This window comes from Scedosporium apiospermum (assembly GCF_000732125.1).
Source record: "Scedosporium apiospermum strain IHEM 14462 chromosome Unknown SEQ_SAPIO_0099, whole genome shotgun sequence".
In the NCBI taxonomy this organism is placed as follows: Eukaryota; Fungi; Ascomycota; class Sordariomycetes; order Microascales; family Microascaceae; genus Scedosporium; species Scedosporium apiospermum.
The window spans coordinates 1,310,714-1,584,065 of NW_015971800.1; the positions used below are offsets into that span (position 1 = coordinate 1,310,714).

General features: G+C 52.1%; 57 protein-coding genes and 15 pseudogenes across 57 annotated transcripts; 37 read left to right on the plus strand and 35 right to left on the minus strand.

Moving 5' to 3' along the window:
- Positions 1 to 289: 289 nt before the first annotated feature.
- SAPIO_CDS5802 (Uncharacterized protein) lies at positions 290 to 2,500 on the minus strand (the record flags this gene model as incomplete). The annotated part of the gene is made up of 2 exons (XM_016788054.1): positions 290 to 2,365; positions 2,447 to 2,500. 2 exons carry the CDS (start codon positions 2,498 to 2,500, stop codon positions 290 to 292), a joined length of 2,130 nt encoding a protein of 709 aa, XP_016642370.1.
- A 2,172-nt stretch (positions 2,501 to 4,672) lies between these two features.
- Positions 4,673 to 5,672, plus strand: SAPIO_CDS5803 (uncharacterized protein; the record flags this gene model as incomplete). The annotated part of the gene is made up of 3 exons (XM_016788055.1): positions 4,673 to 4,999; positions 5,072 to 5,261; positions 5,338 to 5,672. 3 exons carry the CDS (start codon positions 4,673 to 4,675, stop codon positions 5,670 to 5,672), a joined length of 852 nt encoding a protein of 283 aa, XP_016642371.1.
- Positions 5,673 to 7,944: 2,272 nt separating this feature from the next.
- Positions 7,945 to 9,218, minus strand: SAPIO_CDS5804 (uncharacterized protein; the record flags this gene model as incomplete). The annotated part of the gene is made up of 2 exons (XM_016788056.1): positions 7,945 to 8,357; positions 8,450 to 9,218. The coding sequence occupies 2 exons, from the start codon at positions 9,216 to 9,218 to the stop codon at positions 7,945 to 7,947; spliced, it is 1,182 nt and encodes a 393-aa protein (XP_016642372.1).
- Positions 9,219 to 13,935: 4,717 nt separating this feature from the next.
- SAPIO_CDS5805 (Calcium-transporting ATPase 2) lies at positions 13,936 to 17,509 on the plus strand (the record flags this gene model as incomplete). Its single annotated transcript, XM_016788057.1, has 3 exons — positions 13,936 to 14,697; positions 14,772 to 15,214; positions 15,307 to 17,509. 3 exons carry the CDS (start codon positions 13,936 to 13,938, stop codon positions 17,507 to 17,509), a joined length of 3,408 nt encoding a protein of 1,135 aa, XP_016642373.1.
- Positions 17,510 to 18,242: 733 nt separating this feature from the next.
- Positions 18,243 to 18,898, plus strand: SAPIO_CDS5806 (uncharacterized protein; the record flags this gene model as incomplete). The annotated part of the gene is made up of 3 exons (XM_016788058.1): positions 18,243 to 18,282; positions 18,366 to 18,468; positions 18,541 to 18,898. The coding sequence occupies 3 exons, from the start codon at positions 18,243 to 18,245 to the stop codon at positions 18,896 to 18,898; spliced, it is 501 nt and encodes a 166-aa protein (XP_016642374.1).
- A 683-nt stretch (positions 18,899 to 19,581) lies between these two features.
- On the minus strand, positions 19,582 to 22,186 carry SAPIO_CDS5807 (Tetratricopeptide-like protein; the record flags this gene model as incomplete). The annotated part of the gene is made up of 4 exons (XM_016788059.1): positions 19,582 to 19,910; positions 20,040 to 20,200; positions 20,305 to 21,466; positions 21,556 to 22,186. 4 exons carry the CDS (start codon positions 22,184 to 22,186, stop codon positions 19,582 to 19,584), a joined length of 2,283 nt encoding a protein of 760 aa, XP_016642375.1.
- A 1,984-nt stretch (positions 22,187 to 24,170) lies between these two features.
- On the plus strand, positions 24,171 to 24,632 carry SAPIO_CDS5808 (annotated as a pseudogene; the record flags this gene model as incomplete).
- Positions 24,633 to 24,927: 295 nt separating this feature from the next.
- SAPIO_CDS5809 (Acetylxylan esterase) lies at positions 24,928 to 25,901 on the minus strand (the record flags this gene model as incomplete). The annotated part of the gene is made up of 3 exons (XM_016788060.1): positions 24,928 to 25,275; positions 25,338 to 25,517; positions 25,578 to 25,901. The coding sequence occupies 3 exons, from the start codon at positions 25,899 to 25,901 to the stop codon at positions 24,928 to 24,930; spliced, it is 852 nt and encodes a 283-aa protein (XP_016642376.1).
- A 973-nt stretch (positions 25,902 to 26,874) lies between these two features.
- SAPIO_CDS5810 (uncharacterized protein) lies at positions 26,875 to 27,506 on the minus strand (the record flags this gene model as incomplete). Its single annotated transcript, XM_016788061.1, has 2 exons — positions 26,875 to 27,281; positions 27,368 to 27,506. The coding sequence occupies 2 exons, from the start codon at positions 27,504 to 27,506 to the stop codon at positions 26,875 to 26,877; spliced, it is 546 nt and encodes a 181-aa protein (XP_016642377.1).
- A 145-nt stretch (positions 27,507 to 27,651) lies between these two features.
- On the minus strand, positions 27,652 to 28,303 carry SAPIO_CDS5811 (uncharacterized protein; the record flags this gene model as incomplete). Its single annotated transcript, XM_016788062.1, has 2 exons — positions 27,652 to 27,812; positions 28,204 to 28,303. 2 exons carry the CDS (start codon positions 28,301 to 28,303, stop codon positions 27,652 to 27,654), a joined length of 261 nt encoding a protein of 86 aa, XP_016642378.1.
- A 1,664-nt stretch (positions 28,304 to 29,967) lies between these two features.
- On the plus strand, positions 29,968 to 32,656 carry SAPIO_CDS5812 (Protein mesA; the record flags this gene model as incomplete). Its single annotated transcript, XM_016788063.1, has 3 exons — positions 29,968 to 30,804; positions 30,906 to 32,159; positions 32,240 to 32,656. 3 exons carry the CDS (start codon positions 29,968 to 29,970, stop codon positions 32,654 to 32,656), a joined length of 2,508 nt encoding a protein of 835 aa, XP_016642379.1.
- A 439-nt stretch (positions 32,657 to 33,095) lies between these two features.
- Positions 33,096 to 34,108, minus strand: SAPIO_CDS5813 (S-formylglutathione hydrolase; the record flags this gene model as incomplete). Its single annotated transcript, XM_016788064.1, has 3 exons — positions 33,096 to 33,176; positions 33,264 to 33,368; positions 33,440 to 34,108. 3 exons carry the CDS (start codon positions 34,106 to 34,108, stop codon positions 33,096 to 33,098), a joined length of 855 nt encoding a protein of 284 aa, XP_016642380.1.
- A 1,218-nt stretch (positions 34,109 to 35,326) lies between these two features.
- Positions 35,327 to 36,636, minus strand: SAPIO_CDS5814 (putative tyrosinase central domain-containing protein; the record flags this gene model as incomplete). The annotated part of the gene is made up of 3 exons (XM_016788065.1): positions 35,327 to 36,048; positions 36,116 to 36,348; positions 36,425 to 36,636. The coding sequence occupies 3 exons, from the start codon at positions 36,634 to 36,636 to the stop codon at positions 35,327 to 35,329; spliced, it is 1,167 nt and encodes a 388-aa protein (XP_016642381.1).
- Positions 36,637 to 39,370: 2,734 nt separating this feature from the next.
- SAPIO_CDS5815 (DNA-directed RNA polymerase) lies at positions 39,371 to 40,104 on the minus strand (the record flags this gene model as incomplete). The annotated part of the gene is made up of 4 exons (XM_016788066.1): positions 39,371 to 39,407; positions 39,482 to 39,601; positions 39,710 to 39,973; positions 40,070 to 40,104. The coding sequence occupies 4 exons, from the start codon at positions 40,102 to 40,104 to the stop codon at positions 39,371 to 39,373; spliced, it is 456 nt and encodes a 151-aa protein (XP_016642382.1).
- Positions 40,105 to 40,658: 554 nt separating this feature from the next.
- Positions 40,659 to 42,368, plus strand: SAPIO_CDS5816 (Uncharacterized protein; the record flags this gene model as incomplete). The annotated part of the gene is made up of 2 exons (XM_016788067.1): positions 40,659 to 40,746; positions 40,906 to 42,368. The coding sequence occupies 2 exons, from the start codon at positions 40,659 to 40,661 to the stop codon at positions 42,366 to 42,368; spliced, it is 1,551 nt and encodes a 516-aa protein (XP_016642383.1).
- Positions 42,369 to 43,278: 910 nt separating this feature from the next.
- On the minus strand, positions 43,279 to 45,036 carry SAPIO_CDS5817 (ZIP Zinc transporter; the record flags this gene model as incomplete). The annotated part of the gene is made up of 3 exons (XM_016788068.1): positions 43,279 to 44,658; positions 44,749 to 44,879; positions 44,973 to 45,036. The coding sequence occupies 3 exons, from the start codon at positions 45,034 to 45,036 to the stop codon at positions 43,279 to 43,281; spliced, it is 1,575 nt and encodes a 524-aa protein (XP_016642384.1).
- A 1,324-nt stretch (positions 45,037 to 46,360) lies between these two features.
- SAPIO_CDS5818 lies at positions 46,361 to 47,413 on the plus strand (annotated as a pseudogene; the record flags this gene model as incomplete).
- A 524-nt stretch (positions 47,414 to 47,937) lies between these two features.
- SAPIO_CDS5819 (Polyadenylation factor subunit 2) lies at positions 47,938 to 49,996 on the minus strand (the record flags this gene model as incomplete). The annotated part of the gene is made up of 3 exons (XM_016788069.1): positions 47,938 to 49,569; positions 49,636 to 49,751; positions 49,804 to 49,996. 3 exons carry the CDS (start codon positions 49,994 to 49,996, stop codon positions 47,938 to 47,940), a joined length of 1,941 nt encoding a protein of 646 aa, XP_016642385.1.
- Positions 49,997 to 52,119: 2,123 nt separating this feature from the next.
- SAPIO_CDS5820 (uncharacterized protein) lies at positions 52,120 to 53,944 on the plus strand (the record flags this gene model as incomplete). The annotated part of the gene is made up of 4 exons (XM_016788070.1): positions 52,120 to 52,357; positions 52,650 to 53,558; positions 53,640 to 53,809; positions 53,894 to 53,944. The coding sequence occupies 4 exons, from the start codon at positions 52,120 to 52,122 to the stop codon at positions 53,942 to 53,944; spliced, it is 1,368 nt and encodes a 455-aa protein (XP_016642386.1).
- Positions 53,945 to 54,351: 407 nt separating this feature from the next.
- Positions 54,352 to 55,209, minus strand: SAPIO_CDS5821 (annotated as a pseudogene; the record flags this gene model as incomplete).
- A 1,995-nt stretch (positions 55,210 to 57,204) lies between these two features.
- On the plus strand, positions 57,205 to 57,717 carry SAPIO_CDS5822 (annotated as a pseudogene; the record flags this gene model as incomplete).
- Positions 57,718 to 57,970: 253 nt separating this feature from the next.
- Positions 57,971 to 60,034, minus strand: SAPIO_CDS5823 (annotated as a pseudogene; the record flags this gene model as incomplete).
- A 598-nt stretch (positions 60,035 to 60,632) lies between these two features.
- SAPIO_CDS5824 (Integral membrane protein) lies at positions 60,633 to 61,147 on the plus strand (the record flags this gene model as incomplete). The annotated part of the gene is made up of 2 exons (XM_016788071.1): positions 60,633 to 60,934; positions 61,027 to 61,147. 2 exons carry the CDS (start codon positions 60,633 to 60,635, stop codon positions 61,145 to 61,147), a joined length of 423 nt encoding a protein of 140 aa, XP_016642387.1.
- Positions 61,148 to 61,150: 3 nt separating this feature from the next.
- SAPIO_CDS5825 (Tetrahydrodipicolinate N-acetyltransferase) lies at positions 61,151 to 62,025 on the minus strand (the record flags this gene model as incomplete). Its single annotated transcript, XM_016788072.1, has 2 exons — positions 61,151 to 61,532; positions 61,847 to 62,025. 2 exons carry the CDS (start codon positions 62,023 to 62,025, stop codon positions 61,151 to 61,153), a joined length of 561 nt encoding a protein of 186 aa, XP_016642388.1.
- A 667-nt stretch (positions 62,026 to 62,692) lies between these two features.
- On the plus strand, positions 62,693 to 63,977 carry SAPIO_CDS5826 (uncharacterized protein; the record flags this gene model as incomplete). The annotated part of the gene is made up of 3 exons (XM_016788073.1): positions 62,693 to 63,104; positions 63,456 to 63,915; positions 63,971 to 63,977. 3 exons carry the CDS (start codon positions 62,693 to 62,695, stop codon positions 63,975 to 63,977), a joined length of 879 nt encoding a protein of 292 aa, XP_016642389.1.
- Positions 63,978 to 64,589: 612 nt separating this feature from the next.
- Positions 64,590 to 65,718, minus strand: SAPIO_CDS5827 (uncharacterized protein; the record flags this gene model as incomplete). Its single annotated transcript, XM_016788074.1, has 4 exons — positions 64,590 to 64,691; positions 64,760 to 65,095; positions 65,185 to 65,428; positions 65,501 to 65,718. The coding sequence occupies 4 exons, from the start codon at positions 65,716 to 65,718 to the stop codon at positions 64,590 to 64,592; spliced, it is 900 nt and encodes a 299-aa protein (XP_016642390.1).
- A 1,811-nt stretch (positions 65,719 to 67,529) lies between these two features.
- SAPIO_CDS5828 (Ubiquinol-cytochrome c chaperone) lies at positions 67,530 to 68,530 on the minus strand (the record flags this gene model as incomplete). Its single annotated transcript, XM_016788075.1, has 2 exons — positions 67,530 to 68,053; positions 68,128 to 68,530. 2 exons carry the CDS (start codon positions 68,528 to 68,530, stop codon positions 67,530 to 67,532), a joined length of 927 nt encoding a protein of 308 aa, XP_016642391.1.
- Positions 68,531 to 68,880: 350 nt separating this feature from the next.
- On the plus strand, positions 68,881 to 73,982 carry SAPIO_CDS5829 (Beta-ketoacyl-[acyl-carrier-protein] synthase II; the record flags this gene model as incomplete). The annotated part of the gene is made up of 10 exons (XM_016788076.1): positions 68,881 to 69,294; positions 69,352 to 70,062; positions 70,121 to 70,267; positions 70,617 to 70,650; positions 71,121 to 71,945; positions 72,009 to 72,348; positions 72,427 to 72,841; positions 72,897 to 73,102; positions 73,181 to 73,422; positions 73,495 to 73,982. 10 exons carry the CDS (start codon positions 68,881 to 68,883, stop codon positions 73,980 to 73,982), a joined length of 3,822 nt encoding a protein of 1,273 aa, XP_016642392.1.
- Positions 73,983 to 75,129: 1,147 nt separating this feature from the next.
- Positions 75,130 to 77,187, plus strand: SAPIO_CDS5830 (uncharacterized protein; the record flags this gene model as incomplete). The annotated part of the gene is made up of 3 exons (XM_016788077.1): positions 75,130 to 75,682; positions 75,753 to 76,858; positions 76,969 to 77,187. The coding sequence occupies 3 exons, from the start codon at positions 75,130 to 75,132 to the stop codon at positions 77,185 to 77,187; spliced, it is 1,878 nt and encodes a 625-aa protein (XP_016642393.1).
- Positions 77,188 to 78,751: 1,564 nt separating this feature from the next.
- Positions 78,752 to 79,757, plus strand: SAPIO_CDS5831 (Catechol 1,2-dioxygenase; the record flags this gene model as incomplete). The annotated part of the gene is made up of 2 exons (XM_016788078.1): positions 78,752 to 78,949; positions 79,053 to 79,757. 2 exons carry the CDS (start codon positions 78,752 to 78,754, stop codon positions 79,755 to 79,757), a joined length of 903 nt encoding a protein of 300 aa, XP_016642394.1.
- Positions 79,758 to 80,341: 584 nt separating this feature from the next.
- On the minus strand, positions 80,342 to 83,821 carry SAPIO_CDS5832 (uncharacterized protein; the record flags this gene model as incomplete). The annotated part of the gene is made up of 6 exons (XM_016788079.1): positions 80,342 to 81,038; positions 81,125 to 81,782; positions 82,045 to 82,267; positions 82,342 to 82,547; positions 82,609 to 83,014; positions 83,741 to 83,821. The coding sequence occupies 6 exons, from the start codon at positions 83,819 to 83,821 to the stop codon at positions 80,342 to 80,344; spliced, it is 2,271 nt and encodes a 756-aa protein (XP_016642395.1).
- A 7,278-nt stretch (positions 83,822 to 91,099) lies between these two features.
- Positions 91,100 to 92,254, plus strand: SAPIO_CDS5833 (annotated as a pseudogene; the record flags this gene model as incomplete).
- A 364-nt stretch (positions 92,255 to 92,618) lies between these two features.
- SAPIO_CDS5834 lies at positions 92,619 to 93,764 on the minus strand (annotated as a pseudogene; the record flags this gene model as incomplete).
- A 690-nt stretch (positions 93,765 to 94,454) lies between these two features.
- On the plus strand, positions 94,455 to 95,441 carry SAPIO_CDS5835 (annotated as a pseudogene; the record flags this gene model as incomplete).
- Positions 95,442 to 108,210: 12,769 nt separating this feature from the next.
- Positions 108,211 to 110,927, plus strand: SAPIO_CDS5836 (Leucine Rich Repeat domain-containing protein; the record flags this gene model as incomplete). Its single annotated transcript, XM_016788080.1, has 2 exons — positions 108,211 to 108,243; positions 108,318 to 110,927. 2 exons carry the CDS (start codon positions 108,211 to 108,213, stop codon positions 110,925 to 110,927), a joined length of 2,643 nt encoding a protein of 880 aa, XP_016642396.1.
- Positions 110,928 to 112,380: 1,453 nt separating this feature from the next.
- On the minus strand, positions 112,381 to 113,706 carry SAPIO_CDS5837 (annotated as a pseudogene; the record flags this gene model as incomplete).
- A 1,740-nt stretch (positions 113,707 to 115,446) lies between these two features.
- On the plus strand, positions 115,447 to 116,778 carry SAPIO_CDS5838 (actin; the record flags this gene model as incomplete). The annotated part of the gene is made up of 4 exons (XM_016788081.1): positions 115,447 to 115,478; positions 115,561 to 115,616; positions 115,684 to 116,471; positions 116,539 to 116,778. The coding sequence occupies 4 exons, from the start codon at positions 115,447 to 115,449 to the stop codon at positions 116,776 to 116,778; spliced, it is 1,116 nt and encodes a 371-aa protein (XP_016642397.1).
- A 1,007-nt stretch (positions 116,779 to 117,785) lies between these two features.
- On the plus strand, positions 117,786 to 121,434 carry SAPIO_CDS5839 (PHD-finger domain-containing protein; the record flags this gene model as incomplete). Its single annotated transcript, XM_016788082.1, has 3 exons — positions 117,786 to 119,219; positions 119,276 to 120,306; positions 120,372 to 121,434. 3 exons carry the CDS (start codon positions 117,786 to 117,788, stop codon positions 121,432 to 121,434), a joined length of 3,528 nt encoding a protein of 1,175 aa, XP_016642398.1.
- Positions 121,435 to 127,302: 5,868 nt separating this feature from the next.
- SAPIO_CDS5840 ([Myosin-light-chain] phosphatase) lies at positions 127,303 to 128,793 on the plus strand (the record flags this gene model as incomplete). The annotated part of the gene is made up of 4 exons (XM_016788083.1): positions 127,303 to 127,482; positions 127,705 to 128,106; positions 128,325 to 128,624; positions 128,710 to 128,793. The coding sequence occupies 4 exons, from the start codon at positions 127,303 to 127,305 to the stop codon at positions 128,791 to 128,793; spliced, it is 966 nt and encodes a 321-aa protein (XP_016642399.1).
- Positions 128,794 to 130,527: 1,734 nt separating this feature from the next.
- SAPIO_CDS5841 (Selenoprotein W family protein) lies at positions 130,528 to 131,201 on the minus strand (the record flags this gene model as incomplete). The annotated part of the gene is made up of 2 exons (XM_016788084.1): positions 130,528 to 130,998; positions 131,100 to 131,201. 2 exons carry the CDS (start codon positions 131,199 to 131,201, stop codon positions 130,528 to 130,530), a joined length of 573 nt encoding a protein of 190 aa, XP_016642400.1.
- A 2,263-nt stretch (positions 131,202 to 133,464) lies between these two features.
- On the minus strand, positions 133,465 to 133,896 carry SAPIO_CDS5842 (uncharacterized protein; the record flags this gene model as incomplete). The annotated part of the gene is made up of 2 exons (XM_016788085.1): positions 133,465 to 133,585; positions 133,736 to 133,896. The coding sequence occupies 2 exons, from the start codon at positions 133,894 to 133,896 to the stop codon at positions 133,465 to 133,467; spliced, it is 282 nt and encodes a 93-aa protein (XP_016642401.1).
- A 2,952-nt stretch (positions 133,897 to 136,848) lies between these two features.
- On the plus strand, positions 136,849 to 140,294 carry SAPIO_CDS5843 (Eukaryotic translation initiation factor 3 subunit A; the record flags this gene model as incomplete). Its single annotated transcript, XM_016788086.1, has 3 exons — positions 136,849 to 136,851; positions 137,040 to 137,303; positions 137,394 to 140,294. 3 exons carry the CDS (start codon positions 136,849 to 136,851, stop codon positions 140,292 to 140,294), a joined length of 3,168 nt encoding a protein of 1,055 aa, XP_016642402.1.
- Positions 140,295 to 143,201: 2,907 nt separating this feature from the next.
- SAPIO_CDS5844 (uncharacterized protein) lies at positions 143,202 to 144,863 on the minus strand (the record flags this gene model as incomplete). The annotated part of the gene is made up of 3 exons (XM_016788087.1): positions 143,202 to 143,350; positions 143,410 to 144,679; positions 144,735 to 144,863. The coding sequence occupies 3 exons, from the start codon at positions 144,861 to 144,863 to the stop codon at positions 143,202 to 143,204; spliced, it is 1,548 nt and encodes a 515-aa protein (XP_016642403.1).
- A 249-nt stretch (positions 144,864 to 145,112) lies between these two features.
- On the plus strand, positions 145,113 to 145,391 carry SAPIO_CDS5845 (annotated as a pseudogene; the record flags this gene model as incomplete).
- Positions 145,392 to 146,235: 844 nt separating this feature from the next.
- On the plus strand, positions 146,236 to 147,274 carry SAPIO_CDS5846 (3-oxo-5-alpha-steroid 4-dehydrogenase; the record flags this gene model as incomplete). Its single annotated transcript, XM_016788088.1, has 2 exons — positions 146,236 to 146,809; positions 146,889 to 147,274. 2 exons carry the CDS (start codon positions 146,236 to 146,238, stop codon positions 147,272 to 147,274), a joined length of 960 nt encoding a protein of 319 aa, XP_016642404.1.
- An 86-nt stretch (positions 147,275 to 147,360) lies between these two features.
- SAPIO_CDS5847 (Uncharacterized protein) lies at positions 147,361 to 148,315 on the minus strand (the record flags this gene model as incomplete). Its single annotated transcript, XM_016788089.1, has 3 exons — positions 147,361 to 147,719; positions 147,830 to 148,100; positions 148,169 to 148,315. The coding sequence occupies 3 exons, from the start codon at positions 148,313 to 148,315 to the stop codon at positions 147,361 to 147,363; spliced, it is 777 nt and encodes a 258-aa protein (XP_016642405.1).
- A 1,741-nt stretch (positions 148,316 to 150,056) lies between these two features.
- Positions 150,057 to 155,260, plus strand: SAPIO_CDS5848 (Uncharacterized protein; the record flags this gene model as incomplete). The annotated part of the gene is made up of 3 exons (XM_016788090.1): positions 150,057 to 154,293; positions 154,376 to 154,605; positions 154,694 to 155,260. 3 exons carry the CDS (start codon positions 150,057 to 150,059, stop codon positions 155,258 to 155,260), a joined length of 5,034 nt encoding a protein of 1,677 aa, XP_016642406.1.
- A 1,211-nt stretch (positions 155,261 to 156,471) lies between these two features.
- Positions 156,472 to 158,525, plus strand: SAPIO_CDS5849 (uncharacterized protein; the record flags this gene model as incomplete). Its single annotated transcript, XM_016788091.1, has 7 exons — positions 156,472 to 156,492; positions 156,571 to 156,591; positions 156,772 to 157,057; positions 157,227 to 157,755; positions 157,899 to 158,007; positions 158,158 to 158,278; positions 158,506 to 158,525. The coding sequence occupies 7 exons, from the start codon at positions 156,472 to 156,474 to the stop codon at positions 158,523 to 158,525; spliced, it is 1,107 nt and encodes a 368-aa protein (XP_016642407.1).
- An 11,970-nt stretch (positions 158,526 to 170,495) lies between these two features.
- On the plus strand, positions 170,496 to 172,358 carry SAPIO_CDS5850 (uncharacterized protein; the record flags this gene model as incomplete). Its single annotated transcript, XM_016788092.1, has 2 exons — positions 170,496 to 171,046; positions 171,113 to 172,358. 2 exons carry the CDS (start codon positions 170,496 to 170,498, stop codon positions 172,356 to 172,358), a joined length of 1,797 nt encoding a protein of 598 aa, XP_016642408.1.
- Positions 172,359 to 174,038: 1,680 nt separating this feature from the next.
- Positions 174,039 to 177,864, minus strand: SAPIO_CDS5851 (uncharacterized protein; the record flags this gene model as incomplete). Its single annotated transcript, XM_016788093.1, has 6 exons — positions 174,039 to 174,477; positions 175,121 to 175,179; positions 175,701 to 175,844; positions 176,247 to 176,301; positions 176,512 to 177,304; positions 177,381 to 177,864. 6 exons carry the CDS (start codon positions 177,862 to 177,864, stop codon positions 174,039 to 174,041), a joined length of 1,974 nt encoding a protein of 657 aa, XP_016642409.1.
- A 537-nt stretch (positions 177,865 to 178,401) lies between these two features.
- SAPIO_CDS5852 (mRNA processing protein) lies at positions 178,402 to 180,099 on the minus strand (the record flags this gene model as incomplete). Its single annotated transcript, XM_016788094.1, has 3 exons — positions 178,402 to 178,435; positions 178,537 to 179,194; positions 179,250 to 180,099. The coding sequence occupies 3 exons, from the start codon at positions 180,097 to 180,099 to the stop codon at positions 178,402 to 178,404; spliced, it is 1,542 nt and encodes a 513-aa protein (XP_016642410.1).
- A 370-nt stretch (positions 180,100 to 180,469) lies between these two features.
- SAPIO_CDS5853 (Pre-mRNA-splicing factor rse-1) lies at positions 180,470 to 184,523 on the plus strand (the record flags this gene model as incomplete). The annotated part of the gene is made up of 4 exons (XM_016788095.1): positions 180,470 to 180,713; positions 180,830 to 182,909; positions 183,136 to 184,423; positions 184,497 to 184,523. 4 exons carry the CDS (start codon positions 180,470 to 180,472, stop codon positions 184,521 to 184,523), a joined length of 3,639 nt encoding a protein of 1,212 aa, XP_016642411.1.
- Positions 184,524 to 185,200: 677 nt separating this feature from the next.
- On the plus strand, positions 185,201 to 186,457 carry SAPIO_CDS5854 (annotated as a pseudogene; the record flags this gene model as incomplete).
- A 381-nt stretch (positions 186,458 to 186,838) lies between these two features.
- SAPIO_CDS5855 (uncharacterized protein) lies at positions 186,839 to 189,149 on the minus strand (the record flags this gene model as incomplete). Its single annotated transcript, XM_016788096.1, has 6 exons — positions 186,839 to 187,018; positions 187,129 to 187,383; positions 187,796 to 188,464; positions 188,560 to 188,654; positions 188,717 to 188,850; positions 189,046 to 189,149. The coding sequence occupies 6 exons, from the start codon at positions 189,147 to 189,149 to the stop codon at positions 186,839 to 186,841; spliced, it is 1,437 nt and encodes a 478-aa protein (XP_016642412.1).
- Positions 189,150 to 196,759: 7,610 nt separating this feature from the next.
- On the plus strand, positions 196,760 to 198,418 carry SAPIO_CDS5856 (annotated as a pseudogene; the record flags this gene model as incomplete).
- A 2,335-nt stretch (positions 198,419 to 200,753) lies between these two features.
- On the minus strand, positions 200,754 to 206,036 carry SAPIO_CDS5857 (uncharacterized protein; the record flags this gene model as incomplete). Its single annotated transcript, XM_016788097.1, has 4 exons — positions 200,754 to 201,131; positions 201,222 to 204,633; positions 204,799 to 205,612; positions 205,898 to 206,036. 4 exons carry the CDS (start codon positions 206,034 to 206,036, stop codon positions 200,754 to 200,756), a joined length of 4,743 nt encoding a protein of 1,580 aa, XP_016642413.1.
- A 1,552-nt stretch (positions 206,037 to 207,588) lies between these two features.
- SAPIO_CDS5858 (uncharacterized protein) lies at positions 207,589 to 209,585 on the minus strand (the record flags this gene model as incomplete). The annotated part of the gene is made up of 3 exons (XM_016788098.1): positions 207,589 to 208,643; positions 208,757 to 209,118; positions 209,191 to 209,585. 3 exons carry the CDS (start codon positions 209,583 to 209,585, stop codon positions 207,589 to 207,591), a joined length of 1,812 nt encoding a protein of 603 aa, XP_016642414.1.
- A 662-nt stretch (positions 209,586 to 210,247) lies between these two features.
- Positions 210,248 to 212,592, plus strand: SAPIO_CDS5859 (Uncharacterized protein; the record flags this gene model as incomplete). Its single annotated transcript, XM_016788099.1, has 4 exons — positions 210,248 to 210,277; positions 210,390 to 210,710; positions 210,795 to 212,364; positions 212,438 to 212,592. 4 exons carry the CDS (start codon positions 210,248 to 210,250, stop codon positions 212,590 to 212,592), a joined length of 2,076 nt encoding a protein of 691 aa, XP_016642415.1.
- A 1,247-nt stretch (positions 212,593 to 213,839) lies between these two features.
- SAPIO_CDS5860 (uncharacterized protein) lies at positions 213,840 to 214,924 on the minus strand (the record flags this gene model as incomplete). Its single annotated transcript, XM_016788100.1, has 5 exons — positions 213,840 to 213,917; positions 213,979 to 214,386; positions 214,463 to 214,500; positions 214,579 to 214,759; positions 214,841 to 214,924. The coding sequence occupies 5 exons, from the start codon at positions 214,922 to 214,924 to the stop codon at positions 213,840 to 213,842; spliced, it is 789 nt and encodes a 262-aa protein (XP_016642416.1).
- A 3,770-nt stretch (positions 214,925 to 218,694) lies between these two features.
- SAPIO_CDS5861 (putative acyltransferase) lies at positions 218,695 to 219,630 on the plus strand (the record flags this gene model as incomplete). The annotated part of the gene is made up of 2 exons (XM_016788101.1): positions 218,695 to 219,415; positions 219,473 to 219,630. The coding sequence occupies 2 exons, from the start codon at positions 218,695 to 218,697 to the stop codon at positions 219,628 to 219,630; spliced, it is 879 nt and encodes a 292-aa protein (XP_016642417.1).
- A 1,039-nt stretch (positions 219,631 to 220,669) lies between these two features.
- SAPIO_CDS5862 (uncharacterized protein) lies at positions 220,670 to 221,555 on the minus strand (the record flags this gene model as incomplete). The annotated part of the gene is made up of 5 exons (XM_016788102.1): positions 220,670 to 220,702; positions 220,778 to 220,956; positions 221,071 to 221,221; positions 221,352 to 221,381; positions 221,466 to 221,555. 5 exons carry the CDS (start codon positions 221,553 to 221,555, stop codon positions 220,670 to 220,672), a joined length of 483 nt encoding a protein of 160 aa, XP_016642418.1.
- Positions 221,556 to 225,764: 4,209 nt separating this feature from the next.
- On the plus strand, positions 225,765 to 227,909 carry SAPIO_CDS5863 (annotated as a pseudogene; the record flags this gene model as incomplete).
- Positions 227,910 to 229,012: 1,103 nt separating this feature from the next.
- SAPIO_CDS5864 (uncharacterized protein) lies at positions 229,013 to 230,139 on the plus strand (the record flags this gene model as incomplete). Its single annotated transcript, XM_016788103.1, has 6 exons — positions 229,013 to 229,031; positions 229,162 to 229,265; positions 229,366 to 229,405; positions 229,480 to 229,545; positions 229,694 to 229,993; positions 230,099 to 230,139. 6 exons carry the CDS (start codon positions 229,013 to 229,015, stop codon positions 230,137 to 230,139), a joined length of 570 nt encoding a protein of 189 aa, XP_016642419.1.
- Positions 230,140 to 231,384: 1,245 nt separating this feature from the next.
- On the plus strand, positions 231,385 to 233,758 carry SAPIO_CDS5865 (Patatin-like phospholipase domain-containing protein; the record flags this gene model as incomplete). Its single annotated transcript, XM_016788104.1, has 2 exons — positions 231,385 to 232,360; positions 232,437 to 233,758. 2 exons carry the CDS (start codon positions 231,385 to 231,387, stop codon positions 233,756 to 233,758), a joined length of 2,298 nt encoding a protein of 765 aa, XP_016642420.1.
- A 945-nt stretch (positions 233,759 to 234,703) lies between these two features.
- On the minus strand, positions 234,704 to 236,668 carry SAPIO_CDS5866 (Catalytic subunit of cAMP-dependent protein kinase; the record flags this gene model as incomplete). The annotated part of the gene is made up of 4 exons (XM_016788105.1): positions 234,704 to 234,731; positions 234,825 to 235,199; positions 235,299 to 235,552; positions 235,658 to 236,668. 4 exons carry the CDS (start codon positions 236,666 to 236,668, stop codon positions 234,704 to 234,706), a joined length of 1,668 nt encoding a protein of 555 aa, XP_016642421.1.
- A 4,048-nt stretch (positions 236,669 to 240,716) lies between these two features.
- Positions 240,717 to 241,930, minus strand: SAPIO_CDS5867 (uncharacterized protein; the record flags this gene model as incomplete). Its single annotated transcript, XM_016788106.1, has 4 exons — positions 240,717 to 241,482; positions 241,588 to 241,658; positions 241,732 to 241,755; positions 241,823 to 241,930. 4 exons carry the CDS (start codon positions 241,928 to 241,930, stop codon positions 240,717 to 240,719), a joined length of 969 nt encoding a protein of 322 aa, XP_016642422.1.
- Positions 241,931 to 247,018: 5,088 nt separating this feature from the next.
- On the plus strand, positions 247,019 to 249,183 carry SAPIO_CDS5868 (Dual-specificity kinase; the record flags this gene model as incomplete). Its single annotated transcript, XM_016788107.1, has 6 exons — positions 247,019 to 247,585; positions 247,662 to 247,743; positions 247,811 to 248,158; positions 248,254 to 248,716; positions 248,799 to 248,886; positions 248,944 to 249,183. 6 exons carry the CDS (start codon positions 247,019 to 247,021, stop codon positions 249,181 to 249,183), a joined length of 1,788 nt encoding a protein of 595 aa, XP_016642423.1.
- A 1,243-nt stretch (positions 249,184 to 250,426) lies between these two features.
- SAPIO_CDS5869 lies at positions 250,427 to 252,523 on the plus strand (annotated as a pseudogene; the record flags this gene model as incomplete).
- A 1,294-nt stretch (positions 252,524 to 253,817) lies between these two features.
- On the minus strand, positions 253,818 to 256,806 carry SAPIO_CDS5870 (putative beta-glucosidase A; the record flags this gene model as incomplete). Its single annotated transcript, XM_016788108.1, has 4 exons — positions 253,818 to 255,946; positions 255,999 to 256,387; positions 256,445 to 256,602; positions 256,738 to 256,806. 4 exons carry the CDS (start codon positions 256,804 to 256,806, stop codon positions 253,818 to 253,820), a joined length of 2,745 nt encoding a protein of 914 aa, XP_016642424.1.
- A 3,498-nt stretch (positions 256,807 to 260,304) lies between these two features.
- On the minus strand, positions 260,305 to 261,884 carry SAPIO_CDS5871 (Delta(14)-sterol reductase; the record flags this gene model as incomplete). The annotated part of the gene is made up of 3 exons (XM_016788109.1): positions 260,305 to 261,395; positions 261,455 to 261,759; positions 261,817 to 261,884. 3 exons carry the CDS (start codon positions 261,882 to 261,884, stop codon positions 260,305 to 260,307), a joined length of 1,464 nt encoding a protein of 487 aa, XP_016642425.1.
- Positions 261,885 to 262,768: 884 nt separating this feature from the next.
- Positions 262,769 to 264,083, plus strand: SAPIO_CDS5872 (uncharacterized protein; the record flags this gene model as incomplete). The annotated part of the gene is made up of 3 exons (XM_016788110.1): positions 262,769 to 263,148; positions 263,236 to 263,812; positions 263,931 to 264,083. The coding sequence occupies 3 exons, from the start codon at positions 262,769 to 262,771 to the stop codon at positions 264,081 to 264,083; spliced, it is 1,110 nt and encodes a 369-aa protein (XP_016642426.1).
- A 5,644-nt stretch (positions 264,084 to 269,727) lies between these two features.
- Positions 269,728 to 273,352, minus strand: part of SAPIO_CDS5873 — a pseudogene marked incomplete at both ends in the record, with an annotated part of 5,998 nt that continues 2,373 nt past the window's right edge.

Genomic DNA, 273,352 nt, shown 5'->3' on the forward strand with positions numbered 1-273,352 from the left:
TGTGCGTGCGTTCCCAAACTTGACAATTTTTGCGCCGACAAAATGCATAGTCGTTTTTTCTTTTTTTTTTTTCTCTGGTTTTCCAGAGATAGTCGGCCGTATCCCTCCGATGCTCCGGAAATGCTCATTAACCGTCGTCGGAATCGTCGAAAGACTCAGAAATCCATTCGACAACGAAGCGTAAGACAAGAGACAATCTAACGCAGAAGAATCCAATCAGGACTCAAATTCAACATCCCCTTACCTCGCCCCCTCCACTCCGAAAGAAAAGTAGAGATAATTCAACTCGTTAGTTCCTGCTCTTGGGCTGGGAGAGCATCTTCAAGCGGCTCAGGCTAATGCCGGGCTTCCTCTTGACGGGGCTGTCCCTCGTCAGCGGCTGAGAACCAACCCTCGAGACCTGGGCCTTCTTGATGCTAGTAGGAGTTTTGCCCACGAGCCTCGGGGCAAACAAGACGTCGCCCTCGGGGACGTGCTCGTTCTTCCTCTTCTTGGCAGCACGCTCCGCCTCCTCGCGCTCGGCGTCTTCCTCGTCGCTCGAAGGTCGGTGGCGCTTCTTGTTTCGCATGCCGTGAGAAATGCCCGGGAGGATTTTCATGGGAGACTTGTTTTCCTTGTTGCTGCCGCTGGTAACGTTCGCCTTGCCGGCATCCATGACGCTGTTGGGGAAGCTTCCGGGGATGGGAAGAATGGAAGCTCGGACGTGGCGGATGCTCGATTGGCCGGCGGAACCGCCGAAGCCGGTGGGTGAGACGCTCTTGAAGCTGATCGTATGGTCGCTACGGAAGGTGAACGTTCCGGGAACCGAGGGAGGGGGCATGCTGCCACTCTTTTCCTCCCTGTTGCTAGGCGACATGCCACTGAAAACGGAGAGATCCGGATAAGCCACGTCACCAGTATTATTGCCGGTGCCAGCCATGACAGAGTCGACGCTCGGATATTGGGGCTCTTCAGCTCGCGACGACTGGCTAGCTTTGGCCCTGAACTTGAAGATGCCGGATGACATGGGCGTGGGTGAGTTCTTCTGAGCTGTGATAGCCTCTTTGCGGAGAGGAGTCGCGTTCAGGCGCTTCGATAGCTTCCGCCTTGGGGTAGTAGCACAGACGGGAATCGGAGGAAGAGCCTTGTCAACGCGAGGAGGGTGAGGCGTTTTAGAGACTCCGGCGGGAAGTGGGAGCGCACTGCCAGGCTTCTTTTCATTGTCGCCTTTCTGGCCTCTGAGGATCGACTTGACCTTCTCGAACCGGCCCGGGCTCAGAATGCGTCTAGTAGGAGTAGCTACTCCAGCCGTAGGATTGCCCGCCGTAGCTAGCTTCTTGGGACTCGAAAGTTCGGGCTTAGATGGGGACTTGACGAGACTAACGGTCGGTCCCTTCGCTGCGGCTCGCGCCAGGGATGACTTGGTAGAACTGGCAAGGTTCATAGTAGACTGAGATCGAACCAGACTACCAGGTACAGCGTCAACACCGCTGGACTTGGGGCGAGGGATTGAGCTAGTATCGCGAGAGACCGGGCGGCTGCTGGAGGCGTCATCCTCGAGACGCTGCTTGAACCTCTTCGCGGGAGTAGGGGGGTTGCTATCAACGGGGATACGACTCTTGATGGGTGAGCCGGCAGCAGGAGTCTTGCGGTGGCGTGGGGTCTCAGGCTCATCAAGCCTCGCTTTAGACTGAGAGCGCTTGATTCCGGACCTCAGAGTAATCGGAGACGCGAGCTCATCCAAGTTGGCTCGCGAAGAAGAACGCTTAATGCCGGCAACAGGAGTCAACTGGTTGCGGAGAGCTCGGAAAGCGGACGGGTGGTTCTCGATGGAATCCATCTTCTTGAACTCAGCCATGTGGGCCGCACTAAAGCGGCCAGACTTGCCCTTGGGCTTGGCAATCCTTCGCCCACCGTTTCGCTGCGTCTCCTCTTCTTGCTCTCGCTCGCGTTGAGCAGCGAGCTCGGCCTTGATCCTAGCTGCCTCATCTCGCAACTCATTCATCATCTCTTGAGCGCGAGTACTCAAACCTAGGTCGGCAGCGGTGCCTTGACGCGTAAACGTAAATGTAAATGGGGATGACGGGGGTGCCTTGGAGGGCGTGACCTGAGTCACACCAGAAGGCAGTTGGTTGCCCTTCTTCTCGCTTGGCCTGATATCCGTGAATCCAAGGCGAAGATCCGAGGAAGGAGGGGCCATCGTCTTTTGGGCCTTGCTGGGGTGCATCTCGGACATAGGAGGCTTGATCGGCGACGAAGACGAGGGCGTTGAGGGCATTTTGACGATGGCGGGCCGCGACTGTTTCTTAGCCTCGGAGGCATCGTGGATGGGCTCGTTGCTTTCTGAGACGGTATCAAGGCTCGGTGTCGGGGCTTTCTTGGGCGTCTGGTACAGGCGAGGCGAGGTTAGCGTCGGGCAGGAACAAGCAAAAGTGCACGGTTGCACGGTTTCTTCAATGGGATTTACCTTTGCAGAGGCGCCGGCGGCCAATCTCTTAGACCTGCGACGAGGCGGTGACATGATGTTCGGTTGTCTACTCGAGACTTGGTTGTTGTTTGTTGAAGATGCTGATTGTGGATGAGGACTATTGGTGAAGGAACGCGAGCCCAGGATTAATGGGAACCTTGTCAATAAAACCCACTGTTGCGGATTTGTGTGCGGGTAACATGGATAGGGTGGGATAGGGAGACGTGATGGTTGGGGAGAAAGCCGATGAACCAATGTTATTTTCAGGATCAAGGCACGATGTGGGGAGCTCCAGTTCAGAAAGTAAACAAACCCAAGAAAACATTGACCAACCGCGGCAGAGGGCACAGACCGTGTCGTTACAACGTGTCCGCAGTTAATCGCACGTTTGATGACATGATCTTCGAAGATTACGTCAGTGAAGGTTTTTTTTTTTTTTCCCCAAGAGTTGCCACTTGGTGTCATCTGATCGTCTATCTGATTATGTCATATGGTGATTCACGAGAATGGTCGAATTGTTGCGAGAAAGATGCCCGAATAGGGAAAGAGGTCGTGTGAGTTCAGAATCAATGACGTACGAGGCCCTTCCAGGTTCGACGGTCTCGGAGTTACAGTTTACAAGCTATTCTGAATGACCCTCATATTTTGAGTCCGAATCCAATATGGGCGTGCTCAATTCGACATGATTCTCACTCAACTTCGGCTGCTTTTCTGTCCCTCTCTTCCCGAGGCTGATCCTATAATGATCCCAGGAGGCGGCCGATAAACCTTCAGCAGCATCACTCAAAGCTCTCTCGATGATCTCTGAGAGGCATCATCAGCCATCGATCTCGATCCCAAACTCTAAATTCATACAAGCCCAAGGGGTGCAGAAAGGCGGCAGGATTCCGAGAAAACCCCCGTTCTCCGGGAATGTTCAATTATGTCGAGTCAAGTCAGAAGCGCCGGGCGTGAAGCTGAAACTGGACCCTGAAACCTTGAGCCATGAGAGCCCAGACTGCCTTGCACTCTGATATTTCTTGGCGCATCCACCAGCGGCTAGCGGAGATCTGGGCTGTTGCTCCATTATACGAACTACGAAATAGCTGCCTCAATTTCTCTTGGCAACGATGAATAGATGCATTTTTTTCCCCTGAAGGGGGCAATTCGCCAAGAAATTGCTCCAGGCTTTGGAGATGCGTGCACCATCGGGCGGATTCGCAGAGTTTCCAGGGATAGACGGTTGTGATTTTCCTTGGCACTCCTATGACATGCCTCCGAATAGTTTAGAACCGCAAAGAGCAGGATCAAGCGATATCACCGGGCAACAAACAAATCTTGGCAGATTGATACGGTGGTTAGCGGGGCGTAGGGGAAAGATCTCCGAGGTGTATCTATGCTAGGAGTTCAGAGAGGAACGACAAGTGTCATAGAAACCGCCGACTCGCTGAATGGAGATTCTAGCGATGCTATAGTGAGAATCAGATAGAGTTGAGGTTTTTCATCCAGTGAGCACGCGACCTCTTTCCGGAATAGTGAGGCAAAGCGTGGCGAAAAGCTCTGGGAGGGATCGTCCGAAGCTAGATCAGCTCTGCCGGGATAAAATTCGTCTGGAAAGGGGTCAAATAGTAAGTTTTACTAGGTTACACGCAGGATCCACGAGGATCACTAAAAATAGGATTTACATTGACATTTCGCTTTTTCGGCCGTTTAAACATGCTTAACATGACATCGGCCAAAGGCCGGCCGTGAACTAGTACCAAAGCATGGCCGGGACCCGTGTGGGTGTACAAGTGCTCATCTCCTTCTTACGCCCGACGGCGTGAACCCCTTGCGAGATCCTTGATGCTGGACTTGGCATTCGCGTTGACGTGCTAAGAAGACGGGGCCAGAGTCATTAGACGCAGGGTGAAGATCTAGATTATCTAGATAACCAGATGGCAGGCTGTTGAGGTCCCATCATCGGATGTATATAAATATCGCCTCTGCTTCCACGACTGTCTGGATTCGAAAGGAGACAGATTCGCATCATCAGTTGATCCGTCACATTCATCAACAGCTTTCCCTCATTCTTTCTTTCTTTACTTTGTTGCAATTCGCTTCTTGCAGCTGGTCTGACCCATTTTCCGCCTGGTTGTCTTGATTACATCTTCTCCTCTAACTTCACTCCCATCTCCGCTTAGCTTTTCTGCCTTGGTCGTTCTCGACTCACTTCTTCTTACCTTTCACTTCCCAACGTTGCCCATCATGCATCTTCTTCGCGCTATCGTTCTCGTCTCCGAGATCCTCGCTGCAGCTGCTTTGGCCCTCCCACACAGCCAACAGCAAGCAGCTGGGAACAACGGCGTCCAGACCACCCGAGGCCGTGGCCGTGGCCGTAACAGAAACAACGGTGGTGCTGCTGGCGGTGCTGCTGGTGGCGCCGCTGGAGGAGCTACAGGCGGTGGTGCAACCGAAGGCGGCGAGGGTGAGGGTGAGGGTGAGGGCAACGAAATCGAGCAGCAAGGCCAGTTCAACACCGTCATCGAGCTCGGTGGTGGAGACATCAAGACTGACACTCTCTTCCCCCCTGGTGTAAGTCTCTATCCCTCTTTGCCTATCATCTGTTATGTGGTATATATATGGTTGTCTAACGTTCTTGAATAGGTCAACGGTGTCCTCGAGGTCGAGTTCCAGAACCCCGCTGCCCGTCAGCTAGCCGTTGTGGAGAATACCAAGCCTGGAAATGCCCCCGTCGGCTTTGACTTCCTCGAGCCCGTCTCCTACCAAATCGCCATCAACGGTGGAACTCGCGGTCTCACTCTCCAGAAGGTTGACTACATTCTCAACGCTGGCAGTAAGTCCTCTTATTCCTCAAACACCATGATTTATGAATCCGTCGGCCAATAATAACACTCTTTAAAAAAAACCAGACGCTCTAGATATCAGTAAGGGTCAAGTCGGTCGCCTTTGCACCGAGACCGACACCTTCGTCATCGGCGCCGGCGTTGGTGAGCTCGAGTTCGAAGCCGAGGAGAACGAACTCACCCTCACGGTCGACGACCTCAATGGCGAGTGGGCATTCTTCGTCCCCACCGGCACCGGAGCTGCTGCTAGCGGCTCTAACTCGACCACTGGTGGCTCCAATTCTACTGCTTCCTCCGGCGCTACCCCTTCTGCTGCGGCGGAGGGTGCCACAGCTGGGACCGGAGCTGCCTGCCAGACATTGGCGTGTCAGATTTTCCAATCTCTAGGCATTCAGCAGTAAATTAGGTGAGGTTATTAGGTGTTTTCTCTGGGGGTGATGGTGTTTCTGAAGGGAGCTTGGGGTCGAGGTAGCTTCTTGTGATTTCACGGATGGCACCGACGGTGGACAAGACAACCTTTTCTTCTTCTTTTCTGCCAAGCATAGACGGCTTGAAATCTTAGCTGATAAATAAAAATAAAAATAAAAAAATTAAGGGGGATCTCCGAGCTATTTGAATGAACCTTGCTCCGTGTTAATCGTATGGCATTTTCTTCAATCACTACACACGCCTGGCGCTTTCTTGTTGTTATGAAGAGGATGAGGCTGGTAGCTACGCACGTAAGTGTAAGTGAGCTGTAACATATAGCTACAGTTAAGAACCGTTCAGTTTAGAGGCATTCGGTAGGCCAATTTCAATGCCAAGAAACCCGTATCAAGGTCTTTCTTGTTTGCTGAGATTTCATCAATGAGGATATCTAGATAATCAATGTGCTTTTCTAAGTGAGGAAATGGGAAACGCACGCCCTCGACTACAAGATACCACAGTTTACATGCAGAATGTAAAACTTGGACCATTAACCCTTCCTTTATCAATCTCTATTCAAGGACAACTTCACACTTCGCCCGAGGATTCGAAGAGATTGACGTCACAAAGATCTACCACTACATGGCTGCTATTGACACAGATTTGGTTCCTGATCAAGTCCCCTGCGTGGGTGTGAAACGAAACATTCGCCAATAGGGGTAGCGATGAACGGACTGCTCCGGTTAGGGGGATGGAAGGAATACCCGTTGACCCAACTACATAAGCCATCTACGATGGATCAAAGGGATGTTTTTGTTGATCTGGGTCTTTCGCTTTGGTATACGAAGAACTGGACCCGATGAGATGTACGAACCGCAGAATGATGGGCAGGATCATAATTCCATCGATGATCTCTAGATACGGAGAGAGCTCACTTGAAGGAAGAAGACCCGCGTACGGTCATTCCGACAGATGTCAAAGGCGTGACAGTCGCCGATCTCTATCATGGTCTTACCATCACCTCGGTCTTCTCTCCCCACGGGCTCGTAGACCCGGGTTCTAAACCAGCTTCGGCAAAGCTATGATCCTAATATAATTATTCTTCAGACGCTCTCCGGCTAGTAACAGCCAAGCCTAAGCCACATACAAACCTGAGACCATCAGGGCTTTCACAACGAGGCCACAGACATCCCGTTTCTCCCAAGCACACCCATTGTCAGAAAAATCATCCACGGTTCTTGCTAGAGTGCAATAGGAATAGATATTAATAGACTGTCAAAACGAGTCTGCCAAGCGTCTGGCCAAAAGACCGTCCTTGTCCCGTGGTACCACCCACACCTTTCGGCAAATTCAATGTCCGGGACGGGGGTGTTCAGTGGATCTCGCGTCGACTTGCCTTCTTCGAGTCGGGCAACATTGTGAAACCCGAGAGCCCATTGGCCAATTGAGCGGGAGAACAATTTAAGCTCCTTGCAACATCGAGGAAACGGATGATACCCCCCATCTCCATTTGGAATCTGATCTCGCCCTTCCGCTTCTACTTTACGAAGTAAGGCTAGAATCGCAATGTTTCTCAGGTGATCTAGTTTATGTTTCTTGGCAGGGCGTAAAAATTGAGGCTGTGTCGGTGTAGCTTGCCGCTGCAAACCTCTTGGACGGAAAAAGCTTAGCATTAGCTCCAAGTTCTCATTCTTGGCCAAGCCATTGGGTCAGTGATGGGTGATCGTTTGAACCTGGGTGCGGTTCCAGATGGACAAGCGAAGATTCTGTCTTCTAAGAGCACGACTGTAATAGTGCATCATGTCGATCATGGGCCTCAATCATCACATACGTGACGAGGTTACGAAGTAGCTTTGGCAACGAGAAGGCTTGGCTAAGGGAAATTGGATTTTCCGCATCAGCTCTGTAGATTAGGACTAACACAAGCAAGCCGTGTCGAGGGCGAAAGGAGCCCAAGAACTCGATGAACCAGATCAGGTCTTGCTATGCTTGCAGAAATATTCGATAGAACGCTAAAGAGCAAACTTCTCTACTATACAATAATAATCCGTAGACTCGTAGAGGCACTGCATAAACTTCATTATACTCCGTAGACATCAAAACTTCCCAGTTTAATCCAGTGCCTACTACAGAACATACTTCCAACTCCAGCCGCCCCCGATTTGAAAACATCCAATCCCGAGAAGAAACATGGGAAGCGGCCCCAGTAGCAACCGCCCATCCCAGAAAAAAAAAAGAAAATAAGAAACGAGGGCGCTCCTAAGCTCATCAATACCTTCTTCCCCCACTCTCCTCCCACGACGGTGACTGATATCCGTAAGGCATAGGCGGCACGGGCGGAGTCCTCTGGCCACTCAAATCCATATACGTCCTCGGATCCACGAAAGGCACCTCCTGGCTCTCCGGTCTGCCGCCGTTGTTTCGGTTGTCCGAGTCGAAAGCGTCCTTAATGCGGTACGCGAGGATCTGCATGCTGTTGGTGAGTTCCATCCTCCTCGGCACGTCGGGCGCTCTCATGAGCTCCGAGATGCGCATTGGCGCCGTCATCTTGGGCATCGTAGGCGGAGGAGGGGCTATCTGCGGGTTGGAGATGGGAGTCTCGGAGCCGCTGGGGGTGGTGCTGGAGGTCCTCTTTTTCTTTTTGTAGAGATACATGCCTGTGGCGAAGAGGGCGATACCAGCTGGAGAGCGAAAACTATATTAGTATATTGGAACTAGGAGGCCAATAATATCGAGAGAAAAAAAAAGAAAAGAAAAAAAAGAAGAAGCTCACCGCTGGCTCCAACGGCGATACCCGCTATTTGACCCGTGTTAATGCCCTTCGAAGAAGCAACAGCCGGTTCTCCGGCCCCCGTGGGCACGGGAACTGCCCCGACTGCCGTTGTGGCAGCAATAGTTGGTTGAGAAAAGGCAGGAGTCTGGATGACGGGTGTGGTGTTGATGCCGCCGACGACACCGCCTCTTAGAGCGCTAGAGAGAGCAGGGTTGGCAGAGGCAATGCTTGTAGCGATAACATTCGAGAGGCTAGTGGTGAAAGAGGCGTTGCCTGGGATAGTCGACACGCTATTGACTCGCGAGGTGACGATACTGCTGCTACTAGGCAGTACACCCCTCGTAGAAGTAACCAGTGTCGAAGGTACAACAACTCTCGGCGGCGCAACGGCCGTGAGAGTGATGAGCGGCCTCGCCGTAACTGTCCCCGGAATGAGAATAGGCGCGGCAACGACAAGAGGTGTATCCTCCGCTGCGGCGGCACTCGTAGGGGTGGTGGCAGGCGGCGCCTCAAGTGGTATTGGGCTGGCAACTACTGGAGGCTGTGGTAAAGTGCCCTGTCCTGCTGGAGGAGGAGGTACAACCGCAGCTGGTGGTGGAAGCCTCGGTTGGGCCTCATCTTCGCCGTCGTCATCGCTGTCGTTTTGTCCGTCGTTCTCATCTCCAGACTCATCATCACCCTCATCGTCACGACGTTGGAGGCGGCTCCAATACTGGCTCCTCCTGCTCCGGCCCCCAATTCGAGTAAGGCGGGTCGACTCTGGACTCATAGCTTCGGTGCTTCTTTTCTGCCTTGTTTTCCTTTTCTACTTCCCCTTCCTTTTATGTGTGACGAGTCTAATAACGAAGGGCCATCTAGATGCCTTGAAAAGGGGCCACGACCTGCATGTCCTTAGAAAAAATGGGGAATAAGACAACACAAGAAGCGAATGGAAACAAAAGGGATGATAAAAAGAGAAACCCTGGAAGGTGAAAACACACGACTGAAAAGCAAAGGAAGCGGAGAAAAAGAAATCACCTGCGTATAGCCCAGCTAACGATCGAAGAGAAGGCAAAGGACAAGAAAAAGGAAAGAAACAGGAAAAAGACTGCGAGAAAAAGAAAAGAGGCTGGTGATGATGATCTATACACTGCAAAACAGGAACTTGGGATAGGGAATAAGATGGAATCAATATTGAAGCACAATCGATAACTCTTGCTTCCCCCATACGAGTCGGCCGCAGTTTAAGCCCTCCAAGTTACAGTAATAGGAACGCCACGTCCAGTCCAACTGTTCCCGTCCGAAGAGCGATCAAAGATGTGTCGCGCATCATAGGGTTCCAAATTCTATTGCCTTCGGGCGTCTCGCCGCTTTGCGCTCAGGCTGGAACGGCATCCGTTCCTGCGAAGATCGAAGCCTATATCTTCCTGCTTCCGTGTCTACTCCGTGAGCGCATCAACTTTCTTCCAAGCATTGGCCGTCTCCGGGGCGTAAATGGGAATCAGCGAGGATCATCCCTCGGATCGTGCTCTCAAATCGAGCGAACAACTTAGACGTCTTGATAGTAATAGGTTCTGTTTTTGCATCTAGCTGGAGACAGTCTCTGACATGGCGAAGATCTTTCCGGGTGGCAGAAACTGTCAAGGCAGAAACTAGGGGGCCGCAAGTCTCAGGTTATTGCCCAAGGCGAGACAAGGGAATGGCACAGGGCATACTTGAAAGGAGTCAAGTCTAAACGAGGACCATCGAATCACCGCCAGGTGTCCATTTATTACCAAGTATTCATATTAATTCCTTCTACGTATTTGTCTTTTGCTTTTCTCCTATTGACGGTTACAGTTAGCCAGCCTAGACGCCCGGTGAGCCGCAAAGGGGCCTTGCCAGCTGTGACTACGTTAAGAAGTTCCATTTTGTCTCGCCACTGCTACCGTAGGATCAAATCTAATTACGAAGTAGGTTATTTTCTTCGGCCTGCATCGACGGTTGGGGCCGTACGAGATAGAGCACGATTATCAGCTGGTCGCATGGGTTGATCAGAGGTGCTCGTGTAGTTGGATCACCAGGTCTTTGAATAGGATCTGGAGCTTCTCGACTCGACCTCAGTGCTCTGTTCTCCTCGTCGAGCGCTTGACGCATTTGAGGTAGGCTCGTGCCTTTTGCCTTTCCGTCCTCTTTCTCTGTCTCTCCTCTTTACCCTCGCCAATTCTTGACGTGAGGTGAGGTGCCTGAAAATTTGACTGCGCTGATCAAATCGATCCACGACTTGATCAACCAATGCAATCCAGAGGCCAAAGCCTAATCGTCAGGGGAAACCCGGATGTTACAGGAGACATTCCCCCCTTCCAAGGTGCCGCGGCGACTATCAATCATTATTGTTGTGGGCTCCAGCTTTCCACGATTCTGACAGGGCAGCTCGGCTCGACTTGACTCCCCACGCTCCAACGTACGAAATGAGGACTAAATAGGCTAGACTTGCCCTTCCATCCCACGGCAAGATTAAGCGATCCAACTGCATGAAACCTTGCCGAAACTAGACTCTCCAGCCTGCCATCGAAGGCGGGGGGCGACCGGGCCAGCACGCGGAGCGGAGTCCGTAGCTTATCCCGATTAGGATAAATCCCACGTCCTCGAAGAGAAACTTTTGCCGTGCCACGTCCCACGAGCCTTCGTGACTACCAAATATTAGTTTCGGTTTCGGTTTACTTGAGTGCTCGTGGAATCAGGAATTGAGTTCGGGCTGGGAGGCAAAAGGAATTCTCGTTTCGAGTCATCATCGTGGGCTCCACTAGGAAACAGCCTGCTGCACAAGCATCGCCAAATGTTCAGCCAAATCGTGCCATTGAGCTTTTACAATCTATTTTGGGCATTTTAGTACGAAGTAGAAACACAAGAGAGCTTATTCCATGGTCGCGTTTTGTTCGTGTTTCCCGTCTGTCGGCAGAACAACCCCCTCTGCCCCCTGGTCTTGCGGGAAACAACCTAATCTAACTACTACCACGCACTTGCACAAGGTACGAAGAATAACTGGTTGATGGGAAGACACGAGAGCCATCCGAGCTGTTGATGGTCTGTACGAAGTATGAAGTGGATTCTACCGCTCTGATCATTCGACACTCTCATCAGCGGGTGTCGCATTCGCCTTTGGCCAAGATCCCAGGATGCGATTCCATCGACCGTAGAGATTAGATCTTACAAAAAGTATTTGATCAATCAATTTGATCTATTCGACGAGTCCGTACGAAGCACTAATGCCAATAATACCACCTGAGCTTGTGCTATTAAGCAATATGGTAGCATCGATTGATCAATCCCACCCACCATCTCTCTCCTGCACCTCCACGCCAACGCTACTCTCCGCCTGCAGTGAACGGTTCGGAAGCTCCATTATCCGGGAAGACCACTACCGTCTCTCATTCGGCAGTAGCCAGCGTGCCTTTTCCCTTCTTTGCTCGCATACCAGCGGAAGTGAGAAATGTCGGCCACTTCGGGTCTTAGTTCAATCTCCGCCCAGAGCGGAGTGCAGAACTGTAGCTCCCAGTCTGCATTTTTTTAATTGCCACTTCTCTGCATATCAAAGTAGGATCTACATGTATGAGCATTGTGGCTGTGTAGACTAAAAGAGAAGAGAAAAAAGATCTTGGGATTTCTCGAAGCCAGTATTCGCAGATCTTAATGCGAGTCGACGAAGAAAAGATGTCTTGGGAGAGAAAGCGAGGAGAGAAGATCCAGCATGGTTCTTTTTTTCCCCCGCGAATTCCTTCCCATCCCATCTCTCGCCGCCCGTTCTTGATTCTCCATGTTCACTTACACCGATCGTAAACGAACAACGGATCTGTATCTCGTAGATCCACGTATATTCAGACCTTAACATCGGCCAAAGAAAACCAAACCCGATCCCAAGATGGTTGCTTATCCTGTTCCTTGCGCAATCCTCAGTTGAACCGGGCGGTTTAAGCTTCTTTCGCTAAATGTTTCCTACCGACCGGCACTTTGACTCTGAACAAACGCCTGGGCAGTTCAAGGTATTTTCCGACATCTTGTTAATGTTTCAAGTCTAAAGGAAGGCGAAGAGACACTCGGCTCGAATCACCCTTCTCTCCGTGCTCGTAGAAATCAAAGCGCGTACCTGCTACCCTTCAGCTCTACCAGAAACACATAGCAAAACGGGGTACTCGGGAAATTCTCCTCAATAGGCCCACTTTCCCGCCCCGAAATAGTCCTCGGTGCTCGGACTTATCCCCCGCCGCCCCGTCCCACCCCCAATTCAAGCATGACCGCCGCAACACGCATGCATGCAAGGGAAACACACCCACCACCGTCCCAGAGTCTTGGCATCCAACGAAAGGAAAGAATTGCCGATCGAGGTCGTCCTGGCGTGGGTTTAGTGCCTCCACCAGCACACTTTCTCGACGATGGGACTTTAACAACAATCAAAAACAAAGATTGATAAGACTTTAGATGATGCTCAATCCCGGTCACACGCCCCCCGTACCGTCCGGTCGATGTCCTTCTTGCAACCGGCGCTAAGTCTTGCACTGCCTCCCCCTTCTGACGGATCCTCTGCATCTCGAAGCAACATGATCCAGCGAAACGAAGAAAAACGGCAACTTCTAGCTGGAAGCCCACGCTAAGAGTGCCCAGTAGCTGGTTGTTTGGTCGGCTGATACCACCTTTTCCCGCCAAAAGAGGAACGCAGGGGTTGACGCTCGCTTCCCCAGCCTCGTTGAAACTAACGGGACAGGATAAGTTGAAGTAAAAGAAAAGAAAAAAAAAAAAAAATGTCTTTCTCCACCATTGACCTGATGTGTGCTTGGTGTTTGTAGACCCTGCGCTTGCATGTGTGGGCGAGTACGTGCTCGTTGCATCTTCTTCTCCCTTGCCACCTCCTCCATCTCTCCTCTCCATGCCTCTGGGCGCGCGATGAAGTCATAGTTTCCATCCATCCCAAGAGGATACATCTCTATAAAGACATCCTCGAAGCCGCAATCGCCATTGTCATCCCTTCTTCTCTTTCACCTCTTATCGAAGGCGGCATCGTGTGCGGCGCCATCCTTCCTCGGTTCCATCAACGGACATAGAGAGATCCCTTCATCCTCCTACCCCAACAACCACCACCTCAAGTGCCTGGCCGCTTGCGGACACCTCCAACTCCGACCCTTCTGTTGATCAGTATCCTCTCCTCCACTCTCACATCTCTTTGATTTTCCTTCCGCACATACCGCGACGACATCCTGGTGAGGTCACCTCTCTATATCCGTTTCCTTTTCCAATCTCCTCCTTGTTTTCCTTGCTTCGTTTCGCAAATATGGTCGGCGACCATCCTAGAAACTCTTCGGGGCTCGACTCTGAGGTGAGCCGCGCTCTGCGCATCCTTGCTCCAGTGAATCACGTATTCCTAACATTGCTTTGTCTCCTTTTTCTCTCTCGCTTGAATATAGTCGACACCTTCACGCTCCTCCTCTGGAAGCCAGAGTCCCCGACCGTCCAGCCCCCATTCAACAGCAGCCATGTCCCTAGGCGGAGAAACCCTCCATTTCGGCCCTCGCAGCCGCGCCAACACCGACACTACCATGAACACGACCTTCAACGAAAAGTCTAAGCTCGGAGCGGCCGGTTCAAAATCCGCGGGCATCCTCCCGCTATACAATGGCATCAGAGCCGAAGAAGCTCTCCGCCCGGACAAAGGACATGAGAAAGATTTCCAGGTCCAAAACAATCCCTTTGGCGTCACCCCCGGCGAGTTGAACAAGATGCTCAACCCCAAGTCTTTGGCTGCTTACGCCGCTCTCGGCGGCTTGCCCGGCATTGAACGCGCTCTGCGTACCGACATCAGCTCTGGTCTCAGCGCCGACGAGGGAAAGCTCACTGGCACTGTTCGCAGAGCCGTCGAGGCGGCGCAGGAGCGGAAATCTCACGCTGCCAAGGCATCTACTACTCTCCAGCCCATTAGCGACGTTAACCACGCCGTGGATGCCAAAGAGCAGTTTGTAGATCGCAAGCGCGTCTTCAAGGATAACCGCCTGCCCCCTCGCAAAACCTACACCATTGCGGGTCTTCTCTGGAGGGCATACAATGATAAGATCTTGTGGCTCTTGACGGTCGCCGCTATCGTGTCATTGGCTCTTGGTCTCTATGAGACTTTTGATGGTGGTAAGAACGTCGAGTGGATCGAGGGTGTCGCAATTTGCGCCGCTATCATCATTGTTGTCGTCGTCACTTTCTTCAACGATTGGCAAAAAGAGAAGCAGTTCACTAAGTTGAACCAAAAGGTAAGCGAACCGACACAGGCTGTGGTCTCCCCAGTATCGTTTCCCATATTAACTCGCTGCCTCCTTAAAACTAGAAAGAGGATCGTGAGGTCAAGGCTGTCCGCTCTGGCAAGGCCGCTATGATCTCGGTTTACGACGTCATGGCCGGCGATGTCCTGTACATCGAGCCTGGTGACTCTATCCCCGCCGACGGCATCTTCATCAGCGGCCATGGCGTCAAGTGCGATGAGTCCTCGGCCACTGGTGAATCCGATGCCCTCAAGAAGGTACCTGGTGCGTTAGTCTGGGAACAGATTTCCTCCGGTACTGCCAGCCCCGAAGATATGGCGAAACTTGACCCCTTCATCATCTCGGGAAGCAAGGTCCTCGAAGGTGTTGGAACTTTCTTGGTTACGAGCGTTGGCGTGAACTCCAGCTATGGAAAGATTCTTCTGTCCCTTCAGGTCAAGACCGAACCTACGCCACTCCAGGTGAAACTGGGTACGATGGCCAACTGGATCGGTGGTCTCGGTTCACTGTAAGTTTTTTCTTCCTATCACTCACAATTTGTTAAAGAAGACGAGGCCGACGGGGGGGACAGGAAGATGTGGCTAACAAAAACTCGAATAGTTGGGCGGGTATCCTCTTCTTCATTCAGCTGTTCCGATTCATTGCTGCTCTTCCCCAGAACCCTGGTACTCCCTCTGAAAAGGCCGGCGAATTCCTCGACATTCTCATCACAGCCATTACCATCATTGTCATGGCTGTTCCCGAGGGTCTACCCCTTGCTGTCACCCTCGCTCTCGCCTTCGCGACCACTCGTATGCTGAAGGACAACAACCTCGTTCGTGTGCTTCGTGCTTGCGAGACTATGGGTAATGCCACCACCATCTGCTCCGATAAGACTGGCACCCTCACCCAGAACAAGATGACCGTTGTCGCCGGGTCCTGGGGCAAGGACCAGAAGTTCTCACTCCAGCCGTCCGGTGATGACGAGCAAACTTTCACCAACCTATTCAAGAAGCTTTCCGCCGGCTTCAAGAGCCTCCTCATGCAGTCCATTGCCATCAACTCTACCGCTTTCGAGGGAGAAGAGGATTGCCAGAAGACTTTCATCGGCAGCAAGACAGAGGTCGCTCTTCTTATCCTTGCCCAGAACAACCTGGCTCTGACCAACGTCGCTGAGGAGCGAAGCAACACCCAGATCGTACAAATCTACCCCTTCGACTCGGCTCTCAAGTGCATGGGTACGGTGATTCGACTCCCCTCGGGCGACTACCGCCTTGTTGTCAAGGGTGCTTCGGAAATCATGCTTTCCAAGGCTACGACGTACGTCGCTAACATCGACTCCGATGACTACGCCGTTGTTTCCATGGACGAAATCGCCAAGCAGCAGGTCTCAGCACAGATTCAGGCCTACGCCGAGCGCTCCCTTCGTACTATTGGCTTCCTATACAAGGACTTCCCTGTGTGGCCTCCTGTAGAAGCTGAAGTGCTCGAAGAGGACAAGTCCATGGCCAAATTTGCTTCCGTCATGTCCGGTATGGTCTGGGTTGGTCTCGTTGGTATCCAGGATCCTCTTCGTCCTCAGGTAACCGACGCCGTACGCCGTTGCCAGGGAGCCGGCATCAAGGTTCGCATGGTCACTGGTGACAACCAAGTAACTGCGCGGGCCATTGCTACGGAATGCGGCATAACTACCGAGAATGGTATCGTGATGGAAGGCCCCGTCTTCCGACAGCTCTCTGACCATGAAATGGATGCCATTATTCCACGCCTTGATGTCCTCGCTCGCTCCTCACCTGAGGACAAGCGGATTCTCGTTGAGAGGTTGAAGAAGCTTGGCGAGACTGTCGCTGTTACCGGAGATGGTACTAACGACGGACCCGCACTCAAGACTGCTGATGTTGGTTTCTCAATGGGTATCGCCGGTACCGAGGTCGCAAAGGAGGCATCGGAGATTATTCTCATGGATGACAACTTTACCAGCATCGTCAAGGCTGTCATGTGGGGCCGCAGTGTCAACGACGCCGTAGCCAAGTTCTTGCAGTTCCAGATCACCGTCAACATCGCCGCTGTTACACTCGCCTTCATCTCCGCACTTGCTTCAGATGATAACTCGTCCGTCCTCAAGGCCGTGCAGCTTCTCTGGGTCAACATGATTATGGACACTTTCGCCGCCCTGGCTCTCGCCACAGATGCCCCTACCGACTCCATCCTCGACAGGAAGCCGACCCCCAAGTCCGCTGCGCTCATCACCATGAATATGTGGAAGATGATTCTCGGCCAGGCTTTCTACCAGATCGTCATCACGCTCATCCTTTACTTCCTCGGCGAGAAGATCTTCAAGTACGACTTCGCGGCCAACCCCCACCAGAAGCATGAGCTCGACACCATGGTGTTCAACGCCTTTGTGTGGATGCAGATCTTCAACATGTTCAACAACCGACGATTGGATAATAAGCACAACATCTTTGAGGGCGCGCACAAGAACTACTTCTTCATTACCATGGCCGCCATTATGGTCGCAGCTCAGATCATGATCGTTTTCATTGGTGGCCAAGCTTTCGAGGTAGTCCGTATCGACGGCGTGCAATGGGCTGTCTGTATCCTCGTGGCGCTGCCTTGCTTGCTCTGGGGTGTCATCCTCCGTCTCATCCCCGACGAGTATGCCGAAGCTCTCTTCATGGCCATCGCGAAGGCTTTCATGTTCGTGTTCAGGCCGTTCTGGAAGGTGATGAGGCTCGTGTTCCACCCAGTTGCCGAGATCGGACGAGGCATCCGACGGTGGAGAAAGGGAAAGGTTATTGAGGGGGTAGACGACAGCGACTAACCGAAGTCGAGGCCATGATATCGCGGGCTCTCTGGAAAAGAGAGAGGGTTAAAAGGGAATAAAAATTCGGGATTGATCAAGATTGACAGATGGTGGAGGGACTCGGAGGTGTGGTTGAATGGAGTTTCGGCGGGTCTGGTTCACTGTTTTCTGTTGTACAGTATCATTGATGTTTTATAGAGTCGAGGTGTGATAGCTTTGGAATTGGGAAAAAGGATCAAATGCAGGTCTGGCATGGCATGGCGTTAAATTAGAAGGTGATTGAGTCCAATCTAGATACCTAAATCAAATGGGGAATTTCTGACTGAATACTGAACGGCTGACTGGTGAATCTCTGCTAAAATTGATATAGATTAATTCATAGAACATTGAAGATATAAAATCGCTGGCGGTGATAGAATCACTAGTAAATCCACCTGAGAAGTTGCGACTTGGAGGAGTTGAGATTGCTCAAATTATTACGTCAGTACCTCAGTACCAAGGTCAAGTGTTATTGATCGCATGCCAACACACTAAACGCGGCTATGGGTGGCACTGGGGAAACTGGCAGGGGTGCCCGGGGCCCCTGAAGCTGGCAATGCAGCTGGTCGTACCCACTGACCATCACCCGAATTTGATCCAATCAGGCCAAGGTTTCAGCCCATTCTCAGTCTCATTTGACTTCTTCTAATCGAACCTCATCCCCAAACCCCTCCAACATCCACATTCACATCCAAGATCGCAACCATTCGCAATGGCACCCGTTCAAAGAGACATACACTCCGATCTGGAGGGTGAGTTCGCCAGACATCGTCCCTCCTTGCATTCCGCCTCAAGAGAACGCCGTGAAGCTAACTCCGCGACCACCCAACTGCAGCCCAGATCAAGGACATAATCCAAGACCTCTTCAAGGTCATGGTCGTAACCTCCCACTACGACACCAGCGGCAGGCCCAGCAAAGAAGTCCTCGCAAACAGCCTGTACGCCTCCCCCTCTTCCCTCCTGCGGCATCTTTCAATTCCATCCCAGACAACAAACTAACCCTTTCAAAGAAAAACCCTCTCAACCTCCCTCCAAACTCTCAACTCAACCGCCACAGACCCAACCCTCCCCCTCCCCCAAGTCCCCCCCGAACTCGTCAAATACGTCGAAGGCGGCCGCAACCCCGACATCTACACCCGCGAATTCGTCGAGCTCGTGCGCCGAGGGAACCAGCTCATGCGCGGCAAGATGCACGCCTTTGCCACCTTTCGCGATATCCTCGCCGAGCAGATGGCCGGCGCCATGCCCGAGCTCAAGCCTGATGTTGATAGGGTGTTGGAGGAGACGAGGGTTGGGAGCAGTGCGACTGGGGGTGTGAGGTCTGGGTCTGGCGCTGCTGGCGGTGGTGGGGATGGGACAAGTAACTGAGGAGCTAGAGAGATGTGATGCGGACAGAGGCTAGGTGGGGGCAGGGAGAGGTGCCTTAAGTGAGATATTGGGGATGAGTGGATTTATTTACTTGATACCCGGGTTTTATGTCTTCAACAAAGATTCGTTGGCTTGGATTCCATTAGCGAGACAGGAGGACCTTCTATGATTTTTACGACACGCACGAAAACCCACACACGATTCTTCACACGCGAAACGACCAAATAACGAAAGGCTTAACTTTTTTTTTCCGTGAGAGCAATGATGGAGATATTTCAGTCTTCCTTACAGAGCTGTCCCACAATGCATGTTGCGATTTGATGCCGATTCCCTAGACATGTAGTACACGAAATTCCCATTCCTTCTCATCTGGACCCAATGGCTGCTCAACATATTAGACAGTTCCTCGATGCTGGGGAATGTGTCGTTTTCCTGTGGGATAGATAGACATTGAGCCAGAGCCTTTTCATCCTGCCGATATTTGTGCCCTCTGTTCTCTTCACTCTGGTGATTACATGAACCATAGTCCAACAAAAGAGCCTGACGGAAAAAAGGAAAAGAAATAAACTAAAAAAAAACCTTGTTCCCTTAAGTCCCTAAAAAAACAGAAATAAAAACGCCCTCTGGGAGCTCCGTCTATGCTTTTTGGCTTCGATTCAAAAGTTATAAACGGTCATCATCGTCTAATGCCAAGGCTGCTGGGGCCGTTGGATGCAGATATACAGGATTGCTCCAGCCAATGCTACCAGGACGGCGAGGTGAGGAGGGAGAAGGACGAAGGCGGCGACGAGCCATGCGCCGACGTACCGTAGGTGGTCGACGAGGGCGTCCCGGTCGTCCTGCCGTGCTCGGATGTGGTCGTCTAGCTTGCTCCTCATGGACTGATAACCCCTTGGCGATTGTTGTCGACCTGCATGTGGATTTTCCTCTACGTCACCTTCATCCTCTGCTTCTTCCTCATGTTCATCATCATCCTCGAACTCGAACTCGTCGTCCTCTTCATCTTCCGTGTCTGAGAGTCACGTAAAGTGAAAGCTTCCCGACGGGTAGCCGCCGCGTTGCCTCCCCGTTCCATCTCCACCGAAGGAGTGGAACGAGTGGCCACCGCCTTGCCGGGGGAAGCCTCCGCCAAATCCATGACCGCCCATGCCACCACCAAACCCGCCACCCCCATACCCGCCGCCGCCGCCGCCCATCATGCTGAACAAGATTTCCGGGTCTATGTTCCCCATGCCACCGCCTCCGCCGAACATGTCCGACATGTCAGCAAGGTCGTCGCCGTTGTCGTATTGGGCACGCTTCCTGCAAGAGAGGGAAAACACGGTTAGTCTTTCACGGGTGTGTCTCTGGAGAATACCTTTTGTTCGTGATAAACGTTTGCCAAAAAGGCACGGGGTATCACTTACTGAGGATTGCTGAGGGTATCATAGGCTTCGGAAATGTCCTTGAATCTCTCCTCGGCCTCTTTGTTGCCTTGGTTCTTGTCGGGATGGTGGACAATGGCGAGCTTTCGGTAAGCCTTTTTGATAGCAGCCTCATCCGCATCCTTCTCAACGCCCAGGATCTTGTAGTAATCCTTGCGTTGGCTCTTCTTCAACTCGATCTCGGCGTTGCGGATCTCCTTCAAGATGGACCTATCCTCGGGCTCAAGGTCGTGAACTGCCTTCCATTGACGGACGGAGTCCTCCCACTTTCCGGCAAGGCCCAGTGCATTGGCCAGGGTCTTGTGCGCCCTAATGTACTTGGGGTCAAGCTTGACTGCACTCTCACAGTCGGCGACGGCAGACTCGTATTCCTTTAACTTGATCCGGCACATGGCCCTGTTCTGCAGGAGCTTAGAATTGGTGCCCCGGTTGGCCGGATCAATCTCCAGAGCGTCAGTGTACAGCCTGATGGCTTCCTGCCACCGCCCTGCCTTGTACTCCTTGTTGCCCTCGTCCTTCATACGGTCAAGCTTCTGGACGATGCGGAGGTACTTGATGGCGTCTCTGAAATCGGGATCACAAGCAAGAGCTTTTCGGAAGTGGCTGATGGCCTTGTCATTCTCCCCGGAAGTGTAGAGGATCCGTCCTCGGAGAACAAGAGCCTCCGGATCCTGGCTGTTGAACCGAAGAAGGGACATGGCAATGTTCTGAGCTTCGGCGAGCGACGTCGGATCGCCCATCTTGAGATAAGCCTCCCCTCGCATTAACTGCCACTTTCGAGGCTTGGATGCGCCCGCGCCCAGCAGTCGCTCAGCTTGGTTGAGGGCGTGCAGTACCATGGATCCCTTAGACTCGCTTCGAAGGGCTTCCTGCGCGGCGCGCATGTGGTGCAGCATTTCTTTGGCGGGGGCAACGTCTCTCGCTGCGGGGGAGGGGTGGATTCGATTAAAGGTAACAAGGGCATCCTCGGGCAGACCTAGAGACACAAAGATACGGGCTAGACGCATTAGAATCTTGGGATTCTGGGGGTCCAAGTCAGCGGCTCGGGTACAGTCTTTCAGTGCGGCATCGTATTGGCCATTGGACATGTAAGCGGCAGCCCTGTTGCTGAGGTAGGTGGAGGAGTTGGGCACGAGATCGATAGCTAAAAAAAGACGACAAGTGTTAGAAACGACGTCAAATGCCGGCCAGATGCCGCGCTGAGTTTGCCCGCGAAGGGAAAAAGAAACCGACCCTTGTCGTACTGCCTTATGGCATCAGCGTAATTCTTCTCCTTGAAGAACTTGTTGCCAGCCGCTTTGTAGGTCTCGGCTTCTTCAGCCTTTGTCGGAGTCGGGCTCGTGGGGGTGGATCGGTGAGGAGGCGGTACTGGGGGAGCCGAGTCGTCCCCGTTGACATCTTTTGTGCCATTGGTAATTGGGACAGAGAAGGAAGCCTGAGGCTGCGGCTGAGGGGGCGACTGATGAGGAGGAGTAGGAGGGGAGGAGGCGGTAGCGCCAGTGGAGGGCTCGTCGATATCCATGGCGCTCGGTTCGCTCATGCTTGAGAGGGCGGAGGAGGAAAGACGTTTCCTCTCCTCTTCCGGGAGATTGAGGGGATGGGTGTTGAGCTCGGTTTTCTTGCGGCGCGTTGATGACGAATGGCCTGGATCAGTTGACTGACGCACAAAGGCCCTGGTGGATGAGGACCGAGACTTTGAGGGATCCTTTCTTGTGGGGGATGGTTGTGCAGTAGAATTTTTGCTAGGCGACCGTGAACTACTCTTGGTGGGGGATTTGGTCGGCGAAGAGACCTCTGATGAGTAATAGGTGTCGTCTTCGTTAGGATGTGGGTGTTTGGATGGTTTCTTGAAGAAGGACTTCATTCCCGGATAGTGGCAGGGTCCTCAGTAATATTTTTTTTAAATCTTTCAGTTGGGGCAGACTCAGAATCCCTCTTATCGGGGGAGGGGGTTTCCTAATGGTGGGACGGGTATGATGTTGAGGATCAAATGTGTCTCGCTTGCAAGGTTATGCCGTGTATGTCGATGGGTGGAAGGCAAAAAGGGAAGAACCGATTAAAAGGGTTACTGCCATTGATTAGGCTCGTTAGTGTGAGACAGATGCTACCAGCGGGATGTGGAACAGGGACAAACCTTTTTGTTTCACTGTTTCTGTGATCTGAAGACTCTCACAATAAATATATTGAAAATGACAAGTTCGCGAAGACAAGAAGATGAAGAAGAAGATGGGCGAAGATGGTGGAACCTAAATTTGGTCCCTCCTCAGCATAAAGTCATTTGTGAAAGAAAAAATATTAGAGAGAGAGAGCTGTTGTGAAAGGAAGGGACTGGAGCTAAGGAGCCTCGTCATAAAAGGAAGAAACGGGCAGCGGGCAGAGGGCGGGACGGAGTAGGGGAGAAAAAAAAGCTGCTGGCTGGGGAAAGACAAAATTTGCCAGGTCGGCCAGGCGGCTGCTGGTGATTTGGTGATGAGACAGGGTACCATATACATTTGAGCCAATACAAAGTTAGCAGGTGATACGTGTAGTTACGACATTACCGCCACCCCCCACATCCAATCTTGAAGCAGTCCAACGGTGCCCAGCAACAGAGCCGGGGATTGCTACAGGACCAATAGAATAGGGGATGAAGAGGATTCTGTTTATCATCATCTGGGCTCTAGACCTTGGCCAGGAGCAGTCGGGAGTGTCACTGGCTGCTTTTGGATCCATACTGCCAGAAAGAGGCGAAGGATTGAGGCGAGGCCTTGCATCCAAATGAGGCTTCATCCAACGGCATTGTAAATGCAAGACGTCTGGTGTGGTCGTTTGATGCTATCCACTACGAGGACGGCTGGAACACTTAAATGTACCGCTGTAAATTTAATAACCTCCAGTCTCACTGGACGGACCGGTCCGTCGTGAGAGGGTAGGAGTACCACTAAAAATCCAAAACTGGCAATTAAGCAGTCATTCACTTTAACGAGGTCTTGCATTAAACATGCTTTTCCCTGTTTGAGAAACCGCGATTCGAGAAGCTTCGGTGGGGCATGACGAGGTCTGACCGGGATGACCTTTCCAGCCGCGGTACCAGCGCTCCGTTCAACCCACCAAAATTAGTGCCTCACTGCCTAAACTAGAACCAGAGTGCTGGAGGACAATGCCGTGTAGCTTCGGGTGTGAGAGTACCAAGGCAACAATCCACTAATAATCAATTGATCCAACATTACCCGCTGACAGGCAGAGCCCGGGTCATCTGCCTACCTCCGCAAAGAGCCATTGAACTGCTCCTTCCGTCAACCGCACACGTTGCGGATCGACTCTTTCCAAGTACACGCGACTCGGGGGCTCCTTTTTTTTCTTATTTTTTATTATTATCTGTTTTTCCCTTTTTCTTCCCTTTTCTTCAAATTGATAAAATATCATTGATCTATCGCTAATTCTACGAGCACCTTCGTCAGTCCCCGCGGGGACCAACCGCCAATCCCTCCCTCGACAAACTCGATCCCGCAACCAAACGTCCGGGAACAAGACTCGGCAATCAATCATGCCGCCACCAATCGAGCTGACTCTGGTCGTCGCCGCCACCCGTAATATGGGTATCGGCGCAAAGGGCACCCTTCCCTGGACAGGGCTGAAGAAGGAAATGGCCTACTTTGCCCGTGTTACAAAAAGGCTACCACCCCAAGTCGATCACTCCTCCTCACTCACCTACTACTTTCCCTTCATTTTTTCTCATCGATGAGGCCCGGAAATCCAAGCCTGTTCTATGAGGATAATAGTAACTGGGGGAAAAAAGAAAAGAGAAAGGAATGCACGTAGTTAACACATCCAGGCAGGTACCCCCTGAAGCTCGCAATGCCGTCATTATGGGTCGCAAGACCTGGGATAGCATCCCCGCCAAGTTTCGACCCCTGAAGGGTCGGTTGAACATCGTCATCAGCCGATCTTTCCCCACTCCCGCGCACGCCTCAGCCGACTCTGAGGGCGATCTTGTAAAGGCTGCGTCATTGGAACAAGCACTCGATTATCTGAAATCGAAGTCTGGGCAGGAGGTGGGCAAGGTTTTTGTCATTGGCGGCGGTCAAATCTACGACGCCGCGCTGAAACTGTCCCAAACAAAGAGGCTCCTTATCACTCGAATATTATCCGACTTCGAGTGTGACACCTTCTTCCCTCTCAAGGTGACCGAGGGCGAAGAGTGCGCACCTGGGTGGGTTGTCAAGTCCAAGGCCGACTTGGATGCTTGGGTAGGGGAAGATGCGCCAGCGGGGATCCAAGAAGAGAACCAAACGAAGTACGAGTTTCAAATGTGGGAGCGGACAGAGTAGACAATGCCCAGGCTAGAGGGGCCATCACATCCAGCACATTTGAGACTTGTTGTAACGAAGAGGCCAATCTCCTGATATTCGAACAGGAACGCCCACCTCCTCCCGCTCACAGAAAGTAATAAGGATACGAAGTTCATCTTTTGCAAGTCTCCGAAACGGGAAGGCTAATACCTAGAGCGATACACTCTACTCATTCTCTGCCAACGAGTTTCCATTCTTAAGCCAGGTTGGATCTCGAGTCTGTCCAATATTCAACAACGTTGCAGCTAAGTGCATCTGTTTCATAGCAGAGCCTTTACAAGCACTGAGAGTACCATTGGTTCTGCGCTTGACAAGTACTTCCCGATTGGCAGCAAGTTGGTCCAGTCCATCCTTGGCCACCGCATTGGCCCCATTTTGCCGAGCAGTTGCTGCCGCCACCAGTGTTGCCTCCTCCAGTGTTTCCTCCTCCGGTGTTGCCTCCGCCGTTGCTGGAGCCAAGCTTGCTGTTGATGAAGGTAAGAGCCTGTTGGCCGTAGACGCCGACATAGCCCTGGTGGGTAGCTTGACTGTTACCAGTACAGCAGTAGGGGTCTGCGGCGTCACAGTAGGATTGGATCTTGCTCGCGTTGGGGCAGACGAATCCAGAAGGGCGAGCATCGAACTAAAATAAGGATTAGCGACAATGGTTTCCGTCATGCGGAAGACGTGGGCGGGAGGGCTTACACCGCCGGCACGGCAGGTGCCGACTTGATACGCAAGGCCGTACTGCCATCTTGGATCACCCATGAAAATGGCCGCCTTGATCATATTGACAGCACTGGCCGAGATTGGAACAGCTGTGCTAGTGATGCCGGCCCCGGGATCACCACCACCGCAAAGTGCATTGTCCATAATTTGACCGCCCTGTTCGATTAGCAAGTGAGATTCTTAGAATGACCAAAAAGGTTCGTCTACTATACTCACCTGTGAGTATCCGACGAGGACGATTTGGGCGTTTGGGCATCTCTGATGGAAGTTGTTGACCTGGCTCGCTACAGCATTGGTGCCCTGTCTAGCTGAGTCACCATAGGCGATGCCACCACACGACGCTTGACCACCGCACGCAGGATAGGTGATAGCTTCAGAGGTAGCTCCAGGGTTGGCGTTGATAATCATGTTAATGAGCTGTCCAGCTGAGCCGAAGCCCGGCGACACGGTGGTCTCTCGAGCCCCAAAGATGTGGAGATTGGGACACTGCCCGGCTACAAGAGCAGCTTGTGCCGACAGCAAAAGGAGGGTGTTTTTCATATTGGGCAACATGGCGGACGTTACGTGAAATGGCGAGAAGGACTAGGAGCCTGGTTTCTCGCGTATGCCTCAACGAAGACTGGAAATGTTGGCCTTCTGGATGAGCAGTGGAAATACAGACCGTTTCTTCTCTTTCTCTCTGGCGATCCCGCCGTATTTATATCCATCTGCTATTTCGTAAGAGGATTGGGGATCCAGACCCTTGCTCTACGTCCTTGAATCTACTCGGTGGAAATACTAATCTCACGAGGTAAATCTTCATGATACAGTAGCATTCCATTTCACCGCATGAGAATAGCTCTTCTAGCAACAGGCAATTTTCTATTGAGGGGCGATAGTAACATAAACATACAACCAGATGGCAATCTAGAACCCGTGCTCTAAAGCTGTGTATCTAGAGCATGGATTCGATGAACCTCACTGCTAGGCGGCCCTCAATACCAGGGCGCAAAAACCTGGTAAAATCATCTAAGTCGCATCCGGGACTTTGGAACCAAATTCGTAGGTGGACCCTAGACTAGGGGAGAAATTCCACGAGTCTGGGTTTCTGGAATATTTCGATGCGCAGCGAAGCTGGGGCCTTTAGGCTAAATAAGGGTCCCCAGACAGAATTGGAGATGCGAGTGAAACCCTTCCGTCAGTGCTTGCAGAAGGCAAAGTTTGTATGGCTCGACGATTCAATACTGCTATTGAGGTGCTAAAAAAACAGTAAGGAGGTCTCGAATAACATTTCGCAAAGCCCAAAAGCACTCCCCGGAAACGCCAACTCTTATTGCCCAGTTGCCGACTGCCGTTGCCCCGTCACTAGTACTTCGTATGCATATGTAGCCAATCGATGCCGCTCGCAGACGACTGCGCGTGCAGCGCCCAACCACCTCCCTCAGCCCCCGCACTCTAGCCCCGCGGTGCTTCTGCTTAAAATGCCTTGTTTGTTTGCAGCTAGAGGATTGCATTGCATTTGTGCCAAGCAAAGTCACTCCTTTGCCTCCTCAGACTCCGAGCCTCCATTGGATCCCATTATCGAGTGGACGAAGTCCTGATACTTGAATACCTCGTTTCGCCCACCACGCCCTGGGTTCATGTGACGATTGAATGCCCTACGCCCTGTGAAGCCGCTGAGGACCATGTTTACCTCGGCCTCGGTCAGCGGGCGTTCTCCAGGCTCAGGTGCTGTATTTAATAGAGCTTCGCGTAGTTCTGCAAGATCAATCTGACCACTATCATCAACGTCGAATGCCGAAAACGCTGAGAGGAGCTCTGGGCTCGGAGACATGGCGGCAAGAGTGGTAGCCAACGAGTTGAGGAACAATGGCATTGTCATTGTTTGTGGGGCCGAAGGTGGGAAGAACCGGGCGACGTCTGACGGACCAGAAGGCAGTCCTAAGAGCTTGTTAGTCTTAATCAAAGCCAAGATGCGGCTCATGATGAATATCATGGTGATATAAAAGATAACGTATGACGCATACCGAGCTGGTTTAACATGTCGGCGACATCATCCCTATTGACGACGCCGTCGCTATCTCGGTCGAGGATCTGAAAGCCTTCTCGCAATGTGCGGACTTGGGAGGGTTGTAGTTTTGACAGAGCATTCCCGTGCGAAGCCATGGTATTCGATAACGGTACTTGTCGTGTAGGAGATGCTGGATATGTTGATCTTGGAGTATCGTCTTGCGTCGGTCTGGCTTTCGGCGTCCAACTTCCACTTGTGCTACCAGCGGTAGCTGTGCTCTCGCTGCCAGGTCTAGGAAAGTTACCGCTGTTGCTGAGCTTCAATGGCGACACCAAGGGCGTGCTGTTGCTCTGTCTCAAGGGGGAAGGGGTCGGTGAGGTGGAGGGTTCTGGTCGGCGGAAAGGGGAACTGCGAGGAGACCCATAGCCAAGCGGCGAGGGTTTGTATCCGGAAGGCATTGCCTAGGGGGACGGTTAGTCGCCTGTATGGCCAAAGCGTTGAGAAAAGTGTGGAGATCCGAAGGGATTTAACATTGTACACTACTTGCCATTTGATGAGATATCTACCTCCTCGGATTGATATTTGGATCGAAGTGGGAAAGAAAGTATTGCAGATCGATGAGGAGGGGAAGGCGGCCTGCCCGGGCACGACGCGGGATAAAGTCAATGAAGTGGGATGATATCGGCTTCTAAATGGTTAGAGATGGTTGGGGAGGTATGAAGGCTACATATGTTAGAGCCGGGCAGATTATCGTGAATAAAGATGTGAGACGTCAAATGTGGACCGGGAGGGGAGGTATGAGTATTCGCCGTTGAATGTTGATGCTTCGCGCTTGATGGAGGTTGGACTGACGAGTCTTAGCGGAGGCTTCAGCACAAGGCGGAAAGTAAACAGTGGCGGCAGTGTCCCAGACAACGTCGCTCTTCAGCATTGGACCAATGACGTCTTCCATGCTCTATTGCGCGACAATTGAATGAATTGGCTCCAGCCCCGGTTATGACATAAGAATTTATGGCTGATAGCTTAGCCTGTGGCTCAGCTCGGTCACAAATAGGCTTTGATGGAGGCTTCAAACAGAACGACGAATCTCGTTCAGTCGAGTCCCGAACTTTACTAAAGTTAAGACCAAGGCTTAGTTTCTTTTCTAGGCATTATCCAGTTGTGACCTCGCGTACCACTGCTTTGCCTGCGCTATTAGAATGCCCTTCCCTCTTCCTGGTGTCGAAAACACACGCCCTGCCCAAGATATCTCCTTCAGCTCCCAAATCCCGAACTTCGTCATTCAGCCAGCCTCAACAATGAACCATGAGGAGTCGCCGATAATGTCCAGCTCTGCTTTTGCATATGTATAACTCATAACTCTATAAAGGTTATAGGCTTATCGCTATTAGTAGTGTCCTCTCGGCACTAGAACACGTGCTTGTATTTCATGCAGCATTCAACTTCAGTGTTCTGTTCCAACGCGAAGCGAGTGTCCAAAGACTTTGAGGCCGAAGTACTTCGTACTTCGCAGTTTCGATTGTGGACGAACAAGTATTCCCTCCTTCTCCGTCATTGTATCGATGGTCAGCCATGGAGGTGTTTTATTGGTTGGCTGCACAAAATGGGCCAGCCACATCAGTGACGCCACTGTGAAACTTTACACGCCGGGATCCCTAGGCGCCAAAAAGGGTCAAGGTTCAGGGCTAGATTGGGCCGGGCTAGAATCAAAATTATGGAGATAGAACGTGCCCATTCTTCACTGGGGATGTTCGCGGCGTCGACCGAAGCCGGATTGGGCCAATCCTCGCATCGAATCGCATGGGCGTCCACCGCCACTCACGATCCCCCCCGGTCGAATAACTGACAACAACCCTGTTCAGGGGCGCCTGTGTCCTGTGCTCCATCTGGAGCCATTTGTCCATCTGCTGCCCCTTATAAAGACGGTAATATTAACAATTATTTCGACACCCCGGGCCCCACCTCAGACAAGTCGGTATCAAATGTCGTCCAAGCAGATCATGTCTCGGTATCCGTGAGTTAGCTGGGTTTTGATCGAGTGACTTTGCGTGGCCCCCGAGCCTTTCCTACTTCGAGGTCGTCGACCCTAGCTTACTTTGTAATTGTCTTAAATTTCGCCCTGTGTGGGTGCCAGTTGTTGGCCCCTGCAACGCTCCCTGCTGCCTTTGGGAGACCTTTCCAAGCCTCCCCGGGCCGCCTTCTCCTCCCTCCCTTCTCGCGTCTTGGTCTCGGCTTTGCATCACGAAACTCCTTGCACGTTCTTTCTGTCTTTCGGTTGAGATAATTTAGCCCTCTCGTCTCGGTTGACGATCCACGGCCGATCCCGATTCGACCAAGCCTTGCCGTACGAGCCCGCTCTTTTGTGCCCCAGACCCAGACCCATGCCCACGGGAATAGCTGGGTAGTCGCCTATATACCTCGATCCGGCCTGTCGCGACACGGCAAACACAACTTAAACACGGAACCCGATAGGGCACTGCCGTTTCGACCCGCCGTATGCGAGCAGCAGCTGTCTCGTGTCTCGTCCCTACTGCGCTCTGTTCCCGTTTCCGTGCCCTCCATTAGAATAGTCGACCATAATCTGGGGGGCCCGAATCCCTTTAGCAGCAACTTATGATGGCCTCCGCCCAGACCGTTGATCCGATCTCGAGAAGCGCACCCCGAAATGTTCCCCAAGTGAACGCCAACGGGCCCTGGCCGAATCGCAGAACCTCGCTCTCTTCTTTCCCTGCGTCTCGCTCGCCCTCACAGATGTCGCATACCTCCCGCCCTTCGAGGTCGCCGCAACCGCCGCCATTGATGGAAGCCGACCGCAGCTCTAATCCGAGCTCCAAATCAAAAACCCCATCCATTGGCGTCTCGTCCCAGCACTCGTCGTTGTCCGGCTCCGGCCCGCGGCGCTACAACCCGGATGCTTTCCCGCCAAGGAAGCTTCGCTCCCAGTACCCGCGAGGGTCGACCGAGAACCACGTCGAGTATATCCTCGTCGCGTCATTCGATATCGACCGCGGTCCGGTGATGGAACACCAGTATCCCGTAGCTATCACCGGCGACGAGCACATGCTTGCAGAGCTGATGCTCCCCGACCAAGCGCACGTGCGTAATCAGGATTGGACTATATTTTTCTTGCATAAGGACACCAGTCAAGAGGAAGAGGATGAGGAGCGGCGGCAGAAGGAGCAGAGGCGCCGGAGGCGCCGGCGGAAACAAAATAGGGCCGCCGGCATAATCAGCGAAGAGGACGAGGAGGAGCTCGAGGAGGATGAGGCCAACGACCCCGATGATTGGGATGACGACGAATCGACCGATAGCGAGCCAGAAGGTGGCGAGGGACCACCGCTGATATATGTACTCAACCTCGTCAATACCAAGCAAGACAAGACCGTGAAGCGTGGTGCCATTGTCAAGGCAATGGCTATATGCACACGCCATCCGTTCTTGCATATCTACAAGGTTCGACTCCTTATCTTGCGATTTCTCTTCTTTTTAGCTCTAACCCCTATCCCAGCCACTCCCCAAAACAGAATATCTGCTAACCTACATCCGCAACCTAGCCCCTACTCCTTTTAGCGCTGGATGAGTACTTCAAGTCTCCCGTGCCCGAGACTCTTGCGATGCTCTACGATTCCGTTAATGCTATGGATCTTTCTTTAATGCCGAAGCTTAGTCTCCTGGAGAGACATCTCCTTCAAGCGAGCGACAACAAGGATTTGTTTGTGGAAAAGTTTGAGCGAATGATTCAGCTGCGGATAGCGGAAGACAGCGGAGAGCACGTGTCCGACCAGCCCTTCGATGCGAGCCGCGACCCCCCGAAGCCTCCAGGCATATCCCGCGCAGGCACGAAAGCCCATGTCGAAGGGAACTCGGCCTACTCGGTGCCACGCGATACCCACGAGTTCGAGAGTAAAGTGATGTACAAGGGCATCCCCATCCCCATCAAGGTCCCCGTCGCCGTCATGCCGGAAAGTGTGGGGGACTTCTCCTTGATCAAGTTAATTCAGACCTTCTCAACGTCGCACATAAAGCAACCGTTATCGTATTCGCCTCACGCTCACCTAACGACCAATGGCGCCAACACGCATCCTATTATTGTCCTCGTCAACGCTCTTCTTACCCAGAAGCGAGTCATCTTCTTGGGCCATAACATGCCGTCGGGCGAGGTCGCCGAAGCTGTATTAGCTGCGTGCGCGCTGGCATCCGGCGGAGTACTTCGGGGATTTACACGACACGCCTTCCCGTATACCGACCTAACGAAGATCGACGACCTACTCAACGTACCTGGATTCATCGCAGGTGTGACGAATCCGACGTTCGAACTGCATCCCGAGTGGTGGGATGTCCTATGCGACTTGTCCTCGGGCAGAATCAAGATCAGCTCCAGAATTGAGCCCGCGGCCGCTACGGAGGGTATGGTGTATTTCCAGCAGCAGAATCCTACCTACGCTTCGCTCGTGCAAGTTCACGCCTCCGGAAGTTCCTCGACGCCCGACCTTACCAACGATACGGCGTTTATAAACGACATTCTCAAGAGTATCAACGCGAGGCATGGCGAGCGCGTCATTCGGGCCAAGTGGCGGGATTGGGTCACCAAGTTTACGCGCATCGCAGCGGCGTTTGAGGAAACGGTTTACGGCGCCAGCGCCCTTTATATTGGTAGCGATGATCTTGAGGGTTCAGTCACCCCCGGCCCCCCTAACGGGCATGGCTACGTGTGGGTTGATGAGACGGCCAAGTTGAGGGAGCTCGCGGGAAATGTCACGCGTATTGAAGGGTGGAGGAATACTAGGAGCTATTATAGCTTTATTCAGGTGAGAACATTGATCCGGGAGCTATTCGGGGCGGCAATATATACCCCCGAAACAAACTCTCTCAGCTAACATCTTCTCAGGACCTCGCGCAGCTCTATACAGTGCGGCCTCTGAAGGGCCTCGACCTCCACCACATGCACGATCGGCTCCGAACCCAACGACTCACGCCGGCACAAAGCAAAGACATCTACCTCGCGTTCGCCAAGCACGTCCATTCCTACGATGAGATATGCCTCCTCCTATCCGTAGCGCCCGAATCGCACGCGGGCCTCTTCTACCTTGCGTTAGGCCTCTTCCACAAGGACAAGGAAGTGCGCGTGTGGACGACAGATCTTCTCGAACGCATAGGAGAGCACGAGGCGGGCCAGCATTGGTGGAAGTCGCTCAGTCGGTTTGAGAAGTTGGCGTTTCAGCGGATACGGAGGGAGATGGAGGCGGAGATGCGCACGAAGCTGGAGAAGGAGGGGCTGAGTACCGATGGGAGGCGGATCAGCTAAGTAGTGATGTGAGAGGGTGTTTGAACTGAAAAGAAATATACCGTAATACCCAATGTCGAAAGCAACATTATTTTTTTTTTTTCTTGTTTTTGGTCATTTACTCTGGATTTTCCGGGGTTGTTTGGGATGGTTGGGGTTTAGACGGGTGGCCTGGTGTAGATGGTTGGGATGGGTATAGGGAAACGAAGCAATGCCGGGAGGAATGGAGTGCTCTTTTTGTTCTCTCGTTATTGATGAATGATTGATGGCATCTATCACTGACGGCGTTCTTTTTGCTGCGAAACCTCTTCCTTTAAATTGCACGACATTACTTGAAGTCCTTCTATATACGTCTCAGCACCTCACGTTTTTGCTTCCTTCTACCGCGGGCCTTACTACCCACCTCTCGGAGCGAGTTCGAGCGAAATAGAGCATTGATACTCGGTAAATCTTACCCATTTTACAGACCCAGGAACTTGGCGGCGTGCTTAACATGGTCCTCTCCAAAGGTCGAGATGAAGAAGTACGAATGGTCATAACCCTGCAGTGGGCAGTTTTGTTAGCACATCCTGTCGGCGCCAAAGAGAAGGAGAGCGGGAAGGTTGGATTTTTCAGGCCGGTTACTTACGTCGTGGTAGCGGGTCTCGAGGCCCTCGATACCTGCGTCCTTGACGGCCTTTTCGAAGTTTTCGGGGAGTAGCTGCTTTTGCTTGTAGAAGTTGTCGCCGGTGCCCTTTTTTTTTGCGCAGCGCAGTTAGCCAAAGGAACAAAACGCATCCCGGTAGCCGAAACTGAAGCACATACCACGTCAATAAGACAATTCAAGGGACCCTTCCAGGTCTTCACAAGCTCCGTAGCATCATGCTTCTTCCACTCTTCCCTATCCTCGCCCAAATAGCCTGTAAAAGCCTTCTCACCCCAAGGGCAGAGCGAAGGATTCGAAATAGGCGCCCAAGCGCTGACACTCTTAAATAAGCCAGGGTTCTTCAAATACAGAGTCAAAGCTCCATGCCCGCCCATAGAATGGCCGGAGATGGACACCCGCGAGCGATCCAGCTGCTTAAACTCCCCAAAGACAAGATCTTGAAGCTCCTTCACGATGTAGGTCTCCATGTTGTAGCCCTTGTTCCAAGGTTCGCGCTTGGCGTCGATGTAGAAGGAGGCGGCGGAGCCGAAATCCCACGAGTCGTTCTCGCCAGGGAGGTCGAGACCGCGAGGAGAGGTGTCGGGCCAGAGGATGGCGAGGCCGAGGCGGGAGGCGTGGGCGTGCAAGAAGCCCTTTTCGGTGCAGTTGTCGGGTGAGCAGGTTAGGCCGGAGAGGTAGATGAGGACGGGGGCCGGGGTGGTGGGGGTTGCTTGGGCGGGGAGGAAGAGGTTGAGGGCCATGGGGGTTGTGGTTGTTGCGGAGGCGTGGGAGAGCTTGAGGAGGGTGCCTCCGAAGGTCTTGATGGTGGCATTGGTTGTGAAGGCCATTTTGATCAGTACGGTTGGATTAGGGGAGGTTTTGGTGATATTTGGAAGGAGGGGCAGGGCGATGAATTGATGATGTATTTCAAGACCCGAGGTTGTCTTCTTGTGCAATTGGGCTTCGTTGACACTAAGCTCCAAAAGATGCGAGATTCCAGAGAGTGTGTGAGGCCGGGACGAGAAAAAGATTCAGCACTTCATGGGGTAGAAGGGAGAGGAAGTTGGAGAGTTAGGAAGATCTCAAGACGTCAGTCACCAACAATAAACACTCGGCAGTTGGCTGGGGTCATGTAAGCTGCAAGTAATCATGGATGGATTTCCAGCAAGAGCCAGACCGAGACGGGGCCTCTCCTAACCAAACTGATTTGATCTCTGCTATCCCCTCACTGCTGTCAGTAGCTCTCTGGCCTCCCCCTCTTCTGGTCCTTAATACCCCACCCCCCACTCCCCACTCTCCGAGCTTAGCTCGGGATGATGAGAAAGGCGAGACGGCAGATGTTATCCAATCAAGGCGTACCTCTTGGCGTGCGGGAATAGCTACAAAAGAGAATAAAAGTGTTAAGAGAATTCCAGAAGGAGAGAGGGGGAGAGAGAATGGGAAGAATAAGAAGAACGGAGAGTTAACGGATTTGATGGTTTATACCTCGAGGTACAACGACCACAGCGACCCAAAGAAGGAATCAGCCCTGGGCTCTCCGGCTGCTCTAGGGCGGGAGCAATTAACATACCACGGCCTGCCAGTTGTAAAAGGACAAGAAGCCACTGCTAAAATATTCGCCATCCGATTTCTGACATAAAACATAAACCCTGAAATGTAAATCCGGCCGGAAGCTGACACGCCTTTGGGTCCGAATGGTTCCACTCCCCGGCCCCGACCGGATGCAGCACAAGCCGTCATGACCTCTTTACGGACCGGGAACTGGCTCGCCTGGCGCTGACCTTCCGGGCGACCCCGTGTATTATTTATTTGTTGCATTGATTCCACAAATGGAGAGCGTGGCACCTCGCACCCTCATTATTCTCATGAATGGACTTGGCGGGTTGTGGAACAAAACATGTAGTAAAACCTCATATTTTTTTTCTTTCTAACTTAAAAGCCTGAGATTCTACAATATGTTGTGTTGGAACCCCCCCAATATTGTTCTCTCTCTTTCTCTCGCCTTTCAGTATTAACCTACACGAACACCATCACTCTCAGTCCCTATCTTTCTCATTTCCCTTTTTTTACTCATAGACGAAGCAGAACGGCGACTGGCCAATTGTATCAATGAGGTCCTTAATTGGCCTTGGCTGAGCAAGAGGAGACAAGTCGAGTAGCTCCGTAATCTCAACCTCGTCGCTGGGAGGCTGGTTCATCATAGTCCCCGTACCGGCGATATTCTGACGGTTCTCGAAGTCAAGGTTCTGCCAGACAAAGTACATACGGTCGATCTGGCCATGGTGCTGGAAGAACGCCGGCTCAAGCGGCGAGAAGTAAAAATCACCACCGGGATCGCCTCCGATGGTAAAGTGGCCGCCGCCGTGGACAGCCATGCCGAGGCCCCTTGCTTCGGGGTAGCGCATATCACCCTGCATAATGGCCTGGAAGAGCTCGATGTCGGGAGAATCGGTGATGACCGTCGTTGTGTTCCGAAGCGAGGCGTTCTGTCTGCAGATGCCACCGTTCAGGTCTCGCTTGATGCAGCGCGGGTTATATTCGAGGGGGTTGGCGCGGGAGGAAGGCCCGAGGTTTACGGTGTAGTTGGAGAAGGGACCCTTCATTACGCAGCCGCCACCGCTACCGCCGCCCATACCGAAGCCGAAACCGCCTCCGAATCCACCGCCACCGCCGGCACCAGCTTCGACGGGTTCGCCATCGCTGCCGAGAGAGGTTTCGGAGCCATCGAAGAGGGGGGACTTTGCTGGGTCGTCGCAGTCAAGACCCCACTCCCAGTAAGGGAAATCACCTATTAATCGAACAAGTTAGGACATCGTATTTGGTAGTACTAATAAAATTGTTCTATATATTCTTACCGTCGTATCCACACTTGTTCCTTAGCTGCTCCTCAAAGGTATGAATGTAATACCTGTGGAAGGTGAGGAAAGTAGCCGAGTTGTGCACAAACGGCGTGAGGTTGTAGTGGAGAACGGCGAAGTCGTCAAAGGCCGTCTTGGCTCCATCGACGTCAACATACTCGCTCTCCGACTCCATGAGACACTGGACGGCGGCGACATATTTGATCCTCATCTCGGCGGGAAGGTTGCGCCTGCGTTTATAACTTGATAAGTATCGGGAATATAACGAGACAAAACCTGAAAGGAGGGAAAAACGCAAAATCTTACCATTCCTTTCGGACTCGGACGTTCTCCCTGGTGCATCCCTCTCCGGATTCGGGAAGACGAGCAAGGGCATTCTCGTAGGCTTCTTTGCTGAGAGCCTTGAGAGCTTCGCCGGAAATAAGCTCCTCCTCGGAGAACTCGTAGGTCTGAGAAGCACCTCCAGTCAGCAACGTGGTTGCCGCGAGGGCGGCCAACAGCTTTTTAACGACGGCCATGATGGCCTGGGCTCGAAATCGAAATGCGAAATCCCCCAATAGCACGCAAAATGAGCTGCTTTCTTCCTTTATTTCGGAACTCTCTTCCGCGAATGTTTCCAAGAGATATGAAGGAAAGAGAAAGGGCTAGCCAGGAGAAACAAGACGGAAAAAAATAGGAAGACGTCCGAGGTCTCGGTATAAAAGCCCCGGCTATCATGAACTCGGCCACTAGAGAAAGACTGATAATAAACATTTTTTCCCCCTTTTGTTTTCTTAGATATAATACCAAGACTTAACTAATAAGTGGTATATAGAGGCATACGTCAACTTCTGCAGGTATTTGCTAACAATCGGGAAAGCGAGCCGCCTGCTCATATACGGAAGCGGAGGACGGAAACACACACGCCAGGGGGCCCCCGGATAGAGTCACCGGCAGCGAGTCACGGAGAAAGGCAAGAGAAGTTACGCTATTGCTGCGGGAAGTTCATGTAGCTATGTCTAAAGGGCAATGAATTTACCCCCTCGGAGTGTGTTTGTTGGGTTGCCAAGTTTTCGTCTTAGTTGGAGCCAATATATCCCGGGGCACCTTTCTCTTGTTGCTTATCGCCTCTCGACTCCCCTGCCTTTCCTCAGGCTCGGCGCCAGTGTGTGCCATTTCGTACGCTGTACAATTTTGTTATTTGTCTTGGTGAAGGTGTATTTCATTTCTAGTTAGGACTTGTCCTTGCCAGTGGAACTGGCTCAAGAAATCAGTAGACGTGACGCAAATGAGAGGCGTAGTTATATTAGGCGAAAGGCCGTGTAAGTGGCGGAATGGAACCGAGACGGAGCGGATTGCGGGTTGATCAATTTCGTAGTCAGAACAAACGAATAGACCAAATCAATAGACCTTCACCTACATTAGAGCCGTCAGCAGGAAATACCAAATCCCCTGTTGGTCGAAGGCTTTATTCAAAAGGGAAGTGGCAGGAAAGTGCCGTCTTTTTCTTCCGCCTTTTTCTATGATTTTCCGAAGGTTCGCATCGTGACCAGCGATTCCTTTGTTAATATCGGCAGAGGTCGCCCAGTGTTTTCTTCTTCCTTTTATTCATTCTTAGATCCCTCAAACTGTGCCCAGCGTATCCGTATTCTTTCTCTATGCAATGCTCGTACGAAGTATGAGCAAGTTTAATAAAGATTCATGTAATTAAGGGCAAAGAACTCCATTAAGTGCAAAGAACTCCAGGATTTCAAGTCTAGTCCGAGGCTTGGCACATCTACCATGACCGAGTCACCAAGGCTCGGGATGTGACCGTAAGTGTGGAGGATGGAGGAGGCCCAAACGCAAGAAATTGATGCTCAAGCTTGTTAGTAGCCTCCTCAAGGCAGCAAGATACCATTAATGGAATTATGTATTACTTCAAGGATGGTCGTGGGCGGATCGGTTCGGCAGACAAACCGTTGCAAACAGAACCTTTATCGAAGGTCAGAGCAAAGAAAGAGAACGAAAACAAATATTCTCAGTGCTTCACCCCCGAGACAGAACGTCAGGTAATGCCGATTTTCCCAATCAGCCCTACTTCATATGCCTTCGATCAAGGTACCGTAAATTGACAATGGCCCGCTAGGCTGTTCCAAGGCAAAGAGATCTGATTTTACCAATATTGATCGGTATTATAGAACCCTTCCTAACGAGCTCGATGGATCTTCTAGGACGCCCCAGTTGGCTTCGGAGAATGCGGCTGGCGAAGATGTTGAAAGGCGACCACTCGTTCTCGCAATTCCGAGAAGAAGCGGCGTGCTGTACTGCATCATGTAAATCTACAATGAACAAAGACCCGAGTAACCTTGATGGAGGTTAATGGAAAGAAAGGAAGGCCGAAAGAATCCTCAAGTTTCAATGACGGGATGAACTGCCAGATTAAAGGCAATATAGCGCTTATGAGCTACACAGCAGGGCAAGACCAATAGCGAATCACTGGGTAAAATGGCTGGCAGCAGAGCCCCACGTTTGGACGATCCGAGTAAATCACCTATATCACCCCAAGTCACCGTGTTGGTCCCAGGTGCTATAGCGGCTGAATAGGTTCGCCGTTGCTCACGAAAAAAAAAAGGAACTGGGCAACCGCTGGCCTCGTCGATCTAGACGGTTCCTCAAAAACGGGCCAAATAACGATCGGTACCGGCTTCGTATACTGCTGGCCTTCGACTCCTTCAGAATATCAGACCAGAGGACAAACTACTCGCGGAAATGGTACGGGCTTAGTGAAAAGGCTCTGTTTTAGTGACGCAAGTGTGCTCGGCTGTCGGATATCTTCTTAATAAATACACTGCCTCCATTCGCTGGGTGCGTAATATGGGTCTGGAACTGGAGTAGAAGCAGCACGAGAGAAACATAAAGGTTTCGTTGCTTCCTCCACCTTTAACAACCCCGCCTTCGCCCTTCGATCCAGCAACGTCCAGTTGTGGAAAAGTCGGCTCCATCGAAGCGAGGGCCCGGCGCGAGATGAATGGTCTCGCTCCACTACACAATGAAAATGGTTGACTTTCTCTTCACGGCATAATCCTGCCAAGTGAATGAGTGCGACGACACATTTAGATTGTTCCCAAGGGAGGATCGATGTAAAGAAAGAAGTTCATAAGCTTCTATGTGTGGCCCAGTTGCACAACTACCATTAGCGGCCCAGCGTATTGATACTGGTTGTCATAATCGTTTTCTCATTGAGGTCTTCACATTTATCCCTTTTGCTTGGTTTGAACCACACTTCACCCTCTACTGGAGAAGTTCCTCGCAGGTCCAATCTTCGTAGCTGTCCGGCCGATTAGTATGGATCACACTTTCGAGGGTACAGTCCTCCATTGAAAAAGGGGGGGGGAGACTCACTATCCATCGGGAAGGTACCTCCTCACGATGAGCGGAATCTTCTTCTCCTTGAGTTCCTTGATGGCAATTTGCAGCGGGTCGGTCTCGCCTTCGAGATCAACTAGCACGGGCGCATTCATGCTACCCAAAACCCCAGTTAGATTTGGCGCTGGGAAAGGAAAGGAAAGGGGAGAAAAAGAAAAATTCTCCCATTGCGCTCTGCTCCGCAGCGCAACATCGACGGCTCACCTAATCTGAAGCGCCCTTGTGCCTAGAATCCTAGCCCTCTCATACTTGGTCATGTATGGTGTTGTAGTACGTTCCTCATTGGGAATCCTTCGCTCCTTCATGGACTTGGGTCCATTCTTGCCTTGAGCCGCCGCCGCCACATCGCCCGTGACGACGACATTATCTTGTTCATCGATATTGTTGGTCTTGTCGGCCTCGCCCTCGTCTGCTACCTCTTCCTCCCAGTACTCGCCGCCCTCCTCCTCCTCGTACATAGGCTCGTCCCTATCGCAAAGTTAGCCTGTCTATAGCTCGACGCGACGTGATGCGCAAGGTGGGAGGGGCGGCGTAGCCTGTGGCGAGGCTTGGGGAGAGACGCACATTCCCCCATCGACATCGTCGCCAAAGTCAGACATTTTGTCTCAAATATTCTGCGGATCAAGGATAAAGTTGAGAATGAATTCCTTTGTTCGATCGAGCTGTACAAATTCTAGTAATGGCGAGATGGAGAGGTGGAGTTGGAGAAGTTTTAAGAATGACCGTCGTTTCGCTTCGTGACACTGATGGATCAACAAAAAATTGTCCTGCCGTTCTAGAATATGCTGATAAGCCTTATCAGTTTCTCCGGATATCTGCCAGAATTGGAACATGAACGACATCACAAGCAAGCTCCCGCCTTCTGCGCATCCTGGAATGCACTAGTCCTAATACGTCGAGGTACACTTTAATCCTTGGTCTTTGTCCCCCACCATTTTTACACGCACACACAGAAAATCACAGAAAAAGTCCTTCACCGCCCAAAAATTTCTGCCGCATGTCTCAATCCTCGATTGCCGCTAGAGCATGTAGCATTCCAGACAGGCGTCTACGATTTCTTTTGTCTCCGAGTCAAAGGTTGCTCCGATTTCAACTCCAAACATCCCACACCTCTTCAATTTGTTTTCAGTTACTCATATTACGATTGGGCAAGATGCCTCCCAAGCGAGGTCTCCCCAGTGAGACTTCGTCCGACATCAATGAGCCACCTGCCAAAAGACCGGACAATTCTCACTCGGCCAGTAAGTTTATGTTCTGGCCCCCTCTCCTCTGTACAGGCCTTGATGTCTTCTTCCCTTTGCCCCAATCTTCTATCTTCCGTCACTGCCAGCTTGTTTCGATCCTCCCTCCTTATATATGTACACCTTGGACAGTCTTCGCTCTAACCTGAGCCATCTTAGTTCTCTCACCGCCCTCGAGCTTAAAGAGCGACGATAAAAAGTACACCTGCGAGTTCCCGGGATGTACAAAGGCATTTAATCGACCCTCGAGATTGACGGCCCACCAACGATCCCATACCGGAGAACGACCTTTCATATGCCAGGTGGATGGCTGCGACAAGTCGTACATGGAGGAGAAACATCTCCAGCAACATATCAAGGGAACCCACGAGGATTACCGTCCTTTCGTTTGCTCCCATTGCGGAAAATCCTTTGGTACGAGCACTCGTCTTCAACGCCACGAGGCCATCCATGCTCGCCGCGACAACCAGCTCCGGTGCTCTGAGTTCCCCCCTTGCGACCGACTCTTCAAGCAGCAATCTGCCCTAGAACGCCACATTCGAAGCGACCATCTAGGCTTGAAGCCATACGTCTGCAAGGAACCCGATTGCGACGCTTCATACGATTCGGCGGGCGCTCTCCGGAACCATATGAACCGAGAGCATGCAGAGAACAAGTTTTGGTGTGAAGAGTGCCCACGGCCCCCGGGTACGGCCCCGACTGTCGGTTTCACGAGCAAATCGCTGCTTCAGGCTCACATGCGTAATGAGCATATGAACTGTATCTTCTGTGCCTTCAGGTGCAATTCCAAATACGATTTGAACAGGCATATCGAAGTCCACCACAGCGGGATGACGGCCGACGATAGGAAGAATTTCGAGTGCACCTGGGAGGGTTGCGACAAGAGGTTCACCAAGAGGTCTAACCTCAACGTCCATGTTCGCGTGGCCCATGAGGGCCTCCGGTTCACCTGTGGACGCGTGGACCTTACTAAATCCGACGGTCTTGAGCAGTGGCCGATCCAAGCTGGGTGCGGTCGTGATTTCGCCAGCAAGGCCAACCTCGAGGATCATGTGAGGCACGTCCATCTTGGCTTGGAACGTCAGCAGCGACCTTGCCGGCGTGCTGAAGCAATCATGACCGCCCCTACGGATTTCTTGGACGAACTGTCGGGAGCTACAGATGCCGAGAGGCGAAGCCTTGAGTGCACTTATCCTGGCTGCACACAGAGGTTCATTCGATATCATGATCTCCAACTTCACCTGCCAAGTCATGATGTACCTGAAATTAATGTTATGCCGGAAGTTCAAACCATTGAAACCGTCCAAGATGCAGTCGCTGTCATTCAAAACGTGGCCATGGATTTCCACCAGCCTATTCCTACAGACGCCGTCGATATGTTGAACGTGCCCGCTATACCCATGGACCCTGTCGTCCATAACGCCCCGGACGTCCCCATCGACCCCGCTCTCGACTTGTTCGACTGGCCCATCAATGACTTCACCATCAATCAGATGCAAAACGAACAGGCCAACGAGCACTTCCACCAGCAGTTTACGAACGAGGAGTTCACCCATCACTTCAACCCTATTGCCAACCATAACGAGCAATTGCCAAGACAGGAACAGCAAGTCGACGCTTAGGGGCTCGACGGCGTTCTTGAAGCGTATAATGGATTGGACATGTTCGCTGCTTATATTCCGGACCCCTGGCCGTTCCACACCCCTTGACGCCGGAACCACTGGCGGTGATATTTTTCACATGTTTTTTTCTACGGAATTTCCTTTTGCTGTCGGCTAGGATACGAGCATGGGCGGATGGATATAAAAAAAAAAAAGGGGGGGGGGGGCAAATATGCGGCCATCTACGGTCCAGAGCATAGAAACTAGATTTTGATACCCGGCTACTGGCCACAGTTCTCACGATATTTACGAATGAAACGAAACTAAAAAGAAAACGATAAAAAAAGCATGAGATCGTCCATTAAACTCGAGAAATTGGGTTGCCAATGTTCCTCTACTTTCGGTCCATTTATGATGGTATTCTCTAGGTCGACGCCAGGCCGTCTAAGACTCTCACGAGTGAGATCTGGCGCTGGCGGTGTTCTAAGGCATGCCAGATGAAATAACATACGTCGTCACCAACACGCCCTGAGCATAGCATCCACAAATTTGCCAAAGAGCTAGCTAGTTCCGCGGCCAGAAAACCATAATTCTATTGTAGTGAGCCTCGAACTAGAACCATAAATCATGAATGAAGAAAAAAGTCGTCAATGCTAAGAAGCCGGTCTCAACGCCAAAACCGTAATGCCATCTAGCCAACACCTTTCCTTGACCTGAGTACCAAAAGCAGGCAGAATAACAGCGAACGCATAAATCCCAGTGCTATACCATACCATAACACCTAGCAAAGCCATAAAAGACAAAATCAATAGCCCTCAAAACTCTAACATGATAGCGAAGGGGGAAATGTGAACGCGCAGAGGCCGCTCGCTAGACCGCTGTAATGCTGTCATCAACAACAAGTCAATCTCTCCGAGAGGAAAACACCCTCTCAATGGTCCTCCACAAGGGCACCACTCAAGCCCAGAATAACCATGCCCAAAAACGCAAAGAAGATGGACAAATTCCGATTATGATTCAAGCTCAAGCTCTCCACAAAGAGCTGCAACGCCACGCTCACCATGATACCCGCGGTGACGGCGAACAAGCCGCCGTACACAGCCGCATTGGGAGTCATGTGCGTCCTATGCACGAGGCTGAACCACAGCGCAGCCACGGTGGCGCCGAGGGGTTGGCTAAGACCGCCGAGGAGGGAAGCCCAGAGCATGGCTTTGAAGCGGCTCCCGAGAGCCATATAGAGGGGTAGAGCAATAGTGAAACCCTCGCTGATGTTATGGACGAAGAGGGCCATGAAGACGTTAAAGCCGAGGGTGGGGTTCGCGTGGTTGGTTGCGAAGGTGATGAAGCCCTCAGGGAACTTGTGGAGAGCAATGGCGATGGAGGTCTGAAGGCCGATGGCGAGGAAGGCGTTGGTGGGTACATGATGGTGGTGCTGGGCCTCGAGATCTTCCTCAACGGGGGTTTCGGCGACATAGTACTCTTCTTCTTCGTCGATATCAGTGTCCCGCGACTGGGGCGGGCTTGTCCGGTGAGATGGGCTAATCAACGACGAAGCTGTGGATTCCTGCTCTCGGCCGTGCCAAAGGCCTCCCCGGTGGTGGCCTGGATAGTGGGATGTCGAGGGCGTCCGCAGCAAGCTTATCCTGCGAGTTGAGCTTGGCGCACGGGCTTGCAGGTGTTTATAGCACTCTTGCCCGCAGGGGTCAGAGTAGCCGTAGCAAGGTCCCGTTTCGTCACACCGCCCCTTGAGATCCTTGACGAAAGACATGACCCGCTCCTGGACCTGTACCATCGGTAGTCTCCTGCCCTCAGTTTCGTAGGCTGGTGCAGTGCTTCTTCGCGATTGTTTCAGATCAAGGGGACGCCGAGGTTGATGGTGGCTCTCGTGATGATTATGGCGATGCAGGTGGCCGTTGCCGTTTATGTGGGTGTCGGGTACAAGCAATGGAGTAGATTCATCGGAAGCCGGCAGCGGAAGAGTGGCGGCATCCTCAGGTATTGTGGTGGGTGCCTCGGGAAGGGGTTGGCTTCGCGGTAGAGGTAGAGAATGGGATAACTTGCTCGCTGGACTAGGCGAACGGGAATGAGAATGACCGTGCGAGTCCAAAGTCTGAGGTCCGTCATGGTGATGATCGCAATCGACAACGTGAGAGGGCATGAATCGATGTAGAAACCGGGAGACGAGCTGTATTCCTAAGAAGCCGCACGCGAACCACACAACCATCAAGGCCCCGGCGGATTGGCTGCCGAAGCCGGCGTCGATGAAATATTGTTTCGAACTCGGGAGCATATTGTACAGGGAAGAGAAGAGCTGTTGAGCAACAAAAGGGGGTTAGAATTTGTGACACAGGAGCGCCTCGCGACATCTTTCGAGGACGAAGCTAGAGTATGGTCTACTCACCATGACACCAAAGCTCAAGCTTAATGAACTGGCAAGGAACACGCTGCTCTGGTTTATGCTGAAGTTTCTCTTGCCCGGCAGCAGCCGGATCAGTAGATCGACGCATATTACGCTGGAACCGAGGACGCAAGCTATTCGACGGGAACGGCCTCAGTTAGCCTCGAGAAACAAGATAGCCTTGGACGGGGAAGCTCAGGCATTGAAAGGCCCGGCTAGCTACTTACCTGCGCCGCTCACGAAGCATAAAATCCACCCGCGGGTGTCATTGTCAACGGCTGCCCACGACATCATGGGCGAACGTTGCTGGTGCGCGGGTTGAAGTGGTAGTCACAAGAGGACGCCCTCAACAGTATGTATGAGGAGGAATGGAGTGATTTTACGAGTCGTCGTTCAATAAGGGGAAGGCGGTGGCGATTAATATTATAAGTTGGAACAACGAACTAGTGTGGGGGTTTAAACCACTCTGGGATGGCTGGAATGCTACGACCCCACGTTCGGGGAAGAAGAAGCGTAGAAGTAACGATCTGAGTCAGAAAAGAAAGAGGGGATAGTTCGGGTGTTACAAAGTAGGACAAGGTCAATATAACTTCTGATTATCAAGCGTAACGTCTCGGGGACTGTGTTGGGTTGTGGAAAAGGCTCGGGGAACAACGACGACATGGGAAGCGAGATAATTTGGGTCTTCGGCGATGCTTCTCACCAGGGTCCCAATGATAGGGCTGGGGGTTGGGGCTGGTGGCAGCCCAAAGTTGCAAGTCCAATGCATTCAGCTCCACGCCGCACAGATGATGCCTCTTCCGATGTTGGTTGTTCTCGGTCTGACACCACGGGCCGTCACGAGCCTCAGTCGCAGAAACGATGGAAAGAGTTATCCAAAGTCGCTGCCTGCTGGATGAAGTACGTGAGTAGTACTTGCTTCGTTTTTTGTCATCCCCGAAGCCATCAAGGTGCTCGTTGCCCCACTACAAAGTCGCACTAGTGTCGTCACCTGCTGCGTGAAGATCAGCAAACTGCAAGTGGAACCGGGTTTTGAGTTGCGAAAACAATGAAACACATGTCATGGGAAGAAAGGGGACCTCAACATCCATCCATGTCCTTAGAGTAAAGATAAAGGACTCGATCCTCTTGCAATTGCATAAACGCTAAGAAAGAGCTGGGCTGGAGGAAGCTATGCGGACTCGTGGCTTTGTCTTCTCGGCAGGGCTGACGACAGCATCAGATAAACTCTGGTTAATCCACTTCCACTGTTCCCAATTTTTTTTCCCCTTTTTGGATGCACCAATGCCAGCCAGCTAATTACAAAGTAGTAGTATGCTCCCTGGCTCACACTGATCATAGCTTACACCTCACCCGCACTCGCGGAAAGAACCCGCCAGACAACTGTAGCACAGTGTAACTAGCCCGCCTGGAATGTGGAGACCCTTGTATTTCTTCCAAAGCTTTGCTCCAGAGCCAACCCCGATTTGAAGGGCCAGACATAGGACCCACTAAAAATTCTATTTTTCACCCGTCGCGACTCCCGTTTGTACGCCCACGACCTCTCCTTGTGTGCTTCAGGGTACCTCAATTCCTCGCATTCTCAACCACCGACTCAAAGAGTACGAAAACGAAAATGTCCAAGGCTACCAGTATAGCTCTCGTCGCCCTCGGAGCCGGCGGTGGCGCTGCCGTGACAGCAGCAGCCCTCCACGCGTTCCGCTCTGACAGCAAGGCCTACACAAGCATAAACCCATCGACATCATCCTCAAGCACCACCACCACGACCATCACCCCGTCTCAACCCCCCGTCGTCATCCCAGCGAGCCAGATCTTCTCCCCCCCTTCTTCCGCCGGCTCCTCCACCACCGCCGTCACCGCCCCCTCCCCCGTCAACCCAGCCGGCCTCTTCGAATACGGCTTCCCAGGCCCCGTCTCCGACATCGCTACGCGAGCGGCCTTCATCTCCGCCTACGACCGACGCACGCGTAACCCGCACTGGGTCGTCGAACACATCACGCCCGCCTCTCTCGCCATCCGTGACGGCGACCGCAAGAACAGCACCTTCATCGAGGATGACTCAATTCCCGCCAAGTTCCGCGCTTTGCTGAAGGACTACTTCCGTAGTGGCTACGATCGCGGCCATCAGGTCCCCGCCGCCGACGCGCGGTGGGACCAGAAGGCCATGGATGAGACTTTCTACCTTAGCAACATGTGTCCCCAGGTCGGTGAGGGCTTCAATAGGGATTACTGGGCGCATTTTGAGGACTTCTGCAGGAGGCTTACGAATCGGTATCCCTCCGTGCGCATCGTCACAGGTCCTCTTTACCTACCTCGCAAGGATCCCACCGATGGAAAGTGGTACGTCAAGTACGAGGTCATCGGGAACCCCGCCAATGTCGCCGTGCCTACACACTTCTACAAGGTCATCTTAGCCGAGGATGGCAAGACCAATGGCAACGTTGCCATTGGGGCGTTTGTCATGCCGAACGCGCCGATCCCTAACGAGAAACCCCTTGTTGATTTCGAGGTCCCTCTGGAGGCTATTGAACGTGCGAGCGGTCTAGAGTTTGCTGCGAAGTTACCCGTGCAGAGGAGGAGGAGGCTTTGTGCCGAGGGCGATTGCTCCATTATTGTCAGGGAGTTTGCGGATAAGAATAGGAAGGCTCTGCCTCCTCCGAGGAAGTAAAATAGAGGGTTGCCAGGGAAGGTTGGCTGACACCATCGTTTTGGAAGGCGTTTCGCTTCTATTTGCTTGAGCGACGTCCCGAGTAGATAGTAGCAGGCTTGTAGCATTAGCGTGTAGCACCGGAGATCTTGCATTGTAGCATATTGTACAGGTTGGGGTTGTATCTACCCAGGCAATTATTTGGCCATTTCATTTCCTCTTGTTTACATCATATATTGATCGATCAACACGTTTCCCGCAGCCCATTTTGCGGTTAGGCCTCACATTATTATACAAGACGGCGTTGAGCAAAGGAGGATAAAGACGTTCCATATACGAAGTAGTCCGAAACTAGGTTCCCCCTCACTGAACTACCTGGTCGTTTTGCTGCTCCCATGCCTGGGGATGTCATATCAACGCCACACGCCAAAAACAAATCCCATTTTGGGAGCAATCTCGACCAAAAAGGCGAGATCCCAACGTTCCAGTATAACCGTTAAAAAAAACCGGAGGTAACTTCTCCTTTTCGTCGAGGTCCTCATAATTTATCGCGCCCTCGTATAGTTTCCGCGAACCTGCTCCATACGTAGGCTCTCCTCCTGACTAGGCAAGGGAGCCCTCCTCCGATTCGCGTCGTTGGCGTCTAGGTCCATAGGCGTCGAACTGGGCGGCGGAGGTGGAGGAGGAATAGGGAAACCGGGAGGAGGGAGCATGCCAGGGGGCAAAAGGCCCGGAAGGGGGGGAGGTGGAAGCTGTACACCCGCCTTCTGCATAATCTCAGCGATCTTAGAGATATCAGCTGGATTGCTGGGATCAAGGCCAGCGAGACCGGCTGGCAGGGGAGGAGGGGGTGCTCCACCGAGTCCGGGAAGGGGGATGGGAGGAGGCGGAACAACGCCGGGTATCATAGGGGGTGGGATGGGCATAGAAGTCGATGGCGTGGAGCCGTGGAGAGGAAGGCCGGGAATGCCAGGGAACGAAGGAGCTTGCTGCTTGATGGGCATCTTCTGGTCGACAAGGCCCTCCATCTCATCTTCGATCTCGCGCTCCTCCTCCTCTTGGCGCTGTTGGCGACCGCCACGACGATCCCATGTTCCTTGCGCGACAGCAGCGGCTTCTCCAATGTGGTATTTATCTTGAAAGAAATCGGTGTCTCCGGGTCTGGGACGGGACCAGAAGCGGGTGAGACGGTCGTTGGATCCAGAGGCAAGAATATGACCCAAGGGATGCCAATCCAAGGACCAGATGGCGAAATCGTGAGCATATGACACTTTGTGGGCGGGATAGATAGTCTGCGCAGGGCAAGACTCGGGATCGGCGCTGTCATAAGGGGCCACTGTCATGGGGTGCCCAGGGGGCGGATTGGGTTCGTCAAGAAGGTAGTGGAAAAGCGAGCCATCGTGGCCGCCAGTGCTCAGGAAGTTGGGATGGATTGGGTGCCAGGTCAGGGTGGAAATATCCTTCTCGTGTCCCTTTAGGAGGCAGATGTCTCGCATCATTCTCAGATCAAACACGCGAGCGGTCTGGTCCCTTGCCGATGTGGCAAGACAGAAGCCTCGAATGCGCTCGAATAATGTCTTCGTAATGGTATTCTTGTGGCCGTGGAGGGTTGTCAAGCAGCGGGCATTTCTGGGGTCCCAAAGCTTCACGAGATGGTCCTTCGATCCAGAGACGAGGAGGCCCTTCGTCGGGTGCCAATCACAGCTCTTGACGTCCCAACCGTGGCTCTTGAGCACACTCTCCTCGACACCGCCGGCAAAGTCGAAAATCTTCAGAGTAGAATCATCGCTGGCCGTTACAAATTTGTTGTCGGCGGGACTGAAGGCGATATCACGGACGGGATCGCTATGGGCGGTGATGCTTTCAAGGTTATTAAAGTTGGGCTGCCAGTATTTGACGATACCGTCGTGGTCTCCAGACACAAGCCAGTCATCGTTGTGGGAGTAGCAGAGAGCGCGGATAGCAGAGTCATGAGCTTGCATGATGGTCTCAAAGTTGAAACCCGTACCATTCCACAAGGTGAACTCGCCGCTGCTCGAGGCCGTGAGGAGCCTTCTGCCCTCGGGTGTCCATCGGACAACATTGACGGGATGTTTGACTTTGTTCAACGAGGTGTGAAGGTGCTTCGCTGGAATTGAGGCAGCCGCTCTAGCGGGTCTCGCGGCGGGTGGTTCGAGCTGATGAATTCGGTTAGTGAGCTGGCGCATGATGCGTCGATAGCAAGAGGGCAGGATGGAACATACATCAACAATGTAGCTTGGGCTAGGCCTCTCGCGCTCCCCGAAATACGAGCCATTTGGCTTCAGAGCCCGATTTTGGACCCAGTGGCTGAGCGTTGAGCCGTAATCAGTGACAGGGCCTGTGTTCTCCATGTTTAGTGAACCGGCATGACGAGGGATCAATGGATAAACATTTGATGATGACGACGACGATGGCTATGATGAGCGATCGAGGAATGAAATACTGTGGTAAAGGGAAGCAGAAGTGGATGTGGGAAACAGGAAACATACGACGACCTCTGGCCCTCATGAAGCTGCCTTCGTGGCCACCACCACCACCACCACCGCCGCCATGGCCATGATCGCCGCGTGCATCATAAGCCATGGTGGTAGAGGCAATCCTGAGACTGAATATGAACGATTATAAGGGATACTTATCACCTTAGCTTAGAGAATGTGAGATGGATAAGATTTCCTCCTCTAAGCAAAGGGAGAATCTCAAAGGCAGAGTTCCAGTGGTTGTTGGATGAAACTCATCCTTTGGCTTTGGATCCCTAGGTTCCAAGGTCCTGGAATGAGACAAGGTGAGTGTGGTTGCCAGGCTAATTGAGAGATTCCGCGGTTTGGTAATTGCTTGTCGGGAGTCGATGTTGCGTCGATGAGTTGGGGCCCTGCATCAAATGTTGAAGCTCTCTAGATTCCTCGCGTCGTCAAACCTGGATCGCGACTCTCTGAGAAGGCCCCATCTGCATGCCAAATTGCACTGGGTACTTGGTACACTAGTCACGTGATAGAGACGGTTCCATGACAGTTATCGTCCCTGTGGATTTCTGGATAGCGATGTACCTAAGTACCTCTGCAGCCCAAAGGCGCTAATCCAATTCTGTCTTGATACATATTGAAGTACTTCGTATTCTGTCTGTGCTGTTCTGGAAATCACAGCATCCTGACATGTGATATTACTCTCGTCCATGATAGCAGCCAGTAGCTTCGTGAGCGTCAATTGACGAATAGGTCTTGGAACCTACCCGAGCTAGTTGCATACCCGCATTAACATGAAGGACGTGTTTGATCAATTAGCGAGGATGCTAGCGTATTCCTCTCGTTTTCCACTGAGCAAAGACAGAAACAAAACGGCCTGGCAAGAGGCGCGCTGCCATATACCATTGCCATGGGCAATGAGATGATGTTAGATTTGAGACTCGGGCGCAGTTGGAGCTCAGACCCAGGGGATTAAGGTACCCCCTGGTAAGATCTGTCTTGCAAGCTGTTGGGTTCTTGTTGAAGCTCTATTTCACACACGACAGGAAGTTAGCTTCCTTTAGCTCAACATTCCTCAGCCCAAGCCCCCAAGGTATAAGGAACGGAATTTCGCACGCTGTCGCGTCCGTCTCTTCGTAGCTCTTGACTGTTAAATACGAAAAGTACACGCTTTTCTCCCTCCTTCCGTAGTATTTTCATATACAGTCCGAGATGGAGTTGCATTAGGCAGATCTCAAGACGACCAGATCCTCAAACCCCTGGGCCTGGTCATCTCGTCATAACCCACAGCAGCTCTGGGATGACTGGCCAGAAAACGCCAACTTGTCTGAACTCTAATGGCATTTAAGTCTCTCTTCTCCTGGACACTTCCCAAACGCCAGACCGACTAGGCACGAGTAGTGTCAAGATCGGCGTACATAGTTGGGCTACCTTTCAAGACAGTTGGGGGTCAAGGTAGACAAGTCTCGTCTTCCTGTTTAACTCAATCGGTCTTGTTATTGTCCTTGTCCAAAGAGCCAGTGACCCTCTACACTACCTCAGTATTTACGCTACGCTTTCCCATTCGGCGGGCAACCACTTGATCCCTCCTCTCTTTTCCAACCTTCGGTTATCATCTTCCCTTTTTGGTTATTTCGTGCAGCCTCATTCCCGGCCCGCATTCGGAGGTGGTAGCAGCTGCAGCACGAACTGAACTTGGAAACACTGCTTTCGCATTTTTGCTGCCGAGCCACACTTCCCCCTCCGCTGATTGTCGCCACTTTAGAACGGACTGGAACCTCGGTCTATTAATACTGGATCTCATCTCTCGCCAGACCTAGACATCATCCGCTCGCTCATTCTAGGGGTTTTTCTGGGATTGCTACCTAAATCACACTCACGCTCACGTTCCTTGAGACGCCCGAAAGAGCTTCGACCACCGCAAACCAGGTTACACCACACACTGTTTGCAGCACTCGTCCTTGATAGTGGGGTTCATTTTGACGGAGCGCCCGGGTTGACCGAAAAAAAAATATCAGGAAAAAGGAGAAAAAGAAAAATCGTTTCCGTCTCCAATGTCGGCTCAATTGAGACGAATCTCCTCTCATTTCAACTATTAGATTCATCGTGGTTGCTGGGCTCGATTTATTTTCGATCGCCTCATCTCAATCTCTCATCTTATCATCTGATTCACGCGCTGAGGAGACATAGTTCGGCAAGGCCAACATCGTGCACGTCCAACAGGTGCTGACGACGGCCTTTCTCGAAATGGCGTCCACAACCTCCTCTGATGCGCATCTCGCGCCCAATGACTCTACGATCCGTCGCAAAATAGTCAAAAAGGAATCCTCGGCGTGGGACCTGAAGACTCTTGAAAAGGAGTCAGGGAAAGCCTATCGCCATGTTGCCGCAGTTCACAAGACTTCACAACCCTCTTGCCTCAGCCATGACTCCCAAGCGACGCCTAGCTTCCTGGGGTTCCGCAATCTTATGGTCATCTCTCTTGGTATGTTATGGCCCTTCTCATTCAGGGTAGCCGTTCGGTTCTCATTACTTATTCTCTCATAATTGAACCACGGCTGACGATGAATGGTGTAGTTGTTGGCAACCTACGTCTCATGATTGAAAACATTGAAAAGGTTCCTCTTTCCTTCATATATTGATATCCTGAGTTCACTGAGGCCGCTAACGGTATCTGCAGTATGGAGTATTAATATGCGTCCGCTGCCATGATTTCAGGCAATGGGATGTCTTGCTAGGGCTGGGTCTCTATTTCTTAATCCCCTGTCACCTCCTAGTCGCCTATCTCATCGAGTTAGTCGCCGCAAGTCAAGCCGTTGGTCTGCGGAGACAAGGCAAAAGCCATAAAGATGGTCCATCGCCCGAAGAAGCCGCTAAGTTCCGAAGGACATGGATTGTCATCGCCTGGCTCCACTCTATCAATGTCGTCTCGATCCTCGCCTACACATCTTACGCCGTGTACTACCACATTCACCATCCGCTCATCGGAACCATCACCGAGCTTCACGCCATCATCGTGCTGCTGAAGACGTACTCGTACGCTCTCACTAACCGAGATCTACGCCATGCGTACCTTCACCCAGCGACTGGCGGTCTCGCTGCCATCCCCGACCTCTACGCCCAATGCCCATATCCCACAAACATCACCATGAGCAATCTCGTGTACTTCTGGTGGGCCCCAACCCTCGTCTATCAGCCCGTGTATCCTCGTACCGACAAGATCCGCTGGGTCTTCGTCGCCAAACGCGTGGGTGAGGCATTCGGTCTCGGCGTCTTCATCTGGTTCACGAGCGCCCAATACGCGACTCCGCTCTTGCTCAACTCCCTCATCAAGATCAAGACCCTCGAGTACACCGCCATTCTCGAGCGTCTGCTCAAGCTCTCCACTATCTCGCTCGTCATCTGGCTTGCCGGCTTCTTTGCATTCTTCCAGTCGACGCTCAACGCCCTTGCCGAGATCACCAGGTTTGGCGATAGGTCGTTTTATGATGACTGGTGGAACAGCGAGAATCTTGGCGCGTACTGGCGAACATGGAATAAGCCCGTGTATAAGTACTTTAGGAGACATGTTTACTCCCCTCTGATGAGCAGGGGCTGGTCGCCGAAGATGGCCAGTATGATGGTGTTTTTCCTCTCTGCCGTCTTCCACGAGATACTCGTGGGTATTCCGACACATAACATCATTGGTAAGTGATTTCTGCTCTTTCTTTTTAGTATCTAGGCTTTTTCTTTGTATTTGATGCTAAACCAGAGACACACCTTTTCAGGCGTCGCTTTCTTGGGAATGTTCCTTCAACTGCCACTCATCGCTCTCACCACTCCCCTCGGCAAGTCCAAGACAGCAACGAGCAAATTGATCGGTAACTCGATTTTCTGGGTCTCTTTTACTATCTTTGGTCAGCCATTTGCGGCGCTTATGTACTTCTATGCCTGGCAGGTGAGTTTGAGTTTCCTTGTTCCCTCGTCCCCCTTTAGACGTGTCGGACTCGTGCAATTTTCTGATACGAGTGCGTTTCTATAGGCGAAGTATGGATCTGTAAGCAGACAGGCGATTCCAGCTAGTTCGTCATAGATTTCTTTGGGAATTTTGAAAATTCCGACACTTTAATGATTTACTCGGAGAGAAAGATCTAGATGGGGATGGACTTTTTTCTGTTTAGCTCACTGCCACCTTCACCTTTTTGTGTCGTCTATCGTTTGGAAACGTTTTTCTCTTTTATCAAGTCGCCAATATTAACAGGAACACTGAATTATTTCGTATCATAATCCTAGTGTTCTGATTCGGATGCATTTTTCCACTCTACTCGATCATGCGACCTCGCTTAGTACCCGTAAATATACATAGTGATGTCTCCTTCACCACATCAAAACTTAATGGCTTATCCTGGCCTGTCACTTCTGGATACAGACTCGTATTACCATCGAAGCACACAAACGAGAACCCAATGTCCCCTCCCCACCCAAGCTTCCGACCTTCCCTCACGCAATAAAAGGAATCCAAACTCTCGTCCTCTGCCGATACGTCTCATACTCCTCTCCAAAGAACCTGCCAAGAGATGCTTCCTCATTCGGAATCCTCCCAGCAAAGAACTTCCACATAACAACAGAGTACGCCAAGAAACAAATGACATTCCCCAGAACGAGCTGGGTCCCCACAGCCCACCAAAAGAAACCAAAGTAGGAAGGATGGCGGAAGATAGAATACACGCCGGTGGTGATGAGGGAGTGCGATGCCTTCTTGCTATGCTGGACGATGTGGTTGAAGCTCTCTCCGCATTGAATCATGGCGGCCGAGCGGACGACTTGGCCCACGGTGACGAGGACGAGACCAAGGACGACGAAGAGTCGACCCAAGTTGAAGGGTGCCCAGGTTTGGTTGGGGAAGAGGAGGTTGGTGACGAGGCATTCGATGGAGGCGCTAACGTGGGCGATGAAGTAGGCGGGCCAGTTGGCGGTTAGGAGGAAGGAGGATATTTCGGCGGACGGGGTGTTGTAAGCTGCCGTCGCCCAAAACTCGAGGAAGTGGAATGTGGAGAGGGCACCGAAGAAGAAGGGCAGGCGCCAAAGGGGACTCTCAGTGAAAAATAGTATGGCGATGCCGGCAATGACGGAGGCGGATAGGGCGCCGCCAAGGCAGAAGGCGCGTAGGGCTATGCCGGAGAGAGACTTGGGGCCGCCACGGTAGTACTGCCTGTCCGGCCGTGGGGGTTCAAAGGTGGCACCGGAGCTTGATGAGGTGGGACTGTCAGCTTCTGGTTCGTCCGGAAAGAGGGGGAGGAGCTCGGCAGGGTCATCCAGCCAAACTAGGCCTCTGCGACCTCGGGCACGAGGAATCATAGTGGCAACGGTAGTCTGTGAACTGGCGATGCTCTAGAAGAGAATCGATAGTTGAGTGGGGGCGAAATGGTGGTGTATGAAGGAGAAGAAGATGAGGGCGAGACACACAGGACTCCTCAAGAACCAGGCTGGAAGGGAGGAAATATGTGGATGCGCCTCGAGGAACGAGCTCGGGGACTGGCTAGATTTCAAGAAAGCAAAGGTCTTACCTCCACTGCGGGCTCCAAACACGGGGATGTTCCATGGTTTGCCTTCCTGTGCCTCCAAAAGGCTAAAGAATGTAGAGGCACAATCTACTTGCTGAAGCAGGACAGCATGCAGCTAGTATATAGACTAATTGAAGGGAATGATCAAGTAGTGATAGGAGAAATTCCTTCGGTTAGGTCCCTTTTCGCCTTAAGCTCCTTATTCACCCCTGGTCCATAGCAATGAACTTAACTTCTTTGATCCTAGGGCGGGGATGGTGACGCAGGGAGAGTGAGATCAAATGCAATAATGTGATTGTTTGCTTTCGATTGTTCTGGCTAAGGGACGTTGTTATTTGCGATGCCCCGGGAGGTACGGAGTCACTCCCAGGACTCTAGGGCCTTTCAGCTCGAGCGGATAATGCAGGTAGTTTCTCTCGGAGACGGATCAACGGCAACTAAATCGCTTCGCGTCGCCGAGCTCACTGCCTGCAAACGAGTTAACTTGATGGATTCGATGCGGCAGGGTGGGAGGTTGAGTTTGAGTTGCAGCACGTCGGAACAAGGCAAGGGCACGAGACGGCGCGGGAGTTAAGCGTTATTCTATTTTTAACCCCGAGGCAAAAAAAGAAAAAAAATGAAAGTCGTTGTGCAACACCAAGTTAAGCCAGCACTGAGCAGGTAGCGATGCAACGGTGCAGTGAGTTGAAGCGCGTCATTGGGCTTTCAATGGCCAACCACAGTGGGGTTACCCTCTAAATCCACGAGCGAGGGTCTGAATACGTCGCCAGCACAGCCTTGTCTCAAGTAAGTTAAAACACGACTCTACCAGCGCACCAATGCTACAGATATTGTCCCTGCGCAGGGTTGATCCTGTCCTCGAAGAAATCGTCGACCCATTACGTAGAGTCGGAGGCTGGCAATCATCTTTTTCACGAGAAAGAGCTGAATCTGCCTGAAGGCTTCCTAAGAGCGCAGGAGAAAGACAGCCCGTGGTTATGGATGGTTGATCGCATACATCCTATCAGTACATCAATCTGGCCCGCCTGTCTTTGGAGGTGATTTTTTCGGATTTATTTTTGCATATTTTCCACACTATTTACTCTACGATCCTCGTCGTGACGACCAGAAATCATACCGCCGAGATGTCATCCCATCGATGCTGGACATCAGGTAAGGGCGGGTGCCTTGCAATATACTCTGCCCGCCAAAATTGAGGCCATGCTAGTGGGGGCATTCCGGACGAGTTCTTATTATAGCCAGGTTCTCGAAAGCGTCGCGTCATCCGGACAGAGCCGCCCTATTACAGCCCGAGAATCCGTGGCGCGGCACATGCGGCGTTCCACGAGAAGGTAGCAGCCTGCAGGTAAATCGCCGAGAGCGCAGGGTCCCTGGAATGGCGGAGGGCATCTCTTGCCGTCTACTGGTCCGTTGGCTATCCAGCGTCTGGCCGTGGCTTTACTTCGTAACCTGTAACCCGGTCATGACCGAATGATGCAGGACACGGGTTGGCCTGTTGGGAGGTTGGTCGCTGACGGAGGGTACGACATGTGAGATGGTGATTCGATCTGTATAAAAGGAGAAGGGAAGTGCCTGTCTCGTGGCTTCCGTATATATATATTTCGGTTTTGCTTTCCTCGTGCTTGTGTATAATCAAATCAATCCATGCTAGACTTGACTTCACAGCTGATAAAATCACCAATATTACTCTCCCGCATACATAGTTCCTAGCTGACGCTCATCAAAACCAACAAAGGAAACAAGTCAAACCATCAAACCACCAAAACCTCAACTCGGAACCAAAACAAAAATGCACCTCTCATCGCACCTCGCACCTCTCTTCCTCCTCCTCTCCACCTCAGCAACAGCCTCAGTCGTCCCCAAATCCGCCCTCTACACCTGCAACATCTCCCCAACCCACCCAGCCTCCCGCCTCGGCGCCTCCAAATGTATCCAAGCCCTCCAAGAGGAAGCCAACGAAGCCGGCGGTCCCACGGGCGGCAACTTCACCGTGCAGGTCGGAGGCGAACCAGCTCGTGTATCCGAGTACACTTGGACCACGGAACAAGGAGAAGAGCTACTGAGTTTCGTCGAGATTGAGTATCTGGGTAGCGCTGGTGGTGGAGACGGGGTGGAGACGCAGGGGACCGAGGAGGAAGGGGAATCGGAAGTTGTCGGGGTCCCGAGGAGGGAGGTTGCTGGTATGTTGATGGGGTTGATCCAGGGGTGTAGTAATCGGAGCTGTATTGAGTTGGATTGTCCCGTAAGCGGGTCCGTGAGGATTCTTGACGGGACTGTTGAGGTGCGACTCTTGGGTGCTTAAGGATGGATGGTTTCATGAATGGACGATGGTAGGAATAGAACGGGCGGCGTTATCAATAGGGCTGGGGGACTTCGGGCGTTTGTTTGCTGGCATATCAGTTTAGCCCCATAGACACCGCTGTGCGGTCGGAGACCGTTTGCTGAATAGCATATATTGTAGTCTAGTATATCGTTTATACAACATGCATCTTTCATCTTACAACCAGGAACTCACTCTTAAGTTTTATAACGCCGCCGCAGTAACCTTCTTTCATCTAAAGCCTAGCTTGGTCTGTCCCCTCGCCCTGCTTTTCATCTGCCCCCAGCGCGCCGCTCATGACATACTGCTGACCGGCAGGAGGCCCGGTTTTCAGCACTAGATCCCTTCCGCCCCGCGCGTACCACCACGACACGGCCAAAGATGACCTGCCCACGTCTAACTCCCCGCTCTCCAACACCTCCCAGAACCTATTCCTCACGGGCAACCTGAGCTCGGGATCAGCGACCTGCGCCACGGCTTCAGCAGTCAAGGTAAGCCAGTCGTCGACAAGCGGCAGAGGGAGGAACGGAAGAGCATCCACAAGCGCGAGGATTAGCGTCGTCTGTTCTGACAACGGACCCGACTCGGGCTTGGCATCAACGGCCGGCGGTAGAGGTGCGCCGGAGGCATTGAGGGCCCGGAAGCGCAGCATCTCCAAGAGCACCTCGGCGAGCTCGGGGTTCGTGGCCGAGACGGGGAAGGGAGGGGAGACGATCTGGATGACGGTCTTGAAGGCGACGCGGAACTGGCGAGGGGAGATGTGCGCGGGGAAGGAGGTGAAGAGTCGGTCGACGTAGAACGGGACGAGGTTTGTTGCCAGGGAGCTGTTCTGCGGGCAGCAGAGGACGGAGAGGATCGCGCTGTGGGCGGATTCGAAAAGTTCTCTCGTTAGGAAAGAAGTGGGGACTTGAGAGAGATACGCCATTGCGGGCTGGACTATTAGAAGCTCGCAGGCATCTGCGGGAATGCCCAGGGGAAGATGCTCCGCTAATCCAAGATAAAACAGGTCCAGGGTCTTGTGAACGGCATGAGCAGGGATGACACCAGAAGCGTCAGGTCGTATTTCTCCGAGCAGTGCGATTGTCGCGGGTGGATATCGCGAGAGAATATCAATAGCTGTAAGGTTGGTGAAGGTGTAAGCTTGAAATGCTCCAGCGCCGTCTCTCGAAGAGATAAAGTACAGGTTCCTAAGTGTATGTAGAGTCTTCGTGGCCACCGACGGAGCTGTCTGGTCGTGTCGCAGCCTCGGGTCGAGAAGAGATCTCGCCATCAGCGGTTGCAGCGCCGCGGTAACAGAGAATAGTATTTTCTTCAGCAGGTCCCAAAGCGCGGGCCAAGTCACTTGTATGGTCTCGTCGCTAAGGTGGTGGCCCTCGGTCTTCACCTCAATCGCGGAAAGCTGGCAAGGCTGCCACCTCTCGAGAATTAAGCGGGAGAAGTCTAGCAGGGCATCCTGAGCTTGCAAAACGACTGCAGAATCTCTTGCGTGTTGCATGGCGTGCATTATCAGCTTCGCGGTCGCACCCATGCTAGTCACTACCGGTCGCGCCATAAGTTGCTGTAGCTGTTGGAAAGATGCAGAGGTCGAGGGCCAGTGGATAATCTGGCCCTGCCTCGAGAGACCGCTATTGATAGTGGATAGGAATTCGCCCTCTTGGAAACCTTCTGCGCCAGTCAAGGTCCACATGGCGTTTGGAAGAAGCGTATCGGAATTTATCGCATAGAGATGAATTTCGGAGAGCAGCGGTAGCGCAAAGCCGAGCGCAATAGATATCGAAGCCGCAGCGACAGGTCCATCCTGCATTGGCCTTCCGAGAGCTAAGTTGGCTGCCTTGACGATAGCCTCCTCAAGGGTGTTTCTCAATCGCCTCGATAAGGTGTGCGAGGCGTCTTCCGCAGGCGCCGCCATGCCCATGAGTATTCCGGTGAGCACCAAGAGGTGCTGCCACCGGTTCGATCGGTCATCGGCGCCTCTGACAACAGCGGTTGCCCATGCGTCGCAGTCTAGTCTCGTCGGCGCTCTTCCCCCGGGAAGCGGAGTCTGGTTTTCGCCCCGTCGCGTGCGAAGGGCTGCCGTGTGGTAGATGGAGATGATTCGATAGCTCGTCTGGATGCCGTCGCCTCGGTGCCAGATAGCGGGCGCTGTGAGCAGTTGCGATGTGAGAACGGCGAGATTCAGAGGGTTCGAGAGGGACGTCAAGAGGGTGACGGTAGTGCCGACGATCTGGTCCGTCTTGGGTCCATCGTGGACGCTCTGGTAGAGCTCGAGGACGGTGTTGAGAAGGTGATCGACTGGCATCTTTCCTTGGCGGCGACCGTGACAATATTGATAAGAAGAGAGCAGAGAAACCGACTCCAGATGCGCCTTACTCTGGGAGCATTATCAGTCGGAGTTGGAGGGTCGAACTCTTCTTGGTCTCGGGGATTGGTTTAGGGATGTCGCTGTCGCTGGTCGCGGGATCGTGGGATCGTGTGTCATCAAGACAGAAATTACCGAGGCACGTCGACGGCTTGAAGCTTCGGCGCAAGTTTCATGTGCGCCAGTAGCCAGGCCAGTAAATGGAATTGACTACCGCACTGTAACACGTCAGGCTGTGGGGTGGATTGAGCTGGCACGGCGACGCCAACCCCCTAAAATTGCTGCACTCCAGTGTGACATCAGCAGCCAATGCGTCAATGTTGAATCCGCCAACCTCAAGACAACAAAACCTCGACCGCTTCTTGTCCCATCCACCGAGGTGCCAATTGTGCACCATTACCGCCAGACAAGAGCATAATGCGACGCGAGCGACCACGACTCTTGCGGTAGGGAAGGGGCTGATTCCCACCCCTTTCCAGAACTCGTACCGTCAATAATTAAGACAACCCCAAACTCTAACTACGACGACGACCTCAAAATGATTCATCACCAGCCGCCGCCTGGCTACACGACGCCGCCCTTTCCTAGCTTAACATGGGAGATCCTCGACCCGACGGAGAGAAAGGAGCGGTCCTTGTTTTACATCAGTGATATATGGAGGTTCACGCTGCTATGGACGCTCATCATTTACGCCATCTTCCACCTTGCCTCTGCCAGCATCGCAGTCGTGATGCACGGTCATAAGAGGTCTGCGTGGAAGTATCTCTGGATCGTCCCTGTCGCCTATTTGTTTGTGGCAGGAGCTCAAGGTCTTGTTGCAGGGAGCGTGGTCGGACTGATGTAAGAATAATGAAGGAGCCCGGTCGCCAGCGCTATCTAGCATCTTCGCGGTTGAGGCGGTGAAGGAACATACTGACTCTTGAGATGTCCAGGCTCGGTGCCGTTTACAACGCAGGCTATTTCTCGATGTCCCCGTGGATCCCCTTCGCCTGGGGCTGGATCAACGTCCTCGTCCTAGTCATATCGTCGTTTTCAATTCAAGGCGGTCTATGAAATCTATTCGGTCACAACAGCGCCGCCCTCATCAGGAGGAGGCGCCGATACGTCAACTCTCTTAATAATTCTAGCGGGGTTCCCAGCCACGCAAGTATACTCGGGCACGTCCTTTGTCACGACACTCGCAGCTCCAACGGTTGATCCCCGACCGATCGTCACACCCGCCAGAATCGTTACGTTACCGCCGAGCCAGCAATCCGGGCCAATAACGATGGGCTTTCCTGATTCGGGACCGGAAGTTCCATTGCGAAGGGTTGGGTCTAGAGGGTGCGTGGCGCTGAAGAAGGAGCAATTGGGACCGATGAGCGTGCGGTCACCGACGGTGATTAAGCACGTGTCTAGCCATGTGCTCCCGAAGTTGACGTACACGTTCTTGCCGAGCCTATACGGTGGTTAGATATTTGCGAGGAAGAGAGATTTGGGGAGAAGCAAGCGGATCATCATTACTTCACATTAAAACCATAGTCCATCCTGACAGGAGCCTCGACCCAAGGGAAGTCCTTCAGTAACTTGTCGTCCTCTGCTGGGGTATCATGCGGCGGGGGTAATGGAGGGGGCAACACTGTGGTATCTTGCACGATACTGATGCGAACAGTGCCTGTTAGTGAGAGCTTTTTCTCCGCAGAAGGGCAGGAAATGCGGTCGTGGCTAGGAGAGAAGGGGCCTGGTGAGAAAGGGTGACAAGAGGACCCTTACTCTTTCCACAACTCGAGGAGATGGCGCCTAGACACGTTCCCCCCAGCAGCGTTATATCTAGCGCAGGCTGCCCCGCATCGTCGCCTGTCTGCAGTAAGGTCGGGTGTGAAAGCGTAATAGAGTTCGCCGGCATGCATGCGCCTGCGGTTCTCCGCAGCGAATTCACTCGAGTCCTGCATGACCGGATCTGTTCTGGGTGAAGATCACGTCGCTTTCAAGTTTCTTTGAGGTAGAAGGCGAGAGTGGGGGCTACCAGCGTCTCGAGAGCTGGCAGTTCTTGGGGTATCGTAAATGGTGTCGTTAAATCCGAAATGCAGCAACGTTTAGCTTTAGTCATCGAGCAACACGATACGATGGTGTTCAATTTTTCTCTTTCCTCTTCTCGCACTCTCTCTCAAGATGAGGCCGAGGCTTCGTTGGGTTGAAACAAAGCAGCGGGGTACAATTTATTTAGAGCCAGCATTGAACCTCCTGACCTGAGCCCAGCCATCGGGCTCGGCTCCGGCCCGAGATAGACACACTCGGGAGTTTCACCCGTCACCCGTGTTAGAGTCAAGGAAAACGCTCGATTTTAGTTCAGACCTCGCAGTAGTCATTACATCTACACGATATACTGAGTTTTTATTTTACAGAGAGTTATTATTCCCGCTTTTTTTGGATCCTCTGTTCCGTATTTTGACAGTTGGATTTTAAAATTGGACATGCAACCTCACCGAGTCTGTGGCCTGAGCATATATATTTGACTGGTTTCTCCCTCTGGACTCCCTGGAGTGTCCCTCAGACCACATCCAGCTTCCAGCCAACCCCCTTCTCCCCTTTTTTTCTTTTCTTTCCCCCATTGAAAAGATGCGCCGCCTCCGCGAATTCGTACGTAGGCACAAGACCCGTAAAGAGGAGTCCCAAGCGTCGTCAGAGCCACCGCCTCTCCCATCTCTCCCCCGTCCTCCTGATGTCCATCCAGCGGCGCGGGATGTCTCACCACAAGACCAGTCTCTCTTCTTCCGTTTGCCCACGGAGCTCCGTATGAAGATCCTCCACACAGCTTTCGGCGACCGCACGATCCACATAGACTTCCGCTTCCGGGCTCCGTTGCACACTTACGAGACAAGCGGAGGCCATGAGCCTGTCCACGGAGGATATCCCCCGCTTGCGGAGTATTTCCCGTCACCCAGGAAGTGGGAGCCGAAGCCGCGTGGGGCTCCCGCCTGGAGGTGGTGGAGCTGTGTCTGCCACAGTAGCATGCCTCATGATTATAAAGGTTGGCGCTACTACTACCAATTCCCTGTGTGGTATGATTCATGTTTGGAAGGAGGCTTCAGGAGCTGCTGGTATTGGCCGTCGACCGACCCGGAGAGGTGCCAAGTAGGAATTATGGGCTATTTGCTATCATGCAAGCGAGGGTAAGAAACTCCCAGAGCCTGTCTCGAATGCATGAACTTATACCTCTATATATATATTAGCTACGAGGATGCCTGGGATGTAATGTGCTCGACAAACACAGTATTTATAAGAGACGATCCCCTGGTCCGTGGCCTCCTTCGACAATATGTCGTGCCAGACGCCCCTATCCTAACCGGCCATGATATACATCACATTACATCTCTAATAGCGCGCTGCGACCTTACACTCTTTGGCTCCTTCGACGGCACGGATGAGGTCCAGCAACGAGCGCGATTCGCTGAGTATCTCGACCTGATGCCGCGTGCCTTTCCCAAGCTCGCTCATCTACAGTTAGACCTTGGGCCAGAGACGTACAACGGAACGGTCCCCCCTTGGGATTGTCTTGAAGAGATCGAGGACATCATCCTCAAGCCGCTACTAGAGATGAGTAACAAGATGAAGAGACTACGAGACTTCTCCGTTCTGATGTCGCAGTGCCTCACCTGCGACTTCTTTTCTAGCAAGGCCCGGGAGGAAAGCCTGTTAGCCGTCGTGAACAAGGACGGCTTGTCAGGTAAAGTCTGGTATCCGTTTACAGCTAAGTTGGAAGGAGGCGAACAACCTGGAAAAGGATATTGGATCGAGGAGGGGCATCCGGGCACTTACGGCTGGAGACCTGATGGGAGGCGGTATGCCACCAGGATTATGTTTATTACAGACTTATGATTTCCACATTTCGTGCAGCGAATGAAAACTCCACGAAACACAAGGAAGAAGCTTCAATTACTGTATTAAGACTTGTGTGTAAATTTGGATCTAATATTTTAGCAACACTACTGCGAAGAAAATACAAGGAAGGAGAGAGAGATGAATATGCGGTAACTTCATGTAGGCTGAGGAGGAATGCCCGAGAAGTCGCAACGGGGCTGGAAATGCCAACGCACACATAGACGTTGGCCCACACCCCAGAGCAATCCGGCGCCGCGGCGGGGTTCCATTCGTAAAATTGACTGCAGGAAGGGGCGAAAACAAGCATTAGCCTCAGTTGAAGAAAGGGGAAACTGGAGAGACTAAGATTTGCTTAGGTCGGCTGCAGGTTAAGTTCTTACCTAACCGTGATTCCAGCATCGGTGGCAATCTGCCAGCAACTATCTCCCGGCTGGACGAAGTAGAACCGACGGCAACCTTCGACCATGGTAGCCAAGGAGATATGGGGCCAGCTGTGGGACAATATGGGGACGAATGGCGCGGAGCCAGGAAGCGGCGCTTAGTGAAAAGTTACTTCCCTATATCGGCTATGGAGTGGGTACTATAGCCTCGCTAGTGGTTGTGGTAGTGTCGCCAGAGTGTATTGTTGTTGTTGCTAGAGGGGTTGTAGACTAATAGTCCTCAAGGAAGGTCGGGATGACTGTCGTAGTCCTTGTGGTCGGACTCCCGGGGATGGCACACAGTAGTACATGCCAATCTACAGGGAAACAAGAAGTCAGCTTGATCCCACTCGGATTCGAGCATGAGGACACTTCTCAAACTCACCTCAAGGCTGGAGCAATCGGAACCAACAGAAGGATTCCATGTCTTAAAGTCGATCTCGGAGAACGTGGAGAATATAAGCGAGATAAGATAACAGTCGTCCCCGTCAGTGGTTCTGTACCAAGCGACACAATTAGACGCCGAGTCCGCCGGCACGTTCTCGGGCTTCGTCTTGACAGTCGCCGGCAGAGGCAGGTTTTCCTTGTCAAACGCGAATACGCAGTAGTAGTGATCTGCCAAGAGGCCGTAGCAGTTCCCACCAAGGACGGGATTCCATTCGAAGAACTGCTCACGCGTGATAAGTTCGCAATCTGCTAGGACGTCATCGCATGTTTCGCCCTAACGTATGAGAGAAGTAGGGAAAACCCCGACGGTATCGGTTAGCTAGAGTACTCTAAGTAAGAGTTGCGGGGAGTAAACTATCTTACGGCTTTCACCAGGTAGTGAGATATGCAATTGGTCGGCATTGGACCATGGGAGGGCGTGGGCGTGAAGTCTGCATCAACGGTTGGTAGAGGCGCTGGGGTCCATGAGAAATACTCTGGCAGGGTGAATTTCTCGGGCTTAGGAAAAGTAATAGTCAAGGCTTTCTGGGGCGGGACGTCAACGCAGACGTAGTCGCCGGTGTAGAGGCCGGAGCAGTCTTTGCCGACCGTAGGGTTCCAGGCGAAGCTTAGAGTAGGTGGTGGTCAGTTAAGAAAGAAAAAGAAAAGGGGAAAGATCAATGTATAAGACTAGCCATACAAGTCAGCAAGCGTCATCCAGGTTCTGTGCTGGGACCAAATATCTTCGCAGGTTTCCCCCTCGACAACAATGTGCCATTCTCTGCAGTAATTTGGCTGCCCTAGCTGCATCATCGGGCAGGTTCTATTGTCCACAGGAGGGGTGGTGTCCTGGGCTAGGGCGATGCTGATGGCGCTGGCGACGAGGAGGGTGAGGCTGGAAAGAGACCGGCGCATCATGATAGTTTCCTTGTGTCTCTATTTAGTTCTTTTCCCTCTTCCCTCTCTATCTTTTACCTTCCTCGCCTCCCAAGGCATGAGAGCGAACAGGCCACTATGCCAGCTAAAATATTTCGACTGAGCTTTTGGGGATGGCCGGGGCGGGGCGGGCAAGTTTGGCCGACTGGCCTGAGGTAGGTGCAGGGCAGACACGGAGTGAGAGCACTGGGGCTAACTCAGGAAGGGAAGCGCAAGAAGGCGAGAAGTAGAATGGAGCACGGGGGGATGGGGAGAGACAGAGAGGATAATACACGTCGACAATCGCGGGAGCGGTGAGTGTGAGCATCACAGTATTTTCAAAGATCATCGATATTCACGGCTCGCGCTTATTCCAATTCATAGGCCGGAACCCATTCGGATGAGAGCTTCAGGGGACTCAACCACAAAGTATTTCGTATGGCTTCGACGTCGAAAGCTGGGCACCGAATCGAATCGGGGCCAAGACCGAAAATCCCCGTCAAATTTCCTGCATGCATTAGTGTAGTGGGTGAGCATAGAACGCAGAACCGGGGTTAGCGGGACCTGCCTCCACGTACGCTAGTCCTGGTGCGGGCTCATCCGTTCGAGCGCGCCCAGGGCCCTGAACCGGGCTCAGAATCAGGGGCATCGTTACACAGAGCGGTTGATTGATACCTTTCGCCACTGACATGGATTCGAATACTCAGCCGTCGACAATCCAAAGCGGGAAAATGGACCAGACGCTGGCCGGACAAAGACCACCAGCTCCTGCTATGGGTCGAATGCTACGCATACATTGTCGAGGCCACTGAGAAATGGCAACGTTGAAGGTAAGCTATCGTCTAGCTTGGGTCTGTAACCGCTCAATGGCAATCTCCCCACTTACAAGGGCTCATTCACGCATCTAAACACAGCTGATCATGCGGACATGCCCGATGTCACCTCCAATACCTCCATGAGCTTGGTCATGTCTGGGGGCCTGGTGCATGAAGGCCGGAAGCCCGCCTTCTGGGTTGGAACCGGAAATGGCCAGGCTCTATTGCCAACTCGATTGCTGGTTTTAACTGCACAGGACTGGCTTGCCATGGAAGTACTGGCGAGGCTAAAGGCTGCGCCTGACGGAGCGGTGCTTTCACCTCGGAACAAATGGGTGGATATCCTGACCTAGACTAGCCCGAGATGTAATTCCTCAATCTTAACACCTATGTTCGAACATGACATGCTCCAACGCAGCGAGGTTGGTGATAAGACGAGTTGAAAGGGATACCACCCCGCTCGACATCGCCCGTAGAGAATTTTTATACAAGTTTGCTAGAACTTCCATCCCGACGAGAAGGGCCACAACGCCATTCACCTTGAAGAACCTCGTCTGCCCAATTAACTCGAATTGCAAGATGACGGAGGATCACATCGACATACGGACGGGGAAGTATCTCTGCCTATCCGATATCTGCGGGCTAGGCCGACAGGCTCGATGCCACTAACCAACCCTTTGTCCTCGGGCCATGAGGGTGTTCCCAACCCACGTCCATTTAACATCCGAAGTTCCTCTGTTCGCGTTGCCTTGCCAATCCCAGTCGCAGCCCGTTATAGAGCAATCCCCTTCGCTGGCACAAGCATTGATTTTTTTTTTCTTTCTTTTAAGATCTTTTTAAAGGAGAAAACGAGAAAGAAATACCACATGCCATCTGAAATCATACACTCTATTATTTTTCTAGAACCATCTCGTAATATGACAATGAGTGAAGTCGGTATCTCTTACAAGTTTCCCACCAAGATTTTCTTTGGCAAATAGAACAGAGCCTTTACCAGGATCATTTCGACTTGTTATCCCCGGGCTTTACAACCTGGTCCTTCACCGCACTAATCTGCGTATCCACAATATGGAACTGCGACTCTAGCGACTTCCTAAACAAGTCCTTCCCAATGACCAAATCCTCATCCTTCATCCTCTCTAGATCCCACAGCGTCGCTCTCATCCAACTCACCACAGCCGCCACATTCCTATAATCCACATCCTCCTTCGCCTTGTACAGATTCCTCCACACCGCCGACGCCAATACGGCATCACCCCTGGCGATGCCCTCATCGTACGAGGCAAGGAGGCCGCGCCACTGCACGAAGAGGTCCTTGAGGAAGCGCTGGCGCTGGCTCTTGGCGGTGAGACCGTGGTTGATGTCCATCATGCGCTCGCAATCGAAGAAGAAGTGGTTGAGCAGCTGGTGGTACCAGGATTGGTAGGCTTCGGGTTCGAGGCAACGGGCGCGGGCGACGAGGACATACATCCGGAGCATGGTGACCTGGGACCATGTGCTAAAGGTGGGCGGTAGGCCGAGGACTAGAATGAACAATGAAAAATGTTAGGATCCGCAGTTCAAACGATGGGGCGGGGTGTTTGGTTTGGATACGTACGCTTGTGCCATGTGCCCTCTGACTTGCCCACCTCCTCGCCATCCTCCAGCGTTTCTAACGTGCCATTGTGTCGGTCTACCTCCGAGATGCTGTAGGCCGCAGGCTGAGCAACCTTTTTGTAAACCTGGTGCGTCCCTCCATAGATCGCGTACGAGCCGACGAGACCGGTACCATCAATCTTCCTCGTGGGGATGCTATCGTCGAGTTTATTCGCGCTAGTCTTCGTCTTCGCAGGACCCGCCTGCGTGCTCTCTCTCCGGGTCTGCGTTGCGATTCTCTGAGGCACGGAAGTGACGGTAGGTAATCGAGCGAGTCGCGAATTGGCGGGAAGGAATTGGGTTTGTTGCTGGGCCGCCCGTTGGAGGAGCGTCCTCGCGTGGACGCCGCACCGTGAACAGGCCATCGTGGGAGGATGTGGAGGATTGTGAATTGGCCTTTCCGACCTTTTCGGCAGCGATTCGCGAGATGAGGTTGAAAGTCGCGACGGGAAAATTTCGGGCGTGTGGAGCCTCTAAAAAATAAGTTCAGGAATTCTTCCCTTAGCCGGATAATTCGCACTGTCTAAGTATTTGATTCTGGGCATAGGTTCCACAGTGTCCGTTATCTCACTCACTCACGATCTCTTCATGCGACCGGTATATGAGCTGAAGCTTCCGTCATATGTCGCCTGCATCAAGCTCACTTCACCAAACTCCGTAGGCGGGAAAGCATGTCATCCGCCTTTCACTTCTTTTTCAGAAACAAGGCGTCCAGATGCGGCGAGTTGTGGTGACAGGCCTCGGCGCCGTTACACCCCTCGCCGTGGGGATGCGAACGACGTGGAAACGGGTTCTAGCTGGCGAGTCGGGTATTACTAGTGTCCTTACAGAGCGCCCGCCGGCGAGCCAGTGGAAGGGAATTCCGAGCACCGTTGCAGGTCTCGTTCCCTTGGATAAAGGGAAGGGGGCGGAGCATGAGTGGCGACCGTCGGAATGGCTCAGCGCTGTTGAGCAGGACAAGATGCCGCGACATACGCAGTACGCCGTCGCCGTGAGCGAAATGGCCTTGAAGGATGCTGATTGGGCGGCGACGACGGAGAAAGAGAAAGCGATGTCAGGCATATCGATGGGTAGCGGAATCGGTGATCTCGATCATCTTTATACTACGAGTTTGGGATACAATCAGGATGTAAGTCATGGGTCCAGTAGAGCATACGAATTGACCGGTGCCAATATATATAAATAGGGCTACAGGAAACTATCGCCGTTCTTTGTACCTAAGATTCTCTTGAACATGGCAGCGGGCCATGTCTCGATGAAGTACGGTCTCCAGGGACCCACGCGATGCATCACAACCGCATGCGCCACCGGGGCCGACTCGATAGGCGACGCGTTCACTACGATTAGGCTCGGCCGCGCTAACGTCATGGTGGCCGGCGGCACGGAGTCATGCATCCACCCCCTAGCCCTTGCCGGCTTCGGAAAGGCCCGGTCGTTGTCGACAGCTTACAATGACAACCCAACCGCAAGCTGCAGGCCATTTGATCGTGACCGGGATGGGTTCGTGATTTCCGAGGGTGCAGCAGCGCTCGTTCTTGAGGAATTAGAACATGCTAAAAGGCGGGGCGCGCATATTTATGCTGAGATTAAGGGCTGGGGATCGACGGCCGATGCGCATCATATAACAGCGCCGAGGTCAGATGGGAACGGCGCCTTCCGAGCCATGGCGGAAGCTCTTCGGGAAGCTGGGGTGAAGCCATCTGAGGTGGATTACATTAATGCGCATGCTACCGGAACGCGCGTGGGCGACGCTGCGGAAATTCTGGCGATTAAGGAGCTCATGAAGGATGTTGACGAGAGCGCGGTCACGGTGAGCAGCACCAAGGGTGCAACGGGCCATTTGTTAGGAGCGTCAGGTGCACTGGAAGCGCTATTGACGGTACTATCCATCCATGAGGTAATAGGACCCCTAGACCTCGAAATTGTTTCGTTCATCTGCTAACCTGAAGATGCAGAGAGTTGTCCCTCCGACGCTGAATTTGGATCATCCTGATGTTGGCGGCATCAAGTTCAACCTAGTCCCTAACAAGTCCCAGAAGAAGGAGAAACTGGATGTGGCTGTATCAAATAGCTTCGGCTTCGGAGGTGTTAATTCATCCCTGGTATTTTCGCGACTTGTCTAAGAAAGACGGCGGCGTAGCTTGGTGCATATTTGTATGATAAAGGGCGACTTTGAGGATGTCATGATTCAGTGTACAATTAAATCTAGAAGCGGCAAAGCAAGGACTATGATATGTTGAATAGCATAATTTACGAGCTAGATTTAGATGATATGAATGTGATTTGGATAGCATTTTAAATTTAATATTATTCCGGCACACGCGCGGTTGTTGCGGGAGTGAAGTGTAGACGCAGACGCATACGCAGGCGCAGGTACGAAGTACACGATGCGCGTGGGAGGTGCGTCGCCTGTTTCTACTTTGTCAGTGCTGAATCCAGGACACGTTTCAGCCTCAGTTTAGCAAACTCAACTTCATCTACACTGGTACCCTGTTTTAAGCTTCGAGAACCAGTTTCTCAATTGACGTTGATTCTCCCACTTATTATAAACGGATTAAACCCCAATTTTTCCCTTTTCAGTTGAGAGAAGACCAGGATTGGATCAACACAAAAAAGGACACTGTCCTTTCGAACCTTAGCACGGTACAATTTTCCGCCAAACTACGGCGTCCTGGCTCCTCACTTAGCATCTCCCGATATCTTATCTTCATCGATTACTTCGTTCGGGACGAGTTATCTGAGAAACTTCATCGCTGGGCCGTTCACACCAGACATTCGGATAAATTGAAGAATCCTGGCTCATCAACTCCTAATAATTGATGAATCCGTGTGTCTTGTGCGCCGCATGCTGTGACAGAGTCAGGGATCGCATGTGTGACACCTGCTCACATCAATCCGTTCCTTGCTCACCCCAATTCCCCTCACCCAAGCCCCAGCACCTCATGTGAGAAGTAGCTGTCTCTGAGGCTGCCAAACGCACTTTACGACGCCCTACTGAGGCCATGTCCCGGGCTAGGGACGGCACACCATCCGGTGTTGCCGGGCCTTCCACCCCAACCGAACATCCTTCTGCGGCGACGGGATCCTCGGCCAAGACGTCCGACTTCTCAAGGAGCCCCATCGAGAACTTGAAAGAGAGTGTGGCGCAATGGGGCGACTCCGCGGCTCACCGCAGCGATGACGATGATGATGAGGGCTCCGAACACGAGCTACTTCTTGATCCTCTCGGTCAAGGACCTGGGGGTAAGAGTTCTGTGGATCTTGACAGCGAGGAAGGAATCGCCCTTAAGGCCGGCGATGAGGATGAGGAGCAGGAAGACTCACCCTACGCCGAGGTTCGAGCGGCCGTGCACAATTACGACCAAGATCTGCCATGCAATACTGTGAGGGCATGGGTGATTGGGCTGTCGTTGGTAGTTGTGGGGGCCTCTATGAATACGCTCTTCTCACTTCGCCAACCGTCCATTGGTATTGGCCCCCTTATCGCCCAGATAGTCGCATGGCCTCTCGGTCATGGTTGGGCGAGAGTAATGCCAGGGAAAGAGTTCAACACCTTTGGCATCAAGTGGTCATTGAACCCCGGACCGTTCAATGTCAAGGAACATGGTGTCATTGTCGTCATGGCCAGTGTGTCGTTCTCCGTTGCTTACGCGACCGATATCATTCTCGCCCAACTCGTCTTTTACAAGCAAAACTTCGGCATCCCGTTCCAACTTATGTTGACTATCTCAACTCAGTCACTCGGATATGGTATCGCCGGTATAATGAGAAAGTTTTTAGGTACGTCTGTTGAGTAGTAACTTGGGGGAAGAGGATGAACATCTGCTCACATGTCCTTCTCAGTGTATCCTGCGTCCATGATCTGGCCCGGCACTCTGGTGTCCGTTACCCTCATGAACGCCATGTATGAGGAACGCGATCGCCCAGACCCCAGAGTTCTTGGGGGAAATATGCCTAGGTACCGGTGGTTCGGATATGTTACACTTGCGGCTTTCCTATACTACTTTATCCCCGGTTACTTCGCTCAATTCCTGAGCGTCTTTGCCTTTCCGACATGGCTTGCGCCAGATAATGTGATTGTTAACCAACTTTTTGGTGGTATCACGGGGCTATCCATTCTTCCCATGACTTTCGACTGGACCCAAGTCGCTGGCTTCGTTGGCTCGCCTCTTATTCCTCCCTGGTACGTGTCCCTCGGACAGAAAGACGCTTATTAGTGCTGAAATGGAAGGCACCGGCAGACTAACATGGCGAATTCTAGGCATGCTATTGCCAATACCCTCATAGGCGTGGTGCTCTTCTTTGTTGTGACAGCCTCTCTCTTCCACTACACCGGCGTTTGGTACGCCGAATACCTCCCCATGAGCGATGCGGGTACCTACGACAACACGGGAGCTAAGTACAACTCTTCTCGTATCCTAACCCCGGAGTTTACTCTCGATGAGAAAGCCTACGCCGAGTATTCGCCCCTATTCATCAGCACCACCTTTGCCATCTCCTACGGTCTCTCGTTTGCCGCCATCGCCTCATTGGTAGTGTATACCTACTTGCACAACGGCGATCGCATTTGGCGCCAGTATCGGAACAGTACAAATGAGAAGCCCGACGTCCATATGAAGATGATGAGGAAATATCCCGAGGCGCCAGGGTGGTGGTACATGTCGCTCTTCGTTGCCGTAAGTAGCCGCGGCAGTTGGCATTAGTCCTTTTCAGCAATGCTGACGTTTACAGATGCTGGCCATGGGTTTCTACACCATCACCGCATACCAGACGAATCTCGCTTGGTGGGCGTTCCTCTTGGCCGTCTTCATCTCCTTTGGCTTCTCGCTACCCATTGGCATTATTCAAGCAATTACAAATAATCAGATAGGCCTCAACGTGCTTACTGAGTTCATCTATGGGTACATTCAGCCCGGTCGCCCTTTGGCGCTCATGATGTACGTATCACCCATCCCCCCCCCAAAAAAGCAGTACCCTTTCTTTTCCCTCACTCCGTGCAAGCTAACCCTTATCAGCTTCAAAACTTTTGGCTACATCACCATGTCTCAAGCCCTCAACTTCATCTCGGACCTCAAATTTGGCCATTACATGAAGATACCGCCTAGAACCATGTTCCTCGCTCAGGTTGTCTCCACGACACTCTCTTGCTTCATTCAGATCATGGTTCTCAACGGCGCCCTTTCCAGTATCGACGGGGTATGTACGCTCGAACAGCCCGAGAGGTTCACTTGTCCTGGTGGCCGAGTATTCTTTGCAGGTGAGTCCCAATGCCACGTCCGATATCCTCAAACTCAGAGAGCTCTTACTGAACGACATGACAAAAAAATAGCCTCCGTCATCTGGGGTCTCATCGGCCCCGCCCGCATGTTTTCCCCAGGCCAAGTCTACTCGGGCCTCTTTTTCTTCTTTGGCCTCGGCGCCATCGTCCCAATCATCATCTACTACGCCTCCAAACGTTGGCCTACCTCGCCCATCAAGCACCTCATGGCCCCGCTCATCTTTGGCGGCGCCGGCATGATCCCGCCAGCTTCCCCGCTCAACTACCTCACCTGGGGAATGGTCGGCTATCTCTTCCAACATCACATCCGCTCGCGCTACTTTAACTGGTGGAGGCGCCTCAATTTCCTCACGTCGTCCGGCCTTGACCTCGGTCTGGCGCTCGCAACGCTCGTCATCTTCTTTGCGTTTACGCTAAATAACATTGATCCCCCTTCGTGGTGGGGAAATGACATCGTGAGAACAACGTTGGATTATAAAGGTGGAGCGGTGCAGGCAAAGGTTCCCGAGGGGCAGACTTTTGGACCGGAGTCTTGGTGAAGGGTTAATTTCTGGCCTTAACCGCTCAAGATGCAGGCTTTCTGGTGCGTGAGTATCTCGAGACGCCACTGGCCCATAGGAGACTGGTGTTTGTTCCTTTTAGCGAACCTCACTTATAGACATGTATCCATTGATTTTTTGTACTCGTAGACAAAAGCGGTCGATCTATATATTTCAGCAACTTCCCAATATCTCGTCTTACCCCCTGAAAATAAGAGTGGCTCCAAACTTCACCGCGGCCAGCATGTGCACTACCTTATTTTTTGAGACTTGAATTCCGTCCCGGCCCCAGCCCGGTTCGCGTCATTTCACGGAGCCAAATCAATGATCCTAACCCCAAATGAGGAGCTGGTCTCCCCCTGTAAATAGCGGCGGCGCCCTTGTCACTGCTTCTAGTCCTCGTTCACTTTCATTCCCCCAGGATTCCAGCTCGATATCATAAAACGGTTATGGGAACTCGACGGCCCTCCAACAGGATTCTTCCTCTCAACAACAGCAAAGACTTCAACTTTCTTCGACTATCCACCTCTCACCCTAAGGAACAATACACCTCGGCTATGCTCCCTTGCGGGACCTAACGGCAGGAATTGTACGAATTGATCGTATAGCCAGTCAATAAAGCCAGCCTTGCATGCTTGTGCTGCGCGAGCACTCTTGGCGGCTTTGGTATCGGGCCAGGCTCCGACCCTACCTGCGGCCCACCGAGGGCCGGCCTCTTTAAATGGTCCAAAGTCTTGTGGGAACGCATACCAATCCGTCTGAAGGCTTCAGCTGAGACTTTCATCGCTACCACGATTGGCTGGCAAGGATGTGCCATGCGGGCCAGAAATTCCCCTTGCAGACACTCACTTAAGCAGTGAGTTGCGGCTGCAGTGAGAACCTAATCATCACTAGATAAAGCCTTCTGCAGCTAGAATTTCGTCCTCCACGTCAAGTCGGCGGCTAGAACTCACAATGGCTATGACACGCAAAAGGCAGTACTTAAAGGGCTTCCGTTCCCGAGTAGATAGGTAGAGAGGAGCAACCTACTAAACATCGCCACTTGTGGTCATTGTGATATCGGAGCTCTTAGGCTGGCCCGGCCTGGCTTATCAGTCTTCACTTCTGCTCTTATTTCATTCTTCGCTATCTATTGGATTCTGCAACCATGCTAATCCCATGGAAGATCGTGTCCTTGATTCTATCGGTAATAGTCTCTCTGGCTTCGATAATCGCCACGATATGCCTGTCTAATCGGACTTTCATCGATGACGGCTTGGTGCGATGGGTTGAGGATAACCGGGTATACATCCAGATCGGAGTTCAAATCACCGCAACTACGGCCGCCATCAGCCAGACTCATATCGCCAAGAGCCTCGTCCGGTTCATTACCCTCGATCAGCTCCTGCCTCCCTCGAAGCCAATAACACTCGACAACCTGAGGGTTCGAAGGGCGATAGTTGAGGGAATCCCCGTCTTCGAATGGCGAAATTGGTTCACCCTCATCTGGCTCTTGTTGCTCCAGATTCCGGCGGCACTCTGGGCTGGTTCTCTCACACCGAAGATCACAACCTCGGATTACTCAACGCAAGTCCAAATTCCTAGCTTCGGCCCATCAAGCTCGGAGTTATGGGGTAGCCTATGTGCCCCTGCGGTTCCCTGTGATCAGCTCCTGGGGGAAACCGTAGATTTAGGAACTTTTAGCTACCTTGCGTGGAAGAGTAAGTGCGATGCATTCCGAAATGGATAGTCCACAAGCTGATGTTATCTGGCTCCCGCCATCTTGTGCAGCCAGGACCGGTTTGCTACTAAACGCCGCGGGCCAGGCATCCTCCCGAAACGAGTCCATTCCTCGCTACCCGAAGCTAGATAACACGGGTTTTGCCTACCAAGGACGATTGTACGGTGTCGGCTCGTCTGTCGGCCTTGTCGGACTAGATGGCCCGGAGGACATCGCCGAAGCTCGTATCCTACATTATACATTTCTCGAAGATGGGTATCGCTCTAAAGTGTCATGCCAATACAACGCGTCAAGCAGACTTAACTTCAAGAAGCTCGACGTACTTCCCACACCGGGCGGAATCTACGCCCCGACGGGGTTCTGGGCAAGCGGGTCTCTTCCAAACGGCAAATGGGCCGGGTTCCCTACCTGGGGCGTCCTGGTAAGCGACTTCGTCACCGCTTTGGCTGCCGTGAACGGCCAGTCCCGGTACATGTATGGCTTCGTCGCCGGGGAGAGCTACGACAGGTTAAATCAGGTGCAATGCGAGGCCACTTTCACGCCAACTAGGTTCAAGGTAACGGTCGACGTAGCGAAGAAGACTATTACGGTCTCACACACTGAAGAAGTCCCACATGACATCGACCCCACGGGATCGCTGATAAACATTGCGTTCCTCAGTGTTAGCTACTTGTCACAGACCCTCACAACACTGTATACGTCGATTCTGGGTGACTCATTCCTCCGCAACATCGACAACGTCAGCGCCCGAAACGGCCGCCTAGGCAGCAATCCCGTCGACGCGCTTCGCGGGGTCGAGGAGGGGCTGGAGTTGCTGCTAGACCACTTCTTGGAGAGTCATGGAGCAGCGCAGGTAATGCTACAGAATGAGACAACGCGGGCCGACGGAACCGTGACCGTTGTCGCGGTCAAGGTGGGGAACTTAGTCGTAGTCTCCGTGCTCGCGGGAGTGACTGGCTTGGTTGTGCTTGCGGCCTTCGAGGAGTGTGTTCGATTAAAGTTGTGGAAGCAGATCGTCCGGCCGCCACCGGTAGACTTGGACTTCTTGGAGTATAAGTCGGCGATTGTAGGTGCTGCAAAGGGTAGTGGTTCCGGATTCCGGGAGGTGCAGGACTGGGACGGCAAGTCGGACGACCAAGTAGTCGGAGGACTTTATGTGAGAGGAGAAAATTGTGCACTGGTGTTGAAACAAAAAGAAAGATGGGCTGTCGGGGGAGGGGAGAGTCAAAGTGATTTCTTGCTTGCGAACTAAACATTCCTCCATAGAACTCGCGGTTCGGCCAACAGGTTGGTTCGCATGGTGTCGCGGCTCCCTCTCAGAATAGATCGTCTCTTTCTCCACCCAACTCCCTTACAAGACCGGTGAAGGACATGTCTGCGGGGGATGAAACCGTGAAGCAAGGCCTACAACACCATATTCCGGGGCCTGCGAGGAAGACCCCTGCAGTCGAACCCAACCTTCTGCCCCAATCGAACGGGAACTAAAAGAAATCCTCGATTAGGGAATGTCGAGCCGCTCGGATTGGGCAACCTTCGAATGCTGCTGGTCGGCTCCCTTTGCGTCCCGTCCGGAGATAATGTGGTCGACAAAAGGACGGACCACGATAACAGCTATTAACCTGCGCTTAAACCTCTCCTTTTGAGGTGCTATCCTAGTTGGAAGCTGTCACTTTCTCACCTTCAGCAATCCAATCGGAATCTAGCCGGCCATCCTCGTGGTTGCATGCGAGAAAAAAGTGGGCAGACCGAAGCGAAGCACATCTCCGCTCGGGGACTCTGTCAGACATCCCGCACTCTTTCGTTGGCTACTCGGGGAAACGGCCGGGACTCGTCATGGGTACTGCCGGTCGGCAAATCCCACGTGGGGAATGTGGAGGAAACTGGCGTGATCGACGTTGTAACCTGGGGGAGATGTTGGCCCCCAACTTCTTCCTAACTCGGGTCAAAGTGCGGCCGAGCAAGAATCCTCCTCCCATGGACTGGTCAAGACGAGATGTTGATATCAGTGAAGGAGGCCGTTGGGTTCCATTAACTGACATTCATCTATCATTAGATTGGTGGTCTTCTACCGGGGTGTCCCCTACATGGTATCATCCCGATGCCGCGGCGTCCAGGGGGCCGTTGGATGATACCTTGCTGCTACGACCGCAAGGACGCTTCCTTAGCTCCTGTCACCGATGGAGTTGCAGAGCCTGACATCCTTTGGCTTCCCCTCGAGATATAAAAATAGAATTAACCGAGAAATCCCAATGCACGCTCGTCAAAGAGTTGCCTGACGTTGCGAAAGAAACATACGAAAAAGTCCCATCCTGGCTGTCTCCTATCTGACCGGCAGATCGTAGGCACATGAGAGATGGAACCATTCTCCCGGCGCAGGCCGGGGTTTGGCAAGGCACAGCTGTGTGCTTGGGCGGAAGGGGAGGCGATAGGAATAGGAGCATGAGCAGGATCAATCCTGCCTGCTGCTATCGGAGAGTCTCGCATTACCAGCATCTTCCCTGTCACAAAACCTTCGTCATTTCTGAGAACTCCATCATAGACACTCCTTGCGGTTTTGGGGCAGAAGGAGGGGGATCTCGTTGCGACACAAGAATAGGATCCTGCTGCCCTGCGCCCGCCGTAGCCTCTGAATAGGGTCGAGGGTGGGATCCAGAAGTGCCTCTATATATTTCTCATTGTGGCGCAAGCGAATGCACATGTCGCGAACTCCCCCGATATCGTCTCCCGCAGAGCCATGGCGTGATGGACGGAGCTACCAACCAAGACAGCCCTTCTAGGTCGCGAGGGTTACAAATCCTAGGATCATCGTTGCACCGCATACAATTGCCTTGATTCTGACGGGAGGCTAGACCCCCCCCCCTCCCCTTGACTTCAGTATAAGTGTTAGACAGGAGCAAGCAACCAGTCTGTCTCAAACTGCCGCCTTCCTCTGGTATGACAGCTCTGATATTTCAAGAAACCCTTCGTCACGATCCTCTTTCAGATCGTTGACTTGAACTTCAAGCATCCCCCAGAGATATACACCATCCACCACTCCCAAGCAACCACAATGAGTATCTCTGCCACCACCGCGAAGGCCTCTAGCCATGGCTACGACCCGACTTTTACGGGCCAGGTCATTGCCGCCACAGGACCCAATGCACACAAGAGACTCGCCCAAATCATGCCGAGCCTTCTTCGTCATCTCCACGATTTCGCTCGAGAAGTAGACCTCACAGTCGCCGAGTGGATGTCTGCGGTCGAATTTGTATGGAAAACCCCTTCCCCTTGTGTAAAGCACCATTCCGTTCCTCAGACCCGCCGTCAATACCTGGAGACCCCCTGCTAAACGCCGACCATACAACCTATAGATCAACGAAGCCGGCCAAATGTCCAACGACAGACGCAACGAAACCCAACTCGTCTGCGACATCCTAGGTCTAGAATCCCTCGTCGACGAAATCTCCTCCAAGCTTCTCCGGAAATCATCCCCAGACTCCATAGGCACCACTTCCTCCGCCATCCTTGGCCCGTTCTACAGGAAAGACGCCCCCATCCTCCCCAACGGCGCCAGCATCGTCGCCCCCGAAACCCGCGACGCCTTCGCCAAGGACCTCGCCCACTTCTCCGGTCGCGTCGTCGACGACAAAGGGAACCCCATCCCAAATGCCATCGTTGACGTCTGGCATACGGCCCCGAACGGCATGTATGAGCAGCAGGATCCAGATCAGCCCGATTTCAACCTGAGGGGTCGGTTCCGGACGGACGAAGCTGGAAAGTACTCTCTCTACTGCCTACGTCCAGCTCCTTATCCCATCCCCGACGACGGCCCGAGCGGATTGCTTCTGAAACTCCTGGATCGCCATCCTTGGAGGCCTGCCCACATTCATGTCATCGTGACTGCCGATGGGTATAGGCCCCTGACGACGCAGATATTCGACAAGGGCGACAAGTACTTGACGAATGACACCGTTTTTGCAGTGAAGGAGGATCTCATTGTGGAATTTGTTACCCGAAAAGACGATCAGGATGCAAAGTGGACACTGGTCTACGATTTTGCCTTGTCTCGGGTGTAAAAGTGGGAGGAGGAATGCCCGTTTAGTCGCCGAAGTTTCTGACATCTGTGCCTATTGATTCTTGGACGCACTCTGGGTTGGATACACTCCTGGCGGAAGAGGTCGGATCCGAGATAATATGGCCAGTGTTCTTTATGTCAAGCGAGATGAGAATACGCAGTACCCTTAGTATAAGAACCCCAAGGAATGCCATTGCTAGGCTGCCTATTCAATTAACAAAAATATGGTATCGAACATCATGAATCTACCTGCCTCATCCGATTCTAACCCCAAACCATCAGTCACCCCTTTTTTTTAAGGATATTTTCCCCCGTCAGTCCCTCTCTTCCTGGTTCTAGCAGATGTTATGTACGAAGTAGCTTGGGGGATAATACAAAGAGAGATGCCCCATAGCTATGGAGAAGACAAAAGAAACTGGTAGGTTGGAAACTGGCCAAAGCGCACGAGGGCAACGGGGTGCAACGCCCCAATTACCCTGTGTCCACGGTTAGAGTATCGTCCGGCAACACCCCTCCGCGAGATCTATACGCTTTGAATTAGGGCAACCCCAACAAGGTTGCGCTGGCCGACGCCCAGTTCGCTATTTATGAAGGTCGACCCTGTGAATGTAGGAAAGCGTCATACATTCCAAACGAGCCCGATTCGGATTGCATCGGTTTGGATGGCCCTGTTGGAAATGTCGGATATAGCGGAACGCCACTAAGATGAGGCTCTCCGTGAGCCGATTGCCAGAGAGCGTCGAGGTTAACTTCGTCCTCGCCCGCGGGAGTGTTCACGTCACTTGCCCGCCGCCCTGGCATGGCATCGCCACCTCTCAACGAGTAGCTAGCTGAACTTGCTGGCGAGGCTCCGTTGGTTGGGCCTTGAAAGGGCGCCTCTTGGAGCGAGGGTATTATAGGTGCGTAGCGCATCGGAGATCCAACAGGCACTCGGGTTCTAGTAGAGAGTCCGTCTGAAACCGATGGTCCTTTGTAACGGTCTGTATCAATCTTTGGAATACGGCTAGGTCCAGGCGCAATATTGTCCCTAGGAGATACAGCGTAAGGCACCGCACGGGAGGGGTCTCTTTCGGTATCTGCTGACTGGGAGCGGTGTCGCCGTGCTACTACGTCTCGGAAAGTCTCGAGTATATAGGTGAGGCGGCGGGCCTGTGGATCGGTCTGGGCGCAATACGCCACTATGGACAGGACGTTGGATAACTGCCTGGAGTATCCCGGATTCGGATGGAGTCGAGCGAATTCGTTTCCGAGGATCACGAGGGCTGCCGCAAAGAGGAAGTGTCTGCAGATGGTTAGTCAGGGTCTCAGTGGGACGTTGCTTAAGCCTGCGCTTCGCGATTCCGAATGACGCTGCAGCCAACTACTTACGTGACGAATGGGTTTCTCTGTGGCAGATATCGTGCGTTATGGGCGGCTTGCACAATCTCAATAGTGTGCTCGGATATTTTCACACATGTCCTTGAGAATCTTTGCATCCGCTGGCTGAACTTTGTCGGGGGAACCTTGTCAACCTGGTCGTTTTTGAGAAGATAGAGGAAAAAAGGTCGTGTGTAGAGAAGAACGGCATGAGAGTGGAACAAATTTAGGTGGAGGATAGCAACAGCTTCTATCGTTGGTGTAGAGGGGTCCATGGCTCGATCCCAGTGGAATTCTTTTTGGAGCTGCTTCTCCAGTTTTTGACTATGAGCTGTGAACTCTTGGGCTAACTTCGTCGTCACCCTTCTGCTAGCGTATACCGTTTTCAATATACGGCCGATGAGCCGTGCAATATCGACGGCAAGGTTCATGCAGCGGTCGTCTTCGGGCATCTCTCCAAGTTCTTCCTGAAGAGCTTCGAGGGAATCGGTTGAACAGTCTTCCTCCGCTATAAGCGTTGGACGCCCAAGAGCAGCTGCCAGGAACCGGTCTAGGACGAACAAACTCCTCCAAACCTTCCGGCGGACAACTTGCTCCTGTTTCGAAAAGATCAGCTGCATCTGCATCCCTCTATGAAGGCCGAGGGTGAATGCCGATTGGACAGCCATTGCTTCAAGTTTTCGTCAGCGAAAGTGCTGAGCCAACACGTATAGGTATAGAAAATGGTTGGGGGGATCCGCCTCCCTCACCCACTGAGTACTACTCAGAAGGTGGTCAAGGTCAGGTCGCCAAGGCTGTCTTACCCAAATAAGTTATGGCAGCGTTCCGTCTCGAGACTGATAAGGAATATACGGCCATCAAGCACAACACTTGAACCGACGAAAAATCTCCCTTTTCGTGGAGAGTCAGGGGGTCCATGTGTCTTTGCGTACTCCGGAAATAATTCTCTGCTACATCAATCTGAGATTGCCGCAGACGACCGATGATAGCGTCTTCGTCATTCCCCGGCTTTGGTGTTGCAAGGACAAGACCAGTTGCAAAGTTGAGGTACATGAGGTTTAGCATTCCCGGTTTTGCTATGAATGGATTATGGAGACATGCAATTGCGGCACGCTCAAAGTCGGTACGGTTGAAGAGATCTAGTAGACCATGGGTCTGACGGGGAGGAAGTATACGTTAGTGGCGGCGGTGCGTAGGGAAGATTTTTAAACGAAAGGGGGTGTTCCTACATTGGCGAAAAAAGAGTTGAGAAGCACCTGAGCGGTTTGTGGAGGAGGAATTATACCCGGGAGCTCCTGGTTTGAGTCGAAATCAATCACATTCTCCATGATCTTATGACGACTTGGGTCATTGGTAAAGTCGCAAGGCTCAAATTCTCCAACGATGAACCTAAGTATTTGGAGGCAGGATAGAGTTGCAGAATCACCGAGGTAGACTTGAACGAGGTCGGTTAGTACCCAACGATAAGTAAATGCAGCCACAGAATAGGCACATACTGAGACGGCCATTGGGGGCTTGAAGTAGTCTTGTTTCTGTAAAGACCTCCGCCTCGTCATCTGCCCCTGACACGGTGCTTTGACGAGAGCTAGATTCGTGAAGAGCAGTGTTTTGGGTATCACCAGGTACTGCTGGGGGTTTTGATAATGGAATCGCATCGGTCTCGCTCGGTCGTTGGCTAGTCGGCTTAGTGGGAAGAGTATTCTGGCGGATAGCCGGTTTCTTCACCGCTTGGTTATCTTTCGGAGTTGGCTTTCCAGCGGGGGTACCTGAGATCTCGGTAAGTCTTCGTTTCGTAGGCGATGAAGCTTTCTGCTGGGGGGCGGGGTCGACTGCGGTTTCAGACTTGTAGGTGCACGGTGAGGACCTTTTGATGCAGGCCGAACATGGTTGTAAGCCGTTGCACTGTTATAATCAAAGGTTAGCATCTAGTCTCCAGAAGCTGGCGCAAATAACGAGATCAAAAAGCCAAGGACCTGTTCTGTGCCACCTTTCGCCTTCGTAAACGGGGAGAAGGGAGAAACCAAAGGTAGAAGCCAATCCGAAAGGTTTGGCGAGAAGCGGGAGCGCGGACCCGGTGACAAGGTCAGTTTGCAATGCCCACACAATGCCACTCGACAAGCTCGCATCGTACCGTGGTGGCAGAATAAGAGCTCGGATGACTAGGATTCCCCCGCGTATTGTACCTCCCAAGAAAGATACTCCGTACCGAAAATGTCATTTGAGCTCCGGTTTCGATGTCGCAGCATGGTCGTAGCAGGGCTCTCCACATGCAACGTGTCTCGAAGCATTTGAAGCAGGGTAGTGGTTATCTTGTCAAGGCGCCACTGTTCCGCTCGTTATATGACAGATATGCGACAACTGATCAACGGCGTTCGAGGCAAGAGAGAGAGAGGCGGGGAAGCAGCGTGAGGAGTGATGTACGGGCGGGTGAGGGTGAAATACAAGTCTGGCAAAAGAAGCAAGTGGCATACATGGCACTGAATCAAAAGTGGCAGTACGAAGAAAAAGGAATATAAGATACGAAAAGTGCAACAGCATCTTCAAACTCAAGGGAGACGTAGCCATCCACTGATGACAGTCAACAACAGGCTTGGCAGAAACTCGTGCTACTTCTGCTTGAACTCTCACCTTTTGCTTGCGTCGCTTGCAGGTTTCACAAGCCTGAGCTGTTCTTTGTCGTTTGTCATCGGGTACTTTGGGACGAGTCATGGCGGCGACGGTGCACCGGTCCGGGGGAAATGCGCCGGCATCCGATAATATCAGTATAATCGGGTGTGGGACGTGAACGTCAGATTGGCTGCAACGATGCAAAGAGAGGTGAGAAGCGAACAGCCAGGCACCCCGGGGTGATGTACTGGGTGGTATTAAGCAGGGCGACACCGCCCGAGCAAGAGAAGGATGGGAGAGAACTAGGTTCGAGTCAAGCTCCTCACTGCCGTAACGCCAAGTCCCTGCTTGGTAGTTGTTTTTCTCGAGCAGGCGGTCTATTACATTATCCGTGGACAGGGAATGATGCTCCACGATAGGTTGGCAGCCGGTTAGGTGGAGCTTGTTGTCGATACAGTGGTGCTCAGATTTCGGTCGGTCTCGGACACGGAGGAAATCGGCGATGTTCCCAACTCCACTATCCAAAGAATAAAAACATGCGACGAGCTGAGGATAGTGAAGACCGCATCCACAACTCCTGGCACCCGTGAACGGCGGGGATTCAAAAATGGTCCGGCCAGAAGGGTAGTCGAACGAGCGTTATTATAGTACAAGGAAGGAGAGCAGTAAAGAATTGCAAACGGGTTGCCCCCAATACTAGTCTCATGCAGCCGGCCGCTGCCGACTTGAGCGATTTGAGTTTCCTCCCAGGACCCGCGAATGCTGAAGCAACAAAGTTACCGACGCGACGGGATCCTCTAAAGTCACCAAGGCCAAATTCTGGATTGAAAGAGACTCGGTAACATTTGGTGAAGATACGCAATGGTACTGGGAAAGGGGAAGCCCGTCCTATGGCGTAGTCGTGCCAGATCGAGGCAGCGTTTGGGGAAAAGTTGACGCTGTCAACAGCAGAATCTGGCACGCAGCACAAAGCGATGTTTCCAATACCACTTTGGACAACCTTGGCGCGAAGAGAAGGATAAGATGGGATGTACAGGGTATGTGAGTACCGATTACGATCCACAACCCGACGTCGGTGAGGTGAAGTTTTTTTCTGGTTGAAGCGGGGTTAGGCTCTCTAGGATACGGCGGGTTTGCCCGGAGGCGGGAGGCGGGATATTAGAGCTGAGGTGGGCGGAAGGAGAGCCGGAGATAGGACCAGACGCGGCAGGCAAAATCGGGATGACCGTAGCGGGAAGGACAAAAGGCACAAGGGTGAAGGGTCGTGTCGCAGAAAGCGCGACTCGGCTAAACTAGGTCGAAGTGAGCTTGTGTAGTGGAGTGCTGTTTCCCAGGCTAGTCTCGGTGGGCAACACTGCAGGTGGTTCTGAGATGGGAGAAGGAGCAGCCTCGTTCAAAGCGGCTTCCTGCGTCGGTAATACTAATAGGCGACAATGAAGGGCAGCGGCAAGTGAGATTGTACTGGGATGGTACTTTCCCTTGTACTGTCTGGAGAGGAAGTATTGAGGGGGTACGTGAGTACTTCCTACTTGGAGAGAGCGAAGATTTCCCAGGAAAAGCTTTTCCACAAGCTGGCCGCAGTCAGTCTCAATAGAGCCGACACTTGGACTCACTTGTACTGGGAGGAGGCGAGGTGAGACGGGATGTGAAAGTCTCCGATCTGTACCATTGACAGTCTGCAGGATGGCGAATGGCCAGCCTTTAAATGATATTGATGTGATTGAGGGCGCCAACAGCCCGCACAGATACCCTGGCGCTTGGAGCACGAAGTATGCTGAAATGATGTGTCGATAGTGTGCGTTTGCTGAGAACTCGAGCAAATCCTCTCGCTGGCGGTCGTGCGCGTTTCCTTTCCGCTGTTGAGCTTTCGGAATTAAGAGCCGGGCCGAAAAGGAATCTCGAGGCGTTGAGGCAAGATGGCAATCCGAAGCTCTCGTCGAAGGCTTCTCGAGTGGAAAGATTGGCGATTCGAAGAAAGGACTGGACTACGTGATGCAGAGGACAGAGATGTATGCACGCTTGGGTACGTACTTTGCGCCTCTTTTGGGGACCAAAAAGGAAGAAGGAATCAGTAGCCAACTGGAGAGAGAGCTTGGCGAAGGCTTGGAGTCTGAACCTTGAGGACCCTGTCTGGTTCGCTAGATTTCTCTCGTGCAGTCGGGGCATACCCCCAGCCCCATACGCTGCACATATGCATGCATAAATATCTTCTAAGCACTTACATCCAGTTCATATGTATGAAGCTGCCGAGTGTTCCTGCCTCGTAGGTACCATGATATTTTCTTATCGAAGGACGTACCGTGGGATGTTGGGACGGAGAAGCTTATGTGACTCGTTGATCGAGGATCGGTAAAAACATTGCGTCGTGAAGTGTTGATCTTCCCACAGCTGCTCAAGTACTTCGCATGCACGAAGTACGCACGCGAAAAGTTCTGTTGATGTTGTCAAATTTAGATCTCGGTAGCATTGATACTGTGTTCTCATGCTTCTATCAACTCACCGTTCTCTCTGCAGACGCCACTACCAGGATGGGGTACACAATGACTTGAAGCACCTGACCAATATACTTTAGTACTTATCGTTTAGTTTCTTAGTTTCCCCAGCCTTGTCCATGGGCATAATAACGATGAGGCCTTCTCAGACGCATTTTATGATGGGGGAGGAGATCATAGTAGTGTACTTTTTCCACCCTCATGATGTGTTGCACCCCAGTCATCTTAAAGAGACGCCAACGTCGTAGTCGCAGTTTAGTGGCACGGCTCCACTCCCTCAGCCCTCCCCGCCACAGGGGTCCAGAGCGTAGATTATTACGAAGTCCGAAGTAATTATTACAGCACCAACTCACACTAAGGAAATCTGGTAATCCCACTTTGGTCGTTGCAACTTCAGCTGTAACCTCTCCTGCACGAGTTCGTTCTGCCCCGCTCTTGCGCAGATCAATCTCGATAACTTCTCCATGTCCGCACGTACCTGGATGTAAACTACTGCGCAGGAAACGAAGTAGTTACGAAGTCTGAAGCTGTGCCATCGAGAGTTCTACTTCATAGTTTCGTAGGCTGTTGATAAGTTCGTACTTTGTACTCGATGATTGATGTTCTGCATTGGTTGGTTTATGTCAGCTGGCTAAGCGCCATCAAAGTCTAATTTACCACGCAACGGGGATATGAGAGACAGGCATGAAGTACCCAGTCCGAGCATAAGAAAGTGGGAGGATGTGAGGGGCGCCCGTTGAGGAAAGGGAAAAGAAGAAGAAAGAAGAGGAGGACGGGGAGCAGTTAGAATAAGAACAAATATGACAAAGAAATCCAGAATCAAGAGTTGGAGAATGGAATGGATTGATCCGGAATCCCAATGTGTTGATGTGGCACAAGAGCTCAACACTACGACGCTGCTCCTTCATGATGCCCAACATCACCAATCCAATCAACAGAATTTCTAGGCAAAATAAGCCTGACAGTTGGAGCTGTCAGCAAGTTTCTCAGCGGTGGGCGGAAACGAAGGAAAAGACAGAGAAGGAAAAGAAGGAAGGATTTTAGCGTCAACGTTGGTACCTTCACAAGGGGGGGGGGGGGCCGCCTCGACAGCCCCAAGTAGCAATGATTAGCATCACGAAGAACATTGGATGTAGGGATCAATGTATTCTTGGATCATCAACTCACCCGAAAGTACGAAGTAATACAAAGGAGATAGATCAACTATGAGTCCTAGCACATCTGTCATGCATGCCACAACGCCCTTGGTTCTTGTGAGTTGGGACATTAAGGTGGAGCGGCCTTTTTCAGAAGCCTGTCGAAGGGTCTCGAGTCCTGTGTCCTTGAATTAGAGTTATTGATATGTACGAAGTACCAAGTATTGGCGGTTGTCAAGTCAGCCCCAGCACATTTTGTGGAAAAGATTCAACGCAACAACGAAGTACTTCGTACCTTAGTACGAAATAACAAGTATTGATCACAATACCAGTCCAATGCACTGAACTCGGCGCTTTTTCAAACCTGCAGACCACGCGCCCGCCTCTTTGAGGCTTCGATTCTTAGATCGGGGGCTATCCTGGAAGTACTTCGTAATCTTCGGCTGAGCGGGAAGGTCAAAAAACCACTCTGGGACTTGGGAAAAACTGCAGTGAATGTTCTCGCATCCAAGCCTATTAGTAAAGGCCGGATTTTTACTTTGTATTATTGCCGGTTTGCACACCAATAAAATATTGGAGCAATGATAACTGCACGCACTGCACGGTCACATGCCTTACCAATATCGAAATATGAGTGACCATTGAAAATCGGTGATCCCTATTCCAATTGCTGCAATGTGTAGACTCTACTGAGGTACCTGTGTACAAGTACTAGCTAGGATCGAGAGAGTCTGAATGACCTCATCGTATCTGGATGAGCAATGCCTTGGTCGTCCACTTTAGATATCCTTTATCCCTGAGCATCCCGTGCCGGGACCCTTTTTTTTATCGTCACAATCTGAACGCGGGAAAAAAGCACGACTTGAGGCGATCTCGTTACCCTGGACGATCGAGTCCAACTGACCTCCACTAGAACCTGTCAATACCATGTTGTGGAGAGGGATATGTCTGCGGGTAGAAGGAGCGTGAGAGGCCTATGGAGACCACACTCTGTGCTTTGTGGTTGATCCCTCGTGTTCTTGTCTTGAGAAACGAGAAAACAGGTACGATCTCAACGTTATATCCCCATTAATCCCCAAAAGCGTCCGATCTGAGATCGCAGTGGCGCTCGACTAGAAAAGTGGGACGCAAACGCCCATAGCCAGGTGTTTGTCGGAATTACGAAGGCCACTAACAGTAATACTATGGTTCGTACACAACGACCCTTCCCAATCAGTGTGTGGATGGACATCGGCCCCACTATGAACCTCACGCTCATTCCCCAGACTTGGAGGCTGGAGTAGCCGAGATCAAATTGCGGGAAGCTGGGACTGTGGGCTGTGGAGCCTGCCTGCGGCTGCCAGGACAGGCACCCAAAGGCGCCCCAAGCTTCACTTCTAATTACAGCGGGGTCAAGCCATCGGATGGAGGACCACATCGGATAGTGCACCTAAAACGAACCTCAATCCTTTCTCAACTCCCCTAGCAAGCACAAGACCAGCCCTCAATTTAATCGACTTAATGTTCACCTCACATCGAGAATATGAAAATCACCAAAACACTCGAGCGCGATAGTTACATCATGAACCACGCCAATCCGCCAGGAGTTTAAAAAATCAGAATTTTACATGCTGTTGGTGAACTTCGCATTAATCTTATGCAACTGGACAAGGACGGAAAGGCTTGCAGGTACGAAGTCGAAGTAAGCTTCAATGTTCCTTCCTGGTGATCCTGAAAGACGCATGTCAGAAAACTAGCGTCGCCGATTTCTGCCCCAAACAGGAAACCATCCTCCAGCGCCAAAGACGGTTGCAAAATGTCGCCGACTGAGTCGAGAACCCTGATAATATTTCCATTGCCCGACTCACAGAAGCGTGGTTCTCCCTTCTGCGAGTAAATCCCGTTTCGTCTCCACCCTCCCGGATTTAGCGCTCCTTCTCTTCCCGCTCAGATGGACTTGGACCACTTCCCGCCCAGAGGTGGACGGATCAACTGCCATCCTGAGCCACCTGCATGGACGGGGCAAACGTTTTCGGAGACCCCGCCAAGTGCAAATTCCTCCCGGCAAGCACCGGGTCCGTGGCTCTCAACGTTGCGCTCGGGATGCCGGTCTCAGCTACCGGCCGCGAGGCTCCATTGGCCAATCGTGGACTTTTCAACACATTTGAGGCATTGCAACGGCTTCCCACTCGACCCAGACACCCTAATCATCCGCCCTGTGTTTGGTTCCATGTGAGCCGAAAGTCAGTTTGCACAGTCGATGTAGTGCTTCGAGGCAAACCCTTAGAATCCTTCTATTCGATTCTTGATGATGTCACCTCATGGTACGCCTTTGCGTCATCCCATCTTGTCGTGAGATGTATATTCCGTGTTCCGTCTCATTGTGTGACACAAGAGTGGTGCATGCAAATAATCCCCGCCTTGCACTTGGACGGCAAGGTATTTATTTGGGTCAGGCTGACACACCCAATCTCCCAACAAGGTGATGAAGGAAGCTAAGGCTGTACGGTTATCTCAACTTGGTCATCGTTGCCACCCTTTTAAGCAACAGATCTTTCCTTGATTCGGGCAATATGTTTGTAAATCAGGGTTGGGAACCTCCTCTACAGGCTACAGTGAGGTCTAATTATCATCTATCATATTCGAGATATGATTCCAATATGCACAAGCCTCCACACCACGCCGACGTCCGTATTTCTATAAATATGGATGGGCACGCCGATATTGATATCCAGCAGGAACTCAACCATACAATGCGCACCAAAGCAGCTCGCCCTTAGCACATGACGTGTACCGGGCACGATGATGTTACCTCCGGAGAGCAATATCAGATCTAGCGTGAAAAGATGATGCTAACTCAACCAGAAAGGTTGCTATTGGCATCGAATAAGCATCTTCATCACGGATTATGTTCGACCAACACGAACCTGGCCGTCTCTACTACTGCTTGCCGTAGCATGCTGGTATATAAACGTTGACGCCATGGACCCACCTCTCCCAACCTTTCCGACCGAGCTTACACGGAATAAAGTTAAGTCCTCCCTGGAGAACATCTTTTGACTCGAAGCTTCTTAGACTCTGCGTGTCATGGTTGCCTCCTCCGGTTGCATGGCAAACGAGGCTGCCTATTCTGTGACGGCGGGTGCATACACAGCACTGGAAGCGCTAGTCACCACTTGTTACGATGAACTCCCACAGGCCGCCCTCCAGAATGTTAGGGAAGTGAGATTCACCTCTCCATCTCCAAGGAGTGATTCACCCGTGTTTCCTTGTCCTCTGAAGGAAAATGAGACTGTTTCCGCAATCAGGGGCCTCGAGGCCTGTGTGGCCTCGGTCATTGCGGACTTGCGGTTCGGACAAAGATCAAGGGCGACCTCTGTCGATGTGAGGAAAGTAACTTGCTTCCTCATGTCCGCGTACATTACCACGGTGGATGGGTTGACAAAAGCGGACTCACGAGTAAGGGAAAAGCTAATTGGTTGGTCCACTGTCCCAAAACCAAGCCCGGTTCCTGAGGGTTCCAAAATATTAATGATTATCTAGATACGGATTACAATCAGGCCCAGTCGATTCTATACAGGCGGCTCTCTGCCAACCTGTATCGGACTCGGAACGCCGGGGAATTCTACCACATTCATGGATCTCTTGAAGCCAGCCGGACGCTCCAAATGGTCGGCCTACCGGCCTTTTGCCCGGAACTCACAGACTACCGTGATTGTTTAGATACAATAGGGAGCGCAGTCCGAAAGTTTACAGCTGGACAGTTGGAGATAATGAATGAGAAAGAACAACAAGCTGGCGTACAAGCTCTGAAGCCAGACCAGTTTCTCCAAACTCCGCATGGGAAGGCAATCGCCAGCCTTCCCCCATTTACCGTCCGGTGTCTCGACACATCTACACCCCCTATTCCATTCAGTCATCTGCCTCAAGATCCATCATTGCCACCCCAGTGCCTCCAAGGTATCCGAGTCCTGGAGCTGTGCCGCGTAATTGCAGGTCCGACCATCGGCCGCTCCCTCGCTGCTCATGGCGCCCATGTTCTCAAGGTGACATCACCAATTTTGCCAGACGTCCCTTTCTTCCAAGTCGACGTCAATGCCGGCAAGCATACGACATCGTTACATCTCCGCGATCCCCATGACCGCGCCGTGTTCGAGTCACTGCTAGCTTCTGCTGACGTCATCATTGATGGCTACCGGCCCGGGTCTCTTGACCGACTTGGCTACGGCACTGACAAACTCACGGCTCTAGCCCGAAGCGGCGGTAAAGGCATTGTCTATGTTGCCGAGGATTGTTTCGGGGGCACCGGCGTTGCGGGTCCCGAGGCCGAGTGGGCCTCGCGCCCGGGTTGGCAACAAATCGCCGATTGCGTCTCCGGCGTAGCATGGGAACAAGGGCGCTTCATGGGCCTCGACGAGCCCGTCGTGCCCCCTTTCCCAATGTCCGACTATGGAACAGGTGTACTCGGCTGCGTTGCCGCCCTGACGGGGCTTTACCGTCGAGCCACTGAAGGAGGCTCCTGGGCGTGCCGCACGAGCCTCGTGCAGTACGATCTCTTCGTCCTCTCGCTTGGCCTACTCCCGCGAAGCGAGCAAGATAGGCTCGTAGCGCAGCACAATCCTAGCTTCTTTGATCTGCGGCATGACGATTCTGTCGACGAGGTGGGTAAGCACGCTTTGCAGAGCGTCAAAATGCTTCACCCGGAACTCTTTACGGAGGGCTTCATGCAGAGTGCTTGGAGCAAAGGGTACGCTGCTGAGGTGGGATGGCCGCGGGAAGCTGTGAGCATTGAAGGCTTGAGTATTGGGTATTTGCGGCCTACGAGGCCTAATGGCTTTGATGCGCCGACGTGGGATGGCTGGGAGGAGGATAAGGATATCCTAACGGGTAACTCCCAGACGCCGAAAGAAAGCCATTCTGAAGAGTAGGAATGTCACCTCCAGGAATGATAAGCGGGGTTTCCTTCCAGATACACGCGACGCAAACAAGCGGACAAGATTGTTTAGATACCCTCCTCCCTCGCCAAGCGAATGGCTGCACCGTCGAAGTTTTATTTATAGCCTCTTCAAAGAACTCATAATCGTACGTAGAACGAATTAAACGAAAAAAAAAAAAAAAAGAAGGGGGGGGGGGGGGGGGGGGGGGGAGGACAAGATATGATTGAAGGAAATAAAGGAGAATTTGATATCCCGACCACTTTATAAAAAAAAAAAAAGAAAAAAATTACCAATGCTTCGCTGTTTATTCAACATCCATCCCAATACATCGCCGTGACAACCCCCCACCGTCCTCTCACAATACTAACCTCCCAGGCTCGTTCTCTAGGATCAACTTGACACGCTCAAGGAAAACAGTAGCCCTCTTCTCCTCCGCCTTGGGCACCGTGAGACTAAAGATGTTGGTGCCAGTGGATAGTCCAGGCGTTGCCAGTGAGGCAGCAGGGCGGACCTTCTTGCTCGAAGCCGCGAGAATATCAATAATATCCGAGGGCTTGGAGGGGGGCGCCCTCTTAGAAACGAATGCGGGATCCCTGAGAGCCTGGATCTTGGGGTTATAAGCACCCCTAGTTCCGTCCGCGCGGTTCTTGATGCCGAGGACATCGTTGAATAGCTCGTCAGCTGTGGGCTTGCGGGCGGAAGGCGGTAGGTCGTCGTTCGCGACGTCGGCGGCGCGGGAGATGAAGGTGGAGATGGGGAGAAAGGTTCCGACGGAGCCGTGAATCTTCTTCTGGATCTCGAGAACCCTGGCCATGGAAACGGGGATGGAGATCTCAGCCTTCTGGGGTGCCGCGGGGGGTTCGGGGACCACGGGCTTCTGGGCCTTGGGTGGTGCCTCCTTCCTGGGGGCAACCTTGACATTGCTTAGATCGAGGTGGGCTAGCTTGTCGAACCTGGTGGATAATTGGGCTGGGGTCTCGGCGTTGATGGTGCCCAGGTACGCTAGGACATCACCCTTTAGTAGGCGGCCGCCAGGACCTGTTGGTGTAATCTGACTAGCGACGGATTTTTCGATGCCATTTTGTTTGAGAAGGGCAAGAACAGATGGCATTAGAGGATACTTCTGCTCATGCACCTTGCCGCTCGTTGCTCTTGGGGTCACAGCCGCCTTCTGTTCTCCGGCTTGCTCGGCGGGCTTGGATTCTGCTTGAGCGGTAGGCTGTTGGGGAGCGCTGGACTGGCCTTCGGCAGGGATTTGGAGCGTAGCAACGTCGTCGCCGGGTTCGGCCATGACGGCGATCCTGGTGCCGACCTGCACCGCCTTGGTGCCGTCGCCCTGGATAATCTTCATCAGGATGCCGTCATCCTGGGCCTCGACGTCCATCGTCGCTTTGTCGGTCTCGATCTCGAGGAGTACATCGCCTGCGCTGTAGGAATCACCCTCCTTTACTTTCCAAGTCGCAATGTTGCCTTCCGTCATCGTTGGGGAGAGGGCGGGCATGGTGAAGTTCTGGGCAGCTAGACATCTCGACGAGGTTTGGTAACCTATATTTATGACGAGGAAATTTACGCGTTAGACCAAATTCAAGCTCTGGTGTTTCTTGATCGTGATATTTCAGAGGGGTGGGTTTTATTCCTCTCTTCGTTGTTGGGCTGGGAGGATAGCTCCGTATCGGAGCATTGGGAACTAACCTCGAAACGTCGCCTCGCTGATGACCCTAGATCTAGCCACCCTAGCCGAAAGACGGCATGCCGACGCGAGTGAGGCCATTGCGGACGAAGATATTTGTGTCAAGCTTCCAATTGATCGGGGGGGGGAAGGAATGGGCTTGGTTCCTGTCACGCGAAGAAGGGGGGCAGGTGTGAAGACAAGCTTGCGGAGCTCGACGAAAATGTCGCTTGAAAGTTGTTGAGGAAGCAGAACCAGAAAAGCGCTGGAACAGGATCCACCAATCTGGTCTGTGCATCGCAGCATGGAATTCAGCCAGGGTCGATGTACCCAAGTATTTGGGTCTTATTAATTATTTTTTTTTTAACCCGCGACAGCTTCACATCGTGTCACGCCAGTTTTTTCAGGAAGCGCATCTATCGAGCTTGGGGAGACACTCGAGAAGGGCCAAAAATTGTGGCATATTCGGCCCCAATTAAAGAAATTGCCCTGACACACCAGTGTATCCGACCCAATTCCGCCATGTCTGCCTTCACCAAGGGTCCCGCGACGAACATCTTCGTCTGCGTTGCCCGAGCTCAACTGCCCCGGCAAACCACAAGACAGTTCCCGACGTTACGAACCTTTCAGTCCTCCGCCTTCCGGCGAGCGGCGGCACCGCAGCGCCCGATTCGCGCCGTAAAGACACCGGCGCCCGCCAGACCGGCCCCCAACGCCGCGAAAGCCCCCCTCAAGAACTCCAACCCCTCAACCTATGCATTCGTCAAGCGATTGGCGCAGAAGAATACACCGACCATTCTTTACGAGGCGCCGTCTCACGCATGGATGAAGCTCGGATCTTGGATGACTGCTATATTCTGCTTCACCTATGCGGGGTACAACATCACGATATACACGAGTCCGCCTGAGGGCCTCTCATGGTGGGTCGGCAAGTCGTACTCGATCATTGCCATCGCTATGGCGTGTATGGGTACCTACTGGCTTCTGAAGTCCAAGAACATTATCAAGACTATCAGGGCCCTACCCACAACAGCACAGCAGATCGCCGCCGCGACGGGACCTCGGTCATCCGTCCCACCGCTGAACCTCGAAATCACGGTCAAGCGCTTGCTCCCTCTCATGAGGCCCAAGACCCTCGTGGTGCCCTATACGGAGACCTCCATGCTTGCGCGCGTTGTGGCACCCGCTGAGCATCTGACCCCAGTCGAGAGGATCGAGAAGAAACGCGCCGAGGAGCTCGAGGCTGAGCAGAAGAGGAAGTACGAGCTTGCTCATATCTGGTCTGCGCCGTTTAGGCATCTGGGTCGGGGTGTGAGGTCCGCGTGGAGGGGGCTTAAACAGTCGCTTACTGGAAGTGGCTTTGCGACGCTCAAGATCCAGGGGGACGAGTATAAGTTGGACATCTCTAATGCGTGGATGCTTGATGATGGCAAGGCTCTGGAACGTCTTATAAGGGTTGTGGGCATTGACCTTGCGAAGGAGTCGAAGTGGGCCAATCTATACCGATAGGTTTCTAGGGGATGGTATAGATGAGCACTAGTATCTACTGTAAGAAGGGGATGGGAATATGTATATTAAGAAACTCCAGAAATGTACATTACACCAATAGAATCGAAGTTTTGGATGGTATTCATTTGTTTCCTACATCCATGTGGCTTGGGAACCCCGGGTACGGTCCCCAGACAGCTCTCTAGCATACTACAGAAGAGCTGCTAGCATCAATCTCAGGCACATTGCCAAAGGAGGCTACATTTGCATACTCTCTACACATGGGTCTTTGGCCTTCCAGAACCCGAACGAGCTAAGCGCCAGCGGGAGCTCGAAAAGCTGGTCTCTCCAAGTTTAAGACGTTTGGAGGCCTAGATGACGCCCAGGCCCGGCCGTCGTCCTTGAAGCGTCTTGGGAGCATGGCAAGTCTTGCCAGTAGACTACACATGAAAGCGCCGGCATATGTCGATGATAGCCGCAAAAGGCCATCTTCAAAATCAGGAAACTCTCTAGATATAATCTCTGCTCTCAAACGGCAACGCAAGTCAGATCTGTCCAAACAACGGCTCACGACCTATTCGCCAAAGACCCGTCGAAATCAACAATCTGAAGATACCAGCTCTTTTCCCAGGAAAGAGACCTTTCTCTATTTAGCTTACACAATCTTAAGATCCACCTTCGCACCTTTCTTTCATTCTTCATCCGTTCTCTCCTCCTGGCGCCTCGTACATTCCGGCCGAACGACCCCCAATCGCCATATAAGTCTGAGATAACAAAGCCCCGCGCTTTCACCAGAAGACCGACTAGTGAATCGGTTCTTGCCTGTTGCTTAGAGAATTTGAGTTCGAATCCTACCTCGCCCAAGCGTAAACACAATGTAGACAGCGGCCGCGATTCGATGCCGAGAGATCGAGTCAACGAGAGCAAATCCAGTCGTCCAGCGGGAGGCGCCACCCTCAAGTAGGAGAAGGGCCAGCCTGGTGCTAATTCGCGGGAAGGGGAAGAGATAGGTATCAAGTAGTAGGAGGAAAGTGATCCTTTCCCTTTACCGGCCCTTGACATGATCTCGACTTTCAGGAGTCATATAAGTGGAGCTGTCCCCTTATATAGCGGGCTTATGGTAGTATTTATAATAAGATATACAAGGCCTGTAAGAAGCGAGGAGTGATATTGTCCCTGACTCTGCCTTGCGTCTCCAAAGTAATTTTCTTTAAAAACTAGATGAGCATAGAGATCTTGCAGGGAGGGGAGATACCTACTTGTCTTGTGAGTTGTATTGTACCCCAACGCACGAAGTAGAAACATGGTGGTGCAGCCATTCGATTTACGTGCTGCCCACAGATATAATAGATTCTATTATCACCATTGATGTTTAGATTGATATTGACCCGTCTACTCCCCCTTATACCCACTGTGTAGCATCAACTTCGATGACGGATATCAAATGCTCGATGTCCTAATAAAAACGGCCAGGTTCTGCATGGAATCCAATCTCGAATCAAGGTCCTGTAAGACCACTTTGGCTTGGGCATAAATTGTTCGGGTCGATTACACGACTTACCGGGTTCAGGATAACACGGAAGAAACCTAGCCAAGACACTTATCGGACCGGCATTGCGTTTCCTATAACACAATTTATCCGGGGTTGCTCTCCGTCACGTTTTATTTGCAGGCAAAGCTGCACTTTTCTTGCTCGTTGACACCGGTCTCGTTTGGTTTCGCAGCTGGGGGGTTTAAGACTGGGATACAACCAGGTTGAAAGTGCAGCTCAGACACCAATGACACTTTTGTGGGTAGACATGCATATGCTCCTGAGATAAAAGAAATCCATCATGGGCCAATGCAATCACTTGTTTTCAACTCTTGGACAATTGGAAGCAATGCGGTGTGGATTTCAGGCAAACCCGGGCGCCCCGTTCTATGGCACTTCAAAGCAAAGCCGCATTCGTTGCAGATGGGATGAATCAATCATCTTCGCCCGAGAACCATGCTTCACAAATCGACAAGTCTGAATACTGTTCTTCGTCATCTCTATTCCGTAGGCGCGACGTGAACTCGAGCCATATCCAATCCCGAAAGTTTTCCAGCCAAGCACATATTCCGAATCGGATCGGAGATTCGACCACAGGCTTCACACCCACCCGGCACATCGCGCGGTCACACACCACACGCACACAGTCACATATCAATAGCACCTACCAGCGAGGGGTGTTCACAAACTTGAACCGTAGCCCGCTTACGTCCCACAAGGATGATCATTTGCACGAGGCTCTCGCCACAAATCAAGATGTTCAGGTGCCCTCCGCCACCCCTTGTTCACCATCTTTCTTGTTTCTTACCCTCCCAAACCGGCTGGTCGGGGAGCCTACGTATATGGCGTCGTAAGAAGGAAAAAAACAAAAAAAAGAAAAAAGCCTCCTCAGCTCAGCAGAGCCTCCGGCATCCACAATGGCGTTGGGCGGGTGATACCGTGGGCCTATTTTCATCCATCGTTCTGAGTAATCGCGCTAGAGCTGCACCTTGTGTCTTATATCAGCAGACGGGCGGGTGATAGCAAGAAAGGGCGAGCGAGATCCTATTGATGTTCCGATTATCTTGGTCTTGTCATGCCCAGTTCGTCGTCTCGCGTTGTTTTGCTCGTTGCCTCTTCCTTATTAGCGTCCTCGAGACCAGGCCACGCGGGAATAAATTACATCGGCTACTTTTTCGTGCCGGGCGCCGTGTCTTTCGAGGAACGAGGCGTAAAATTCTCGAAGGATTCAATATGGGACGAACGAAAAGTAGTCGGATTGGAGATTGGAATTTTTGGCCCATATCGAGCGGCATTCGAATATGGCTTGTTGATTTCTGCGCGACACCTGACCAGCTGCACCCACTCCGATATGTGATATTGTGTGGGGATTTGCTCAAATGGGGCCGTGAGGCGAACATTAAACTCGACTGTTCCCAGCATGGAAGCAGGACGGTCATTGGAAAAAGGAAAAGAAGAAAAAGGGAAGAGTAACATTGACTAAAATAAGGTGCGAAACTCGAGCTGCAATGTGAAGTAATTGTGGGCGAATGCGAAAGAGTTTGAGGGGACCCGGCCATGAATCTGGCCCAGTCAGAGGAGGTCTGTAGTAATTTCGGCGGGTCCCTTTTTGCAAATAACTGGTAAATGTTCAATGACGATGTCGGAATGCCGCCGCGCACTTTGCTATTTCAGTCGCAGTTTGAGATGCAGGAAGAGGCTTGCTTGATCGTTACACGACTTGCACACACACACAGAATACATGTGCAAGCATACTCCTTGCCTATCAGAAGAGAGTCTCCCATGCAGAGGTTAATAAACGAGCCGGATGCTTGCCTCCATCAAGCCCCAACGAGTGCACCCGCACAGACACACACATATACACACAATTATTTTCATTAAAATCATTCAAAAATATTTTCAGACCCTGTTATGTTTTGCGATGGATAAGGTTAAAAAAAAAAGAAGTGGAAAAAAAAATCAAAGTCGTGCTGGAGTAACTGGGGACTTTAGCGGTGAGATCGCCTTCGAAAATTTCCCATAGGAGTCGTACCATGGAAGATCACCAGGTCCACGATGACTTCGAAAAGCCTCCACATTCCCCGCCTTCTCTTATCTCTTCTTGGCAAGGCAAGGAGGGAAAGGAAAAAAAATAGCACTCAGAAGTCTTAGAACAGCCCATGTCGCTGCACACATCTACCCCATCAACTTACTAGCCGTCTGGAATGGAGGGGCTTCATGGGGGTGCACTAGAGCTGGAGCTCACACATGCAAGTTGTTAGAGAGCACATCAGAGTCCAGGGAACTGCACCTTGATCATCGTAAACCTGCGCACTTGCGGACATTGTGGGAGGGAATAGCACGAAAGCAATGTGGTGTCCACAAAGTGAGGACTGTGAAGCTGCATCCGAAAAAGGCCAAGCGCGCATCCCCCTCTGCCCACCCCCAATCGATCCAAGCAGCGAATACGGAGGTGGGATGCGCATCGATTAAATACATGGGCATATGTCTCCCAAGTACCTTGTTCGCACTAGCTTTAATTACAGGGAGTAAGAAACTTGCCAGAGTGGGCAGGGTTCTGGGGAGTTTGGGATCTGGGATTTTGGCTAAGAGGCAGGGACATGCACGGAGATGGAGCTCGATATCTAAATATGACCTCAAATCTACTGAGCAATGCGGATAGCTTCGCAGTCGAAAGACGAGTCGTACGGCCCATCGTATGAAGCTGGATTCGGATCTAGCATCGGAGCAAGAAAAGCTATGCGGTCGAGTGGGGTGGGGGTTCTGTGAATTAGTGCGGTCACGGTAGTGTCGAAGTGTCGATGCTGCGGATTTTGCCCGGTATCCGTTTCACGTTTCGTCTACTCCCCCCCGCCATCCTCGGCCTTGGCAGCCATTTTATACTACCATCGGTACCCATGTACGAAGTACTGTACTTGACAACCAACGCGGGCAAGGGCCATCTCTTGGGAGGGAACGTGCAACGAAGTGGAGGGTGACAGTGTCGAACTGCAGCGGGACCCCAAATCTTGGAGAGAGTTGGGGGAAAGGAAGAAAAAATTAAATTCAGAGAGAAAAGCCGCGAGCTATTATCAGATAAAACTCTCCGTGGCTTCTTCTCCGATACGGCATTGGTTAGCCTAGCCAAAAGACTTCGTCGAGGAGCGCTGGCGGTGGAGACTAGAGCACGGAAACTGGCCAACCCTGAGGCTCAATTCACCACGAGATTGCGTCTGTGACGATAGGGATCTCCCTTGTCGTTCCCTTGTCGAGGGGTGTGGTAACCGTGGTTTGTGCGCAGAGACCCTGGAAGAAAGGTTCAAAAGAACCCCAAGAAAGAACTGCCCCTCACTTTGAACTTTCTGCGCTTTCCGAATGAGCTGATTAGCCGAACATAGCGACATCTCAAAAGGTAGTCAAAGTCAGTGGAGGTATCGAGATGTGCCAGGGTACCCCGACCATACAGTGTCCGCCACTGTCGCCTCCTAATTGGCCACAAACACCTTGAATTTACGAAGTCTTCGAGCTCGGCGTCAGTACCATTTGCACTCTGTGCACAGGTAGGCGACAACTTACTCTGGATTGGTCCCATCGTGAACTCAGTGCTTCGTACACTGACGCAGTCGTCCCGTCGCTGTCGATCTTCACCGTCTGTCCGCCAAATCCTCTGCGTTAAATTATTATTTTTTAAATTCTAAGCTTTACAATGGATGTTCCTTGGAATGTATGCACTTTGACTTGTTGGGTCTCTTGCCGATTACCAACTTCCTAAAAGGGACGATCGATGTCACCAAAGTGGATCTCGAAGATCGATGGATAAACTAGTGTAGTTAAACAAGTGCAGTCCGGATCTAGTGTAGGTTATGTCGCGATTACGAACAGGAAACTGCAACGGTCCCAAAACAGAGGCTTTTGAGAACGAGGCGACATGATAGCCTGATGATCGGATAGCCTCGCCATCATGATTCTGATAAGGAGAAGGCAAGGAGAAATAAGCTTCCCCCACAAAAAAAAAAGGTGTAAGCGCATCTCAGTCTCAACGTAACAGGCTCCGGCGTCGAATCTCCTTCTCGTTCTTTTCCTCCTCCACACTAGCAAGCCATTTTTCCTTTATGGACGGCTCACCGTCATCAAAGCTATACAGCCAGCAGAAATGGTCCCTCATATGAACCCAAACAGGATCCTTGACCGATCGACACTCACCGAGCAGCCCATAGGTCGTGACAGAAAGATGCCACCCCGTAATGAAATGCCTGGTGATCTTGATCTCATATTCCGTAGGGCACTTGCGACATCTTCCGCTCTCGGCATATTCTAGCATCCCGCCCTTCTGTCCACACGGAATGTATATGTTCCCCTCTGTCCCCGTAGTGTAGAACTGAGATTTGACGTGGAGATGGCTGCAGACTCCCAACTCAGTCCAAGGGAGATATCTCTTCCAAAATTCCTTTTTAGACCCAAACAAGACCTTCCACCCTCTACTTTTTCGGCAAAAATATAACCTGTCATCGATGATACGCCCTCTCGTCCACGATCTAACGGTAAAGCCATCCCAGGCCAATACGTCGGACTGACTCAATCGGCTCAGAGGAAGACCGTAAGACGGCCCATAAAAATGTCGGTTCATGACGAGTCTCGCATCGCCGTACGACAGCCAGAGGGGTTTTCCCCGTACGCTAATCCCGAACGAAGAGTGCATTTGGAACGAGGAGGGCCAAGACCCGCTGGCCCAGCTTTTTCTCCACGGGTGCAGCTTGACGCAGTGGTCGCAGTAATAGACATTTGGTGTATCCTTCTCCAGCCCAAGCAGGAAGCTCTCCTTTTCCTCTGGGCTTAACTGTAGCTCATTTGGGAAAAACAGGTGAAAAAAAGGCTTGCAAGTGAGGCATAGGGCGAGGAGTTCCGCCGGCCCGAGATGCTCAACAATCAGGTAGACAATCTCTAGGGGCAATGGAAAGTTCTGAAGCGGCCTGGTACTTAAGAATGGTCGTCGGCATATGTCCTGTGCAGACTTATACAAACCGTAAATCGATGTCTTTGTTGATGCGTAGCTCTTGCTTTGCGGTTGGTCGGACATGGTGATATTGAGGAGAGAGGCAGTTGAGGTGGATTGATCGGCATTCTATTTCATATTTTGTAGTTACTGGGAATAGAGTCGCCTTTTATCAATGTGAGCCAGTGTCAACATTAGGCAGCGGCGGCGCCATCCGTGCACCCCAGTTCGATGGGTTTCAACTCGAAAATCGAAAATCGAAAATCTGGCGTCGGCTGTAAATGGGGCGCAATGCCTCGCAGTTTCGAGAAAGCAGCGCTGAGCCATTGATCAATTAAATTGTCGCCACGACCTCGCCCAGTGGCTGTATCCTCTCCCACTACGAAGTACCTTCAAATCTTCAACCACTTTCCCCGAACTGCTTTCAGGCTCTCCTAAAATTGACCTCTCCAAATATGACAGTCATAACGCTCATCCCCGTCCGTCGAAGGTTATGCTGAGTGTCCTCACTGGTGTCGGACGTGAGCTCGCGAATGGAAAAAGGAGGACGGGGGCGCTGTACCATTTTTAGCGATATGACAACTTGCTAAGTACCACAATGCTGGCTCGTCTTATCTTGACCCCAGAAATCCCTGACATTCAGTTGAAGTGTGAGGCAATTGTAGGACCAGGAGCCCGAGCAGTCGATGGCTCTCGATAAGCTGTATGCGTAAGCAGCCTGATGACGTCCTAGAATAAGCGTGTTTGTTCCCTGCCAACCTCTGGATTATTGATAACATCATCAACAACTCTTCGGGAGCTTGAACCATAGTTTTCATTCCGATGAGGAGGATATTTCGAGTGGCAAATGTAACGACAAATCCTGGGAATCCTGGAGCGCCTCCGCGTGGAATTCTTGGCTGGTCGGAAGCTCGTCACTTATCTGGTGGATAATGTTCGAGACTCTGTTGACAGGTCCGATCGCAGGCCGTCTAGGGGAAACCAACAGCTATCAACCTCACACTCACGAGGCCAGCCATCAGCAGGGCGTTAGCTGACATCACAGTCACTGCTTACTATGATAGGAAACATGATGTGGCGAAAGAAAGGAGGGCCAAGGAGTGTATGTTGGCGTCTTGTAACTTGAGAAAATCGATGATGAAAAGGAAGAGAATCTCAAAGATGAGGGAGGGGAGGAGAGAAACATTGCTTATACTCTTAACTTTACTTGCTATAGCAGCTTCCCCTGCTTGATGATGCTCTTTCATCCAGGAACGGAAGGGAAGGTGACGGCGGCGTGGACGGACGGGCGTCAGGTGCCGGAGATGATGGCTATGGAGAAGGAACCACCCGTTATTGCGGGGCTCTTGCCGGTGGGGCAGTTACGCCCGGACAGTGGCACCCCGGATTCCTTCCGGACTTGCTTACCTATGTATGCATCAACCCATGGATGGCCACGGCTCTAGACATCTTCCCTGAAGGTCACTGCGATTTCAATTGTACCTTGCCATACGTGAGAGATTGACAATGCAGGCAAGGGAAGAAGGCTTCGCGGGAGCAGACCCATGGCGATCGATACCCGGAAAGTAACTAAACAGAGATAAGAATAGGAAAGCGACTCCAATGCTGAACCCTCCACTATCAACGATATTTCCATTTACAGGCATTGCCCGACGCCATCGAGCTCCTCAGCACACCGGCTGTCTACTTCGTAACCTCGCCGGCCATAAGCTGGATCACCTTCAGCTGGATGCACTGTCCACCAATATTGTATCCATACACCCCCCTTCACCGGGCATTTGGCATCTCCTTTCGCCCTCTTAAAATATATCAAATTAATGCGACTGCAGATTGTTCCAGTCGACACTTGGTGAAACAGCTTTGCAAAGTTGAGCGCCACCTTGGTCTGACATTCGGGGGTCCTTCTAGACCTCTGACTGGCAGGAGCGGGAGATTGGCCCGAGGTCTTGGTACTTGATGTGAGTAACCCCGCCGGCTTCCCGTGGTCCATCAGTTTGCGAAAGGAAATTGGCGGTGTGGCGGGCTGGATTTTGATGTCTCTGCTCATCATCCCCTAATTGGTCTCGCGCAACGCGCCACCAAGCAGCCCCGAAAAAAGAAGTAGGTGAAGATCTGAATGAGGTATTCGTTTGTCCCAGATATGTGCATAGAGGCCGCCCGAAGAGAGGAGTATCTTGTCCAACCAGGATTAGGTATACCTAACCAGTGAAGTCAGAGGTCGAGATTGAACGGACAGGGTCACATCGAATTCGTTCTGCTAGGCTGCAAAGGGTAAGCCAAGGGGTTCATCTTGGCAGTTGAGGAGTATTTTTGAAGTTATCATTCCTTGACAGTGGCGATGGCATTATAAAAATTATCGTACTTGGTAAGTGTGTGTACGAAGTACATACGGGTTGAATGATAGCGTGCAGATAATAAAGTACTTCGTGACAAGTGTTAAATTCGGGGGTGCGTGGGCGAAGGAGGGGTAGCGGTTCGGGCGGAAATCCCTTCAATATGCATGAAGACTATGGAGACATGGGACTGGTGATGGCTTCGTACAAGGATGGCGGTCTGTCCGGAATGTTCTTCGAAAAGGGCTCGCAGGTCAGTAGCTCTCTCGAAAATTTGATGGCAAACGACGAATATGATTGATCAATATGCGTTGCAAGTAGCACCCCTTCGTCCGTCAAATACTGTGTTCTCGAGTTCTCGAGTTCTCGGGAATGGCGACGAAGCCCAAAGGAACCTCGAAGAAAGACGACTCGAATATCACACTGCATTCGGTCCAATCCTGTCGAATCCCTGAACTACTACTCGGACTTCGGAGCAAGCATGCAAAAGAGATCGGAGCTTAGCCTTTCTCAATCGACTCGGAGCAGCTCTCTGTCGAGTTAGAGGACTTCGTACAATCTCAAGCCTATTACAATATAAAATCTACAAGAAATGCACCCACACTCATTCTCTCGTAGAAAATAGCATCAACCTCCTATGATTCGCCATGTCTTTCTTGCCAAGACACCCTCTTCCCTCGCCGCTGTTTCCTCACCCCTCCCGCATGACTGACCCACACCAAAGGCGCCGATTTCCTTGGAACACCACGCTTCTCTCGGGGCCATCTGACCATTCAAAGCCGTCACGGTTCGTGGGAGCCGCGCAGGAAAGACGAGCCCTTATTCGAAGCTACACGTGAAGAAGTCGAGTAAAGGGTTCTTTGTTCATACGATGTTCAGTCTCAAGCAGTTCTCAGCTCTCATCTGGGTATTACCCCATGCCAAGCATCCCAGTCCTTTGCTTTTGCCCCTCACTCCTCGGAAAAGTCACGGGTAGCTGTCTTAAACCGGGCATTGATCTGTCATTTGATCTGTCCCACCGAGGCTGAACAGGTATTGTCTTGTTTCGATTCTCGTTTTTAAATATTCTTCAACAGAAAGGCAAGTGAAGGGAAGGGGAGCATGACCGGTCGCGACCGTGGAGGCTGTAACTGTCTCGTGGAGCGTCGGGTTCGTGTTCCTTTGGCCTGCTCTTGCGGTGCCGGGTTTACAAGTTTTAAGTGTTGTCGCCAGGCGATGCCCCCGGCAGTGAGATCTGTGGATGCCATCCATCAAAGATGTCCAAGTACTTCGTATGTTGCTAGTAGAAGCTCGACGAAGCACGGCTGAAGTATGTTACAGGGTTTGAGACGGACTTGACTTCATTTGATGTGCTTCGTAACGACGAAGTACTTTGGAGTTTATAGAGGAATCCTAGACCTATTACATCATGTCCCCGGCATTGGCATGTGGACTACTGTCGCACTGCTGGAAGCCGACATGAGTGACACCATTCCAGGCCTAGACATCGCCAGATCGAGATACCATACAAAATGTGTGAATCAGACGCAGACCGCCCAAACTCCCAAATGCTGCAAGTTCTTCCCATGCAGAGTCTGCATTATCCTCCATTATTGGCCATACCTGAGATCCCTTTTCACGGTGGTCAAAGGACGCCCCCTCCGATGTGCATCTCGCATACAGCCGTACAAGCCTGCCCCCAATAAGACGTCCTACACTCGGGGCATATAACGATTATTCCGGACCAGTTGAAAGTAGGTCGTCAAAAAGCGAAGGCGGCAACAGGACGATTCGCTTCTCCCGCCTTTTGGGGTATTATCCGGAGGTCAACATAAAGTAGAGTATTCTAGTTCTCGGCTTATCGTGTCCCTCTTTTTATTTAATTTTTATTTTTCGTCTCTCTATTTAGGTTGTTGCCATCAGGGTAACGACACACTTGCCACCAGAGGCTCATTGTTTTCATTTTTTTTTTTTTTTTTTTTTTTTTTTTTTTCTCCAAAAGAGAAATGCATCCTCTTGATCTGAAGGTCTGTAATCCAAGGATATCAAACTAGAGACGAGGCGACATCTTGTAGCGGGGTCGGTTACAAGTCGATCTTTCATGACGCGGCTGTCCCATGAGCAAGCACCGACTTGGCGACTTGCTGATTGACCTCGTGGGGTTGACGAAAAGGGAGGCCAAGCTATTTTTTTTCTTTTCTACTCCTCTTTTCCACAATAAGCAATAATCAAGACGTCAATCAGGGTTCTGCTCCGTACAGTGTGTGAAATCTTACAAGACTGTACTCATGTCCGTACAGTGTTCTTAGGCGATACTAGATACCTCCGCTGCATGCTCCGTACTTGGACGCCGCACAGCGCGCTACGGCATGCCGTACAGTAGTACATTTTGTAGAGTACTACTGTACGAAGTACGAATTATGTCGGCGAGTACGCACATTGATCAATTGGTGCTAGTATGTCGTCTTGTCTCGACTGGTAAGACTGGGCACTGGGCAGGCAGGGTACTTGTAGCGGTTGCTCGAACAATTTGAGTACGTACACTATCTAAACACCCCACACCCCTCCCCCTGCCGGCAAGGGGAGGAGCCCCCATTGTTATTATTAAATCAAATCGCCGCCCCGTTCGCTCTTTCCCAAACCGCAGGAGGAATATCTTCCTCTTCTCGTCATCCTCATCCACGCCTCGAATTGAACATTTTGAAGGAGGGTTGTTTGGAAGCAATTGTCGCTTTCCTTTTGTATCGACAGCGACATTCCTCCTGGGTCTCTTGTTTCCTCTTGTCTTTTCTATTTTCATCTTGGGGAGTCCATTCTGTTGTCTTTCCTCTCCCTCCCCGGTCGGCCGCGTTCGTCCTTGTCCTCCATTTGTTGTTTTTCTTCGGCAACCAGCCTCACATCCGGCCGTGAAGTCGAGGTAAGTTCCACGATACCCCCATCTCGCTCATTTACCTTCGTGTCGGTCCTCGTCGCTACCTCGCCTGCGTTGTTGAACGAATCTCCATCGTGTCTATTGCGTCCTTCTGCCTGCTTTGCCTCCCACATGCCATGTCTCGTCTGAATTTTTTCTTCCCCTTCCTGTGCCTCTTGCTCCACCCTCTTGCTCCGTCTGAGAGAGGCTATGAAAAAGAAGAAAAAAAAGTAGAGATTCGAGAATGTGGAGATTATATCCCTGTTGCCTGGTTGGATGACATGGAAAAAAGCCAAACAAGGCGACACGGCGTATGACCGCAGCCCGGCTTGTATTTTTTTTTTTTCAACTCTCTTCCCATCCGCCCCATCGCACGCTTTTGTTCTATCGCCTTCGGATCATTACAACGACTGGGCCATCTCGCGCAACCTCTTCTTCTACCCGCTGCTTCTACGAGCCATAAAACCCTCAAGCCACGAAAGACTGGTACCAGCAGTCATATTTTCGACACACTTGCCCTTCCTGCTGCTTTCCAGACCCCTTTCATGTTAGCCCTTCCCCTCTCTTTGTAGCACGTCGAGGTTGTGCGACGAGCCTCGTTCAAAAACTGTCATCCAGTCGTTTTCCAAAGAAGGATCTCTAGCATCCTTCGGGCGTTAGATGATCTTGTATCTGCCGACTGTTCGTGGAGCCCACGCAGGAACTGGCCCATGGTGGGCCGGTCTGCAATGAGCACCCTCGCGTGGTCGTGTTGCACTAACTCTTCGTGCCTCGCCTTTGTCTCTTGCCTCAACTTTGATTAACTTAAACAAGTATTCTCTTCCAATGCTGACGTGGTTGCGTTCCACAGGGTTGTTCCTTGATCATCTTTATCATCTGATACCCGCCGCGGCCGTTGAACCTCCCGAATTCCGCCCGGCACAAGAGCTCGCCTCCGGTACTTTATTATACGGCCTGATCCCCCCTCGAACGGCTCATTTCCGACTCCCGTCCGACCGACATATACCCCATATCCCGTTTATAGAGTTCACGCCCCCGATGAGCCAATCCCTTTAAACCAAACCATGAATTCCGAAGACGGGGAGTTGTTTATCAAGGTACGCTTTTCATTCATTCTATTTCTGACTTCGAAGTTCTTTCCGCAGTTCTCGCTAATCCTACTTCTTGACAGCACCTTGCCAACTTCGTGCGAACGCACGAAAAGGCTCTGGCGAATGCCTTGCAGTTTCGGCGACAACCGGCCCGCCATGGACCATCCCATAGCGTCGGCTCGGTCTCCATTCCCTCCTCACCCACCGTACCCGAGCGGCCTTCCACATCCTCCTCCACATCTAGCGCCCTCGCCGCCGCTTTGTCCTTCGGCGCTTTCAATCTGACTTCTCAGACAATAAAGTCGACCAAGCTCTCCCTCACCCCACACCACCTTTTCTACCTACTCTCCCGATTTGAGGAACTCGGTATCGATGTCGGCTCGATGAAGATTCGCCTGGAAAACCTGCATGATACTAGGGCTTCTGCCAACTACGTCTCTTTCTTAAGCAGCTCACAGAGACTTAAGAGGCGTGGCTCAGATGTTGGCTCCATACGCTCCGTGTCTAGTGTCAGGAGCGTAATGTCCGGCATGTCTGCCTTGTGGTCGAGCTTGGGCATTGGGGCTAGCATATCCGCCGCCCGGCAGGAGAGGCAGAAGGCGGCGCTACAAGTGGATATGAAGTACCTCTACTCAGCCTTCACCAAGATTCCTTGCCTTCGACTTGCCCCCGACTGGCGTGCGCCGCTAATACGAGGCTACGAGGAATTCCCCTTCGATTCGGCTGTGCCGCTTTACGCTTTCAAGAATCTCCAAGCCCTAGAGATCAGCGATGTCGACTTCCGGCAGTTCTTTGGCTGGGACCGGCTCGCCGACCAGCTCAGGTCACTGACTGTAAAGCGGGCTAGTTTAGAGGACCCGGCCGATATCCTCATTGACATCGTCTTGGATGATATGGATAAAAGACGTCGTCGTACCTCCAAGGCTCAGACCTCACCGACCCATCCTTGCCCCGGCCATTCAAGCCCGCGGCGGATACCCACTCAACAAGACGTACAAAAGACGAGCTCCGCTCCAGCTTCGCCCGAGCCGAGAAAGTCTGTTGGAAACGTCCGAGTCAACCCGATGAGTGCTAGCGAGAGCGCCATCGATGAAGCCCACTCGATGAACGCAAGTCAACTCCCCCCAAAAGAGCAGGGAGATACCGATGAGGAGGCAAAGTCACCTTCGTCACCGTCCCCGAGGCCGCGTAGTTTCTCACCTGTGCGACGCCCCAACTCACGAAACGCCTCATCGCATGTACGAGGCTCCCACAAAGTGAAGCGGTCAGGTTCCACCAGTTCCCATTCGAGCCTTGGCGACTCGTGGCACCATCACATGCGAGGAAGCTCGTCTAACCTCTTGGCTATGGGAATCCTGCCTGCATCCAAGTGGCGTTTCTTGCGACACCTGAGTCTGGCCGACAACTCGTTGACTTCGATCCCGGCCACTAGCCTGGGACCCCTCTCCAATACTCTCCACTCACTTGACCTGTCGTCCAACCTATTCACTCAGATTCCGGATAGCCTCGCCACCCTCACGGCGTTGCGCTCTCTCAACCTCTCCTACTGCATGATCGACTCGTTGCACTCTCTCACCCGCAACCCTCTGCCTGCTATTACCGCGCTCAACCTGCGGGGAAATCGGCTGCAATCCATTGCAGGTATTGAGAAGCTGTACCCCTTGGAAAGGTTAGACTTGAGGGAGAACCGCCTCACCGACCCCACGGAGATTGCTCGTCTGACTGGCATTCCGGATATTCGCGAAATCTGGGTGGAAGGAAACCCCTTCACACGCACCCACAAGAATTACCGCGTGACGATCTTCAATCTGTTCCGCCAGACGCCAGGATATACCGAGGATATCATCATTGACGGGACAGGGCCGAGTTACTCTGAGAAGCGCCTGTTGGTTGACCGCGTGCCGCTCCCCGCAGCGGTCCCCGTTGTCAAGCCGGCGCCTCCGGAGATCCCGGCCGTCGATGTGAGCAAACCTGCAATCATTTACGATGCCCCTCGGGAGCCTCATGTATTGAGGAAAGAGCGCCCGAAATCTAAAATCGTCTCTAGTGAGGTCAGTGTAGGCTCGTCTCGGAGACGCAAGGCTCCCAAGAGACGAATTGTCGACCTGGCCGTTTCGGAGCCCACTCCTTCATCCGTTATCGCACATCCCCAGCAGACTGTACAATGCGTGGCTATTAAGAAGGCTCCGGTTGAAAGTGCTGCGGCGGGTGGCATTCTTGCTGAGTCCAGGGCACCGGAGGTAGATAACTCCCCCATTGGGGCGACGCAGCTACTCTCTGCGCCTACACTCAAGCCTCAGGAAGCGAACGGCAACACTACTACACCCCGTGAAGTGCAGCGGATCAACACCGATGTTGATTCTCAACCCCCACCGACGTATTCCGTCACTCCCAATGTTCAGACTAACTGGTCTGATCCGAGGGAATGGGATAGCGGCGAGATGTATCGTCGCAAAATCGAAGCTTTGCGAGACAAAGTTGGGAACGGCTATCTCAGTGTTCTGAGTGAAGAATCATGGGACAGCACGTTGGCCCCCGACTACTCGGCCAAGGCGTACAATCCCTCTCTGCACAGCACTACCGCCTCGGTGATGGATAGCCATCATCATCCGCATAACCTACATCATCATCATCATTCAATGGCCCCTCCCCCACCTCCAGCCATTCACAGCGGACGCAGTCTGGGCTAACGAAACTAACATACCCACACCATATCTCCCACTCGAGCCCCTGATTGTGTCCGTCGGCTCGACACTCATCTCTTCTGGCGCCCAGGACACATGATACCCTTGTGATACCCGTCCTTGGTGCGCCAAAGCATTTTCTGTCGTTCTTGAGGCTGCGGCCCTTTTGCCTGCACGTAAAGTCTCAAGTGGTTGATGCGTTTATCGCACACAGCCACAAGTCTTTATTTCAACCCTGTCTTTTTATAGTCACCTCATTAACTTCATTGTGATTTTATTTTGGGATCAACGGAGCATAGCGCGTACCAGGCGTTTGGGACTTTTGGAACTCAGCATATCATTTCTGCTCATGAGTCAAGAGCTTCTTTTTTGATGCATTTGTTCTACTCCCCTCTCGGATCTCCCCATGAGATAGTGTTTGACACTATTCAGTTTTTGTTTTGGTTCAAACCATGGTTTTTGGTTGAAGAAACTCTCTATGTGAGGGTGAAGGAAAGAAAGGGCAGTTGTGCATCATGGCATCGGCATCATGGGATTATTTCCTATAGAGAAGGATTCGGTTGCATCTTTTCTTCCTCTTTGGTAGACCTCTTTTTCACCTTGTTTTTTTTTTTCTCTTCTTCTGGGAGGGGGCCGGGAAGAGCCCTGCAATGGATGGGTGATTAACTAGGCAAACCAAAAACTGTTCTATTTCGCCACTTTTCTCTCCCCCTTTTCTATTTTTCTTGAGGCTAACATCATGGTTTGCCTTTACGGTTCAACGGCTCTCCATGGCCTTTCTGTGCTTTTGCGAGAGTGTGACTTTTCTTTCGGCGTTTATGAGGGATCCTTCCAGGGGGAGGCCAGCATCCTGGAGGATGAATGGATACCTACTGCTTGGTTTTCGAGGGGTGACGGTGGATTTTGTCCCTTCTCCGGTTCCTTGTTTCCTGTCTTTGTTTTCCGTGGAAGAGCAAAAGTTTGTGTGTTTCTCTGGTTTCTGCCCCGTGTGTCAATTGTTTCATTCCTGGTTTCTGTTTCACGTCGATGTTTTTCTGCAGGTTGTTTGGAGCTCTGTGATGCAAGCTAGTTTATGGCTTGCGTTCTCTAATATATCACTTGGTTTTGGGACAGTTTTTAAGATATGTAACCTCGTGCTTAATCGTGACAGCGTCTACTGGCTTGTTATGTGTGATAGGATAGCATGGACTAGTTCCTAGAAGGCGAAGTGTAGGAGAGTCTCAAGACGGGTTGTGTAGTCTAGGCCTTTCTCTCCTGCCGAAACCTCGGGGACATCTGATCGAAACCCGACCAAGTCACCTGTGTGCTCATCGGCAGATGAGATCAAAGTGTGGAAAACTCACTCTGTCCATGTAAGTCTATGACACGCTGCAGTAGTAGTGTCTCAGAAGACATCACGACCATTATCAGAATATCGACATGCTGGCCGAGCAGAGTCGACCGAAGCAGGGCGCACAGATTATTCTATGCAAACCGTCCTTTCCGCCCTCAGGGTCTTCCACTTCCTATCCGCACTCTCAACATCAAACATTCCCACGCGGCGATATACCACATCCTTGGAGCTCTCTTCTAATATCAGAACTAATCCCACATCGCCCCCGGTCTGCCTCACGCTTTTGCCGCTGCCCAGCTGAAGACAGACGACCGTGGTGGACGGCAAGTCTTCCGGGTCCGCATCGAAATATATGCGCAACGTTGGCGGGTTCTTAAAAGAATCCGCGAGTCGATAACACTTTGCCCTAAACGCGGACCCGCGAAAGTCTGCTTCGAACTGCTCTTCGGATACAGACACCTCAATAGCCCATCCAGAAAACCACAGCTTCCCACCGGAGACCCGACCGAACGGATCCAAACCGGCTAGCTGAGTCTGCACGCCAAGAACCCGCCCGATTGGGGGTAGGGCTAGCAACATCAACTCCGCCATGCCGCTTCGCCCGCCCATTTTCTTCTGCGTCTTGAGCATCTGCTGTCCATAATGCGTAATCGGACCATCGAAGGCTGCCCAGCTCCAAGAGGGGATACCTTCATCTGGTTTTGCAGGCGGCCATTGGCCTTTTTGCACGCGCCGTCTTAGGACGGGGTCGGGATACCATGCTAGGCCGTGCATCAAGTCTCTTTTCCAGAGGCCAGCTACATACGTGTCGGCCGGCCTGCTGTGGGCAACCTCGGCGGCGATACCGGAGATGGCGGGGAGTTTGTCCCGCTTGACCGTGAGTTGGCGTCGGGAGTATGCCTCCACGAGGGCGTACCATTTCTGGAGAGTAGCGCCATTTATGCCGGCTGAGGAGGTGTCATCGAGGATTCTCCACTCGGCTGCGGCCTCGGTGGGTTGGGCGCTGTGACTACAGTTTGAAGACTCAGACACAGAGTAGTCCTGAGAGCTGTCCCTTGCCGAGTGGGTATGATCCCTTTTCAGATGGCTCTTGTCCTTGGACTCCATGTCTGGTCTCACTTCTGAAGCAATGCACTCTCGGCATTCCCAGAGGACTTGGTCCTTCGTGTAATGCAATATCCGTGGGGAGAGTTCTCGTTCCTGGAGTGTCCAGCCTCTTGCGCTGAGGGAACCCTTGATAGCGTCGAGGAATGGCCCGTAGTCTTGGTAGACCTTTATATTAGAGCTGGCAGGGTTGTTTGGGAATCGGCCAAACTCGGGAGACATGAGGTTTTTGGGCCCGATTTCTGTGAAATTATTCTGGCAGAGAACGGTGGTGCCCCCAATCGTGCTTTTATCTCGGGGAATGAAGCAACCGCCGTCGCCGTTCGAGGAGTCCGATGCCTTCAGCATTGTTAGTCCGCCAATGGCATACTTCAAGATGTACGAAAACAGACCGCTAGAGTGCAATACGCATTAGCGTAGACCAAACCCATCTTTGCGCACTCGATCAGGAAATCCTCTTCAACATCCTGGATGATGCAGAGTGAATCTATCCACACATATCGCAATCCGAGTCCCCGAGTGATCATAAAAGCATCCTGGAATGTCTTCGTCATCTCGTCCCATTTGATACTGTCTGTCCTTTGAATCAAATCTGCCTTGAGGGTTTTCGGAACCTGAGTCCCGGATGTCGTGCCCCAACAATGACTGAGAGCGACATAGTCGTGGACGCCTTCACTTAGATAGTCCTTTGTATCTATCAAATGCGGTCTGATGCGTTCTTCGGAAGAGGCTAGGCCGATGTCTATCAACCTTGTGGGTAGACTGTCGGGAACTCGACGGACATTGCACGCCTTGTGTTCCCGACGACAGGTTTCTATCCAGGATCGAGCTAGGCTGAACACACCCGGGGAGGACGGACTTCCATGGACCGAATGTTCTGCGAAGAACCAACAAGCAATAAGCTCACTCGGACATGATCAACCTTTCCATGTATATGCCGTACACATACAAACACATATAAACGGCGGAACCATAGACCACTCACCAGGCAATCGACCCTGTCCCATGCCCTCATTGAACCAGTACAAGTTCCCCGTCCTCACAGTAAACCAGTCCGTCTGCTCAGTGATTCGGAGCAACCCCTCACCGGCAACCCTCAGCGCAACATAAGTTTCGTTTGGACGGTCATGGCGGGGGATGCTCTCTACAGTCTTATCCGTCTCTAGAGCCTGCACGATCAGGCGACACATCACACACCCCGCCGCACCCGACTTTTCGACATTCTCAAGCCCGGAGTGGCGGATAGATCCGAGCCAGGCAGTTCCGCCGTGGTAGGAGTGGCCGCATCCTCTTGTGGGGAGGAAGATGTCAAGCGGAATCTTCGAGCACAATTGGCAGAGCATCTCGAAGAGAGTGGTCTGGTTTGTGTTGTTTTACCTTTACCTTTGCAGCATGCCATGGAAGACAGTAGAGAGGACCGCATGTGCCTCGGCGCAATGGATTAAATATGAGCGCATCTAGTTAGGCCAATGCAGGCAGCATGTCTAGTTCTCTGGCTGCGCCTTGCAAATGGCGAAGAAGAGATGATCGGCACACCAAGTTCCGGAATTCTGTCGTTCGTCATAACTCGGTGTCATAATCCGGGGACGATGTTACGCCGTGATAACGTGCTAATTGGGCGGAGTGTGGCTTTGCATATCCTAGTTTAGTTGGGTGATTCGAGATTCCGTCTTCGATCTCGGCGTAATGCAAGCCCGGATCAAGAGACTCTATCTATATAGAATTACAATATAAACGTCCTCGGGGTGTTTCTCGAGTTCGCATTTACACCGCAAGTCGTCGATACCCTGAGCCGAAACACGCTTCCATCATTCCCTTGAGATTTTCTCACTCTCAACCTTTCCTTATTACAAAAAAAAAATTCATTCTAAAGGTCCAAGCTGCCATTGATATCGAAACAGTAGGTACGTGTTAGTCCTCGCACAGCAGTTGTTGGTTACCTCATCGCAACCCCTCCATGCATCGCGGAACTCATCGCCGGCGTTGATTGCAACGACACGTCCGTTTCGGGCGCGGAAGATTTACCTCGTGACATGAAAGAAAATATCATTTTTTTCTGACTTAAATTTTTTTTAATATGCTATAGACATGAGTGCTCCTGCTATAATCATTGATAATGGGTATGTCCTTCGATTGCGCAGCCATGCGAAAGTGCCGCCGGAAGCATTCCCCGAGCTGACTGGACAAAACCCGTGTGTTCAGAACCGATACCATCAAAGCCGGTTTTGCGCAGGAGGATATACCAAGTGTAGTCTTTCGTATGCCTTCTCTAGAGCGGCCCGTATCAAATAAACTATTCAGAATAACTGCTGACTTCTCCCCCAGCATCAATCATAGGGGGCGAGCCAGACTTCCCAGTGGGATATGTCGCCAAAGGAAGGGGCGGCATCTTAAACCGCCCGATACGTGGTGGAGGACGAATTACCGACTGGACTCAGATGGAAAAGGTGTGGCACCACATGTACAGCGAGCTCCAAGTGTCTCCGGATGCCCACCCTGCTATCCTCACTCAGCCTCTCAACGAGGTAGAGTATAGCAAGCAAAATACTTCTAATAGCCTTTACGACATATCGAATCGAAAGAAGATGATGGAAGTGTTTTTCGAGACCTTCGACGTTCCGGCTTTCTACATTTCCAGCCAGGCCATCCTCGCCGCTTACGGTGCGGGCCGTAGTCAGGGGATCATCGTCGACTCGGGCCACGAGGAAACCCGCATCGCCTGGGTCTGGCAAGGAGCTTGTCTTGGCTACGCGGCCATCACCACACCGCTTTCTGGCACCACTGTGACAAACTCTCTTGCCAAGCTTCTCAAAGGTCATGGCCTTCCATCCCATCCAGAGATGGCTGCAGATGTGCTGGCTGATATAAAAGAAAGGCTCTGCGAGGTGTCTGTGAATAAAGACGTGCAGGGCGGTGGTGATGAGAAGTCTTATCAGCTGCCAGATGGTCGGACGATCAAGATCGGCAGAGAGCGCTTCCTTGCCGCTGAAACTCTTTTCGACCCGAGCCTCTCTGATTCTCCTCAGGCCAAGAGCCTTCAGGTAGCCATCAATGACTGTGTCCAAAAGACGGACGATGATCTTCGAAGAAGATTGTACGGCCAGATCATCCTTGTAAGTACCTTCCCTTGGAAAGTTCTGTGCCCGAGAAATGTGGTGATAGACTAACAACAACCGGCAGACTGGTGGAAATTCTATGTTACCTGGATTGGCACAGCGGCTTCAGACCGAGATCACATCTCTCGCGCCACCGCAGACGGCGGTTTCTGTCATCTCACAGCCCAACCGAAAGTACTCCGTCTGGGTGGGTGGAACTCTCATAGGTCGTATGCCCGCCTTCTCCGAGATTGCGGTTTCGAAAGAGCAATACGCCGAAGTTGGCTCGTCTATTGTTCAGCAGAGGTTTGGCGCTGGGTTCTAGGGTCCACGAATGAGAGGTAGTTGATATAGCTTGCCCATGTGGTTGGGCCTCGCTACATTCCATGAGCTCAGCATTCCTAGTTATTTTGCAACCACATTTGATTTCCTCAACTCGTAGCTTCCGAATTCGTGTGTCCGCAGTCGTCCCTTTCTTGTAGTCATTAGAACACAGAGATATCAAATGACTGGATTGTGAAGGAGCAGTCTGCCTCAAAACCAGATACCAGGTAAGTACAAACAGAGTACATACCTCAATACATGAATAATCAATAACTTATCAACTTTGAAATGAAAAGGGAAGAAAATAATATCCTACAAAAGGCCGAAAAAGACGGGAAAAAAAAAAAAAAAAAAAAAAAAAAAAAAAAAAAGGAAAGAAAGGGTCAAAGGTCGCAAGACCCCAAAAAAGAAATCGATGTTTTAGCATCTCCCATACCAGGAATCGAACCAGGGTCTATGCTGCGCTCATTAGATGAGAGAGCATTATGCTAACCACTACACCATATGGGATGTGGTGTGATTATTGAATGGAAGTTTCCTAAAACGGTCCTAAGTAAATTTCCTGTTGATAGGAGGCATTACCGGCTGTCAACAACTGCATACTGAAGACTTGGCCCCTGATAGGATGACTAATTAATCCGCCACATGCGGCTCTGACGAGGTCCGTGCGCCCTCAACCTCACGCGTCCTGACTCCTGGCAAAAACAGTCCCCCAAACGTCCATTTGGCGCATTCCGCTGGCCCTGATGGCTCTTTCAACGCTCTAACGTTCAATTTTCTTGAAGATAATCCTGATACCCCCATCCCCGAATCCTTATCGATGCATATTACGCCATCAAAAAGCAGTTCTGGGTCTGGTTGCCGCCTCCTGACGCGGTGATTCAACCCACTTCCGCAACCCCAACAACCCCCTAATTCAGCGCCGCTTTCCCCACCTTTCCCATTCCAAGGTGCGCTGTCGCGAACTTTTCTCATCCAAGATCACCGGCGATACGGCGCGCGTCCATGATGGCGCCAAAGACGCCAACGCCTCGTCGTACACCCACGGGTAGGCGCCGGGGCCGTCCTCCAGGCACCGCAAGTACCCTTGACACCTCTCGCCTCGGCGCAAATGCCGTCGCTGCGGCGACTGAACCTCCCCCTAAGAAGCGCCGATACATACCAGGGGGCGCAGGTGGGGGAGGTAGGTTTGTCGATGCGGATGACTATGAGACACCTGCTCCAAAGCGATCGCCCGCAAGGCCCAGGGTCACGAGCGCGAGAACCGGCGCAACGCAGACGCCGTATCCGAAGAGAGAGCGCAGTACCAGAAACCGATCGACATCAAACCCCGCGAATATTGAAGATATGCGATATAGCTCCACGGCAGCTGTAGTAGCTGCAGTGGTCCAGAGTGAGGGGTACAAACCCCGCGAAGAGCGCGGTTGGGAGGAGTTCCACCCCAACCTTGATATCGACGCCACATTCATGGTGTTCAGTTCGGAAGAGGTGGATGGCACCTCTAATGTGCACTCCTCACCTGCCCCAAAGGACCCTTCTACCCCGTTGACAACGTCGACGCCGCCTTTGACAATGAACGGTATCAACCTAGACCTGGATCGTCAACTAGCAGCTTCTCTAGGTCTCGTACCGGGTACCACTCCAAAGCGCCGAGTAGGCCGCCCCCCTCGCGACCCCTTAGCCTTCTATGCTGCGCGGGTGGCCGAAGGACTAGGCATACCCAAAACACCTGCCGTTCTACCTATATACAACCAAACTCCGAAAGAGCGGCTAGATCTTAAGCGACCGCAGTTTCGCAAGACAGACCGCATTCTTCTATTCGAAAGCAAGAAGTTCGGTCAAGCACGCTACGTTGACAAGTCTATGATGAACATCGGCTATCAAGAGAGCGACGTGTTCATCCAGCCCGAGAATCGTCTCATTAAGGCTGGTGGTTCTATCGTCGATGATGAGGCAGACCAGACCACCTCTTCTACAAAGCCGGGCCGCAGTGAAGTAGCCCAGTCTATGGGAGGCGTGCTAGGCCGTGTCGAGTATGACATGGACGAGCAAGACGACATGTGGCTGGAAGCACTCAATGCCGAACGTCGAAGGAACGAACTCGAGCCTATCACAAGAGAAGTGTTTGAAATTACCATCACTAAGATCGAGAAGGAATGGCACGCTCTTGAAAAGCGCATACCCAAACCCAACCCGAAACCTCCACAGACACATCGGCCTCGATCTAGCTCGGCAGCTGCCGTTAATGGCGAGCCGTTGGCCGGCGAGGATCAGGATAGCAGGTGTGCTATTTGCGACGATGGAGATTGTGAGAATACAAATGCCATTGTCTTTTGCGATGGATGCGACCTGGCTGTCCATCAGGAATGTTATGGTGTGCCGTTCATTCCCGAGGGTCAGTGGCTCTGTAGGAAGTGCCAGCTTATCGGGCGCGGCGTTCCGGTATGTCTTCCCCCCTTTCTCTCTTTTTGGATTGACTACTAACTTGGTGTGTGTAGACATGTATCTTCTGTCCCAACACAGATGGCGCTTTCAAGCAAACAAACTCATCGAAATGGGCACATCTGCTGTGCGCTATGTGGATACCGGAGGTTTCTCTTGGGAACCATACTTTTATGGAACCCGTCATGGAAGTTGAAAAGGTGCCCAAGACGCGATGGAAGCTCACATGCTACATCTGCAGCCAAAAGATGGGTGCCTGCATTCAGTGTGGAAACAAGTCGTGCTACCAAGCATTCCACGTTACCTGCGCTCGGAGGGCGAGATTATACCTCAAGATGAAGAACAGCCATGGTGCTCTCGCGGTGCTGGATGGCAGCATGGTTATCAAAGCATTCTGCGACAAACACTGTCCCCCCGATTACGCTGCAGAGCACTCGGTCGTGCAGTCCACGAGGCAAGCCAAAAAGTTCTATAAGAAGAACATGAAGGGCCTGGTCTGGGCGGATAGCCAAGCCGCTGCAAATGCCATTGCTGCTACTCATCGCCATGCTATCACGGAGCATCCGCCTGATGAGTCCCAGATAACGGGAGCCAAGTTAGCGGGCGCTGCTGGAGACAAAAAGAAGAGCCAGCCCGCAAAACCTGTTTGGAAACTGCCTTCCGGTGCACCCATTATTCCCCAGGCCGTCTTCGACACCGTTGAGACGTCACTTCAGCGCTTCACAATTAGGAAACGGAAGGAGTTTGTAGCTGAGGCTTGCAAATTCTGGACCTTGAAGCGAGAGTCAAGGCGAGGGGCGGCGCTGTTGAAGCGCCTCCAATTGCAGATGGAGACTTTCTCTTCTGTTGAGCTGACGAGACGCAACTTTGCCGCCATGGGTCCTGGCGGCAAGGCTCGATTGGCGAGACGAGTCCAGTTTGCCGAAACTCTACTCAAAGACCTGGAGCAACTCAAGAGTCTTTCCGAAGACATTGTCCAGAGGGAGTCGGAGAAGCTGGATGCTTCCGAGCTCGAACAAGAGTTTGTTGACACTTGTTATTTCCCGGTTGCTACCCTTCTCGTTGCCGTTGTTGAGAAGGCTTTGGCGTAAGTCAACACCAAATTTGTGACTTTTATAATGGTGCCATATACTGACTGATGCCTTGATACAGGCTGGACAAAAATATCTTCAAGAAAGGTCTCACGAAGCTCCAGGCCAAAGTCAACGAGCGGTTTTATACAACCACTCTCGATTTTGCGCGCGATCTCTGTGACGTTGTTCGCGAAGGAATTAACACCGAGCCTAACGCGGCCCCGCCCTCAAACATCCCAGAGCAGGCACCGAATCCCGTCAATGGTCCTCCGTCAAAACAGACATACAATGATGCTAGGGATCGCAAGAGGCTTGGTAAGCGCATCCTCAAGGCTGTTCAGCCTCAACTGGAGACGGCCTTGCAGACCGAGTCTAGCGTCACTTCAAAACCTCTCGACGGCTTGGCCAAGGAACTCGATGCCATGCTTGAGGCGTGCGTTGAATTGCAACAACCGTCTATTACTGTTTCCGGAGCACCTCTCAACGATACCGAGGACAGCCAGGATGTGGTCATGGTTGATGCGCCCGTTTCTCAAATCACCGTTGCTAGCCGGCCATCTAGCCCACAGGCAGACAAGGCGACTCTAGACGACGATCCAAGTGTCATGGATACATCCGAGGATATAAAGGGCAAAGGCGAACCCGGATCCGATGATAAGGATGCGGCGGTCGCTCAGATCACTGTTCCATCTCCTCAAAGCCAAAAGGCAACAAGCCACAAGGAGACCTGCGGAATCGACGAGTCTGACACCCCGCCTGCTATGAACGGTTACGTCGCCATGCCCAAGCCCGCTCAAGCAACGCCGCCCACGCCTCCCCAATCGACCGATAGTCTAGGGAAGGAGCCTACAGACCCCTTGACTGAAGGCGGGGTGCCCTGGTATTTCAAGCAATTCGATGTGATGGGCACCAGCGCCACGGAACCGGACCCGGAAGAGCCGACCGAAGAAACACGTAGCCCTAGTGAGGAGTTGACTGATATTGATGATGACGAGCTTACTGAGCTAGCCATTGATATTGAAGCCGACACAATCACAGCATCGCCCACCGCGCTGGCGGCACCCGGCAAAGTAGTTTCTCTACCCAAGACCCAAGCTAGTCCTATCAGAAAACGAACACGAGCATCGACTCGAAAGCGGTAGCCTCCCCGTCTCGCGGCACCCTTATTCCTCTTCCTATTACGTCCTTTACCCTTTTTTATTCCTTTCTTTTCCGTACCTTTAGGTGAAGCGCAGGCGTGCGGGGTCTATGGATGATTTTTTGGGTCGTTACCCCCTAATTCTGTTTCTCGATTGGTTTCTTTCTCTTCTTAATCTTGTCATTTTTAAGGGTGGCCAAGACGGTTTTTTTTTTTCCTCTCCTCCCTTCACTGATATAGCGAAAGAAGGCTTCCCCTATGTGTGTACCCATATGGCAAGATGGATTCCCCGTGTTCTTTTCTTTGAATCAGTGCTCTTTTTTCAGCTCCCAAGAGCTGTTGTTTCGGTTTTCTGTTCATGTTATTGTATTTCGCCTCGTTCCCGTTTACTCGTGTTTACCAAGAAATAGGAGCGGCGGATACCTACTTCTTCTTCTTTTAACTTTGGACCTCATTCTCCTTTTTAGAGAGATCGAGTTCTACTATACGTTTATTAAGCGATGGACAAAGGGCGTTTCGGAGGAATATTCTAGGGCTGGAGGGGAGGAAGGAATGTGTGTATTTATTCTATTGCTTAAGGAGACAGGAACAGCAGAGCTTCTCTCGAAGTCGTCAAGTTCCCATCGGCTTTTTTGTGACTTTATAAGTATCTTCCGAGTGTGATCGGGACAACGTGTTGGCCTGAGGGACTGCTGCCGTACGTGCCTGGGCATGTCATGTCCTCTGTTAACCTTTCTAGCCTCGTGAGACGTCCGGACAATTCTAACAAAACCCATCTTTCTCGCACTTCCAGCTCCGCAAGGAGGGCAGTTTAGACACGAGATACCAGAGAAGCGGTATGAAGAAAAGTAGCATACTTTACCAACCAGGCGTGAGTGAGGCTAAAAGGTCCGGCAGAATCGATATTGCCTCGCGTCCACCGCTGCCTGCGATCATTTATCCTGGGGCTGATTCGCAGTTTGTTTTCCTTCTTTGTGCTTGTTTATATATCAGGTCTTCCTTATAGGGCATACCCGAGCCGCTGGTTGGGGTTCTGTTTCGGTTTACATGATACAACGTAGGTTGGGTTAAAAAGAAAGCCGGCGATATGGATGTGGGGATAGACAATAGATATTCGTGTGAGGTCGCCCCAGCAATCTCACGAGGTGTTGACACCACGGAAGAGTACGAGAAGCATGAAGAATGAACGTTCCTGATTTTAAACCAATATGATATGGGGGTTGATGATATCCACGAGGCTCCGAAGTGAGTCTACTTGGAGTACTGCAGAGGAAAGACGGCCTAAAGGTATCTGTCCATTCCGGCGAAAGAGATAAAAAAGTAACACAAAGTAATAATAAAGTGAAACTAGATAGCGTGTCGTGTGGTGAAGAATAGTTGCCACGAATTATCGACAAAATCTCCAGAACTAGTAAGGAACCGGGGGATTGACTTTGGCACTAAGAGAATTAAAAGAAAAAAGACGCGAGAAGCGAGCAAAGGAGTTGATGGACATCACCTGAGAATATTTCTTTTTTTCGTCTAGCCCTGCTGGTTGTCGAGCGGCTGGGACACCAGGGCTTGAAGCATCATCTCTAATGCCGTCTTGGCGGTGGTTCAACATTTAACATTGAAGTTCATGATCATCGCATCGTTGACTGGGGGGCGATGGGTGAACACTACGCTCGTATGAGCAGCTAGTTACTCTATCATTCAGTCCCATATTTGCCTCCACCGGGCTGTGCTTGGCTCCAACCTGGCGCGCTGTTTCTCTCCGGCTGGAAACTCGAAGTCCGAAGCAATGAGTCGATCACCGAAAGGGGTTAAATGGAAGGCAAACTTTTGGAGCATTGGTCTACGAAGTATTAGCTTCCGACGTCAAAGCAAAAAGTTTATTGCAAGGTCGTCAATGGAGAGTGAGAGCAATTCTGGGGAACCTGAGACTCAGGGGTGCATTGCTTTACGGTGCATTGCTTTACCAGAGAAAAGGGGGCAAAAAGGAACGGATTGTGTATACGTGGGACCTTGCCGAAGCAAAGTGGGATTGTCGGCCTCATTGGAAAGAAGTAATGTGAGGGAGCCGTGGATGTCGATGTAGGTTCTACCATAAAGGGAAGAGGACGTGCTCGAGATTGGTCGGGCAGACGTCCCATCCGGCAGATATCAAATATCACCCTTCGTACGAGCAACAACAGGCCGGCTGCTCACGGGTGCGACGAAGCGGCTTAACATCTCCTTTGGCTTTGGTGGCTCTCTCCAGTTGCATTGCCTCTGTGGAGAGGAACCGTTATCCCAGCCCATCCCTGTAATGCGGACAATCGGCCTCTCATTGGTCTAAGGACCTACTTGGCCAGATGTCTGCCTGGAAGGCTGATGACGCCGGGAATGAGGGGGTGGCGTTCCCCGTCGTATCCATTGTCCTCTCTTCCCATGGCGTGGTCGTCTCTTGTACTCTTGTAAAGCCGCCAGTTGATAACGGGGTTGCTGCCGGGCTTCTCGGAGGCATGAAGAGCTTCCGTGAACCTAAACTATTTTGCTGGCCTTTGAGTTTAGATATTCGCTGGCGATTTTCCTCGAATAGATTCAATATCAAAGGCATGTCAAGTTTGCATGACGAATCCAGTGATCACTTGGAGGATGCAGCAGTGGGTAATTGGGCACACGCCAGCCAGCGGCGTGGTCCGACTTGGCCTGGACCGCCCTATCCGGATCCAGGGTTCAACAAGGTTGCTAGCCTGGCTGGTTGGGTCCTGGATCACCATCTGGTCCGAAATCCATTAGAGGCTACTATAATTAGGGCCCGTTCGGCATTCGCCGCCAGGCTGGGCGATGAAAGGGGGCTTGCTCTATCCGCGACGATGTCGATGAAAGTGAAGACAGTCAGTTCTACGATCGAACTCAGCGGATAGAGCGGTAATGATTGATAGTCAAGACGCGTCCGAGCTAGACTAAAAGATGCGTCCATGTACTCTGCAGTACCTCAATAGCGGTCTTGCGCGAAGTGTTGTACATACAACTAGCGTGGTCAGCTTTTCTAGTGTATACCGCGGTGGGCGGAAGGTTAATAGAGTGGGATAGAAAGTGTCTCAGTCCACGATCCAGAGCTGTCTCTTGTTTGCGTTGCTTAAATAACTCAATTTGCCCGGCCAGGACACTGCTGTGTCTTTGAGCTTCATCGATTTTGGTAGGCTCCGGGACACAGAGAATATTGAGGAGATTGTGATCAGGCACGGCAGAGACATTGACCGAATGCTCTTTCCCGCCTGCAAGGCTCGACGAGATGAAGGATCTTTGATTGGGGCAGTATTGTACTTGTGCATGGGACCAGAGTATGGAGTACATGTATCATCGTGGATGGGAATGGTATTTCCTTCCATTGCATTGGACAAGGGTGAGCTTGGGGGTTGTTTCGTTCAATGTTGTGTTTCGTCAGCCGCCCAAGGGATCCTTCCAGCGACATGAGTGGGATGACTTTCTATGGATGGCATGCCCACATCGCTAGGCTGTTATATACTTATTGGACATCCCTCCACGAACCGTAGGTGGACTTGACTGCCTAGACTAGTTGTACACACCACAACAATGTGCGGGTCTGCAGTAGACTCGGTGGATGATTTGATGCCGCCTCGTTCTATCAGTTGATGTGGTTGCCCGAAAGGCTGGACGACCCGGGTCTACCGCAGGCTTATCGACCGGAACCTCTCACCGACACCCATGAAAGGGGGAGATGACCACGCGTGCAGTGCTGTGCAGTGCAGTGTAACAGCTCCAGTCTCCTAACATTAAACTTACCAAAGACTGGTGGTAGAGGGCCGAGCTGATACTGGTTCAACTTCGCACAGGTACTCGGTATTACCAGTGTTACTGTATTGGATTCTGGCTGTCAGGAATCAGGACAACGCAGTTGAGTTGAGCGCAACGCAGGAGAGTAGGACACAATCCGGGATCTCTCGGTACTTCGTGTATTTTATAATAAAGGCTGCCAGGAACATCAGCAAACCAAGATGCTCAGCCACCCCACACTCTGTCCAGGCCAAGTCTGTCTCAGAAGCCTTGTCTTGTGTGTGCGATTCACGTCCTTCAAATCTAGGGTACCAAGGTTCAGTACACCCAGGAGCTTCCTGATTTTCATCATTCTAATTGCATGTTTGGCATCCCAACCTTCTGCGCCATTGACAAGTAGTGGTGGCTCACGACACGAGAGGAGAGAAGAAATTGGCGATGAAGTAGAACTTGATATCCTCGTATATTATTAGCCCGTTTTTTCACCAGAATACTTCAAGCGCCCTTTGGGAGGTCTAGGATGTGCAATTGATCTCACTCGCGCTTTGCAATACTCGAAACTGGAATGGACTTGGGGGTGTCGCGGTCCCAGAAAGGCCTCGGAAAAAGTACAGTTCGATGCTTGGTGAGCGGACGAAGTCCAAAAGTCAGGCATTGAAGCCAGTCCTTTGTGCCTTGCTCCTCCCTGTGCCGTCCACTATCCGCACTCAAATCCAGCAACAGCACGCTACCTCAGCAATAACCCAGCAATAACCCACCAGAAGACCCATTGATTCACCACACCCATCAATTGATTTGTACACCCGCTTCAACCACTCACCCACACCCCCCCAAAATCTGGACTAGACTCTGTACATTACGCTAATGCTTAGTACTTGTTGCTATTACGAAGCAGACCAGAGCCAGTCAAAAAAGCCAGAGCGACGGAACAATTGGAAACAAGGGGGGGCAAAAGTACAATTGTAGCAGGAGCAGGAGAAGAGGGAAGAAAAAAAGACCCAGAAAAGTCCAGAGGAAAAAAAATCTCCCCTCTCCTGCTAAATCCAACGGGCGAAACTTCACTCCAACAAAGACGAATCTCCTTTTCCCCCTCCCTCTCACCCATTTCCCCAAAAAAAACTTCGACGGCGATCAAATAACCCACAAAGCGACGTCTACCTCAGACGACAAAACACGACGATATTGATCATTCTTGTCATCCTGACTCTTTGGCGACCTTCGGCCCCTCGACCGGGCTGATTTATTTATTCTCAGGCGAATATTTTACTCCGGCGACCTCAACGCGTTGTTGTGCGAAATCCCCAACGCCCGACCTCGATTCCCTCAACCAGACCATATTTTCCAAACATATCCCCACGTCGGCTGTCTCTTTCCATCGCGGAGCAGCCCTGACGACGACGACGACTCGCCCATCCCGAGCGACTTCGAATCATCATTATAGATTCCCACCCGTCTCCTTCTTACGACATTGACGATTGCACTGAACCCAATTTCAGGCACGACAGGCGATTCACTCTCCTCGGAGAGTCCACCCTGCTGCGATCACTTCTATCGTGAGTTTTCCCTCTAGATCCGCGTTTCTCCTGCAGTCGCAGTCGCACCTTCCCCTCCTCCTCCTCCCCACCTGCCAATACCATTCACCACTCACTTGTCCCTGTGTCCTGTCGTCTCTCCCCCTACATTTTTTTCTGTATTCCCCCTTTTGTTTCGATTTTGTCGTCTTTTCATTTTTTTTTTTTTTTTTTTTTTTTTTTTTTTGGATTACCCGCCACCGCCCTAGTCCTAGACACCCATCGGAATTTTATTCTCCTCTTCTGGCATATGCCATCACTATCTACTACCTTGGAGCGCTCCATAAGTCGTGGATTCGGCTGTCCTTCTCAGCCCCTCATCGCCGTCCTAACGCCTGTGCTTATGATCGCGAATCGGTACTAATTAGAGCGTGTACGCTTCTAGATTTTTGAGGAGTGCATCATTTTAACATACGAAGCATACCATCCGACAGACTCATCCACTGCGGCGTCTCTTGTCTAGTGCTGTCACAGCTTCCAACTCCCCTCCCCTCTCCGTACCCGTGGGCCATCTCTCCGGCGCGCGAGAACTCACCACGATGGCCGACCAACACGAGGTCGATCTCGATTCTATAATCGACCGTCTCCTCGAAGTCCGAGGCAGCCGTCCCGGAAAGCAAGTTCAGCTTCTCGAGTCTGAAATCCGATACCTCTGCACGAAGGCGCGCGAGATCTTCATTTCTCAGCCCATTCTTCTCGAGCTTGAAGCTCCTATCAAGGTACGCATTTCTCGTTTCCACTTCTTTATTCCGAATCGTCTTCGGCTCGCTGGTATATAAAACATAAAGAGGAGAGAAGAACTGTCCTTTTCAAATACATATATCCACGCCTGCTGCTCGACTTGATCTCGCCAAGGCTCGACAAGGCCCTTGGCCGAGTCCGTTCTTCCCGATATACCCCACACCATCCGTACTGACGTCACGTTTGCGCTTCGAAAACAGATCTGTGGTGATATCCACGGGCAATACTATGACTTGTTACGCCTATTCGAATACGGCGGATTCCCTCCCGAGGCGAACTACCTCTTCCTCGGTGACTATGTAGATCGTGGCAAGCAGTCTCTCGAGACTATTTGCCTTCTGTTGGCCTACAAGATCAAGTACCCTGAGAACTTCTTCATTCTCCGCGGAAACCACGAGTGTGCCTCTATCAACCGCATCTACGGTTTTTACGACGAGTGCAAGCGTCGGTACAATATCAAGCTTTGGAAGACCTTCACCGACTGCTTCAACTGTCTGCCCATTGCAGCCATCATCGACGAGAAAATCTTCACTATGCACGGCGGTTTGAGTCCTGATCTTAACTCTATGGAGCAGATCCGCCGAGTCATGCGTCCCACCGATGTATGTCGTATATTCCCTCCACCCTATCCCTTGGTCGCTTCCTTGCTTTTGTTTTCAACCTCACCATCCCGCAACGGGGCTTCATTCGCTCAGACTGTCCGGCATTCCCCCCTGAGCTCTTTCGAAGACACTGACCCGTCCCTCTTCTGTGCTACTTATATACTTCTCTGGAGACTTTGTTTCGCTAACCCCAATTCGTTACTCCCCCCTCTTGACAGATTCCCGATTGTGGCCTGCTTTGCGATCTTCTCTGGTCAGATCCTGACAAGGACATCACGGGTTGGAGCGAAAACGACCGTGGTGTCTCGTTTACTTTTGGTCCCGACGTCGTCTCTCGATTCCTCCAGAAGCACGACATGGATTTGATTTGCCGAGCTCACCAGGTAGTCGAAGACGGTTACGAGTTCTTCTCCAAGCGCCAATTGGTCACGCTGTTCAGCGCGCCCAACTACTGCGGCGAGTTTGACAATGCCGGTGCTATGATGAGCGTCGATGAGAGTCTGCTGTGTTCCTTCCAGGTTCGTTTTCGTTGCCCCGTTTTCCCCACCTAGGCCCGTCTCGAATTTCGGAATCATCGGGAGCTAACATGACACGAATATCCAGATTCTCAAACCGGCCGAGAAGAAGCAAAAGTACGTCAATCGCGGCATGTTGGGCAGCCCTGGACCCGCTACTCGATCCAAGTAAAGCACCCGGGTTGAAAAAGAAGTACCGAGCCTTATTGTTTTCTGTTTTATTTAGGTTCCGTCGATAAACAGTCCGCGAATAACGTCCAATCCGGGACATGATATTTTCCTCTCTCGAACGTCTCCACAGGCTGAGTTCCCCTCGTGCTCGGCTCAATCGACCCTCCCAGCTTTCCGACACTGGTACTGGGCGCCCTTTGAATGTCTGTGTCTTTTATCATCAATGATTTTCTTTTCTTGTCGTCTTTTTTTCCCTCTCCCTTGATTCGTTCTTCTTCCCTCTCGATTTTGTAACGACGTACTCGATGTTTTTTTGGACCTCTCGACATCCTTTTATCCTTGCGCAGAGCATTCATCAACTGCTTCAATGCCCGAACCGAAACCCTGCGAGCACGACTGACATCATGGCATCTGGTTGTTCTCTTTCTCTTTCTGCTGTTCTTAACCTAAAGATCCCCCTCAACATCAGCTGTAATTTCTAGTGTCAAGGATCCTATCAAAACTTGAGGAGCTTTTCAGGTTGGAAATTTAACTCAACTTGGCATTCCACGATACAGCACTGGGAACTGGGCAGTCTCTGTCAAAACTACCTCGGAATCCGCGTTGCACAGTCCACATCTTATAGCTTACGACAACATCTGCTGCGCCTTTCAAACTGTACAACACCTTTTTGTTTCCTGGCCCCGAGTTGCACGCCCCCTTTTCACTATACGTTCAAATGACTGCAACCTGGAGGATTGGTATCGTAATGGGATGATAGGATGGTGACTTCGCACAGGGTACGAAACTTTGATTGGCGAGGGATGTACCAACGTACACAAGCCTTGTGGATATGTGGATATCGAGGTTCCCTATGTTTCGTTTGTTCGGTTAGGAAGGCTCTGGGGGGTAGCGACGCTTCCCAACTGGACACCGCCAGTCTCGCAGAAGCTCAGGAAACGGTCAATAGGCATGGGCTGCAGTTGTTTTTTTTTTGTACCAACAAGAGAGGGGCTTTGGTAGAGGGAATGGTGAAAAACAGCGAGACCATAGTGATTTCTTGTGCTTCTGCCTGATGAGCCCGGATCTTGAGAGAGACGCCCTCCCCTTTGAATGAGCGGATGATGGAACCCGGCCCGCCCATGCCTAGGGGTTCGAGAGATAGCGGAGTGACTTGAGTTGGAGATTGTGGCAGCGTGGTGAGGGGAAACGCGGGGGGTTGAGGAATTCGCAGCATCGCCGTCTTCAGCTGTTTTTATGTACCAGCCAAAGCGTCATGTTTCTTAAAACGAAGGTAAAGCAAGCAGGTATGAGGATATGCAGCGCAGGTAACTAGGATTTTCGAAGGGCCTCGAAACTTTGGAGTTCCTCGGAGCAAGATCCCGAATGCAATGACCAAAATGTTTTTTTCCCTTGTTTTTCCCGCTCCTCTTGGAGGCGCGTTTCCTGACGTGCTATGTACACCTGTGCAAGCCTACTCCATTTGAGGGAAATGCGTGCTGCCATTCTCAAGCACGAAGCCGAGCGACGATTGACGATCTTGTCGATCTCGGAAGACAACACGGACAGCCCATTCTTAACTCTGTGGTGTGGAATGGGAATGTATATATCGCTCTATCTAATCGCGGCAATATTTAAGTCCCCAAGATGGCAAGTTCAACACTCCCGCAATCTTAGCGCTGATGGTATCCTCTTCAGACGCCATCTTTCCTCGCCTCGCCTCAAGTAGAGTGTCACGAGCACCCCGCATACTTACTTACTCGCAGTCCTGACAACCTTCCTTGGAATTCGGCGCACAGGACGTGCTCCCAATCTCAACCGCGTCTGTTCCCGATGACGCAATCTCCACATTCTTATTCTTCTCTGCGGCAGCTTCATCAGAAGACGCGACGACCTGGGTTGTCGCAGCTACCGCCGCCGCCGCCGCCGTCGTCACTTGCTTAGCCGCTCCGTGCTGGCGGTCGTTATGGCCCAGGTTCCGACCTGGATCAATGACGTCCCTAACGCGGCGCTTAAGCTCCTTCGTCTCAGGGAAGCCGCCGTCCACAGCGCGGTTCCAGAGGACCTTTGTCACCAGGACGGGGGCCGAAGCACGCTCTTGCGCCGGGTCTACTTCCTCTGCGGGTGGGTAGGCGGCGATTGAGACGATGAAGGTTCCGCCTTGGGAGGGACGGAGGGATACTTCGGCGAGGGAGGATTGGAAGGTTGAGAGGAGTTCTTGGGCGTACTTTTATGTGTGGGGGTGTTTGCAGGTTGTGGGTATATTTCAGTCGTCTATCGAGCTGGAGCTTTTCAAGTCAAGTTTAAGGAGGCAGGGGATGGACGTACGTAGGCGGCGCGGAGCATCCATTTGCATTGGGTGCAGTATTCTATCGTTACGCGGGGGTAGACGAGATGAGCTGCCACGAGGGGTTTGGGAGCTTCAGACATGGTGGCGATCTTTGGCTGGGGACGTGGGGTGGACTGGGAGACGAGGAATGCTTCGGAGGGAGAGGGAGGACCTTGTTGGTGTTTCTTGGAAGGTCGATTGGGCTTTCCGGGAAGCTGGGTTGACTGTTGATCGTGAGGGTTTCGATCGACGTTGGAACTTGCGCAATTGGAACAGGACTACCAACACAAACCGCAACGGTGATAAAGTTTAAGGTTGCGAGGTAATGCCAATGAGTACTTCGTGACTCGTCAGATTATTAATGTCGATCCCCCCTTAGAACACGGATTCCGCACTTTACATACTTCGTACGTACTTCGTACAGGCGTTGATCATTGAGAAAATGATTGATAAATTCGTTCAATTACAATCGCGATTCTACTTCGTAATTCGTGCAATGATCAAATATGACGAAGAGAACAGCCCAGACCAAGAATTCCATTCAAGATGCTCAGCTCAGATACTTCACCCGACGTCCCGAGGAACTCAGAGACACCCCCGGAAATCCCCTTTCAATAAACGATCCCAGAAGAGTTACTCTCTCCCGGCCCGGTGCAGTGGCATGAGGTGGACCCGGCCGGGGGGAAATATGCCCAACTTGTAAACACTATCGATTCTATTTTCCTTCTTTTCTGTCCCAAACATCGGAGCATAATTATTAGCTGGCTGCGCGTAATAAGGGCGCAATCTCATAATTCTAATATATTACTATTCGTCGATCTCAACCAACCCGGAAGTGATCCGATTCTCTCAATCCTCGATTTCGGCCTTCCGTCTAGCTGCATATTTTCCTTCCCTCCTTCCTTCCCTCCCCCGTGCCAGTGCATGCGTCTAAAATTGCACACGAGCCCAGCAGGGCAGGTTCCCCCGGTTTTCTATCGGACTTGGGGGTGGGCTATACCAAGGAGTCAAGGACCTCGTCTCTTCCTAGCCTAGTCTAGTGTCGTTCGAAAAAAGGTTCCTCCATCGACCCGAGGGTCACAACCGTTTTGTCGGCAAGCGCGACAAGCCCCCTTTACGGGAGCCTATGGTTCCTTTTCCGAATGAGAGAATCCATGTCTATGAAGTTGTCGATTGGATGTGGGAGTCTCGGCTTCTTGGATATCCAAATCGTTACTTCGTACTGCGTCCTTTTTTAAAGTTTGAGTGAGTGCAAAACAAGTTGTGTTCCTCGTGCCAAGCTGTAATCTCCAAGCCATGCCACACTCCGTTGTAAATTTTACCCACTCCGATTACCACATTAGGGTTCAAGTTCCATTTGTACGGAGTACGCGATGCCAGTACGAAGTATGCGTAGAGACTGGATGTCCATCAGCACATTGCAGTGTGCCCTCCCTCTACGTCCCATCATGTTAAAAACACAAGCCCACAGAGTAGCGTCACGATCTTTTCCCAGAAGGCCAGGGGCGTTGAAAATGAGATCTAGTTCAGTATTCATATTCACACACAAATAGGTGAAAAGGATAAGACCAAGGAAAAAAAGAGAGAGAAGGAAAAACAGAGGTACAGGGTATATCCACCATGGATATGGTAAGACGCGGATGGGGTAAATGAACAAAGAGGAAAGGAAAACTTGAAGAAACGAAACTAAACACACAAGAAATAAAAAAGACGTGAAGTACGTATTACATGCCCCAACCAAGTCTTGCCTTGTCAAGTCAATGACAAGGCAAAATGAGAGCCTCCCTCCTGTCCAGTCCGCCCTGGCCGGAAATCATGGTCGTTCCAAACAAAGAAAATGCGATGACGGGGGGCTTCCTCTCCATCACTATCCAGAACAGTTCCAACGCAGACAACGGATGTCCATGCCGATGACCGTGATGAAATCGTTGTTGCCCCTCGTCATCCTTCGCTTCCTCACACCCAAGCACTCGTAGAGACCGGCCTAATCAGTCGGCTCTCAAATCACACGCGATTAACTTTTTTGTTTTTCGGGACTCTTTTCGCCGCTTCTTTCCGTAGATTAATTTTTCGTTATGGGGGGAACACACACAAAGACTCGGTCGAAGGCTGCCGATCGGTCGAAATGAAGGTTGGTGACAGTTGGGATGGCCCGGTCGGCGGTGTCGGTCGTTGGCATGTCCTGTGATCCCGAATATTCTGTACAGTTTGACACAAAAAGAAAAACGACCTTTCAAGTCGATAGGCTCCACTCTCTCCATCTCGTCACGGTCATCCATACAGCTCTCGTGGTATTTTTTATTTTAAATCGCAGAAAACAGGCTCGACGCTCGCCACAACGAAAGGTGCTACTGTGATGGTTCCTTACATCACTAAGCAGCAGCCTCCGCTCTGTTGTGGCGCGTAAGGATCTTCTCCTCTAGGAACGGCACCCCAGACTGATGGCACCATGTAGTCTCTCGTGCTGTTGCAGTAGGCGATGATGCTATTTCGAAGTTAGCATCGAACGAATATTGATTCCATTCGGAATCCACGACATGCTGTGTCCGCCATCCCAAAGACTACAGGGGATCATGTCGAGGAGCCGGTCTAGCATCAAGAACTAGGCCTCGACCAGTCAGGAATCTGATCTTACCTTTTCGCCGCGCTGCTCACGGGGATCCTTTCCCTCTCGAGATCTTCTCGCAGGCGATTGTTGAGTTCGGTTAGACGGCGAAGCTTCAGGTCGGCCATCGACTGCTTGCCCTTCTTAATCTGCGACGTGTCGCCAACCTCTCGGGGGTTGTATTGAGGCATCGTGTAGGGGGGTCTAGGTTCGGGTGGATGGTAGGATGGTGCGGTCGGATAGGAAGGATTCGGTATCGATGAGCCGTTTGCAGAGTCGATCCCGTTATTTGATGAATTGAGGGAGGCAGGAGCCTGATCTTGTTGTCGATATTCCTGCATTTGAGGTTTAACGGCGTCAGTGTCGACGTCCTCAAGATGAACCCAATGGATTGATAGTTTCCGAGGCGAGATGGGGCACGTCTTCCAATTGGCGAGTGGGAAAATACGTTGCTGCAACCACGTATCGAGACAGCCGGGTGATGCGATCAAGGTCGTTCCCTCACGGTGAATTGATTGTCTTTGAAAGACCGATGGTTCTCCTCCGATCAGAGTATAGCAAGGGAGGGGGCCTCGAATTGTAGAATCTCAGGAGGGCTAGGTGTGGGAGGGAAGGGGAGGAAGGTGTATTCAGGGGTGGGCGCGACTCACAGGCCTGGAATCGGTTCAGATTGGGATGGTCCAAAGGCGTTCAAAAGATTTGGCCTTTCCCTTCTTCGCTTTCCAAATCGATCAATCCGATGGAATTTGCTCGAGAGTTATTGTCTTGGCGTGGTGGTAAAGGGGGGGAAATGGCGTCGCGATATTCGTGAGGATCCGAGGGTCCGGAACAAGAAACAGGAGGTGTGAGGTGTGGTGGTTGTTGTGTTGCGGAAGTTTGCTGGACGGAGGGAACAGCTTAGCGAGAATAGGTGGATAGAAACAGGATTGAAGGGGAAAGATGGGGCAAGCAATTGAGTGGAGGCGTCCTCAGAATACAATTGTATTGCTTCAATGTTCTTGTGGTCAGTGTGTGTACCTAGCAGTGGTAGCACTGGGACCAGGCTTTAAACTACGTTGGGGGAGGAGGGTGAAAAAATCAAAAAAGACAGAGAACTTGGAGGGAACATTGAGAGATCAAAATGGGAAGCGAATGGTGGGTAACATACTAACGAAGACCCCCCTTGTATCGTGTGGAACTTCTTTGGTCTTTTGATCGTACGGATACAATCCTTCGGGTGGTGACCTGCCCCGGAGCATTCCCAACTCCCTCACTACAATACTACAGCACACACCTCAAGCGACTTCGTACCTCACACACAACTCGTATGTAGCACGAAGGTCTGGTGTATTGCAATACGCTACAAGACGCTATGCAAGCCACTAGTCCATACCAAGAGCAAGCCACTCGAATCTTGTTAGATGATGGCACGATTTTTGAATAATAGTCTAATGTTGATTGAGCAAACGGGCCCAAAGCTCGGGCGAACCCAAGACGCAACTGAACTGCAAAACCTCGCTGCAATCGCCAGCAAGGCAGAACATTGAACCAGACGCACATCAATTCCTCGCAGCACAAGAGTGCAAAAATAGCCCCTGTGAATGGACAATTCTGCATCCTCCCCTTCGCAAGTAAATGCACCAGAGCTCCGTGCATGATACATTACCTCGTACAAGTCACGGGTACGAATAAGGAGGACAGGGAGAGGGAATCGAAATTACTCCGTCTCGGACGAGACTCAGCAAATGTTCAATGTTACTCGTCACCTCCAGCAGCCAATGTTACTGGCCTCAAGCCGAAATTAGGCCTCCATTGGCTGGAGATTACTGCAGCTAATGAGGTGGACCGTGCCATAACCCTCATTGCTCTTCAGCCTCTCCTGTTCAAATTGTTCCTTTCCCTTCCCCCACCCTTCATCCGACGGGCCCCCTAAAAAGAAACCATATTCTCGCTCAATCGATTCCCCGGATTGTTGCAAGCCCAAGCGCCCCGTTAAAAGGAGCTCAGCCGCTCCCCGCCGAAGCTTAAACGATGAATCGGCCCATGGCCAGAACAGTATGACGAGATCTCATCTGGCACCACTTTTGGCACTTACTAGTGGAATAGTACTTCAAGACTCCACGCTGCCGCTGGCGGGCGGATGTTTTAGTCGTCCTCTGCTCCGTGCTGGGAATATGTGAGCCGGCTATTTTGACATCTTGCTTCTTCCCGCTGGGCCTTCTTTGCGGACCGCTGACAGAGATTGATCCGACCATTTGTGTCTCAGCTGACCCTTTGCTGGCCCAGGAAATCTCGCCTACATCTCCCCGGGTTGATGATCTGCACATCGACACAGAGACATACAGTTTCCCCGAATCACTGCCGTTCCCGTCTACCTTCTTCCGGGTGCTTTCATGCCACTCCCAGAACTGACGTAAGGGCGGCAAACACAATGGTTTTAACGATGAGATTCCAAATACCTCGCCGTAGCACCCTTTTTACCCGGTTTGCACCAAAATGCTGACCATCAGACCCAGGAGGCGCGAACCTATTATACCGTGTAAATATGCCAGGGCACTGTATGCTCATCGTCATCAGAACGCGTCTTCCAACTTTGTCCTGAGGTCACGAAGTACTTTGGAACCTCCAGCCATTTTAGCGAGAAACACCCGCGACACCTTAAATCCATTGTTCCCTTCAATTGTTCTTTCTGACGGAGACTCCAGCCATTCGATCTTGACTCTCGAGTTGCAAACCAAGGACAATTTAACTTCACTTCGTAGTTGGTTGTGTTCATATTCTAGGAACTTCACCCAAATAAAAATTTCCCCCGGCGATAATCGTAGATTTGAAGCTTCTCAAAGCACTCGGTCTCCCAAGTCTTGATAACCGGTTTTCGCTGTTTTGATGAAGCAGCTTTTCAGCCTCGAAACGTTGACGTGGCTGAATCACGTGATTGTACTTAGCCCCTCTACTGGGGTTGGCGGATTATTATTATCACCTTTTCACACACGAAATTGAAATTTTCCCTGCCTAGGAAGCCGTCAACCTCAAAACTTCATCAAGTTAAGACGTCAGCTCTGTCTGCGTCCATTTCTTTTCATCACGGCGCGCGCTGAGCCTCGCATCGCCTAAACGACATCTCCTCGATATCATCAAGATTTCCCCAGAGGAGGTTGCCCAACATGGTAAGCCCGAGTCTTTCCCCATTCCCATCGTCAAGTAACCTGGAACGCCAGTGTTTTGTTGCCTCTACCCCTCCCAAACCCCTCCTCACATAGTACCCAGCTTCGTCTAGCCGACATTCACCATGCAGCTATGCTCGGTCACAGTACCATCTTTGTTCGTGTCGGTTAACCTTGTTCTTCTTTTCTAGGCTCCTCCACCCCATCAAAAACCCGAAAATGTGCTGAAGCGCGCCAACGAACTCATCGGGGTTAACCAGGCCCCCGCGGCCTTGGTCCTGCTCCATGAGCACATCAACTCGAAGCGATCCCGAAATGTCCCCATCGCCTCCCTGGAACCTGTGATGCTCCTCCTCGTCGAACTTTCCGTCGAGCAAAAGAAGGGAAAACTCGCCAAGGATGCCCTGTACCAGTACAAGAACATCAGCCAGAACACCAACGTTGGCACGATTGAGGTATGCTCTTTATGCGCGCTTTTTTTCACCCTTGCGCTTGTTTTTCTTGTTGTTTTCTACTTTCGTTCGGCTACTGACCCCTGAGAACAGCTCGTACTGAAGAAATTCATCCAACTCGCCGTCGACAAAGTCACAGCAGCTCAGCAAAAGGCCGATGAGGTCCAGTCGAGCCTCGAAGCCACCGCTGCTGGCGAGTCCAACATCGAGGACTTGGAGGCCAGCGAAACACCCGAGTCCATCCTCCTGGCCACCGTCTCCGGCGAGCAATCTCGTGATCGAACCGATCGAGCTATTGTCACCCCCTGGTTAAAGTTCCTTTGGGAGGCCTACCGCACTGTTTTGGATATTCTGCGAAACAATGCCCGCCTTGAGCTTCTTTACCAGAGCACCGCTCTGCAAGCCTTCGATTTCTGCCTTAAGTATACCAGGAAGACCGAGTTCCGGAGGCTTTGCGAGCTGTTGAGGAATCACGTCCAAACCGCCGCCAAGTACTCGTCCCAAATGCATGCCATCAACTTGAGCGACCCCGACACTCTCCAGCGCCACCTCGAGACCAGGTTCCAACAGCTCAACGTTGCCGTTGAGCTCGAGCTCTGGCAGGAGGCCTTCCGCAGCGTTGAGGATATCCACACCCTCCTCAGCCTTAGCAAGCGACCCCCCAAGAACATCATGATGGCCAACTATTACGAGAAGCTTACCCGTATCTTCCTCGTTGGCGAGAACTATCTTTTCCATGCCGCCGCTTGGTCTAGGTACTATAGCCTCCTTCGCCAGTCCGCTCTTCTCCTTGCCACTGGTCAGGGCCGCAAGGCCGACAATCCTCCCGCTGCCGAGGCGGATATCCAGCGCGCTGCTTCGTTCGTCCTCCTCTCCGCCCTCGCTATTCCTGTGATTAGCACCACGAGGTCCCGCGGTGCCATGGTTGATTTCGACGAGGCCAGGAAGAACAAGAACTCCCGCCTCACCCACCTTCTTGGCATGTCCCAAGCTCCCACTCGTGCCGGCCTCTTCCGCGATGCGTTGGCCAAGTCTCTGCTCAAGAGGGCCCGACCTGAAATCCGCGATCTTTACAACATCCTTGAAGTCGACTTCCACCCTCTTTCAATTTGCCAGAAAATCTCCCCTATTCTGACCAAGATTGGCGCTGATACTGAGATGGAGAAGTATATCCTGCCTCTGCAGCAGGTTATCCTCACGCGCCTGTTCCAACAACTCTCCCAGGTGTATGAGACTGTCGACTTGGCGTTCGTTGAGAACCTGGCCAAGTTCCCTGAGCCCTATCAAGTCACTCGCGCCACTGTTGAGAAGTTCATCATGAACGGAAACAAGAAGGGCGATTTGTCCATTCGCATGGACCATGCTACCGGTGTCCTCAGCTTCGATAACGATGTCTTCTCATCGTCCAAGGCCGGATCGGGAGCCGGATCTGCCGAATCCGAGACCGGCTCGATCCAGAGACTCCAGAGCACTCCCTCCGAGATCGTTCGATCTCAGCTCACCCGCCTCGCCAAGTCCCTCTACACTACCTGCTTCTACATTGATCCGAGCTTCAGTAAGAGCCGTGCCGAAGCCCGCCAGGCAGCCCTTGCGCGCGCCCGTGCCGGAGCGGAAGAGGAGCACAATGCCATCCTTCAGCGAAAGGAGGTCATCGAGCGACGAAAGGAGGCCGCCTCCGAGGCTCAGGCCCGAAAAGAGCGTGAGCTTGCCCAAAGGAAGCGAGAGCAAGAGCAGGCTCTCCAGGAGGCCGAAGATCGTCGCCTCGCTGCGGAGCAGAAGGAGCGAGAGGAGCGCAGGCTCAAGGCTGAGCGGGATCGCGTTCGCAAGGAGGAACTCAAGAAGCAGATCGCTGATCTCAAGATCGGACCTAACGCCATTGACATTGATATGGACAATCTGGAGAACCTTGATAGCAGTGAGCTTCGGAGGATGAAGCTCGCGCAGCTCGAGAGGGAGAAGAATGATATCAACGAGAAGCTCCGAATCACCGGAAAGCGTATCGACCATCTTGAGCGAGCATTCAGGAAGGAGGAGAGCAAGAAGTTGCCCGCGGATTATGAGAAGCAGACGGAGCAGGACAAGGCCACGTACGATGTTGTCAAGGCCCAGACTCTCAAGGATGCGGAGGAGAAGCACAAGGCTGCCGTCGAACTGAAGGGCAGGCTTAGCAGGCTGGTGCCGTTCTTCACGGAGTTCCGCAGCGATCTCCACGAGCGCCGCCGCGACGAATTCGAGTCCCGCCGCCGTGATGCGGAGAGGGAGCTTGATAGGCAGATTACTGCTCGCAAGAGGGAGTTCAAGGAGCGCAAGCTCCGAGAGAAGCGTGAGCGTGAGGAGAAGGAGAGGCAGATCCGCGAGGCCGAGGAGGCGGCCGCTCGCGAGCGCGAAGAGAAGCAGAGGCTGGAGGAGGCCAAGCGCGAAGAGCTTGCTCGACTTCGGGAGCAGAGGGCTCGGGAGTCGGAGGAGGCCCGCGAGAAGGCTGCTCTTCAACTCAGGCGCGAGGAGGAGGCTCTTGCCCGACGCAGGGAAGAGAAGGAGAGGGCCAGGGTCCAGGCGGAGCGACCCGAACCTTTTGCCGCCGCCAGCAGTGCTGGCCGCCCACCCCTCAAGCTTCCCGGTGCTGGAAAGTGGAGGGAGCGCGAGGCCGCCAAGGCCAGCGAGGGAGCTGCCGCACCCTCCCGTGCAGCTCCTCCCATGGAGCGAACGGATTCCCGGGAGCGCGTTGGTGCCGCCCCACGCCTCAACCTTGCGGGTAGCGGTAATAAGCCCAGCTGGCGTGATAGGCAGCGTGAGAGGGAGGCCGGTGGCCGAGACGACAGCAGCAGCCGTGCTGGACCCCGTGTGCCCTCTGGCGCCGGCGGTTACCGCATGGACCGTACCGATTCGGGCAGGGGCGCCAACGGACGAAACGAATCGCCCGCTGCCCCCGCTGGTGAGCCCATCCGGCCCTCCGGCGCGCCCGGCAAGTGGGTGCCTCCTCACAAGAGGACTTGAAAATGTTTTACGCCAGTCCGGTTATAAGTCGCATTTCCTCCTTCGTTTGGTCAAGTCAGGGATTCATCTCGCTTTGTTTCATTTTCTACTTTTGGCGTCTAGGATCTGGCAAAGGGTAGAGGTTTAAGCAACGAAGATAGTGCAAAAGGGGTGGAAAGGAGGAGGGAAATGCTGCTCTTTGTTTTTTGTACGTTCGAAAATTGAAGTCCTTCCCGGTCGTCCTTCACGATATTCCGGACTCCCCAAGGACTGGTATAATGAGGCAGACGGCAGCTTCGGGCCTAGTTGTAGATTCAAAATTGCATTCTTGAGCATTTACAGACGAACATTAGTCGTGGGTGAATCGTTGACATAGTTAGTTGTTGATGTTTGGTATCTCTATCGTTCCTCTCACACTACACGCAAGTCCGTCCTTTGCAGTGATCTGAGAGCATTGAACAATGTACAAGGCGATTGGCTGTTAGCGATGCAAGCTTCACTGTTGGCACTTCCTCCTCCCCTTCGTCATGTACCTTTGTACTTCGTATTCTCCGCGCGGTCTCTCCAACCAAAGTCGGCAGAGACGAAGGTGGCTCAATGTATTAAGATATACGAAGTGGAAGGTGGATCAGTGTATTCAGATATACGAAGTGGAATGAATGCGCTTTGATCAGAGGGGAGCCACCACATCAGCTTTGACACTTTTTTCATGTCAAGTTATTGACAACATCGAAGCAGACCGCGTCAACCCTAACGCCTTCTCAGCTGAACCATTGATCGCCGATTGACCCACAAGGGGTCTCCAGAAACGGACATATTTTGCTCTCCTCTCCAGACTACGATCATGCTAGAAGAATTCTGCGGAACTATGCTCCCGTCCTAGTTTTCCGTCTTGTCTTAGGAAAGAGAAAGAGAAAGACAAGAAAAAGAACAGAGAACACAAATAAAGGTGAGACAAAGAAATGCCCAAAAACCTGGGGTCCTTTTCCAAAGCATGGGGAGAGAAGAGGAATGCTTCCGGGAGCGGCTGAAGATTTTGGGACCACATCCGCATGAAGAGGCGCCGCTTTATTGATTCTGGCTGTTCCGACTTTCCCGTGCTTCGTATTGCCAGCGGGCGGAAAGAAGTGTCGAGGGCGACCAGGCGCTCCAGCACAGGTGCTATTCTCTCGACCTAGCTGTATTTAGCACCTACATCCAGTCCTATCTACCCACTCTTTCCTACGAATACAGTAAAGACGAAAAGAAGAAGAAAAAAATAAAAATAAAAAATAAAGATGAGAGCGGACGAGTGGTATTATTGAACCCGCGCGGATTGGGAGAGAGCAGGACCTCAGCGGAAAGTTAAAAACACCGGCGACACAAAATGGTGTAAGTCCTGTTCGCGCCCACAGTGGCAGCGGGTTCGGTGCTCAACTTCAGGACATGTCATCGTGAGAGTGGCTGCGAGGAAAGTCAGGCAAGCCAGCAAGAGAAGAAAACAGATGGGAAATGAGATGGCGCTGACAGGCTGGCGTTTTCCTCGGGACCTGACATTGCAATTATCGTGATGGCGAGCATTGAAGTACCAGGCTTGAAGGGCCACAGACCGAGCGACTGAGCGCCCATGGAGAAGACATCCATGGAGCACGACTTTGTGAGAATAGCGCAAGTACCACGACGAGATGGAGACGACGACGACGACGCCGCCTACGACTCACCTGAAATGGTCAACAACGGGCCCCTCCAATCTCACCATGCAGGTCGAAAAGAACAGCCCTAAAGCTGCAGGGCCCCGCCTGAAACCCCTGTCAAAGCCGAGGGCCACAGGGCAAGAAAACTCCATTCGAATCAATAATCAGAAGCGTGGATGGCGTCGTCGCAGCCCTGGGCGTCCAAGCCACGACCAATTTTGTGAGTTGTCAGGGTGTTCTAGCGGCAAACCTACTCGTCTCGTACTAGTAGCCGTGCCCGAGAATGTCATCGCGTTGAAGAAAACCCCCTTGCGCCATGCCTGTTTGGGAAGAGCACCCTCATTTTTTTTTCTCTTCCCTTCATCGTTATACCGGCCGACAAGCGAGCTGAAAAAGGGCCAGCGCACAGCCTGGCCAGCATTATGGATACTTCATTGAGCATGGGCTAGCGCCGTGTGATATTGGTCGGAGACGACGAAAATGAACTGACCTTGTGCTGAGGTTTTTGACGAGACCATGCGGGTTTTCCCACTATTGCTTCGATGGAATCCAGAGTCGCAGCCGCCCAATTCTCGTGTTTTGGGATGACGCTGCAGTTCTGCGCCGTTTTCTCAGCTTTCACCATGTGGCAGCAGGACAGGATAGGGCAGGATGGCTGGCCCTTCCCGAACAAGCTTTCCAAGGGTGTGGAGCGAAGGTGAATGTTACCTTGGGCTTTCCTTTTTTCCGCAGATGCCGTCTTGGTATTATACAAAGTACTTAAACTTACATCGATGGAGGTATCCAGTCTCCTCTTACTGGTTCCCGGCGTGCGGTGGCGCGCAGACTTGGTAGTTGCTGGGTCCATGTTATAATAGCGTCTGTCCTATGCGCCGGTGCCCCCCTCAGAGGGTGAACAGACGAGGACGGAAGAGGCAAGGACAAGGGGTAACGGATGGAGAGAGAGAGGAATCCGGGCGAGGCTGCGGTGGGTGGGTGAGACTCTATTATGAAGTAGAAGTATGTTTATAAGTGCAGTAGTGTCTCTCCCTTCCATGTAGGATCAACGGTTTAACCATCCCCGTTCTCGATTGGACTCGTTGTCTCACCGAGTGACATTCGTTCACACATTCGTTCTACACGGGACTTGACTCTTGCCGTTGCTGATATTCGGCTTTAGGCGTGCCTTTCGCTTCCTCTGTCCCACTCACTTTCGTTTTTGTTCTTGCTCTTCAGTTTCTCTTTTCCTCACTTGGTGAAAAAAGCTATGGCTGGTCTAAAGGCCCTCGTTGCCCTCGTGGCGGCTCATCTCGTCCAGCACACCGGGGCCTCTCCCCTCCACTTCCGTGCTGTCGACGTCGATGCTCTTCTTGCACCAGCCTTGGCCGTCAGGGCCGACTCTTGTATGAAGGATTATCTTGGTGCCTGCATGCCGACTATCCCTGTTGGCGCCATTAGTTTCCCTCCGGCGTGCTCTGGCGAACCGATCGTCTCGAGCTCGACTGTAAGCTCGACGGCGTCTTCGACCTCGAGTGAGATTTCGAGCACTGCCTCATCGACATCGAGCGAGGTCTCCTCCACTTCGACTGAGTCCTCGACTTCCACGGAGGTTTCTAGCACTGTCTCTTCGACTTCCAGTGAGGCTTCGAGCTCGACTGAGTCTTCGAGCTCTACCGAGGTTTCTAGCACTAGCTCTTCGACCGCCGAATCCTCGAGCTCGACCGAGTCCTCGACCTCTGCAACTGAGTCTTCGACCTCGGCCACTGAGTCTTCAACTTCAGCCACTGAGTCCTCTACTTCTTCAACCGAATCTTCGACCTCTGCAACTGAGTCCTCGACCTCGGCCACTGAGTCCTCCGCTTCTTCGACTGAATCGTCGACTTCAACCACCGAATCGTCGACCTCGGCCACCGAGTCCTCTGCTTCTTCGACAGAATCTTCTACTTCAGCCACTGAGTCCTCAACTTCAGCCACCGAATCCTCAACTTCAGCCACCGAATCCTCTGCTTCTTCGACTGAATCCTCGACCTCTGTAACTGAGTCCTCGACTTCGACTGAATCTTCAACGTCAACCACCGAGTCCTCAACTTCAGCCACTGAGTCCTCTGCTTCTTCGACAGAATCTTCTACTTCAACCACTGAGTCCTCAACTTCAGCCACTGAATTCTCGACTTCGGCCACTGAATCCTCTGCTTCTTCGACTGAATCCTCGACCTCTGTAACCGAGTCCTGGACTTCGACTGAATCTTCAACGTCAACCACCGAGTCCTCAACTTCAGCCACTGAGTCCTCTGCTTCTTCGACTGAATCTTCAACTTCAACCACTGAGTCTTCGGCTTCTTCGACTGAATCCTCCACGTCTGAGACGTCAGCCTCTTCTACATCGAGTGAGGCTTCGACTACTAGCTCTTCCACTTCGAGCGAGGTTTCGTCCACAGACTCTTCGACTTCAAGCGATGTGTCGACCACCTCTTCTTCCACGTCGAGCGAAGAATCGACTACCAGCTCGTCCTCGTCCTCGAGCGAGGTTTCAACCACCAGCTCTTCCACTTCAAGCGAGGTCTCGACCACCAGCTCTTCGACCTCGAGCGAGGTGTCGTCGACCTCTAGCTCGTCTTCAACCTCCAGTGTAGTCTCAACCACCAGCAGCATCGCCTCGAGCACCACCAGCCCGCCCAGCACGACGTCTTCCCCCGTCGTAACAACCACCCAGCCTCCCCAGCTCTGCACCACCACCGTCGTCACCCCTTCCACCTGCGAGTACAAGGTCGGCAAGTGGTGCGCCAAGGAGATCCCCGACTGGACCGACCAAACCGGCTGCTACAAGGCCAAGAACAGTTGTCAACTCCAAGTCGCCTCCTGCTTCACCAGCGCCGGATTCCCTGCGGCGATCGACTGCTTCAGCTTCTCTGCCTGGTGTGGCGGTATCGACAACCATTGCAGGTCCAGCTGCAGGTCCAACAACAAGAACACCTGCGGCAAGGCCCAGTACTATCAGAGCAATCCGCCCAAGGGCTACCAGCCTCCCACGACTGCCACCTCTACGTACACTTGCCCCTCGACTTCGACCAAGCCTCCGGCGGCTTCGACGACCGCGCCTACCATCCCCGAGGCCACTAACCTTTGTGTCCAACCTACCAGCTGGCTCTACGGCTACGGCCCCGGCAAGGCTCTAGGTGGTGTCGACATGCCCCTCCTCACCTGCAACAACGTCCAGTCGGAGTTCTCTAAGTACCCCTTCAAGCTGTACACGTCTTCCACTGGCTCCCAGAACAAGGGCTACGCTCGTAACAAGGTGGCTACCGGTTGCGCCGACGCCTGCAAGGTGCAGTATAACAGCTGCATTAGCGTCTATGCTCAAGGAAACAACCTGTCCAAGATCAAGTGCAGGGCGCAGTATGACGACTGTGTCTTCACTAACAGGTCTCCCAACGTTTCATCCAAGTGCAAGACCTTTGGCAATTGATTTACCTCTGGCTTCAATGATTGATCTCCAGATTGACCTTGGCGGAAAAGTCATTTGACCTTTTTCACCTTAACCAAGGAATGGAGCCTTTCTCATTTTTTTCCCTTCCCTTCACATCACTCCTTTGTATACCCGTTTAATGGATGGACAAGATGGACTTTTTAATGTAACTAGCACAGGGTTACCGGCTGTTCGAGGGCTATGGATATAAAATAAAGGGCGTAATTCGGGAGTACTTTGTAATAAACGACCATCGACGGTCATCGTCAACGTGTTTTGAAGCTTCAATATTATCAGTCTCCGTGACATCGAACTCGAATACGACGGAGCATGGGAACTTCTGATCACCATCAATAAACTGCAATGCCTTGAACATTATGCCGTTATGCTACTGTACACTGGCATCTCGCGTGGTAGTAGAGACGTCAAGTGTGGAGACTGATCGTGAGCAGAAACATCGAATGACTCGGCGGCGATCTAGAAACGTGGCCATTTTCCGGGATCTCCGGATGAGCTTCCGAGTCGAGTGCCGTGTCGTGTACCGCGTCTTGTTTATATTGATGAATGTTTTATGTTGCAGACCTGGATTTTGCGAAGTGTTTGATAAGATTGAGGGTGCCTATAGATCAATTGCATTCATGTGAAAGTGGTAGGTTGATGGTTGAGGCTGAAGCTATCTTGGGAGGAAATAAAATCCCCCCCAAAAATCTGATAGAAATAACCCTCCAGAATCGACCTATGCCACCCTCTCCTTTACCATTTCTTGTCTCCCTCTTCAACTTCACTCGCTTGATTTCTTAATTATATCAACACACACATATATATAATAATATACATCTCTATAATGGAGCCTCTCGTTTCAAAATACGTACCCCACGTCCTCCTCCATCTTCTTTCCCTCGCACCATCTCAATACTGTCAAGCCTACTTCACCATCCTCGGACTCGGATGCGTCGGCCTCCAGCTCCTACCATCTCTCCAAGATGCCCTACTAAACTACGGCGCCCGCAAAGCCGCCGCTGGTGATAGCACCGCAACAGGGGGCACCACCGAGGAAAGCCTGCTGGTCACGCTCTTGCGCAAGCTAGGCCTACTCACGCGCGTGCCGCACTCGTGGTTCGTGCACTTCTACGTTGCCTTGTTGTGCCTCCAGGCCTTTTGGGCGGTCCAGTTCGTTACGCATGGAAGGATATTGACGACTATTGCCGAGCGGGAGGTTGCCAGTGGGGGAGGGGGGGGAATGACGCTGGGGCAGGTTGTGCTTGTGTGGGTGATGTTGTCGATACAGGGTGCTAGGAGGTTATATGAGTGTTTGGTCATCATGAAGCCCTCTGCGTCTCCGATGCTGGCTGTACATTGGGTATTATCCTTTCTGGTTTACGTCTTCATGAGCATCTCGATCTGGGTCGAAGGATCAGGTATGTTTCCCACCGCTGCTGGGCCTATGGAATCTGTCATAGTAAGCCGCTGGCCCTTGCTAACATTCTGGACGTGTAGCATCGATTATCAATGTCTCCCTGGCAGATGCAAACCTAGCCCCTCCCTTCCATACCCTATTTCCTTTTATCTCCTTCGTCGTGGCATCTAGGCAGCAGCAGGAGGCGCATAAACATCTCGCTAGTCTCAAAAAGTACACGCTCCCGACCCAAGGCCTCTTCAGCAACATCGTCTGCCCGCACTATACATGCGAATGCCTCATCTATGTCGGCCTCGCCGCTGCGGCTGCACCTCGCGGCCACGTCTTCAACCCAACCCTTTTGTGTGCCCTCTTCTTCGTCGTGGCCAATCTGGGAGCGACGGCGAACAATACCAAGCGATGGTATGTTGAGAAGTTTGGTGCCGCCAAGGTCCCGCGATGGAGGATGATTCTGTTCATCTTCTAGATAATGAAAGATAGAAAGACACGGGAGTGGGAAATACATCATAGACTTGCATCACGAAGGGGAAACCGTCATGTTTCCATGAGTCGTTATCGACGTCCGAGCATAGGATTAAACCGATTCCCCAGCTTGATGACCTTGAGCACATCACGATAGGTCAGGCTGATTCGCATCTGCCTCTCATTGCTTCCTTTTTCGAACGGGCCCTTGGAGCCCAGTTGATCCCAGTTCGCGACGGTCTCAGCGGAGAGATTGACGTCTTCCTCAATATCCGCGATGCCGTGTAGATACTCCGTGTAGAGGTCATCCGTGGTGATAAGTATGCTCCTCGGCTCTTGGAGAATCCTGTAGACCGGCTCTGGGTCTAGAGCACCATCTTCCTTGCTTCGATAGAGGTTTAGGCAGAGGCTGGAGCCTAGGCTCACGGTGCACACGACGGGGTGATACGCTGATCCATCCTATGGGCGCATGAGTTTTCGCCCTCTCTACAAATGCCGACCTTTGTTCTTGTTTGGTCCTTTTTACGTTTTGCTATATTACGGCGATTTTTTTGTGTACTTAACTTATGCGGCATGATGCCCACTCCAGGAGGGTATTCGTTTATTAGGACATGGTTCGGCTTCTTGTGCGGGCTGATCGAGAAAAGGTTCGTTTTGGTACCAGAGTCGTCTGTACGGTAATCGATCGAGAGAAGTCGGGAGACGACGGGATCTACGAGCCACTGAGGCAAGGGTTCATCGAGAAGGGCGTTCTTCACTAGGTCGGAGGGCCATGTCTGCAAGCGGCGGTGGGTAAGTTGCTTCCATCGGGGCTTCGGCGCGTTTGCGATCTAGAGTCGTGGGGAGATCAATACCGGCCTTCGAGGGCTTGAGGATGACGGTTGCATCGTGGATATACCTTGTCGAGGATAAACTGTTCCTCCTCTTCTGTGATGAAGTTAGGGAGGTAGTATGCCGATGCTGGGAGAGTTCGAATTCTTGCATCTTCGAGAGATTGGGGGAGTGACGGAAGAGCTGGCGAGGAAGAGGGCGGGGTCGGAGTCATCGTGGTGATGGCCTTATCCGAGGGTTACTTTAGTCGACGAGATTAAGACCAACACAAGTGCAGGAGGCGGAGGGAGATGGGCGGATTAAGCAGTTGATCGTGGGCTCGACCGAGGATATGAGCAAGTCGATCAGTGGTCAGTTAAGAGGCAGTAAGCCCAATTATAGGTACAAAGTACTTTTGTTTTTGGACGTCACGTCAGGCAAAAGGCAACCGGCAATCGTCGCGGAATGGGCTAAGCTGAGTGGCTACTTCCTGTTGGTGGCGTTGCGGTAACTTATAACGGAGATCATCTGGTGTTAACAGGTGGCGGTTTTTGTTTTTAATTGTGGGCCTAAGTTACGATTTTGGTTCGCGTGAGCAAGCAGTACTCAAGTACCGAATACATACTGACGCACCTCTCGTCTTCGTAAACACGAGAGCCCGGTACAGGCAGCAGTGGCCGGAGGTCTCGACACGACCCCCCTGGCGTTCCAAGCCCAGGCTGCAATGTATCTTGGGAGATCATCCAATCATATGCGAAGCCCTGAGATGAGGGTGAGTTTTGATCGAAATTTTTCGGTTTGCATTTGCTCCGGTTGGGTAGACCAGCGAGAGGGGGGAAAATGGAGCAGGATGGAGCCTCGTGGTATTACGAAGTACGCGTATCGATTGATGATGATCTTGATCTGATCAAGGAATCAAGGACGCAAGCCTTGCGCGAGTGCTGCTGAATTGCTCCAGCAGCTGCACTAGCCAGGCCAAAAGTGCGCTCGCGGCCCAAGTGGAGCGCCGTAGCAGAGCCAAGCAGTACAGATAACACGATCCGGCCAAGAAACCCAGAAGGGACCCAGAAGGGATGCAGACCCAGTTGACTCAAACAGGCCAATCAGAAGCTGCCCTGTCTGAGTCTGACACTCTGGGAAAGACTAGCCTAGAGTACGAAGTACCTGTGTACCTTAGTACTTCGTACTTCACAGTCGCAGAGAAGGAGCAGAGTAGGAACAAGGAGCAGGAGAGCAGGAGCAGTGGAGACTGGCTGGCAACTTGCAAGGGAACATTGAAGGAACATTGAACCTGAAATCTCCCCCAAAAGCCCCATTTGTAGAAGGTTGTCAAGTGTTTCCAATTTCGTCGATTCATCACCAGCAATTCCAGCACCTAGAATTCTCAACAACCCCCCCGAGTCCAAGTTCTAATTCCACTTCTTTTGCCTCGTTTGATCACGACCGCGAATCCGAATCCGCCGTCGCCCATCCCCGACGACTAACGCTTCTTGCCACTCCATCAATCCCCTCCAGTGTCTGAGATTGATCCTTTCCCCTCCTTTCGCCTTTCAATCTCCATTTGTGTCCGAAATCGTTTTCGCTGCCAAAGCGGAAAACACGTCGAGCTCTTTCTCCCCCCTCATCTTCGCTCTTCGCCATTCGATTTTACGGGGGGTCACCTTTCGCTTCATTTTTACTATTTTGACCCTCGAACGCCTTTGTGCTCGACTCGATTATTCGACGACGTCCTCCCACGGCTGATCTTGATCCTCATCGAATCTCTTTGCCCCGAGTCCTCTTTTTTTTTGTCATCTTCCTTGACTTGTCTCTCGAATTTTTTCGATCGCTCATCGTCGTCGTCTTGAGAATTGATCTCCACCACGAACAATTCTCATCAATTCGCACCCACCCCGACATTTCTCTCTTTCTCTAATCACGGCCAACTCGCGGCCCAGGATGGTGCTAGGTAGTAGATCATTCCCCAAATAAATGACATGGATGCGCAGAATGCTGCCGGGCCCGACAAGACGAAGCCTGCCGCCGCTGCTGCTTCCGAATCAACCAAGCGACCCGACCATGACCCGGACCAGAACCGATCGTCATCTTCGTCGACCTCTGCTAAACCTCCCGCAGCCGCCTCCAAGCCATCTCCTAATGCGGACAAGGATGTAAAACTCAACACGAACTCGTCCGCTGATGCAGGTGACGACCGTAGCGTAGCCGACGCGGCCAGCTCCGACGCTGAAACCATTGTGCTGCCGGGCAAGGACGGCCACTCGCCTTCCAAGGTTCGAAAGGTAAAGCATGAGAACAGGAGCGATGATGACATTCCTGCAACTGCAAGAAAATCGAGAGATCGTGATCGAGATCATGGAAATGACCATGGTGGTCAACGTGACCACCGTGACAAGGAGAGGGACAAAGATGGTCCTCATGGTAGAGAAAAGGAGAGGGAGAGAGAAAGGGAGAGGTCTGCGACAACTGGTGCCTCTGCTTCTGCATCAAATAGCGCTGCGCCTTCACCTTCTCTCAAAAAGAAGCGACTACCTGAAAAACTCTCTGAAAATAAACCATCCTTGCCAGCTCCAGGTCAAAGAAACAAAGACACCTCAGCGTCGACTCCGACCTCCCCTCCACCGAAACGCCGCAGGTCTACCGATACGAACCCCCGTCAATCCCACGCCGACTCCGATTCAGATAATGCCCGTCACAGGTCGCCGAAGGCATCCAAGGAGAGGGCAAAATCATCTGACAAGGTTATCCCCCACAAGAGGAAGGCGCCTAAAGTCGAATCCGAGGACGAGGAGGAGCAGCGAAAAGCCCGCCGTCAACGGACCGCTCCTGCCTCGACCGGTCCTTCTGGCGGCGACTCCCACTCCGCCTCTCATTCCCACGCGCACGCTCACCCATCAAAACACGGTCGAGACCAGCAAAAATCTTCCAGGCCACACGACCAGACAACTGCTCGTGGAAGATCTGTTTCCCCCCAGCCTCGCCCTCACCGCCGCAGCGCGTCTACTCAATTACCATCACAGTCAATAACTGGCCTCAGTCAGAAGAAGAAACGCGTGCCTGCGCCGCTTCAATCCACAGACTACCATTCGGACGAGTCTTCTGCAAGCGGAAGCCCTCATCCGAGGAGCTCCAAATTGCGAAGCTTGGCCACTCCCGCAACCGCCGACTCCACCATTTCTCCCGCCAAAATGGCCCCTCACAAGAAGCACCTTGATGCGCACGGTCAAACATTCCTGGCCCGCGCCTGCGCCCGCGGCGAATACGAGCAAGCCAAGCAACGCCTCACCGAGCGGCCCGATGATTTGAATGTTGCCGACTATGCCGGAAATACGCCCCTCCAGATTGCCGCAATTAACGGCTGCGAGGATATCGTCAAGCTTTTGATCGATGCGGGTTGCAATCTCGACTGCGTAAATTACGACAAAGATACGCCTCTACTAGATGCCGTCGACAATGGCCATCTCGGCGTGATCAAGCTGCTGCTCGATGCCGGCGTGAATCCTCGCAAGGCCAACGTAAATGGTGAAGAACCCATTGACAGAGTAAATGATGACATGGACAACGCGGACGAGATTCGTGCGGTCCTTAAGGAGGCCAGGCAGCGCATAGGCGACAGGCGACGAACTTCCGAAGAACATCACAACGAACGTACCGATAGTCGCCCTTCTCATGGCCCCGAGAGTCCCCGTCGCTCCCCCGTCGCTACCTCGCATGGGATAGCGGCTTCAGGGCGACGAAGCACCAACATGAGGGCCACAAAGACGAGCAATCACTTACTTTATATGCCCATGGATGACAAGACACTCCGCCAAGCTGCCGGTCGTGGAGACGAGGAAACTGTTACGCGCATTTTGCAAGTCCGGGACGGCTGCGACGACCCGGAGGCCATGGTCAATGCTGCCCGTGGTGGGCACGACCTCGTTATGCAGCTTCTTCTCGCGTTGGGCGGCGCGAACCCCGATCCTCCTCCAGTACCGAACGTTGCTCCCGATGTCGCTACCCCCATGTTGGCTGCGATAGGTCAGGAAAATATCAAAGTCATACAGCTCCTTCTCGACCAGAACAACTTTGATCCGACCAGAAGGTTTAAGGGAGACACCTACTACGAGATAGCACGTCGCCGAGCTGGCCCGAATTGGAAGGAGGAGGAGCATATATTGCAGAAGGCCTATGACGAATATAAGAAATCGAGGTCTAAGGAATCTTCTAAGAAGTCACCTAGCCGGAGGGAGCGCGAGAAGGAGAGGGAGGCCGAGCGCGAGCACAAACGTGCTAATCGGAACGAAGCTAGGGAAGAGTCTGCTCGCTCCGTCAAACGTAGCCACGCAGCGAGCCCTTCACGCGACGCCCCCGAACCGAAGAAGAAGACAACGTCCTCATCAAAAGCCGCGTTGAGCCCGAAGGAGAAGAAGCGCCCAGAGCCGCCTACTCGCCACGATGACCACCACACATCTCCGAAGCGCGGACCGGGCCGTCCCAAGAAGGATGATCGCGTCCCCTCCATCGCGGTATCCGACCGCGAGAACTCGCCCGCGGTCCACAAGCAAACCAAGGCCAAGCGGACAGAGTCGGATTTAGCCGCCATCTCATCGGAAGGTGAGACTGCCAAGCCGCGGAGGAAACTGATATCGAAGGGCGAACTGCGCAGCGAGCGAGAGAAGCAGAGGCGGACGAGTCAGGTCTCCACCGGATCGTCGATGAAGGATCCAGCAAGCCCTCAAGATTCTCGAACCGATGATCACCCTGAGAAGGAAAAGCTCAAAGGGGAAAAGTATCATGACCGGACAAAGGCGATCAAGCGCGACGAATCCAAGGACCGCTTATCCGTATCTGGAGAAAACAGCTCGAAGCGGCACAGATCCAGTGCGACTCCTCCTCACTCCGTTAGCGGCGACAAGGAGGACAGCGAAGTCCCTACGAAGCGGCGACGATTGGACGTTGACGGCAAGGAACGACGCCCGAAACTTAGTTCCTCTGCCGCTGAAGATCGCCCCGCGAAGTCCAATCTCTCACGAGAGCAGTCTCTTGCTAGGTCTATGAAATCAGCCAAGGCGAGCGCGATCAAGGCTCGCGATGACGATGACAGGAAGGAGCCGAAGGCCAAGAAATCCTCAGAATCCAACAGGCGCGAGTCAAACAAGTCCACGTCTAGCGAGAAGTCCATCCATGTTAAATACGAGGACGCTGATGTAGATATGGCAGACGCACCTCCCCTGGCGCGCAGCAACGAAGCTGAGGCTAAGTCCAAGGATAATCACCAGCATCACGGCCAAGACAAGAAGCGGTCTGCCGATGATGCCGACGTTACCGCGTCTAAGGAGGAAAAGAAGCGCCGGGATGCCGAGGAGAAAGAAAAGGAAAAGGAGAGGGAGCGAGAGCGGAGGAAGAAGCGAGAAGAGGAGGAAGCCAAGCGGCTAGAAGAAGAGGCCAAACGCAAGGAGGCGGAAGAGCGGAAGCGGCAAAAGGAAGAGGAAGAGAAGAAACGTCGCGTTGAGGAGGAGAAGGAGAGGAAACGAAAGGAAGAGGAGGAGCGGAAACGCAAAGCGGAGGAGGAGGAGAAGAAGCGCAAGGAGGAAGAGGAGAAGAAGCGTAAGGAAGACGAAGAGCGCAAGAAGAGGGAGGAAGAGGAGGAACGAAAGAGAAAGGAAGAAGAAGAACGTCTGCGCCGAGAAGAGGAGAAACGCAAGAAGCGTGAGGAGGAGGAGAAGAAGCGGCTCGAGGAAGAGGAGCGCAAACGTAAAGAGGAAGAAGCGAAGAAGCGCCGAGAAGAGGAGGAGCGACGCCGTAAAGAGGAAGAAGAGCGAAAGCGAAAAGAGGAGAAAGAACGAAAGAAGCGCGAGGAAGAGGAACGGCTCCAGCGTGAACAGATTGAACGTGAGGCAGCCGAAGCCGCCCGCCGCAAGCGCGAGGAAGAGGAGCGCCGAGAACGAGAGCACCGAGAGCGACAACGCGCTGCTCGCGAGGCGGAGATTAGACGCCAACGAGAGGAGCAGGAGCGCATCCGACTCGCCAAGCTGCCTCCTCTTCTGCGCTGGCTTGAGACGTGCCCGAACCCGAAGACTACAGACATGGCTGAGAAATTCAAGCACATGCAGGGAATCAGATACGACACAATCCGACCTGAGACTACTGGAACTGCCGACGGCAGGGAACAATGGGTTCTCAACACCCAGGTTGCTCTCCTCCTCGGCGAGAAGGATCTTGCCCTTTCAAGATGTATGTCTTTACCATCTCCGCATCCCCGTCCTTTCCGTTTTTCCGTCTGCTCGTGCTAACCGCGGATCCCCCACTTTTACAGACACTGCATGGGAGAAGATTCCCGTTTCCAGTCTAGCAAAGAAGGCCATTTGGCGACTCGAGTCTAATCGTTACGCCCTCATCTCAGAGAGCATGTTTGACCTTGGTCTACAGCTCCCTAACTACTATGGGGAAGGGATTGACCCGTGCAGGATGAGCTACAAAGTCATTGAGCGACTTCGTGGCGAGGCCTGGGATAAGTTCCTGAAACTGGACATGTTCTTCGTCAAGGTGAGTTTCCTGGCAGAATCTTAACATATATATTTATCTCTATTCTTTGGTCGTAATTTCGAGCCTGACTAACCTTGGTGGGTTTTAGCTGTCGGACCTAATGTTTATCGTTCCTACCATCCCGCACTTACGCGGCATCAGGCTCAGTGTCGAGTACCGCGAGCTTCCGGAAAACGAGAGTCAACTATTTGGATGGAAGGTGTCACAGAAGTGGAAGCAAGACCCGAACCCTGATCGGTTCTATGGCTTTGCGCCACGAAACAAGTACTACATCAACGGCGCGCTTGTCGACGAGGAGCGACCTGGCCTTTCTGCTACTAGCAGCCAGCCCTTCCCTGAGAGGAGGGTGCCTCGCCGGAATGGATTCCAACAGGTGTTCCCCGATGATCCGGAGTATGTCCGGCTCTGCAAGGAGCAAGGTCTTGAGCACCTGCTGGAGGATGAATCCCGAGGCGCGCCCATAACCAACGGTGTCCAGACTAATGGACCGGTCTCGGGGGCTGGCGCTCAGGTTCCCAATGGGACGACCCACTCAGTGTCGAGCAGTGCAGCCGCTGGTAGTAGCCCGACGACAGTGGCATCGTCTCGCAACCTGCATAGTCCTCAACAACACTACCGACCTCTCGTTAACGGAATCAATGGCACTTCCAATTAACGGATCTGACTTGTCAATAATTCGGCAGATCTGAGAAGGAACCCTCCTCCTAACTGACTCTTCGACCCCCCTCCACGTGTTCTTCTCTACGTCAGATCCAAGCGTCTCTGCATCAACTCTTGTCTACTATTACTACATGTTCGGCATCGGGATCGGGTTATAAAGGGCATCGGGGCCTCGGCGTTTTGTTCTTCTATTTTTCCTCTTCTTGTTTCACCTGTTCATTCTCTTCACTTGAAGGATTAGGATTTGCGTCGCACTTAAACGATACCTCGACCTCTTTTCTTTTCTTTTACCACGGCTGCGAGTTTTCTCTTCTCCGCTTGTGTTCTTCTTCTTCCGACTCTTCCTTTCGCCGACTTCGGGTTATAAACGTCACGGGGAGACAAACATATGGGAGTACCGGTTTGGCGACCGAGTTGTTCTATTTTGGTCGGTTTTTCTTTTGTAGAAAAGGCTTGTTTTTTTCTGTTCATGTACCAAGGGAACTTGAAAGAGCAAAAGAAGCCGCTATTGTCGTTCTCTTTGCAAAACTTCATTTGTACTAGGTATTACGGAAGGTTGGGGAATCAAAGGGGGTTATTGTGCAATGGGTTGCACGGAAATTTTCCCTTCTTTTTTTCTTACATTTTTTCTTGTCAATTTTTCTTGTCGTTCTGTTGCTTTTTCTTCTTCTCTCTGTGTGATGTATGTAGCTGCTTTTGATTTCCCCCAATTTGATAGGGTTCTGAGGAAGGGCGAGCAGCAGTGAGAGAGATGGTTTCGGGTAACAACCGAAGTATATATCAATATATCCCTTGCAAACATAGTTGCGGGTTTTACTGTTTCTCTTCTCTATTGCAAGTGTGAATGTGAGTGTGGATGGATGCAATGCTCTTTGTAGCGATCTTTCGATGCCAGGGCAAAACTGGCTCATGAAAAAAATGTGTGGGGAATCGTGATTGCCACTTCGCCGAGCCACGCCCACTAACAATTCTTATTTTTTTTTCTTAGTCAAGAAAGCCAGTTTGGGGTTTTTAATTGGGAGCATTTTTTACCCCGCTGAACTTATTCATCCCGCATTCCCACAAGCTACGATATCAAGCATCGGCTCCGAACACCACTAGTTGAGTATCCGCCTAGGGGGGCCTACGAAACGGAATAGGAACTAGGACTGGGGAGGATAGGAAGAACATAGCACTTGGGAATCAACAGCGAGGAACACCGCCAACATGTCGACAACGGTGGAGAAGGTGCGAGGGTCTCTAAACCTCCATATGATGCGACTTCCTGGAGCGATGCAATGCTAACCCATCTTTGAATCACGATAGATCAAGGAGATCGAGGCCGAAGTATGTACTAGTTCTTGTCCCTCCGCTACCCGGAATATATGGTATCCCGTTATTCGGTCGACGGCCGCAAGCTGCCCGGTTCACGACCCGGAGCAGAGCGAATCCGAAGACCAGTGGGAACTGGGTCCCATATATGTGTGTGCATGCTGACGAGAGGCACTGTTTGCGACAAAACTATAGATGGCCCGAACTCAAAAGAACAAAGCCACAGCCTTCCACTTGGGCCAGCTCAAGGCGAAGCTCGCCAAGTTAAAGCGCGAGCTTCTCACCCCGACGTCGGGCGGCGGCGGCGGTGGCGGCGCGGGCTTCGACGTTGCGAGGACGGGCGTTGCGAGTATCGGTTTCATCGGGTTCCCGTCCGTGGGGAAGAGTACGTTGATGAGCAAGTTGACGGGGCAGCATTCGGAGGCGGCGGCGTATGAGTTTACCACGTTGACTTCGGTGCCGGGCCAGGTTGTGTACAATGGTAGGTTCTATCCTTCTGGAACTCTAGGTGTCGTCAGTACGTTGTTGTTGTTGTTGTTGAGAGTGGATGTGGAAGTGGAAATTAGAGAGGTTTGGGGACTTCGAGAGGGACTGTTTGAGAGGGAAAACGAGGTCATTGTCGGGAATCACTTGAACTGACTACCGTGTAGGTGCACCACTGCAAATGATCGACTTACCCGGTATCATCGAGGGAGCCAAGGACGGCCGTGGTCGTGGTCGCCAGGTCATCGCCGTCGCGAAAACCTGCAACCTCATCTTCATCGTCCTCGATGTCAACAAACCCCTGACCGACAAGCACATCATCGAGTCCGAACTGGAGGGCTTCGGTATCCGCCTAAACAAGAGCCCGCCGAACATCACCTTCAAGAAGAAGGACAAGGGCGGCCTCAACATCACGAGTACCGTCGCTCTGTCTCACATCGACCACGACGAGATCAAGGCCGTCATGAGCGAGTACCGCATCGCTTCGGCCGACATCACGATTCGCTGCGATGCCACCGTTGATGATCTCATCGATGTGCTCGAGGCCAAGAGTCGTAGCTATATCCCCGTCATCTATGTTCTCAACAAGATCGACTCCATCAGCATCGAGGAGCTCGATCTCCTCTATCGAATCCCGAATGCTGTGCCAATCAGTTCCGAGCACGGATGGAACGTCGACGAGCTCATGGAGGCCATGTAAGTTCTTCCCCGGTGTCGGATGGTGTCTGACTGAGCATCAGTGCGCATGCATCCGCTCAAATGAGAAAAAGAAAGGAAATGAAAAATAAAGAAAGGGCGGCCGCATAACGCATAGTTCACATGGCTGATGTTTGATGCAGGTGGGAGAGATTGAATCTGGTCCGCGTGTACACGAAACCCAAGGGTAAGATGCCCGACTACTCGTCACCTGTTGTCCTCCGAGCAAACAAATGCACGGTCGAAGACTTTGTAAGTATTCTTCACTCCCCAATGAGCCGCCCCCCTTTCCTCTGCGCTCGTCTATTCCCACCGGCGGCTCTTCCCTTTTGGAGGCCTTTTTTTCCCCAAAAAGTGAAATTGGGACTCGCCAGGGGCGTGTGCTGACTCTCCTTTGTCTAGTGCAACGCCATTCATCGTACAATCGCCGAGCAATTTAAGCAAGCCATCGTCTATGGCAAGTCCGTCAAGCACCAACCTCAACGTGTTGGTCTCTCTCACGAATTGGCTGACGAGGATATCGGTACGTACCATCAGCTGGAACACGAGCTGGAACCTTTTTCTTCTTTCATGTTGGATCAACCCCCCTTGGGACCTATTTGTAGAGATCCCTATGGCGGAAAGAGTGTTCTCTTTTACTGAGCCCCTGATTTGTGGTCTCGTTCCGACTCTGCTCTTGTTTTTTCTCCTCGTCGATTTCCATCCCCGACTTTGTCTGCAGCACAAACTGACTGTACTTTCCTTTTTCAGTGACAATCATCAAACGATGAGCAGCCTTATCTTCCTCGTACCAAGGACCGGGTCTGGGGCCCGAGTCTGGGCCTCCAAGTAGGTCGTTTCTCACCTCGGTTCGGTCCTTACTTTCCCCGAGATATTATACATCTCGGGACTCGTGCGCCCCGGCCCTCCCATGCTTGATCATCTGGGAGGGTGTAAGTAATCGAGGGGTGCCTGGTTGCACTCTGAAAAGAAAGATTGGAAAGAGAAGGATGGATGCCGACCCTCCCAATTGGGGAAAACTCGGTTGGCGAGGCGGTTGGCAAGCGGAAGGTCAGGAACAAGTTGGCCGAAATTCGGGCAAGTTGGGCATCAGGAACGAAATGAGGAAGAGAGAACAGTACTATTATGACAAGGAAACGATACAAGTGGTACCTCGGGAAAGAACAAAAAGGCAGCCGCCGTCACATTCTGGTGTACACGAGCCTAGCCAGGCCTAGCCATCGGAGGGTGGCCTGCCCATGCCAGGCCGTCGAGACCGTGCTATACCACGGACACTTGTGATGGAGGGGTGGGGCGTTTGCAAGAGAAGGTGGCGATGTTTGGTGTGTGAGACGTATGGCTTAACCGGGATATAGCATAACGAAGTGTGATATCTCGGGGACGGGGTACGGCGGAAAGAAGAAACGAAAATGAGAACCAAAAATGCAATTGTGTCAGTTCCATATTTAGTTCCACTTGCAAGGAAAGGCAGGTCTTATTATTACAGAAGAGAACAGAAATGGTCAAAAAAGACAAAAAAAAAAGAGAACAAAAAACAAAAGAACTCAGACGCTGGGAAGTGAACCTGGTAGCCCCAAAAAACGTTCTCACCTCAAAGGCACTAGCGCCCGCAGCTTCCCTAGCTTGCCGAGCTTGGCATCAAAGGAAGAGGGTGGTGCGGTGAAGCCGTTGTTATGTTTTTCTCTCATTGCTTTTTTCCTCGAGAAGGAAAATTCGATTCTGTCCCCACACCCTTGTTGTTATTTCCTTGTTGTCCCCTTTTTTGACATCTCTTGGTGGCGTTCTTTCGTGTGACGGAGACGAGGCTTCCGGGGGTCGCTCTCCGGTGGTCCCCTCCAACCCTGGGCCTGGCCACCTCTCCCGATTCAGACTTTCGAAGTGAAGATCGGCTTGGATGAGGGGGGTCGCCTCGATGAGAGTGTCGGCCCTTGTATCGAGTTAGTATAAGCGACTCGGAAAGGTGCTACGAGGTTAATAATGCATGGTAATATAACGGGGCATCGTCATGAAAAAGGGTCGCAGTATAGGGTGCCGGGCAATGCTCGGTTTCAAAACATTCCCTGGCCACTGGGCCTCGTTTAGCCTTGCACTTTCGATATCGCGGGCTGGCGGCTAGCTGCCCCACGGGCAGCAATGAAATCGAAACAGTAGACGCTGTTGTAGTGGCATCCCCCCCCCTCTGGTCGCCAATTCTCGCCCCAGCATCCAACGGAAAATTAATAATAATTCGGAGGCGGAGAGAGGAAGGGAGGCATCGCACGGAGCACCAAATTATGGCCTGGGCTGCACAAGGCAACTGCCTCCCGGCCGCCTTAGGTCGTAATAATACGCGGTAAGCGATTTTTTTTGCTGAAATATCACCCATATCATTTTAGTTTAGTGTGATTAACAGACGGCCAGTATGGAATCGGAGTGGGAATAGTAGCATGCCCTCCTAAAGCGGAACTATTACCTCGTGCTTCGTCTAAGTCTCTGGCAGGCCGGGATTTTGCTTGCTAAGCATTGCCCGCGATGGGCCTCGCGTCTCGGCCAGCTCTCGCGTCGTAGGATTAGGGTAAACTATGTCGAGCAGAGAACACAGGTACTGTGGCAGACCGCCGTATACGAAGTATTTTGTGGAGAGCTGGGTATCACTACCCCAGGAGCTTCATCCAACATGGACCGGGGTTGAGAGGTCGAGCGTCGACAAGGGTCTTGATTGTCTGTCCACAAAATGCTGAGGTATGTGAGTTGAAGGCACCAAGTATTCCTGCTCCGTAAATGAGAGGAAGTCCTTGGGGCCTGGGTAATACTTTGTAGTCCGTTTCCTTCATATTATCTTTAACCTGCATTGTTAGTTTCTCCCAAGGAATAGAGAGGAGCTACTCCCCCACTCCATATCGAGGAAGGGAACAAAGAAACGAAAAGAAAAAGAAAGAGGAACAAAAAGCAAGGCCAAATCGTTCCGAAGCGTTCCGGGAAAAGTGTCGGCCGCCAGAGCGTTGCGCTGGAGTAATACACTGATGATGAAAGGGGCGATCTGGTGTGTTTCGAGTGCAGGTGTGGCTTGCTAGACATGCCACCAGACATCTCTACTAGTAAACTAGGATAAGCCATTGCTTTGCCCAGACTAGCAAGCCGCCCGGTGAAGAGGGTTAATTAGGTTGAATGAGAATCGTCATTTTGGCCAGACGAGAGATAGAGCAAAGATGCCTCCGTCATGGAAATAGAGGACTATACTTCGTAGGGTTAAAGCCTCGACTTTTCATGCATATGCTAAACCTGGGCCGTCAGCGCCGATTTACGCAACAGCCAAGATACAGCGATTGTTTTCTGGTCAGTCTTGTAACCGTATTAGTTCGCGGGCCTTATTCGTACAGTAGTGCCTTCGGATAGCGAAAAACCAAAGCCAACAGCGGTCGGGCAGCCGATGTTGATCTCCCGAAACGGGCGAACTTGCACTGACAAGGTTGTGCTTGCGGTTGACCCCATGCTATCACATCACCATTTAGGGAAATCCAGGCACACCCTACCAGGGCGAAATAGTGGATGCGGGCAATTCCTTGCCAGGCCATCTCCGCCCAAACCCGCCCAAGCCCACTCTGCCCATGGCATGGAGACACTACACTTCGTAGTGTAGTGTACTTCGTAGTGGAGAGCAAAAAAAAGCGGGCTTCGGGCACTATGTTCCAAAGTGTCATAGTATTTCCGCGAAACCGCCTGGCTTACCTGCGTTGCTTCCTTCTTCTTGCAGGGCCGCCATCGATTGTCGACATTCTAGCCCTTTTCGCTTCTTTTCCTTCCGTTTTCCTTTACTAATTAGTGCCAACATCAAATTAAAGGCTGGCGGAGAAAACCGCTCAAGAGGCGGGGGTGATCTCGGCCGGAGCGGGTAGGAAGCGAGACCAAACCACATTCAACGTCGCCTCGCAGGAAACAGGGATGGATGTACATCTCCCGGATGTTGCGAAAAAGTCAATTCAGGACCCTGATGATTCCAACCCAGATGCGCTAGCCAAAAGGGAAATGAAAACACTGCATCGAATTTGCTTACCATCTGATCGCTTATTTTTCTGCATCATATTGCGACTTCTTGGGGGCGAGGTTTAAACAGGATACCCACCCACCCGCTTATTTTACCTTTCAGATCGATAGAGTCCACACTTCGTCGCTGGGCTGCGAGGTCACTATCGTCCAGTCGGGGTGACCTGCATTGCCGGGCCTCTTCTCATGCGGCCATGTTGAGTGTTGGGCCTGACCCCAGAAACCAGACCAGAGGAAAGGAGAAGCATATCCGTCGTACAGAGCCGTATGTATGTACGTGTGTCTGTGTACAGCATGCTTGGGCTGCGCGAGGGGTGCGCGGAGGGTCGGGCGGGATGGACAGGATGTACGAAGTACTTCGTACATACTTCGTAGCATACCACCTTGCTGTCATTCAGCCTCGTTAGCTTACCATCAGAGCCGAGCGGAATATAATGGAACAGAGCAGCAATGCCTGGCAGGCCCCGGAATTCCTGGTTTATGCCGAGAGGTTTGGCCTGTACCGAGTTTGCTGACCAGGTGCGGTCTTACTTTCAGGCTCTAAGACAATAATACCTGAGCACTCACGCACAAAGGTATAGTTTGTCCCATTAATGGTCCCTCTGCTTGCATAGCCTGGCTAATACACCAATTGCTTGGAAGAGCAGGGCAATTACAAACGGACACTATGATTTGATCCAAATGCAAAGGGAACAAACTTAGGGCTGCGTTGGGGTCCAAAACAACGTAGGAGGGATACGAGAGAAGCAAGGCGATGCGCAAGGAAGCAATGCAATGGTCAGGAACGGCGAATTTGAAGCAAATCAAGCAAGCAGAAAAAGTCCCCGTACACACCAAACTCCATGCTACCTTCGTACTCGTTCGAGGATGGTGGGGGAACGTAACCTGCTCGCTTTCCCTGCACCAATTTGACAACTCCAAGTACTTACATCTGGACTTTCCGCGGACGGCTCTTCTCTCCATCTTGGTCGTCTGGGTTGTGTAAGTGTGTTGTTAGTCCTGGCCAGGAGATGTGGATAAGGGCCTAAAAGCATCAATGATTAATTCAGACCGGGAACTCGCAGTTGGAGCTAAGCAAGGAAGAAATATTGAATGGGAGTGGGAGTGACGGGCTAAAAGGGACCCGGGACAGGTTTCGCCATCCATAGGGCGTATTGAGGGCTGTGAGGACAAAACGAAGCAGATTCTAGCGGCCTTTCTGTGGGCGAGGCCTGGTCAAGCGGGCACCAGGAAAATCGATGCAAAAAAGCAATGTCAGGGGTCGAGAAAGTGCTGATGATCGAGATCAACCTCAGGCGCCCCTCTCTTCTCCATCCTTCCTGCCCCTCTTCATCAGGAGGGAAATTCCTTGACCGCCGTTGTAGCTTCTTTTCTTCTGGACCCACTTATTTTGTACAGGTACATGACCCGTCGGCGCTTAACGGCTGCACACTCCCCTTTGCATCCATACGGAGTACAAGACACGCCCCATCCCGCTCCCCACTCGCACGATTTTCCTTGTACTGTACTTGTACCTGCTCATGGACTACCCACTGCAGCTACTACGTCTGGTCTTGGTATGGCCCGCCCTCGCAGCTGCGCTTTCCTCACCTTTCCTGCTGCGTTCCAGGCCAGACCTTTCTTGCGGTGCCTCTTGCCCTTTTTCCTCCGGCTATTGGCTATTGGAGGCGTTCCTGCTCAACTTGTAGAGGTCTGGCATTAGAGCCTGCCAATGCTGCAGTTGCGCCTGCCCCCACACTCACAGACACCTAGCCAGTCCCAGCGCCGGTGCTGCTCCTCGCATCTTTGAATCTGCAGCCCGGGTAGAGGACGAGACGAGAAAGGAAACGGCATCTCAAAAGGGCTGTAGCGCGATGTACAAGAGTACAACTACCTGCGTGCTTGTAATGTGGGGATGGTCTGGTCCCAATCTGACCCTCCGAACAATTTGGATCCTTGATTAGGCGGGATAAAGAGAATGTAATTGTAATGGAATGATTCAATGGCGGTGAACTCGTCTCGACAACGTCAAGTTCCGCTCCGCTCATTTGCTTCTTCCACACGCAGGAAAGGAAGAGAACCATACAATTTGGGTCATCTACTCTTAGTCTCTCAAATCATTCATCCTTCTGCCCCCACTCGCACCCCGGTTCTAATGGAAGATCTCATGGTTTTCATGGCAGATCTGTCAGGAATCGAAACGCCGGGCCTATTATGTGGTGCAGCATTGTCAAAGTGACGGTGACGGTCCGAAGCAGATTCGGGGATCTCTAACGTCATATCACAGCTTATTACAGTGCAGGTTACCCCGAGGCGATGACGCCCGCGATGGCTCTTAATCTCCCCATCATTTCCCGAGATCAAGATCCCGTATTGCCATGTAGGCCAGACAGGGCGACGCGCTAAGGATATCGGAGAGTCCACAGGACATTAAGTGACCATACATGACCTTCAGAACCTGATCAGTAGATTGCGGCCGTCGCGTGGCCCTTCCTCTTTCTACTCGTGCCGAGGACTTCGTTCCTCTCCTTCGAACCACTCATCATCTTTACCCCTCATCACAAGCGCTTCCTATCACTCAGGGACCAGAGCACTTTTTTCCAATATGCGCTCTCCGGTTGCTCGCGCATGGAAGATCATGCACCCTCCGCCCTCGGCTTTACCTTTCTCCATCTTCCAAATAAGATTGAAGTGAGTGTTGTGCGCCCGCTGGCGCCCACTTCGGCGTTTGCGCAACCCACCATATTCAAATGCGAAGCGAAGTCTCCGAAGGCAAAAGGGGAGCTTGAACGTTATGTGACAAACTTGGAGGGCGGAAGACACTACGCTAATCTAGACTCATCCTGCTCACTCCGCACTCTCTAGGCTCGGGCTTTGAAGCGCACGGATTCAACGATCTTTTTAAGGATGACGATTAGAACCTAGCAGATGACGGTGTTCGCCATGATAGGTTAGGCGTGGTCGAAGCATACAACTATATCCTCGTTCGTCCAAGGGCTAGCGGCTGGATAGACAAGATGGCCAACGGGTGCGGGTCAATAGGAGCCCGTCTTGGCCAGATAACCGAGATGTATATACATCGTATGTGATTGCCATTGATGGCTGGACATCTCGATGTGCCCGGAGTAATAGAAACTGCGCTACGACGTCTTATCCACCCTGGACTATGCTCAGTTTGGGGCGGGTATGGTATCAGAATTAGCAACGACAACCTCTTTCGCTGGCTAATCCCTGATGATGGAACCGTGCTTGGCTAAGAAGGGGGGAGGGGAGCATTGATCTGTGGCAGACGCCATCCGTGACAAGGACCTTCGTCGCAGGCCTTTCCATCTGTGACCTCGGATGCAAACCATTCTATTTTAATCGAGGGCTATAACACTTGGAGATGTTTGATGGCATCCATGGGCCTGCAGATGCGCGAGTCAAGCGCCTGCAGAGCATCGGAGAATCACCTTCTTCGCATGATTCGACGCAGAACGAAGTCGATGGCGGATACCGTCGCAACTTCGCTTGTGAAGGGCAAGGCCACGCCCCCTTCCATTCCCCGTATTTCATTCATATTGTCTTGCTTTAGTCAGTCGGTTGCACGTGGCCAGCTTGTCGTTAAGGTTCTTCGTGCGACGAGATGCGAGTCCTGTGGCGTGGTTTCCGGCCAAGACACACCGGTTTCGCTGTACCTAGGTAATCCCATGTGTGAGAAGGTTCCTCAAATTGTCGACTTGTGGGAAAAGACTGGATCTTAGACACCCCTCAACACGAGGGAAGACCACTAGCCATTCTAAACTAATCTAAGTTTAGGATAAGCAGCAGAATCACGAGGTATGATGGTGGTTTCAACCCCGCCTTGAGGGTCAGAGATATGTCCCCCAATCATCTCCGACATAAGCCACCAGATCCTCCGTATGGTGTTAGGGGGGACTTGAACCCTTTCCTGCGACACCCCGTCCAACCCAGAACTGAGGACGTTGCGATTGGCTTAACATCTCTCAAGTGAAGGCTTAAGGGTCCGGACAATGTCCTAGGATCCTCTTGCAAGGTTTCCTAGGGTCCGTCTAGCCTGCGCATGCTGCGGGTTCTGCGGGGAGGATATGATCTCTCTCAGATCGTTGGGGGCAAGGGAAAATCGGAAATTACCAGGGCAGGCATGGCATTGACATTAGACGATGCTACAGCTGGCCCACCACTTTTAGGGTGAGCTGCCTCGGAGGGCACAGTGTTTGGTTCGTTCTTGGATGTCACAGAGGAGCCGATCCCTGTTTCCGATGGTGACCACTTCCAAATCCACGACAGCTGATCATCGTCTCAAGGCCGTCAAGGCAAGTCCAGATCTACTCTTGTTCTGTTAATTCGCGACTGGCGTGTTGCTAACGGAAAATCCCTTAACCTGGGGGCTATAGGATGAGAAGAGAGAGGAATTGATGTGTGTGGTTCATGGACGGACGAGTCACTCTGAAGGGTGATGTGGTTGCAAGTTGACCTCTTGAAAAAGAAGATGAAGGAGTGACAATGGGGAGCGCCTTAACCCCATTCGTGTGGGCCGATAATTTAGTCCAATCATCTGCGCTTTTAGTCGCTGAATTTTGGCCAATCATGCCATTGAGGACGAGATCGACGTTCTGGTTGGATGGCTGATTGTCCCACATGGGAAAATAGCCTACATTAGTCCCCTTGCAAGGATGGATCCTCGAGAAGGGCACGAAGTCAGCCAGAAATCCGACGTGAATGGATACCTTCAAGTTTCCTTCGCATGGAGATTTATGACATTTTGTCTTGGAACCACGCTGGGCCCCACTCAGGCTTGCACCGCCCACGCCTGTACAAGTTGCATGTAGAAGTCGTCCTGTAATAATATTGCCAGTACAAGGACGAAGTCTGTGTGCGCTGATTGATGACTGAGGCACAACGGGAACTCGGCTGACCAGGGTGGGGGTACTCTGGGGGTTCTATCCTTGTCTTCTGTTTATGAGCACGGGAAGTAGAAGGATCTAAAGCCTGAGGTTATCAAGGTAACATGGGCTTGTGAATGATGCATTCAGGTACCAGGTAACCATGTCATGTACACCCTTGGATCCTCCGGAAGGTTATCGGTCCTTGACTCGAGTGTTAGCATCGAGCCATTTAAGCTATACATCATCGGCAACTGCCTGAAGATGGAGACTGACTGGGGATTTCCCCGCCCTATCAATATACTCTAGTCTTCTGTTCCTTGAATATCTGATGGGTGCGTTTTATCGGAGCAACGGCTCTAAACGTGCCATCCCGGGTTTAAGAGTCGAGTGTATGAAGTACATCTTAGTACTTTGTGTACTTTGCACACACTCAGCGGGGAACACACTTTGTATTTGTACGAAGTACGCAGTCATCAAGAGTTGAGGAGAAAGAGGGGCGGGCCGTTCTTTGGCCTAAACTACGGCTTGCCAGGGACACTGGAGAACAAACTAGCCCAGAATGGGAGTAGTGTCCACTAGACAAGAACGGGAAGTTCTCGATGCCTGTAGTACCTCGTACGTTGACCTTTGTGAAGGGAGGGATGGAGGACATGGAAGGGAAGCGCTACACCATTGATCTGATCCTATCGTCTAGAGAGAGAAGTATTTCACAACATTGAAGCAATTTGCAAACGACCTTAATCCCGGGTTGGTTTTCATCTATTCTCCCCTTGGATGATCATCAATAAGCCTAGGGCTGGGCTCGGCTCATCACGACATGAAACCCCGAAGTACGGGGTCAACAACAATGTTCTGGAGGGTGTTAGCTGACCATTTACAAGTAAAAAGTTGAAATGGCAAAAAGGTTCCTCCGTTGACTTGCCGGGGATTGGTGGGCAAGCAGGCTTCGATAAAAAACTTGAATGTGTACGAAATAAGTACGAAGTACGAAAGCGGGCGAGGACCTGCGCGTCAACGAATTGGTCCCAGGCAATCGAACATTCAATAAAAATCGAAAGAGGAAGAACTACAGAATATTATCGTGCTCTCAGCGATATGAGGTGCCTGCTTCCTTGCCTTGGATGTGGAGGATGCCTCGAGCTGTGGTGGACGCCAATGTCGTTGATGAGGCAACACGACCACCTCGTGGATGGGCGATCGGTCAGGACTCGGTATCTCCCTCCATCCACATCTCAACCGCAAGTTCACGTTTGCCCTTGGAAAAACAAGGAGTCAGATCAAATATCTTTCGACATGCTTCTAGCGGAGCGCCACATCCAATTTTTACGGCTGTCGAACCCTGAACAGCTTCTCTTTCACAGTGGGGAAGCGTCGAGTTCCCTATAGTCCGTCTCTTGTTATTATCTAGAGTGCAGTAGGGCCTGGCCTCAGAACAGCGACGTCTCCCTTATCCCACCCCACAAACCCGGACCGTTATTAGCATTTTAGCCGTCAGGGCTTGCCCATGTGGAGTGCTGCTGTTTGCTCCTTACGCAAGAAATATTGAGCCACATTGAGGCTTCAGTCTCCGCTGCCAGCGAGTGCGCAGTGTGCTTTCGTTTTCATAGTTTCGCATTATTACTGACCTTGAGGAGGGGTCTCTGAACATCCTTGATGTATCGAATGGCCTGGGAAGGTGTGGATGAAGTGTCCCAAGTACTATTGGTAGGCGGGGAACACGTGCCCCAACACCCGTCTCCAGGGACTTCGTAGGAGCTACTCACTGATGCTTCTTCCCTCTTCAGAAACTACCTCCTCGGGGATGAGCAAAAAGGAATGGAGCAAAGACATCGACTTAGAGACATTGATTTGGTCAATTTTAGACGAGGAAAATCTAGTCTACCCCGTGAGGATAATTGGGTATTGCTTCAAGCAGATCCTGGTTGAATTGGAGGCTAACAAGAATCGATTTGGTCCAGACGATCAACATGGAGAAATAATATTTTGCTTTTCTTTTTTACCCAGACACCAAAAACAAGGTCCCCCGAGCCCACCCATTTTGTCTTCCCGGGACGACTGGAAGTGAGTAGCTTCAATGGTGTGCTTGTGTATTTTACTTCGTCGTACCACGTGCACCTCATTGCTCCGATCCACCCTGGACCTGTGGTACCATGTAGATTTGGGACTTGGCTACAAAAGACTCTTGTCACATTGTTCGCTCGTTCTGATATTATTCCCATTTTTTGAACGATAACAGAAAGCGTCTCTCCCGAGTCCGGTGGCCCCTGCACCCATCCCCAACACCCCCAAATTCATAGCAATGAAATACCACCCTCCCCTGTCAGCAGGTAGCCCGAAACGGATATCTTTACTGGATCCACCCCCCTCCGGCACATTGTCATCCTTGTTTGGGTGACAAGTCCAGGTACATGTACTCCACGCTCTACTGGCCCACCACTGGGAAGGTGGACCGCAAATGGTAGGGATCGCAATCGCAAACCAGCTGCCTCGTCCCTTCCTCTCCGCCATGGATACGTGAGGTGAGGGCAAGAACTACTTCGTACGTCTTCGAAGTATTGTCGCTCTTCGCTTTTTTTACCCACTCTGCTCGTTCTATGTTCGAAGTAATCAAGTTAACTCTCCGGACTCCGTAATATTCCACTGCCACACGCGAGTCCAGGGGTCGCTATTCGTCACCTGCTCTGGCTTAGAAGCTGGACGAGATCAATGATATTGTGCATGCCTCCCACTGTTGAATACAAGTCCATCGATCCGTTCCATACTTCTCGATGAGAGTTGTCTCAATCGCTCCTGTCCACTGTACCTCCTGTGGGTGAACACTTTGAGGTATCATCGACTCTCTCTGCATCTGTCTCCCTTACAAAGGTCTAGGTCGGCCCAACCCTCCTCTATGTCTTAAGAATTTGAACATTCGTCCTTTTTTGACCCCAAAGCTGCATCGAGGCGCCTGCGCTCTGCAGCTCTCCGCCCCAAACGGGCCAACTTAATCCCCCTTCGGAAGCCGACAAGACGCACCTCATGTTTGCTTCACGAACAAGACCACATCCTTAGTGTTTTTAACTCCTTGGCCCCGACCGACCCTCACACCAGCCGTATAGCCAGGAAGACAGCCTACCTTCCGAAGGAGGGATTTCCGCCAACAGTCTGCGATTCCCCGCGATCGAGTAGTCGGCACCTACCAGTACGTGTGCGAGAAACCAGCAACGAGGTCGAGCTCTCCGTTCTGGCCGCCTTGAGGGGGCCGCCTCGAACCAAACTCTTACACCGAGAAGGATCACGAATCCACGCGGCCTGATTGCCTCCAACAAACACCAGCCAGGTAAATGGCATTGGTCTTACTCTCGAATATCCGAAAGACATTCTCTGTATCGCCAGTACTTTGAGAGGGTATCTCGACTGCAACTGACCGGCACTCCTCCTTTCTTCTTCTTCTCCAGGTGACGTGCCGGTCCCTCATCATCGGCATTTTAAGCGCGCACTCCTTTTTCTCCCCATTCGTTGTAGAACTTTTCTGGCTTTCAGGTTTCGGACTCGACTTCCAGGCGATAGGTTCGACACTGCACCAGCCATCGCGCGTATTTGACCATTACCTCTGTCATGCGAAGCCCTTATCATTGACATTCTTCCACAACTATCGCACGTGGGTCAACCGTCAGGAAGAGAGGACCTTCTGAGTTTATTGGTCCTCGCAGTTTTTTTGTGTTTTTTTTTTTTTTTTTTTTTTTGGATCGTTACTCTTTCTTTACCGCCAGGCTCTCCTCATACCCCCCCCCCCCCCCCCCCCCCTCCTTTGACTTATTTCCTGGATCAGCTGGAGGTGGAATTCTAAATTCAACTTGGGGTCAAGCAATGCACAACGCAATGATTGGAACTACTGGTATGGACCAGGAATCTCACCCAGCTCACGACAATTCTCAATATGGCTCTAGTTCGGGCTGGGTTGATGTCAACTCCTACAGCCAGAGTCCGTTGCCAGACTATGGAAACTTCAACTACATGACAACGGGGTTGCCCTCCGAGTCTCTGGCTCGGATCGCGCCGTCGCCGACTACTATCCAGACTCACCAACAGCGATCTCAATCCCAGGCTGGATCGACGCAACAGTCACCACAGACACCTCATCACCCTCAGCTGCCAATGTTGATAATGCCCTCGCACGCCTGGCCGAGTATGTTGACGAATCCCGTCACTTACTCCACGCCCCCCATGCCTATTCCAGCTGTTGCTCCTAGTCCTACCGCGGCACCCGCACCGGTCCAGCCGAAGCCCTCACGGCCATCTACCTCAACACCTCGGCGCACGCTGACGGATGACGACAGAAGACGTATGTGTCGCTATCACGAGGAAAACCCTACTGCCAAGCAACTGGACATTGGTCGGATGTTCGGTGTAGAGCGAAGGTAGGTCCTGCCCCACAGGAACACTCGTAATGCACCCGGGTTCTGTCTAACAAGTCTATCCCTTAGCACCGTATCCAAAGTTTTGCGCCAAAAGGACAAGTACTTGAATCCCGAGGATAGGAGTGTCTCACCTGTCAAACGCAACAAGGGGAAGCTACCAGACATTGAGCGGGCACTGGCATCATGGGCCCGCAAGGCCCAGCAATCCGGAATGGAAATCACGGATAGTGAAATCTGGGAAAAAGCCCGTCACTTCGCCCATGGTGTGAGCGGCACTGATCAGGTCCAAAAGCTCGGAATCTCGTGGCTGGAGAAATTTAAGCAAAAGCATGCAATCGGACAACCCAGGATCGTGAGACGAGCGTCCGAAACAAGCATACCAAATAGCGCCGCCAAAAGAGCCATTAGCTCGCCTCTACTGCCACAGTCGCAGGCACCGAATGGCATCTCTCCTGTCTCGCCAATAGCACAGCCATCCCCACTCTCGGGTACCAGGAGCGACGACGAACTCAAGGATGGTCTTGGATCAACAAACATATTTGGATTCAGGTCGGACACTTTCAAACGTGGTAATAACCAGAGTACGACATCTCTGTCTAGTGCGTTCACAGATGCAGGCACCTCATCCTTCTCGGGTAGCGCCGTTAGCCCAACTGGCCCATTTGCCTTCTCGCCAGACTCGAACGTTGGCGGGTTCCTCCCATCTGATCAACGACACCTACCCGGAGGGCCTGAGTCTCACTTTCAGCGACCTAGAAGCCAGACTTTCCCAACGCTGGATATTGAGTGTTTAAATCAGCAAACCACGAACCCAGAACCAGCAACACCCAAGTACGCCATCTCGTCCACCGCACCATCGTCTGCTTTAGAGTCTCCAGGCCGTGAACTTGATTCGCGGCATTTTAGGTTGACTTCCGTGATAACTTCATCGCCTCAACTTCACCACAGTAGCAGCAATGGCACCTTGGGCTCGAACGCCGCAGGCCTATCAGCCAATCAGTTAATGTCCCCACCATCGCCTCGGGTCGGGTCGAGTCCTAGTTCTCCTACGCTTGAGGATGCGCGTCGAGGGTTGGATCTTGCGCTCAGTTACGTGCAGAAGTCTGTTTCGAGGTACGATGAGAAGGACCTAATGGCAGTCATTCGCTTTTTTGAGGGGGTTGGCCTTCGCCAATATGCGCAGAACATGAAAGGCCCCGGCGCATCGATGCAGACATTAAGCAACCTCGGCCGTATTCCTGAGGGGGGAGAGGTCGAGATGACAAACGCTCCGGCACCAGCGTCTGCCAAACTGGAGACGATGATGGCCTAACGCGGCCAAACTCGAAGGGAACATCGTGTCGGGTGCTGCAGTTACCGGGCCATCTTCTTCGGGAACCAGGGCGCAACATCAGTGGGGTTTTGTTGTCCCTCCCCTCTTCATTCACTTCGGACGTTGGAGGGTCTTCAACTAGGATCAGTTATGGCCATAGGGCCTAAACCACGGAAGGGAAGTGGGAGAGAGAAGAGAGGAAGAGAACAAAAGAAGAATGATTTATTGCGCCTGCACTGCTATCCTCCTACACGAAAACGATGCCATCTATATTTCTCACCGAACGACGAAGGCTGTCTGTCTCTATCTTTGCGCAATATGCTGATATCCTTTTGTTCTGGGGACTGGCGTCAGAGAATTCCTAGCAACACTGCGGACATGGCGTTATCTCCCTGGGGTTTTGATTTTGCTTGCCAGGCTAGAGTCGCTCTTCACAGAAAGATATTTCGCTCACGCGACCATGGAGAAGCCTGGAATACTGTCTCAGATCGATTGTTTCTCGAATTTCTCACCGACTGTCGGATCAGCTCCCAACCTGGGCCTTTCCGGTTCACTGGGCGATATCCTGCATTAACGGGCGTCATTGGCGATGCGATTCCTTGATTCCGTTGCATTCAGGTTATTCACTCCTTGACTGAACATTTTAGCGAGTTTATTCCTGCCTTTTGTTTTCCTTTCCTTTTTGCTGTCTTTCCCTATTATTGTCAGCGCCGGTTCTCTTGCAACATTGTGTCTCTCGCGTTCTGGTATTTGGTTTCTGTTTCCATGTTATTCCCCTTGCCGATATCTCTTCCGTATCCTACATATTTCGGATTTCCTACTATTATGATTTCAGAAACGGGATGTTCATAAGGTCAGGGGAGTGTGTTTGTGTTCTTTCAGGAATATGGGTACCATGTCGCCTCTGCATCCTCGCAAGTGGCTGGAAAGGAGTGGGAAGGAAGGTTTGGGCATATGGAAGGGATAACATATAATGGGGGTTACACAACGACGCCTGGGTCAAAACAGAGTCACTTGGACCGCGAGGTCTCAACCGTGTTATTATTTTCCTTGTTCAGTTTTCCAATTTTTTTTTTTTTTTTTGCCCTCTTTCGCTGACGACATATTGGGAGAGAAAGGAGGATCCCTCAAGGCTATCTGGTATCCCGTTTTCCTTCCTCTCGTCTACGCTTTGAGAAGTCTCTCTCTCGAATCACCTTCTGAGTCCGGGTTTGAATGTTACAGAAGACACTCTGTCACCATGCCTCTGAAGCCGCCACGGATGAACAAGGATTGGAAAAAAAGAAAGAAAAAAACACATGAAAAGAGAAAGAAAAAAAAATATTGGGCGGCTATCTGTATTCTTAGCTTTTTTTTTTCTACCTTTTCCTACTTTTCTCCTGTTGCCCGGCTCTTTTTTTTCTTCTTCCTTTTTTTAATGTTTTTCTCTTTCCTTTCCTTTTCTTTTCTTTTATAACCGGTCTCAAAAAATACGATGAGTGTTAGCGTTGAGAAGAAGTGCAGGGCCGATGCTGTGTTTGTGTGTGTAAAATGTCCCGATGCTGTAAAGCCGGAATTGGGGAGAAGATTGGTGTGAAGATGAAGAAAATTATTAACATTATAGGTCTGTTTGTATCCGTACGGGTATCTAAATATACAGGTTGAGAACGACAAAAGAAGAAGAATTCGCTTCTCCGGAGATCAGTTAAGTCTCTCCTCCCACAGCTCCGAGACCCGCTTCTCCGTGAGTTCGGGCATCAGACGCACGAGTACAAGCTCGAGAACACTATACATAAGGTGCTTATTACAGTATTCATCAGCAAACACATCGAGCAAGGAGTCGTCAATGGCATCGACGACCTCAGAGTCAACCCCGTTCGAGCTAGCGGGCCTGGTGGCGGCCGACGTCCAGGGTGGGCGTCCGGCGAAATAGAGCGAGGTGAGCCAGGGAGGGAAGATGGAGGCGAGGGAGGCTGCGGAGCGGCGGCGGAGGGCGAGCAGTTGTTCGTCCGAAGTAGGGGGGAAGAGGGTGGGCGTGCCGGGGGCGTTGTTTGGGAAGAGGGCGGCTCGAAGGGAGCGGAGGAGTGGGGGGAGGCGGGAGGGGTCGAAGACGTGCTGGTGGAGGAGGTGAGAGAGGGTCCTAGAAGGCGGTTTTCTTGGTTAGCCATGTCATGACAAAATAAAAAGTTTCAGAGCCTCCATTTTTCTGGGGAGAGGGTGCCAAGAACGAAGGGAGGGAGAAGCATCAATGTTGTTTATGGGCAGATTTGACTTGGGTCGCGTGGGGGTCAGTGGTGTTTACGCGAGGTGAGCATGCTGTAAGACCGCAAAAGGAGGCCAAAAGGGTAGGAGAGGAGAAGGCCTAGGGGTCTTGTCAAATGGAGCAGAGGGATCAAAAAATTATCAAAGGCGAAGACGCCGGAGAAAGAGGCAGAGAGGGGAATACCCGCGACGGGAATGCATGAGTTGATGTGAAATGATTTCGCAGTAGCAAGAGCAGTAGCGGCCGTAGCAAGTGTCTAGCTCTAGGCATAGGTGCAATGCCGAACACTGGAAGAACCGGCACAGGCAAGAAAAAGGCTAGGGCCTCTCTCTCCGAGATCCTAGCCAGCCGTTGGGTGATCAACCATCTTTGCATCTCCCGAGGACGGAAATGGGCAACTTTAGTGGAAGGGTCGCTTGTTGTTCAGCAAAGTACCTCCCCGAAAGACAGGATCGAGGAACAGGTACCGGTACTTTGCAGGGAGAGCCAGTGAGAAGGTCGGGGGGGGGGCACAACGCACGTCGGTCGGTGTGCCTCGGGTGCAGTGGTAGATGGGTTGAGGGAGGGGGCGTTTGGTGTCTGATGCACAAGAAAGACCCTAGCTAGTAGAAACTGCCCATTGCTCCAGGGCCAGGCCATTGCGGGGCACAGCGTAAAGTTATGATGCAAATGGGGGAGCACAGAGCCCGTTGTCCGGCATCCGCGACCCTCCATCGGAGGGTGAAGCGATATGCTTTGTGGAGGAGGTGCAGCCGGGGGGGTGCCTGCACTTTGCAATAGCAGACGGATTGAGTGGTTTTTTAGGGAACGCCAAGTTGGTCCGAATGCCGTTCCCAAGCCTCGCATCCTCTAAATCCTCTGTAATTGGCACTTGCACGATGGGATTTCAGTATCCGGCCCCCCTTTGTGGGTTCGGGCGCCGGATCGGCGCCGAGGCTAGTGCCGCAGATAGCGACCTCTGCAGCATGTTCGAGGGGACGAGGATGTGATGGAAGAAAGGGGTGCATTTAAAGGTAATCGGAGTCCCAATGCTGAGCTCTGTCAATGAGTGGGACGAGCGAGCGGGATTGTGGACGGGTGGGCCAACCAAGATGGCTCACCAAACCGGTGCGAACTGCTGGGCGCGTAAACGCTGATACTGCTGCATTAGGCGGTTGCGGGTCAAACTCGGACCCCAACACCAAGAAGGCAATGGGAGAGGAATATGGCGATTTCGCGCCAAGATTGGTCGAGACTTTTATGGCCTAGGAAGCAAGGAGACGGAACGGGTGGACCTTTAACGAGAGCAGCCACTCCCTAGGCATAGTGCCATGCGGCATGGAGGGGGGGAGACGATATTCTCGCGCCAAGTTCATGACTGTTTCGCACTAAAGTTGGGAAGAAAATGACTCTCGTGAAGCTCTTCAACCAGACTCGGCCAGCTTCTTCAGTGGGGGGAGGGGGCCCGTGAATCTTGGCAGAGGACTCATCGCAAGATGTCCTGGTTCGCTGGGAGCTTCCGGGGCGGAAAAGCCCGCCACCAATCGCCGGCAACCGGCGTCGTCAGGAGAGCGATTTCTCCTGCGGAGGTTGGCCTACCAAGGCTGGTTGCAGCTGACAACCACACCCACAATCTAAACACTTGGCTGGTCGATGGGTAGACACACCATGGTAGAAACGAGGGTAGAAACGTGAAAGGAAGGTGCATGAGATCCCGTCTCGCTGACACAAGCCATTCTAATGAGATTCCGAATCTCAAATGCTCACTGGAACAGGAGCAGACCCAGTGACCATCCAGTCATGCGGTACCCTTGTAAATCCCTGCTTCGGAGCGGAACCAACATGGTGATAAAGCCAAAAAAATAGGGGGACGGCTCGCTTGCAAGGAAGGGGGTCGGAGACGAAGAGCCTGTAAAAGAGGGGTGTGCTTACCTATCCATGGTTCTATCCACATCCCCAATCCTCCCAGGACCATCCAATAGTCCCAGTTGCAACATTGATAGAGTACCGGCTAGCCAAGGCATACGACTCTGGAGCTCAATTAGATTCGCTATGCATGGCCATATCCTGAAGTCCACAAGAGGGACCTTGGCTGATGTGACTGGATCACCCTTTTCGAGGGAGGAGGCGTCGGGCGTGCTCGTATAGTCGGGACTGCTTTGACTCGTCAGATCTCCATTTTCGCTAAAGCTGCGGCCTCCTCTTCGTGGAAATGAGGAGGCAGTCACTAGCGTTGTGACAAGAAATTGGATCGAGACGAAGGCTAAAAACATCCAATGAATAACAGAAGACAGGAGCCCTTGGGCTGAGAAGCCCCGGCCAGCTGAGGCGGAGCTTGGCTGATCGTTGTCTCGTCGCTTGGGCCGGCGTCTCTTCCCCTCGGTGATATTCCTGGCGAGTATAGCGAGTCCCTCCCATATAAGCCACGGCTGAGATGCTTTGTTCGCGATGACGTTTCCGATGATCGTCTCGGACAAAATCTCCCCGACGAGGGATGTTAGGCAGGGGTTCTCGAGATCCTCGGTGGGCAGCAGAATGGCAAGGACAGCCCGGACAAGCAGTTGCCTGTACGCCCTCTCGTTCTCTCGTTGTAATTCCACAGCTTCGGGGCTATCCGGGGTAGGGACGGGCGAGAGGTAGGGGAGTGGGCAGAGGGAGTGATAGACCTCGCGCGGGTGAACCTCTATCGGTGGTCGCGCTATTGGATTCCGGGCGGCACGACGAGCTGGATGGAAAAGAACGAATAATTAGCAATTTTGCAAGAAGAAGGGGAGTGTGTCAAGGCAAGGAGATGGCCGTACCAGTAATGTGTCTATCAAGGAGGTCGGGAATCTCATCTAGCAGCAAGCTCTCCAAGTCGACCTTCCTCAGTCTCTGTTCCACAGCTCTTGTGCAGTGCGCAATAATCTGTACAATTTCGGCCACAAAGGTCTCGTCGGGGGTGATCTTGCTGTACCACGCTTGCACAAACTCCTTTAGTATGACCGCCAAGAATGCGTAGAGCTGGAGGTCGACGTCGTTTCGACTCGTCAGAGGTGGCAGAAGCTCCTCAATCGGGGCCGCCGCATTGCGTCCCGCGTCGCCATTCTGCTGTGGGCAGAGCGTGCGACGAATAAAGGCTGCTGTGGCCTTGTCGGATAGATAGTCTGGCGCGGTGGAACGGGGGCCTCGCCTGGATACCGGAGCGGAGGCTGCGTAGTTGCGAGATGAGGCCTGGGATGTTGTCCGAGAGTGCGACGATGGCTTCGGAGTCGATGATTTCGGCGGGGCGGCAGGCACTGCCATGACAACCTTTGAGCAGCTCTCACGCTGCCATGTCACTAGAAAGACTGGGGTGGCGGCGTATGATCGTTCGTACGGATCTCTATCGGAAGAACGCAGAGGTGCGATACGTAGTCTGCGGCGTTGATAGAAAATGGTCGGTCGGTTGAAGAGCGGCGATGTGGTGGTAGTACACGTGTGTCGTGTGCTGGTGACGTTTGCGCGGTTCGACTCTGCAGGGCGGCACAGTGCAGGGCTACAGGGGCTGATGCGCTGTAGCCGTGCGCTAAACGCAGCAATAGGTGGGCCCGAAATTCTGCAAGGCTGACAAAAGAGCCCGATGGGGCTCAAGAGTGGTTACACTCCAAGGGCAGAAACTAATTCTCATTGAACACACGAACGTGAGTGACGAGTCTATTTTAACAGAGTAGTTATAATATATGTCTATCCTGGTGAAATTACCACATGTAAAATACAAGGGACGGTATGTAAGGCCGTCCGACTCCAGTTTCACCGGCGCTCCAACAAGATTGTACAGTTCACCCACTCTTACACGCAAGCCTAAGCAGCATCCTCCTTTCTCGTAGTCTCGTATCTATAATCTCAGGGTTAGCAATGAATTAAATTATGGCAGTGCCCCTTGACACCAAGGTCGAGGGTGAAGATTAAGAGGGACAAGGGGGACGGGGGGCTTACCTCTTTCCACGGAATGCCCAAACACCCCAGTTACCACAGCTGACGTCCTGGGGATCGAGATCGTTCAAGTCCCACTTGAGACTTCGGAAGAGATTCTCACCAGGCTCGAGGAGCATATCGAACTCGCCGCGAGCCGTCTCATGTATCCAGTCGATGTCTCTTTGCATGTCGAACTGCGTGTATCCGGTGCAAATGATTGGGAGCTTAGTCTCTAGGAGCATAGGCAGAGTTTCTGTCCACTCGTGACTGCTGGCGGGATGTCCAAGACCAGGGTGGAAGAGCACGAAGCAGTCAAAGTAGGGATCGTACGGCGTGAAGTATCCGGTCTTGTGGATCGTGTGGTAGTAGTCCACGATGGTGCTGATCTTCAGGTTCTGGCCTACGCGGTCTTCGACAACCATACCGAAGGGGTTCTGCGGTGTCCTCTCTGGCAACGGGAACTCGTCGTCGCGGTTTGCCATACTCTCCGGACCGATGAAGATGAGGTGGAGCCTCGAGTCGGGGAACAGATGCGCAAGCTCCATCCAGGCATTGCGCGGGAGGGAGGATTCAGCTCGGGCACCAAGGATGAAGATTCTCATCGGCGGCGGGGTGGGTCTAAGACCCTTGATGTCTGTTCCTCCTCCGGACTTCGGCGGGTGAAGCGAATAACGCAGAGCTATGATTGTCAGTCACGGCATCCCGAAGTCGACTAGACTGGACAATGAACTTACCACTAAAACTCTTCAACCCTTCCGCAGTAACACGGTTTCTGATATTGTACGGAGACAACTCGTGGAGGACGCTTCCGATGGTAACCGGATACGTGAGAAGCCTGGTAGCGTGCCGCATAGCCCTTTCTTCATGGATGGCTGCATACTGCCGAGAATACATAAACGTATCCCAGTTCAGCAAATTCACAACCGCCTCCGGAAGCTGCTCTGCACCAAACTGGAACTCGGGGAAGACCCGACCAGACCTCAGATCATGCTCGTCTTCGTTGATCTCTCGCAGGGTATCACAAATCTCAAGGTGCGCCTCGTAGTCGTCCATCCAGTGGCCCTCGCTGCAGTACACAGGAATACCACAATCCGGGCATTCGAAGTGCACATGAGCCGGTGCTAAGCTGCCGCCTTGCTTAGTTGCGTCCTCCTCCTTGGGCGCTACCGTAGGCAAGTGAGTCAATCGGTGGTCCGGGTGCGGGCAGTAGGCGTGCTGCCTTATGAACTCGGCCTTTCTCCTTATTTCGGGCAGCGGAGATGTCGAAAATGGGTGGAAGAGATCGTTCTTCTGGAGTCTGGGTTTTCTCCCATGTGCATCAGATACTTCGCTTTCCGCCGCCGCCGCCTCCCTCTCAACTGAACGGGATGTCGAGAAATGCCTCGGAACTTGTTGCGTGTGCGCAGCTAGGTTACAACTTGGAACGATGCCGTCGGGGAGCTGTCGCGTCGTCGAGTGGACTGATCTGGATCTTGCGGGAGTCGTGGAAGCAGTAGATTTAGCTAGGTTGCGCGCAGCGGAGAAGTACCGCCGAGAGGTCCTGGACATGGCCAGCCTCACGGCCGAGTCTACCGGTCGAAACATGGCTGGGAGCGGCGCAAAAATCCCGACAATTGAGGGTTGGGTTGGTGTCTGAACTCTTCCAAGTCACTGTCGACTCGTGAAGGAAAAGCTCCGGGACACTGTGGGGTGATGATTTTCCTTCTCCGATGGATGTTATGCGTTTATGGGATACATTGACCTCTCGGGCCAATTTTTTGCGACCATTTGCTTCAATCGGGGCGATGTGGAGACCTAATCAAAAACAGCCATAATTTTTACGACTCGACTCCTTCACTGTGGATTCAATGCCTACCTCAACCTAGAGGAGCGGCGACTGCAGAATTTCTCCTCATCTCGAACCAAGCGTCTCTCCATTTCAAGAGCCCTAAAGGCTCTTGAGACGATCGCAACCATGGCGACCACGTCGAACATGTTCCTCTACTCGCTGACCATCCAGCCACCCACTCACATCACACAGGCTGTGGTCGGTCAGTTCGCGGGCACCAAGGAGCAGCACATTGTGACTTCATCGGGCTCACGTCTCGTTCTCCTTCGTCCTGACCCTACCCAAGGGAAGATCATCACGCTTCTATCCCACGATATCTTCGGTATCATCCGGTCGATGGCAGCTTTCAGGCTAGCTGGAAGTAGCAAAGGTATGCAACAGCCCTTTCCCTATCTTTTCTTGATTCCCTAGTGACGAGTTTTTTGAGCATCTTGTTTAGGTGCCGGCTAGCGGAAGGTACACAATGCTAAACACTTCGTCTCATAGACTACCTCATCCTCGCCACTGACTCTGGAAGAATTACCATCCTCGAATACATTCCTGCGCAAAACTGCTTCACGCGAGTGCATTTGGAAACGTTCGGAAAGTCTGGTGTCCGAAGAGTAATTCCCGGGGAGTACCTTGCGTGCGACCCGAAGGGAAGAGCTTGCCTTATTGCCTCAGTTGAGAAGAACAAGCTTGTCTACGTCTTGAACCGAAATGCCCAGGCTGCCCTGACCATTAGTTCTCCTCTCGAAGCCCACAAGCCCGGTGTCCACGTGCTCTCGATGACTGCGTTAGACGTCGGTTACGCCAACCCCGTCTTCGCTGCTCTCGAGACAGATTATACCGAGGCTGATCAGGACCCGACCGGCCAAGCTGTCGACGAGATCGAGCCTCATCTGGTATACTACGAGCTCGATCTTGGTCTCAATCATGTGGTTCGAAAATGGTCCGAGCCCGTAGACCGTACGGCAGCGATGTTATTCCAGGTCCCTGGAGGGAATGACGGCCCTAGTGGAGTCTTAGTCTGCGGTGAAGAGAGCGTTACTTATCGTCACTCGAACCAGGACCCCTTCCGTGTTCCCATTCCCCGGAGGCGGGGTGCCACCGAGGATCCTTCGAGGAAGCGCAACATCGTCGCCGGAGTGATGCATAAGTTGAAGGGAAGCGCAGGAGCTTTCTTTTTCCTGCTGCAGACCGAAGATGGCGACTTATTTAAAGTCACAATCGATATGGTTGAGGACGACGACGGTAACCCGACTGGTGAAGTGAGGCGGCTGAAGATCAAATATTTCGATACCGTACCCCTCGCTACAAGTCTGTGCATCCTGAAAAGTGGCTTCCTCTACGTTACCAGTCAGGCTGGCAATCATCAATTCTACCAGTTTGAGAAGCTTGGAGATGATGACGATGAGCCTGAATTCTCCAGCGATAATTTCCCCGCCGACCCCAATGCTTCCTATGACCCCGTCTATTTCCATCCGAGACCAGCGGAGAACTTGGCTTTGGTGGACAGCGTGGACTCTATGAACCCCCTAGTTGACTGCAAAGTCGCCAATCTGACAGATGAGGATGCGCCTCAAATCTACACCGTCTGTGGAAGCGGTGCGAGGAGTACTTTTAGGATGATAAAACATGGACTTGAGGTGGAAGAAATCGTCGCCTCTGAGGTCCCAGGTATCCCGTCTGCTGTTTGGACTCTCAAGCTTAATCGCGGGGACCAATACGACGCCTACATCATTCTTTCCTTCACCAACGGGACTTTTGTCCTCAGCATCGGCGAAACTGTTGAGCAAGTAAACAACTCTGGTTTCTTGACATCAGTCCCGACGCTGGCTGCGCAACTCCTGGGCGAGGACGGCCTCATCCAGGTCCATCCCAAGGGCATCAGGCACATCTGCCGCGGGGAGGTGCAAGAGTGGGCAGCACCCCAGCATCGCTCCATTGTGGCGGCAGCGACCAATAGCCATCAAGTGGCGATCGCCCTGAGTTCGGGCGAAATCGTTTACTTCGAAATGGACGCTGACGGCTCCCTAGCGGAATACGATGAGAAAAAGGAAATGAATGGCACTGTTACTTGCCTTAGCCTTGGCGAGGTCCCTGAAGGCAGACGGCGAAGCTCGTTCTTGGCAGTAGGATGTGACGATTGCACTATCCGTATCCTCAGTCTCGACCCGGATTCGACATTAGAAAGCCGGTCGGTTCAGGCTTTGACTGCAGCCCCATCATCTCTATCCATTATGGCCATGTACGATTCCTCTTCGGGAGGATCTACCCTCTATCTTCACATCGGGTTGCACTCCGGGGTGTATCTTCGGACAGTTCTCGACGAAGTCACGGGCGAGTTAACGGACACGAGGCAGAAGTTCCTTGGTCCTCGCCCTGTTAAACTATCCCAGGTCTCTGTTAAGGGCCAGACATGTGTTCTGGCTTTGAGCTCACGACCTTGGCTGGGCTACGCAGATCCAATCTCCAAGAGCTTTGTTATTACACCCCTAAACTATGTTGATCTAGAATGGGGTTGGAACTTCACAAGCGAGCAGTGTGAGGAGGGTATTGTTGGTATACAAGGTCAATCGCTTCGGTAAGTTGATACCCTTCCCCTTACTTTCTATGCCGTTTCCCCCTTGTCAAGTGCTACATGATGATAAAAGGGATCCTATTTGCCTCTTTAAACAAACAAACAAAGGCAATGAGGACTACCATTAATTGTTCCTTCTGAAACGCACCCAACTCTGTTCTTTTTCTCTATCCCGACACTTGTCATTCCATCGAAATTGAGGATGTGAACTAACAAGAGCTCGGCTTAGGATCTTCTCCATCGAAAAACTAGGTGAGACTCTGATCCAGAAGTCTGTTCCTCTTACATATACCCCTAAAAAGCTCGTCAAACACCCCGAGCACCCTATTCTCTACACAATCGAAGCAGACAACAATACCCTACCACCAGAGCTCCGTGAGCAGTTGCTGGCCGACCCCGGGGTTGTAAATGGAGACGGCACAGTTTTACCCCCTACTGAGTTCGGCTATCCGAGAGGCAAGGGCCGCTGGGCGTCATGCATCAATGCCGTGGATCCATTGGGAGATGAGCCACGAGTAACGCAGACCATCGACTTCAAGAATAACGAAGCTGCCACTTGTACTGCTATTATTCCATTTGCCAGCCAAGATCAGGAACCTTTCCTTGTCGTAGGAACTGGCAAGGACATGATTCTCAACCCTCGCCAGTTCTCTGAAGGATACATACATGTATACCGTTTCCACGAGGAAGGTAAGGAGCTCGAGTTCATTCACCAGACCAAGGTTGAGGAGCCTCCCAGTGCAATGCTCGCCTTCCAGGGCAAATTGCTTGTGGCCATCGGGAAGACGCTGCGCATCTACGACCTTGGCATGAAACAGATGCTCAGGAAGGCGCAGGCTACCGTCTCGGCCCATCTCATCGTGTCCCTTAACGTACAGCATAACCGCATCGTTGTGGGTGATGTGATGCAAGGGATCACCTACGTCGCGTACAAACCAATGGCGAACAAGCTCATTCCCTTTGCAGATGATACGATCTCGCGTTGGGTGACTTGCACGACAATGGTGGACTACGAATCAGTGGCCGGAGGCGACAAGTTTGGCAACCTATACATTCTTCGTTGCCCACTCCAGGCGAGTGAGGAGGCAGATGAGGATGCAACCGGCGTACACCTCCTTCACTCTCGGGACTACCTCCACGGCGCGCCAAATCGGCTGGATCTCATGGCGCACTTCTACACTCAGGACATTCCCACAAGCATCACCAAGACCAACCTAGTTGTTGGCGGCCAGGACATTATACTCTGGTCTGGAATTAACGGCTCCATAGGGGCTCTAATTCCCTTTGTCAGCCGCGAGGATGCCGATTTCTTCCAGACTCTGGAGACACATATGAGGAGCGAAGATCCACCTCTGGCTGGCAGGGATCATCTTATCTACCGTGGCTACTACGTTCCTGTCAAGGGTGTCATCGATGGTGACCTCTGCGAGCGGTACGCCCTCCTTCCCAACGACAAGAAGCAGATGATTGCGGGAGAGCTGGACCGGTCCGTCCGGGAGATCGAGAGGAAAATTTCGGTATGTCGAGTTCCCTTTTAGTAACCATTGTCCCCCTCCCCTAGCTACATGCTAACAAACCCTTTCCTTACAGGACGTCCGGACACGCTCAGCTTTCTAATTAACCGTTATCGATGGTCTGCTTTTATCGAGGGCTTTTTCATGCAACTGGAATGGTGTGGTGTTTGCTTCTTATACCTGTACAATGGATCTTGGCGAAGGGTGATTTGATACTCTTGGGGAGCAGGACGGTTCACTTTTGACACGATGAATACCAGGCTGGAGAGGATTCAAACGGCGGGTCAAGTTCGTTAGTGACCCGATATTTTTAGGGAATGGTCATGTATATAGGCTTTTAATGATGATGATCCCCAAAATCGCGCTTAATGAAATTAGTAAACTAGTTAGAAGCGAAACATGCTTCCGTATCTTTGAACAAGGCGTCGTCTTCATCTGATCTTGCTTGTTAAGAGCGAGGAGTCTGACACTGGTCAATCGAACTTAACGTCTTGTCACTAGCTCTTCAGGACCTTTCTAGTGGTAGTGTAGTGGTTGGGGTATTATCTTCATCACTAAAATAGCCCAATCCAGTCTACTTTACTGGGTCCTTCTGCTGTTGATCACGTGACTTTGTAGGTGAAGATAGCGCCTGGCGCAATTTAGGACAAGTTCAGAAGCTGGCGTCGCCCTTGTCGCCTCTTGACTTCAAGCCGAGCCGGTCTTCCAAGCTCGCCACCAAAGCTTTTGAAGCCGTTACAACCACAAGGCAGCAGATCACATCAACAGAACGAACGAAAAATGAGCAACTCAGGCTTCTCCTTAGGCTTGCGCCTATCCAAGAAAGCATCCAAACCCGCACCAGGCAAGAGGAAAGCATTCGGCGGCGATTCCGACTCCGACACAGAATCCAAAGCGCCGGCCGCCACTGCCACGGCGCAAGGCTTCGAGAGCGTTGTAGAGATCGACGTGCTAGACGAAAGCTTAACAACAATACCAGCAGAGCGGGCGCCCTCTCCGGAACCAGGCGCGAGAAAATCCAAGAAGAAGAATGGCGCGCCGCCGACGAAACCGCCGACGTTAAAAAAGAAGAGTGTGCCGGAGGGGATGTTTGGAGATTTATCTGGTGCGCTATCAGCGCGGAAGAACGCCGAGGAAGGCGCAAAAGTAGACGCTAGCTTATACGACTACGACGGGGTATACGAGACGATGAAGCCGCAAAAGGCGAAGAAGGAGGAGGGAGAGGATCGGAGACCCAAGTACATGAGCGGATTGCTAGCGGCCTCGGCGGTGCGGAAGAGGGATCAGCAGATCGCGGAGGAGAAGAGGATCGCTCGGGAGAGGGAGGCGGAAGGGGAGGAGTTCGCGGACAAGGAGAAGTTCGTGACGGCGGCGTATAAGAGGCAGCAGGAGGAGAATAAGCGGTTGCAAGAGGAGGAGAAGAAGAGGGAAGAGGAGGAGGCGAGAAAAAATAAGGGCGGGGGGATGACTGCTTTTTACAGGGATTTGTTGAATCGCGAGGAGAAGGAACGGGCGGAGATTGTGAAGGCGGCGGAGGAGAAGGCGAGGTCTGGAAAGACCGGGGAGGAAGAGGAAGCGGAGGAGAAGGAGAAGACGGAGGCGGAACTTGCTTGGGAGATGAAGAAGGAAGGGGTTTCTGTTACCGTCAATGAGGACGGTCAGATTGTGGACAAGAGGCAGCTGTTGAAAGGAGGTCTTAACGTCGTGGTCAAGAAGCCGGAGCCGAAGAAGGATGCCGAAAGCAGGTCGTCGTCGCAACGAGAACGAGACTGGGGCCGGACCCAAGGCCGAGGATTTGTCGGCGCCGGTGGCGGCAAGCGGGCCATGATCGAGAGGCAGTCGAAGATGCTGGAGGAGCAGCTCGCCGAGTCTCTGAAGAGGTCGAGGGAGGAGGAAGAGGAGGAGAAGCAGAAGACGATTGAGAAGTTGACGAAGTCAAAGAAGACGGAGACGGATATCTCGAGTGCACGGGAGAGGTATCTTGCGCGAAAACGGCAAGCGGAGGAAGAGAAGAAGAAGAAGGGTACTGAGGCTTAGTGATTTTTGCCTCTTTGCTTGTATTATATGACTGTAATGATAACCACGAAAAGAAAATATGGGGTACGTTGGAGAGTAATAGATTCAATTAGCAGCCTGGTTTCATCCGCTGCCGTATCTATATTATTCCTGTTTTTTGTCTTTGTCGCTAGTGTCACAAAGGTTGTCTATGGAGTTTGTTTGAACCCAAAATGAACCCACGATATTGATATACATACCCCCCCCCCCCCCCCCAATCGTACAATTCGGTCCGGAAATCCAACATTCCAAATCTTCATGAGATATGGTTACAAACGAATCGCCTGAAAACACCCAGCAGGCATTCGCTGAGCTGCTCTATATGCTCGTCCAGCCAATCCCCCTCGGAATAGATAAACGAACTTATACGAAGCTATCGTTCTTAGCGTTCTCTCCACGTAACCTCGCAATGTAGGTCGAATTGACGAGATTCCAGGCAGCCATGTACTTCTCCATGCAGTTCGTCACGCAGGTCGATTCGGTGCTCGAGAGGGAGGTGCCGGGCTTGGGGACGCACTTCTCGAAGCAGCTAGATTTGAGGTTCTATATTGCCCAAATATGTTAGACCCAAAACGGACCATCAATCGTTTTCTGGTCCCCTGGCAACAGGTTTCGGGAAAAGCCCATATGGCGAGAATTTGGGATACACGTACGTTCATGAGCTTTTGCGCGTTCGCGACGCTGGCTTCGGTGCGGACCTGCTGCATAACAGCATTCTTGACGGCTGTGGAATCCATTCCGGGTATATGTGGAGGGAAGCTAACTTCGAACTTCGAGAGGGAGAATCTGAGGGTGCGGAATGCGACGTTGTTATACGGCGACGAAGACTTGCAGATGGTCGTTTTCGGTTGAGGTTGTTCTTTGAGCTCCGAGCTTGAAGGATAAATTTTTGGAGCAGGGGTTTTGCACTTAGACGTCACGTCGTCACGTGGTATAGCTTGGTCTCCGAGAGCGTCGACTTCATGAACCAAGATGGATCAATTGAGTACTCTCACAAATTTAGAGTCCCAAATGGAGAATTAATTACTTCCTCCTCTCGTTGTCTGGATGTTCCAATCTGCAAGAATCCAGTAGAATTGATGCTAGGTTTACAGTTGTCGTGTTCCAAGCTCAAGCAGCACCTCTTCCGTGGAGATGTGCTGTGACACCCGAACTTCATCCTTCTGCACGCGCATCGTGGTGGTTTCATGTTTGAAATCAACAACAGCAAATGCCAAGAAATAGTTCAGAAAATATATATATATACAATTCTAATCATGGATACAAATCTATATGAAAGATTAACCACGCATGCTAAGCTCAAATACCCCTGTTGAAAACAACGAGTCCGTCCTTCCCTCCCTTGCCATGGAACTCAGGTTCTAAACTATCCGCCCTAATGCTCTGTCGCTGCGGGAACGCAGCCAGAGCAAGCGGCAACACAGCAAACGATGTGCCAAGGATAAGACCGAGGTTTACGGGGATGGTAAAGTGAGGTCGGCGCTTGAGCCACTCGGTCTTTTGCAGGCGGACAAGGATGAGAGGGGGGATAACCATGATCGGTGAGCTGTTCAACACTCGGCTAAGGGCAGTCTCGCTGACAGCGATAGTCGCCGCCTTCTTACTCTTACCGAGCGAAGGCACGTCGGACTCCGACTTGCCCTCGGCAACGAGCTTGGCCTTGTCGGCGTCGGAGAGCACGGGGAAGACGTCGATACCCTTGCGCATCTCTTCGCCTCTCATGAGGAAGACGTTGAGGGCACCGGCGGACGCAACGGCCGCGAAGGGCACCAGGCGAGAGAGGATCGTCTTGGTGGCGGGAGAGACGCGCTTGAGCCGTGGCACGAGCTTGTTGAGGCCGACGGCGACGGAGCAGGAGGCGGTGACGGCCATGGCGTAGGATTGGGCGAGTTGTTGGTAGGTTAGCGGAGAGGACTTGTTCGCGTTGGCGCTGTTGATGGCCACGTTTAGCGACTGGTTAACAACCTGCCATGCTATCGTTCCCACGGTCTGGGTTACGTTGTTAGCTCGACGCCGCCTGTGCTTGCGACTCAATGCCGCTCGAAGCGTGCTTGAAGGAGTGCCTGCAGAGACACGGTACATACCCCAAGCCCAGGTTGAAGCATGCCCGCCGTGACAACCAGGTTGGAAAGCACGAAGCAAGACATGCGGAACGGCAAGAAGATCGGCTCGCCGGTGTCTACCCACAGTTAGTAGTGTTCGCGGGGCGCGCAATTGACAACATTTGGAGTCGCTTCATACCGGGATGAAGAGTTGAGTCGACGATCTTCTTGGCTTGCCATAGTTCCGGAGTCATGTGTTGGGCACGACCCTCCTTGTAGTCAACTATAAGGCTCCTTGCTCTCTCAAGTCCCGTCTTTCCGGCAAATAGAGTCCTGGAATGCCATCGCAAAGGCAACTGTTAGCCATCGTCGCATGTGTATATGCGTTGATATGTTGATACATATAGGCAGAGTGAGTCAATGGGGCACCACATGTCGCTGGCGACGCTACAAGCTTCGACACGGGCTCGGCGCGACATCTCCCGCACTGTCTCTCTCTCCAATTGGCTTTTACGAATTCCGTCTCACCTCGGGTCAGAAAGTCCTGCGGCGTGTTGCACCCGACCCCAATAAGTGCTCAAATCATACTGGGACTCGGGCAGGGCCCTGATACCGGGGAGGGAGGCCGACATGTCGCCTCGTCCAAGTTAAAAATTAGATGACCGCAGAAAATTGAACGAAACAAACTCAATTCCACCCAGGGTCGGGGCAGCGCAGAATATGACGGGAGTTCTAGTCGGGTATCTCTAAAAAAAGAAAAAAGAAGAAAAAAGAATCGCTATGCGTGGGAGAGGTTGGTCGGGGGAGGAGAACTGGAGGGAGGAGGAAGTCTGCGGGTAAGAATTGATAAGAGCCGTGGAGCTAGTCACAAAGAACTGATTCACCGCTTCAAGCCGAGCCTCGAGGGAAATGCAGATACAAACTAAACAAGAGGAAGAGAGAGGGGGGGAGGGGGGAAGAAAAAGAAGGTAAAAAAAAAGAGTGACAAGAAGTATTCTAATTACGGAGAGAAATCCAGAGCAGCCTTGATCCTCGATCTAAAAAGAAAGAAACGATAAGGTGAGAAAAAAAAAAAAAAAATGAGATCGCCGGTTCTCACTATCCAAATCCAAACGCCATTGGTATCGGCTCAGGACAACATACGCCAGGAACGGCAAAAAAAAGCATTGAACTTGTCAAGCGACCCCGGTAGGATTCGAACCCACAATCTTTAGAGCCGAAATCTAACGCCTTACCATTAGGCCACAAGGCCGATAATGACTAAGTTCGGTACTAGGGATAGCGGTAGTGGCCAATATAAACCTACCTCAAGACGAGATCCAAGATCAAGATTGGTCGCTGCTCACATAATCCATTGGCTGCCAAGGTCGTGCACAAAATCGGAGACCCTCACCCGCCGCGTGGCTTGAGACCGCCCTCTTTTCTGCCCCGTTTGATCCTGGGAAAAGATGTCTAAATCACCTTATCTTACGTATTGCTCTGTATACGGAAAAGAAAGACCAGTCCGCCCAGAATCAACTTACTTCCAGCGCCCATCGTTCTCCTGCCTGTGTTTCCCCTCTTCCTCGACGTCGCCTCCGTGCCAGAATCGACGTTTCGCTTTGGACTTCTCCCAGGTGGCTGAGGTTTCAGCTTCTTTGAAGCGCATCGTTGTCGCCGGCTCTGTAGCTGACAACCGATCAGTTACGCCGTAACTGTCTTGCTCTGCGCTCCCTTAAGCACTCACTTATATATAGTTCTTCGTACATTATCCACTCTAAGGATGGATGAACTTGCCGCTGGCTTATCTCGCATCACCCTTGGCCTAGAAGTCGCGAAAACATATGAGAAAGCCTTCGATGAGATCGTGTCTTTCGCAGAAAATGTTCGGGCACATAGAATCCCGCTTGATGAGCTTGTGGTCACAAAAACATTGGCCAGACCTTTCATTCCCGGAGGACTCTTCGTCCTCTTGACAGAACCACGTTCATATCATCCATGGGATAAGGGTATCAATAGTGTGATCGCAACCTGCAACACTCTGGATTCATTAAGCGAAGGCATTCAAATTGGTTCCAAGGGACACTTAATCCTCAAAGACGACGTCTCGGTCCTTGACTTACGACCATTCCTTCCTAAGAGACTACAGCCTACGCTTAGGGATAGTGAATGGGAAGCGCTCAACGACCTCATATTCTCGGCCATTGAAGCAAAAAAACCGGAAGTCCTCTTGTGCATGGGAGACGTATGCAAATATCCCGAGCTATAACTTGGAAGGAAATGAGCTAAGAAAATGTAGGATGCAACAAATGCGCTTAAAGCCTGGATAGATACGCCGCAGGCGCGCATCGGACAACGTCATCACGGGACTGAAATTGTTTATGCGATGCACCCAAGTCGCTCAGTAAATCATAACAAGACCGATGCCGACATGCGCGAGAAGCTATTCCAGTCGATTTGTGAGGCATGTGATAAGCTACATGGGAGATTTGATGTCTCTATATTAGAGGAGGTGCCTGCCCCAGGGCCACTATTCGCAGTATCTGAGAATACGAGGTGTCTAGAAAAGTTTTTGGAAGTGGTACTAATGTCCTGCTTCCTACCACAACATCAATTACCTGGTCCGAATATTGTGATGGGAGAACGCAGGCGCTATAAACTGGAAACCTGGCATGAGAAGTGGTTCAGACATATGGAGAAATACCTAGATTCGACAGAACACCGCGAGCATCAGGCCAGGGCATCCCTCATCCCAGTTTTCAAGCAGTTTAACAAATTACTGAAAAGGGCTTCATGGTTTCTGCCTATCTACGAAGTCGTCGATTGGCCAGGCGTTTGCCAGGTATTCGCAGAGCGACTTCTCACGATTGAATATGCATGTTACTTGTTAGCTGGCGACACGGCGGTTGATATAAGTTTTCCTGCGAGCAGAGACAACGCGTCAGTACGTCAGGAGCTAGGCCATGTACTCACAAGAATGGAGGAGATAACAGCACATGTTACGAAGCTTTGGGAGGATAGGCGTCCACATCGGCAACGGATGAGTTGCTACATAGGCTTTGGTGATGAAGCTTAACAACGGAGAACTAGCTGAGATAAGAGATTAAATAGTGGGTAAAGGGAATAGCAAAGATATATTATTTGACAGTATAAGTATTAACGATGATAACATAGGTTAAAGCGCCGGCTACTGAGGCCTCAGACCATTAGACAAGATAATTACCCGTCCTCCCTCAAAGCAACTTATATCCATCTTAAACTTATCTGCTAGAGGGTCTCGGTCGTGTGGCTTGGAATGTCGTTCCTAATTCACTCATGGACGATCATAGTTCGCAAATACTAAGACCAGAATCTAGATTTCGGATATTTATATTTTCTACCGGTAGATACGTACCAAAGATATCTTTCTCGTGGTCCTACCAAGCTGTTCTGGCGTCATGAAATCCGCAACGTGAATCGATTCTCACGGGGGCTCCGAGTGTGGGCTGGTGCTAAACTTGGGATTGCAGTGGTGTCGTAGGCCCTTGCCCCGCGGCAATAGAGGCCCCCTACAATTAGCAATTAGCCAGCCTTTTTAGCGCCCCATCGGACGAAGATACTTGAATACCTGATTTCCTCGATGACGAATCCTTGACTTGGTACGGTGTCTATGATTTTTACAATGTCAATACCACTGGACCTGACAACTTAGCTAGATCTAGAGTTCTTAAAGTAGCAAAAACGAAAAGATGACAACGGATCCCAAGCGCTGGACTTTCACGAGCGGGTCATAGGTGGTCCGTGCTCCCCATATCCTTTTCACCAGTGGCTCCCTTCTCTTCACACCAGTGATTTTAACTCAAGTGGCCCGCACCCACCAGCGGCCCGCACTTTTGGCATTTTCCGCCGCCAGCCAACATTTCGTCATGGAGACGGGAGCGTCAACGCAAGGAGAGCCCTCTAGGTCCGCAAGCAACCCCGATTGCTTGCCAATTCCTCAAATCGGCGACTCAATCGTCGTCGTTGGACGGAAACTGATAGCACTAGCCGACGCTGTTCGTCGTGGGCGAAGCATCGCAGTCGTAACTCACTACGCAGCTTCCACAAACCAGGAACGCGATCCTGTGAAGGTCGCGGTTGCCGATATGTCTCCACTGGAACTCTCCTACTGGCGTCAATATGCCGAGGGGACTTACCCCCTACCTAAGATCGACTGGGACAACAGCTGTCTGCCCGCGCCAACTGCCGCGAAGCCTCTGCGCACAGCTCGTCGTCGCACGGAAGCGCTGAATCGCCTGTACAAAACTCGGAATGCTGACCCAGGTCATGCGGTATGGTTTACGAAGAACGAAGCTCTTCACCTTCCCCTCGTCAAGGCCATGGCACGCGTCATCGGAGCTGAAAGAAATCTTCTGGGCGGACAAAGCACGCTGAGCTCGACCCGGATGGCTGATTTGCAAACGATCAACGAGGTCTTGTCTGTGTCTACACAAATTATAGAGGGGCTAGGATGCGACAATGCCATGTGGCGAGAGATCTCGTCTGCACAGAAAATCTTAGGCTCGCATCGCGATATGCTGCGAGAGCTTCTGCGGGGAAACACAAAGAAACGGAAAAGAGAGTCGGAGTAGTTGTGAGTATAACCCGCAAGAAGCAGTTCTCGGGCGGCAGCGTCTACTATGATGAAATCGTAGGACTTGAAAATTTGTTGAGAATGAATAAGGATCCATCGCCGACTTTCCTCATTAGCAGAGTAAAGTATGAGTGAAGTATACCAGATGTAGTCAATGATTTCCCTGTTCTTCAAAACCCATCCTCCGCTAAAGCTCAAGCACCAATCCACAGCTACGTGACGTCCAGCGCTCACCTAGATACCGAAGCTACTAGGTCTTCTGAAAGCAAAGTTTCTTCCTACCTGTGCCCTGTTGTACTTTTGGCGGGAATATCTAACACCTCCATCGGCGTAAACGCGGGCAGATATCAGCCGTTTGCCGTTCTTGAGCAGACGCGCAACTTTCCGGACTTCTACGGGGAAACCAAAGAGTTGAAATGGATAATTTAGTTAGGGCTGTGGGTTGGATGAGCAAGAGTTATCTGTATGAAGCAGCAATTATTCGTTGCTAGCTGACGAAGGCATTCGCTAAACAATGATATGCACGGTTCCCTCCAGCTCAGCCCGACGACGCAGAGACATGCAATCACCACATCGAACTTAGTTTTTTTCGGGGAAGCCACTGTCTCAAGGCGCATTGGGTTGAAGAGATGGGGGACTTCTGAAGCAAGTTGTAGCAACGCCATGGAAGCAGCTGCGTACCGGCCCAATTTGAGAATCGCGTAGATCCAGCGCGGCCACCGCAGGCTGTCGGCACAGAAGATGTCCCTTAGGTTCGCCAGGTACGCCCGCTTAGCTTCTAGGGCCCATCGAACAAGCCAGACAAGGGGCTCCGGAGCGGGATCTAGAGGCAAGTCTCGAATCGACGACACCTGTTCAATCCACCCAGAGAAGCTCCGGAGGGCGGAATGATCACAAGGGTGGGGTAAGGATGCACCAGCTTCCGATTCCAGCACTTTAAAACCTTCTCGAAGAACGTGGAGGGCACTGTGGAGATCCTTGAGGTAATGTCGGATTCGTGCGATGTCAAGGTCAAATATGCTCAATGCAGATGATTTCCACGCCGCAACGTTGTCAAGCGCATGGCGCAGTTTATGTACACTGACGATTCGGAGATGGGATTGGTGACCAAGAATTGGCCAGGATCGGCCAGGAGCATCCTCCACGTATGACTGGACGCCGTAGAAAATGCGATCCCATATTTCCGCAGCCAGCTGGCCCCGAGCTCGCAAAGGTTGCGTATCGGGCTATATATGGACAGGATGTCCGTCCCCACGTCGCGAATGACTTGATTGTGAGAGATGAGTACCTAGGCTGGGTGGACCAGAAGAAGTAAGAGTACACTTGACCATTACGAACTTCGAGTCTCTTTACCAAAGCCGCTAACAAATTATAATGCCCAGCAAAATCGACTATAACGGCGTCACGTTCGATCACCTCGTTCCCTCCGACGAGCACTATCCGGAGGTGCTACAAATTAACATCCTTGAGATAGACGAGGACGAGGGAGAATACGCGAACACATACCTGCCGTTCACAGTAGATCCGGCAGAATATAATGGGAAGAAGATACTGGCAGTACCAAGGTGTTGTCAGAAGAGGAAGGGAATATGGCCACGCCAGGATGACTGGCAGGTCTTACCTTGCACTCAGCAGCCCTCCGAATCCCCAGCTCTCCCTTCTCATCTTTAGGGATTGGGCGGCTTCAAATCAAGTTAGTCGCCAGGATATACTAAGACGATCTCGCAGCCTGTTTGGGGATATCGATGCGGGTTCCCGAAGGTAGAGATCTCACAGGTAAGTGAAGGGAGCTTAATATATTCCACCTCAGTTTAAAGGTGCCGCGTTTGCTCTGTCCAATTCCCACGGCGAATGCCCGAGAAAGAGACACCTACACTCTCTCCAAATCTACTTTCGATCGACAACGAAGACTTTGGAATAGATAGTTTGTGCCCATTATCTGCCCGCTGTGGCCCGGCTTGCCATCGGCCCGGTATAGTACGCCGTCTCGAGTCGTGGTTCTCTCATCTGCCCGAAGTGTAGGCTCTCTGTAGAGCCGAGTCTCCATAGTACTTACAGAACAAAACATCGAGGACTGAATGATACGAATGATATGGCAAAGGCAATGTTGAATATGCAAAGGAGATTAACACCAAATAACATGTCAGAGAGCTGAAAGAGTTGAAAGAGGAAGCTGCTCCCAACTGAGATGAATTGATGAATCATCCAGAGATGTTTCCTCTCATCCAGGGAAGGAAGGATTCGGCGCAGTTTTGGCCCCCTTCCTCCAGCGTTTCTTCCAGTGTTTCTTGCTCCAGTTCGAAATTCTCCCGTTTTTGCTCCAGCTCTCCAATCCTCCAGCTGTGCAATTTTCTGCTACCTCCGGCGGTGTCTCCAACAGAGTCAGGTCAACCAAATCAGTCTCTGGCTCCTCGCCCATAAAATCATGCTGCACAAATTCCTTCATCCCAAAATCCTCCTCTTCTCCATCTCTTCATCCCCAAGTAAGAAAAGACAACAAGCAACTTGCTAGGGTTTTTGACGTTTGTCTCTTGTTTGTATCAGATCAACCTTGTTGTATTCTTCTTTACCCTTCGTCGAACATCAAATATCTTCATTTCTCCTTGAGTCATCACTTCGCTTCTAGGTATGTCTAGTTTCCTTGTTCTATTCAAGTGTAGAGCACCTCGCCAGGTTCAGGTTCTCTCCAACTTCATTGCCACCTTGTCAATCTTCCATCTCTCGAGGACAAGGCTCTTTGTTTGATGTCTTAGTCCCCGTTCCCTCTCTTTTCTTTGTCGCCACCCATTTACTTGTATCCTCAATTAAACGCACTTGGATGGTCAGGGCCATATCGTATTAACCTTTATGATAGGTATCAGAGATGGGCGACACAGTCAAGACAGCGCCCTGGACAAAGGAGGCTGGCTATGTCCCACCTCATTTGAGAGGACCTAAGGCCCTGGAAACCATCAGTGATGGTGCTTCTAAGGCTCGTGTGCCCCAGAATCAGGGAGGCAAGGCATCTGATGCTGTGACAGTGAAAACAGCTTCTCGGCCACTGGGGCACCCTCATACTACTCCCCTTGTTGCAGATGCAAAGATGCAGAATAAACAGACTGTACAAGTTGGAGGCTGTAAGGACGCACCTGAAATCTACTATTACTCTTTGAATTTTATTCTGAAACTAACTATTCTTTAGCAGATCGGCGTAAGCTACAGCTGGACCATGCTAGTGGTTTCTCTCGAGCATCCACAAGCAGCAGTGTCATGTTCGTGGTTTCGGAGTTTGGTGATACTACGTCTGAGGACAACCCTCACGGAAAGACATCTAAGTCTGAGAAAAAGGCAGCAGACTCGAGTCTTGACGCAAACCATGGCTCAAAGGAAAGCCCATCCGGCGGCAGCAGCCAGAAGTCCCCCGAAGCGCCATCCCTACAACATACATCGCTAAAAACAAACAACTCGCGATCTTCTCTGCAAACCAAGGCATCTCACCCTCTTCGTGGCAATCAAACTGCAACTTCTCATCGCGGTAAGCAGCCTGAGAAACCATCGCGACAGCGGTCTCATCAGCACCTGTACCCGAAGTGGTTGGATACCTCCGCATCAGTCCCTCGAAGCTCAATCGACTTTGTTTCCCCCAAACTTCAAGGGAAGTTACTTCACAACATGGCAAAAATTCAGCCAGACCCGAGGGCCTACGCCGCTCTCGGACGGACCATGGACGCCTTTGTCTCTAAGGAAACCAACTCCATCCCAGGAACATCTGGACCATCTGCCTCTGTCTCTGGAGAGCCGGGTGACGACACAATCCACAGCAGCAAACAGTCACAACAAGGCAGCTCCCAGCCTGACCAGGAGGCTTCTTCTGACATCGTGGACGCAACCAACTTGAATCTCGATCAGACAATTGTTTACAAGACTCTGCCGGATTGCGAATCCATTTACGAGCCCCTCCCGGACGGTAAACCTCGTCACTTCCGTCTCAAGGTCGACCCCGACGTGCACACCATCGTGCGTAACAGCAATGGCTGGTTTACCCATAGCGACCCCACTCTCCGCGAGTTGATGGGTCGGGACTTCATTATCCAATTCCGCAAGAGATGGATTGAGACTATTTATGACGTCCCCGAGCAGCCCGCCATCAACCGGGAACTGTATGATCCGTATTTCCGCGACTGGGCCCCGGATGAGGTTGATGATCAGGCCGGAAGCGAAGACTTTGCTGACGATGTCACTGATCACGGCCGCGAAGTGAGGATTCCTCACTGGGAGTGTGACGTCGACACCACCACGGGTGACCTGATGACTCCAGTTGTCCAGCCTGTCACTCTACCCCCTGTCCCCACCGCCTCCAGCTCTAGTGATGGCGAGTCTGGATTCCATCCTCAATACTGGACCTCGGAGTATCGAATCACGGTGCAAATGATGAAGAAGGAAAAGGCTGAGAACAGCCGCGCCATTCACCGTGTCCTCGAGGAGAAGTGCGCAATGGAGTTGTCCTTCACGGCGAAGGAGACTGATCATTACCGTCTCAAGTTCAGAAAGCCCAGGCCTGTCCAGAGCATCAAGGCTACCTGCGAATTCCGTCCCGCCTCCCTCAATGATATGGTGCACGTGGCAGCCGTCTACAATGCTGAGGTTAAGGGAGCCGGAATGGTCCCTGACTCCGAGGAAGCACCCGTCGCGAAGTTCCAGGATATTTTCCAAGCCTGTGTTGCCCACAATAGGCCCTTCATCGTTGCCGCTGAGAAGGAGGACCATCTTGCCGATGCCTCCATGTGGCCTGACCGAGCGGTCTTTGACGAATATATGCGATGGCGAGAGGAGTCTGGCAAGGGAGGAAAGGCTAAGGTTCTCGGTTTCGCCTACCTCTGCCCCTTTGACCACGGTATTGCTTCTGACGAGGGAAATGCTAACTGGGCCGCGAAGATGCAAGTGTTCGTCTTGCCTGACAAGCGCCGCCAGGGAATCGGCAGCGCCCTCATCGACATCATGCTCCGAATGACGGTTAAGGAGTACCAGCCCAAGATCCAGTGCGAGTGGGTTTGCCCCAACCCCGGCAATGTGTACAGCACCACGGCTGCAGAGAACGCCAACCGATACCGCATTATTTTCGTTGAGAGCTTCGTCAAGCAAATCTTCGACTCCAACACCGACTGGAAGCGTCGATTCATCGAGGCCATCTTTGAGTTCTCGCCCATGTGCCATGCCTTGGGCACGTACAAAGGCGTGAGCCCCGACACTGATTGGCTTGACAAGATCACCTGGGGAAGACGTTCCAAGTTTGGCGACTACGAGATTCTTCTAGACTACCGACGCCGTTAAACGGGAGCCCGAGTGTCTTGGTTTGTGTTTGTTTCTTTTTTGAATCGAGGTACGTGAATGTCATAACAGAATACCGGAGACAGCTTCTAACGCATTCCAGGATTAGCCACAGTACCGAAAGACATCCAAGATTGGCGAAAGCCACAACTCTGAAGCTTGTGGACATTGAACATTGATATCAACTGATGTGCTTCGTTTCGGTCTTCGGTTCGGTGAGATGTGGGATAGTGACTTTATTTATTTATAAACACAAAAAAAAACTCAGAAAATATAAGAAAAGACCCCCTTTGGGACGAAAACTTTTGGCCGCAGACATTGCGAGAAGGTGTGCATGTAAAAGCAGAGTAAGAAGCAAATCCCCTTGGTTCTCGAAGCTCGATCAGGAACAAGTCCAGATTTTACAGGATGTCGAAGATGGTCACGTGGGGTCGGCTTAGGTGGCCATTTCAAGGATGCCTTCAGACCATCATGTCTCAGCTCGATCTTCCAAGTAGTTTAAATGAAGCAGAAGAGCCTTGAGTAGAGCTCATAATTACTCGTGACGTTTCTTGCCCTGTAGTTTTAAAAAAATCAAATAAGATCAACTGCACCTTTTGGCTCTCATATTCATTCACCTTCACTATCTGAAAATTGAAATTCGGAAATCTTAAAATCGAGGGTTTATAATTTGCGGGGTTTCCACTTGTTCTGGACGCCCCCAACCGTTTCCTCCCTCTTGCCAATGACCTCGGATTGTGGTTCGAGGGTCCAGAATAAAATGTTGTCTATATTAAGAAAGGCGCGGCTGAAGGATAAGGAGATGAGGATCTTGATGCTGTGAGTCTTGCTTTTGTTTGTTGTCTCCTCCCAAGCGCCCGGGGAGCTTGGTTTTGAGGTACATGAGCCTGGGATATCGACGCTCGTCTCATTTACCACCAGTTCAGACATAAGGTCTGTTATGTGGAGAGAAAAGTATCATCGTCTACTAACATCTTAAAAACCCAGGGGCCTTGACAATGCGGGGAAAACAACCATCGTCAAGCGGATAATGGGCGAGGACATCACGACTGTGAGCCCGACGCTAGGCTTCATCATCAAGACAATCGACTACGACGGGTGAATATACCTTCCCCTACCTTTTTCTTTCCTCCCCATCTCCCCCGAACGATGAAGGACTTAAGCTAACGATATGATGGCCACAGCTATAAGCTCAACATCTGTAAAGCTTCCCATCTTCCCTCCTTAATCCCCCAAACATATTTGAAGACATGCTCACTGGATTCTCTCTCTAAAAGGGGATGTGGGCGGCCAAAAAACCCTCCGGTCCTACTGGCGCAATTACTTTGAGAAAACAGACGTCCTAATCTGGGTCGTCGACGCGACCGATCGTCTACGCATACAAGATTGCAAAGAGGAGCTACACAGTCTTTTGATGGAGGAGGTGAGTTGAATTCCCCCGAACTCTTTTGAACAGAGAGAAGACGAAGCTGCTTCGGTGTCCGCTAAAAGGAAGGAATATGCAGAGACTTTCGGGAGCGAGTCTTCTCGTTTTCGCGAACAAGATCGACGTAACTGGTTGCATGACAAAGGACGAAATCATTCAGGTACGCTGGCTCAGCATATCACTACTTTCCCGCCGAGTTCATGGAGACCTGACGTTGCCATTGTTATATAGAGCCTCGATTTACACGGGATCCGTACCCATAGGTGGCACATCCTTCCCTGTAGTGCGGTGACCGGGGAGAATCTCAAGGAAGGGCTGGCTTGGGTCGTTGAAGATGCCAAGAGTAGGCTGTTCCTGTACTAGATGCCCTGCTGGGGCTGAGGTCGGGGAGGGGAGGGAGACGGGAGAATCTACGTATCCTCCTAAACTGATTAAAATGCTGTGATGGCGAGATTTATGGAGCTGGCGTCAGGGGTACAGGGAATGGACCTATACGCATACACAATACACTCACCGACGCAAAGAGGAAGTAATCAAAGAGACCGACAAATGTGGTTTAAAAAACGAGGTATCAAGAAAACAAATGAGCTGGCTTCCTCCCCCGATTTTACTACCTCCTGCTACTCTACACTCAGTAGAATAATAACATGAAATTCCCATTCAATTCCTCCAAACTCCCCTTTTTAATGCGGACAACCGTGGAGGCCGTAAGACGTTAACCTTTCCCTCCCAATAGGAGTAATCGCACACTCCCCAAGTTGTGTAGACATTAACACATAGGGAAAAAAAGGAAACAAAAGCGAGCCAAACGAAACGTGTAACGGGAATCATCGAAACAACATAGGAAGGCCGAAAGGAAAACAAAGAAACGGGAAAAAAGCACCCATCCAAGCTTGAAATATCACCTCTTCACTATGGCTCGGCCAGCGCCTGCAACGCCTGGGTCAGCGGCACAATCCTCAAACTCCTACCTCTCTTCAAGCCAGAACCTGGCGTGGAAGGAGGGGGCATGATAGTCGGGCTGTTCGCATCCCGCCACTTTCGGAAAACGCTCTTCAGATCGCGCGGAATACCCTCTAGGACTACCGTCGAGATGGGCACGAAGGGGCGGTCCTCCATGCCGCTGGCCAGTATAGCGTACTCCTGGGCGAAGTCGAGGGCATTCCGGAACGACGCGTATTGTGTCTTGGCTTCGGCGCCAACAATAATGTACATCTCGAAGAAGGCATCGAGCACGTAAATGTTCTTGGGACTGAGGTCTGATTGGCTGTACGGGCTGAGTTCGATGATCTATCGATTTTCCCATGTTAGCCGGAATATCGGACGAAAAAGGGCACAATCTGCATTGTTAAAGAAAAAAAAAATTTAAAAAAAACTTACCTGCTGTTTGGAGGATGCGTCCGAGCAGAACAGTCGACAGCAGTACTTAGAGTAATTCGGTTTCAGTCGCCAGTGATCAGCCGAGAGCTGCTTCGAGCCCCCATCGAAAATATCCCAAAACGTAGCCGGCTCGTTGCCATCATCAATCTCTTCGAGTTGGCCAGTGAGAGACAAGTCCATGCCAATGAGTCGCGCACTCTCGAGCTCTTCCGAGTCACTTCCCTTGCCCTTCCAGAGGAAGCACTGGCCCTGCTGGTTGATCAAGTAGGAAAATCCAGAGCACAGGTTGACGGGGGAGAAGTCCACCTCGTCGAAGGCGACGAAGCCGAAGTACCTGCGGCCGCAAAGCATGTTGGGCGCGAGGGAATCGTACTTGTTACTGGATCCACGGCGGGTAATGACGACGCCGCCAATGGCCTGGAGGAACTCGGGAGTCTCCTTTCCTTGCTTGAGGACGATCATTTTACCACCGACAGCCTTGGCCTCCCTGCCGACGAATCCCTCAGCAGCCTTAACGGTTGAGGCTGGCACTTCGTCCCCGGCCCACAAATACACCTCGCAAAGCTTCTTGCCTACCGCGTTTGTGAATGTGTGCGAGCAAATGTACATCTCTCGCTCGAAGAGGACCCGTTCATTGTGCAACGGAACCTGCACCATCTTGCCGTCCCCAAAGATTTGCAGCCTTTGCTTTGATAGGGTCTTGATGCCCTGTCCAGTTGGCGGTCGGCGCATCAGAATCTCGGCAGCGTCAGCTCGATACTCTCTCTTAGGGCGTTGGGGTCCGAAAAAGTCGCTGAGAAGCGCGGCGGTCTCTATGGCCTGCTTCGTAGGCGAACGCATGGGCGAAGACACCCGAGATCGGGACTTAGCACGGGGGCTGAGAGGGGGCGGTCGATCACCAACTTTAGTGGGTGATTGGGATCGAGATCGCCGCGCTTCCTGTCCGTTCGGGGCCGGCACAGACTCCTTGGCTAGCGGGGCAGATGCAGAGCCGCCTCCAAACATCGCCGCTACACCCATCACGAACCTGCTAGGTCCTCCAGTAGGCATCCTTTGAAGAGGAGCAGGCGTCTCCTTGGTGGGTGAGGGCGGATGAGGTAGAGGTTTTGCGGGAGAACTTGGAGTGGTCGAAGAAGATGCAGGCTGTGGCAGCGGTTGTTGCTCAGGAAGCTTGTTAGGCGAAGGGGGCCTCGACATTCGTCGAGGTGACCTCAATGGGTTTTCCGACAAGGGAGGCACTGTAGTTTTCGGGCTTGGTTGGTCCGCATCATCTAGGAACTTGGACATTCTCTTCATATCGAGCTTTCTCGGAGACGGAGGTTGTGACTTCGGTTCCTCCGTGGGCTTTTGGCTGGTTTCGGCAATCGTGGCGTTCGAGGTCAAGGGACTGCTCCTCTGCACGGCGGCCCCTGCAACCTGAGATGCCAAGGCACCTTTCAGTGATGAGAAGCTCGAGTACGACCCACGACTGTCCCGGATCGGAGTAGCGCTCCCGAAGGACTGTCCCGAGTACGAGCCCCGACTCTCTCTCGTAGGGGTTGCCGCTGCGTATGCCTCTCTCATGGCTGAGGAGTCGACGAGTTTGATCTGGCCCGGTGAAGAGACGGTGCTGCTCTCAGTTTCTCTCCGCCGAGTGTATGACTGATATGACTGGCTGCCATAGGATGGAGACATGATTGACGAATCGACAAGCTGGACCTGGCCGGCGGCGATGGCCTTAGAGGAATCTGCCAATTGGATCTGGTCTGATGTGCCCATTGACGCGGGCGCCGCCATCTCCGTGATCGAGGTCGCCATTGTCGACGACTTAACTTGACCAGACGCAGAGGTTGTGGGGCCAGGATTGGTGGTAGGGAGGGTAGCTGCTGGAGAAGCGCTGCTGGTTTGTGTCGCGGTGGTTGCAGGACTAGTAGACACGGCTGGTGCCGCCGAGCTTGGGGCCTTACGTCGCGGGCCTCTAGCACGGTTCTTAGTGATGTGCGTAAGTTGCGGCCCTGGTCCGGCAGCGTCGGACGAGGAAGGACCTGCGCTAGAACTCTGTTGTCCCGAGGCGCTGGGGCTGTCCGAGGACCTGGTGCTGCCAGGAGCAGTAACGGTGGGTGGCCCACGCGCAAGAATTCCAGCGAGAGCGGGATTGAATCTCTCTGCTAGAGAACTGCCGCCGGCTCGAGTGGATAGGCGCGACGGAGTTGTGAATTCCTTCTGGGCTGACGCTGGCTGGGAGACTGGTGATTGTGGGAGGTTTTCAGCCTTAGGTGTTGTTGTTTCGAATTTTGTCGTTTCTCTCGTTGGTGTGTGGCTCGTTTTGAGGGAGGAGGGGGAGGGAGTCGGTGCCTCGACGCTTGTTATATCTGTAGCAAAAGAATTGCGATTAGATAGTACAGAAGAGGCGGCTTTCGTGGTGTCCGACGATACCGAATCTCGATTAGATAGAGTGGAAGACCTAGCTAGCTGGTTCCGCTTGGCTAGGCCTTCGGGCAGTGGCTGCTCGGTCGTCGATGTACCCGGAGCGCGGGGAGTAACGCCGGTTCCTTCAAGTTGAGCCTTTTTGAAGTCTTCCTTCTTCTTAAGAATGGCTTCTTTGAACTCGTCTTTTCGCTCCGACTTCTTCGGGCCGCCGGTCAGGTTAAGAGCGGCTTTGCCTCGCAGGATGTTATCCTTCAGTTCGTCGGGAGCCACGTAGTTCTGGGTTTTCGTCTTTCGCAAATTTCCGAAGACGTTCTTAAGCTCGTTAACATTACCTCCCTTTGGCGATTCGAACGCCGAGGGGGTCTGCCGTGGCTTTAATTGCGACCTAAAGTCGATAGGGGTAGGTGTGCTGGGCTTGCTTGCGGAATCACCAGGACCAGCAGGCGTCTCAGAGCCGACAGTGGACTTGGAGACGGTGGACGGAGTATTAAGAGTGCTTCGCAGATTGGCAGGAGAAAAAGGCGCAGCGACGGCCGGCGGATTGGATTTCGTTGCTGAGGTGGCTGGCGATGATCGTAGGAGGCCATCAATTTTGACCTCGTGCTTGTGCGACGCCGGGTTCAACTTGTTGATTGCGGCGTCTGGATTGTTCGCTTTCTGAGCCCTGGCCTTGTTCAGCTCGACCATCCAGGCGGGCTGGTTCGAGGGGGGCGCCGCGGGCTTCGGTTTGGGCGATTCTGGCTTGTTGAGGGCTGCCTCAAGCCAACTTGATTTTGTAGGGCTCCATCTGCGAGTGTCCATGGTTTTTGTCGGACTTGCAGGAGGAGTTGTCTTTTCGTCCTGGTCGAGCGGGGTGGTGGTTAAAGTGAGATTAGATTTTGTGTCAGGGGTTGGATCTGCGACGCCATGACTGCCGGTGGTTGCCGGCTCGTCCCCTAATTCTTCGGAGCCGTGCCGGCTGGTCGGACGTGGGGTGGGAGTCGCTGATCCGTCGCGGATCATGCTGGCAGGACGCGAACGTGAATTAGGCTGAGAGCCCACCCCTACTCTACCTATGACACTATTTCGATTGGATGCCACAGAGTCCGCGCGCGCCAAGCCCGGGGGTGATGCGACACTCCATCTCTTCACACTATCTGTTCTTTTCATCATAGCGCTTTGAACAAACCCTCCCATCCCCTTGGTTGGAGAGCGTGGTCGTGTGGGTGACCTACGACCCTCTGCCCGCGTCGGGGATGCCTCGTCGACGCCGCCACGATCCTCCGAATCAGCGGGCGATTGACCGCCAGGTTCAAATCGCTGAGTCGGTGTCAAGTCCAAATGCGGGGCTGATTTACTGGGTTGCAGCGGGGCAGGATTGGAAATAGGACTTTCCCGCGATGAGGTGGGCGGCGTCATGCCAGGTAACTGGGATCGCATCGACGACATGTCTAGACGATCCTCATCCTCGACTTGAGTGCGACGGAAGGCGGGGGAATTCAATCCACGGTCTGAGGTCTGGCGGAACCAAGTGGGGTCCTTTGCAGACAGTGCCTGCGCGATCTGGTCCTTGGTGAAGGACTGCTCCGTGGTCGATGAAGGCTCCGGGGAGGCTGTTGTGGATGTGCGGGCGGCATTCTCGGCTGCCAGCATGGACAGAGGCCTAGACTTTGTCTTGTCAAAGGACTGTGAGTTTGGACGCCTCTGCCACGACAACGGCGCAGTCCTGATTCCAGGCGAAGGTATGGTGCCCGAGGATGTCACACTCGTTCGCTTGGACTCAATGTCGAAAGTCGACTCGTTCTCCTTCGTGGGAGAGGTTGAGAAATTGGTCACAGGGCTCTCCATGTTGTCGAAGGTATCATCTCGGCGCGATCTCGCGCTTTCAAGAACGGGCGAAGACGTCAGACTGAGGCGATCAGAAACACCGGAGGCTCGATGGGAAGGAGGAGGAGGCGTGTTTGCCGGAGACGACTTTTGGGGTGAAATGGACCTGGCGCGCTCTGCATGAATCTTTAGCGTCAATTCATTTATCGCGGTGGGTATTTGTACCACCAAAATGCAAAACAAATAAGTGTTGTGGGTGAGGGAGTTCAAGTGTTTTTGTTTTAGCTTCTAGAACAGAAAAGAAAAAAAGTTGTGATGGAGCCGACTAGTCAGTTGTATGGAGTACGGTCCAACACATTGACACACAAATTCACCAAGCACGAAGAGCTCCTACAAACAAACAACAGTCCGAGGCAAACCGGGGGAGGGTATCACCATTCTCTGTCTCCACAGTTACTTACCAGCTCGTCGAGCGGCGCGTTCACTCTTCTCCTGGAGTATCTTCTCCTCCAGTTCTCTTGACCTGGCCTCGTCCTCCTCGACACGGCGACCTTGCAGCTGCTGGACTTGCTGCAAAAACTGCGAGACGTCGTCGGACATTGTCGTGTCGATATTCTCTAGACAGTCGAATCGAGGTATAAGCTGCGAGAAACTGGGTACATCACTTAGAGAGCGCACAAGAAACTATCCTTGAGGCGAGTCCCTCGGTGGGAGGACGATATTTTCTCCAGAGAGCCTGGACGGAAGGCGCAGTGGGGAGTGAGCGTTGGCGTGGGCGTGGGTCAAACAATATAACGTGTTGGAACAAGTTGCCGGGTCGGAAGGAAGGAGCGACAGTGGTCCAAATGAGTGGATTGAGATTTGAGAATCGTCTTGCCGCGTTAATTCTCGATTTCTCCTCGCTGAACCGGTAACCAGGCCGTGGAACTCGAGGATAGGAAAAGTTGATGGGAGAAATTAATGGTGTGGTCAGAAGCCGATTTTGGTCTCAGTGCCATGACTTTGTTTCTGTTCCCTGGTACGAGCCTGGATCGGTTCCCAGTTCCCCTTGTACGAAGTACGAAGTACCTTGATATTATCTGCAGGCAATGACCCAAGCAAACACGAAGAATCCTGACGAATTCCGGGCTGAGCGCAATTGCTCATATTGCACCCGCATTTGTAGGACCAGCCAGGCTCGAACTGCGCTCCGGAAGTCCCTAGCTTTCCGGGTCCCCCATGCCGCTGTCCACTCAGAGGCTGCGCCTCCCTTGTAGCGGGTATTTTAGTGGGGTGAAGTCCCTGAGCACTGGACCGATGACAAAACCACCCCCTATTCTTTCCGTCATCACCTCCCAAATTCAACGCCCAATGAGGCCTCAACGTTTAGTGGTTCCTGCTTTAGTACCAATATACTCCAGACGATTCCTAGGGAGTTGATGAGAGCGGGCAAGGAATAAATCCATCAATCTCTTGATGGCAAGGTTCAATATTTGACTCAATTACTGAGGTACATTACACGCAATTTGAAAAAGAAAAAAATTTCACGCGTCTGGTTGCTGCCAAACAATGTCGCAGCTCACATTGATCCAAGTGTTTCTCCACCAGTTCAGATGTAGGTCACCAAGGAGCCTCTGAGCGCACCGCATAACCGATGCATCCCGCATTGAGTAGCCTACTCCGTAAACTGATGTGCTCTTGGTCTGGAAGTGATTCGAAAGTCGACGCGTTGGGGAAACGCGTCGCATCAGATCATATCAACACAGGCCCACACCTCTTTGATCTACTTCGTACGCTAATGTCCCAGTCTGCCTGATCCAGACCAGTGTAAGAACCAAGCTTGGGCAAGCATTAATCAGATGTCATCCATGGGACAGAAGAATATTCGGGCAGCTAATGCCGAACCATGTTCGAGGTAATGGTGTCCAGCAAGAAGGAAACGGACCATGTGATAAGACCTCAACTACCATTATGCTGACGAAGGGGGTTTCTCTGCGGCTGCACTAGTACCAAACGCCCTAGCTGCTAAGCATCCGCTGTTATGCATTATGTGGTGCAACAAGATATACCCGTATATATGTACACGTTGGTCCGACAGAGGGAAAAGTAGGAATAATATTCCACCAAAAAAAAACCAGGAATGAAAAACGCCATGCGCCAACGTACAGGACAACTAGCACACCCTTAGCCCGCAGACTTCGATTCCCTTCCCTTCAACGCGCACAGATCTGTCAAAGTAAACACGAGCAATCTCCTGTATAAACTCGGCGTCCGATGGGTTCCAAACGTCAAGACCCATGAGCTCAAATGCCGTACTATCGATTCTCACAGGCCGACTCTCCTCATCTTCATCTCGCGCCAAGAGAAGCGCCTCCGCATCACCGTTGTCTGAATCATCGTCCGTGTATGGCGTGTCATCGGCTTCCACTGCGTCCCCGATGACGGTGAGGATATCTATTGTTAAACGGTGGAAGAAGGCAATGACTGCCAATTCAACCCGGGCTCCGCCGTCCTCGTGCGTGTCTTCTCGCCCTTGGTTAAGAGAGGGTATGGAGGCAGTCATCGGATCTTGCAAGATACCAGGTGACTGGAGGTTGGCTATTGATCCTGTTGCCGGCAGTGGAGCCCAGTCCGCGAGAAGGGAGGCATCGTGGACTGCCTCGTCGTGTTCATAACTACGATGCTGCTCACCGGCGCTAGCCCACCACATGAAACCTCCATAAGCAAGTTCAGCCCAGGTCGGTGGCTGAACAATCTTATCGAGCGCCTCATCGCACTCATCCTCGACCACCGTAGTGCCGCTAGTCGATGGGCGGATGTCGAGTGATGCTTGTGATTGAGTTGTGCCATGAGAACTAATCGGCCTTGCAACAGCTCCGAGTCGAGCCAAACCGGCCTTGAGCGCCCGGAAACGTCGCAAATCACGCTGTGTAGCCTTGACGGGTTTCTTACCAGGACATTCCACAGTAGGCCATACTTTGGTTTGTGCATTGGCAGAGAATGGCGGCGGCATCGTGATAAGGACGTCCCAGAGTGTTTCCTTCATCGCCAGTATGCTATCTGTGGTGCATGCTATCCACCCAGAAGATCCATCATCTTCTCTGAGAGTAGCATCATCGTCACCTTCGCCTGGCTGTTGCCGTTGTCGCGCAGTTGAAGCCACTAAAGAGGGGATATCGTGAACTCCAATCGTGAATAGCGGTCGCAACCGATGTGTAGGCGCCTGTTCTGGTAAGAAGTTGGCAAAGGACTGGGGTATATTTGAGAGTATGGATAGGCCATATACTTAAATCTTGTTAGTCACATTCACATCGAATGATGGGCTCCTCGTATCAACATACCGAAATTACAGACTTCATGCACAGGCGCGTGGCATGAAATCAATATCCGTTTACGGAGCATCGCTGCACGATGAATTGGGAAGATGAGAGGCCCGAAAGCGTCGAGTAGAGCGGTCAAACTGCGGGCCGGGTGGTATTTAGAGAGCGTATGGTCGGGTTGGAAGATGACGCCATCAGAGGCTGATCGATTTCTCGAGTGTCCCTTGCTTCGGTTCGAGGGAATGCTATGTAGCGGCACGGTAGGAGATGTTATCGGGGTCTCATCTGTCCTGTGTGTCGGTGCTTTAGTATCGGCGCTCGATTTGCACCTTTCCCAGTATGCTTCGAGGATGGTTGTTCGTTTCCGGTCAACGGCGAGCTTACTGCAGCCAGAATAGATAGATGGTTAGTATACCCATCGCGCGTATGATGAGATACAGTAAGAAGTTACTTACGCAGCCATATCCTTCAGCGCCTCTGCATGCCGCCATGCTCTCCCAAGCCTGCCAAAGCTTAAAGGGACAAGCACGCCGACAGCAATCATACGAGCATGGCGAGCTTCCTCCTCATCGCATGGCACATTGATAAAGGCGCTAACTCCGGCATGACCTGCCTCGTGAATGAAGTATATCAAATCATCCTTGACGCTGTGAAGGCCCGACGGTAGGCTTTTGTATTCCACCACTCCTTCGAGCTCAAGGCCCGGAATCGATCTTTTCCACGCAATTGTATAACCGGCTTTCACATCGAAATCAATCAAGAACAGGGCTGAAATCGGCGGTAGATCGAGGAGAGAGTTGGAAGTATGCGCCGAGGTGTGGGCCGAGGTGCCAGTCGTCGTGCGTGCCATGTTGGCAACTCTCCACAATGACGAGAGGCAGGCAAAGAGTCGTGGGCAAGCTTTCGCGTCGCGATGCGAGTAGCTGGCAAAAGCCAGCAAGTACAAATATAATTACAGAAGAAAGGCGAGTTTCTCAAAGCTTTGAGGTAGTCGAGGTCGCAAATGAGGACTAGCTCGTTCAATGAACCCCCGGCTACAATGGAATACTCCAGCGGGTAATATCTCGATGCCCCTTGATGGGGAGCAATGAAGTCGGCTCATCAGCGACAGTTGGAGCGTCGCAATGAGCTGACTAACACCCTTCAATCCCACTGACACGGGCGTTGTCCCGCTTTCTACCCACCAAAGCTCAAAGTTCTGGACCAACTTGTTTCAGACCCACTTTCAGCTTGGACTAAGACAAAGTTGCCGTTACACATGTTTCCTTACATAACCCAGTACTTTGGAAATAGCGAGAAAAAGTTCGCCTAGTTCTTGAGGCCTAAACAAGCTGATGACAGATTACCACTAAGGAAAGTGCTGCGTGGCTACTACAACACAGCAACTTCTAAGGTTAAGTTTCAGGGACTGGTGATAATACAAATCTGTATTTATGCCACTCCACCATCAGTTTTCCTCGTTTTCTCTTTCCAGCTCCTAAACCGTCTCCGGGGCTTTTCTGGGTTTTCAAAATGAGCTCAGAGTACTCCTACGACGAAGAGGTATGTTCAATATTATCGCCGCCCACTCTCAGGCCCGGCCAACAGCTTGTCTTTCGCTTCTTCCAGGTTTGCTTCCTCCTGGCTTGTGCGTGCTAACAATCCGCTGATTTAGGGGCAATTCTTCCCCTTCTTCATCCTCACTTTAACATCCCTCGTTACCGTCCCTCTTACGTGGAGCCTTCTTTCTCCGTCGAAAGATGCTGGTGCCGCAGCACATCGCGGAAAGGCTTCGGGCGCCTACGAAGCCAAGCATGGGAACGCCGAAGTGCAGAGTCAGCGCACGGCGCAAAGACGCAGGCTGCGCAAAGTAAAACGAGCCATATTCGTCCTCGCCGGATGGGCGGTGATTGGCCTGATGGTGTATCTCATCATTATCACAAAGAGGGTGACGCCCAAGCTCTGGAACCCATACGACATTCTTGGCATTCCCGACGTACGATTTCTCCCAGACCTGTCGCCTTTGCGCATAGGCGCACCCAGTCAATTTTCATTGAGATATCGCTAACACATACAACAGTCTTCCTCAGAAAAAGAAATCAAGTCCAAGTACCGAAAACTTTCCCTCAAATTCCATCCCGACAAGCTCAAGCCGGATGTGTCCAAAAACGAGACCATCGAGATCCTAAACGCGAGATATGTCGAAATCACCAAGGCCTACCAAGCTCTCACCGATGAGGAAGTGCGCAACAACTACATCCAGTATGGTCACCCCGACGGCAAGCAGAGCTTCAGCATCGGCATCGCTCTACCGAAGTTCATCGTAACCGACGGCAACGGCAAATACGTTGTCCTCCTCTATGCCCTTCTCCTCGGTGTCCTTTTGCCATATCTTGTTGGTAGCTGGTGGTACGGCACTCAAAGGGTGTCGAAAGAAGGCGTCCTTATGGAGAGCGCCAATAACCTCTTCCGGGAGTATAAGGACGACCTGGATGAGAGCGGTATCGTCTCTGCCTTGAGCACGGCTAAGGAATACAAAGATCTTCTCCGCGCGGATAAGGCCGACAAAGATCTCGCCTCCCTCGAATCCAAGATTTCCAACGTCATCCCAGCCAAGGAGAAGGCGAAGTTGGAAGAGCTCGACGACTCCGTCAGAAGGAAGGCGCTTGCTCTTCTTTGGGCGTATTTGGGCCGAATCGATCTCGGCAGCGACGCTCTAAACCGCGCTAAGATCCAGGTTGGCCCGATTGCCCAGAGTCTCATTCGATCATTTACCACCATCTCTCTCGCTTATGGCAATACTGCCCCTATCGTGGGGTCATACCTCGCCAACCAACATATTATCCAGGCCATGATCCCCAAGTCCTCTCCTCTCTTCCAACTCCCTTTCTTCACGCCCGAAGTTGTCAAGGCCGTTGATGGCGATAGCAAGGTGCACTCCACTGTCCAGCAGTTCATGGACCTGCCTGATAACCAGCGCCGGCAACTCGTCGTCGGAAAGGGTCTCCTGACGGAACAACAGTACACTACGGCGATGGATGTCGCGCGAGAGATGCCCTATCTCCGAGTGGCGAAGGCGTTCTTTAAGGTACCTGGCGAGCGGTTTATTACGCCTTCTTCGCTTGTTAGCTTGGTAGTGAAGGGCCGCATAATCCCCCCTGGTAGCGAGAAGATTCCTCAGGTCAACCCGTTAGATCTCGAGGACGTAGACCCGGCAGAAGACGATCTCGAGGCTATCACCGGCCGCAAGAAGAAGGTCAAGGGAGCCGACGGCAAATGGAGGGTGGTCGAGGATAAGAAGATCAACCCCAACCTTGCGACTGCGCCCTACTTTGCGCGGGACTATTCTCCCAAGTGGTACGTCTTCTTGACGGATGCCAAATCAGGCAGAATTGCCGTACCGCCTTTCCTGTTTTCTCAGTTCGACGAACCCATCTTCGATGATGCGGGCAAGCCTACCTTTAATATGCAGACGCTCAAGGCGCAGTTCGCGGCGCCTCCTCAGCCGGGACACTACACCTTTGCCATGCACCTTATCTGCGATAGCTACGTCGGTCTTGATACGAAGATAGAGGTCACGCTTGTTGTCGAGGATGCAAGCAAGGCGGCGGAGATGGTAGCAGAGGATGAGATCAGCGAGCCGGAAGAAGGTACGTTATCCACGGAGGAAAAGAAATTACGTTTACTACAAAGCCGGAATTGAAAGCTAACAACCCGTCGTAGATTCCATTGCTGGCCAGATGAACGCCCTCAGGGGGCAACCTGTATCGAGCGGCAAGAAGAAGGCGGAGTCTGAGTCCGACGATGAGAGCGGCACGGACGACGAGGAGGACGACGATACCAGCGATACCAACACTGACACCGAGGACGAGTCGTAAGAATCCAATTGTGTACTCTGGGTGGGAAGCAAAAAGGCGTCCTTTTCTTTTTTCTATTATAGTCATCAAACGGGGGTCTCCGGCATGTGTATCAGCGTTCGATTCGGCTGCGGTCCTCGGGAAGGCGTGGGCGCAGCAACGTGTAGTAGTAGTCTCATCGCCTTCTTCTTTTTTTTTTCCCCTTTTTCTTTTTTCTTAGTTCTCTTCTTTCATCCTCTTTTTTCTACGAGTTTGAAGAGAAAAACACCCCAAAAACGGGCAAGGGTACGAAGAGTGGCGTTTTAGGTTAATAGAATCTTCTTCACGACTTTGGAGTGTCCCACAAGATGTCAACACTAATGAGTGACAGAGCCTGATTAGGACGCTTGACTGTCGACGAGTTTATGTTCCATCCTATTTCCTTGACAGGGGAGATACCGCGAGGACTTCGAGGTTCAGACCCCGAGCTAATGCTACTTTTACAGGTTCATGATCTCCCCACCATTATTTGGAGTTGTAAGCGAACTGTTCTGTTCCACAGGCCCGGCTCATGGCCCAAGTTGGGTATGACCGAGAGAATCGGAGAGGATACACAACGGCCCGAAGTACACCACTGATGAAGTAAGGGACCGAAGTGACGGGTGAGTTCATATTCTTCGCCTTGACGGCAAACTTGATTCAGGAAGTGATCATTCTTCCTCTCCTTGTGCCAGTTCGCCCAGGGAAGACATGGACGGATCCCGAAAGCGGGCCTCTTGCCCCAACCAAAATCCCACGCGCTTTTTGTCTCAGAGTGCGGCCCAGAGACAGCAGTATCAGCAAGAGTGCGAATCAAGACGTCTTAGGTTTGCGCGGGGAGCCGCCGTCCCTTTGAAAATCCCTAGGCCGAAGCCGAGATGAGCCATTACTGGAACAAAGTTGAGGAGCGATGTCGTTGGCGTTGAAGAAAGCCCCTCTCGAAATTCATCATGGAGGACTCGTGAGAAATAGAGTGGATATTGATCAGATCTTGGGATGGGCCAAAGCCACGGAAGGAGAACCGCTCCGCGCTTAGCTGTGGGTAATAGTTTGCCACGAGCAATGAAGCACTGAAAACCCCGTAGTAGCTACTACGTATTAAACCAAGTAGACCAGAGAACAGAGAACATAGTATCAAATTCCAGCCACGCTTTACTACGATCCATCAGCTCTCATTCCCATATTCCCATGGAACGCCAAACCGTCATTCCAATAATCACACAACAGCCACCAACAGTCGATGATTTGATTTAGAAGAGCCCAGCAGCGGCAACAAAAACGCCAGCAAGGCCCAGAGAGTAGGGGTAGTTGTTGATATTGTTGATGCCCTATTTACAGTTAACACTACAAGGTTGGCTAACCCTGGGATAGAAGACAGGAGGTCCTTACCGCATTGACGATGACAGGAGCAGAGGGCTGGGGCTTGCCAGTGCCCGTGGCAGAACCGCTGCTGGGCCGCCCGTCATCGTCACAAGTGCAATCCCCACCGCCACTGCCGCCAGTCTGAGTAGCAGTACAGGTGGGGCTAGAGGTAGGGGCACGGGTAGAAGTGACGATGGTGGTGGGCTCACTGCTGGTGGCGTCAGTGCCGGAGGGCCCAGGAGTGCTAGAAGAATCAGTGGTGCCACTGGGTTCCTCGGTGGGTTGCTCAGTGGGATTGGGATCAGAAGTAGACGATGCAGGTGGTTCGGTGTGTTGCTCGGTGGGCTCAGGATCTGAGGTAGATGACGCAGGCGGCTCGGTAGGCTCGGCGGTTGGCTCGACAGTAGGCTCGGTGGTGGTGGTGCCGCCGGCGTTCTAGGGTAAAATGTGTTAAACGTTTTGAGAAGAGAGCTGCCAGGTGTGGGCGAAGGGAGAGAAAATCACTACTCACAGGATCGGGGATTGGGAAGGTGATGGGATACCCAATGTCTGCAAGAGCACAAAGTGGTTAACACGTTCTTAATGAAAGCTCAAATACGGAGAGCGCCAGGGAAGCATCTAACTCACCTTTGCAGAAGGTAGTGATGAAGCCGACGGCGGCGTCAGAGTCGGTCTCGTTAGGGCAGTCGGTAACGGCGTACTGGGTGTAGTACCACGGGGCAACTGGGTTCTTGCAGAAGCAGATGTAGTTGTAGGCCTCGGTACAGGTCTGGACATATTCAGCGATGATTTTGTCAAGGACGGGAACCTGAGTAGAGCGAGTCAGTATACTTAATGTTCCTTCTGAGGTGCCACAAAAAGGACGAGACCGAATTGGCTGGGGGCATACAGCGCAGTTGGGGATGTAAGCTTGACCGGAGGCGATGCCGACGAGGCCAGCGACAGCCATGGCTATGGAGGTGGTAGCCTTCATTGTTCCTTGGATCTAAATGCCGTATTAAAGCCCAAGAGATTACGAAGTAGATGGTGTGGTGTTGAAGGAGAGGCCAGTGTAAGACAAGACTGATTTGAACGAGCGGCTGGGTAACGAACGACTTGTTTTCAACGGAACCGTGGGTATGCGTGTGGTGAGAAAGATCACAGCAGTAAGACGGCGGCAGATGAGGAATTGATATAATTCCTGGCAACCGTACGAGGTGTGCTCCCGGCGGCCGACGGAAATGATCATCTCATTTCCTCTTTTCAATAGTGTGTGCTTGACTGCTTCGTACGAGGCCACCAATCCATCTATCCCCGTCTAGTGTGCGCCATCCTGCTGCGTGCCATCACTCCCCCAAGGCCAGGACTGACTGGGATTTGGCTGGACTCACTCCATGCCGATATCTTCTCCGGTCCCTGCGACACAAGACTCATGAGTGAGGGCCGGGGATGGGGCTCGAGTCAACAAGGCATCGCGAGTTTTCCTATTAACGACACTTATTATTTCCTACAGCTCTTCACCGGTGTCAGTATTTCTTTGGCGGAGGACGAAACTTCAACGGTGAACTGCCATCTTTCGATGAAAGAAGCCTTGGGACCGATGAGGATCAATAATCGTCCTAATGCAGGGGGTCACCCGTCGCGAATCGAGCTAGCCAGCACCGACATCTCAGGCCGTCCAATCCGCTCACACCTGACGACCGGGGATCATGCCCAAACGAAGTTATCAATCTTATCAATCAGATCAGTGTGCTGAAAATACCGACGCTGAAAACCGGAACGAGAAAAGCCCACTGCGGAATCGGCTGTGCGACACGAAGTACTTCGTAGCCCTTCTCTAGGGTAATTCCAATTTATTTCGGCTGCGCTTCCGTCACCGGGGCTAAGCCCACGATCCACAACAGTTGTCGTCCATTCTTTCGCTACCAACCCTGCGGCCCAATCTTTGAGAGGAAGGAATATAGCGACAATGTGGCCGCCACCGTCGACAGGCACATCCACTACGATACGCTTCAACGGGGATTTCCAGCGTACGGCCCGCCAAGCAAAGCGCGATCGTTTAAGCGGGAGGATTCTCGAAATCATGTGCAACAAATTTATGTCGACAGCAAGGAGGAAAACGGATGTCCAATTTGTACTATTCGAGTGTGGGGCTATAAAGACGAAGACTCAACCTTGAAGTGATCATCTTTCTGCTTCGGGAACTTCTTCGCAGCTATGCTCTGGTAGATGCCGCCGTTGACACAGGGTATATCTAACTCACGTCGCCTGAGGACTGTAGCTGTGAGGAGACGCATAGGAGAGACCTGGGGGCTGACATTTGGAGCGAAAAGAAGAACCACTGAGCCGGGAAACGGGAGTTCTCCAGTAAGCCGGAACAGCCCCGCAGGCCAGAGGAAAGAAGGGATGGATCCAAGGTTAAACATGGAGAGTAGTCTGGGAGATCTCTTAAGGGAAGATCCTGGGAAGACAGTTTAGTATTTAAGAAGAAGTCAGGCCGAGCTTGGCGGAAGAAGTACTCTGTTTCTTCCTCAAGTCGAAGTCTCGGTTTACAAGCATATACAAACATCTCTCCCGCCTACGAGAAGTTCCCGAAGTGCTTGAAAAGTGAAGTATTCCGCCATAGGAGGGCCTTCGCTGGTATACTCGGTATGAGTGGTGAAGCGGGTAAGTGCAGCTTGCCCACACATCACGTACATATTAGATAGATATATATATAAAGAATGAAGGTGGTAAATGGTGTGGAACATTTCTTAAGAAGCTGTCGTAGAACGCCAGCAAGGACTGACAGACATCGGATGGGAAAAAATGGCGAAGCACACAATAGAAGTCCCTTGCGTGTAAGTGTCTCTGGAAGACGCTACCTCAGATAATTAAGCGGGAATGACTTCAGGGCCCGAGTCATACGGCATAAAACGTGATGGCGAAAGGAATGTATTAAACAATCAAATAACAGACTAGAAAGGAATGCGATACTGGGCTTCTGAGAACTATGATAACTTGAGCTGATGATGAGGAAATTGTCGAACGCGTTTGACTCGTATCCGGAGGAGGAGAAATAAGAAATAAGAAATGAACCTTCCTGGCTTCCCAGCATTGGAACAACATGTTTCCGTCTAAACTTCGTATGGCCCACTGCGTCATTGTTCCCGATTAAGGGAGCCAGTCGAATCCGCGCACTTCCACCGTGGGCACCGGGGACTTGCAATGATAAGGCGTGGGCGTGTCGGCGTGGCTTGGGTAAGGCATCAGATGTTGTTGGCTAGTAAACCTGTTAGGTGACCAATCTGCTAAACCTCGGATTGAATCGACTTCAACGCTTCTGCTCATAGTTTCCTCGCCCCCTTGAACTCTCAACATCAAATTTTTAATCCGTTTCATTCCCATTTTCAGGCTACAACGTTTCGAGTGTTGCTTATTAGACAAAGACCTTGACTCTCATGGGTGCGCAGAGCGGTCGTTCCTAAATTTGTGCAACGAATTCCAATGTCGGGTTGGCTTCCAGGAGTGGCTGCAATGAAACCCCTTCCCGTCACTCAAGTCGCCGCGGTACTTTGTATTCCGTGATCGCGGAAGCATCAAATCAATTGTACAAGGTACCAAACACTTCGCAGTTTATTAATACCCCAACATTTTTTTTTTCTTGCGTTGCAACTGTGGGAGCAAATTCTCCACAACCCCACGGTACTTCTCATCTCTCTTTGGGTACCGCGCTCAACCCTGGACACATTTCGCATGTGAAGATGACGATGCGCTGCTTGGTCCCTCAATGGAATCTCCATCTTGACGCTTGTTGCGATTGTGGATGTTTCTCTGGGAGTGGAATGATTTATATGTATCGAGTCAACTTGATGAAATCGACGAGTAGCATCTATTTTTAACAACAGTTGACACTCCAATTGCCCCAAAGAGCTCTCTGTATGAGCACCTGAAGTCTATATTCTTTGAGTAACTTTTAGAAGGAACTCGGAGCTCGAGGACAGAAATTTTAGTGCCGTTCCAAGGCTCCAACTGCGCCCCCACAACTGCGAGTGTCCATCCATTGTCTGTCCATTGTCTCCGAAGTACACTGAAAATGTGGTGTCTCAACAGAACCAGTCGGCCTCCGAAATCAATCAATTGCACCTGCCTTTGCCGTGAGGTCATCAATTGATCCCTCCATCCACTCGCGCCTGACCAGTTTTGCGTCTATTTGCACCCATTTGCACGACTCACGTCCATTGGAGTTGGAGTGTAATTTTTGCGATTAGCGTGCACTCCTCAAGCTTTCCAGATTATCACAAGCCTCAGGCCTCGGTCCACCCAGCCAGAAACTTAAAATCTCGCTCCGCTCTCGCCGCCTGCCTCTTTCGCCCGCCTTCAAGACCCTGTTGCCCTGACTAGAACCACTCGGAATTTTTCCCTCTCACTCATCATCTCGAGGTTTATTCCATTCAGTAGTAGTAGCCTTGCGCAAAAACCTTCCTCGCAGCATCTTCCAAGTATTAGCCTGCAGTCTAGTCTGGCAAAAGGGCGGCTAGGGTTGCTGCAGCTCTTACTGCCAAACTTTCTTCACGGCAGATGCGCAGCCAGGTAGCCTTGGCTCTCTTAGATCCGCCTTCACCCTCAATCGAGATAGTGTTTGGCGCCCGGCCTTTTATATTCTTATACGTCTCTTGTTAGCGTATAATCCCTTTTTATTAGTCCTCTTTACTTTTTATAATTCTTATCTCCCCTCCCTCTCACCGCCTCCCACTTTTATACCGCCAGCCAACTCACTTCAAAATGTGGGACCGCCTCGTCTCCTACCTCACCACCTTCTGGCTCGGTGCTGCCGTGCTCGTCGCCGCTCTCTACATGGTATCCTTCGTCGTGCCTAAAGCGGCCTTCGTGGCCCGCGCTCTCACCGGCTATCTCTGCTTGCTGATCGCCTCGTGCATGGGTCTCCTCATATGCATCGTCTTCCGCCTCTTCGGTATCGCTGGGAGCTCGCAGTGGGCTGCCGGCCGCGTTTTCAAGTACGCCATGTACCTGACTACCGGCGTCACCTTTGAAATCATCGACCCGCACGGAGTGCTGGATAACACCCGCCCGGCCGTCGTGGTCGGAAACCACCAGACCGAGCTCGACGTGCTGATGCTCGGGTGCATGTTCCCGCGCAACTGCACCGTGACGGCCAAGGCGTCCTTGAAGAAGATTCCTTTCCTCGGCTGGTTCATGGCCCTTAGCAAGACCATCTTCATCGACCGGGGAAATGCAAAGGATGCCAGGCAGGCCTTGAAGGGTGCCGGTCAGGAGATCGCTAGGAGGAATCAGAGTGTTTACGTTTTCCCCGAGGGCACGAGGAGTTATAGTAGCGAACCTATGCTGCTTCCTTTCAAGAAGGGCGCTTTCCACCTCGCCGTCGAGGCAGGGGCCCCCATTGTGCCCTGTGTTGTGGCTAACTACAGTCACATTTTTTCGATCAAGGGACTTGTTTTCAGGTCTGGCAAGATTCCCGTCAAAGGTACACTTTCCGCTATATCGTTGTTGAAACACACATCTTACTGACACCTGATGTTAGTTTTGGCGCCTATCCCGACTAAGGGTCTTACGTCTGCTGATGTCGAGGACTTGGCGACAAAGACTCGTGAGAAGATGCTTGAGGAGCTTATTACTCTCTCAGCCGAGGCCAAGGGAACTGTTCCTGCCGCGATGAAAGTTGCTGCTGCTTCGAAATGAAGACACCACGGCGTCTAGCCGACGCTTACGGATGATCTTCTTATCATTGTGGCGAGCCAACGGCATTTCAAGAGGGTGATTGAAAGGCTCACTCTGCCAGCTAAAGTCTAGATGCCCTGCTCTGTGCTGTTGGCTAAAGTCAGCAGGTGCGAATCTCGCAACTTTTTGAGGGGGCACCTCAACTATACCCGGAGGGATACCGAGCGAGGAGGGAAAAAAGTAACATCTACCCATTTTTCTTTATTTTTTTTTTCTTGTCTGATCTCACGTCTGTCATCGTCTTTATGGGAAATACGCATATGCACCTAAATACCCCGATAGAAGGCAGCATAGCGGAACACAGTTGCATTGCTTGTATTCCTCTCTCCCTATCTTCTAAAAAAACTGTCTCTTGTTTCAGACGCCGCCAGTTGTGCTTGCCTTAGATTTCCCCTCCCATTTCTTTCTGGATTTAGATCATACGAGATTTGGGTATTATCCAATCCGGCCATCTAGAGTAACTCTTGTTTGCTTGTTTGGGTAGCTAGAACTTCTTTTTTCGGTTGTCGTCCCCGGCTTTGTTGGCGAGCGTTTTATGTGGGAAATGTACATGAGAATCGGATGTTATGGGTCTTGAATGGTGTTCTTTCGTGTGATCCCCTCGAGCGTTGCAATAGATGATCCACAATAGCTCTGATGTTTACTTGATGGCTTTCTGGCGGTCTGGCATATTGTGACCAGTGGCGGCGCTTTGTCCTTCGTCCATCAGTGGGTGTCGGCAAGTAGTCCTATCTTGCACGGGTATGCTGCATTGCGTCTAGTCGAACTGAGGATTGGAGCCGCGCAGACTTGGGTCGGGGTGTTAACATTCTCCATACACAAGGAGATTACGAACGGACTCCGAAGCATTGATAAAAGCAGGTGTTGCTCCGTATGGCAAAAAGTTACACTTTTGAAAATCAGGTATATTCGGAAGCTAGGGAAAGAAGGATATGAATTCGTAGATGTACAGTGCTTTATTTCCTTATTTCTCTATTACCCCATTCCAATCTACACGCGCCTATTTAAGGGCAGCCTGGAGGCTCTCGAGAACCTATGATAGAACCCGCGTTAGCGATATTCAAATCAGAGCAAAGGGAATGAGCCTCGGCGACAGCGGAAAGCATACCTCAAGTTCAATCTTGGCCTCAGCGACATCCTGCGCGCTTCCGCTGCCGTTGGCAATCTTCTGAGCCTCGGAGATCTGAGCGCGGACGGCATCGGCGCTGAAGTCCTCCAGGGGGTAAGCCTCGACGGCGTTGATGCTGAGGACGGAGTTGGGCTGAACAACAGCGAATCCACCGGAGACTAATTCCCAAGTTAGTATCCCTTCTCGTCTATTCAATCCGGTCTCGGTTGGTAAGGAGGATCGATAAAAACCGGGGAAAAGGAAGGAGATGGTGGAGGATTGGTTTCGCATACGGAAGAACTGCTTGCTGCCACTCTCCTCAACGACCTCGACAACACCGGCCTTGAGCTGCTCGATAACGGGAACGTGGTTCGCGAGGACACCCATCTCACCGGATTCCGCGGGGATGTTGACCTGGACGACCTCCTGGGACTTGTAGAGGGACTGTGAATTGATTTTGCGGCAATTAGCTTCTTGGTCACCCAAATCCCATCAAAACGCGCCAATCCTCCGATAAAATCTCCATCATCTTCGAAAATCGTCGCGAATCGATTCAATTGGATATAATTCGTACCTGGTGAGGGAGCGAGAAGCTGAGCTTGATCTGCAACGTTGTGGAAAAAAAAATCCTTGTCAGCCGAGGGATTCAATCGATGCACGGGGTCGAATGGCTTGCCTTGTCCGAGACGGCCTCGGCGTAGGTTCTCCTCTGGAGGGGGACGCGGAGCGCAGCAGGGCGAGCTCTAAGAGCCGTGCGGGCGAAGCGGAGGGAGTTCATGACGGGCTGATGAGGGGGGAGAGGCGCGATTGATGGCGAGGTTTTGGTTGCTTGAGCAGCTTCAATCTCGTACGGATCTTGATCGGTCGTTGTGTCGGCAACATTTTGAGGTTTGGCCAATCCGAATGCGGCTTAGCTAAGAGGGACTCACGTGGAATGTCACGGGAGACTAAATCGAGCCTTGGGATGCGTTTATGTATATAGCGGGTCCATGCATTTGACGATTTGTGACTCTGTCAGCAGCCATTTTGTCTGCTGGCAGCCTGGCTGCTGTTGCCACCTGGGTGTGTCTGCCGAACCTCCACTGAGACGCTGCACTAGTAATTATTCTCAGGTTGGACTGGACAAGGAGGAATGCACAATGCACAGATCAGGCCCCGCCAAGACGGAATCTGAGGAGCTTGGGACATTCAATGACGTCGCTTCTGTCTCCTCGCTCTTGTCTCCTCGCTCTCCATCGTCCTCATCCTCCCACAAGAATAAATTTGTGTCCTGTCTGTTTTGTTTGCTTATTTCAGATGCTCTCCTCTTCCTTTGAGCAAATAAAGGTGCCCTTCTCTCTCCCGACATAGAAGCGGGGTTCTTGAGAAGGCTGCGCACTGCTTCCACCGGCTTCACCTACCTCTACTTCGTAGACCGAGGAGCACACTTGAGCGAAGCAAGCTTACATCAAGAATCCGGCCGGATTTACGAGCTAATACCTTCTTGCCGATGATCTCTGGCTGGTGTCTGCACGTTGATGTCCATGTGCCTTCCGCCATCTCTAGGCGAGGGGAAAGGAAATAATAAAAAAACAAGAAGCATCAACAGGTTAGTAGCACACCGGGCAGAGGGAGCATGTCATCGGCGACTCCAGCCTGGCTCTCAGTGGTGGAGTCGAGTAAGTTCTCGTGCCGATTCTGAGCACATTCGCGTCAGTCGCAGCTCATTTTAGTCTGAGCTCTCTGCATAGTGAAGCCAGGGTGTGAGAGGAGACCAGTAGCTTGGGCTCTCTTCCACCACCCTTAGCATGTGCTGCGCGGCGTTCTGCGACGCTCGCGACAAATCACAGAAATCTATCACGTAGGACAGACCGGGGATTCGCTCACTGTCTATGGGCGAAGGGGGAGGGGGAGGGGTGTTTTGATGCAACTTCGACCAGAGTTGAGCTCAAAAATCGTCTCAATGGCTCACGGCAACATCGTCGGATGAGTTCATCGATCGGGAACATGGGAAGAGCCTCTCACCCCGCAAAATTGCGCCCCCTTCGTACGAAGGAAGTGCGATAAAATCATTTTATGGTGCAATACTAGATTGCTAGATGCCACAAGGCAGATGGAGATCCCACCCATCCAAAGCGTCTGGCTCCGACTTTATACGACGACCACCCTCTTGTCATCTCGGGGAATATCCCATGCTATGTACTCTCTCCCCACATAATGTTCCCCATGGTCGACGATTAACGATAAGCGATGCGACGAGAATCGAGGAGGTGTCTCTTGGGACACAAAAGTTGGACAACCAACTTCCAGCCTGAATCTTCGGCGATCAGGAAGCTGAGGGAGGGAGGTTGTTCGGAGATGTGGGGGTAGGGTACGAAAAAGTAGGGTCTGGTGACGTGGGTTGCAGATTCCTTGCTTTGAGTTTGGAACAAATTCACTCATTGAAACAAAGGGTCTTCCTGCAATCTTTCCGATCGGCTATTGTTTTATGCATCTCCGCTCCGCTCCTGGTGCATATTTGCCCCATGCAAGACCCCTCCGTCATGACGAAGGGGGCTCTTAAGCTCGCTGATCCATGCAATGGCGGATTTAATTCAATCTCGTAATACTTGAATCCAACATGTCTCTGGTTAAATCGTGCCTAGGGTGGGAAAGAGGGCGTTGTAGCTGAATCTTTTCCGCTTCAAATGTTATCGATACGAGTTTGGGGTTAGGATGAATCTCGGCATTGGTTCCTGGCCGAACCATAAATGGCAATGAATGCCAAACACATCAACATTTCACTCTTGCTTCGTACGTCGCCGAGACCTTTGACTTGTGCCTGGTGGAGTGGGAGGGGAGGATAGCATCAATCAAGGTCCCGAGTTCGTAGCCGGCAAGAAAGGAGCCAAATCCACAGTGGACTCATCCCGAGGCCGGTTTTCTTTGTTGACATTCGCTCCATGCTTCTTTAGTGTAATCATCAGTAAATATTCGAGTAAGCGCGTTTGGAGAGAACACTCTGGGGGCCGGCTAGAGCAGCGGAAATGTCTGGTGTGGTACTTCGTTCGTCAACGATGGGGGCGAGTCTAATCAAATTTAGCCCATAGTCCAGCAGTCAACGCTAAAAAAGATCTCGCAGCGTCCAGCCGACAGCAAATTTGCACGGATGTCGCCCCCACCTCCTGATCAAATGTTCGACGAGAATGGTCCGGGTGGTATGAAGTACATCCGCTAAGGACATGAGGGCATGATGACTTCGAAACAGGCCGAGCCAAGCGGATTCCGAGATGACCACAGGGGTAACCGGCAGTGAGTTACAGTGGGTACTGAGCCGTACACCGCCGAAGCTAGCCACTGTGGTCGCTGACGATAGGGCTCGGGCTTTTCCTGACCGCCAGCACGCATTAGCGGGCGTTGCTTGAGATTGGATTGGCCAGGCCGGGCCTGAAATCGGACTGCACTTTGCCTGGTGGCACCTTCACACTTGTATTATTGATCCGTATCAATTCAGTTTGCCCCATCACTGTATACCACTGGGAAAGAGAAGAAAACAAGGCACAAAAAAGAAAAAAAAAAAAACCAGTTGGCTCAGCAAAAGACTAGATCAAGGCAAAACCTCACTTCCCGGGTTGTTGTCTTCGTAAAACAGCAATGTATTATTACCTGTACTTCATAGTTTCACTTAGGCCTCTCTCGGCCAAGCTTGATTGACGCCGGACTTCGATTGCTTGGCTTGGGCTTGGTTGGACCACGCCTTGTCCTGTTCTCATTCGCGCCGGCGTATCACACGCGCTGAAACGAACTTGTGGTGCCCAGCCCCAAGCCAGTCCAGTCCATTTGGCAGTACGAAGTATTACGCACTAAAAGACACTGTGGAAATAAGAAAAGTAACCCACTGTCCCAAGTCACCCGAAGCTCAAATCCTATTTGACGTTGAGCGCGAATTTCCTGGAGACCGTGGACACCGCCTGGAATTTCCCTCCAAATCTTGTCAGGGTGTCACTATGATCTGAATTTTTACTGGTAGCTTGTACTTCTTTCGCCCCATTTCCAGATTCCTTGATTTGATGATGGTCTTTGATGAAATGGTTGATCCATCAACCCTCCTCCCAAGCCCACTTAATGCCCATGCAGACTTCATGTCCACGCCCATGCCCATCTTTCCCCCCTACATACCAAGACACGCCCACGAACCCACACTTCCACATTGATCCATCCCTACATGCACAATCAAACCGCTTTCCCCACTTCCAACGTTCGAGTATTATTGTATCCCTGTTGCTACCGCCCAACGCCCTCTTTCCAGAAATCCAGCATACTCTCATAAACACTCTTTGCCTTTTGGGCGTCCCAATAAGAAGTTCTCTCGAACTCTAAAATACCGTTTCCTTCCTGTCTACTCACGCCACATCGTGAAGAAGACGGACCATAACTTTCATCAACTCTCCTCGCTTGACCAACCCACTTGGACCTTCCCTTCCACTGCGCCACCAGCGTTGACCAGCTGAGCCGTCCACTGCAGGCCAACACCTTAATCTTTCCATCAGCAAAGGCGTAACGCTTCCTTTCGCTTGGCAAGCCGCAGTCACCTTTGACTCAGAGAGGAAACAGGGCGTATAAGCGTCATTCTCACCGAGGAATAACTGCTCCCTGTCGGATCTATCGCTTGCGTACTATTCTCATCAGCCATACACACGCCTTCTCGAAAACCCCGCTTACATCGCACGATGCTCCTTATATTATAGCCAAGGGGTCCCTAGGGACACATCTACTTCGATTCCGGAGCCTGGCAAACGAAATCTATCACGATCGGTTCATCCAAACAATTTCCTATCGTTGCGAAAGAGGAAAACTTTTTTTTTTCAACCATCTCAGAAACTCGGCTCCACCACACCCAGGAATCGAGCTCGCCGATCGCGTCTAAGACTAACCCGCTTCACCGAGCTCGTTGCCCCACATTTTTCTTCTATAACCCCAGACTCACGGCACTTTGCTTAAGCCTATTGCGTTCTTACATCGCGGCACGATGGACGCGGAAAGACTGTCATCCTCTGCCTCCCAGGCCATGACTTGGTCATCACGCTCGGCCAACGTCCCTCCGATAGTCGACGAGGAGGCCGGCGCCGACGTCGACGAGCCGCCCGACTGTAGTCTCGGGAACAAGCATACGCTTGCTCCCGGAGACTTTAAGAAGACATCAGTCCGCAAGCAGTCTGACCGGCAGTCCTCCCTACTGACGAAAGCTCTCTTGAGTCAGCCAGACGAAGACACTGTCGTCGATACTAAGCCGAGCGTACAATCTCGTCAGCGCCGGCGCTCCATGACGAGTAATATCAGCCTGGCCTCCACAGTTGACCTTACTAGTGACACGGGCCTGACGAGCCCATCTAGGGCCGACACACCAAGCCCTCCTCCACCCGAGATGCCCATTCTTCGCCTCCAAGATAACGATCACCAAGGCCCTAAGCTACAGTTCGGCGGACTACCTAGCCGGACGACGAACCAGCAAACAGACGAGCCGCCTCGGAGAAAAAGCATCACCTTTGCTTGTCTTGCACACCCAGACTTGAAACCCGCCGAACAGAAACCCCCCCATATACAATTTGCTCCTACCACTAAGATTAACGCCGAAGCACCCAGGAAACCCTGCATCAAATTCACCTGCCCCAACCCAGTACCTTCAGCGACCGTACCTTCCAAAGAGAATCCCAGCTCTCCTTCCAAGAACCAACGTCCTCTCAGCCCTTCTACCACCAAGGAATCGGCCATCGTCAAGTCTTCCGAGGCGCAGCCCTTGGTCCGGACCCGATCCGCGGAAGCTGCTTACGACGAGCCGAAGGAGGACGACTGGATCAGGGAGGAACACTTTTCTCCTAAAAAGCGCCTCACAATTAAGGATACTCTCACAAAGGAAAACAATATTCGGAAGATCGCAGAGGAAGCTGAAGAAGAGGCAGAGCAGGAAGAAGATGGTGGTGATAAGAACGCGGATAATGAGGATGCAATTGATGAGGACGACGACGTGGACGATGAGGATGAAGACGATGAAGACGAGGACGAGGATGGTGAGGATGAAGATGACGACGACGATGATGACGACGATGATGACGACGAGGATGACGACGAGGATGAAGATGAATACGGTTCAGTTGAAGGAGACGATGGCTATCACACAGATGAAGAAACGGGCTTCGCCGAGTCTGACGAGGACGATGATGACGATCTGAATCTGTGGAATCACGGTGTCAAACTTACGATCGGGCCTTCTCCGAACCCCCTCCTCTTCCAACGTCGGCAGTCAACAACCGAACATCACTCCGACTCATCAACGGCTTCCCGTAGCGGCCTAGAGTCGACCAAGAGGTTAAAAACAAGACGGGGATCTATCCGCCCTTCGGCGCCTGAGCTTCCTGATAGCACCGACTTCGTTTGCGGAACTTTTGATGAGGACCGCGAAGTCGAAGAAGCATACATCTCTCACCGTGCCGCTGTCAAAGCGCAGAAGATGCACGTCATACCTCAGGACATCGACCCTAGTTTCCCAACGTCGGACATCGAGGACGGCGATGGCGAGGAGTTGTTCAACCCTGTTCACGACGAAACCGATGAGCATATCTGGGAGATGGAGGATGTCCACCATGACAAGGACCGGGCATCTCGCAAGAAGATGAAGTCTGTTACCGCATCTCCTAAGAGGTATCATTCGCCGCCCCCCAAGGTCCGTGGGCGCTCTCCGAGCAAATTATTCGACAGGCACTCGCCTCGTCGCATGAGGTCGCCCCCACCCAGGGCTATTACTTCATCCCGAGCATCGCCTACGGCAACCCGGGTGCAACCCCGACTTGCCGGTCTCTGCGCGCCAGTTGATCTAGTTGCGACTAAATCACTACCCCGTCCCGGTGGCATGATCACCTTCTTGAAAGCAAACAGGAAGGCTAAGGCTATTTCATCGGAGAACCATGTGCGTGGGGCCATCGACATCGTCAAGGGCCTCGAGAAGAAGCGGCAGAGACGGAAAGAGAAGTACTTCCAGAAATACTGCAACCGGGCGCGCAAGGGGCAGGTTCAAGAGCGAAAGGCCGTCCCTGGACAGGGCGCAACCAAGATGAGAGAGCTCGGCCTTCTTATGGCCGGCAAGACGGACCGAGGCAACTACGTCCTCTCCGTCTAAGATATGAAGACATGGAGAGAGTGTGAGTGAGAGAAAAGGAGAGCCAGAGATTGACTCGACGGGAAGAGAATAATGTGGCTACCGAAAGCCACTAATGAGCCACGAGAACGAACTTTCATACACCTATTGGCGTTTAAACACACAAGGAACAGGTCCCTTTTCTATTATTCGGACTGGAGCACAGAACATTGAGATTGGCAATTCAGGCGGGAAATCATCAGGCGGAATAAGGGATATTCTGCGGCATTCATGAAATATTATTTTCTTTGTATCTATTTCGGCATACTTTGGGGCAGCACATTACATGTCCCTATCTGTATATATATATCGATCTCATATACCGCATTCTAGTTCACTGTGCCTGCTTGTACACTCTGATTATTCTTTAGTGACTATAAAATCTTCTACGCGACACGTATACCGAGGATATGGCTGGTCTAATTTTTGGAACTTTTTAGACTATTCATCATGCCGTGTCCCGGGGGTGCCGTCGTTGAGCCTCAAGATTCCGATCTGTTCGAAGTCAAGTGATGTATCGGCTGGCTGGCTGGGCTGGGATGGATTATTCCTCGTCCGGCTACTGGACAGTCGAAAACAGCGTAGATTAGCTTGAATCGAGATCAATGATGCCAAGTCATTCACTTCATGTTTGCATCTTGCATGAGAAACTAGCCATAGAAGGATAGGAAAGAGGTGATGAGGCCTGATTCTACGTCACAGGTCACACGGGCTCTCTAGATCTGTTATTGAGATTATTTAGCTTCACTTTGTCAATATGTTGCAATGGTTGTTAAGACTTGAATTTTATGGGGGCCTCGAAAAGATGCTGTGCTGTCCAAATCCTTGCTCTACATTGGTGCCTCAAATTTAAGGCGCAAACAACCAGTATTTTTGGGGACTGCAGCCATGAGCCTCTCCAATTATGGTGCTATGCTCCTATCCGACACGACACTATTAAGTCCACCTTATCGAACTGCACCTTGCGATTTCTTGCTGCTTCGTGCCTCACCAAACTTCACCCTTCGCAACTCCCAATCTACACCTCTTCCCGCCTTTATATCATATACATCTTTAATATCCAACACTGCCCTAATTAGACCAATATGTGGATCATCAACTGGTGTATGTGCTTATCTCCCTTTTTTCCCCCTTTGGTCCTTTCACACCCCTTGTTATCATCCTCTTCCCAAAGCAGCTTGAGCCTGGGGTTGATGGAAAGCTAACCCTCCATGGCCTCTTGGCCTTTGACCAGTCTACGATGTGCTCTCCAGCCTCGGGCTGCTGAACAAGCACGCCAAACTCCTGTTTCTCGGACTCGACAATGCCGGCAAGACTACACTATTACACATGCTGAAGGTACATATTGCTCGATTCACAAGACCCTTTGACCGCTCTGCCTCCCCAGCGCGGAGATCCCAGTGTTAAGGCCATAACTAACGTTATTTGCCATGATTAGAACGACCGAGTCGCTATCCTCCAGCCCACCCTCCATCCTAGTACGAGACACCCGATTCCAAATCAATGAACACTCTTGGGATGGACTCGACTGGTTAATGCTAACCTATAACAGCCTCCGAGGAGCTTGCGATTGGCAATGTGCGGTTCACTACGTTCGATTTGGGTGGCCATCAACAGGGTAAGTCTCCTCCAGCGTCAAGATCCACGATGTATTTCTCGGCTCTCTCGACTTTCCCGACTCCGTTTCTCCCCCTGCGGCGTGACGTGAGACATGAACCTGGTTGTTCGAGCTTAACTAACGCGAAACCCTTCGTCCCCCAACGCAGCTCGCCGTCTTTGGAAGGACTACTTCCCCGAGGTGAATGGGATTGTCTTCCTCGTTGACGCCAAGGACCACGACCGATTCCCCGAGGCCAAGGCTGAACTCGACGCCCTTCTCTCCATGGAGGAGCTTGCGAAGGTCCCCTTCGTCGTTCTCGGTAACAAGATCGACCACCCCGACGCCATTTCCGAGGACGAGCTTCGCCATCAGCTCGGTCTCTACCAAACGACGGGCAAGGGCAAGGTGCCTCTTGAGGGAATCCGGCCTATCGAAGTCTTCATGTGTTCCGTCGTCATGCGACAGGGTGAGCTTCCCATTTTTCGGTCTATCTGGGGCTTGTCATATTTATGACCTTGTCGATTCGACGGATGATCGCATGCTTTGATTGCTAACTTGACGGGATATACAGGCTATGGCGACGGTATACGGTGGTTGTCCCAATACGTCTAAACATCGCAGACGCCCAGTTCGCTCGCCGCGCATGGGGATGAAGGAAAAGCGCAGCGGGAAATAGAATGAGAGAAAGAGCGCCGGGGAATGATAAACTCATCATGGCGGCCGCGCACCTGCTTTATATGTCTAGGACGCGACCTTAATGTCTGGGGGCTTATGTCCGATATGTCGAGGCACAACGGAATGATAAAACACTTTCTGCCAGGTCAAGCGAGAATATTACCTTGCACTTTGGGGCATGAACGACGTGGGTGTCTGGAAGACGTTTCAATTTGGATGGAGTTCAGGCTCCCCTTTGTTTCTTTTTCTTTTTCTTTTTCTTTTCTTTTTTTTTTTTTTTGTTCTCGTGGAGGTCAAACACAACACAAGCGATGATTAGATACGCCTAGGCTGTACCATTTCCCAGCTGGAAGATTCATGCAATTCATATTTTTGTTTTAAACTAGATTATTTTGGATGATATGTTGCTTTTGCCATCTCTCACCTTGCCACGCCGGAGAAGACACGCGTACGCCTTCCCGTTGTTGAGTGCCGAGGTTTGGGGTAGGGTGGTGCGGTCCATCTGGATGCTTCCTTCGGACTGCGAGGTGGTGCAGTTGGGAAGGGAAGGGGGGGGGGCGCATACTATTTACAGTTAGCCTCAAGGAGACTGTTCGTCTCTCTCGTACCAGGGATGCCTTGGAGGTGGCGGCATAACAATCCAACCAGGGCGCAGACTGGTAAGGGGATGTCCGATGACGCCGTTGAACTCACTTTGTCTCTTTGGCCTTCATAGCAGTTCATTGTCTCTGCCAACTGGCGACACGTGACAACGACGTCAGCTGTGTCGAGGCGGCACGACCCGATCTTGGGCGGGTGGAATGACCGAATGACCGAACTGGCTCACATTGATTTGACTGTGACATTGGCTGCGATTGCACAGTATTAACAGCAGGTTGCTTCACCTTTTCCCAACAAGATGTTCTAATGTTCCACCCCAACCATCAACTTTAGCGTCGACCTTTTGTTCCGTGGTCTTCTTCGCCTTCGTATTTTCTAGAATTGCAGGATGGTAGATTTATTATAATACCTTAAAGGACCCCTACTGCAACCTTACTTTACCCCACGTTTAACACAACAGCGATAGCACATTATTGATCCTCTAGTTGTGCTGCATTACGCTTTAAGCTGCAGCATTGCGACATGGGCCCCCGTGGATCCACCCCACCTATATAACTTATAACCACAAACCTACTATCAACCATGCCCGGGCGACGCAACAGCTTCTTCCAGTCCAGCGACTCCAAGTACGGCTTCTCGCCCCAGTCCTACGACCCCTCGAGCGTCCCCGAGATCGCCGAGGACTTCTCCGACCCAGAGGGCATTGAAGCCTTCGCGAACGCCCTCCATGCGCCAGACTTCCAGACCCCCATCGACGAGCTGACGTCCCCAAGGCGGACGAGTTTCTCAACGATCCGCAGTCCTAGACTCCGCCCTTCCGATGTCGATTCCCACGAGACTGACTCGCCAGCGTCCCCTGCGCCGGGCGGCAACGGGACCACACCCGATTTCCGACAGACGCTGTCCCTGACACAGCAGCCGCCCGTGTTCATATCGGCGCAGAACGACTGGGCGCCCGTGAACGAGAAGATCAAGAAGCCGCAAAGGCGGAAGAAGAGGAGGACGGCGGCGCCCGTGCACTCGTTGTTGGGCGAGAGGACCAAGGACGAGACCCGCGAGGGCTACCTGTATAATCTGCTCAAGTGGCCGCTGCTGCTGGGCGTCACGGGCATCCTTGCGCTCGAATGGATATCGTACCTCTTCACGCGGCTTTACATATACTTGTACGAGCAGACGTTCGCGTGGCGCGGGACGAGAGAGAGGTTAAGAAGGAACATGCGCACGACGAATAACTACCGAGACTGGGTCGTTGCCGCCAAGGAGCTCGATAGCTTTCTTGGTCGGCAGAGCTGGAAGGAGGAGAACGAGTATGCGTACTATGACTCTAAGACGGTCAGGCGCGTGTGGGAGCACATGAGGAAGCTGAGGCATAAGGCGGAGGATGTCGAGGATGGTGCGGATAAGGCCGAGGGGGCGGGAAAATCGAAGTCGGCGGATGAGCTGAGGATCTTGGCCGAGGCATGCGTGAAGAGCAATTTTGTGGGTGTCGAGGGTCCGAGGCTCTACAGCCAGACGTACTACGGTACTAAGAACTTGGTGCAGAACTACATCGATGAGTGTAAGGAACTCTTTTCTTCTTCTCTTCTTTGATCCCTCTTCCCGTCGCCGCTGCATACTGACTAGCCTTCCAACAGCCGAGAAAACGATCAAGTTCTTATTGAATACGGGACAGCTTTCCAACGACGACCGAAGGGTGCTCTTCAAGCAGATGCACGCCAACTTCGGTCGAACCGCGCTATGTCTATCAGGGGGTGCCACATTTGCTTACTATCATTTCGGCGTTGTCAAAGCCCTCCTGGACGCGGATCTACTACCGGACGTCATCTCGGGCACCAGCGGCGGCGCCCTCGTCGCGGCGCTCGTCGCGACCCGGACGAACGAGGAGCTCAAGGAGCTCATCGTCCCCGCCCTAGCCACCCGCATCACCGCCTGCCGAGAATCCATCTTCACCTGGCTCCCCCGGTGGTGGAAGACGGGAGCGAGGTTCGACGCCATCGATTGGGCTGACCGCGCGACCTGGTGGTCGCGCGGGTCCATGACCTTCCGGGAGGCGTACCAGCGCACGGGGCGAATCCTCAACGTCTCATGCGTGCCCTCGGATCCCCATTCCCCCACCATCCTCTGTAACTACCTCACGAGCCCCGATTGCGTCATCTGGTCCGCCGTGTTAGCCTCCGCCGCCGTCCCGGGCATCCTCAACCCCGTCGTGCTCATGATGAAGACGCGCGAGGGCACGCTCGTCCCCTACTCCTTCGGCCGCAAATGGAAAGACGGCAGCCTCCGCACCGACATACCCATCAAAGCCCTCAACCTGCACTTCAACGTAAACTTCACAATCGTCAGCCAGGTCAACCCGCACATCAACCTCTTCTTCTTCTCCTCGCGCGGCACCGTCGGACACCCCGTGACGCACCGTCGCGGCGCCGGCTGGCGCGGCGGCTACCTCATGTCCACGTTTGAGAACTTTCTCAAGCTCGACATGAACAAGTGGCTCCGCTTCATCCGCCACGCGGAGCTCCTGCCCCGACCCCTGGGGCAGGATTGGAGCCAGCTGTGGTTGCAGGACGCGTTCGCGGGGACTATTACTATTTGGCCTAAGAGCATCCTGTCGGACTTTTGGAATATCCTCTCGGATCCGGACCCGGATCGGCTTGCGAGGATGATTCACGAGGGGCAGCAGAGTGCGTTTCCTAAACTCAAGTTTATCTCGAATAGGCTCCGTATTGAGAGGTTGGTCGAGAAGGGAAGGTTGGAGACGAGGCCTTGGTTGAGGAGGGGTTCTATTGAGACGATATTGAGCGAGGAGGATATGAGGAGCTTGCTTGCTGATGGGTCGAATAGCACGACGGATGGGGACGATACCGAGGGCATCGAGGAGGGCATTGTCATGGGGGAGCATCACATCTTTAGGGGGATGGAAGATGAAGGGTATGCGGGTTCATACAAGGAGGACTGAGAGGGAGAGGGATATTTGGAGGGTATTCTCTTTCCCTCACCCCATTGTGTTGCTATATATGATTTGCAGTATCGGGTTTTTGGTAGGCAGTTGTTTCATGCATTGGGTTTTGGTATTATACTGTTGCATTGGCATTAATCATTTCCCCGAGACAGAGTAATGCTAGATATGATGAAGTGTTACGAATAGAATAGGATTACGCTTGAGATGTCAACATCGACGTCATATGGAGGTGTCTCCCAAACTTCCTCCCAGTAGCAACCATTCGCGATATATATATATATATATATATTGCTGGGCTTCAAGTCTTCCGTAACCGAGACATGATACCCTCCCGCCAGAGACCCCAGGAAACAAGAGGAAGATGAAAACTAACAAGTCAATTCAGTGTATGTAAACCCCGTTTTTCTTTTCCTTAACCACACCTCCCAATAACCACCCCATATATCCCAACCCCATTGCCCACCCTAGAACCCCAGTTGATAAAAGGAAAAGGTGAAGAAAGGTGGGGAAAAAAAAGAGGAAAACCAAAACCCGTACTGTACCTAAGTAAAAGAAAGCAGGAAAAGAAAATGAAAAGGTATCGGTTCCCCCTATCCCCTTCGCATGGCCTATGGAGGATACACCGTCAAGTATATGCACCTACGAAACGCCCGACCATTGTTTTTCTTTTTCGTCGTTTCTTTGGACAAATCTTCTCTGCTCCTTAATCGTAACAATTGCAAGAACACAAGATAATGAATGAAAATTCCGCTCCGTATGTTTCAGAACTGTGATACTCTTCTTCGTTATATGCACTATGTTCGTTTTTTTTTTCTTCTTGGTATGTCATAAAGGTTCGGGTGGCTGATTGAGAGGAAACAGAACTTGATTGTAGAATAAGGTATTGGTCTCTAGAATTGTATCAAGAGGCAATGACTCCGGCGACTAGCCCACACGGAAGCCTTAGAAGTCCACAAAGAGGTGACCATATCTGCCGTGATGATATTGTCAGCCTATGCCTGCTAAGTTTCGCGGGGGGCATGAGAGTAAAAAATTGAAAAAAGGGGGGGAAGTTTCAACTTACTCGTCATGTCCAGTCTGGCCATATCGTTCCGTCTCTTCGGGATACCGGTCAAACAAACTCGTATCGCCGACACCCGCTTTCACCGGAGGTGTGTACGGTGCGTCTATATCCTTCCGTGCAAGCCGCTCCCAAGTTACTTCAGCGAACCATGGGTGGTTCTTGATATCCGCCGAGCCATTGTAAAGGTTACCCAATCTCTTGGTGATATCGGCTGTGATTAACCTCGAGAGGAGATCTTGGGCGTCCGGGTTGATGTAGGTCGGATATTTCACCGTTCCGCGGAGAATGTTCTCATAGATTTTCAGAGGAGAACCGCTATCCCAGAAGGGAGTGTATCCACACAACATCTCGTATATCAAAATTCCCAGCGACCACCTAAAACCGGGTTTGCCGTTAATACTGCTCCCCATACCTCGTACTCACTTCAGAGCATGGAGTAGTTTCAAGGACAGAAAAGGGGGCTAAATAACATACCAATCGACCGACTTGTTATAGCCCTTGTTACTCACAACCTCGGGAGCAAGGTAGTCTGGTGTACCGCATAGCGTCCAGGTCTTGTCGGGTACCCTCTTCGCAAAGCCAAAGTCTGTTATCTTTAGATGGCCATGACGATCAAGGAGCAAGTTTTCAGGTTTTAGATCCCGATATATAATGTTTCTTGAGTGGAGGTACTCCAACGCAAGAGTCACCTCCGCTGCGTAGAATTTGGCAACAGGATTCGGAAAACGCTGACAGAATCAAGTCAGTATGCCACACGAAACTGCCGTTCTCAAGTGGTTCCGGAGCTCTTCGAAAGAGGAGAAAAAAGAAATTCAACGAAAAGGGGAACTTACCCCAGACTTTCTTAAGAGTGAGAATAGTTCTCCTCCTTCAACAAAGTCCATGACCATATATAAGTTTTTTGAGTCTTGGAAGGTACCCCACAAGGTAACAAGGAAGGGGTGCTTGACCTCGCCCAACATTCTCCTCTCATCGTTTGTGTGTTCCACCTGCTTCATCTTGACTACTTGCGCCTTCTTCAACACTTTAATGGCGTAAAACCGTGTGTTGTGTTTTGATTGTACAAGGTGGACTCGGCCAAAGCTACCTGTTCCCAGAGTTCTCAAAATCTCAAAGTCCTGGAGCGAGTATTTTCCTTTCGTAACACGGCCTTGACCTTGGTTGTCTTGCGCACCGGCGCCCGCTCCGGTGTATTGTGCGTGCTGGTTGCTCGCGGCCACGGGTTGCGAGGGTTGATTGGCTTGAACACCATGCGCCTGTTGCTGTGCACCTTGCTCGGGGGTAGGCTGCGCAGGAGGAGCCATTGCCGAAGCTGCCTGTGCTTGGGCGAGCTTGTCCGGGTCTGTCCCAGGGCTAACTGTCTGGCCGAGGTGGGTGTCCGGTTGCGTCAAGTACTGTTGTTGGGCGGGTTGCTGGGCGGGGATTCCATGCTGCTGTGGTTGGTTTATGAGATTGCTGATGCTGGGTAGATTCTGATGTTCGGGGGTGGGAGCTGCTAGGTAACCGGCCGGGTAGGCCGGTTGGGCTGTGACGTTCGACATTTGGACGTCCTCGTTGCCTGTTGAAGCTGCTGCTGCTGCTGCTGTGTTTGATGCTGCGTTGTTGGGCGAGGTGTTGTTGGGTGACGTGTTGGGGAGAGCAGGCGAAGTTGTCGCAGGGCCACCGGCGGCGGCGGCGGATGTAGGCGGGAGCGGGAACGAGGGCAATCTGCCGCCGCCAGCAGAGACGGGGGTGGACTCGGGTGGTTTAGCAGCGGCGGGGGCTACAGGACTTGTGGGCGAACTCGTCGGGTTTTCTCCGTTGCCCTCCCTGGTCCTTTTCTTCTTAAGAAAACCGAGAGGCATAGGAGGGAACGGTCGGGAGCTCCGGCCGAAATTGACTTAATGCAAAGTGAGTCGCGATCGTATTCGCGCGGCGAGCAGGAGGTAGATCGCAGTTCCTACACAGAAATGACGAGGTGGATGTGATCGGCGGGGGTGGCGGGGTCGTCTAAGCTCCGGATTCTGACACAAAAAACGCCTTGTCGGAGAATACTATAGAGTTTCGGCAATATCTTAAATAACTGGCAGAGCAGCTCGGCGGGTCTATAGGCTAGACGAAATCGCTCAAACGCCGGGTGGTTGCGTCTTTCGTTCGTGGTGTTGGACTCTCACACAGGCTGGAGGAGCGTGGTGGGCGGCTTCGGCGTTGGTGGTCTGCCAAAGTTGGTGTGCTTCGCAGGAGCGGGCGGCGAAGAACAATAGCTCAGAGAAGCAGCAAGCTCATGCGAACGTACGTGCGGTCCAATAGGGGATACTTCGAGGGTATCGATTTCGCAGCTGGGATGTGGCAAGGGAGAGAAGGTCCAGTCCTTTGGCAAGACAGGGTGGGTATCGGTATGCCTTTGTTCTGTGGTGTCGAGAGTGTCCGAGTGCTTGTGCGTGTTCGCAAAAATGGACAGGCTACCGGAAGAAGCGAAGCTTCCAAATCCAAATACCCGAGAGCAACCTTGTCACTCTAGGCACATGCCAGCTCGATTCGACAAGACCAATTGGGTCGCAGGTAAATGGTGGTATTGGTTGGGAAAGCAGTCGCAAGCAATTTAATTGGAAAATCGAGTGTTGGAGGAGCTCTTGAAAGTTCGCGGGAAAGAGAAAAAGCTCGCAATCAGGCCAAGGTACGAAAGTACTGCTCTTTGGCAAGCTTGGTGGGGATGACTGGATATGATGGGAACAGGAACATGAACACAGCACAGGATTTTGTGTGGTGTTTGGGAGGAGGGGGGGGGAAGCAGCCAGTAGCCAGTAGCCACCAACCAGTAAGCAGTAACCAGTAGCAGCAAGACGTGGGGAGAGCTAAAGCTGGCCTGGCGGAAAGAGGAGAGCACAGCACAGCACAGGGTTCCGGGGGGGGAGCGAGGAGAGGCAGGTGCGGGTCAATTGGACTGGATTTAAGACGCAGGATGCAACAACCGGCCCAAGCTTCTCGAGGGAGGAAGATCTGGAACTAACCGTAGTGCATGGGGGACGAGGATGATGGAAAAGTTGCCAGTCTCAAATTGCATGTTCGAACAGGTGTGCAGGTTGGGTGAGATCAAATGTTGGTGTTCTCGGCTGGCCAGGCTATTACCTCATAGAGGACTTCACTAGGAGGGGAAGCATAGAGAGCTAGGCAAAGGAAGGCTTGGAGGTAGTAGGGAGGAGATGGGAATTCAAAAAGTTGGCGAGTCCAGGGCGGGCTGGAAGCTAAGGGTCCAGGATTGCCTATTGGACTGGTTTCTGGCTCTGCGGGATGCGGATGCGAGATGCGAGATGCGGGATGGTGGATGGTGAATGGCGAGTGGCAGATAGGCCAAGTGGATGATGATGCGTCAAATGGATTTGGCTGCTCGTCGTAGAGGCTACTTCCCCAGTGAGCCGCCGCATTGCGTAGTTATACTTGTACTTGTACTTGTACTTGTCTCCAACAAAGGTCAATTGATGTTATAGTGGTGTACAATTATGCGTACTTCAATGTTCCGTACTTCAATGTTCCTGCCCATTGTCAATTGTACGAAGTATGCCACTGCGCTTTGAGCAGGTTCGAACTGGACAACATGAGTGTAACAGCCTCAGAGACGCCTATGTCTGCGAAGCCGCTTAGTGCCATCGATACTTTGTAATTACCGTACAATTCGAGTCTCTCGCTCTATCTATGAGCATCTCTTTATCACTCTACCGATGCTGAGGGCTGTGCCTACGAAGTAGGGAGGATGGAGAGAGGGGAGAGAAACCTATCGACAACGAAGCAAGAGGTTTGATGGACAAAAAGCAAAAGCCAAATCAGTCTTGAACGGCAACTCGGAATCTGGCCCTTCTCGATCCAGGCTTGGGACGGGACTAGCTGGGACTGACTTGGATGGTCGGCCAGGGCAGGGGCGATGGCCAGCATTGGAGCCAGGGCGAATGCGGAGCTCCCAGTCGATGAGTACTTCATAACACCTTGATGCAATTGATGTTATCATGGTGCCGTAGAATGTTGGATTATTTCGTACACTCCTCTCCAGGCGCGTCGAGCAATCCTTGAACAATCGTCGATACCTTCGTACATCAAGGATTAACAGATCGATCAATTGTCTCGTGCTGTACTATGCTGACCTCAACATTGATCTTGCCTCTGAGCTAGTACAGTTCGTGCCCCCATCAACTCACACCTACGCACTAAGAGCCCCCGCCTTCCCCGTAGCAGATCTGGGGAGGGTCAGGTCAGAGCTTCAAAGTGCGTCATGTCGTGCCAGGCGGCAAGTCCCAGCACAGCACAACAGACCAACACAGGAAACAATCGACAGCGGGGTTAAAAGTTGAAACAGCCCCCAAGCTGCCCCAACCTCCAGCAGGCGCAAATCAGACCAAACACTCGTGACTCCAGGCTTCAACCTCTCCAGCTTTGGCCTAAAGCCGCCGTGGGCATCTGCTGTAACTGTATGTACCTTTCCCTGCCCAAAGGCTTTGCTCATCCTCGATCTCGCAGAATATCAGACTAAGCACCTGATTACCGCAAGATCAACAGTGGAGCGGAGTTGGACAATGAATGGACAGATATTGGATCGTGCTCAGATAGGCTGGAAATACTACAGTCGAGGTGAGGCAAACCAAAAGGACCAACCATTTCTAGGAAAAGAACAATACGAAGTAGTATATCCAATCCTGTCCATTCGATCTCATTGTAACCAGGCCATGCGCCAAGTGCCCACCAATGTTACGCCATGTACGAAGTTGGAAAAGGAAAGAAAAAAAGTACTAAGCCGCATTGCATCTCCTCAAACTACCCTTGGGATGTATGTCAGCCACCCCTGGTCCAGGCTCATCTGAGAAAAATGTGCTGTATCTTGGGCCACGAAGAGAAGCGACCGTGTCATTCGTAGCGAGAGCCTTCGTGGGGCTCTCCTTGACCTACTCAGATGCTTTCCCCCTGCGTGCGATGCCCTGCGCACAGGTACAGCAAACCGTGAGAGCAAAGTCGCTCTCGTGTAAGGGGGAAGACGACCCTCCACTGACTGTACCAACAGCGAAGCAAATAGCCCTGGCTCCGGGGCGTGGACAATGGCATTCATGGAACAAAAGCTGAGATCATGGGCAACTGGGGCTTATAGCGTTCGTATTTGGAGATGGAACTAGTAGGCTTGGGTAGGGGGATCAACAACTCGAGCTGAACTTCTCGGTTTTATAACAACTGCTGCAATTGGTACCTCGATTGGTTTGAAAGAGCCCAAGCTCGACACTTGAAACCGTGGCCAGGACTCTCACACCCAGGACCCTTTGCCGATCGTCCACTGACAGGAGGCTTGGGCTCTGAGCACTTCGCCCTTACCGCCACTTGGAGTCTAATGAGCATCCCTTGTACTTACTTGTCGACCGACTCAGGGAGGAGAATCACAAGAGGAGAAAAGTCTGTGTGATGTATGTCTCAAAAAAGGCTTGCTGATAATACATAACCGATACACCCTGCTCCCATGACTAGTAAAAGGTCCCCTTCATACACATACTGTTTGCTCCGACCAGTCTCTCCATCAAGTCTAAACATCAGCGAATTTCCCCCCTTTAGTCACCGCCATAATTTTTTCAGGTATCTCAACATACAACATCCTTCTTCCGCAGACCAAGGGAAATAGAACACGGGACGCGAATAGAGCTCCCTAGAAGTATTTCAGTAGCACTCGAGGGGTAGGAATGGCAATCCCGGAATATAAACTAGGGACCTCGTAAAATGGCCGTACAGCGGAGCTTCTGTGCTTAGGGACAGGAGTGCAAGAGCAAAAGAGGAAATAGAAGAGTCCATGGTTTTTTTTTTGCTTTCATGACAGGCTCACCGACAAAGCCAACATACGCGCCCACCTCAATAATCCTGTCGCTTCTTCAGTCCCAGTTGAACAGCCTAGAATCGGTGGGACTTCTTCGACGTCCTCCATGCCGTGTAAGCGACATAAGAACCCGCAATGACAAACAAAACGAGGACCGACTTGACCAGGAATCCGAGCCAAGAACCGCTCTTCTTCTTCTGGTACGAATGCGCCTTCTGCGGCTTCTTGTTCTTACCAGCCGCCGGCTTCGAGGACCTGGGCGCGATGTAGAGGTTCCTAGCCCGGATCGAGATGATGTCGTGGTTGTCGCTGAGCTCGCCAGTCTCGGCGCTAAAGCCGAGGTACGAGATCTGAGGCATCGCCGGCGGCTCGTTGGTCTCGAAGCACTGCGTCCACTCGCCGTCGGCCTTGTACTGAAGCTCCAGCTTGAGGCTCTTGTCCTGGAAGTACGTCAACTTGAGCTTCGTCGGGACCTGAGCGTTTCGGATGCCGCGAGCCGAGCAACCGGCAAGCTCCGTGTTCTTGCCGTCGGTCTCCTTGTCGTAGCGCGTGTTGCCGTCGCCGAACATGGCCATAACGTAGGGGAAGACTACGCCGGGGCGGTTGTTCTTGTAGGTGTCGAAAAAGACGCCGAGGCCGTTGAAGTTGTCGGCGTGGCCGAAGACGGGACCGGGGGAGGCTCGCTCCTTGGTGATCCACATCGCGAAACCGTCGCCGAACAGCTGGTTCTTGCCGTGGATCTTGAATTCGACTTCGACCTCCCAATTCGTAGCCGTGAGAGGAACCCTGGAGAAGATCCATCCCGCTTGCGAAGGTCGGTCGGACGTAAGGCGGATATATCTGCATTAAGAGCTTTGTTTAGTAGCTGTTCGACAACTTCAACGAAGCTCCCTAGCTATGTGAAGGGAGGGCAGAGTCCGGGTCGGTCGTTGGAAAGTAACATACGAATCCGTTCGAATAATAGTGTCTCCGCCAAAGTCATACCACCGACTTTGCATATCAGAGTCAAGATATGGCTATAGATATCCGGTTAGTATTCGCTGTTGCGTTGTCGGGGTGGCTCGAGGACTCGTCTGCGACGTCGCCTACCTGAACTAACGTGTGCGTTCGCAACTGAGATATTGTTAGTGGGCCGATCTCCCAAGGTCAGGGCTGAACTCGGACAGTCAACCAAACTTACCGCGATGCTCTTGACCTCCCCGTCAATATCTTTCGGTGAAGTGGTATCTTTCTTGGCCCAGGCCAGCGCCGCCAGGCCAGCGGCCGACAGCCACGAGGTAAACCGCATAGCTGTTGGTCACGAGTACGTCTAGGTCTCGGTGTGTGAAGGGAAGAGCAAATCGTTAGAAAGGAAAAAGAAAAGAGTAAGTATAAGAGACGAAATTAGACAAGGAAAAAGTCAAGAGAATGAAAGAAAGAACTAGGTCAAGTCCTATTATGCTGGATCATCAGTTGATGAAATCGTCTTCCCCCAAAGACGCATTCAATGGCTCCTTCTACCTTGTCGCGGGTTTTCCACTGCTGGTAACAAAAGCTGTCCTCTTCTACGTCAAAGCAAACTGAACTTCCGATGTTCAACCGGCCCCTTGCACTTTTGGCTATGGCTACAATTGTACTATGGTCTGTGCTTGGCTGGGCTGGTCTTGAGGCTGATTAGCGCCACATCCACTGATATCATCTCAGACGCCTCTCGAGCCAGGGCAATATGAATGCTGGTAAGAATTACTTCGCCCAAGCCTAACGAGGTCATGCCATTGGTGTAGGAATCGGTTAATTCAACCTGTATGAAATAGTATCTTCAATACAACTCGTCGAAAAACTCCACTTGGACTTGAAGGACTGGGTACCGCTCTCTCCGGTCGCATGCAGAGGCTCGCACATTACCAACGGGAATCCTAAGGCTGCACGTGGAAAATGCGAGCCGAAACGAAGACCTCACAACAAAAAGAATATGCCAAAGTCGAGAAGAGGACACCGAATTATAACTGCATAGCCCCTTCGGACGAGTTTGCTTACCATACAGCAACGGATTCCCACGCCGCTTCGAGGTCTCCCTACTTCGTATCCCCGTCTGTGAACCTCCCCTGCCGTCGAATCGATGACTTTGGACTAAAATCGCCCGTCCCCACTTAAACGTCAACCTTCTGCCATCATTCCCCTTAAAAGGAAGAGAGAATGAGGGGAAACGACGAGAAGTAACCGTGACTTTGGAAATCTTAGACTGGGAAAACCGGAAACTTGGAGGGAAAATACACTGCAACTTGACGCCGCGAAAAAAGAACGATTCGACTAAATGATTCGACTTAGCTGGCGGAGGGGTGATCAAATGCTGGTACAAAAGAGTGAATGGGCGAAATCGATCACATCCGTTTCTGTACTTAGATTGGTGGGTGAATGGGCATCAGACATCGACGTATCGATGATGGTATGGGGAACAAGCACCTGCGAACAGGCGCCCACAGACCTGAAAACCACGCCATTGTCAATAGCCGCCATCCGGTAACTCGCCCTGGTGCTGCCAAGCGTAGCATGCACAGATGGTCACTAATACATCAAATGGTCGCCCACCCCCTTTCAACCGATGAGGGCAACGTGAATGTGCCATCGCCCACCGACTACACTACACAAGTCGGCTTCTTCAAGCCCCAAAGTTTGGGCACGCCTATTACCAAGACCGGCTAGGACAGCCCTAACGAATTCTCTGATAACATACTTTACCTATCGAGAAAAGGTTGCGAGAGAGGGGGGAAAAGTTACTCGTCTTTTCATACCTGTATTGGCGTTTCACGAAGATGTCAAATACCATGGAATAGAGGCACGTTCCCCTATTCAGTCGGGTAGATCCTCTGGAATTTACAACGGCACATGGGGAAACGGATCGTTTTAACAATTGGCACTTGGAGGTGACACTCTGCGATCTGCAGGTCTCTCAAGAATGATCCCTCCTCCTCGGAGGGCCAATATTAACCTTGAGCACTCACTTACTAGTGCCAGTATCCTCTGTTTTCAATGGTCTGGCCTGGAGGCAGGCGCTCCTGCATGAGTAGCGCAAGAGAAATCGTTCAAGCAAGGCGTAGATAACAGTACATGTCCTCACCCATTCTGCTCCATGGGAGGTCATACAAATATGCCTAGGTCACGTACAAAGTTACCTTGTCGACACCTGTTCACGGGTACGAGGTAATACGGGAACGAGCAACACAACAGTAATCATAAGTAGTTTACCGTGGCGGTTTTAGAAGAACAGGTTACTAATAGTGAAGTTGGCTCTTCCTCGAGAAGGATCTGAGACATGCTGACGCTTTGTTTTAGGGACTAATTGCAATTTTTGTCGTCCATAGATGGCCAGAACCTGCCAGTGGCTGCAACACGGAACGATTATGGGTTAGTGTTAGGTGAGGGGCGCATCGGGTCCCAATCGTCCTCAAGGGGTTAAGGTTACTGAATCGGCTCAGCCAGAGCGGAAGTACAGTTCCCCATCTCAACCAAACTTTACTTCGTAAGGACTCGCAAACTCGGCATTACTTGTCCATTGGCATGAGTAAGGAGAGGAGAACTGAGATAATATTCCGGTTTATCTGTGGGGTTTCACCATTATTTGGCGGCGAGAAAGTCTCTAAAAGGCGAATTGTACATACTCCGTACTTCATACTTTATACTGCTTGATTCTTTAATACTCGATGAAGAAACCCGCCGAGCCCATCCATCAGACAGCGCAATACCACTTTTTGATAGGGCGGTTGACCTCAGGCCTGGCTAGATAATAACATTGTGGGCTCGTCTACCCCAGACTAAGGTGAGCCATCTCGTGGGCGCTAGGTCCCGTCCACCTGATACTGCAATAAAAGCCTACGAATCCATGACATTTTGGCCTCGTGGGAGGAGAGAATGAACAGTCGAATCTCAGTAAAACAATCCTCGAGCGTTCCCTTGATCAGAGGGACGCAAATGACTTCTGGCGCGTTTGTGGTACGACCGGGTCAGGGATTCCAAAGCGACCTTCCGCTTCCCGTGGCCGCAGCCCGCTATAAGTGTGAAGTACTACTTCGTAAAGTACACCCTCGAGGTACATACCATTGGTCTTCTTGGTTTAGCGGCTCAGTATAGAGACAAGATAGTGCATGGTGGCGACGGAGGGGCAACATTTTTTTGAAGTTTTGCAAGAATTCCACTCGACTGGGCCGAAATGCGGAAAGACAACTGGTTGGGGTTCTGTCAAGTACTTCGTCAGACGTGAAGAGTTCAATGTTGGTCCACGATACTCGAACGGTAGCTTCGCTTCTGCGACACTTTTCTTTGTCAACCTGTGGGATTGGCCCTTGCGGACCTCGCCCGCCTTCCTCCAATTTTGGGAAAATAACGTGTCAAGTGGGTGCAGGTACACGTATTAAAAAGTACGAAGTAGATGACTCCCTTAGTTGCCAATTAAGGTATCGAGGCGGATCGAGGCATTCTTTTTTGTCATGGGGAAAAACTGGGCGTTTTAGCCGTCGCAAAACTTGACTGGATCTGACGGAAAAAAAGTGGCAGCACAGTTACTGGCGCTGGAACGGTGGACCTTGCCACCCTGACGGAGTCGGTACGTACTTGCAGCCCGCATATTGCACTGTCTTAAGTCACGATGGTAACCTAGGGGACAGGGTCGATCCAGAGACACTGATCAATGTTTACGGCAATGGTAAATGACCCAGGATCTCCAATGGGTCTAGAAACGTGCGCCTTTCTGATGATGGCAAATTGCTGGTTATGTTATGTTTACTTGTCGGAGTCGCGAGTCGTCGAATTCGAGGTGATAACGACTTTTTCGAGACAGGGAGAAACGGAACTGTGAAAGAGGAGAAGCGTTGAACGGATCGATGCTGCCTCCGTAATCTGCATGCACGTAATAATCCCGGAATTCACTGTATCAGCCAGAATTGGTCACCAGGGCTTCACGCCGTCAGGAAGACCGAGAATTCCAGACGCAGCATCACCTCTAGCACCTTCCAGTCTTGGCTCGGTGATAGAGAAATATCGAGTACGGGGTCTCGTCACTTTATTTTTGAAGAATTTATATATAGAAAAAAATATGAGTTCCTCGCATGCTGAGTCCTATGTCATCCGTTGCCATGGAGCTTTGGTTGGGTCCAAAAAATTGGACGTTAGCACGACGGCAAGCGCGACCGTAAAAAGAAGGGGAAATAACACCCAGTCAGACAGTATCAACAGCAACACGTTTGCCCAGTAACAATTAAATCCAAATCCGTCTAGGTTTTGGAACGCTGGAGTAACTGAAATCCTGATTCCCCCCACAAAACGCCGGGGCCACCCACTAACCGTGGCAACTGCACTGGGCTGGGCTTCAGATTGATCAAAATTGATCCTTTCCCTAATAATACCCCATCACGCAAAGAATTTCATCCGCCCGTCGTCAGCCTAGAGCTGTTTTCCCCCTCTCGCTCACATCGACTTCTCTCCTCTCCAAACCTGACTAGACGCTGCTAAACTGCAATCTTCGACAATCACGAGTTCACGAACCTTCGGAACCCAAAAAACACGCTTCGAGAGACTCTTTGTCCGCCCGAAATCCTCAGATTTTCCGGTAGAGAAGGCGACTCCTCCCGAGGCTCAGCACGGCTGGCGCCCCTCCCAGTTTCTCGTACTGTAGCGTCTGTCCCGCCGCCCACACAACCACAGCACACAACCGCCCGCCACAGCACCCAGCACAGGGGCTATCACTCCCCGACTGGCGCAGTGGGCAAAACAGACGGGGGCACCTTCCTCCACCACAGTGACCACACTGGCACACACGCACCACGCACCACGCACCCTCTCTTCTCAGGCCTTGTTCCAAGGTTTCCTTCACTAAACTCGAGAACCGCCTCCTCCTCCCCGAAAACACGCACTCACGCTCCCCGATAGCCTCCCTTACTATCCTTCCCTTCTTTTTCCCTTTTTCTTCTTCTCGAGGCCAAGATAGTAGCAGACTGGAACTTTTTCCAAGAGTATTGCTGCTACCAGCTCTCATCTCATCATGTCGACTCCGACGACTGCCACGGCAACTCTCCCCCATTACCGCCCTCACCACTACCCGTACCAGACAAGTGGAACTGCCTCATCTTCGTACCGTTCCAACCCTCTTCCGCACCCTCATTCCACCACAAACCCAATTCTCCAGTCCGCTTCCACAAATTCGACCTCGAACAGACTTCCTCCTCCATCTTTTTCGAGCACTTCGGTTCAGTATTCTCCTACCTCGACGCTCCAGAATGACACTCAATCTGTGATCTCGAACGGAAGCACCACCGGAAACGGGGTAGTGGTATCCAACACAAGTTCCTCACGCGTCTCCTACAGCATTGCCAGCATACGTCCCGAGACCGACTACGCCACTACGATGGCTTCATCACATCAGGCTCCTCAACGAGAGAGGCCCAAGCGACGACGCTCCCGAGAGCCAGACTGGTCTTCTTTCTACAAGAACGGCCTTCCCAAAGAAATCATCGTCATTGATGACACGCCCGAGCCCGAGGTCGCTCCTTCCCAGACTCAACGCTCAGTGAATGGTGCCCCAGACGCCTACACCAATGGCACAGGCACAACCCGCCATGCGGTCAAGAAGCGAAAGCGGGACGACGAGGCCGTAAACGTCGAAGTCGGATACTATACCCAAAAATATGCCACTTCTCATACCTCTACTCCTCATGTTAACGGCAGCCTCTCTGCCTCCATTTCAACCGACCGTACCACAGTCCGCACTGCGGCCGCCACTTCCCTCTCATCCGGTTCACAATATGACTTCGAGATCCAACTCGGACACAAGAGGAAGCGGACCCGACAACAAGTCGCCAATGAGGCTAAACGACGAGAGGTAGAAGTTCTGGGCGACGCATACATCACTTACAAGCCACCGCCCCAACCGCCCAAGAAGGCGGGCGAGGTTCCCGTCCGTGTTGTACACGATGTGAGTTGTGCCACCTACCCCATTTGCCCCCACATACACGCATCTCGATAGTTACTGACACAAATTGCCTCGACAGCACAACTACAGTAAGAACGTCAAGGTCGATGACGATGACGGGCACTACATTGTCGTTCCCGATGCCGACCTCACTGACCGCTGTACGTATTATCCGTCATACAACTCATCTCCCCAGGTAAATGTGCTGACGGATTGTCTTTTTTCTAGACCAAATGATCAAACTCCTCGGTCAAGGAACGTTCGGCAAGGTCGTTCAAGCCCGAGACCGTCGACGAAACCGTGCCGTCGCCATCAAGATCATCCGATCTGTGCAAAAATATCGAGATGCATCTCGGATCGAACTTCGAGTGCTCGCCACTCTGAAAGCTAACGACGAGGACAACAGGAACCGGTGTATCCATCTACGTGATTGTTTCGACTTCAGAGGCCACATCTGCATTGTAATGGATCTTCTTGGACAGAGTGTCTTTGACTTCCTGAAGGGCAATAGCTTTGTTCCATTCCCTAACAGCCAGATCCAGAGCTTTGCTAGACAGTTGTTCACAAGCGTTGCCTGTAAGTTATTAAGATTCCCTTTGTTCTGCTGCTGCTATCACTGTGATCAAGTCGCGACGGCAAGTTTATTTTTACCATGCTGACTCGTGTTTTAGTCCTCCACGACTTGAACCTCATCCACACAGATCTCAAGCCAGAGAATATTCTTCTCTGTGATAACACATATCAAACCTTCACATACAACAGGAAGATCCCCTCCTCGTCCACAACAGTTAATCGCCAGGCAACCCAGAGACGTGTTCTTCTTGACACCGAAATCCGCCTCATTGATTTCGGCTCAGCCACTTTCCAAGACGAGTACCACTCTTCAGTTGTCAGCACTCGTCACTATCGGGCCCCCGAAATCATTCTTGGACTCGGCTGGTCATTCCCTTGTGATATCTGGAGCATCGGATGCATTCTTGTGGAGTTCTACACGGGCGATGCTCTATTCCAGACCCACGATAACCTCGAACACTTGGCGATGATGGAAGCTGTCGTCGGTTCTAGAATCGACAGCCACCTTGTCCAGACCGTGAACAAGATGGCGACTAGGAATGCTGGCAACCCAGCTTCGAAGTAAGTTGGCGTTTTACTGTCAAAGCGGCAGTATCCGTACCTTGTTTAAGGAAAACCCCGCTAACCTAACCCGTTGTCTCAGGTATTTCAAGAGGTTGAAGCTCGATTATCCTACTCCGGACACCACGCGAGCATCGAAGCGATTTGTCAAGGCAATGAAGCGACTCGACGTACGTTTCCCCCTGGCCCACAATCTTGGAGATGACGACTAATGTAATACTCTTTAGGATATCATTCCTTCCACGAACCCTTTCCTGAAGAACTTCTTGGATCTTTTGAAGAAGATCTTCGTCTACGACCCGGCACGCCGCATTACCGCAAAGGAGGCACTCCAGCATCCTTGGTTCAAGGAGCCCGCTCAGCCAGACGATGGAACGGAGGCGGCAAAGATTCGAGCTGACAGGATGCGAATGGAAGCGGCTTCGCTCTCCATGGAGGCCCGACGCCTCCCGCCTATCCGATCATGATTTCCAAATGATGGCACAGTCTTCTGATGGTGGTCATGCCGAGGCAATCTTGCCTCGGACATTGTGTTTGTGTATAAGTAAAGTATCATGAGACGACGAACGCGCCTAACGTTTTCATGGCGGCTACGACTGGACATGTCACGGTTGGCGGGACGGCGAGCAAGCGGGTCGGATGGCGGTTAAAGGGATTCGCTTTTTTTTTATGACTCCCTCTCCATGTTTTCGTTTCATTTTTGGGGGGAAGCCAGGGTAACCTTGCTGTGTAAGAGTCATCGCCAATAATGGCCTTCTTGTTCCTTTTTTTTTCTTTTTCTCTCTTTTTTGGGGGCGTTTAGAGCACATGGCATTGTGCTTGGGATGGTACCGGGAAGGGATTCTTGCACTTAGAACATGCATCTATGCAGAGGAGAGCCATTGAGTGAACAAAGGCATAAGAGTCGAGCAATCACTCTAATCAGGGACATTATTCATCTTTCTCATTCCTAGACGCGACACGAAAGGAGGCAGACCCCGGGAAACCAGGGCACAAAGGGCTATGCGCGGTCTCGACACCCTAGTGCAACAGTTCAGTTGGACTTGAGAAGAATATGATTCTCTGGTGAACAATACCGCATGTGTATGGTGGACTCGGTTACTGACAGGCTGCCTTTTGTTTCTGGAACCGCATCCGCAGCTTTGCTCCATTACTGCTTGACGTTTGGATTTCTGTTGCATTCCGATGACTCCCTTTAACTATGGATCTACCCGTCCTGACAATGCTATCTAGGAGAGACAGTCTGGACTTTAGAAGCGGCTGTTCTTTATTCTTTCACTAACCTCAGCAACAGCAGCCTGTTTGTTCCCGCTTGACAAAGATCGCTCATTTTGCAGAAACCGATATTAACAAAGAACAGCAGTTTTTTCTGACTTGGCAACTAAGAAAGTCGTATCACATAGTCATTCGAGTTGGCTTGCAGATAATGGATATTGTCCACGGTATCTCTCAGGGGCTGCCGCGTTATATAAATTATAGAACGCCCTCGCTGTGTCTGGAGTTGCCGGGATCAAATTTGACTTGAAGTCTTGAGAAACTCTGCGAAATATCTAGGAGAAACGGTTTGCTAGGACGAGGTTTCTAGAACACACATAGCTCATTGTTGACGCACAACGCTAGCCATCAAAGCGAGAGCATTCCGTGAATCCTCATCCATCCCTCCTCCACGAAGCGCCTCTTCAACAAAAACAACGTCTCAAAACCAAAATCATGGTCAGTCCGGAAGATCAGTCGAGGGCACGCGCTGCTAAGTACGTCATGGTCCTCGACGACCGCTCCATCCGCCAACTAGCCAACCTCCTCGCCCTCCCTCCACGATGCGGGACAGCCCGGCCAGCAGGGAAGTGGTTACGCCAACAGGCCGAACTCGTCACGCGGATGCCTCCGCAGCTGCTCCGTCCGAAGCAGCTCCTCAAACGCCTTGCTGTTAAGTTGACCGAGGCGTTGCCGACGAGGGTTTTACCGCCCGCTGCGGTGCTGTGTCCCGCGCACAGGACGCTGCATCCGTGGGTTATCCGTGCTGTTTTTGACCTTCTTCTGGCGGAGGTGACGTTGCGGTGCGATAGGCTTCAGATGTACGGGGACGGCGAGGGAGACGATAACGCGGAGGAGAGGAGCAAGATCGTGGATGAGGTCAGAGGCCGGTTGCACTCGGTAAACGCTCTCTGGTTGGATAGGGATACGTTTCGCATGGTTTTTGGTCATCAGTACGTGCAGAGCGGTGAGGTGAGACTTGCTCAGGTGGTAGGTGGATGCGAGGCTTGCATCCTTGCGTGCATCGGGTCTCGAGGTCAGTTGTTGTCGGACCTAAGGGCCAATATTCTCTCGAGGGAAAGGGACGTGGAACCGAGGTTCCTGAGGATGGTGGAGAGTTGGATCGACTGCTTTGATGAGGAGTCGGCGGCAGGGATTCGGGCGCAGAGTGATTGGACGGCGGCCGAGCTGAGGAGAGCTCGGAAGTTTGTCTGGAAGCTGAGGAGGGACAGATTATCGAAGAGGGGTGAGATGATGCGCGAGTTCCGACAGCGCAAGAGGGACGAGGCTCAAGGTTCACAGACGTCGAAGCGACGCACCGAGATGGAGAATAAGGCCTATTCTCACCATTCCCGCAGCTCTAAGAGAGATGCTCGTGCTCGCTCTCCGTCCGCGAGTCCCGTAGACTCTCTCTATAGAAACACGACCTCCCGCAATAGCGGTTATTCTCACAGAGACATCAAGCAACCGTTCTTTGGTGATGATACTGAACCACTTCTCGGCGAGGTAAGAGCTGAAGTCGAGCCAGGTCCAGAATCTTCCATACAGGAGGTAAAGGCTACCGAGCCGACGGAGTCGCCTAATGACAAGGATGAAGAAGACTTTATACTTAATGCTAGCGATGCGGCAACCTGGGAGACAGTTACGGTTCACACAACCGAGTTCTCAACCCCCGTCAGAGAGCGACCAGTATCAGATACACCTAAAAGATCTAACCCCGGAGAATCCATGTTTACGAACCCACGCCCGCATACATTCCCCTCCTTCAGCATCGGGGATGATGGACCGCATGCCTTCCATGTGAGGAAATTATCCCCTTCTCCCAAGGCAAAGAGGTTGGGAAGATGCTGGGAAATATCCCAGTCGATAGAAGGGTTGTCGTCTCTTTTTTCTGGCCCAAGCGATGACAACGAAAAAGGAATTCTGTCACGCCTAGAGCCGGAGGCCGCTGAAAAGACCCAGGGCCAGCCTCCTTCAAAGAACCAAGCGCCATTAGCGCCCAAAGCACCAAACATCCGTGACGACGAGGCCCCACGAGGACGCAGACTACCTCTCCCTCCATCCCGCGGTGGTAAAAGGCTCGCGTACGGGCCCTCGCCCCCCCCCGGGTTCATCGGACTTCCTCCAAGTAACCAATCGTCGCCCGCGCCCAAAGCACCAAGCATCCGTGATGAGCCCTCGCGGGGGCGCAGACCACCTCCCATTCCACCCCGCGAGAAGAAAAGACTCGGACGCAGGCCCTCTCCACCCCGCGGATTCATCGGACCCCCTTCAAGCTTCTATCCCGAAGGCACCGCCCCCGTCTCGAACAGGAACCCGCCGCCGAGCAGTACTCGCCCGCCCGTAAAACGCAGGGGTTTCGTGGAGGATGAGCGGGAAGGAGTTTGGCCGTACGGAAGTTGGACGAGACGAGATAGTAGTGATGGTGAAGGGGAGCTAGTGGTGTTTCGGGACCCATGGAAGCCGGAGAATCAGACGGGGATGGGGAGGAAACGTACGGAGAGCGAGGATTGGTCGCCGACGATGTTCCGGGGTAAAGATGAGATGTTTTGAGCTTTCGACTGCCGATTCCAGTTCATCACGGTTGGGATTAGGTAGGTATGGGAGGGATATTTGACTGATTTTTCTTTTCCTATTCTGTTTTAGCTAAGGATATACTCTATCTTCCTAACACAGGTTCGGTAGGTTTTAATATTTTTCTTCTTAGAACATCCGGTCTGTTGATCCTGCGGCGAGCTTAACTGCTTCTGCTTGAAACCGAAAATGTCCGTACACTATTCTTCCGAATCCTCAACGTGTGCCATGTAAACACGTACGCCAAGTGGTAAAGTGGTAAAGCAGGGGTAAGGAGGGCCTCGTACCCACCCTTCCCTGCATCGCATGGAAACCTCAAAACACTTCCATTCGCCGGTTGCTGCTCTGTTCCTCTTAAGAGTCCGAGTAACTGCCCAATGAACTTTTGGAGCCTCCTCGGCCTTGAGCAGTCACCATCTCTTCAAATAACCATAGAGCTGACTAGGAGCCCGCGGAGCGACGGGCCAATTCAGTTTTAGTGCTACCGATCAACATGTCAATTGGGCTGTCGCTGTCCAAAGTAGAAAGCAGATCAGTTGCCATCAATATTTTCCTGGGTTATTCGCAGCTTCCGGTACGTATTAGCAGTATAAACAACGACGCTACTCTCGACAAGGTTATGTAGAAGCACATCTTGGCCGCCGCGAGGAGCGATAGCAGGAGCTAGAGTCACAATACCCGCCCCTCTGTCCCGAAAATCGTATGTCTATATGTATCTGTTTCCTGTCAGGAGCGCCCGAGGCGCTCCAGTGCCCTTTATAAAGCTGCTTGGCCTCCTGTATTTACGGCATCAGTAGAGCAACTCTGGAGTAGGGACAATACAAGTCACAGGAGCACTCTCGAATTGGTAGAAGTGTACTTGCTCTCATCTATATATATATATATCGTGTCTTGAAGTTACCTCGGCGTCATGTCAATCTACAATGTGCGTCTCGTCTAGGCTCTCAAAATCTCGGATAACACCAAGCCTGTCCCCTAAGTGTTGGAGCTTGTATTCCACCCATTCATACCACGTCTCTAAACCCTTAGTATGAGGGAAGGGAATAGGGTTCCAGGTTAGGATCTGTCCAGTAACGCTATAATGCCGGATATAAGCTAGACAAATGAAGTCTCTCTTTAGTCTGCTGACACTCCATCACCAACCACACATTACGACGCATAATCCCAAGAACTAATAGAGAAATGCCGTTGTCATTCGCTTCTTTTTCATCCCATGCGCGCAAGCTGAGTTAAAAATATGTACAAAGAAACACAAAAACCCTCATATCTACGCTTATTCCTCACCTTCTTCCTCGGGAGTCTCCTCATCGGGGTACTCCTCCTCAGGTGCCTCCTCCTCAGGTGTCTCTGGCTCGGGGGTTTCCTCCTCGGGCTGCTCAGGCTCCGGCCCCGCAGCAAAGTCCAATGTGCCCTTAAGCAGCAACTTCCTCGAACTGCTACCCACCCACACCGTCTTCTCATGCTCGGTAATGACCCAATCCTGCAGCACAACATCCCAGTTACTCAGATCCCTCCTCGTAAGATCCGCTTCGAACGTCACCGACTCGCCGGCAGGAATCGATAGGCGATCGAAACCCCTGAGGACCCTAACGGGCTCGTCCTCGCCGCCGAGAGACACGTAAAGCTGCGCGACCTCTTCGCCGTCGATATCACCTGTGTTGGTGATGGTGGCGGTCACCGTGAAGATTGCGTCCCAGAGGAGGGGGTTGCCGCCGGGTTGGCCGCCGGAGCGCAGACGGGGCTGGGGAGATCCGTCGGTGGCACCAGGCGGGAGGAATTCGTCGGGTTTTTGGCCGTAATTCAGGTCTCCGGACGCCTCCTCAGCGGATTCGGCGGTCGTGAGATAGGGGTAGATGAACTGCTCAATGCGCCGGACGTCGTCGGGGAAGACGTAATCGGCGAGGTCGGTGCTGAAGTTGGAGAGGATGGGCGCCTCCAAGGTCTCACCTTCGGTGGGTTTGTATTCACCAATGTCGTTTCTCTGGATCTTGAGATCTGAGTACTCGAAGGTGGTGTAGGAGAGACCGAAACCGAACTCGTAAATGGGGGCGGAGTCGGGGTCTTCCTCGGAAATGCGGTCGAAGTGACGGTAATCGATAAAGACACCCTCTGTGAAGTCGTCTTGGGGCGCATCCTTGCCATTGTTCGGCTTGGCTAGGAGCTTGGTGCCGTACGACTCCTCGGTAGGACCCCAGGTGAAGGGAGTGCGTCCAGCGGGGTTGACCCTACCGTAGAGGACATCGGCAATAGCGTTACCAGATTCCTGGCCGGGGACACCTGCCCATAGAATGGCAGTGATGTTAGGGCTATCATACCAGTCCGTCACAAGGACGGGTCCGGTGGAGTGGATGACGACGATGGTGTTGGGGCAAATGGATGAAACGTTCTTGATAAGTTCATCACCGCCGTTCCAGAGAGTCAAGTTCGCACGATCACCTTGGTTATCCTCGACAGCAATGTATCCCTCACCGGAGTTGGCATTGACAAAGACAATAGCAGTGGCATTGTCCTGCTTCACAAGGTTCCTGGTCGCCGAGTTCTCCCAGTTGCTAAGGATACTTTCGTACCGAGTGCCGTCTTTCAAGGCCTGCGCTTGCAACGCAAAATCGGGGGTGATCAGGTAAGGGAAGTTGGCTGTGCCCGATCCCCACGACATGCCAAGAGTCCCCTCATTACAGCCACGGTCTGCACAGCCATTAGGGCCCTTGGGGTTCGGGCCGGCGTCTTCGCCGATGACAGCGAGGAATTTGGGCTTCTTGAGTGGTAAGGCACCTTCATTTTTGAGGAGCACGGTTCCCTTGGCGGCGATTTCGCGGATGAGGTTGGCGTTGTCTTCCTGAACGCTGACATGCTGGTTAATGACTTCGAAGTTCTCATTGGCGACGAAATGAACAGGGCCATCTGTGTCGAGAGTCCACGACGAGAAGTTGATATCGGGAAGTTGGTCGGGGCCGAGGTTGGTGTTGAACATGGCGGTCAAGATACGCAGAGCCATGTCATCGAGTCGCCACGCAGGGACGGTACCGTTAAGGACAGCAAGGGTGAGGTTTGCGCCCCAGAAACTTAGACCAGAGTTGAAAGTCGTGTCACCGGGCATGGTCATGTCGAGGCCTGCAAGTGCGGAGGAGACACCATTATGCTGAGCCTGCCAATCGCTCACGATGAAGCCCTGGAAGCCAAGCTCATCTTTGAGAAGATTGTTCATGAGCTTGGAGTTGTGGCAGCCGTAGGAGTTGTTGACCTGCTGGTATGAGCACATAATGGCACCGATGCCGGCACGAATGACATCGGCGAAGGGCCACATATAGAGCTCATGCATGGTCTTGTCGTCAATGTTGGAAGACATTGACTCGGAGATGTCATGACCGAAGCGTTGTGCCTCTCCCGCCTGTCTGAAGCGTTCTGCAGTTTTCGTTAGAATACCATCTGTTTTCAAATTTAGGGATAAACACACCTTGTTCGTTGCCAACGAAGTGCTTGGCACATGCGATCACTCCAGCACCGCGGATTCCCATGGCAGACTCAGCCATTGCCACGCCAGTGAGATAGGGATCCGGAGAGAAACCTTCCCAATTTCGACCGCCGGTAGGGATTCGGCCGATAGGACCGGCCACAGGGGCGAGGAGGATATCGATTCCCTTGCCCTTGGCCTCGAAACCCATGGCGCGTGCCCTTTTGTTGATCAGGACACGATCCCATGTAGCCGCGGTAAGCTGACCAGAGGGGTATACAGAGTTGTAATCAGTGAACCGGATGCCAGCGGGGCCATCCTGGAGGCAAAGTCCGCGAAGCCCGAGTCGAGGAACAGACCCTGTGTTTCCCACGCATCGTTCACCCTGCCAGCTAAGACTCGGGTGTAAGTACTGGCTCTGGTAGAATGCAAGAACAGGATACACTTACCCAACACCTGTCGTCAAGTTGACCTTTTCCGGGATGGACATTTCGGCAACAATTTCCCTCGCCTTCGCGTACATGTACTCTACGCCTTCAGCGAAACCATCCATCCATGGCGACGGGTAGAAAGGAGGGGAATAGGCGAGCTCATCGCGTGGCGTCACCTGAATTCGTTCTTAGCTGTATATTCAAGAGCATGGAGAAAAAAAAAGATTATGTGTTGCGCTCTATAAACTACCCAAGTCTGTGGTCTAACATCATTGAGGTCAAAGTAATGAATGGGGGTGATGGTAACATACCTTGGGTGTCGTCGCCGCCTCGCCGCATGCCGCAAGGGCAGCGAGAGCGGAAACTAGTCCGGCCTTCATGGCTGCGGGTGGGATACGAGAGTGTCAAGAATGTGCCTATCCAATTGACTTATTTGATGCTTATCCAGTTCCAGACGAGTCAATCCCTTCGAAGTCCTCAGAACGCCACCCGTAGTTGTTGACCTGAGCTCGTCGAGATCAATTGAGTGCTCAAGGGTATTAAGGCAGGGCGCAACGAGGAAGGGTAGAGACGGCACTTTAAAGGCTACACCTGAAAGCAGGTCCGCGGACGGGGGGGAGACAAGGCGTGCTTTAATATATCGGTTCACAATAACCTTCCGCGGCTGATGTGCCGCATTGGGGAGGGTGGGATGTACTGTTAGGTGCGTGTAGTTGGATGAAGCGGAGAGAGATCAGGGGAGACAATATAATGAACAGCACACGTAGATTTGAGCGAGGAAGGCAAGATCCAGGTAATTACCCTGATATCATAAATGTGCCTGGCATCCGTAGTTAACGTAAGTTTTGGGGGCACCTTTGTAGGGGCGGAGAGGTCGTTTTATATATCGATATATATGCGTGTGTATACTTCAATGTTGTATATATATTGTATAATGGCAATGTACGGATAGAGACGGACAGACAGAACGAAAGAAGCACGGAAGGATATTTAGAGGTAATAATTGCTACTCTAAAGCGGGACGCGGGTGAGTGCAGTGGAGCTCGTGGAAGCGGTAGTGGAGGGTGCGAGCCAAAAGTGCAGAGGAATATCGAGGTCTCGGGGCATTATCTGGTTCGGTTCGTCTATTTGGTTGTCTGTCCAGAGATCCGGCATCCGAACCACATCACTTGAGCGCTTTGGGGGGTTCGTTAAGGCTGGGAAATCCCGGCGATGACGGACAAACTCCCATGATACTGTGGTATTGGAGGAGCCAGCAACAGCTGTTGCAGTAGCAGTAGTAGTGGCAACGAGGTTGGAAAGGACGCAAGATGCATCAACGACGATTAATGATGCGGCACTGTTAAGTACTCGGTTCCATGGAGGACCGGGCAGCTCTGCTTGCTCTGGTCTTTACTTCGTAGTCCTTGGAGAGATATAAACTATGTACTTTGTACGAAGTAAACATGATAGAGATCGGCGGGGTGGCGTGGGCGTGGCAACGGCTGTGGCACCCGCTGGTTCCTGGACTTTGGATCCTACTGGTAATCTCAACCACCTGGGTGCACCTTTGGCGAGGCCAACACTAAACAGGCATGATTCTAATATGTGGAAGTAAATAGAGTGGTGATGATGTACTCAGAACTGGATGGAAGTAACGAAGGAAGCTCTGCTGGCACACTCAAATGAAATATTTCGTCCATGAATGCCTCGCAAGATGTGGGAAGGAGCAACGAAGACGCCGCATACCACATGCCACATGCCCAATGTCCGATGCCCAAACCCGCAACGCTACTGAGTATCCGTATTCAGTAGACAGCAGCTTCCCACCTCGCGTCTCAGGGTGGGCCGCACACGTCATAGATGTTGTGCTTTCGAATGCTTCGTTGCTGTACCTTTGCCTGAGGAAGAAGGCATCAGGCGGAATCGGGTTATAAACACACTACTTCGCATCTTGGCTTCGGGGAGATATCCAATACGAGCGTACAAAGTAGCATCAGCGATGTCGAGTGTAGTTTGCACAAGACTTACTCCGTTGACAAACCAAACACGCATTCGCTCGCTTGGTCAGGGCCTATGCAGCTTAGCTTGCTGATGCGGGGATCAATGGATCAATGGTAACCAACGACGTCTGGTGATCGACCATCTGCCCGGCGTGGAGCCGACATTAACACCAATCCTAACGACGCTAAATTCAAGATCCCACCGCAATCTTGATTAGTCGCCGTCCTGCGTTGTGGAGATGGGGTCTTGGTGTCGCGTGTCGTACAGCTGCCCCGGCCGCGAATAAGCCCCGACTACCACCGGCCGGCGTTGACCTGCAGCCTGCATTCCAATGACACGCAATGGTATATTGGAGTTGGCAAGAACATGTGAAAAAGCAAACATCTAACACTTACACCATGATGGTTACCAAGAAAGAAGAAAAAAAGACAAGAGGCAGAGGCAGGACCTTCCTTTTTGTTCCCCTTGTGGTGCCCCGACTGCTAGAAAAGGGCCGATCGGCGGATCATCGCCAATAATCTTCAGAACATGGTTCTTGATCCCTACGAACTTATGCGATTGTCAGCAAGGAGCAAGAGCTACCACGACGTGGTCAGCGCTATCAACAGAAATAGGAGCAGAAGCAGCGAGGGCCCCGGCTTCGATTTACTTCGCGTATGTAAGTTTGCGAAGTCATGTGCGATGGCCTACCGTCAAGGGAGAGTTATCAATGTTTCTACCGTGGACATCGTAGAACTCCGCTTGAGACGCACCGGGCATGTGTCGATCCGAATCAAACAAGGACACACCCGCCCACTAAATCCACGACGCCAGGCTATGCTACAAAGTACATTACGGGCCCGGGAAACAGACCTCGTCTTGGCGCGTTGGCTTCTCGGAGGCTTGTCGGCCGGGACTTTTGCCCCGGACATAGAATGCGACCCTACTGCCGAATGCTGGCGCCCTTTCCCCAGCATTGTTGTTCCATGAACCAAGATTCCACTACGCAAGTGCAAAGCTAGTCGTGATCAGACTAACTTCCAAGTCCGAATATGTTCACTCATCTTCCGATTCCATCGGTCATGCTACATGACTCGAGATCTCTCATAGAACGTTACATGTCCTCGATCCATGGATACCATTTCTATCGGTTATTAGATTTCAGTCCGCATAACAGGACCCGAGCTCACGAGGTCGAGGATTGAATGTTTACATGACTCGGAAAATGCAACGCGCCGCTTGACCCGTCTCCCTAATTATCCCGGTCTCCCTCACTTTATATTTTCTATTCCCCTCCAGAAAGAGACCCAGTTTATGGTCCTTCCACGGGTCGGCACTTTACCCGCCTTGACGTCAATTCGGCGAGCGGGTTTTTTTGTCCATACTCTTTTTCTTTATGCGAGTTGGGGTCCGGAGAAGCAGGCTTCCGTAGTGTTCCCTCGTTGCATATAAACGAAGTAACTTCAGGAAGAACCTTCTCTCGCAGCTTTGTAAATGATTGCATCTCTGTGTCTCTAAAGTAGAGAAATTGTTGTTCTCGCCTCGAAACGTGCCTTTGCGTGGATTAATCCCGCTGGACGGAAGCGGAACCGCCACTCGCCTACGCTCAAAACAGCCTTCAATGTCTATAAGACTATATTATTACTTCGTGTCTGTTTCGTCAATCGGCAATCTCGCCAGTATCCACCACAGCACAGATCCTTTGCCAACATTGATCCTGTCCAAGCTTCCCGTCTGCGCCAGTTAAACAGCTCTTAAAGCCGAATGACACAACCCATGAAGGAGCTCCCTTACATTACCGTGCCCAATATGCACATATTTCCCCTTCTGTTTTTCACCTTAATGGCGGCCCCACGCTACTTCAACGCGAGGCATTGTCCACCACTTACATAACTACCTCTATTCTCATATCCCGCTTAATACACATAAGGAATGATCCTCCACTTGACCCTCCGCCTATACTCAATCCAATCATCACCGTACTTCCTTAGGCACTTCTGGTCATCCCTGCCATCACGGTGGATGAGCAAGACGCCAAAGTAAAGAACGTAGAAATATGTGAACAGCATGCCCCAACCTCTGGCGGCACCCTGGACAACCTCCCTGCCATCGGCCATGACGAACGCACCCTCGGCCCCGGTGCCCGCCGCAAGGATCGTGTATCCAGCGATGGCCGTCGGCAAACTATACGGCCAGGCCTGGATCCAGTCACCAAAGTAGTTGATGTGACGCGCCGTGCCCCACCAACCCGTGACAAGAAGCTTGCTGCCCGTCTTGGTCTGGATGTACTCGAGGTGCGACACGCGAGGGTCGTTGGGGTTGGTCCGGAAGAGATTCTTCTCGTTGTTGGAGGAGCGGAAGATGTAGAAGCCCGTACCGAGCACGGCGAGCATGGCTGCGATGCCGGTAGGACCGAGGGTGACCGGGTAGATGGAAAGGTAACGCGTCTGGGTCGAGTAGAGGAAAGGCACCCACGCGATGTCACCGAAAGACAGCATGAAGCCGAAACCATCCATGGTGATGTCGATCATGGTGAGGATGGACGACTCGTTAATCCACGAGTCAATGATGTACAGGGATTGGATACCCGCAATGAAGGCGATGCTGTCCGTGATGTAGCCGTAGTTGCGGTACTGCTGAGCGACCCAGGCGGCGTTGAGGAGGAGCCAACCGAGCAGGCCTGGTCGCAGCTCGAACCAGACCTTGATATCCATCTCGCCGATGATGGGGAGCGTGACACGCGGGTTGAGCTCGCGACCAATGTACCAGTCGTACATCATGTTGCCCGTCTGACCGCCGGCTGCGAGCTCGCGCATCTCCTTGTTGCCGGGTTTGACGCTGAAGCTTCGGACGTAGACGAACGTGGCGAGGAAAGTCGCGAGCAGGAGGTTGGCCGTGAAGATCTGGAGGTAGTTGTCGCTGATGTAGGTCCAGAGTGTGAAGCTGGCGCCGGATTGAACAGTACCGGCCACACACACGGCGAGGATGATCATGTGCGAGGTGAAGGCTAAATCGCAAAAGGTTAGATTTCTGAATCATACAAGCGACCAAGGGAGAACGGCATACCATTAAACCGGTACGTGAGACGGCCACCGGTAGCGAGCTCCGTGCCCTGCACCTCGCTCGCGGGGAGGATGCCGTAGAGTAGCGCATTAACCAGGTAGTAGGCCAACACATAGAGCGTAACATTGAGATCGAACACGCCGATGATGCCATCCTCGGGCCAGCCGACCTCACGCTTCAATTGGCCGAGATCGAGGGTCTTGGGGTTTAATAGCGACGGAGCAGGGCATCCCGAAATATCGTTACACGCGAATGTGAAGACATACATTAGGATCGGGAGACCGAAAGAAATCGCAGCGGCACCGAGACTAAGAAAGAGAATAAAGTTAGCGCCACGGAAGGCAATCCGGAAAGGTAAGACCTACGGTCCGCCGAATTCGTAGCCTTCGTGCACCGGCGCACTCACGGCGGGTGTCTTGGATTTTGGTGCCATCTCGGCGCAGGTTTTGCCCCAGGGATAAGGGAGCTTCTAGACAATAGACTGTGGATTCGACGACTTTGACGTTACCGCCGGTGAAAATGTATGAGAAGGAAAAACCTGGCTATCATAAACAAACCCCAAAGTCCGCGGAGGTGATCCTTCCTTTAAACAATGGCGGACGACGCGCGGAGGATGCTCAATTGCAGCTGAGCAACCGGGTCTCAAGCTTCCGGATGAACTGAGCGGTGCAGGGGGTGTTGCCGTGAACCTTATGTAATAAAAAGTCGGCTTCACTTCTTGCTGTTTGTTGGTGGAACACATCTTGGCACTACTCGACACGGAGCAACTGTCAAACCGACCTGCCTGGCAGCCAGCATCCGCGGACATTCGGTCATAAACATGTCCGTTGGCAGTGAATGCAAGCTGCACCTCATAATAACTGTGAAACACCAACATTCAGAGATATCGAGGGAAGAGCGGCCAATTTAGGGAAATGACGTCACGTGACTAAATGTTGTCCCTCCAGCTGTGACGACTTAAGTAATAAGGCCAGGGACAGCCGAAACCTGGAGCAAGGCTGACTCCAAGCTAGAAGAAGGGGATCCAATCAAACTTCATGAAGTTTGCACGATCCACATCATCACTTTCCTCCCAAAGCCTCATTTTCCAACCAACAGTGTGCTCTTTCTGTGGACCATCAGCAGGTTCAATTGGCTGCTCTTCTTTATACTTCCTTTCCCATCTGTGCAGCAGAAATTCGTGCGACTTCAGCCAAGAGACCCGGAATGCAGAGGGGGCTGTGCTGAACATAGTCTCTGCAAACTGGGGGCTCAATCCGAAGGCTCAGTCATCGACCATATCGTCCAAACCCATCCACTGATCTCTCCCATCTCGCCATGCGTCTCCCCTCAACGACACAGCTCTTTCTCCTGTTCGGGCCAGCGCTTATTCCGCTTGTCTCAGCCGAGTCCAAGACCAGCAGCACCAGCGAACCCGTGCCGGCATGCACCGCTAGCGGGGGTTCTGCCGCGATAGGTGGCTTCTTCGATCTCCGGCCAGACATTGCGGTACCCCCCGATGACGAAGGCAAATCGAGAAAGAGGGTGGTGACGAGCGATTACCATGCGAACGGGTACGACTACAACTACAACTTCACGTTAAATATTTGCGCGCCGGTGGTGAAGCCCGTGAAAGATGTGGTTGGAGTGGAAAAGGCGTTGTGGCAGAACGTGAGCGCATACTACACGTCCGAAGACGGAGATATTTTTTCTATAGGGTAAGTTGCCTCGGATATGTTCATTCGAACGAGGTGCAATGAAGATGTTTCAGGACAATGTCTCACATTTGCATCTTGATTATACAGGCAGGAGTCTATGAAACTACAGACGAGAGGGCGGAAGCTCGTACTCCAATACAGCGGCGGATCGCCGTGCGACAAAAAGTCGAAGACCAAGCGAACGGCTAGCTCCGTCCACGAGGGAGCGACATATAGATACGAGGACTACACTGATGAGGAAGAAGTGGACCTCGATGGCCCCGTAACGCCTACTCGAACGAAGGACGACGACAAGGGTGATGACGAAGACGACGAGAAGGAAGATAAGTCAAAGAAGGGTGATAAGAGGCGGAAGTCGACGACGATTTCGTTCCTCTGCGACCACGATCCGCTGGCAACCCATGCAGCCGTTCATTTCGTTGGATCTGACCCTGACGAATGCGCTTACTTCTTTGAGGTGCGGTCCCAGCATGCCTGCATCGCCGCAGAGCCCCACCATCCGGGAACGATTGGTCCGGGTGGGGTATTCGCACTCATATTTGGCATCGCGCTCGTGGTGTATTTTGCCGGTGGCATCGTGTACCAGAGGACCGTTGCGCATGCACGTGGGTGGAGGCAGCTTCCCAACCACAATATCTGGCAGGGCATTTGGAACTTTATATCGGTGTGTCATTCCATTGATGTTCTTAGGAAGCTAAGAACTACACTAGCTATCAGTGCTAGCTATCAGTGCTGTGCTAGTTATCAGTGTTTGAAGGATCTGCTAACCCGTCTCGTCCTAGGACTTTGTCATCATTGGCGTGTCTTCTTGTGCCAGGCTCCTTCCCGGTCGCGGAGGTGGATATAGGCCCCTTTCGAGATCTCCCACGAATTGGCGAAACAGGGACGATGAGAATAGGCTCATCGACCAGCTTGACGAGGAGTGGGATGATTAGACTTGGCCGGCCAGTGTTTCAATGATAAAACCTATTTTCCTTTTTCTTGTTCTATTTTTCTTGGTCATAGAGTGGCTTTGGGCTGGGGTTTCTGCGAGGGCGCATAGGGCATACAACACGCACACACACAGAGAGAGATATACTCCCACTGGTTTCAACATCGCTCGTTATTTGTAAAATTAGAAGGCGGGGCTCTTGTCCTTAACTGACTGCATATGTAGCCCATTCCTTTTTTGGGCTAAGTTTCAGTGTTCTTATCCATGCCAGTCTTTCATGCATCGATCCAATCTTCCCCCCCTCAACGCAGCGTCGTCTCATGAATTCTCCGTCCATGCTCCCACCCAGTCCTACTTCGTACATGTGCTAGGGAATGTATTCGACACGTGTACAAGGATGCGTGAAATCCCTCGTGCCAGGGGGGAGGAGCTATTCCTCCCCTCGCAGGACGGAAACGGCTAGGGCTCACAGTCCTCTCGCCCTCCTTAGCTTGTGATATTCATACTACAGAGGGTAAAAGGGGGAAGCGGAGACAGTTTTCCATCAGGTCGTTGGCTTGATCTCGAGAGGACGTGCTCACGATGCGGCCCAACGGACGAGATGGCGTGCCACACGTGAATTTGGACATGGTCAAATAGGGAGCGATGGAGTGTATAGACCCTGTCTAGCCTGGCTGGGCACTGCAAGCGATGGTAGGATTTGGCGTTATAGATCAACTTGATGCTTGTCCGTCGGTCAGAGTAGTGTGCGAAGTAGCGTAGTGTGGCTGTTGGTTACCCCTTCCGAAGGACGAAGGAGGGGTTAATCCACGCGGGGGCTCAGGAAGCGGTGGAAACTGAGGTATATAGTGGAGATAGGTGGGTGGTGGTGGGGGTGGATAATGATACTACGAGGTAGCTTACTACTGTACGTCGATCAAGGGATCGTCCCGAGATCAATATCTACGAAGTACACTATCTTGACGGACGTGAAGGGGGGTTAGTGCGAAATAGTGTAGTGTACGCTTGGTGCGCCATGTACGAGGTATGCATGAGGTTGACGGGGCAGAGGAAGAGGGGGCAGGCCGCAGACAGGAGGATTGAGGGGTCTGCAGTGCGACGATTGCCACATGATGCACTGCTGCAACGGCGCTGCTTGGCTAGCCTGGCTGCCAGCGTTGATTACTGCTTGTCCTTGGAGGGTAGTCGATGTGGTCGTTGATGTGGTTGTTGATTTGATGCTTCGTATGTGCTGGGCTGTACCTTCGTATGGCTTCGTACGAAGGAAGACGCGGAAAGCAAGAAGCTCCCAGCCCGTGAGATTCTTGAGGACTCATCCAAACATTGAAGGATCATGCATTTGATGATTGTATGTAAGTTTCGGGCAGGCGGGGCCAGCACAGGCCATTGTCATTTCACAATGGAAGCTGCGACTGCGTGCTCCTCTTGATATCGTATAGTCTGGGTGCACCTACCACATATACAGGATTCCAAACCTCCAAGCGAACTTGTTCCTACCAAGACAAGCAAGACCGGGGTACAAACTACGATGTCGTGTATTCTTGATGTTATGCTCTAAACTAGTTTTTCTTTGGATTTCTGATCAATATCGAATCAACATCCTCCTTCGTAGCGTACTCTCGGAGTTCCATTGGAATCAAGCCAAGCTGACTGGGGGTTGCACCCCCTTCCGCCACGTGGAAATGGAAACGAAACCAACGAGCCCGGATTTACTCAGCGGAATAGTGACTGGCCCAGCCACCCTGTCCCTGCTATGCCTATATGCGGCTGACTATTGATGCCACATCAATGATCCGTGGCACGCTCTGCACAGAGCACAGAGCCTATCCCGAGTTAGGTCATCCCTATTCCTTTCCGATCCTAGTATGCACTAACATCAATCCTGCTTGTGTCCGCACTAGCTCGATAGAGCAACTGAGCAACGGACCGAGCTCGTGCACCTGCTAACTCGCCAACTCTGCGCGAGTAATTCGGTGCACCATCACTGTTGTTAGTTACGAAGTAAGAGCAAAGGACCGCCCGCTATTTCGAAGCTCGTGCTTCATCGGACCTGTCTGGCTCTTGGCCTCATTCCCTCGTTGATGCCCAGTGCTTCTCCGCCAAACCGGTCCCTTGCATGCTCATCGCACCAGATGAACATGCGAGGCACAGGGAAAGGGGGAATATTATGGATATGATGGCGGAATTACACCTGCAAGGATGGCTATCCACACAGAAGGCTCGAGCTTGTTGTGGTGGGACGAAGATGGACCCAAACCAAACTTTCGAGGATCGACGCAGCCGAACAATTGAGAGAGGCAACATTTGAAGTCAAGGGAACCTGGTGAAGCATCATTGCTGAAATCCAATATTCGCCACAGCAGATCTCAAGAGAGAGTACAGTTGGGCCTCACCTCACACATCTGTGCTCCATCGAGGCAGGGCAGCCCAGGGGTCCTGGGAGCAATCAGCAATATGGCTGGCCCCTCGTTCCTTCCTCCCCTGCTTCGTATTCCTTGCTCTTGGACGAATGCCCCTTCTTCATTACGCCACACTGCCCTAAGTCTACGTGAACCCTGCATACAGGAATGGAGGCCAGTATGCTACGACTGCGAAGCCCACGACGAAGTCTACGCTCCACTCCTGTACGGAAGTATTACAAGATCTCCACTCCGAAGCACAGATCATAAACTACGACGATATTGCTGCTAGTTTACGACAGGAAGGAAGCATCGCGTCCACGCCGAGCCCAGTTCCTTGCTCCCGCTGCTGTCCTGTAAATCTCGCATCGCGAAATGCCCAGGAATCCCGCCCTTTTCCGCTTCGGCGACCCCTCCAACGCTCGGACGCGCATCCTGCCTCTGTCCTCCAGCAACAAGAGATCCACAAAATCTGCACTTTCGCCAGCGACCAACTTGCACACTGCCAATAATATATGGTCCACCGGACGAGGCTGGCCCATCGCGTGCTGTAGGTCATACTCTAGTGTGCGTTTACTAGACCGCTAAAGGGAAAGAAGACGAGAGGCTATCCACATCCCCACAGTTGGCACAAAGAACCCAACCCAGGCCAAACCGAAGAGGACAGGTCCTGCGGTTGATCGGAAACGCCCAAGCTTACTACGAAGTAGTGGACTCGCTGGAGTCGCTGGAGTGTGCTGTGCTACAAATCACGAGCAATTAGCCGCTGAGCCAGTCGTGATCTTGGAGGGTGGGAGTAACATCACTAAACTCACGCATATCCGAGCTGAAAGCACTATGATACCGCACTAGTGTTAGAAGGAAAGGATATACGGATATCACCAGCCCGGAGAGCATCGTCCCGGACGCCACGCAGCAGCCCCTCGCTTCTCTTAACGACACTTTACACCAGGAATGAAGGAGATTGATGATAAGGTTTGGTTTCAAACATCACCATTTCTTCAGAGATTTCCTACGTCTGTGTCCATCCCGATGATCTGTGTGCTATTCCTGGGGTACCATTTTCCCAGTCCACGCTATTCCTCAAATCCAACTCAAGACTGACCTGCCCGCCCTCCCCTCCTCTCCCAGAAACATGTTTCCGCCGATCTTATATTCCCCACATACGCCCCTGCAACCTGCATCGCTCCCTGCACGCTCCCTTGCCTTTGTTTCCATGCCATGCCAGACAGACCCTGCCTCTCAAGTGATAACATGAACCAAACTTAGTCCGGACCCGGGACCAAGGGTCCTTCCTTGGAGACACCCCCAAATGGCCCCCTCCCGTCGCCAGGTCTGGTCTAGCCCATGCCGCTCCTTAAGCTTGCCATCCCCATCTGCTCATACCTCTCTGGCCAGTGGTATATTACTTCGTACAGCTCTCCCTTTCACCGCCCTGGAAGCCATCCCCAATGTCAAGGTATATATAGATCTACAAGAAGACCTCCAAGATCTCCGTCGGATTCTTCCATGCTAGCACCGCACGCCTGTCAACTTCTGACAATACCGGCAAGGAACGATCTTCTCAAACGTCTTTCTTCGGCTACTCCCTTCTTAAAGACTTTTGCATTCTCATTCTGCTACCATCTCATCCTGGTCTTTGGCCAACATACCCCTTCGACTCGCCACTGGCCTCTCTTCATCCACAAAAACCAGACCAAACCGTCTCATCTCCAATCTCTCCAATCTCCACACAGCCACTTCAACCCGCTATCCTCTTCCCTCCCGCCCACTTGCTCCCCTAGCGAGCACTAAAACCTTCCCCTTTGCTTTTTTTTTCTCCGAACAATCACAAATCAACGCCTTGAGCAACAACACAAAACAAACTACCGCAACCAAACACAACCTACCATGCTACCTCCCCTGTCCGCTCCGGCCGATATGTATTCAAGCCCCGCGCAAGGAACCTCCAGGATGTGTACGAGACATGAGGACTTCCCGGCGAAGGGCGGCGGCCACATGCTTCCCCGAGGAACCACCATTGACATCTTCTGCCCCAGGTGAAAATGGGAAAATCCGGAAGCGGTCAAATGTTTTGACGATTGTCCACATCTCGACTATCTTACAATGGTTGACGAGTGGGTCGGGTCTGGACCCTTTTTTTTCAGCTCAGCTGGGAAGACGATGCCACAAACAGTGGATAAGTCTAAGCTTGGAGCCAGAAAATTAAGAGAGGACATGATGAATGAGGGAAGTTCAGCGACCCACAGGCGAGCCCCAGGACAATGGCAGACGGGGCAAAGTGGCGTTGTTCGTGTTTAACAAGCCTGGCCGAGGCGTGCATTTCGCCGTGTCTCTCCGGTCCCAACAATCCGGAAGACGCTTGCCGCCTGCACAACTTCGCGCAAGCCCACCCAACGCCCTCAAAGACTCGGTTCTAGATCCGACAATCTTGTGGGGTTTATTGTTTTTACCCCAATTTTTTTGGTGCCCTGGGACGATTCCTACTGCTTGGAATGCCGCAACTGCACTTTCCGAGGCTGAGGAGGAAATTGCCGAATATAGAGAGAGGAAGACGAGCTGGTCGAGCAGCGGGAGCCAGCGGGCTGAAGATGCCCCTGGTCGAGAAACGATTTTTATGACCCACACTATCACGAAGCAAATGAGCTGGTTCCAACAAGGCGCTCGGCGTTATTCTATTTTTTTTTTTTTTTTCTTTTTTGGGGGCAAGGAATATAAAATTCTATTTTTCACGGGATACCTCTTGTTTTTCAGCTTATTTTCGTTTCAGTGCTATATTTCGGAGCATACATACATCATTGATCCATGTACACTAGCACGCCAATATACATCAACATCGACAAAATGCTATTCGTTCTAACATGAGACAGACAAACGAAAGAAAACGGACAAACGTGAGCGAGAAAATATAAAAAAAAAAAAAGCGAAAAAGGGACAAAAATGTAGCAAGAGCAGAGAAGGACGGTCATCGATCCTCAAAAAAGAATTTTGCAAATGATACGACAAACGCTTCACTTCATTTCGTCTTCCAAATGCTGGCCGTCAAGTCGTTTAGGAAAGTTTTGTATGTAACACGCGAGACCGAAAAGAGGGAGGGAGAAAAAAAAACAAAGAGACAGAAACCCCTATACTCCTTCCCTAAAGTGAAAAGAAGAAACTTCATCAATCCCAACCTCGAAGGACATACGTACCCTCGACTCTGAGACGGGAAATGGATGGAAAAAAAAAAAAAGCTGACAGGAATCCCTTCTAATTGGACGATCGTCCAAGATCTCCCGCAAGGTTCATATGCATAATAGCATCCGCCTTCCAATCGTCATCCTTCCCATTATCATCCCCCCACAAGTCCAGCGATTCACGCCCATCCACCCCGGGGAGTCGTATCTGCGGCGGTTGGTGGCTCAGACGCGCCGTGCCGGACTCCGAAGGACCAGTAGCAGATGGCATTTCAACGACGGGTTTAGGTGGGGGTGGTGGCGGTGCCATTGGTTGCGACGCTGCCGGGTTGTATTGCCCGCCGTACTGCCCGCCCCCCGGAGCTTGGTCATACACCTGACCAATAGGCTCAGAGTTGTAGTAACCCACCGGCACCTGCTGGGCCGGTCCTTGTCCGTACGAGGAGAATCCCGCGTTGGAACCCGGGCGTTGATCGTCAACAATCTGGCTATATCGCGACCCTTGGTCCATGCCGAGAGGCGGGCCAGCGTACCCGGAGCTCGAAGGCGGTGGCGCCTGCATGGAGAATCGGTCATTATACCCGTACTGCGCCTGATCGGCCTCCCCTTGCTCCAGAATCTGAGGAGTAGGCTCCATATTCCTGAGGCTCGTCGCACCAGGGGGCCCACCGCTCCTCAAGCTGCCGAGGGACGTCCGGCGAAGATCGATGCCCTCGCCGCCCGGAGGACCGCCCTCCATCGGGGTAAAGTCCGAGTTGCGGATGGCAAACTGCGCTTCCGTCTGCAGGCTGCGCTTGACCCATTTGGCGAGAATGGTTCCTCTTTGCTTCTCGCCGAGGCGCGATCGAGGGAAGTTGCCTTTGTTCACGAAGGCTACGATGTCGACGACGATCTGGTGCTCGTTGAGGATGGCGTTGACAATGACTGGGACTAGGCAAGCTAGGTGTGGGCTTCGCGGTACTTCCACAATGACCACTAGCAGGCCGCCAGCTTGGAATACAGCACTACAGCTAATCGTTAGCAAAAGCCAAGCTTGATAAAAAAAGAAAGAGGTCGTAATACGAAGACAGGGGTTACTTACCAGCCGCCAGGAACAATTCTCCGATGACACCTCTCCACCGAATTCTCGATATCCATCGGGAAGTGATTCAACCCATTAACCTCAAACGTCTCACCGATGCTACCGAGAACAAAGAGAACTTGCATCTCTACTTGCGCACCACCAGGCCCGATAGGCCGGCTCACGCTATGCAAGAAGCCCAGATCTCCCGTCCTCACATATCGAAGGTTAGGGTCTCCATCCACGGTACGCCCGTTGAACCTCTCCGTATCGAAGGGATCCGTCGAACCGTAGAACGACTTGACGCAGGCCTCGGAGTCGACCCAGATCTCGCCGTACTCGCCGTCATGGCAGAGGAGGCAGCTTTCGGGGTTCACAATGGCGATCTGCGTCGAGACGGGTACCATGCCGGAATCTTGCACCAGGAGGGCCTTGGAATTCGTCTCGGGGTCGACGGGCTGCACGATGCCTCGGCGGAGGCCCTTGGTGTCCAGCCAGAGCTCGACGGGCTCGATGCACATGTAGGACCTGGACGCGATCATCGGGTTGAGAACGTGCGAGTAGACCGTGTTGATGGCGGTCCTGTCCAGGCCTGTGGCGGCGAAGTGGAGACGGACCTTCTGGAAGACGTCCACCCTCGGTCGTCCTTCCGCGGAAATCATCATGTTCTTCAGCTCACGTAGTGTGAAACCCTTGCCCGGCATCATGGCCATGGCATGGTCTAGCATTTGAGGAGTCGCGTAGGTGTCCTTAATCTTGTACCTGGACAGACTGACAAAGAGGGACAATGGCTGCTGTGCAAACTCGACAGGTGATAGGAGGTATGTAGGTGTGCCGATGTAGATACCCATGAGGCACGAGTGGATGAACCCTAGACCCGTCGTGCTTCGGACGCATCCAAGGACAGGTCTTGAACTTGTCATTTGACAGGTCTCCTTTTGAACTTTACACATGCCTAGGATCGTATCGTGGCCCAATTGCACGGCAAGTCGTTTCTGGTCCGGCGTCCAGTACGTCCAGATGATGACGGGATAGCTTGGCTGAATCCACGCTGGGTCCATGGTGAGACCAAGGTCGCGCAGTCCATTATTCTGCTTTGGCGGTTTCATCGTGTTGTATACATTGGGTATCGCCGTCCGGGCGATCTGCGCCGACTGCTTAATGTGGCTTGAGACGGGCTTCAACTTCAGAAGATGGTCCACGTCTTGGTTCACAAGCACAACCTTGACGCGGTAGTCGGAGACCAGACGCAAAAAGGCCGGGACATCCTCGCTAAGTCTGTTCTGGTCTAACGGCGCGATGGGGATACAAATTGCACCCAGGGCTATACAGGCATGGATAGCGTAGACGAACTCTTCGGAATGAGTGTACATCAAGATGACATGGTCACCTGCACGAACCCTGATCTTATTCTTGAGGTACATGGCAACCGCTGCAATCTTCTGGTCGAATTTCTTCCAGGTGATACCCTTGCCTTCTCGGACGCGGCTGTCGATCGTGCAATACGCCAACTCCTCGGGTTGCCTGGCGACTCGCCATTGAATGAGGTCCGTGATGCACGAGAAGTTGTTAAGAGGAGTCGAGGTTCGGTCGTCAATGACTACTTCGCGGCGGTCAATACCCGAGTACTGCTTGTCGGCCGGGATCAGGAATTCAGCGCGAGCCTGCGACGCGATGGGAGACCAGATGCCACCAATGGGGTCGACGCCGACTGCTAGGTTGAGCACTGCCCTTTCCACTCCGAACTTAACGTGAGCGCAGGGCAAGTTCCCAAGGTCAAAGTCTCGTCGGCAAAGCATGTTGCCGATCTCCCTCCTCCCATTTTTGATCACCCTCGGGAGTGAGTTCGGCGGGCTAATCATGACGCAGTAGAGGCGGATATTGTGTTCTTGATCGAGGATTTCCATGCATCGTTCGGCGAGGGACTCAAGAAGAGCTCTGTCTAGCTGTCGTGGTGCACCGCCCGAAGTAAGCGGCGCAACTGAGGCCGCAACCGATTCGACGACTAAAATTGGTAGATGTTCTTCATTGACATACACGTCGAAGGCTGAGCAGTCGGAGACCATTGGCAGACTCTTGAGGATGCTGAGCACAATATGCTGGACGAAGAAGTATCTGTATTCGGCAACCTCGTGTCCATGCTCAACCCACTCCACCTTTTGTCTAATTCGATCCTCGTATAGGCCAAGGACGAAGATCTTACCCTCAATAATAGTACCTAGTAGCCCAGTGCGAAGGAATTCGGGTTCCACTGGTGTAGGAGTGGGCTCCCCGGGTTCAAACTTGTATGGACGAGCATGGAAGATTTGCTCCGTGTGCTTCGGCAGCGCCCAGAATCCGCCAGATAGTGAGGGCGAGTCAACCCAAATCTCCCCAATAGAGTAGGGCGAAGAGAGAAGGCCGCTTTCTGGGTCAACAACAGCAAGGGTTGCGTCAGGGATGGGGTACCCAAAAGCGCCAACGCGAACCGTTGTGGAATCATCAGTGCCCTCTTTCCTAGCTTCATCGCCAATGGCAACTACGACAACCTCGTTACGTTTGAGGGCCTCCCTATCGAGGAGAACCTCACCCAACTCGTTCTTAGCGCGGTGCTCCGTGGTTGTCGTCGCGCCTCCGCCCAGCAAGCTGCCGAAACCGT